Source organism: Calypte anna, chromosome Z (assembly GCF_003957555.1).
Source record: "Calypte anna isolate BGI_N300 chromosome Z, bCalAnn1_v1.p, whole genome shotgun sequence".
Classification (NCBI taxonomy): Eukaryota; Metazoa; Chordata; class Aves; order Apodiformes; family Trochilidae; genus Calypte; species Calypte anna.
Genome location: NC_044274.1, coordinates 20608092 through 20840709, shown reverse-complemented (window position 1 = coordinate 20840709; position 232618 = coordinate 20608092). Strand labels below are relative to the sequence as shown.

The window sequence follows — 232618 nt, the reverse complement described above, 5'->3', positions numbered from 1 at the left end:
ATTTGCAGATTTGGAGGAGGAATGAAGAGGTCCAGAGAGATTTGTTAACAATCAGTGAATTCTTAAATATGGTGCTCTGGTCAAAATGCCTCATGTAATTCTTGGTTATACAGGGAGGAATTTCTATTAAGAGACAATTATAGCTCAGTGTTTGGCACTGAAACACTTTTTGCTGGAATTGGCTTTGTCTGGTTTAGGATTCATGAAGACTGTTGGTAGACAGAAAAGATTGAGAGAAGAGACAGAAGGATCATTGACTGATGTGGTGTGGTCTTTCTGTTTGGTTTATCAAACAAATGTATTGACAGTGATCAAAAAAATATTTGCAATGGAATAGAAACTGGAAAAAATCTAACTAGAACCAAGTGGTACAATTTTCCCTAAATAAAAAGCAGTTAACCATTGGAACAGTTCGATGAAAATTATAATGGGTTTTCCATCTTTGGCAGTTTTAACCTGAAGAGATGTCTTCCGTAAAAGCTGTATTCTAGCTGAACTTAGCAGTACTTCAAGAAATCTATAAGGACTGTGACAAAACAGATCAGTCAAAATAGTCACAATGGATGTTCTCACCTTAACTCCAAAGAGGAACAAGGTGATTTTGGTTCTTCAGCTCTGATATGATCTTACTTGAGTATCCATGGTTTTTTGCCTGTGAATGCTAGCCATTGCACTGGAGCTTCAGTGCTTCTGCAGCAGGTTAAGAAAGGGCATAATCATCTATAAATGGTATAGTGTGGCAAAGGATCTAGTTCTAAAGTTGTACAGATATATGCAGCCACACATGGAATCTTAAGACTGTGTTTTCATTTTTTATTGCAGTTTCTGAGCAAGTGACATCTTTCAAGTGACAGTATATCTGGTGATTCAGTGCTACTGTATAAGCTTGCAGTCATATACAGAAGGTGAAATATTTGCTCACATACTAATGCTTCTACTCCTGTATGATTTTAAACACACTAAAAGTATATCCATATTGACACTTGATTTTTTAGCTTGCGCAGAACTTGCAGCTTGTGTTTTTGGGCTCATCTTTGTAAAGTGATGCTTTGTCTTTCAAATAAATGAAGTGCAGAAGTAATTAGTAACCTTAACTTATCATTATTTACAGCAGACAAATTCCCTCTTTGTATATATAAAATTAAAATTATAACCTTTATGTGGCTGACAATTCCTTTCTATATTTAATAAAAAGTGCAAATATTCTTCACAATGGGTGCTTCAGTCTTCTCGCAGTCACATTGGCAGGGTGACAATGTCTTGACTCTGATGCCTGTGAAGCCTCTCTGACATTAGCCTGAATATGAACTTACATAAAAGGGACCTCTGTGCAGTGGAAAGAGCTTGAAAACAGAATATAATTTCATAAGAAATTTTAAATAAGTTTGGGAGCATGTTTGAGTGGGATCAGCATTCCAAGTAGTACCTGACACGAACTGGATATTTTGTGTCTCATTTTGCCTTCTGAGGGATCATCTGACTTCTTCTGCCAAGTTGCCTCCAAGCTGAAATCTTATAGCTGGTAACAATCCTTCTTAACAGCCTTTTGGTGTAGTGTTGGCCTTGGTATCCTGTATGTCTCTCATCTTCTTTAATTACTTTGATATTGATGGGGAAGGGATGTATTTAAAGGAAAAAAAAAAAGCATCACAAAGGACCTTCTGTTTTCGTTTCCTGTGCTGAGGAAGCTAACAGAATGCATGTCAAGGAATCAAGAGGAGGAGCCCCAGTAGCGTCATGGAATTAGTAGGTAGCACTGGTCACCTACTGCACTAATTAGCTGCACTAATTGATGTCTTTGGTATCTGTAGCTACAGGGCTTAGCTTCTATTCAGATGAAGCCAGTTTCTCACTGAGCTTCCAAACAGTATTTTACTGCTGAGGAGATATTTTATTCTCTGTTAGGAGTGTTTTTTCTCTTTTATGTTATCATCAGACTGCCTTGCATGTTCTTTTTAGTTTCAGTAGTCACCACTTACTGAGGTATCTCTCCTTCCTCACCTATTTCTGAATCAGATAGCTGTTTGGTTATACTTAAAACTATTCTGGAAATATACAGGTAAGCAAAGCATTGCAGTTATAAGCAAGAGTTATAACATAAATGCAGTTGGGTCATCCTATATTTCCATAACTTGGGAACTCCAGTTTTGGTCTGAGTTTCCATCATCTTTACCTTTGGATCTTTGTGTGTCCTCTCCATGGTAAAGACTGCCTGACAACTCTCAGTGAGACAGGAGGCTTCAAAGTCCAACTGTCATATGATGATGGCTTAGTATCTCCCACCTGGTAAGATGCCTTAGTACCTCTCACCTCCACAGGTGATTTTTGCTCACTCTTTCTGCAGTCTTGTGTCTCAGGTGCTATTGTTTGTGTTGCAGTACAATCACAAGAAGATACCTTGAAAGCATCATGGCATTTGTTATTCTACGCACAACTACATTTGACCATCATTTCCCACTTTCCCCTGGCCATGTGAAGAAACAAATTTTGATAATTTGTTGTGGGAAAAGGAGACAAAACCTTTTCCATCCACTTCTCTCCAGTTTTGCTTGCTGTCTTTGCACTGGAGGAGATTTCTCTTCTGAATGAGTCTTTTAGCTTCTGATGAGATTTTACTGCAATACACAGCAGGCTTATGTCAAAGTTATGTGATAAGGGTCAGTTGCTTGTAGCACCAATACTTGTGTTTGCAGACTCTGTAGCAGCTCTTCCAAGCTGAAAGTATTCCTGGGTGAGGTACTCTTGAAGGCTCTTGCAGCTCCACAGGTGTAATCTTGTTTCTGCTGCAAAGTGGTGAGTCTGATCTGCACTTTAAATTACAATCATATCCACAAACTGGCAGTCATTCTCCAGACAGTTGCACCTTGCTTTTAACATATGGGCCGACTGACAGAAACAGATCAAATGATTTTCCAGACTTTTTCTATATTCACTAGGCAGCATATCTCATTTAAGGTTCCTGTATTGAGGGTGAATCTCCAGAGATAGCTCAGATACTCATCTGGTGTAAATTATCATAGGTCAACTTCAATGGCAGAACAAACAGGCAGAGATGATGATAAAATAAAAAATTAGATGCAGTACCTGCAGCTTCTCCTCAGGTCTAGCCAAATGATGCCACTGCTGAGTTATCAGTTGACTCCAGAACCCACACAGCAAGGGTTCTTGGCCATTGTGGAGGAAATTACTGGGGTCTTGGGTGGTCTTCAGAGGCAGGGAATGAGTTCCTCCCACAAAGCTAGCTTTGCAGCTTGTCCTGCCTTTTTTTAAACTGTATGAACTTATATGTAATTAATTGCTTCTTGCTTTGCTCTCTCCCATCAACTGCGGGAGAACATTGGACAACACGCAGATTAATATAATCAAAGTATTGCTGTTTATTGAGAGTAGCGGTAGCCCTTTTATACACAGTCAGGTTGATAACATAATATAAGCATATTGCTGATTGGTACAACACATTCTTCATATGCCACAGGGAACTACCTAACTGGCTAAATACAGTTGTTTATGTGCTATCTATGTGATGCTTTGCCATCCTGTTATTCTTTTCTGTTGCCAACTCCCTTATCTTTTGCCCGTAGCTGATCTTTTAGTAACTTTGCAGCTGGGCCTCAGGCCCTTAGCTCACTCTGGCTAATGCTAAATAGTCAGGATTGCTCACATGTCTGTTTTCTTCCAAAAACTCTCCCAACAATCAACAGTCGTTTTTTTCCTAGGAAAATAATTTTATGAATAAAGAGGATTTGCTTCATGGAAGGTTTTTATGCTTATTTAGCAGTAAAATGGGATGTCGTGTACTCTAGGTGCACAGTGTATCTAGCTATCCAGAACTGGACCCAGCAGAGGCAAATGCAGATAACCTCCTCTTAAGGGCTGACTGATACTTGTAACACCTCTTTTCTTCCTCATAATATTTGTATAGTTGTCTTCCTTGCTAACACTTAGCAATACATACATACATCTAAATCAGTATAATAACTGAAAAATTTTTGGAGAGGTAACATTTGAATTTAAATGTCTTGTTTTGCATAAACAGTTATGTTACAGAGCTAAATCAGATGGCTTAACAATAATAGGCAGTATGCTCATGAATTATGTATACTATCTAAATTTTCTCCCTGCTGATAATTAACAGGTATCATGACACCTTCTACAAACTTCCTGGAATTATATGCCACGTATCAAACACCAATTTACATGTAATAGTCCTACACACACACACATACACACAAAATGTTTCAGTGTTTTATTTAAAAATTGTATTTTAAAATTTTCTGTTTCTCTTTGGTTTCCACACTGCTTCGCCATTCAGCCCATTCAAGGTTAAACTAAGAAGGTTTCCTTAGTGTTAATTTGTAAGAATCACTTTCCCCATTCTTTTTTTTTTGTTTGCTTGTTTTCATTTTTTAGAAAAATTGGTTATGATAAACCAATGCCAAAGAAAATTCACCTTGTAACTGTTTAACAGAGATAACCTGCCATTTGGATACTTGTAGTACACCAAATGACTCAATCTTTGGTACTAAATTCCTGTCTTCACCAGCAGGTGCATTTTTGTAATTATGCAGTACATGTAATTATGTACTAGCTTTAGCTAGCTAGTAACAAGCTAGTTAGCAAAAAACCAAACAAACTAGTGTGTTTACAGAGCTGATTAAATAGTTAGCTCCTTCTTGACTGTATGCATTTAATCCAGACTAGCTTCACCATAGCAAGAATTCATTAATTAGGTAGCTCTGCAACTGGACTCATGAGATGTAATGCTTACTTATTAAATTTAACCACTACTGGCTATCTTAGCACATGATTCAGAATTAGTGTTCTGTTCCTTGGAAGGAAATTAATTTTGCTAAGAGTTATTTTAATGAACCTGTGATAATAAGGCTATAATTAAAATGGAGTCTTTTGTTTACATTGAAGGGCCTTTTACTTGCATTGCCTTAAATAGCCAAATATATATTTTAATCTAAAAAGCTACATTCAGTAAATGCTATGCCTGGTATATGTAAAAAAGCACCACTAGTGTATGCTGTGGAAGAGACCCTCACTCTTTATCGTTGTATCCTTGCCAGTATTCACTACTGGAGAATGCACATGAAACAATGCCCCAACAATTACAGAAAGTAATTATGCAAAAAGAAAACTAGATAAATGTCACTTTTGCTGCCATTAACTCTGTCTTCATTTTTCAGCTTATTGGGAATCAAAGTTTATAATCTTATTCGGTAACACAGAATCACACAGAGTGCCTTTGGTTGGAAAAGACCCTCAAGATCATCCAGTCCAGCCTTTGACTAAAAACTGCAAGCTCACCATTAAAGCTTGCTTTTTTTTTTTTTTTCTTTGAGAAAGAGAAAAAAGTTTTTAATTTGGGATGGATCATGGGGTGTTATAAGAGCCATTTCAAAGGACAATGTATATAATTATGCTACTAAGGTTTGGCTTTCAACTTTATTCTCCTAATAGTAGCAAAGGTGACAGATCTGAGTAATTCTCTCTTTTTTCAATCTCAAAATCAGAATTGTTGGTAAGAAAACTGTAATTTTTAAATAAAGTAAAATAAATCAAAGCTATATAAAAGCTGATTGTGCATAAACCTAGTTTTGAACTGATGCACAAGCTGCTGTTGGAAGAGCTGTTGACATCCTTACTTTTATATGTTGTCGTTAAAAATATTTCCCATTTGATAAACAGGTGATGGTTGTTTTGCACTAGATTCCAGGCCCGCTTCACCTTTGGATGTTGAAACAACAGGGACATTAATACATGTAGGCTGCTCCATTCCTTACAGGGTTAGAGTGTCTTAATGCCTTTGTTCTTTCTCACCTATGTATGTACATTTGAGAAACACTATGCTCCTCTCAGGTTTGAAGATCACCAGCATTCACCTAGCTGTGCAATCACAGTAGGAAATTGACAAGTGAGATTGATCTATCTGGTGTAGATGAGAAACAAGTACTTACTCTATTCGTCCAAACAGAAATATTCTAGTACTGTATTTCTCACTCTATCACTCAGTGTTACCCTTTTGGAGTCCTGCTTTGCCAAAAAAACAGTGGGATGCCCACAGGATCACAGACTTCTCCTGAAGACCAAATGCACAAATGGTTAATTCTGGAGAAACAGAAACCACCTATCTAGAGATCAAGGATCTAACTTCACCCACTTTGCTGGTCCTCCTGGGCTTTCAGGGTGCATCCCAGAACACATTGTTATCAGTCAGGGGAGAACCAGATTGGGAGTTCTGTTTCTTACAGGCAATTTAAATCCTATTGTTGCACATTTTAGGCCCTTGCAACCTGCATGACCTGCTATTAGAATAAGCTGTTGGGGGGTTGTTTTGTTTTGCTTTCTCCTAGTGTCATGTTTCTTCACATAAATACAAATACCAAGTGCCATATATGTTGCAACACTGGTCTATATTTACATGGTAATGGCCTCATCTAATTACAGTGCATGAGTAAGCAGAAGGGGAATGGAGAGAGAACACCTCACCTGAATTAAAGTTTTCCATTAACTGCATGACATGTGTTTATCTCTGTGCTTGCCTTAGAATGGATTTTGCTGGCCCTAGAGGATGACACTCAGTTTGTTAAGGTCCCCACATCACTGGCTATGTGGGAATACTGAAGGCAAGAAGCAACTGACTACATCCATGACTGAAAGCACCATCTCTCTTTGTTTCCACCCTGTGCATTCTTCTCAATCTGCACCAGTTAAGTTCACAGCTTCCACCTTTCAGCACTTGTAATTTTGACAACAGAGGTGAAGAATCACTAGGATTAGTGATTTCTTAAGCAGAGATTAGAAGATGTCCTAGGTGATACTAAAAATTGAGATGGTTTTCAAATAACCATTGTTATTAGGCAAGAACAAGACAACCTGAAACAAGAGAAATGGGGAAGAGAAATTGGAGCTGTGCAAAATTCTTCAGTTCTTCCACTTGGTCACTGCTAAGCTATGTAGAGGTAACAGTTTTGGGGCTACAGCTCAAGGTGGGTAACAACACAAAAAAACTCTGCAGTTGGTGTTTTGTCTCTAAAAAGACTTCCAGATAATTTTAACCCAGAGGTTTGTGCCACTCTAAGTCATGTAGGCCAATACTCATTTAGTGTCACTAATAATGACAGCAATATTCATATTCCTGAAAGGAGGCTTTAAATGACAATTCAGTATTTCCTCTTACAATCTCAAAATTATTTCAGCAGCATTTTCCTTGTTTGAGTGTACTATTTTACATCTCTCTAGAGTTGCATCAATGAAGACCTAGTGTTCTACTTCTCCAAATGCCTGTCAGATGTTGAAGAAAGCAAAATAATACACCACAAATAGTAAACTTTTAATGTTCTCTCATCATGGGCTCACTCTCACTTCAGCTAACATTAATCTCTGTTACTCTCTTGACTGTTCTGAGGCTTAAAAGTGTGTGTACTACTTCACTGTGTAGGGACTGATAAAAAAGAGACTAAGGGGAGGAGTAATAGCTCTGTAGTGAAAATAAACAGACACTTGGATGCAGCCAGTCAGGATTAGCAGATACACACACCTCCAGTCATGCTGCAAAAGGCAGCTTAAGTAGCTGGGCTCACACTGAAATCCTTATCACAATCAGCACCAAAGTATTCACAACTCTATTTCTCAATTTTCTTCCTTGTCTTGCTCTCTTTTTCTTTTTCTCTCTCTCTCTCTCTGTTTTTTTTTTTTTTTTTCCCTGCTAGATGGAACAAGTAGTGAGAAAAACTCCAGCAAGGAAACCATATCCAGGCTGGAGAGCAATGAAGTGAAGGCAGAGAGGTAACATCAAGCAGGCAATGGCCACTAGTTCTCAAATGTGCTCTGACACCCTTGCTTAGATAAGGAGAATGGTTCAGATGTCTGACTATATGCCTAGGAATGCCCAAGGAATTCACACCATATGGGCCACACAGTCCTAATGAACTACTAGAACACTTCATTGTTAGCTTGCTTGTGTAAAACATTCAAGATGGACACGGACAAATTAGTATTTCACCCTGAAGTTGGAGAATTTTCTGATTTTATTATTTGGTCTCTCAATCCCAACATTACTTTTACTTCATTAACTACACATTCAAACATATCTAAGGAAGGGTGAGCAAGACTTACCAAAAAGTCATGTTCTCAAGTTGTCATCAAAGTGCCTTGTTAAATCTGACTTGCTTAGAAAGCTAGATGTGTTAAAAATGCATTCAGACTTAATTAGATACAGTATTCCTGTATGAAGGAATATATGATATCCTGTATCAATCTGAAGGATGCCCTTCAGATTGATGCACTCATATGAAAATACCAAACATGATGTCTTTTTAGGTTTTACCTTCTTTAAAGGTATCCTTCTGAATGTGTTTTTTTTATCCTGTCACTTGGTGTAGTTAGCAATCACTGGTAGGCAGTATGCTTTGCTGTAGCTTCTTTCCTTTAAGAAAAAACAAAAAGGATTGAGGAAAGGATTGGAGCTACCCATGCCTAACAGGCTTTTTCACAAAAGCCTGGTCTCCCATCCCATGCTCTCCCACACTCCCCCTGCTTTTTCTGCTGTGAATGATCTTGCAAATGGTTAGGCTGGCTCAGCTCAGTGCATATTTGTTATCCCCACTCTCTCTCTCCATGAGTAATAAACAGTGCAGTGTAAAATGCTTAGGTCACAAAGTCACTTCTCTTCACATGAGTTACAGGTGCAAGCAAGGAAACCCAGAGTCTTCCATATTAAAGCAAATACCTTCAACTGAGCTGTTTCTATAAGACCTACTCCGGGTTTCAGGCAAGGTCAACTATTGACCAGAAGATACCAAAGCAAAGTCCACACATTCCTACTCCAGCCAGTTCAGCTTGCTTCTCTTTAGGAGGCATATCCATAAGCTCAGATCCTCTTCTCATCAGTCCTGATCAGATCCCATTCTTGGAAGCTGCCTTCTGCATATATTCCCAGGTAAGGTGGTAAATACATTAATCTCTTCATGAGGGGATCAGGCCCAGCCAACCTGGGTTAAGGAAAGTCCTGCTTGACCAATCTCATCTCCTTCTATGACTGAGTAATCCACCTAGTGGATTAAGGGAAGGCTGTGGATGTGGTCTACCTGGACTTCAGCAAAGCCTTTGACACAGTCTCCCACAGCATCCTCCTGGAGAAACTGACGGTCCACAGCTTGCACAGGTGCCCCCTTTGCTGGGTTAAAAACTGGCTGGATGACCAGGCCCAGAGAGTGGTAGTGAACGGTGCTGCATTCAATTGGCATCCAGTGACCAGTGGGGTCCCTTGGAATCAGTACTGGTCCCAGTCCTATTCATCATCTTTATTGCTGGCCTGGATGAGGGGATTAAGTCTACCCTTAGTAAATTTGTGGATGACACCAAACCAGGGGGGCAGTATTGATCTGCCAGAGGGTAGGAAGATTCTGCACAGGGACCTGGGCCGGTTGGGTCAATGAGCTAAAGCCCATGATATGAAGTTCAACAAGGCCAAGTGCAGGGTGCTACGTTTCGTCCACAATAACCCTATGCAGAGCTACAGACTGGGGAGAGAATAGTTGGAGAGCAGCCTTGCAGAGAGAGACTTGGAATGGGGTACCCTGAATGTGGGCCAGCAGTGGCCCAGAAGAACAATGGCATACTGGCTTGTATCACGAATAGTGTGGCCAGCAGGATTCTCCCTCTGATCTCAGCACTGGTGAGGCCTCACCTCAAGTACTGTGTACAGTTCTGCACCCCTCACTTCAAGAAGGACATTGAGGTGGTGGAGCAGGTCCAGAGGAGACCAATGAGGCTGGTGAAGGGACTAGGGGGGAATGTGAGGCTGAGGGACCTGGAGTTGTTCAGCCTGGAAGAGAGGAGACTCTGGGTAACCTTATCACTCTCTACAAGTGCCTGAAGGGAGGTTGTAGTCAGGTCTGGGGTCAGGCTCTTCTCCCAGGCAACTAGAGACTGGACAAGAGAACATGGCCTGAAGCTGTGCCAGGGGAGGTTTAGGTTGGATATCACATCAGGAAGCACTTCCTCATGGAGAGGGTGATCAGACATTGGTATGGTCTGCCCAGAGAAGTGGTGGAGTCACCGTCCCTGGAGATGTTTAAGAAAAGGCTGGATGTGGAAGTTAGTGTCATGGTCTAGCTGATGTGGTGTTAGGTCATAGGCTGGACGTGATAATCTCAGAGGTCTTTCTCAGACTCAATAATTCTGTGATTTTATGAGTTTGGCATAAAGACTCTCCAGTTATCAACTAAAGCAAGACCTCTTGACCAAGAACAGTCCATTATTTTTTTTATTCTGTAACTGGCTAATTACAGCCGTAAATCTGTGTGCAGAGTAGATACCTCACATGTGGTATTAGCAATACCTCTATCCAGCTGCCATGTTGCTGGATCTCTCCAGTCCCTTCACCATGTAAATCCAAACCAGGAAAAAAAGTGTTGAACAAGCCATTAAAATATTCTGTGATATTCAAAAAGCAATAAAATCCTTTTTTTTTCTTACAGGCAATTTAAATCCTATTGTTGCACATTTTAGGCCCTTGAAACCTGCATGACCTAATAAAATCCTAAAATAGGATTTTACATGCAAATAAACTTTAACAAAATCTATAATTGATGATGTACAACCCCTGAAAACTCTAATCTGTGAAGGTCATGAAGCCAAAAAGAAAACTCACAAAACTTGTATTGGTTTACCTTTAGGACCAACTGACACCTTCAGCCACAGTCTCTTACCCACAGAAGCTCTAGTTATAGCCCCAGCTGAGTTCACAGAATCATAGAATGGCTTAGGTTGGAAGGCACCTTAGAGATCACCTATGCCAACCTCCCTGCCATGGACAGGGATGCCTCTCATCTAGACAAGGTTTCTCAAGGCCTCATCCAACCCAGCTTTGTCAGCTCTGAGTAGTCACAGAACTGATATACTGGACCTGCCTTTTGGATCCTATTTGCTTTCAAGCCATCTCAGCTGCACTTACAGAGCATCTAAACCTTCCCATGGACCTTCCTCAGGTGCAAGTGCTCTTTCTGAGGATTATACAGTCAATATACAGTTTCAGCTCCCAGGCTCTCTGAGGGTTATATGATAGGTAAAGCATTTACAAATAAACTTTTAATATGCAGTCAGCCATTGCACTCATATGTACAATAAAACAAAAGAGTTAAGATCTGGGCAAAAGAACCCAAACAATAAATAATACATAATAAAATAATTAAATAATAACACCACCATCGTAATAATAATAATAATAATAATAATAATAATAATAATAATAATAATAATAATAATAATAATAATAATGTAATGCTTTTTTAGGAATCATCAGTGTACCTGAACAGTACAACTCTTTCTGCTCTCCCATATTTGTACTCACTCTTCCAGTTTGGTCATGGTGAGAACTTCTTGCCCTTTACTGGGTGTTGCCATTCACCTTCCCCTTTTAAACTTGCTTATGGAGAGCTTTTAGTAGTCTGCAGCTGGTATGCTTCATTATTCAGGCCAGACAGCTCTATTGGTTATTCCTCTTAAAGCAGTATCTCAGAGAATCTCCCTTTCCTGACATAAAATTCAAGTTCAAGTTGCACTGAAAGTGATAAGGAGTTTGTAGAATGGAATAAATTCTCTTTCCGGTGTTCTTAGGCTTACCACAGCCAGGGCTCCCTTTACTGCCTAGGTTGGAGCTGTGTGTATTGCTTTGCCCAATATACAGCAAAGAAACACTGCTTGGAGAACAATCATCTAGCTGCCAATGTGTATTCTTTGTTCCACTTGTGAGGAACATGAAACTTTTTCCTCATAATTAAGGAAACCATGACACATTCCGTCTTATTCTGGCCCTACATCTCATGTTTGCCTGTTTCATCTTTTAAAAAATAATTAGGACTACACATTCTATTCACTGGTATATTTATTTTATTTTATCAAACCTGTTTTTCTTGTTAAAATAGCACTTGATCAATCAACTATTTAATACAATTAAGAAAAAAGAAAAAAAAGCAACTCAGCACACATTCCAAGGCAGTGCAGTATCATATAGCATCACAAGTTAAGAGAGATTTTGATTTTAGAGAGAAAATAAATTTTGTCAGAATGACAGAGTATGGGTGCCTTTAAATTAAAATTTAAAAATTAGTTTTGCAGAGGTCTTTTGGACACAGCTTCTGATTCTCTTATCAATGTTTCTAAGACATGAACTAGTGCCAAATGCTGCATCTAAAGATATGACTAATTACACCAGAGACAAGCAGTGCTGCCACTGGCAGGAAGAACAAGTTCTGAGGATTAACATTACCAGGATAACCTCAGCATGCACATTTTAACAGCTTGATCGTATTTAAACAGCTTATTCTGGTAACTTTCCTTCTCAAAGTTCCCTTATTCAGTGACTTAAAATGATTGTGTTTTGTTGATTAAAGAGCAAGAAGTCAAGGGCGGTGATTCTCCCTCTATGCTCTTCTCTTGTGAGACCCCACCTGGAGTACTATGTGCAGCTCTGGAGCCCCCAGTAGAAGAAGGACATCAAGTTCTTGGACTGAGTCCAAAGGAAGGCCAGAAAGATAGTAAGAGGGCTGGATCACCTCTTCTATGAAGACAGAGAGAGTTTGGGTTGGCCAACCCAGGGAAGAGAAGATGCTGGGGACACACTATAGGCCTACAGGAAAGCTGGGGAAGGACTTTGTACAAGGGCATGTAGCAATAGGATGAAAGGGAATGGCTTTAAACTGGAAAAGGTAGATTTAGCTTAGATAAAAAGGAAAAAATTCTGTCCTGTGAGCGTGGTGAGACACTGGCAGCCCAGGGAAGCCAAGTCTGTCATCTCCCTGGAAGTGTTCAAGACCAGGCTGGATGGGGCTTTGAGCAACGTGGTGCAGTGGAAGGGGTCCCTGCCCATGCATGGGGGTTGGAACAAGACGATTTTTGAAGTTCATTCCAACCCAAACCATTCTGTAATTCTGTGAAAGACTAGCTTTTCAAGTTTGCTTTTACTTGTCTGAAGCAAGGAAATTTGACCTATTAAAGTTGACCTCCAAGACACAGCTTTTCTGACTTAAAGTATTGATGGATTTCCAAAATAACCGAATGTCTCCGTTAATCCTAAGGTTTCTTGCATACCAATTGTATCCGTGTCTGTTTGGGTGTTTTTTTCTCTGCTGAACACATTCATGATACTACTTGAATAATAATTTCAAGCTATAGCATTTGTTGTTAAATCAATGAGGCCTTTTTTTGTATCTCAAAAACACATAATGCTTTGTTATTTTTTTATCTTCTCTCATTCCTGGGTTTACATGCCAGGTATTTTTGTCTGCTTTTCCTGCTGGCTATTGCATGCCAACTAAATTATTGTTATGGCACAGAGCATACCCCATCTGCCACAAACATTTTTTAGAACGTAAGCTGAGTGTAGAATGAAGCCATAACTTATGTAGAGGAGTTTTAATTATTTTTCAGTCTGTGGAAGGGGAGAGTAAGGCCAGGATGAGGAAGACTGGATTGTCAGGAAGATAGCTGGAGGGAATCAGAATATATCATTACCTAAGGGAATGGTATTTTCAGTCTTCATCTACTTTAATTCTCTCACTAGACACATCAAATGACAGTGCTCTAGGGTTTTTAAAAATAGGGGCAAAGCTGGGGCAGAAGAGTGGCTGATAATGACAGCCTGTCTAAATGTCTGAGTAGCAGAAAAGTGGAGAGAAAGAAGTTTGGAGTATTGACTAGCCAAGGTGGAGTGCTACTGTATTTGCTTTTTATCTGCTTGCTTTCCTGAGCAGGGTTAGGCAGCTGGTTAAGCTATCTAACTCTATGTGAGGTTCACAATGCTATTTATTAAATTTTTTGCTAAGAAAATTGATATTTGGTAATCATTTCAGCTACTGAATGGAGCGGAAGAAAGAATTAGTTGAATGACTCTTGGTTCCTTGGCAGAAGCATGAGGCAGTCACAATCTGACTTTTTTCCACACCCCCTACAAGGGAACTGAGTTAGAAGTCCACTGCAGATGAAATTACTTGGGTTAAAGTCGGATCATTTCTCCAAAAGGAGATGTAGCTGCAATTCTGTCAGTCTCTTCTTCCTGTGAAAACATGTCTATTACATGCCTGACACACTATTTGTGAAATTTCCTACTCCCTAGGCAAATATGACGTGTTCCTGTAGTTCATTCATCTCCGGTGGCACATACATATATGTTTGGCACAGTAGCCACAAGTAACCTGGAGAATGCCTGCTGAACTTTCCCCAAGCCCTGAGAGTCCAGAACATGCTGATTCACCCAGAACAGCCAGGAGCCCTGGCACTTCCTACTCATTCTCCTTTGAGATGAGATGTCTCATCAGCTCAGGACTTCCTTTCCCTGCCCAGACTTGGCAATTACAATGAGATCACAAGTGAGGGGTGGTATAGTGCTACCCCACCACTTGAGCGGAGAAGACAATTTCTGACCTGAACTTTTCTTTTTGTAGCAAAAGATGGCAGATGGCAAGGTGAGGAGTGTGCACATGTAAGGTGGGGCTGCTCTTAGCAATGTGTGTGTAGAAGTTAGGCTTTTAGCTGGGGGTAGTCATAAACTTCCACCTATACACAAAGGAAAGAAACAGGAATTTTCAGAGACACATTCATGCCATCTGAGACAGGTATCTAAAGAGAGCACCTCTGGCAGGTTATTAATTCCATCTACCACATTCTCCACTGACTAGAGAGGGAGTCTAGAGAGCTGAATGTCTAATCTTCAGATGGCAAAAATTAGGTGAGGTGAGTTCAACACAATATAGATAAAAATAAAAACAGGCATGCTGATTTCCTTTGGTTACCATCCCCTAGCTGTTCTACAAAGTTTATGTTGATTTTTTTTTTAATGTTAACTATTATCTGAAGTCAAATACTTATTTAGTAGTGAAACAGGTCAAACCAGCTATTATAGATCTCATTAATAAGCAACAGTTTTGTCACCACATAAGACATAGAATGCACCAGGCCTATCCTGTGCCATGGTAACCTTTTAATCAAAGTCTATATGAGATGTCAGAGCCTGTGACATCTCAGGAGAAGACTCTCTAAGATTTACCTCTTCCACTCCCTGCTGTTTAAGCAGACAACAAAGAATTGCTCAGATGTAAAGCTGGCTGGCTACATGTAAATCTACAGTGTATAGTTTATACACTATTTTATCTTACCCATAGTTTAAAATTTCCAAATTACTCATCTGTGATTGTCATGAGCAATTCTTTGCCAATGAACTGTAAAAAATTCATCACCAGTAGTCCTTTCTGCTCTCCTGGTTACACATCAAGTGACATTGCATCTATTCCTCAAATATATGCAAGAACACACAGAGTAAAATTTTTTTTGTAGTCCAGGACCTCAATAAATTAGTGTCATGCAAAGATCAAAAAAACAACAAAGAGCAAAGGGACATATTCTTCCCTGAACAATTTACACTCTTAATATAAAAAAGAGGCAATAAGCAATCACAGAGAGTAGTACAAGAAAAATGGCAGGAATGGACAGGTTGTCGAGCAGGACACATGTCACATCTGCAGCCTGGATTAGTCAGGCCTCTGCAAACATCATGGCAGAGCTTGATGGAGACTAGCTAGCATTCTGCAAAGGTTAGCAGTGGGCTCCAGAGCTCTAGGGCAATGTGGGAACTTTGGGAAACCCAAAATCAAACATGAATCTCTCTGTTCCTTCAGAGAAAGGAGAAGGTTCTGCAAAGTGATTAAAAAAATTTTGTTGCCCAGAGTACTACTGGGAAATACTCAGGAAAAGATACAATTTAAAATATAACCTTTTCTCCTTGGCAGCACTATTACCCAGCTTTGGCAGCTACCAACTCAGCTGCCTTCCACAAATCCTACTCCAAGGTGCCAGATTTCCAGCATACCCATGGATCAGATTTGAATGCTAGAAATGCCATTGGATATCTACAACTCAGGAACTATGATGTTCAACATTATAATGTCCAATGTCTCTTTTGGCTGTAGACCAAGACACTGAAGGCCCTAACAGCAAGAAAAATAAGAGGCTGTTCATATACATTTTAGCTAGCAGCAGGATATTTTCTAGTCTGCCTCAGACTGTGCCCTGCTAGTTTCCAGTCTGCAGCACACTGGTCAGTCCATCCCTTCCTGTAGAAAAGACAAAATACTACAGTTCTATTATAAGATCCATAGAGCAGGTGCTACATAAAGAACAAGGGCTCAAACTACACAAAATTCAAAGAAACCATGCTTTCTTTGGTGGTCTCCCTTGCAGGACATCATCACTAAACAGCGCAGTTTAGGTGTGGAGAGGAAAGGTGTTAGGACTAACCTAGCTGCTTTCCCTTAATCCATGCTTGAGGAATGTCAATGAGAAAATAGCTCATTACCCTACCTTATTAACCCTACCTGCTTGCCTCCTGTCCTCCATGGTCTAGTGGCATTGCTGACTCCAATTGCAGAAGTAGTAGCGAGGTGCTGGTGGCTCATGAGGGACTCATGCTTCTTACGAATTTGGTGCAAGGGTTCATTCTTTTTCAAGTCTAGCTTAATATTTAATATTTGAAGTAATCAGATTGTATGGATATATTTGTAAAAAGCAAACAAAAAGGCCACAAACATCTCTTCCCTATTCAATCAAATATTTGTCCATCTCCTCTTTCCCTTTACCCTGTCTTCAGGTCTGTATTGCTCAGCAGTAATATCTACCTGTGATTTATTTATTTATTTATTTACATGCTTTAATTTATTTCTCTCTCTATTCTGTTCTGTCCTTCATTCCCAAGTGAAGAAAACCTTTTAAATCAAGCAAACCCAGTATACATCCACACTGTCTGGAAGCAAATCTATGTTATCAGTCTTTAAAAAGGAGAAAACATATTTTCAACAGAATCATAATATACAGGCTCATGCATTGGTCTAGATCCCAAGTTTGATGCTGAGGACTCTGGTGATGTGTCAGTGGCTGCTGATAGTGTGTGTGCCTGATGGGAGTTGCATCCTTCTCACCCAGCCTATCATCCTTTAAACCTGAGAGACTGGGCTGATGTCTGGGCCTCTCTCTGTAATCTTTGAGATGTTGTGGAGATCAGGAGGCATCCCTGAAGATTGGAGGAAGGCTAAGGTCACCCCCATTAAGAAGGGTTCCAAGGAGGATCCAGCCAATTATAGACCCATTAGCCTCACTTCAGTCCCTGGGAAAGTCATGGAGCAAATCCTTCTGGAGACTATCACAAGCCAATTGAAACAAGTCAACATGGATTTATCAGGGGAAAATTGTGCATAACAAACCTGATTGCCTTCTATGACAAAATAGTCCACTCAGCTGATGCAGGACAAGTGGTAGACGTCATCTACCTCCACTGTTTTTAGACTTTTGATATGGTACTTCACAGCCTCCTCCTGGAGAAACTGACTTGGCATGGCCTGGACAAGTGGTCTGTATGGTGGGTGGGGAACTTGCAGACAGACCATACCCAGAGGGTGCTAGTAAATAGTTTATCCTCCATCTGGTATTGGGTCACAAGTGGAGTCTCTCAAGGATCAATATTGGGCTGGATGCTGTTGAACATCATAGAATGCTGTTGAATCATAGAATCATAGTATCGACTGGGTTGGAAGGGACCTCAGAGGTCATAAATTCCAACCCTTGATCCACTACCGTTGCAGTTACCAGACCATGGCACTGAGTGCCACATCCAGTCTCTTTTTAAATATCTCCAGGGACGGAGAATCCACTACTTCACTGGGCAGCCCATTCCAATGACGGATCACCTTCTCGGTAAAGAAATTCTTTCTAATATCTAACCTAAACCTCCCCCTGCACAACTTAAGACCGTGCCCTCTTGTCTTGCTGGGAGTTGCCTGGGAAAAGACACCAACCCCCGCCTGGCTCCAACCTCCTTTCAGGTAGTTGTAGAGAGTGATGAGGTCTCCTCGGAGCCTCCTCTTTTCCAGGCTGAACAGCCCCAGCTCCCTCAGCCTCTCTTCATAGGATATGTGCTTAAGTCCCTTCACCAGCTTAGTTGCCCTCCTTTGGACCTGCTCCAGGACCTCGATATCCTTCCTTAACTGAGGGGCCCAGAACTGGACACAGTACTCAAGGTGTGGCCTCACCAGGGCTGAGTACAGGGGCAGAAGCACTTCCTTGGACCTGCTGGCCACACTGTTCCTGATGCATGCCAGGATGCCATTGGCCTTCTTGGCCACCTGGGCACACTGTTGGCTCATGTTCAGCTTCCTGTCAATCCAAACTCCAAGGTCCCTCTCTGTCTGGCTGTTCTGCAACCACTCTGTGCCCATCCTGTAGCGCTGCTTGGAGCTGTTGTGGCCAAAGTGCAGGACCCGGCACTTTGCTGTGTTGAACCTCATCCTGTTGGAATCAGCCCAGCTCTCTAGTCTGTCCAAGTCCCTCTGCAGAGCCCTCCTGCCTTCCAGCTGATCCACACTCCCGCCCAGCTTAGTGTCATCTGCAAACTTGCTGATGATGGACTCAATCCCCTCATCTAAATCATCAATAAAGATGTTAAACAGAACTGGGCCCAACACTGATCCCTGGGGGACACCACTAGTGACCGGCTGCCAACTGGATGCAGCACCATTCAGCACCACTCTCTGGGCCCGGCCCTCCAGCCAGTTCCTAACCCAGCACAGGGTGCTCCTGTCCAAGCTGTGGAGGACAGCTTTTTCAGGAGGATGCTGTGGGAGACAGTGTCAAAGGCCTTGCTGAAGTCCAGGTAGACCACATCCACCGCCTTCCCCTCATCCACCAGTCGGGTCACCTGATCATAAAAGGAGATCAGGTTGGTCAGGCAGGACCTGCCCTTTCTAACCCCATGCTGGCTGGGTCTGATCCCTTGCCCATCCTGCAGGTGCTGTGTGATTGCACTGAGGATGATCTGCTCCATAACCCTGCCAGGCACTGAGGTCAGGCTGACAGGCCTGGAGTTTCCCGGGTCCTCCTTCCGGCCCTTTTTGTGGATTGGCGTGACATTCGCCAACTTCCAATCATCTGGGATGTCCCCAGTGAGCCAGGACTGTTGGTAGATGATAGAGAGGGGCTTGGCAAGCTCTTCTGCCAGCTCTCTCATCACCCTTAGGTGGATCCTATCTGGTCCCATAGACTTGTGGGGGTCCAAGCAGCTCAAGAGGTCACTGACTGTGTCCTTCAATATTACAGGGGGGCTGTTTAGATTCTTGTCACCTTCTACAAGTTCCATAAGCCAGCTGTCCTCAGATAATCTCTCTTACTGTTGAAAACTGTGGCAAAGAAGGTGTTAAATACCTCAGCCTTTTCTTCATCTTTGACAACTATATTCCCACTCATGTCCAGTAAAGAATGGATGTTTTCCTTGCACCTCCTTTTGCCATTAATGTATCTGTAGAAGGACTTTTTTTTATCCTTCATAGAGGTGGCGAGATTCACTTCAAGTTGCGCCTTTGTCTCTCTAATTTTCTTTCTACATAACCTGACTATATACCTGAATTCCTCCCGAGTAGTTAGCCCTCTTTTCCATAACCAGTAGGCCCTCTTCTTTACCCTAATTTCTTTCAAAGTCTCCCTGTTCAGCCAGACCAGTCATCTTCCCCTCCAGCTCACCTTTCAGCACACCAGGACAGCCTGCTCCTGCTCCTTGAAATATGCCCATCCCTCCTGGACCTCCTGGATCCCCCCAGGGATCAGTGTTGGGCCCAGTTCTGTTCAACATCTTCATTGATGATTTAGATGAGGGGATTGAGTCCATCATCAGCAAATTCGCAGACGACACTAAGCTGGGGGGGAGTGTTGATCAACTAGAAGGCAGGAGGGCTCTGCAGAGGGACCTGGACAGACTGGAGAGTTGGGCTGATTCCAACGGGATGAGGTTTAACACGGCTAAGTGCCGGGTCCTGCACTTTGGCCACAACAACCCCATGCAGCGCTACAGGCTGGGGACAGAGTGGCTGGAGAGCAGCCAGGCAGAAAAGGACCTGGGAGTCTGGATCGACAAGAAGCTGAACATGAGCCAGCAGTGTGCCCAGGTGGCCAAGAAAGCCAATGGCATCCTGGCCTGTATCCGGAACAGCATTGCCAGCAGGTCCAAGGAAGTGATTCTGCCCCTGTACTCAGCCCTCGTGAGGCCACACCTGGAGTACTGTGTCCAGTTCTGGGCCCCCCAGTTCAGGAAGGATATCGAGGTCCTGGAGCAGGTCCAAAGGAGGGCAACCAGGCTGGTGAAGGGACTCGAGCATAGACCCTACGAGGAGAGGCTGAGAGAACTGGGGTTGTTCAGCCTAAAGAAGAGGCGGCTCAGGGGAGACCTCATCGCTCTCTACAACTACCTGAAAGGAGGGTGTAGCCAGGTGGGGGTTGGGCTCTTTTACCAAACGACTTTCAACAAGACAAGAGGGCATGGACTTAAGTTGTGCCAGGGGAAGTTTAGGTTAGATATTAGAAAGAATTTCTTTACGGAAAGAGTGATCCGTCATTGGAATGGGCTGCCCAGGGAAGTAGTGGATTCTCCGTCCCTGGAGATATTTAAAAAAAGACTGGATGTGGCACTCAGTGCCATGGTCTAGCAACCGCAACGGTGGTTCAAGGGTTGGACTCGATGATCTCTGAGGTCCCTTCCAACCCAGCCAATTCTATGATTCTATGATTCTATGATTCTATTTTCAAGGGCTGTTTCCCAGGGTATACTCTGAACTGGTCTTCTAAATAGGCCAAAATCTGCCCTCCGGAAGTCATAGAATCATAGAATCATAGAATTAGCCGGGTTGGAAGGGACCTCAGAGATCATCTAGTCCAACCCTTGACCCACCGGAGCAGTTGCTAGACCATGGCACTGAGTGCCACATCCAGTCTTTTTTTAAATGTCTCCAGGGACGGAGAATCTACCACCTCACCGGGCAGTCCATTCCATAGCCTAATCACCCTCTCCGTGAAGAAATTCTTTCTAATATCTAACCTAAACCTCCCCTGGCACAACTTAAGACTGTGTCCTCTTGTCTTGTTGAAGGTCGTCTGTGAAAAGAGTCCAGTTCCCACCTGGCTACACCCTCCTTTCAGGTAGTTGTAGACAGCAATGAGGTCTCCCCTGAGCCTCCTCTTCTTCAGGCTGAACAGCACCAGCTCTCTCAGCCTCTCCTCATAGGGCCTGTGCTCGAGTCCCTTCACCAGCCTGGTTGCCCTCCTTTGGACCTGTTCCAGGACCTCTACATCCTTCTTAAACTGAGGGGCCCAGAACTGGACACAGTACTCGAGGTGTGGCCTCACCAGCGCTGAGTACAGGGGAAGAGTAGTACAGGAAGTCCAATGTAGACGTTTTATTGACAATCCTCCTTGTATCCCTGAGTATTGAAAACTCTATTATTTCATGATCACTGAGTCCCAGACAACCACCAACCACTACATCTCCCACCAGCCCCTCTCTGTTTGTGAAAAGAAGATCAAGAGGTGCTCTGTCCCTGGTAGGCTCAGTTACCAGCTGCAGCAGGAAATTATCTTCTATGCACTCCAGGAATCTCCTAGACTGCCTCCTCTCTGCTGTGTGGAGTTCCCAGCAGACAGCTGGCAGGTTAAAGTCACCCACAAGAACGAGGGACGACAATTTTGAAACATCCGCCAACTGTTTGTAGAATAATTCATCACCCTCATCCTCCTGATTGGGTGGTCTGTAACAGACTCCCACCAGGATATCAGCCTTGTTTGCCTTCTCCCCGATTATGACCCGCAGGCACTCCACCTTATTATTATCGACTTCAACTTCCACAGAGTCAAGAGACTCTCTAACATACAGGGCTACCCCTCCACCTCTCCTACCCTGCCTGTCCCTTCTGAAGAGCCTGTAGCCACCCATGGCAGCACTCCAGTCATGGGATTCATCCCACCACGTTTCTGTGATAGCAACTACATCATAGTTTTCCTGTTGCACGATGGCTTCCAGCTCCTCTTGTTTGTTGCCCATGCTGTGTACATTGGTGTACATGCACTTCAGCTGGGCTGCTGATTTGTCTCTTAACTTGGGCTGTCCACCCTTGGGCTCCTTTCTGGAGAGCCCGGTTTCAACCCCTACCCCCTTCAATCCTAGTTTAAAGCCCTCCTTATCAGCCCCGCCAACTTATGGGCTAGTGTCCTTTTTCCCCTGTTAGATAGATGCAGCCGACCTGGTATGCTGAAATGTGGCCCATAGTCAAAAAACCCAAAGTTCCTCCGGTGGCACCAATCCCTTAGCCGCCTATTGATGAGGTAGGTTTTCCTGCTCCTCTCCTCATTCATCCCTGCTACTGCAGGAAGTGAGGCGAACACCACTTGTGCTCCTGTCCCATCAACCAATCGACCCAGGGCCTTGAAGTCCTTTTTAATCACCCTAGTACTTCTTCCATTGATGTCATCACTGCCAGCCTGGACTATCAGCAGTGGACAATAATCAGAGGGCCGGATGAGCTGAGGGAGTCTCCTACTAATATCACTCATCCGGGCACCAGGAAGGCAGCAGACCTCTCTGTGAGATAGGTCTGGTCGACATATAGGGCCCTCAGTTCCCCTCAGAAGGGAATCACGAACTACAGTCACCCTTCTTTTCTTCTTTGTAGCTGATGTTGTAACTCTTCTGGTAGATGGGGGGCGAGCAGGAGACCTTTCAGATAGGTCTTCCTCTTGCCTGTCCTCTGCCTGATTTTCTGAGTCCAGGGCCTCATATCTGTTCTCTAAGGGCACCTGGGGGTGTGGTGGAGGTTGGGAGGGCATTCTTTTACCTCTCCAATGACAGACCTGTTTCCATTCCCCCCCATCCTCCTGGTTTGCATCAACTGCCTGATGGCTGGAGGGGCAGGGCTTCACTGTCTCCTTCTGGTACTCTTTTGGGGTCGAAAGGGTATGACTCCACCAGTCAATTTCCCTTTCACTGTCCCTAATACTTCTAAGTCTCTCCACCTCCTCCTTGAGCTCTGCCACCATGCTTAGCAAGTCATTCACCTGCTCGCATCGCAGGCAGACCCCATTCCCACTGTCCTCAGGTGCTAATACCAGGCTTAAATGCTCTGCGCAGCCAGAGGCCTGAACAGCTACGTCCATCTTCATATCCTTCTTAAGGGGTTCCATCTGTGTGGACACACACTTCATCCCAACAGTAACAACTTTGGCTTTTTTTGACACCATTCCTGGCTGTGCCCCTCCTGCTTGCTCTGCTTGCGCCAACTGCCTCGCTAACTGCCGCGTCACTTTCATCTCTGCCAGCTCCTGTTCGCTGCGCTCTGGGTCGCTGGCGCTCCCAGCAGCCACTTAAATCCCTCCTGCCAGGCTGGGTGCCTCCCTCTTACCAGCTGATTGGCCTCACTGGACACCTTTCAGCAGAAAGGTTGTGCAGCACGCTGCCGGTAGCCGGTTTTCTTGGGGTTTTTGGGGGGTTTTTTTTGGTTTGGTTTGGTTTGGTTTGGTTTGGTTTGGGTTTTTTGTGTTTTGTGTGTGTGTGTGTTTTTTTGGTTTGGTTTGGTTTTTTTGGTTTTGGTTTTGGTTTTTTTTTTTTTTTTTTTTTTTTTCCATAAGCAGCCTGGGTGAAACACATTCCATTATTTGAAAAAAAACACATTCCTAAAGTACTCACATCTGCATTTCTCTGTCCACATTACAACGCCAAAATGTGCAGAACCAGCCCTACCTGTTAAAAAGGGTTGTTCATGCCTTAGGAAAGCACATAATTTTCCAAAACCATAAACCAAAGGGCCAGTAGACCAAAGTCTGCAAGATGAGAACCTCTTTGGGGCACATGTACTAACTTATTCACAAATGACCATACTCTGCTTTATCCTGTTGTTCTTTAGTTTACACAGAATAAACATTCCAGTCTGCTCGACATAACACACAAAGGCTCATTTCTAGCTTACAGGACTAGGCATTGTATTGTGGTTTTTTTGGCCCCCGATCTGAAAACAGAAGACTTGCACTAGGCATATTACTCTTTTTCTAAGCAGAAAAAAAAAAATCAATCTGCTCTCAAAAAATGGCCTTTAAGTGTATTCTGCTTCTTCAGGAGAAGAGTAGGTACTCAGTTCGGTGCTACAGTGTACTCCTTCCTTGTTACTGCTGGTATTGGAATTTGCTTGGCTGCACTATCAGCCAGGGTAGAGAATTGACATGACTCAAATGTTTCTTGCTCCCTGTCAAAGCATACAGACTTAGGGATGAGCCTCTTCACTCTCTGGAGGGCTTTAATGAAAGAAATAGTCATTCACTGTCTTCTGGCCCTGAGCCCTGGGTTTGGTCATCCACTTGGGCCAAATTTTTCCTTTGGGCATGGCTTAGGGCGGTCACACAATGCCTTCAGTGGCAATCCTGCCCACTAAGCTGAGAGCACAGTTTAGCCATAAAAGCTGACACAAATCCTGCTGCAAAGGCTTCCTTTTGTTCTTTGTTACCTTAGGAAGAATTTCAGCCTCCCATGCAGCTGTTATTTTTATCCAACAGTAACACTTCAGAGCTATTTAAAAAAAAAGAACAAAAAAACACTCTGCTTAAAAAAAGCATTTCAAGTACCATTTCTCTTGCAATGCGGCTTTTAGGCACCATGCTTAACTATGTGGGTTTCCTTTTTATGTGTTGATTTAGGTAGCTGCATTTTCTGTAGCAGGGATGAAAATAAGACATGTATTTTAAAGAACAGTGCGTACCAAAGTGCATAGCACCAGGCTCTCATTCCTTTTCTGATATTAAAGAATATTTTATTGTGCAGGTTTTCCTATTGCATCTGTGAGACTATCTGTGGAATAGTGAAGCTATTGCCATTTAACTCTTCATTACAGCAGTGTCTCTGTAAACTGTAGCCATGCATCAAAACAGCACATTTCCTAGGATAATGCCAACAAAACCCTAAACAAACAATGAATCCCCCTTATGATTAGCTGCATGCTGTCACATTTAAATGGGCAACAAGCTATATATGCAGGCTTGGATCAGTATTTTTCAGATATAACATCTTTTATAGCATTTATTTTAGAGAATCATAGAATGGTTTCAGCTGGAAGAGACTATCTAGTTCCTGCATGGGCAGGAACATCTCCTACTAGACTAGGTTGCTCAGTACCCTGTCCAGCCTAGCCTTGAACACTTCCATGGAGGGGCCAGTCACAGCTTCCATGGGCAACCTGTTTCAGCATCTCACCACCCTCGTAGGAAATAATTTTTTCCTAATGTCTAGTTTAAATCTCCCCTCATCAGTTTTAAACCATTGCCCATTGTACTCTCACTACAAACCCATGTAAAAACCCCCACCCCAGCTTTCTTGTAGGACCTCTTCAGATATTGGAAAGCCACTGTAAGGTAACCTCAGAGCCTCCTTTTCTCTGGGCTGAACAACCCTAAACTCTTTAGCCTGTCTTCATGGGGGGGGGGGTACTCTAGCCCCCCGATCATTTATGTGGGTCTCCTCTGGATCCAGTCCAGGAGCTCTGTGTCCTTTGTATGGTGGGGACTCCGGAACTGGACACAGTAGTCCAGGTAGGGTCTCAAAAGAGCAGAATAGAGGGGGAGAATCACCTCTCTCATCATATGTCTATAGCATGATTTAATTAAATCATAATTATTATTTTTCATATTATGCAAATGACTGAAGTCTCTATATAAACGCTGTTCTTCCAAGATTCTTGAAATAGTATTGCTTGAAATGGACATTCTCTGATCGTCTGCTGTTGTCTTTTGCATTGGTGATCAGTGTGGAAAAAACCAGTGCAGATATTGAATGTAAGCCTGAATACAGACAGTGTCCCTAGAGTTTTTCCATTCATAATGGAGTGACTCAGACTTTGAAGGAGTTCAGATCATAAAATCAGCTAAAAAATTTTATGCATGTAAACTGATTCTGTTGGAAATGGATGATCCGTTCTTTGATTTCAAAGGACTTCAGGAATACTACAAAACACTTCTTCAAGTGCAAATCGGGATCTTTGCCCATCGAATTGAAGGGAACAGAACTGCTTTGTACATATACTTCAGCCAGTGGGCTTCTGCTTAAGATGAGCAGAAAGTGTGATGAACAATGAGGAGCATGGGAGTCCTTTGCTTTAGTAGTCACCCATTTGCCCTGACCTGAAGGTGTGCTTTTCATCTGAGGATGTTTCAGGAAATGAAAATATATGGAGATACTGACTTTATTTTGATGTTTATAATGACCATTTGGGTTTTTTTTTTCTCTCTGAAAAAAACCCCAAACAAATAAACAAAAAAACCCAAGCCAAAACAAACCTGGAACAAGATTAAACTCATGGCACGTAGGCCTATACTTGGAGACCATCACATTTTTCATTACAAAATGTGGACAAAACCAGAGACTCATTTGCAAAAAATACTTTCCTACGGACACCATAGAAAAACAAAGTTGTAATTGTCACAGGAGGTTGAAAGGGAATGATAGATTAAAATCTTGACATTTTAAAAAGACCACGTCATGGGTGCATTTTGAGTTCTGGGCTTCTAAATATGCCCTACTTCTTCCCTTTCTGTTGCCTGGACTGTAACCTATGCAAGAGGAGGAGAATTTGTATTGTTATTTGGGTTTAATTCTATTCATGGTAATTAACAATGGAACAGAAACGTACCAATGAAAGGAGAGATTTTCTCAGTAGAATGTGTATTTAGCAGGAACTGTATGCTTCTCTTCAGGAGAACCATTGTACAGAGAAAGATGAGACTAGAGTGCAAGTCTGGCATCTGGTACAAAATCCTAAATGCAGAAGATAGGCAGATTTGCTGGATTAAACTCCATGGCATACAGCCTGGCAAAGCAGCATTTACTACATGGACCAGTAAAGAAGGTGCAGCAATGAAGACTGTATACTAATAGCTCTAGTTCCAGTTAAATTTTCATTGCAATAAGGGTAGAAATCCCCACACTGCCTGTATAAAAACTAGGCAGCCCGTCCAAACTAGTCATCTTATCTCTCTCCCTGTTGCCAGTGGCGAAAGACAGACACTCCAGAGGGTGATTTAGCTTTTTTTCTATTGGTGTGTGCCCTGGGTTATCAGTTCTCATCTTCTGAAAAAAATATTTAACAGAGACAGGCTGCAGTAATACAAACTTGGTTTTTCCAAATCAAAAATGGCAGCACTGCATGTCTGAGAATGCTGAAGGAAACAATATTTTTGGCTAGTAGACATGTGAACCTGCTTCAGGATTTTGTAGGCAATGTAATAATGTGAATGCTAGTGGTTTCCAGAGCCTGAGCTGAAGCCATATTCCCACTGTGACAGCCGAAAGGGAGGTGTGCTGATATTAGGAACAGCAAGTTATTTCTCCCCCATAGCATGAAGGGGCAGGATAAAAACTCTCCAGATAATTCCAGAAATTAACATTCTCTATTAACGGAGTGGATAGCAATACAAGAGACACAGCAAATTTGCCAAAGAATTCTTTACAGTGAATTACTGTGGTGTGGATTGCAGTGCTGTATAATGATCCCTTTCTTGGCTGTAAGCTGCACATCCCTACATGAGAGGTTTGATCAAATTTTTCATCATATTAAACTTTAATCTAAAGATGAGATTGCAATACAGGTGTAAATACTGCATTTTGTTTCCAAAAAACCCCCAACATTTAACTCTTGACAAATTCCTGGTGAGGTTCTTTTTGCATACACCAGCCACACTTTCTTCTCAGGTGTATCTATTAATCTGGTGTTTCTTCACTGAAGTTAGGTGAAATAATTCCATCTTTTCAGTGATGCAGAGGAAATCAGAATCTTATGGCTGTGATGTTACCCTTCAGATTGCCTGTTCAATCAAGTCCCACATCATGACGTAGTTTTTTTTGTATAGAACAAACTATACTACAGAGAGACAGAAGGTAGCTTTGCACTTAAAGCTCCAGCACTGGTTCAAGGCCTCTTTGTGCTACTTTTAAGGACATTTAAGGGATAAACAGCTGAACTAATCCTGTAGCTCTGGATGACTCAGACTGGGAGACTCAGGAGCCCAAGAGCTGGCTTTCTCATTGATTTGTGTACACAGTGGAGGCATGGGGAGAGTGATTCCCTTGCAGAACAGTGATCCGTCCACACCATAACCACACATAAAATTTGGAGATGCTCTGTATGAAGACCACAGTTAGAGGACTATAAAATCCTCTCCAGAGAAAATAATTCTATTCCGCTGTGTACCCTAAATTCACGATATAAACACAAAACAAGGAGTTTGGTGTAACTACGTCTTTATATATTTATCTATTTCGGTATGATTCAGTTTTAAAATACCATTTACACAACCATCAATAAGACAAAAAACCTGGCATCTGGCAATCCCATAATTTCAGAGAAGTTATGATCAGAACAAGAGAGATTATTTGAGGAGTTTCAAAGAATCTTTCCCATTCTGTAATCAGACTGTTGGTGATATCATGGTTCTACCTCTGAATAATAATGCTGAAACTTTATTAGTTAATTGATAAGCCACGATACAAGGAATGGTTATCATAAGATAATCACACCCTGGGGCATATTGAGGCATGAGCTTTACACATCTGATCATATTGGGAAGATTATCTTCTGGTAACCACAGCCATGGGAACTGGCTCATTTCTATTATGAAAAATATTTTATGGTTGGGGAAAATGTGTGTTTCTACTGTAGAAAAATTATGTTGGTAGCCATTTCTCTCAAGCTGAAAAATCAGATTTCCTTTTGGAATGCTCCAGGGGAATTCCTCACTATCCATGCTATTTTAAGGCAAAAATAATTTCTAAACAGGTGATATGCTTGAAAGTAAGTTTTCACCTATCACATACATCAATATAAATACATACATATGTATATATACACACATACATACAGAAGAGGATTTCAGGAAAAAATAACCAATGAAAGGTTTACTGTAGACATGCAAAATAAAGAAAGAGATTGCCTTGTTTTCTTTAAAAAACAAACAGGCTAACAGGCTGACTCATCAGGGATTGTTTCTGATGTCATTTTTCCACACATCAGTTTTCTGCTTATACACATCAGCATCCTATATGCAGTTAGTTTTTGTCTACTATTTACTAATAGGAAATGGCAATGCTGATAGAAGTTTCAGTTAATGGGAAAAGAGAAAAAAAAGAAAGAAAACAGTACATTGCAGTGAACAAGGAAATAAACTTTTCACATTATACTGGTTAGAAGTAACAATCCCAGTTGGGTGTGTAGATTGAAAAGTACAAATGCATTCTGTTTTTATGAACAAACTCATTGCAGACAATTGCAGACATTTTGAAAGTGCTGTCTGTGAGTGTTCATAAGATGCACCAATGAAAAAAAAATCTCTAATTTGCAATTAAAGGTGATTTCAAACAGCAACTTTTATATGTTTGGAATAATTTATGTATGAAATGTTTGTGCACACAGTCCTTGATCAGTAGTGACAGAAGAGAACATTTTGTTGAGTAAGAGGAATGTTTTGTTGAGAATATGATCTCACGTATGTGTTTCCCCCCAACCCTGATCTCACAGACTGGGAAATGGAAGGCACAGGAAGATGAAATTAGTCCCAACCTACCCAAGACACCGATGACAGAGCCAAAGCAGGATCTCAATGTGGAACAATTTTCTCTGCTCTGAGTTATTGTGTATCTGAGAGAGCACAATCACTAGCCAGAGCGCATGATTATGCTCTTCTTTACACCTGATCAGGTGGAAAAGTTTAGCCACTGGGAAAACACAAACTGCCTTTCTGGGAAACCACTGCAGGTGATCCTTAGTGCAGAAAGTAGAAAACCAGGAGGTGAGCTGTGACATTTTAAAGAAGGCACAGCTGGTAAGAGGCCTCCAAATCGAAGGGAATCTGTGGCAAAGCAACAGCTGCATCACACCCCATCTTCTTACTTCCATGCTCACCTCCATCCTCTCTGCTGGTTATGATTTTTCTAAACTTCATCTGCATTTAGTAGGTACGTACGGTTCTTCTATAAAATAAAGGAAGATATTTTTATAGGAGGATTTTTCTTGGTGTTCCCTTTTTCACACACACCTTTTCCATCTCTATTTCCTGCCATTGTTCTTGGCCACAGCTGTCTGTACAGTCCAATCACATGAAGTTTTGTGATCACGTAGAAATTGGAACAACTACTAAGGCTGTTTCAGCTAACTCAGGACTTTTCCAGTGATCTACCAGGACAGTTCCTTTGTTCCTATTTCAGCATGGTGCTATTACAGTTTTTCTTGCAGTTGTGAGAAGAGAAGGACTTGTGGAAGATGTGACAGTAGGTGGCTGTTTTGACCACACTGACCACGGAATGGTTGAATTTGAAATTTTCCATCTAATGAGAAGGAAAACCCACCAGAGTTCCTACTCTGGACTTCAGGAGAGCAAACTTTAAAAACTATTCAGGGAGTTACTTAGCAGAGTACCCTAAGAATCTGCTTTTGACCACCACGAGTGCTGGTCAGACCTTAATAATCACCTTCTGGAAGCAAAGGAGCAAGCAGTTCTACTGTGTTGTAAGTCAGTCAAGCATGGCAGAAGATATCTTGGCTGAACAGGGAACTCTTCATGGAGCTGAAGAGGAAGAAGAAAGTTTATGATTTCTGGAAGCCAGGTCAGGCTTCACAGAAAGACAACAGAGCTGTGGTTTGCATATGCAGGGAGAAGACATGTAAATCCAGAGCTCAGTTGGAGTTAGAACTTGTTAGTGTTGTGTCAGACAAAAAAAAGGCTTTTTAAAGAATATAACAGCAAGAAGAGGTCTAAAGAAAACATTGTACCAGTACTTGTTGAAGATGGTCATCTCACAAAAAGGATGAAGAAAAGAGGAGGCATTTAATGCATTTTTTGCCTCAGTCTTTAATATTAGTGGCAGAGCCTGGGCTACCCGGTCCTCTGAGTCAGAGGACCATGACTGTGCAAACAATGAGGTTACATTTGCAGACACTGATATTGCAAAGGAACAGCTACATCAGCTGAATGTTCACAAGTCCACGGGGCCTCATAGAGTACTGAAAGTGCTGGTGGATGTTATAGCAGAACTTCTCTCAAGGTGATTTCCATAAATCCTTATTTCCTAAGTCCTTAGCCATTTATTCAGCACTTGGAAACGTCATTCTGTGGTAAAGCAGACTATATGCCACATTAGCTACTCTAAGCAAACTGCCATTCAAAAACTTATTTAATGCAGGAGAGAATGTCCATTTGTATTGTTTCGTTTTCCTTAAAGTGCTCACAAGATCAGGAAGACATTGTATCTATTAACATAACCAAGAATAAGCAGAGCAGGTCCCAGAATGGGAGGTCCACAGCACCAGTTCATCCAGTACTAAAATTAGTAAAAATCCTTCCACTGACTTTTAAGTACACTGGATCACGTGGTTAGTCACCACAGCATGATACATATAGATGGACAGTTTCTTATAAATATATATGCTCATATTTTAATACTAAAGTTCTCTTTACAAATCTTTACTTGTGTTCAGCAGCATATAGGGAAATAGAAAATAGGGATTAGGTTTTTAAAAGTAAATACTTTGCATGTCCCAAAATAGCTAAAATAGAAAAAATTCTGCACATATGAAGACATAAGTTTTGTCAGGTTCTCATATACTTAGCTCTTAACATTTTACTTCCATTTTAGGTAAGAGAACTGCAATAAAGTTTAAGGGATGTAACTCTGTGCTAACTTGAGTTTCATTTAGGACAAGAAAAAAGAAGTCAGTTTCTTCTTTCTTCTTAACAAGTAAATACATGTTACATTGCCACAAAAATTGATCACAGTTTACTGCCAAAGGTGAGAGCTATTCCATGCAATCCAAGTGTACTCATACTAAAGGGACATCCCTCAACATTTTATATATTTACCCATGCAAGTACCAAAGAGAGTGAAAATTATAACAGTTATTTGCAAAGCCTAACAGAAATAAGTTATTTTGTTGTATAAGAACTATATACACTGGGAACAATTTACAGCTATGGGTTGTTCAGCACTTTTGCAGTTTTCTTCCATGAGTCACAAGAGCACGTAGACCCCACAGTGTGCAAAGGCCTGTGAGGGGCCTGAATAGTGAAAGTGGGACTCAGGAAGTAGTTGTTTTACTAGAGAAATAAAGTTAGGGAAAGCAATTTAACAGGAAACCTGATGTTCCTTTAGCTAGTAAAGGTCTTTCCATGTGCTCTGCTTTTATAGATATACATAAGTGCACAAAATCCCACCTCCTTGTCATGACTCCAAGGAGATTACGTTGCCAGATGCTGCAGCATTATTCACCTTTTTTATTGTTTTGTGGGACAACACTGAATTGAGAGACCAGACTATTCTCCCTTATGCGATGTGCAGTAACTCATATTCATATAGACACTTAAACACACAATATTGTCATTAATAAAACTTTTTTTTATTAGAAGATAATAAGATGTCTATTTTTATATAACAAAATTTTATTACCTTATTGTTATTTTTTTCTGTAGACAAACAGGCTAACAAAGTATACATGTTAAAATTGCTTCCCTAGGTTCTGCCATATAATGTCAATACAAACACTTTTCATTTGCAGATGTAATAAAAAAATCCTTTTGTGTATTAGTAAAAGCTCTCTTGGATGTTACTTTCTGGTTTATGAATTGCTTTCAAAGCTGTTTAGGTGACACCAGGCTGTTCATGATACAATCCAATAAGTACAGTGTCATCCTGGAAAGTTGCAGGCAAAAGTATATAAAAATATCTAGTGAAACACAGAAGACAGAAACATAAAATTGTGTTTAGTACTGAAAGCAAAACTAGAATCTTTTTTAACCAAATATTTATGTAGTGTGAAAAGCAAGCCTAGTTTAGTCATGAACACTGCACAGTTCACGTGCATGTTACATTGAAGGAAACATGTCTTCAGAACACCATTCACTTTGTGGTAAGGATTGCTATACTAGATTTTTAAGGTGCCCAGTTTGAAGAGTATGCCTGAAGCATCCACATATGCTTCTGGCGTAATGGGGAGAGTCATGTAATTTTGGATGCTATGGCTGTTGTAGTACAACATAAGGATAAAAGAAGCAGCACCTGCATTTGCTTAATTCAGCTGTAACTAGGGGATTACCAATGATCTGTTCATATGAAACCCCTTTACTATTACTGCAGAAACAATTAGTCATTTCCAGGGTTACAGTTTATCTTATCCCAAATTGGATGTCTAAGCTTGGTCAGACAGCTTTCACCCTTAAACTGGCACTTCTTTCTAGTGCTGTAATGAGGTATTGGGTCTCAGTTGTAGCAGCCATGAATCCTACCAACAATACCTACTGGAGTCATAGCTGATTCAGAAGCAGAGAAGAAAAAAATCCAGTGTATGAAGAAGGAGAAGAGGTATGTGCAAAACCATGCAGGAATGTGATCTCATTCAGGATGGGGATGGGAGACCATTAGGGCCAGATCTGTTTTGTGTTTCTGGAGAGAAGCCCTTCCTTAGCTGGAGGGGTACAATGCCACAGGTTTGGCAGAGAAGTCCATGCAGACAAAATGCTTAACAGTGTGAGTGAGTGGAACTGATCCCTCAGGGCACATCTGCTTCCTGGAATAGCATCAAACTGCGACTGATTCTTCCTCAGCCTCTATGCTGAGCAGAAGGAGAAAACGATGTTGCAACTTTCTCCTTGAGCAGACTTCTCTGTCCTCCACAATATTGCTGACAGTACCATCCGTTTTCTTGGAAAAGCTGAAAATTCTGGTGGTAAATATTATGATGGCTAGGAAAGCCATTCAAATAGGAGCTTCCAGAAGCTTTTCACTCTGGATTAGATGAAAGGCTAGGCTGACAACACTACAACTAAGGTCTGTCCTAAGCACTAGCAACTGTTGGAATAAGATCTCATTGATGTACCCTCAAGTCCTACAGGCCACCATTTCAATATCTTGCTTTACAGTATGGTTGCTAGGTGTTACTCTTGCTATGTAAGAGAATCGTTTTTCATCTCATCCCAGATGAGGTCCAGGACCTGGATACAGAAGTCTTGATGGCTTACTGTCCTGGTTTGTGCCAGGATAAAGGTGATTTTCTGTCTTGTACTTTTGCTTTTAGCTAAGTCTCTTGTAAGTAGTTGCACTTGCCGAAATTAACAGCAAGTTTCTCAGACAGTGTCTGCTTCTAGGACTAATAATACTTAATGTTTATAGTTACTGCTAGAGACTGGTATGCCGAGTCAAGGACACTGCTCAGCTCTGAGGAAAACTTTTACCCTCCAGGAGGAAGAAAAAGATTACACCTGCAGCCCTCCTTTGGGGAGGAACGGACAAGATAGATGCCAGAATTGACCAAACAGATTATTCCATCCCATACACGTCATACTCAGTATAAATTTGAGGCATCACGAGGGCCAAACCATGATTTCCTGCTTCCCTTCCTTCCCCCGGCATCCTGGAAGGATTCCGTCCATTCACCTGCCTGTGGTCCTGATCTGTGCCAGCCCATATCTGTGTGTTCCTGCCTCCAGTTCCCGACTGCTGCCGACTCCAGGAGTCCAGCCTGGACTTTCCCAGGGCTGCCCTGCAGCCTTGGTTGTGACGTGAGAGTTACTGGGGGAAAAGAGGAGAAGGAACGTGGTATCCATTTTCCTGTATATTTATATATATTTGGTAATTTTTCCTATTTATCATTAGTGTTTCATTAAAGTTGTGTAGTTCAGTTTCCAACCCATTCAGCTTCTCTCCCTTATTCTCTTTCCTTTCTTTATCATGGAGGAGAGAGAGATTAATAGAGAGCATCTGTCACTCAGTTTAATTGCCGGGCCAGTGTTAAACCATGACAGAGGGAGATTTGCATATAGCTATTTATTACTTGTTTGGTTAAAAATTATAGCATGAATACAATGCATTAAATAACCTCACAGGCTGCTGAAACTAGTTGTAGCTCAGACCACCTCAGAGCATTTCAGTATTATTTTTTGAATGTTCATCAGTTATGATACGTGGTGTTTAAAAATGTTATTGACCAAAATTTTTTCAACCTTTGCATTTTAGTTTTTCTCATAAAAAAATAAAGGACAACATAGCGGGATGCTTTCTTTTTACAGTCTACATTTGTTTTTATTAATTGCTTTGATTTCTTCAGCACCAATTTGATTTCCTGGTGTATAGGGATATGTTAGTGCCTCTTTAAATCACTTATGAGTCTTTTAATAGCACCCGTGTTTATAGAAGCGGCCAGAAACTAGTCAGAGCAGCAGTGTGCCCCTAGCTATATCTTGCATGTTTGTGTATTATTTAGTAAGTGCAGTTATCTGGGACTCAATTGTACTGCATGGTTTCTTCCTACTGGTTTTGTTGTGAAACAAGGAAAAGACATATAATGACCCACAGCTCTAAATACCTTCCAGCATTTAGCATGCCAAAAGCCCTCAAGGTTTCACTACATGGTTCAATTCATCAGCATTTCCAGCTGTGAATGCTCCTACATATTCTCTCTCTCTCACACACACACACAAAAAAACATTAAAAAAAAAAAAAAAAGCCAACTTTATAAAGCCCCACTTACATTATTCTTCGTATTTCCAGCCCACCCAACTCTCAAGCCTCATACTCTTTGGATGGCTGAGAGATGAGAGACTATGTAACATGCCTGGAATGTTTCTAAATCCTGGAAACAGAAGACCAAAGAAGAATCAGAGTTTACAGAGTATAGAGTCTTACATGGAGACTATTCTTCTGTTCCTGAGCTCCCAAATAGCTCAGAAAGCATCAGAGTTGGGGGAGTGCTCTATTTTTGTCATAAAACTTTTACCAAACACACAATTAAATGGGTTCAGTGCAAATACACTTCGTATAAATCAGGAACTGTGAGGAACATGGTTTGGGACAGTTTTTGCTTAGGTCAATTTCAGAAAAAGTATAAGGAATTTAATTTTTCATATTTTTATTAGCTGTGAATTCTTCAGTATGAAGGACCATTACTACCATTGAGTCAAAGAATTCTTATTTGTAAAATCCTTGGATCTTTCCTAAATTAGACTGCCACCAGATTTTTACCGGTGAAACAGCTGGGTAGTTGGCACTTGTCTGTTTGTGACAGTGCAAAATAAAGTATCATAAACATTACAGCATGTCTGTTCATGGACAATCATATTGTGTAAACAGGTTTTTCTTTTAACATTATCTGCTTTTCAAGTGAATTAAAGGCAACAAAGCTCAATTTTGCCTTACATGGTAGGCAATCTGGAGCTGGTGCAGACAGTCAGTCCTTTGACTGTATTTGATTGTCATATATTTTGATTGTCATACGAACTGCTAATGCATTCCAGTGTTACCTCATCTAGGTGATTCTGCTCTGGCAGGGGATTGGACTCTATGTAATCTTTTGAGGTCTGTTCCAACCCATAACATTCTGTCATTCTGTGATTTTGTGATTTTTATGCTGGGTTAGCTCTCTAGCCCTTTTGTCTGCTTCACTGCTATGTATATAACTGCCCACCCAGGTGTACGGTTAGGACCCGTGTGCTACCATTCCCCCATGGACACACCACTGTTTCTCTTTACTTGAGTCAGAGAAGTCTCACAGCACTGCATGGGCAGAGAAGTCAAATGAACACCTTGCCACCTGCTGGGCATGAAGAAAAAGCAGTGAGGGTAAAGAAATGCCAGTGTTGGTAGCAGCTGTCTGCTGAATTTGTTTGGCTATAATGCCAAACTACATTATCAGTAAGTGTCACGGTTTAACACTGGCCCGGCAATTAAACCGAATAACAGATGCTCTTTATTAATCTCCCTCTCCTCCTTGATAAAGAAAGGAAAGAGAATAAGGGAGAGAGACTTATGGGTTGGAAACTAACCTACACAACTTTAATGAAACACTAATGATAAATAGGTAAAATTACCAAATATATACAAATATACAGGAAAATGGATACCACGTTCCTCCCTCCTTTTCCCCCAATAACTCTCACGTCACCACCGAGGCTGCAGGGCAGCCCTGGGAAAGTCCAGGCTGGACTCCTGGAGGCAGGAACACACACAGATATGGGCTGGCACAGATCAGGACCACAGGCAGGCGAATGGACGGAATCCTTCCAGGATGCCAGGTGAAGAAAGAGCAGCTGGAAGCTGGAAGCATGGCTTGGCCCTCATGATGCCTCAAATTTATACTGAGTATGACGTATATGGGATGGAATACTCTGTTTGGTCAATTCTGGCATCTATCTTGTCCGTTCCTCCCCAAAGAAGGGCTGCAAGTGGGACCTCTTTCTTCCTTCTGGAGGGTAAAATGTTTTCCTCAGAGCTGAGCAGTGTCCTTGGCTCTGCATACCAGTCTTTAGCAGTAACTATAAACACTGAGTGTTATCAGTCCCAGAAGCAGACACTGTCTGAGAAACTTGCTGTTAATTTCAGCAAGTGCAACTACTTACAAGGGACTTAGCTGAAAGCAAAAGTACAAGACAGAAAATCACCTTTATCCTGGCACAAACCAAGACACCCTCCAAACCAAAATCAAAACAACAAATTGCTTTTAACATAAGTGCAATAGTACTAACTACACAGATATACACGTTATGAGTAAATAGATGGCAGTGATAGACATCACTCAAGTGATGTTGTGTTCTGCTACATTGTTTTATTGTACAAAACACATCCTCAAAAATAGTATGATAAAGCATTGTTTATGTGTGCTTTTATTCATATATATATATATATATATATATATATATATATATATCATAGAATCACAGAATCATAGGATAGTTTGGGTTGGAAAGGGACCTTAAAGATCATCTAGTTCCGACTCCCCCTGCAAGGGTAGAGACACTTGCCACAAGATCAGGTTCCTAAAGGCCCCATCCAATCCGGCCTTGAACACTTGCAGGGAGGGGGCAGCCACAACCTCCCCTCGCCACCCTCACAGAAAAGTTTTTTCCTAATGTCTAGTCTAAATCTCCCCTTTTCAAGTTTTACAGCACCTTCCCATGCCCTTTTGCTACACACCCATGTTAAAAGCCCCATTAGATATTGGAAAGGTATAAGGTCACCTCAGAGCCTCTTCTTCTCCAGGCTGAACAACCGCAACTTCCTCATCCTATCTTCACAGAGGTGCTCCAGCCCTCTCATCATTTTTTGGCTCTCCTCTGGATACACTCAAGGAGCTCTATGTCCTTTGGATGGTGGGGACTCCAGATCTGGACAGAGTTCTGAGCAGAGTGGAGGGGAAGAATCACCTCCCTTGACCAGCTGTTTACACTTGTTTTGATGCAACCCAGGACATGGATGGTTTTCAGGGCTGCAAGCACACATTGATGGCTCTTGATAAGCTTCTGGTCCATCATCACCCCCATCCTTCCCCTCGGGGCTGTTCTCTATCTTTTCTCCTCCCAACCTGTATTTATGCATGGGATTGCCTTGACCTAGGTACAGAATCTTGTACTTGGCCTTGTTGAACTTCATCCAAGTTGCATGAATCCATTTGTCAACCTTGTCAAAGTCCTTCTGGCTAACATCCCTTCCCTCCATTGTGTAGGCTTCACAATAGTTTGGTGTCATCAGCAAACTTGCTGAGGGTGCGCTCAATTCCACTGTCCATACATGTATATATGTATTTATGTATCTGCAGTTTTGACTGCATTGTATTACATGTTGATATATGATGTTTTGGGATTACGCAATTCAATGCACTGTCAGGTTATAAAGGTGAAAACCAACAGAAGCCATATCACTGAAAATCAGTTTGAAATTTCTTAGCTTGTGCATTGTTAAAATGAGCACTTTAGCAGTACATCAACACATGTCATTAAATAACACTGTCACTACAGACTTGCCCAGAAGTAAAGCCATGGGAGAACTCCTAGCTAAGTTGAAGAAGCTTCTGTATTGAATGCCAAGCATATCAAAAAGGCAGATTGAAATGCAGCCTGCCTACACAAAAACATTCCAGAGGTGGTAAGCAAAGTGACACACTCTAATGCAGGAGGTTAGTGTCAGAATTCCATAATTACTGACCACATTAGTGAACTGACCAACATCTCAAAGAACAAAAGGCTAAAAAAAAATTATTTTTAAGTGAGCATTAAACTGATACCACTTCATGAAATAACTTCATTATTTCTTTTGCATTTACTGTATTGTGTTCAATACCTTTTTAATTCATCCTCAACTTAGGGTGAAAGATGCTTAAAACAGCATAAGAAACAAACATGCAGTGCGATGTGCCACATAGGGTTTATTATAATGCATATTTTTTGTTGGAAACATTTGCATAGCCTAGAATTGTCATTGTCTGGTGAATAGTTGTTAAAAGTTTCAAGGGAACCAAGTGGAATCAGGACTGAAAATTCCTAAGCGTACAGAACTGTTTGCATGTGGCTTATCAGTGCCTCTTGCAAAAGATGTATACAATGTAGTTGTACTTGGAAGATATCCAAACACCATATTACTGATTTCTCTCCGAAGGGCAAATAACCAGTGAGGCCCCAAATTTTATCACATGACAGTAAACCAGAGATATTTAACTTACACCTTTTTTTTTACAGCTGTGATTTATGGAAGTGTTTGTAAATTACTATCAGCATTTCCTACTAAAGAAGCAACAAGCCTATCATTGTGGCAGCCCAATTATAATATGCTAAAGCTGATTTATACTTCTTTGGCTCTATCAGGATGTTAAAGAGAACAGAAAATATCTGATAATATCTCCTCTGCAGTCAGCCACTGCCTGTATTTTATGATCTCTGACACTAGGGATTGGGATATAACTATTCAGTGCTTTTTGAGGCAAGTGCAGTGCAAGGAAGAAGTCCTTCTATATATTTTACCTGCCTTGGTTATGTGCATCTGTTTTAATTTATGAGCTTCCTGAGGCAGAACACTTGCTGAACATGCAAATTCAGCATTGGCTGTCATTTCTTAACAATTCAAATAGCCCTTCTCTGCCTTCAATATTTTCCCTGCAGATTCTGCAGCAGTGTAATATCAAGCAACAGCTTCCAAAAAGCCAAACAAATCAGTGCCTGCCTCTATTAGACTGATGGAAGCAATGGTTTTGTGAGTTTAGAGTTTCTATTGTGCTTCTGCCATTTCTGTGAGCGTAATTGTCCCTCCAGTCAAGTCAATGGGAAATTCAATATAAACATCAGCTAGGCAGAACTGATCCATACCTACCTCGTCATCCAAGCTAAATAAAAGATAGTGTAGTTGGGAAATAAAAACACCCTGTCCCTTAATTTGGGGGATAATTATGCAATGCAAAATACTATTGACTAAGGCTGTTTCAAATGCAATAGTGATGAACTTACATTTCCTAATTGGAAAGAAAATATAGGAAGCAAAATTTTCTCCAGGTGTTACCATCAAGTGGCATAATTATCACTGGAAGCACTAGCTTCAGTTCACCAGAATATTCACTGGATGTGTAATATGGGAAATCCCATGTGAGTGCTTACTCTGCCTTCCATTAGATTCTGGTTATGAGGTTTCTTTGAACCAGTTTCTTTATCAAATCATTCTTTCCACAGAACAGGGTCCTTTTGGTACATGTAAAGTTGATCTACCTTTTTATAAGTAACTACATGCATGCACATATTTGGTCATTAACAAGACTCTTCTCCAGATGTAGATTATAAATGTTTATTGAACGTTTCAACTGTTCCTGAACCAATTTTTTAATTAGAAGAGAATATAATTATTAGTTATCCTTAACACTGCTGGCTGTTAGATTTTCCCCGTGTACTTACTTCACCTATTGCCTTTCTAGAATTCTTACTTTCTGCTTTAGAAGTCAAATAAAAGTTTAGTTTTCTACTTCTCTATATCTATTTTTTTTCCTGAAATACATACTTTAAATTTCTCTTCTAATGGATTTTTTTAGACTGTGTCATCTACTTTTTGATTCTGGAACATCTAGTAAAATCTGTAAAAGCTTCCAATAATCACTCACAGTTTTCCCATTCTTTTTAATAAGTTACTTTGTTTTTAATTGTTTACAGAACTTTTTAATGAAAGAGGAAGATATGAAGCACATATTTAGGGAAGGTATATATTGTTCAACATGTTTTGATAAAAAAGGCTATACAAAAGAAATACTGTAAGCAAAAGAAATTGCTTACAAAAGAGGGTTTATTACAGGTAAAGAACTGGTAGATGACAACAGTTATTGTAGAAAAACAAAGTGAAAGGTTTCCAAATAGAACTCTGGCTGGTTTGTTTACTCTTTATTACTAAGCATGGCGTAAAAGGTAATATGTGGATGAAAAAGCTGGATATTTGGAGTATTGTGTTCAGTTCTAGGCTCCCCCATACAAGAGAAACAAGGAGACCAGAGCTAATTGGGGCATTTCTCATATAAAGAAAGGGTTCATCCTGGAGAAAGGTTCAGAGGGATCTAACCAATCTGCAAATGCCTGACTGGGGGGGGGGGGGGGAAGAAGGAGAGAGGCACAAAGAAGATGGAGCCACTCTTCCCATTTTTGCCCAAAGAAAGGACCAGAGGCAATAGGTGTGCACCAGGAAATTCCATTTCAAAGTCAGAAAATTTTGTTAACATGAGGGGAGCAAAACACTGGAATGGGTGGCCCAGATAGCTTGTGGAGTCTCTAGCATTCCAGATACTCAAAACTCTACTGGACATGGTCTTGAGCACCTTGCTTTAGGCTTGCTCTAATTGGACTAGATGAACTTGAGGTCCCTTCCAACTTCAACTGTTCCATGATTCTACAAAACACAGAGAACATTGCTGACATTTAAAAACATCAAACAAAAACCAAAAAATGTTTGTAAACTGGTCATCAATACATTTAGATCAGAAATTTAAATGAGGAAATTCTATGCAAACTGACCAACAGCGAAAAAAATAGCTTTGACACTGAATTTGATCGGTTTATGAGAAGGATTAGAAGATGGCTTCCCACAATAGCTTATACTAAGACTAACCCAATGAGCAGATACCTTCAGTCTTAATTTTCAAAACTAGGGATTTTAGAGCATGAAGTATGTAAGGAAGTTTCAGGCACTCTGATTAAAAACAGGTACACACCTGATTAAATACACACCTTAAATACAGGTTATCTTAAACATGTTTTTAGTAGATGTCTTTAAAAGAGATAAAACACAGGTCCAGATGGACGGTGGTCCATCACATAAAAGTTTTGGCAAGGAACATTGGGGACAACTTCTTAACTTGTATCTGCTATAGGGAGAATTCACCTTACCATGCTCAGAATTATAGGTGTGGATCTTAACTTTCTTCTAGGCACTAAAGCAAGTAAACTCATACTACATAAACATGCAGTTGTCCTATCAAATTTTGTTAGGGCCCAAGGGTGCCTCTCCTCCAGGGATGGTTGCCCTACCTCAAGTACCATGTGCAGTTTTTTCTGTGTCAGTGCAAGCAGGATATCAAACTACTTGAGTGTGTCCACAGGAGGCTGATGAAGAGGTGAGAAGTCTTGAGAGCACAACTTAGGAGGAGGGGCTGAGGTCACTCTGTTCAGCTTGGAGCTGAGGAAGCTGAACAGTGACGTCATGTCATGGCAGTCTACAATTTCCTCAAGGAGGGACAGTGGAGGGAGAGATGCTGATCTTCTCTCTCTGGTGACAAGCCATAGGACACGAGGAAATGGAATGAAGCTGAATCAGGAGCAGTTCAGATTGGGCATTAGGAAAAGATTCTTCAGTGGTCACTGACTGGAACAGGTTCCTCAGGTGCCCCTTGGTCATGGTGCCAAGCCTGTCAGAGCTAAAGGAGTGTCTGGACAGTTCTCATGTTCATACAGTTTAGTTTTAGGTATTTGGACCTAACAAACCTTGTGGGTTCCTTCCAACCTGAGACATTTTATGATTCCATGATTTAGCTGTCTACGGCTAAAGCTCAATACTGGCTTCATACTGTGGTGATGTAGGAAGAGTAGTGTGAGGAAAAGTTATTGGAAGTGGAGTCCTGCCCACCTTTGTTCCAGAGCTTCTTCATGCTCAGGCACTTCCTTTCAGCCTCTGCCTGAATTTTATTGCAGGAATTCCTGTGCTTGTTACTCCACCTTCCTGACTCTTGACTCTAATCCTGGCCTGGTCAATTTATTTTCTAGCTTGATTTTGGATCCATCTCATCACTACAGGTTTGCCTGGTGTCTGAACTGGTGGCTGAACCTTGATACCATCACCAAGCCTGCAAATAAACCAAGAATCCAGGTAACAACCACATCAGTCATGATCATATTAGAAAGCAGTAATGACAGAGAAGAAAAGGTGTCTATTTCTTGAGTAAATTCCATTTAAATCTTTGGTAATTCTTTTCCCTTTTGAACTGTAAGAAGACCTAAAATAAGAAGAAATGAAGGATGGAGAGTTAGGGCTCATAAACTTTGGTTCTTCATTTATACTACTCATTACAAGGGTAGTAAAAACAATACTACTATGCAAATGAGTCCCCCTAGAGCACAGAAACATTTGATCACTTTTTAACTGAATATTAGACATACATACTTCTATGTTTAATCATTTTCTTAAGATAAAAATTGTGCAGCACATTACTTCACTCTTAGGTCATTCACTGCCCCATCACATGTTCTAGTATAAAGTAGCAGAACAATTTATAAGGATGGTTTGAAGTGTATTAAGATCTGTAGCATTACTCATGATTTTGACTACTCTCTTGGATACTCAGACCTAGCTGCGTTGAATGGTAGCCAAAGGACAAATATATGAGGCTGTTAATGCAATTTACAGAATAAAGATATACAACAGATCCACTCAAACATAAAACACTGATGTTCTTAAACAAAGATTTGTGGCAGAAAAAGAATCCTTAATCCCTAGTAGTTAAAAGGAATTTTGTTGGATCAAGTAAGGCTATAAAAACCAGAATGTTTATTGCCTCACACATCCTGTGACTATATCATACACAGTCAAAAAACTGTGAATAATGCTTTCACAGCTTATAGTTTTACAGGCTGGAGAAAAAAAGCAACAGTCAAGTTACTCTTCAAAACTCTTAAAAAACCTACCATTATGCAACAGTATAAGAATTCCACCCAGTTTTTCTAGAAACAGGAATATTCAACAGGTATACATTAAATGTACATAAAGATTATTGGAGAATTCATGTACAAAGAAACTTAATGCAAGGAAATAGTTTATCCTCAGAACTTACAATTGATAAAAGGATAGAGATTATACTGTGTGAAATATTTAGTAGCTTCCTTATACAGAATTATTCTGGACCACTGATACATGTCAACAAATCTGAGTCAAATTAATATGCTTTTACATTGAAACACGTACAGATTCTTCATCACTCCTGGCATGAGAAAGGCTTGCTTTCATGCAAATAACTGTTCCTTTTTCCATACCTGTAATATATACTTAGAGGATTTCTCTGCCTTATTATTTCTCTACTTCATTATTGCTGGATTTTTATAGCGCTGTTTCTATTCCTCTGCCCATGCCCTCTTTGACAGTGTGACAATGAGCAATAATACTTGTCCCCTCCAGCATGCACTCATTAATTCCATTGGTTTTTTTTCTCCTATTGAATGGAACTTCTATTGTTTATATTTTTAAATTTATAAATAGCGATTTGATTTTCTCAAAGCTGATAGTTCATAAATTCATATTGTATTATAGCTTGATGCAACTTCTGTAGTTGCTGCCATTGAGGCTAGGTAGTTTCTGAAAAGCTTAACTTCAGCCTAAGTTTCTCTCTCTAACCCAGTGTAATGTGAATACACTGAAAATAGAAAAAAAAAAGCAGCCTCTTGATTCAGAAATACCCTGGCTCCGGAGCTGGGTTTACTTTGCTAAAATGTATCAAACTTGAATCCACAAAAGCCTGGCTTTTTACACTGTTTAAAATGTATCAAACTTATTTCCACCAGCAGATTCAAATCAACAGACTCTCTTTTGTCAGGACTAAAAAGATAAAATGCTAAAGCGCCAGACAACTAATGCAAATTGGTAGCAAATACAAGAATTTCAGGAAATCTGAATACAAAGGGAAGACCTGCAGCTACCAATTTGCAGCCTCTGGCAATAATTGAAGAAAAGAAGGAACTTTTTACTATATAAAAAGTCAGAGGAAAAACGGAAAAGATGACAGAGGAAGAAAGAAGCAAGAAGCGAGGAGCAGAACGGCAAAGCCTAAAGAGAAGCAAGCAGACAGAAGCAGTCAGCAACAGCCCCGCCATCGGCTTTCTTCCGAGGGTGAAAAAGACCTTTAATCGTTCTCTTTCTTTCTTAAAAGCCCTTTCCCTGGGGTGATTAATTTGTTCAAAAAACCTGTTTTCCCTGTTTCTCTCCCACTATTGACTCCTTCCTAAGACTCCTGTCAAAAGTGGTGTCATTTTTCCTCTGAAATAAACAGTTGTAATTCGTTCAAACCATTAACCTGGTTACCTTGCAATTTTTAGGACGTACATGCCCAGTGGATAATATTTCCTCACAAACAAATTATAAAATATTAATAATTATGGAGTGTGACGCCCAGATATCTGGACTGACATACAGGTAAGCCACTAAGATGTTTATTGTGAATCCCGAGTTTCACACTTCTAATGATAGTATCTTTCATTGGTGGATCCTGTTCCACTTCTTCCTAAGCCCTGCAACTCTCTCATCCATGCATTTGCAACTGACAGATGCAAAATTAAAGACTGTCTGTCTTAAAATACTCACAGGCACATGTGTAGCTAAAAATAACAGAACAGGGTTGTTAAACAGAATTCTAGATAAGTTTCAGAAGTGAAAATTTACAAAGTAGCAGTTAATTGTCAAAATTATAATTATAAACATATCCTTAAAGTCTTTTTGAAGTACTCTGATGGTGTGCTAATGGCTGTGCTGCTTTGTTCCAGTTGCAGTGAATTCTGGAATTTCTGTTGTCTCTTTTTGAGTTACTCAACTACAAAGCTGAGTAACTGCAAAGCAAGTACCCCGATCTCCTGTGATCCTGTGGTTGAACTGTTCTGAAATTGGTAGAGTGCAAGCCTCAAATGAAGGCCTCCCATCAGGTAACAATCCCATTTCTTAATTCCTAATACAGATACACAGTGGCTTTCAGCCAGGGTTGCAGTGGAGGCCTGTCTTCTCTACCTACTTGCCTATTTTCACAAATCCTAAAGGAGCATATTTATTATGTAGAAGGTCTCTACTATTTTGTCAATAAAACCATTCAACAACTTCCTAAACTATTAGGGGGAGAAGGACACCAGAAATGGTAATTACATAACATGATTTCCTAGAGAAGCAAAAAAATCCCTACATTTTTTACTTCCCTGCTACTATGAATCAGTCACTTTCCTCTTTATATCAATAAGGCAGAGAAGACATAGAAAGACAGACAGATGAGACTACTGCTGTTACATGAAAGTCTGGAACTTGGAATTAATTTTGCAGCAGTTCTAAAAGGTGGCAATATTAACCAGGTTGTGTATATATAGTTATTCAGTGAGTCATTTTTATTTTGGCATATGTACCTGAATTGAACCTAACATATTCCTCTCTACAGCTTCCTGAGGAGCGCAAGTGGAGAGGGAGATGCTTGTGCTGCTCTCCCTGGGATCCAGTGATAAGACTTGTGGGTTCAAATGGTTCAAAGCTGTTCCAAGTTAGGTTTAAACTGGACATTAAGCAGCATTTCTTTACCAAGAGGAGAGTCAAACCCTGGAACAGGCTTCCTAGAGGGGTGGCTGATTTGCCAAGCCTTTTGGTCAATCCTAAACTGGTCAGGCAGTTGAACTAGATGATAACTGTAGGTCCCTTCCATCTGAAGCTTTTCTATTTTATTCTATTCTATTCTATTCTATTCTATTCTATTCTATTCTATTCTCAAAGTATATCACAACAGGCTGAATACTACAGATGGGTTTTGAGTACAAATGCACAAATAATGAAAATTTACACATAGCACAAAGTTGCATTCAAGATACTCAATCTCAAGCATTTTAAACTAACCAGATCTAATCAGTGACTCTGTAACAAAATATATTTCTTACTTGACTCTCTGCTGTGTTCAATATTATAAATATTACCAGATAGACATGCAAATGCAGAATGCCCTTATGGCACATGCTCCACAGAAACAAATTCCTAAAATTATTAATACAATTTAAGAGGTTGCAAGACCATTACATGTACTAAGGTGGTACCCTCAAAAGTAATGAATTTCTTATTCACATCAGTGTCTGCATACATAGCTGTGTAAAAAGATGGAAGGACTGATGCTACACAAGTGATGCAAAATCTCAAATCCAGAATTTTCAGTATGAGAATATTGAAGGCTTTAGCAGCCATTCAGGTTATACTGAGATCAACTAAATATTTTTTTCTGAGGTCAGTTCAGTAGGGAGCAGAGAAAACACCACGGCTATGATAGCAGCAAGCAGCTAATAAAAGCACTTTTACCGCTAGGAACTGCACGGTGCTCTGCAGCTCACCACTGAATCACCAACAGAGCAGGTCAGGATTTCCTTCAAGGGACAGGAGATACATCCGGCATGTTGTCAAGCTAGGGGCAAGTTACTTGTAGTCTACCTCCAGATCATACCTCACACTTGAGCAGGCCTATAACGGGAGAGACAATGGACATATTGGACACTGCCATGTGTACACGGTACTGTCTCCCAACCCGTCCAGGCTCCCAGACCCAGCCTGGACGGGTCACAGACGGGTCACTGACGCATTCTGTCACCAGCCTCCACAGGGATCTACAACGTGTAATTTCCACTCAGAGACCTTAGGAATCTTTTTTTCGACCTGCAGCCTTGTTTAAACGAGCAACAAACACCTCCGTGCAGTAGCAAGGTAGAACGTCAACAGCGGAGAGTCACCGGAGGGCCACGGAGGGATGGAGTCAGCGGAGGAGAGCAAACCGCAGGACAGCACTGCCGCGTCACCGGTGGACCCCGCCCGCCGCGGGAGGCACCGCCCGAGGCTCCCCATTGGAGGGCCCGGGCGGGGCCGTGCTGTGTTCGCACCCATATCTGCTTGGGTCTGGGCGACGCTGACTCACCTCGCAGTGACGTCTGGAGGGCGGTGGCAGCACAGGTGGGTTGGGCGGCCCGCGGAGCCGTTCTGGGCAGCCGTGGCGGGTGCGCTCCCTTCCATCCCCGGCCGGCATGGGCGGCGCGGACACTTTCTTCCTGTTTCCGCTCGGCAGGCAGCCGCCCTTTAGGGGTGACGAGGGGGAGGGGGGCGGAACGTTAGCGAAGACGGGACGGTACAGTACGGCACGGCACGATCCACCCGGCCTAGGGTCTGGCAGTAGCTTCTCGCCGCCCCTACATCCCCATCCCTAGCAGCGCTCTCCGTGCCGAGCGGGGTCGGGCTGCGGGGGCGCCCTTCCCTCACAGCCAGTGTCTTGTCTCCGCAGGGACCTCGCTAAGGCGCTCGGCAGGCCCGGAGGGTGCCCGTGGCGGTGCAGGTGAGTGCGGCGGGGCGACCCCGGGGGCGGAGCAAGGCGCGCGTCCGGCCGTTAGTGCGGGCTGGGAGCCGTGGCGGCGGGCGCTGGGGCACTGCCGCCCGCTGGTCCCAGCCCGGGGAGTCGCAGGCGGCCGGCCCGGAACGGCCCGGTGGCTTCTGGTATGGCTGCCGACGTGGCAGGGACGTTGTCCCGCCTTGACGACTGCTGGTAGGTGCTGGGAGGAGGGACCCGGCTCCCCCTCTTCCGACAGAAACCTCCCGAGAGAGAGAGAGAGACAGCAGCCGGGCTCTGCTTCTCCTCTGCCGAAGAAGCAAGGGCCTCAGGGATTTTAATTTTTTTTCCATGGAGCAATTTCTTCTTGACAGTATCTGAAGCTCTCTTGGATGAAATGACTAATTTTTTTGTAAACAGTGTAAAGTATAGTCAGCTCTTAGTTTGTATTATGCTTACTTTTAATTCCTAGCAAAAATGACCTTGGTCATTGATAATGAAAGATGACATTAAAACGGTAGCTTCTGTATATGCTTTTATTTTTCTGAATAAACAGAAATTATTTTTTTATTGTTCCATAGGGTTTTCTCAGTAAAAAAACAGAAAAAATGTTTGATGTTAAGGCTTGGGCTGAATACATCGTGGAGTGGGCCGCAAAGGACCCGTATGGCTTTCTTACAACTGTCATCTTGGCCCTTACACCATTGTTTGTAATTAGCGCAGCACTTTCGTGGAAGCTTGCAAAAATGATTGAGGCCAGGGAGCGGGAACAAAAGAAGAGACAAAAACGCCAAGAGAATATTGCAAAAGCCAAACGAGCAAAGAAGGATTAAATGGGGAAAAGCCGTCTTACTTGAGCAAAAAATCCACTTCTTAAATGAAACACTTGTACATTTTGTAACTGTCCTTTGATACTTGAACCTGTTACTTCCTGAAGTATGAGATTTAATACCTTCAGTGTATCTTTTCTGTTAAGATTATTTGTGTTAAAGGTTGCCCAAATTACACTTGTTACAGTAATTTAATTTCCTGCTTCTGTTGTAGTGCAAGTTGCTTTTCTAAATTTGCATGTTAAAGTGAAAAATTAAGTATCTGGGTGGCTCTGGAAGTAGATGATTTTTCCTTACTGAGATGATTTTTCCTTACTCAATGGCTGTTGTGAAATTCTCAAATTGTGGAGCAAATGTGAATGGCAAACTGAATTACAAAAAAGCAAGTTTTGGTATTCCTTCAGCAGACCTGGAGAGATGTCAGCTTCAGAAAATGGGTAGTATGCCTTACTGACCTCCTTTAGGTACACTGCTGCACGTGGCCCCGCGGTTCATTCAGCTGTGTGTCCATAGGGTGTGCTGAAGTGTCTCTGGTGGGGCCTGTCTGCAAGAAAAGCCTATCTTAGCTTTTCCTGTGTCCTGAACTACCAGCCATCATCAGTCTTGAAGTTCTGGCCAAATGCTAGGAAACTGATTGCTTTTTTTACAGTCTTAATTTCTCTTAAGCTACTCGTGTTCTACAAAATACTACTGTTTTGTTTTGTTTTGTTTTTCCGTAGCAGCCACCTGAACACTCCATCTATTACTAGTTTGTTTCTGCCTTCAGAAACTTTTCATGCCTCAGAGATAGCCATAAATGGGGTGAGACCAGACGGCCCAGGGGCCTAGTGTGCCATGTCCTAATGACCTAAAGGAGGTGGTCAAAAGGAAGGGTGCTGTGCTGGTGATTCTTGCTAATTGCTAATCTTCAGGCTACCTTTGACTTAGGGTCTTCTGATCTTGGGGATATTTGTTCTGATTTGGGGGATCCTTGTTCTCATGGCCCTTGAAACTATGCTGCCTTCCAGGTTGCAAAATGTTGGCATACTGGAAAAAAAACTATGTGGGCTCTGTGTTGTAAATATGCCAAAATTATTTAACCTCAATTCCAATTAATGTTTTTCATACAGAAGTGATTAATTTTTCAAAGCCTCATTTCCATTAACAGAGTAGTCCTAAAGAGATTGTGGCAGATGTTAGGTGGTTACATGTAGCATAGATCTAAGCAGCAGCGCAAAAGTTGTGCTTTCCAGCAACTAGCCCTTCTTTATGTTTAAAAATAATAAAACCTTAAATTAATACCACTGTTCAAATGAGGAGTCATACACATCTGGCTGACACAAAAGGGGATTTGAAGTGGGGAGTATTGCTGATTCTCAGTTCTGTTGGTCAAAGCAAACATTATTATTAGAATATGACATTTCAGCATTTTATACATACATGGGATTTCACAGGCTCAGCTCATTCCTGAGCACGCCTGCAGAGGTCAGTTGTTTCTCTCAGCACTGCACTTCCTTCATTGCGCCACTAGCGCTCATCGCCCTTAGGGTGAGGCTCCGAGGAGTCTCGAACCGGCGACGCCGGCATTGCGGTACTGCGTGCTAGCCGGCTAAGCACGTAACGACACAACCCGAGCAATGCTGAGGGCCGCGGGTTCGAGACTCCTCAAAGCCTCACCCTGACGGGGATGAGCTCCAGTGGAGCAATAAAGGTAGTGCAGTGCTGAAAGCAGCACTTAAAGCCAAGCATGCCGAGATTGTGAGTTCCAGTGTGAGTTGAGCCCGTGTCTTAGGTCTTACCTTTTATTGGCCCCCTGGTCCTGCTCATGCGCAGTGGGGGCCTGCCCTAATCAGGCACAGGTGGGCTTAACACAAGCTCACGCCCACTACCTGGCAATTAGTGGCACCTGGTTGCCTCGTTTCACTACAGGATTTAGTCTCCACTTTTCTGTCTCAAGTGTTTTCAAATGTGTATGTGTTCCACCTTTTATACCTACATAGCTTAAAACATATGGAGGAGAGCTGATGAAAGATGCATTGAATAAATAAATTTGATACTTTTTTTTTTCAAAAAAAAGAGTGCATAGTCTTTATTTTCACTTGGAAGTTTTCAAACACTATCTCTTAAGTCAAAAATATGTGCATTTTATGTATCCTAATCTATGGCCAGGTAGATCAAATAACTTAGACAAGTCCCTGCATACACCAGAAATAAAAAATTTCTTTTCTTAATACTAATCCCTTGTGCCAAACGCTGTGTTATTTCCCAGCAGCTTTACCAAGTGCTTCTAACTGCTATTATAGAAGTTAACTTGTAGTTTAACTCCACCTGATTTTATCCTGCTTTTGGCTGCAAACCAAACATTATTCAATCATTGTTTTCTTACATTTAAGTTACAGTAATATCTCCAAAACTAACAGTGTAATCAGTGTTGTGTCACAGTGATTCATAGAATCACAGAATGGTTTGGGCTGGAAGGGGCCTTCAAGATCATTAGTTCCATACCTCGCACTACTTGATTTAGTCTGCCAGTTCCCTCGGGACCTGTTGGATGTATCATCAGGTCCTATGGATGTGTATACCTTCAGGTTCCTAAATGGTCTTGCACCTGATCTGCCCCTACTATGGGTGGCTCTTAATTCTTTCAGTCTCTACTTTTGGCTTCTGTGACCTGTGCAGTGTGCCTTGAGCCCTTGCCAGTGAAGACTGAGTCAAAAACCACAGTTAATACTTACCCTTGTCCATACCCTAGGTAACCACATCTCCCATTTCCTTTTAGAGAGGGCCCATGTTCTCCCTAGTCTACCTTTTGTCACTGCTACCTATGGAAGATCTTCTGGTTGTCCTTGACATCCTTGTCCAGATTTAATTCTATCATGGCTTTAGCTCTCCTAATCTGATCCCTGGCAGCTCAGACAATGCCTCTTGGTCTACCTGTTTTGTTTCCACTGCCTGAGGCTTCCTTTTTGTGTTTGAATTTATGCAGTATCTCTTTGCAGGCCTCCTGGCATTCTTGTTTGCCTTCCTCTTTTTTTGGGATGCATCCCTCCTGGGTTTGGAGGAGTTTATCCTTGAATATTGACCAGCTTTCTTGGGCTCCTCTCCCCTCCAGAGCTTTATCCCATAGTACTCTACTAAGCAGGTCACTGGAGAAGCCAAAATCTGCTTTTCTAAAGTCCAATGTAGCTTGCTGTGTGCTTTTCTCACTGCTCTAGAAGCCATGAAGTCCACCATTTCATGGTAACTGTGGCCAAGGCTTCCCTAAAGCTTCATGTCCTGTGAGGCCCTCCTTGTTAGTGAGAGCAAGGTCAAGCATAGCACCTTTTCTCATTGATTCCTATACTACTTGGAGAAGGAAACTGTCACCCATGCAATTGAAGAACCTCCTGGATTGCTGTTGCCTCGCTGTATTGTCCCTCCAGCAGACACTGGGGTAGTTGGACTCCCCCATGAAGACGGATTTGTGAATGCAAATATGCTCTGTCTATAGAGAGCCTTATCTCCTCAGTCCTTCTGGTCAGATGGCCTATAGCAGATTCCCACTGTACCATCTGCCCCTGTCTTCCCTTCAGTCCTGACCCATAAACTGTCATCTCCTCATCCATACCCTGGTGGAACTCCATGCCCCCTCCTCCCCTGCCTGTTCCTCCTAAAGAGGAAGGACATCCCCACCCATCCATTCCCACATTTCAGTCATAGGAGCAGTTCCTCATCTCAGTAATGCCAGCATCAGAGCCCTGCAGGAACACACATGTCTCCCAGCTCCTCTTGATTTCTCTCCAATCTATGCACAGAGGCACCTAAATTGGGCTCCTGATGAAGCTGACTTTGTGGCTGGTTGGAGCAACTGGAATTCGCTTGAGGAGTTTTTCCAGTGCTTCTCTGTCAGTTCCTATTATCTTGGGAGTCCCTGGGTCTTCCCCCATAAGAAATCAAGTGTGCTGTGTGCATACAACACACTTCAAAGCAACAGGCTGAGAACTCCCACTAGCACACTGTCCCCTCTAACCTTAGTGTGTCATTCCACAGCTTGTCACAGGCAAGCCTGGTATTAGCCTCCTGCCTCTTCAAATCTAGTATAAAGTTCTGCCAATGAGCTCCACAAGCTCCTGAAGAAAGATCCTCTTCTCACTTTGTGAAAGGTAAATCCCATTTGATGCCAGAAAACTAGTGCTGTGTAGGCCATCCTGTTAACAAAAAGCCTAACATTGTTTCCAGGACACCAGCCATAGAGCCATCTATTTATAGACTTTTTCCAGTGTTGCTGCCTGCAACAGGAAGGAGAGTAGGAAAAATAACCTGTGCCCCAGCTTCCCTCACCAACCACCAAGGCCCTGAAGTCTTTTTTGATCCTTCTTGGACTATGTGCTATGGCTTCATCACCGCCCATTTGTAAGATCAGCAATGGGTAATAGTCTGAGGGCTACAGCAGGCTAGGAATTTTCCTGGTAATGTCCTTAACCTGGTAATGTCCTTAACCTGGGCCCCAGGGGAAGTCTACCTGGTCAGGAGAGGAATCAGGTTTGATTCCATTTTTGGTTTTGTTCTGATGTCTGTTAGCTGTCCCAGGGAGACCAGAACATGATTCCACCAGTCTCTCTCATCAGTTACCTTTGAAAGGCTCTGGCAGTCTCTGCAGCCTGAGACCTGGCCAGCTGCATGTTTTCATTGGAGCTTTGATTGAGTTGCCACATCCATTCCAGCAAGCAGAGAGGATAGAGCTTTTCTGTGGGTGGATACCATAGCTGTATTCCTTCTGAGAGGGCAATGAGCACCAACTGAACTTGCCTCTTGAGCTGATAGGGTCACTACACCCTTCCTTGCATGCCCTTTTGCTCAAACAGCAGTGCTGACAGCCCCACACTCAGGCTGATGTGTCATGCTCTGGCCTCCGGCACTCCCCAGGCAGCTTTTCACACGTGTGGGGATGGCTGTTGATTGCTCTGTCAAGGCACAGACCCCATCAGCACTTCCTAAGAGAGCTGCTGGCTCCCAGTGGGTCTCTTTGCTGTGCTGGCAGATCCCTGCCTGAGGAAAAGCCCTGTGTATCAAGATCTTCTGCTCTGCTACATGTCAGGGTAGCTCCAGAGAAGCTTCCCTCAGTGATGGTTAATGAAATCAACTTTCCCATGCACTTGCCAGACGAAAGCACATTTTCATTGCAGAGGGAATTAATAAGCATTCTGAAGAACTATCTTGAACTGATGCCTAGGTTTGGGAAAATCTAATTGTGCTGGTTAACTAAAATTTATTACATCAAACCCAACTTTAAAACTAAATGAGTCTTTGAAGAAAGCACAATCTAGAATTATCTAAGAATATTAACTAAAAAACTTTCTACGTATGATGTCATGAGATGAACAGCAACTGTTGAAAACAAACTTACATAGTAACACATCCATTTTTTCATTAAACTCACTTTACAGTTGTTTGTCACAATTAAACCTATTTAAACAGTTCTGCAAAAATAAATGAACCTGATTTAACATTAGTTTATTGCACACTCACTTATATATAATTGCTGTTTATGTTGTCTGTTAAAATATCCATTAGCAGCATCTGTACATTGCATTTGTTTATTTACTACTACTACTATTACAACTGCTTGGTGGCATCCAGGAACCTGGCTGAAAGGTGCTTGCAGTGCTTGCTGGATCTTGCGAAGGCTCCTTCTTTCCATAGTAAGGGGCTGATGCATGGCCTTTAACACGAGTATGAACTGGTTCAGCAATGAGTCCCTCCTTGTATTCCTGGGCCTGAAGCAGCTTATCTTTTTCAGATACCTCTTTTATTTTCTGTTTCATTTCTTCTCTATAATTTTCATTCTTAAGAATTTCCTAAGAATACAATAGAAAGGTAATCAGATAAATTGGAAGTAAATACAATACACAATTTTGGAATAAGTCACTCTAAACTGTCATCGTTTTTCTTAATTTTACAATGCAAATTTTTAGGTATGTAGGTAAAATAAAACATGGCAAAATTTATTTTTTTTTCTCCAACTGCAATTTCAGCCCGAGTTTAAAATGGTCTTAATACTCTGATCACATGGCTGAGCAAAACTGCACTCTGCTGGATCAAAAAGTAAAAGAAAGGAAGGAGAGTTATCAACAATAAAACTATGTTAAAAATAAGGCTACCCCTTACATTGTTTTCTAAGTAGGACTTGCTACTATCTATTTATCCCTTGCATTCCTTCTTGTAACTCACTATGCCTATGACCTTAAGTATCTGTGCAGTTCTGGGAGAAACAGATGTGCAACCTTGACTCTAATAATGAACAAACCGAAGCCATGCAAGATTAATACATAAATAAGTAACTTTAAAAAACAAAACAAAACAGGTAAGACAGAAATAGGACTAGTAACTCATGAGAAGACAGAAATAGTACTAGTAACTCAGAAAAAAAAAAGGAAAAAAACCCATGGTGAGCAGAAGCTTCAAAATCACTGAGGGAAATCCTGCCCCTGAGACTTGGAAGACAGCTCAATAAGGCCAAAGACCAGCATGGGACAAGAAGCAAAGGATGCCAACACATCCTCAGCTGATGAGGCCTGCAAAATTGAACTGGATGTTTTGATGAGGACACGAAGCACAACAATGCTTATGTAAGTTGTGTGTTAATTCTAGGTATCTACCAGGTGTGCTAGTTAAAATAAATGTACTGCATTCATAAAATCATATACCTACTGCCTCCGCACAGGTGAAAAAATCAAATAAGAGTGGTCTAATTTTAAAGGTTTACCTCCACCCCAGAAAAAACAAAGCAACTACCTGATTCATGATCCTATGTCAAGGCTGAATAACCTATCCCAGACATGTATTGAGAGAAGGCTCATACAAGTTGTGACACAACTGATGAACCTCTGTACTAAAACATGGTTGTTTACATGTTAAAGCTGGAAATTCACTAATAAAGATGACTTGAAATGAGATTTGGCTGCTTCCACTGAGAAATGCTGAGAGTGTTAGTTGAAACAAGTACAATTACTGGCTTTTCCATAGCTATAACAGAAAACCATCTGCTAGCAGAACTTGCTGGGTTGTTCTGAGGAAAACACAAAAACTCCCAAAATAAATACAAATAAACCCCCATGAAAAATACTGAAGCTTGTTTATTATTTGTTAGCATATATTTCCTATTAGAAGGATGATTTGCAAATTCTGCTAACAATACTTCTCTGTGCTTTTGTTAGGGCTGATGGTGAAGAGTATTAGGAACAAAAGCTGATAGTACAAATTTTTATTGAACTTTGAAGCCCATTACAACTTAACGTCTAATACATCTTCCATCTAACAAGGAAGCTACTGATATTCACATTTAGACTGGGACACAGGAGGAAAAAGGCCAAACAGCTTTCTCTGGGTTACAAGTATATGTAAGAGATCAGTAAGAGCGAAGGAGAAACTAGATCAGTGCAATTCTCTCTTAGCAGAGACCATGACATTATTTTAGGAACAGCACTACAATACATGTGATATTGCCAAGAGTTAACATAGCAAATATGCAAACATTTGCCATGAAAACCGACACCAATACTTAAATTCCCAGATGCACAGAGCAGAGCCAAAACACATTATATACCTACACAGCATGACAACACACAAGCAGAACATAAAATGGTTTTGCAAACTGAGGGGATTGTCCCATACTCAAATAAAAATAAATCCAAGCATAACAAGGTCAATTTTTCAACAGTTTGACAAAAACTCATTATAACATCTCTCAATTCCATCCTTGTTCACTCCATGGTATAAATCTACCATGACCTTACTGATTTCAGTGGAATTACTTCTGTGGTGCTTTTATCACTGCACTATTAAGAAACAAGGTTATATACCTGTGTGACATCCAAAGACTGCATCATAGTCTCTGCTAAAACAGAATGAAACGATTTATTAAAGAAATATAAGTCATTTACTGAGAACAGCTGCTTACTAACTGCAAATCTTTTCCAGTGATTACTTTAACAGTTATTTAAATTTGGTAATAGCAGCTGTAAGTAAATTACAAATGCTCCAAGTCCACTTTAAATGTTGATATATAATTGTCATCTGGTTTTCAGACTCAGGTAAGGCTCTTGTAATTAGCTCTGACTGGCCAAAGAATAGCTGTGATTTAGTAAAATAATCATGTTGATCTTGAAAAAAGCATGAGGAGTGATCCTCCTTAGCAAATACACACACACAAAAATACTGTTTTCCTGGTATGAGCCAGGATAGAACTGATTTTCTTTCTTGCAATTTTACTTTCAGCTAAGTCTCTAAGTAGCCTCACTTGCTGAAATCAACAGCATGACAGCATGTTTGCCAGTCTGCTTCTAGTTACTGCTGGAGAATGGTATGCAGAGCCAAGACCACTGCTTGGTTCTGCTAAAGATCTTATGCTCTGCGAAGAAAAAGGGAATAACAGCTGTGACCCTCCTGTGGGGAGGACTGTGTGTGGCAGACAGGAGACCAAAACTGACCAAATGAAGTATTCCATTCCACATGCAACAGATTCAGTATAAATCTAAGTGGTCACAAGGGTCAACCTTTCTCTTTGTCTATGGCCAGCATCCTGGGAGGATTCTGTTCATTCGTCTGCCTTTGATCCATGCCCTCCTAAATATGTGTGTTCCTGCCTCCAGCTCTCATCTGCCACTGACTCCAGAAGCCCAGTCTGGGACTTTTCCAGGGCTGCCCTGCAGCTTTGGTAGTGATGTGGGAAGGGAGGGGAAGTGTGACAGTGTTTTTGTATATACTTGGTATGGTATGCAGAACCAAGGGTACTGCTTGGTTCTGAGGAACATATTGTGCTCCAGAAGGAAATAGGGAATAAAGTTGTCACAGCTACAACCCTCATTTGGGGATGAGTGGACAAGACAGAAAGGTAAGAGTTTAAAAAAGTGATCTCTAAGGCTTTCTTGAAGAACCTAACAATATTATTAACGAAATGCCAAAGTGGCTCATGTGGAGTTTAGGGCAGCTGCTTTCTATCCAGAAACTGATGACCTCTGCATATTCTGACACCTTAGAAGTGGTAACAACTGCATGAACAATGAATGAAAGACGGCCTGCTCATGGGGTCAACAGAGTTCAACACAGGTTGCTGTCTTCTAAGTGTGTTGTTGCAAAAGTGACCAGGTTGTCTTTCGTGCCACTGGCAAGAAATTTTCATTTTCCTTGCAAACTACATTTTTTTAGAACCTCTCACTTACCTCTAGCTGAGATATATCACCAAGCATCCTCTCCTGCTTGGAAACTGTATTCACCTCTACCTAACAGGAAGAAACTCCTCCACAAGGTTGTCTCTAGTCAAAGGACTTCCAGTACCTACCAGGCCTGCTTTGTGGGCTGAAGATACAGAATGGAGCATTCTTTCACTCTTAAAGAATCTCATATTGTCTCTGCATTCCCTTTTCTGACTAAACTAGTAGTCTTACAAAAGAAATAAATCTAATTCCTCCTAGTAGGAAAGTGTCACAAACACCAGATATTTCTTTAGACTTGTTTATTCCTTCTGCTGGGGTTCTGCTCTTGCCAGTCTTCTCCACTTCCTGAACCTCACAATCTGAGGAACTCTTCTTCCCCTTCCCCTTACCTCCTTACCATTTCCCTCTCAGTCCTCAAGCCAGTCATTGGTTACAGCACCACTCGCCTCTTACAGAGCATTTTCAATCTCTTGAAGGCAGAGGGCAAACCAAACCTGCACACATGCAGCTCTAGGGATGCACATAGCTAGACAGATGTATCAGTGTAACTGTCTCTAAGAGGCATTGTTTCAAGTTATTTCAATAGACTGGTAATTGTTTTGGTTTTGCTCTTCCAAGATGATTTTCTGAAGACTCTATACCCAAACCTATAAGGTTTTTATGTATTACTAATATTGAGCAAGATGTCACATTTGATTTCAGATGGGTTCATATTTTGCTGAAATGAAACATGAATAGCTTCTTTATGTTGTCTTCAAAACTATTTCAACTTTCTACGTTATCTTAGTTATGTATGTCAAAATAATCATAATTCCTCTTGATTTAATAAGGTTAGCTCATTGACATTTGATGCCAGAACCAAGAAATGTGGACAAATTAATGTTCTTTGTTTGAACTTTAAAGACACTCATGGCTTGGCTTTGTGAATGATTTCAGAAGGGCTCTCCCCAGGCTTGCTGCAAGTGCACTGATGGCTGATAAGGCTGATGTGGGACAGGCAGTGTGGTTGCAAAAGGCCAGCAGAAAGTGTCCTGTTAGGGGACAGGCACGATATGCTGCTTTCTGTGCTGTCTTTTCTTCCCAAGACTGATTCTCCGTGTGTTCTCAAAGAAGGCAGCAGCATTATGGATGGTATCTCCATGTCTCCCGACTGGAGGCCAGAATGGACCACTGATGGCAGTCAATATAGCCAAAGCTGAGGCATTGTTTCAGGGAGTCCTTGTGTCTCCTCTTTGGGGCTCCTCTGTTGTAGCAGCTGGTGGCAAGTTCACCATAGAGCACAATCTTAGGGAGGGGTGATCCTCCATCCTGGAGATGTGTTCTGCCCATAACAGCTGCGTCCTCAGTATCATGGCCTCAGTACTGGTGACCCCTGCCTGTTCAAGGATGGTAACATTGGTCACACAGTCAGTCCAGTGGATGTTTAGGATTGTACGGAGGCAACACTGATGGAAACATTCAAGGAGTCTCAGGTGATGGCAGCAGATGACCCATGATTCAGACCCATATAAAAGAGCAGACAGAACAACGGCTCTGTAGGCACTGATCTTTGTACTTTTCTTCAGGTGTTTATTGCTCCAGACTTTTATGAAGTCATCTGAATGCTCTGTATGTCTTTGCTAATCTGTTCTCTATCTCTTTGTCGATATCGGCGTTTGAGGAAATAATACATCCCACATAGCTGAACTGCTGGACTGACTTAAGCTCTGATTCACCTATGGTGATGTGGGGATGATGGAAGTCTTCATGTGGTGCAGGCTGGTAGACAACTTCTGTCTTCTTCAAGTTGACTGCCCAAAAGATCTGTAGCCTCTGCAAAGCAGGATGTTATGTGCTGCAGAGCTGCCTCTGTATGAGCAACGAGGGCAGCATCATCAGCAAAAAGCAGCTCTTGGACATGGTGATTTAGGGTCTTGGTTTGGGCCTTCAGTCGCCTTGGGTTGAATAGGCTCCCATTGGTACAATATCAGATGTAAATGCCATTTTCTTCATTGAGATCTGCCGTGGCCCTCTGGAGCATTGTGCTGAAGAAGATTGTGAATAGAGGGTGTGAGAATGCAGCCTTGTTTCACACCATTGATTATTGGGAAGGATTCAGAGTGCATCACCATATCTGACTTGGCCCTGCTTATCCTCATGTAGCAGGATGATCATTTTGAGGAACCTGGGGGGCATCCTAATCGTTCCAAGATTTGCCACAGGCCCTTTCTACTCAAAGTGTCAAAAGCTTTAGTGAGGTCAATCAATGTCACGTAAAGACCTTTGTTCTGTTTCCTACACTTCTCTTGCAGTTGTCTGAGAACAAATACCATGCCTGTGATACTCCTATTGGCTCTGAAACCACACTGGCTTTCAGCTAGAACTTCATCTGCTATAGCACTACTAATCTATTCAGAAGTATTCTTGCAAGCATTTTTCCAGGAATGGAGAGCAGAGTTACACCTTGGTAGTTGGAGCAGTTTGACTTTTCTCTTTTCTTCTTGTACAGGGTGATGGTGACTGCATCACAGAGACCTTGTTCCCAGCAGCTCACAAGGAGCTCGTGAAATTTAGCATGGAGTGTTTGGCTTCCATGCTTCCAGATTTCAAATGGGATTCCATCAGCCCCAGCTGCCTTGCCAGTTTTCAGCTGCTGCATGGCCTAAAGAGTCTCTCCCAAAGTAAGGGCTATGTCCAATTCAGTTTTTACCAGTTGTTGTGTAATGCGCTGAATTGCTGAGCCTTGGACTACTCAGCTGGCACTGAAGAGAGTCTGAGAATGTTCAGGATGGAGTTTTTATCTGTGAGAAGCATTTGAACATCTGTGCTGAGCAGGGGGCTTTGAACCTGGTATGTGGGTACATAGACGACTTTCAGCACTTCACAGAACCCTCTGTGGTCACTCGTAACAGTTCCTAGGCACATATTTTAGTCTTTTCTGCTAAGTTGATCCACCACTTGTTCTGGATGTCTTGAAGTTTCTGTTGGAGCTTACTGCATGCAAGATGAAAGGCTGCTTTTCTAACATGGCAAAATGGCAGAGCGAGGTGTGCTTGGTGAGAGGTTCTCTTCTGTGTCAACAATTCCTGTATCTCTTGGTTGTTTTCATCAAACCAATCTTTGTTTTTCTTTGAGGAGAACCCTAGGGATTCTTCAGAGGGCTGCAGGATGCTATTTTTCATGTGTTGCCAAAGCACATCAGGAGAGGGATCTATGGGATGATCTAAAAGTCTAGCTTGAAGGTTTACCTGGAAGCTGTTTCTCACTGTATCTTTTTGAAGATTGTGAACTTTAAGCCTTCTCCTTGGGATGCCACCCACTCTTAGGTCTGGGGTTAAAGTAGAGGGTACGTTTGCATGGCACAGGGCAGTGATCGGTATGACATTCTGCATTGGGCATCGCTCAGGTATGACAGACATCGCAAACATTTCTCTGGCGCACTAAGACATAGTCAATGAGGTACCAGTGCTTAGATCAAGGATGCATCCAGGCTGTCTTCAGACTGTCTTTCTGTTGGAAGATAGTGTTGGTGATGGTGAGCTGTTGCTCAGCAGAAAACTGTAGCAGGAGATGTCTATTGTCATCACAGTTACCAATACCATGCTTACCTGGTACTCCTTTCCAGACTTCGTAGTTCTTTCCTACTCTGGTGTTGAAGTCACCAAGGATTATTATCATCTGCAGGAACCTTTTGGGTGAGACTGTGCAGGTTGGTGTAGAATAACTTTACTTTTTCTGCATGGTCAGGTTGGAGGGTTGGGGCATATATACTGAAGAGAACAACATGTTGCTTGTTGTGTAGTGGGAGGTGTAAGGGGAAATAATGCAATCAGAATGACCCATCCACAAATTTTCAGGTTTGGAGGCAATGGAGTTTTTAATCATGCTCCTGAGGGAGGGTCAGGGTTTGCCTGACCAATAGAGTGTGTAGCTGGCACCATGTTCTTCAAGACTGCCTTCCTCATGAACTTCACTGAGAGCAGCAATGTCAATGTAAAGTTGTGGCAGTTAGTGGGCAATTAGAGCAGAATGACACTCAGGATGCCCACTGTCAGCTGTAACAAGCATGGTTCTGATGTACCAACATGCAAGTGTCAATCTGAGCACACCTTTAGAGGCAGGTGTATGCCCTTGTGAGGTTGTGAGCTATGCTGGTGGTGGCATATGCCTCCAGTAGGGTCTCCCATGCCAGATAGGTCACAACTGAAGGGTCAGACAAAGTGTGTCCATGGGCAGGATGGGCTCACTAGCCTTCAGGCAACCATCCTAGGAGAAGGACAACTCTAACTCCAAATCCAGGAAGATGGAGCTCATTTAGCCCTGTAAGGCCATCCATCTAAGAGAGGGATACTCTAACTAAACCTTTAAAGACACTACATTTTCATATTTACTACATATACATATTCACACCTGCATTTTGTTGTCTAGTTTGCACTTCAGTGTGTAGTTTGAATATTTTACATTTAATGAATGAACATGAATGTTGAACTCAGCCAGTTAAGGATTCATATATACAAGCTAGCAAAAAATTTTTGAAAATTTAAAACTTAAAAATGGAAATTAAAAAATTCAGTTTTGAAACAGTATTAAAAAAGTTGCTTGTTATAGGACAGTATGTAAGAATTTTTTTCTTTCCTGAAAAGTATACCAAAACTCCAGCAAAGTGCTTTAAGTTAAGCCAATTCACCTGCTTTTTATAATATCATAAAATCATAGAAAGTTGGGGGTTGTCACCAAACTAGTTAACTATATTTCATTTTTCAGTTTGACAAGTTAAGTAGGCAACATGAAATGCTTGGATATTACATCATTTCACAAGTAGAAGACAGAGAGAGGACCTCATGACTGGGAAGCATTGAGTATTAACCCAGCAACGGAGCACAAGTTCAGCAGGGCCAGGTTGGCATTAGAAAACAAAGTGGAGCTCATAGAATTAGAAAGGCATATCTGGCTTTGCTTGTTTAACTGCTTATTTAAACCAAACACAAAGCAAACTAAATGCTAAACTTGTAAATAGTAGGTGCTAAGTATACTTGGTAAACTAACATCTAACATTAATCAAATAAATGTACAATTTGCTTTATTCAGGTTCAGTTTTCAAGCAAATCTTTGAACATTTGCATTTTTAAAATGTGGACTGTGTTCTGTGCATTCAATGCCATATTTTAGAAGGATGCACCCTACATAATTCAAAAGTAAAATTATCTGAGTGACCTGTGTTGGATACAGCACAATTTACAGCTTTGCAGAACAGCTTTTTTGACCTTTGAACATAAATCAGACAGATTATCCAAACAAAATACTAAACCATCATAGCTGTCAATTTAGAACAGCTACTTTTGCTTGCAACCTGCAACAACCTTTTAAAGATAAGCAGATACAGGCATGGAGCTCCAATGGTCCACAGAGTTTTTTTTTTTTACTCCCATTCTATTTCAAAGGAAAGGCAACTGCTTAGGATCATCTCTTACTGTTCTCCCAAGGTGAAGATTGTTGGTGCATTTGGGGTTCCTAATCCTATAGGTAAAAGGTGCGCTAATTCTTTGAAATTAATCAGTAACAGCACAAAAATTGCAATTAAGGTTTAAAGCACTGCGGAAATGTTAAATATTAAATTAATTTTACTGTTTACAAATATGTGCCTTGATGACAGGCCAATATTTAGTTGTAACTGTAGTGCTAAACCATATTTACTACCATGCTAAATCACTTAAGATACTAATTTTAACAGAAATTTTTGTTTAAATCAAATATATGGGGAAGCAAATTAGTATATTACTACTTCTGAGCTACAGAACTTCTGGCATGAGCTGAGAGTCTCCAGGGCATCACTGTGTAGAACACATATATTTGGCAAGAACATGTAGTGAGAGGCAAAAGGAAAAGGCACAGCCACTGAAATGTAAAGCATGTCAGCAACACATGGAGGCAGTAGGGGTTTGTGCCTGAATTGCATTTATAATACTGCAAAGAATTTTGTACAGAACTACATATGCATTTGAGATCACAGAAGTGACAGAAACCATAAACTAGCCTGGCACCAGTGCACTCTGCCTTGAATAAAGGACAATGCATAGCCTTGATGCTTGCAGGGAACTGTAGCTGTGGCTCAGTCTCAGTCTGGTTCTTGTTTTCCTCTTACTCTACATATGATGTAATCTGTACCAGTCCTTTTCCTGGTAATTGTTATTTCTCCCTCCACACCCTCCAGCTGTGCTGACAGTGAATTGGAAGAGCCAGTGCTCCGGGTGCTACCTACCACATGAAAAGGAGCAGCAGAGCAGCAGCAGCTCTGACCTACATCCTTGGAATCTAAAGCACAAGCAAACTCTAAGTAATGGGACAGAATGGGAGAAAAAGAAGGCATAAACTTCTAAATACATTCAGATACCTCATGTAACAAACAGGAGGATTTTTTGAAAGCCGCCATAAATCTGATGCCCTCTGAATTTAGAAGTACTAAAGAAATCAAATAGAAGTTAGGCAAAGAAAGGTTTAAGAACTCACTTATATGGGTGATATTTTTAAAGAATTGATAAATCATTAGAAATATGCTTCTTAGTTCCTCCCAGGTTGAGAAGCTGAAGAATCAATGTGTTTGAGATCTGAAATGCCAAAACCAATTTTGATATGACTCCCACTACCTAAGCGGGGGAGAAACCTGTCTGTATGTTACATTCACATGAATTGGATAAAGATTAGAGACAGAGGTAGATACTCTAGAAAAAGCCACTGTAACCAAAGCTTAATAGATCTTACACATCTAGCCACAAGTTCACCAGGAGCTGAAGCAACAGAAAATAACCATTTCTTTCATTAACATTTTTACTACATTTATGTAATGCTATCTCAAATGTTAAAAAAAAAATAAAAAGAAAAAAAAAGTCTTTTTTTAAAGAGAATGTGACCCAGAATGAAAACAGGAGATGCAGAATGCTTCAAAGCTTGTGAATGCCATTCAAAGCTTCCCATCAACAAAGTGCTGAGCAGTCTTGAGAAGTTAGAAGCAGAACTCTGCTTGAAATTTGTGAAGGTACATAAAAAGAGTAAGACATACCCATAGTGGTCCTACTGCGGTGACAGTGTTTAACATTTTTTAAATCTGGAGAGTTCTGCTACAGTGAGAGAACAGCAGCATAAACCCCAAAAAAGGAGTCCTGAAGAGAACTATTTTCATCCTGCTTCCCAAGAGCATTTTTGCTTTCCTTTGCAACAAGATGTCAGAAAGATAAAAATACCATTTTTTACATCAGAAGTGAAGTATGCAGCCAGAAGGAAAACTGGGAGGTAGGAGTGTATAGGAGACAATGTAGTTGATGAGACATACTGAAAGGGAACTATGGTTTGAAGAATGCAAGGGAATACTCTAAGAAATAATTTACATGGATGGAAAATCATTCCTACAAAACTGCTATATCGCAAGTTTGTTAATAAACTTTAACAATGTTAATGCTTAGCAGGTAAATTAATTTGCATATGGAGTGATAAATTAATAAACCTGCTTCCACAAAATAGCATTTGATTAAAAACATTTTTATTTTTGTAATCTTAAAAACACTTTCATTAATTTAAAATTATATGCTCTCTACATGTGCACACATTTCCTACTTGCTCAAAAACATATTGTATACATCTCATTTACTATATATATAATGAAAAAATGTAACAGTCTAATTTTTCATCACTTATTATAATTGCTTAAGATATAATTTACAGAATAAATGTAGTGACAAATTGTCTGCAGGCAGCCACATACATCCATACACAATACATATAAAAGAACAATGACAGAATTCTATAGTAAGCAAAAATATACCCATATAACCTCGGATTCTCATGTGTTATTAAACACTATGTATATCCATTTGTGTACACACCCATGAATGCTTACAGTGGGTACAGACATAATCCAAAATTCTCTCTCAATATGGAATCCCTTATCACCGTAGGGACCAGAATATGTTTCTGTACAAGGTAAGAAGCAACCTAGTCTACAGGTATTTTCAGAGTTATTCCATACATCATAAGTGAGCTGAAAATTATATTTGGCATATTTCAAGCCGCAAAAAAGTAAAAGGTAAACAACTGCTTTCAGTATCTGGGAAGCAAGTTTTCAAGACCCATCACTGACATGTCTCATGTTATTTGTCAGATTAGAAATAACATCGGAAAAAGTTGTCTTCTGGAGTCACTGGAGTATTCTTTCTTAAAATCAAATAGCATCTAAAGAAAGAGAGATGCAAGGTAATTTCTTCTGTGAGAAAATGAAAAATTTATAACAGAAATAGAACAAAAAAATCAGTTAGGTGCCTTTGCAAGAAAGAATGGCCCAAACATAAAACATTATCAAGGCATAAGAATATTAAGTCTTAACAGACTTAGCTGGTGTTATGACCCAGCTACCTTGACCAGTGTAAGGAAGGATAAGTTATATTAATTTTCACTTAAGTGACATATCATGTTGATTACGTATGACATTGTGTTGGCCTACAGTATTTGCCAAACAACTGGTTTCCATAATGTGGTCATCATGCTGTCAGTAGGATCAGTAAGCTGACCAGATGATTTGTGAATATTTTCAATAATATTTTCAGTTAGGGTTTGATCACAGAGCTCCTCATACGACATGAAAGCCTGAGCAGTTTGGCAGCTTCTATCATCCATAGCTGAGAACTGAATAAAAGACAAGTGTGACAAATACAGTAACAAACCTGACATAGTAAGGGAAGTAAAGGAAGATTGTGGGCACAGAGCAGAGAAGACAAACAGAAATTTAAAGTTTAACATAGGTCATTTGATATTAGAAAGAAAAAAAAAAAGATGAGAGGCAAAGACAGGAATAAAAGGAAAATCATTAACAAAAAAAAAAAGGCAGTATTACATGCCATAAAGATAGTAGCATAGGCACAGCTTCAGAAGCTTTAGGAATTGTAATGCAGTTTCATGCTGTTACAATATTATATTGACAGTAAAACGTCAATAAAGCAAAACTAGAAAATCTGTGCGTTTTGCATCCTTTTTCAGAAAGTCTAGTCTCATGAGAATTATGTGAAAGAGCAAGGAGATTTGTTATTTGTTATACCAGGTTTCAACATGAAATATGCTCACAAATATTCCCTTGCTCCACAGCTGTCATTTCAGGGGATATAAGATAGAGTATCAGACAGTAAACTTTCTGTAGCTAAAACACCATGGCCATCTAGTCCTATAAATAGGGACCAAAGAGTTGGTCCATACAAAACCATGTATGTTGTTCCATACAAAACTTCACTAGTCATGCTTATGGGTTTCTGGTGTTAACAGTTTCAAATAAGGAGAGAGCATATATCATCCTATGCTAATAAGCACACAAAAAGATTAAGCTGCACATATTTAAAATATGACGGCTGCATTATTTTTAAAATACGCAATTCAAAATGTGCCATTACTCCTAATGATCTTTCATTCTCCACAATTTGCTTTTTTCAGAAGGTAAAATATTTAGCACACAACTAATCCTTCCTCCCTATTTTGAAACAACCAACACCTCCAGTTCCAGGAAGAGCTTTATTGTGCCAATATCAAACCCAAAGCTGTCTGTGTTCTCTGTAGCAGGTTTAGCTTAGCACAATAACCATGGCCGTTTGGCTCACATAAATGACAGAATAAAAGATATGCAAGACCCCCCATCACATTATCATAGGAGGTACTAATTTCAACAATAAAAATTGTATGCATACAGCTAGTATTGAGCCAGCTAGCTAAGGAGAGATCAATCAAAGCTTAGACCAACTTAGACCAGACGATTTGTATCACTTCTGCACAAGTAACTAGGACAAGGAGGGGAGGGGAGAATAATAAATTGAAACAATTACACTTCACATTTCCCCAAATGTTAATGCAAAGAAAACTGTGCTAATTTAAATAAAGTCCTAAAGAGCCTTGACAACAGATATACCTATCTCTAAAACCTGACTGGCACGTGCTAAACAAAGGAAGAATTAGTTGAAAAGCTGTAAATTGTGCAGGAGCTCATTTCATTGAGCTATGGCATGTAAACACCAATGGACAAGCTTCCCAAGGTCATCCAAACAGACAGGAAGGGAAGCAGGGCAACTTTTCACAAACCAGTATAATCCAGAAGATCAGTGACCAAATCTTCGGCTAGAGCACGTAAACATTTTCACCAACTTTGACGGTTATTCCTACTGACACCTGTGGGGGGCAGTTTGAATCTTCTGTAGTAAACCATGCTTCATCTACTCACTCCTTCCCAGCCGGTGCTTAGCAACTTGTCATATAACTCCAGGGCAAGTAGTGTATGTGTGTGCATCTGTACATACACATCAGTCACAGTCATTCCACTCTTTACTAACTCATCAGCATGAGACTGTCGCATATATACCTGCCTCATTCCATTAGTAACCATTTATGGAAAAGTCACGGCTGCAACTTCCCCGCCTCACAAGAACTGTAAAATGTTAGTGCAACTTGTACTCTGAAGCCACTGGCAACTAGTGAAACTCCTGAAAATTATAAACTTAAATAATCTATGTAGATCATCTTAAAGAATTCATGTAGATAAAAGTAACAACTAAAGAACACTGGCATTTATGATTGTGCTTGTTATTCTTTTGCCTGTTAGATATCTAGTCTGTGTATAATTTCATCAATTAAGCAAGCAACATACTAAATTCTCATCGAAAAGTTACAAGTACTAGACAGCTGAATCCACTATAATTATTGTAGTTTAACTACAACTGAAAATGTGGACACTTCTCTCTCTCACCTGAATTGTTGGTGGATCATTTCTTTTTTTCCTTATCCATGCTGCAAAAGAAATAAAGTACAAAGATCACAGGCAGTATTAAAACTTAAAATTATTATGAATTTGTAACAACAAAACTTTATATTTAAAATTACAATAAATTTTTTAAGAACCTGGCATATATAAAGTCAAACACCCAAGAAAATATTTTCTATGTCAATGCTCTCAGTTTTCCCAGGAGGAAGGGGAGTTTCCTAGCCCTGGGAGATTTCTGTCCACTCCTATTGCAGACACCAATGATTAGTAGGGCTGACAGGAGGTAGCAATCCAAAGGGACCCTGCTGCAGACTCTCTCATGTCTTGCTTCAGCCAGTCAAATGATTAGAAATAGGTCCAATGATTACAGGCATTATTTGGACAAATAAGCATACAGTGGACAAGGCAATACACATTGCTCTTAAACAGTATCATATCACATTTTCAACCCACACAATTGGATACTAGGTTGTATATTTTGTAGACATTTGTCTTTTCTGCTCTTATTTTCCAAATGAATGAGTAGCAGAATGCAAGTGGTAATTAACAAACAGAAGGACAAACATAAGGAAAGCCAGTTCCATGTGCTGAGATGTAGTAAAATATTCCTATGTAGGTTTTTTTGATAATTAAGATGTTTGTCTTAATTGTGATTGGAAATTGGAATGAAAATTACATTTTCAGTATGATCCAGTCAAATTCCTGGTCTGACCTGCTGCTGTCTATAAAAATTTCAGAAATGCTTTAAGAAGATATGATTCAAATTTTAGTTTTCTAACACTCTCTGTGCTGTACCTTCAGGGAGACTAGGGAATAAGTCAGACAGTAGAACCCAAACACTAAAAGCTGCACTGAGTCATAATGTCACCTCACCACTGAAAACAGTAATAACACCATGCTTCAAAAGTGCTTGCAACGTTATGAAACTGGTTTTAAAAGGAATAGCTTCCAACTAACACAAGAAGAGAATTAAGAAAGGCAGAATGATTTTCCTTAGCTTGAAATTTAGCCATCATGGTAAGGCTGATAGCCTTAGCTAAAGGTAATGGTAAAACACCTGTAATGATACCATGCAATGAACTACTTGGAGGTTTTGTCTACCAGATTACACTTTATGAAGATGTGTTCTTTTAAATACCGTTCTCAAACATCTTCTCCTAAAAGCAGTCCCTGACAGCTCTTCTCAAAGTTTTTTGGTCCTAACAGATTAAACCCAAATTTGCCATGGTGGAGAAACGACAGAGTCCTGAACAGTTAACATCGCCCTTTCTGCAAAGGTTTTACGTTAGTGGAAAGAAAAACAGCCAACTAATATAACCCAATATATGCCTAAATTGTTTTCTATTAAAACTATAGATCTATAAAACACATTATATGTATATGTAGTATCTGGAAATATTGAAATGTTATGAGGAGTTCCAAATGACTGAGACTGGCACTTCCTAGCTGCCAACCTTGTAGACACTCTTTGTAAAAGTACCAACAATGCTACTAGATAAAATCATAGCACACAAGTCTTCTCTCCTGACAGAAGTCCTCTTTGTACTAAGAAACAGCTTCAAAATCATCCATAAAAGCAAGTTAAGTGGTAGAAGTATCAGGTCTAGTGAAGTATGTATACTAGACAATAGCCAATAAAAGATACAGCTGCAGGAAGTCAAAACAAAATCAACAAAAAACCCAAACAAAAAGTAGTAGTTTAAAATGTGTTGTAAAAAATTAAGTTTTACCCATACAAAATTTAAGGTGTTACTTTTCAACAGTCATCCTCTGCTTTGCCATGCCTTGCCTCTGCCCTATGAAGATAACAACAACACTGGTTTCCATTCCACAGGCCTCTGAACCTAGAAGTTGCTTCACTTTTTTTATTTTGGAATTGCCAGCTGCATTTTAAATCTAACTGATTACAATTGATGACCCTTCAAGAAAACATCCTAAATTTTGAAATGCTACAAAATTTAAGCTGCAGTTAGAAAGTAGTTCTAAAATACAACTGTTGTAATAGATTTTCCTTCAGTCGCAGATGGGACTTTTAGGCAGTTACTTGATAAATGTTTTTCAGATGAATGAAATATCTCTATTAAAAGATTTTATCAGTTAATTTTTATGTGTCACAACTTAACAATCCACAGCCAGAAGAAGGAAGGTTAACACAACAAAATGTGAACTGTGAGCTGAAGTTGTGAAGCACAGGGTGTTACACAACACATTTTCATTCATTAATAGATCTCAGTTTGTTCCAATACTCAAAAGCAACAAAGGAATCCTTAATTTAGGAAAATTTATTGTGTCAAGCATTCTATGATCAGACTGCACATATTTATATACACAAATAATGCACATAGTTGGAACATTGCACTGTTTTTCTTTCCAGCTATAACAAGCATTTGAATACATGGTTTTACAGGAGCTGTCAACCTTTCTAATAAGTGTTAGAATTACAAATCTTTTTCAGTTTAACTGTAAATAAAACTTAATAACACAAATATGGGATACCACCATCCAAAAAACTCCAGGTAGATTAATTTTAACATCTCTAATCAGTTGTATTAGAAAATAATTATTTAATGAAAGATTCCTTCACTGCTGTGTAGCTGAGGGGGAAACACAGTAACAAAATCTACTAAAATCTCTTTATAGTTATAGTCTCTTCAAGTTACTCAGCTTTAGTATATAATATTCCTTCTGTGCAAATTCATTTCTCAAACACTGGATATAAAGCACAGGTCAAATACAAGAATAAAAGAAAACATCATCTGAATTGAGTGAATTTTATTAGTATATCATACTGTAGTGTCTAAACAGTTATATTATATTTAAATCTTGTGGAAACCTAGCATCTTCAGGAGGAAAATTCCAGGCATGTATCACAGAATCATAGAATGGTTTATGTTGGGAAGGACCATTAAGATCATCTAGTTCCAACTCCTCTGCGATAGTCAGGGACAACTCCCACTAGGCCAGGTTGCTCAAAGCCCCAACCAATCTGGCCTTGAACACTTCCAGGGATGGGGCAGCCACAACTTCCTTAGGCAACCAGTATCTCGCCACCCTCACAGGAAAAAATTTTTTCCTAATGTCTAACCTAAACCTCCCCTCTTCAAGTTTTAAACCATTTCCCCTTGTTCCTCTCACTACACACCTGTATGTACTTCATACTAAGTAAACACTCCATCCTGTACTCGGTAAACTCTCGGGGCTGATTCACAAACATCCTCTACACAGTCTAATAAGCAGCTTCGACAGATAATTTCTGTATTCTGAATATCTGGTTTACCTATTTTAAATAATTTTATAGTTTTGTACTTGGTCTCTGTGACTTTATTGCACATTTATGATATGATAAACACATTGCCAAAAATCAGTCCCTTAATTTTACCAGATGCTCAGGTTGACTATCATAGATACACAAACAGATTTAACTCAGACCCTCTTCAAATTTCACTACAGCCTGCTCCCACTCCTAAAACAAACCCTTGTCCAAGGTTTTGTGCAGGTTGCTCTCAGACAACTCACAGAATTGTTTTTGTTTGATAAGACCTTTAAGATCAAGCCCAACCATTAACTCACGCCCTTAAGTATTTCCAGGGACAAAATTTTCATTCATTTCAGTCACAAGAGGTTTCTTTTCTAGTAACACAATGTGGTGTATGGAAACAAGAAGGAAAGGGTGCTGAGATGACTGCTTCTAAATGAAATGCCCATTAAGGAATATTTGCAAGTGAAAAAACTGAGTCCTGGCAAAACAAAGACAGAACCTGTGAAAGCAGCTTGCTGAAGACCACAGAAAAAGGAGAGGAACTTTAGTGTAGTACTTAAAGTGAAAACCCGGAGAAGGCTAGACAAGGAGACTGTCATTGCTGAACCAGTGTTCTGGTTTGGGCCAGGATAAAGGTAATTTTCTGTCTTGTAATTTTGTTTTCAGCTAAGTCTCTTGTAAGTAGCTGCACTTGCTGAAATTAACAGCAAGTTTCTCAGAAAGTATCTGCTTCTGGGACTGATGTTTATAGTTATAGCTAGAGACTGGTGTGCAGAACCAAGGACACTGCTCAGTTCTGAGGAACATTTTGCCCTCCAGAAGGAGAAAAGGAGTAAAGAGGTCACACCTGAAGCCCTCCTTTGAGGTGGAGCGGACAAGATAAATGACCAAAATCGACCAAAGAGAGTATTCCATCCCACACACGTCATACTCAGTATAAATTCGAGGGATTGCGAGGGTCAAACCCCTTCCTGCTTTCCCTTCCTCCCCTTCTTTACCTGTCCCTGTTTGTTTTGGCATCTGTCTGTTTGTCTGCCTGTGGTTCTGATCTGTACCAGCCTGAGTCTGTGCATTTCTGAGTCCAGCTCCCAACTGTTGCTGACCCCAGGACTCCAGCCTGGACTTTCCCAGGACTACCTTGCAGCCTCAGTGGTGACGTGAGAGTTACTGAGGGAAAGGGGGGGAGGAACGTGGTATCAATTTTCCCATATATTTGTATATATTTAGTGATATTTCCTTTTTATCATTACTGTTTCATTAAAGCTGTGTAGTTTAGTTTCCAACCCATAAGTCTCTCCCTTATTCTCTCTCCTTTCTTTATCAGGGAGATAAAGAGCATCTATCTATAGAGAGCATCTATCATTTGGTTAATTGCTGGGCCAGTGTTAAACTGTGACAACCAGCCAAAACTGATGTGGAGAGCCTTCAGATGTCAAAGTGCATACACACGATTTGGGGCCAAGGTGCCTGGAGGCATAAGCATGTGCATAGCAAGGAAGATTTAAGTACAACAACAAGCCAAAAAAATTCCAAGTGTAAAGAGAAAGCAGAAGTCAGGAAATTTACATAGCCTTCTAACTTTATAGTCATCTTTTATTACATAGAAAACTGCAAGATTTTTTTAAATCTTCCTGCAAAGTCTCAGACTATGTACTGGAATGATTAGCATCCACAACAGCACAAATTATGAAGTGAATATACACTGAAATAATGTATTGAGAAATTTTCAACAGTCTGGGCAGAAGATACAGAACAGAAATTCAGCACAGGTCTTGTGGGCCTGGTAAGCTTGCAGACCAAAGAGGAAAAAACAGGGATAGAATTGTAATGAGCCTGTCACTCAGGCTTTTGTAGTATGGTTTGAACTCTCTACCCTTTCCATTCTCTCATTTCTTAATCACTGAGAATTTTTCGTTTTACACAAGGCAGAAAAGAAGCAGTGATGAACTAAACTTCAGAGTATCCTACATCCCTAATTCACACTCCAACACATAGCAAGGGTACAAAAGTTCTCTGAACAGCCTCCATACCCACAGGAGAAGTACCAGTTCTGGCTTTTAAAATTATGTTCTACTTCCACAAAACTTTTTCTTATGTTTAAATTGTCACTGGACAAAAAATTACTGGTTCGCCTTATTTTTGGAATTCCCATACTTTCCAGATACCTGTATCTTCCAGAAGCATGCACTACATATTAATTGTGCTTTTACAATGCCTGGGGAAAAGAAAGATATACAAATATTTTGTGTTTCTAGAGAAATTCAGTACTTAAGAGGAAAAGGCTGCTAGCTATCTAAGTACTGTAAATTTTCCATTTCCCTGTGAATTTTTTCTATTTCATGCTGACAAAAATCACAAAAAATTGTGAATTTTTCTCTTAGCTTTAGTACCATCTACTTCAGGGGCAGTGAGCACAAATTAAATACAATGAGGTAAAACAAATATATTGCCATATTACCTCAAAACACACTGTAGTCTCCATTAATCTGGAGCTCACTGACAAATTACACCGTAGTAATGCCTGTATATGGATTTTTCTTCCAAACATTCTTTTAATCACTCTTTGAACTCATGCAAATTTCCAACAAGCAGAAAATTCAATGACAAGGAATTCCACAGTTTAACTACATACTGTGCAAACATTAAATTTGGTTGCTTTAAAACTAACAACTTCTGGGAGATACCTATTTATTATTCTTCCCATAAAGCATGCTGAATAATGGGTAGACTCTACCTACTATTTAAGGGGTTCCTTACTTATGCTATGGAGTCCTGGATTTTAACCATGTTTAATCCCTCGGCTTGACCTCCTACAGCCTCGAGGACCAATACACTCTCCCTCTCTGTCTTTTCTTTTTACCCAAGGACTGCTCAGCTAATCCTAAAAAATTCTCTAACCTCTCTGAATTTCTTTCTCTGTTCCCAGAATTATTAACAGGTTCTCCAACTCCCTATAATACAACTATAGGAAATATAGGAAACTACACACCACCTGCAAAAAACCCTAAATCCATCACTGTGCCACCAGTAATTCAACTGACCTACAAATAATTAGGTCAACGCATAATTAGGAAGTTTAACACAGCTGGTTTTGGTTATCCTATCATATCTCCCTTAGGCACAAGTATTGTCACATTTAACAGACGGCATGATCATATAATATTTACTTATGTTTTTATTAAGTACTGATTTCCTAAACATAACTTATCCTATTTATAAAGCTTTAAGAATTCATAATAACAGTGCGGTTTAAAAAAAGCCTGCATTACTCATAGATAAAAAGATAACTTACAGTCAAGTTTTCCATCAAGAATACTGAGTCTATCATTCAATGGCAAAATTCAGGACTTACCTTCCCATTCTGTTGGAAAGTCACCCATTTCATACTGATATGCTTGACGATTTATTGCTTCTACATATCTTCTTTCTGGTATGATCCGCCCTATAGCCATAATAAAAAGAAAAAAAGGAAGTTAAATATATCTCTATGCAATATTTACACTGCTGGCTATGTTATTGTTTTGAAAAACTACACAAGTACAGTGTGTACAGGATAAAAATGAAGTACTGAAATAGTGAGAGAACTGTCACTATGTTGATGTCAATTTGAAATGTGTTCCAGTAACTTTAACAAAAGGATTTATGTTCTACAGCTGACTTGGATTATTAATGACAAATACATTTCAGCCCAAATTATCCAACTTAGTGTGTCTTTTTAGAAATGTTTCTCTGAAGAAGTGGTGATCAGTGTTCTGTCAACTATTCTTTCCTTCACCTGGATTTCTCCCACACAATTGCTGTTGGGGGATCAGACAGGTGATGATGTTCTCAAGTCAAAAACCAGCACTGATAGTTCACTGGTTTGCTTGGCAAAACAGCCAGGCTGTATCATCCCCAATCACTGGCAACTGCTCTGATATGTCAGCTTTTTCACTTATACTTGCAAACTAAGTATTTTCCATGTTAAAGCCAAAATCCAACAGTAGGTAGCTCTTTGATAAGGAACATTCAATAAATTTAAGGGGGAGCTAGTGCAGAGAATTTGCATATACATCTCACTCGAAGATTCTACTCCTGACAAAGAGCAAGAATTATGTTCAATCTGGTAATGTGACACACAGAAGACTGACTGCCAGGTTTCATGCTGCTGTACAGAAAAATCTTACTTTAATTAACTTTTGAAGTTAGGAGATACTGGAAAGATGTGCAAGTTCCCCATCCCTCACAGGGAAAATAACTCCGACATCTCACAGGCTTTCTCTATCAGCTTTTTACCTTCCTGGGAGTCTGATATGGAGAATTTTGACATTTTGAGGAAGCAGAAAAGAAATACCTGGATTAACTATGTTAGTTTCATAATGATTTGATTAATGGAATTCGTTCTTTCAGTAACACTTTCAACAAGTATCCAAATGAAGTTATTTTTAAACTGATGGCACAGTCAGGAGATACGATTCACCCATCTCTGGTTAATAGCTAAAATAAATACTATTATTCATTATTATGTATTTAATACCGAACAAAAAGAATTGCAATTCCATTTCTAAGTGGGTTCTTTAGCTTTGGAATATTTCTTTTTAAACAATGCAATATTTTTACTGTTTCAGATGTGCCATCAGACAAAGAAATCAGTATAACATAGTTTCATCTCTTAAGATCAGATATTTTTAATCAGGACTAATTCTTATTTCTTTCTTTAATTTTATTTCCTTCCCACACAGAAGATTTCCAGAAAAGCTGAAGACCTATCTTATAAAGTCCTATCCTAATTAGATTTCAGAATTAACACTCTACTGTTGGAAAGCTGCTATATTTTCCTGTTATTACAGCACCTTTCAAAAGCCATCCTTAATTTGAGTCCTACACAGGTAGCACAGTTTGAGTAAAATGGCATAAGCAAAAGTAACAATTGTATTTTCACACCTGCCACCACAATCTGTGATTGATGTTAATCTTTATGCATTCTCAAATAAAACATTTTCAACTAATCTACTTTTAAGCAAATACACCATTTTTTATTCTGCTTCAAGCTTTCATAAGACACACATGAAAACATTGTTCTCCAAATCCCACAGTCAAATGTTATGAAGCACACACAACACTAATTAAATTCAACTGTCTAATTTGCCTTGAGCCCTAGGTTTCTTTTGGCAGGCCATCAATGACAAGTAATTTACACAGACTTATCCATTGAAGATCAAACTGAGGCCTCTTCAGATGCAATTAAAATATTTTACAGTTTAGAGAAGGGTTTTTTCATACTAACAGTATTGACTGCTTTGCTTTATAGTAATTAATTCCCACATTTTCAAATAAATACTCTGGTCTTTGCTACTGGAACTCAAGAAACTTCACTTGCAAGTCTATACATACTGAACAATTACAAACTGCAATGGAAGACCACTATTTACAGTTTTAATTTCAAAATTAACTTCATTTTCCTGTGGCCTCAGAAACACAGAAGAATCATGAATACTTTAAACTCGGATTATATAAAACATGACATATCCCAAATAATAGCAGATAATAATTCAAAAACCAAGAAGTGGATTACCTCAAAATTTAACTGATGTACTTACATAGAATACACAGGTATAACATCATTTACACAAAACACTGAAGAAGAAAACTTGCAACTTTGCAGGAGTTAAAAGCAGGCAAAATGGCCAACAAGTCTAAGTAACGGACAGATCTTTCAGCAAGTGATACAGTATGTACACATTTTAGATTAATGTATATTCTTACTGTACATGTTTTTTCTAAGCCTTCCTGTCCCAGGAAGGGCATCCATGTGTAATGACTGAAGTGAACTTCTATAAAAGCCTGAAAATAAAAGTGTTTAACAGAAGCTAGGCAGCCTGGCTGCCTAAGAAACGGGTGAAATGTGAAGTCATAGTAAATGACTTAGTGTATTTTTTTCTAAATTTCTGCAGTCCCATCTATACAATATGAAATCTAGAAACTAAGCTGTATTTCCACACATGCACAAATGTTAAAAAATGAATATTTTAATTTTTCCTGTTTCTTCTAAGGAAAAGCCTCTCTTCCTTCGACAACATGGTGTTGGTTTCCACTGCACTCACTAAGTCTGATATATTCACATTTGCATCAAGAAAAACCCATCAAAGAATCTTCCAAAACAAACTTAAGCTAAAAAATAATCCCATGCTTGTGTTGCTCCACAAATTATTATTTTTTGCATATCGATTTCTTACAACTATATATATATATATATATATATATATATACACACACAGACTAAAGATCTCGAGCAGCCCTGGATAGATTTTCGTTGTTCACAAATTTGTTCCTTTAAAAAGATTTCTCCATTAACCTCCAAATAAATTTGTCTAATGTGTGCATCTAGAGCAAATTATGGCACACATGATCAGTGAGAGAAGAAATGGGACCATCAACAGGGAACTTTTTGGTACCTGACCTGTGCAAGAGACCCTGCCAGCTATAAAATGCCAACATATTCTGCAGCCAGCAGATGGAATTGTGATCACCCTCTCACACACTTACAAGTGTGGAGCTGCCACGTTAAAACAACAATTCACCATTTCCATCCCAGTTGAATGAATCTCAGATGTTCATGAAAATTCAGTCTTCTGGCTTGCTGATCTGCACTGTCTGCACAGTAAGAGTCCATGGAAAAAATATTTTATTAATTATTTAGAGAAATTATTATTTTTTTAAAATGAACAGAATATACAGAATATGCAGCCTTTGTTAATTTAAGACAAATGAACTAAACTTCAGTTGCACAGGACTGCCGTACAGTTATGACAAAAGAAACCTTTTTAAAGCATATCTGCACTATGTACTTTGAATAGATTATATTGTATTTCATTTATGAACTACATTATTTAATCATCAGTAACACAATAAAAACTTTACCTTCTGGAAACAAAAGGTTCTAAAATCTTTTTCAGCAGTATCTGACAAAGCTCCACAGAATGGATTCCCCTTTTTTCCCCTCTTATCTGGTAATATCTCAATTAAGCATTTATTTTCCTAAATATGAAGAAGTACTTAATTAGTAGAGCAACTGAACTATCAGCAGCTCTTCACACAAAGTAGAGAAAGAAATACTCTACAAGAAGTAGAGTATTTCTCTACAGACTGCGGGAGTGGCCCATCACCTTCAGAGCATGATATGAGGTTCTCATCTCTGTTTGGGGAGAAGGGAAAAACGTTTGTTGTGAAAACTGGTAAAAAGGTGAACATTAATTTGTCACTTGCACTAATTTTTAGCTGAACGATCCCGTTCATTGGTGGTCATCCTCTTTTTACTTCATGGACAGAATTCCAGTGTTTCTGCGATAATAAACTTCAGTTTAAGAGAGTAGTCAACATTTTCCTCCAAATAATCCTGATTTTATTTTTCCAAAATTTAGATTTCTATGAAGTTAATTAATTTTTGCTGAATGACAAGTCAATAATTATATTTATTCATAAAATAAATCTACACTGTAGCCTAAAATAAAATACAAAAATTTAATAACATGTACCAATAAAATTCATACACTTCAAGTTATCTAAAACTCTTCATGCTTTATAAAATCATATGAGAAACTCACTTCAACTTTTAAAAGAAGCAAATAAGGCCAAAAGCTGCTTTGTTCTACAGTTCTCATTTCCGTTAACCTCAAAAGAAACAGGATCAGTGATTTCCAGTTTTACAGTGATGAAGGATTAAGCAAGATTAGACTTGGTAAATGTTGAATTAGCAAGTCCAAAAAAGCTGTACCAGGCAGTTGGGTCAAAAATCATGCTTTGACAATGCTCATGTCATGCTCATACCATCTTAGTATTATTCATTATTTAGGATTAGTTGCTTTTTTTTCTACTATCCAATTCTGTGTTGCAAAGTAACTGTTCTCACCTTTATTTTATTTTCTACAGCATTTACAACTAAGATCCAAGAGGGTGTAAACAGTTTGCCATGTTTAATTCATTAACAGATTTTGCCAATACAATGCATTCAATATTATTTGTACCCTGCTAGCAATGGACTGGCATGGTATAAAAAAGATTAAAATTAGGCTGATGTTGCAGCAGAAGTTGAATATACCCAAGACAGTTGTGTGTGAGTTTATCCCAGAAAGACTGATCACAGCAAAATCATAGCTTTGGTAATTTATCCCACCTTATCTCTGAATTTGACAGCCTTCCAGACTTCAGCCCTTACAGCTATCACTAGCCCAAACAGTGCATACATTTAGTGCAGCCTATAGCTAATGTACCTTAAAAGCCCTTGTACAGTTTAGAGTAGCTTAAACACAGATGAGATCTGAGTTAAGGGTCCAGGTGTCTCATAGGAAAGTAAGCTTCTTGGTTTTAATTGTCATGACGTCAGAGAAGATGCCAAATTTTAACATGGAATTTAAGTTGAGAGTTCTAGTTTTAGTTCTAGACATGTCCCAACATCTTATCTTTTGTCAAAAAAAGGTATTAACAAAATAGCAGCACATCTGATGCTGTCCCAAAAGACTTTGCTTCTGTGGTTTTTCCATTGACAAGGAATTTTCTCATCTTGATAGAATCTGCCCTCAGATTCTCAGGGACAGAGATATCTATATAAATGATGTTCAGAAGCTTTTCTAGGATGGACTGTTGGTCTCTGGAGAAGGTCTCACTCCTGTAAATGTGACCAACGTCTCCTTATGGTATTGAGTAATGTCACTTTGTCCAACATTTTAATTTTAATTCAACCTTCACAAATCTGATTCTCCATGCCATCTAGATTCTTTTGTCTTACAAGTATATGCTAAACAATGAAGTTTCTGCAAACAATACTATCCAACTATGTACTAACAATTGATCCTGGGCTTCATCAAAATAAGCATGACCAGCAAGTCAAGAGAGGTGATTCTCCCTCTACTCTGCTCATAACAGATCCCACCTGTAGTACTGTGTACAGTTCTATAGTCCCCTACACAGGGAGGACATGGAGCTGTTGGAGTGAGTCAAGAGAAGGGACAGAAAGATGGTGAGAGGGCTGAAGTGCCTATGAGGAGAGGCTGAGAGAGCTGGGGTTGTTCAAGCCTGTAGAAGTCTCCAGAGAAATCCTGAGAGCAGCCTTCCAATATCAGAAAGGTGCCTACAGGAAAGTTCTTTAGAATGCTATGCTCAATTATGAGCTCCTGAGCAGTCAGCATGTATTCATCCACACCTGCATCACAAATACATGAAAAAAAAGGCATTCTGAGTTCTGTTATTTTCTTTTTAGGAGCAATAGTCTGAAAATGCTGAACCTGTAACTTCTTGAGGGATCAGAGCCCATGGCTTTTATATACAGTCACACCAACCTTAAGCTTTCTAAGCCTGCTGTATTGGAGACTGTGGTGGCTAACTCAAGTAAACACACCTTTTATTTGCAGTTTGTCCAAGCAACTTCCTTCAGTGGACACAGATTTCTACTAGATGCCCACTGTCATCCTAGTCCCTGAGCTCTCTTCATCAGGCAGGAGATTGCAACAGCACCAGCTCCCATCTCCTGCTTATTGGAAGGCCTTGTGCCAGCAGATAAGCTGGCACATCTCTACAAAGAACTACTGCTTCATATATGAATCTGCTTACTAGAAATATGCAACATTACATTTTTTTTTGCAACAAAAGTGTTAATGATACTAGTACAAATATCTCTTCTTTGGACAGCTGATAAGACGCTTGGTGTTCTGGCATGTGGTATCTTTCTCCCACAAATACTTATGATCTTGTTAATCCAAATGCATGTAAATAATGAGCTGGAATTACTTATGCTATTAAAATATGTTCCCTGTACCAGCTATTGACATACTTCAAGTCTCTTCTATATACTCAATCTGCTCTTTGTTTAGTTTGCCAGTACAATTTAAGATCCTAAAGCTTTATGCAAAGCAGGTGATTTGTTCTTTTATATATTAATGACCTATTTTTCCTCCTTCTGAACAATAACAAAAAAATACAATTAATTCACCTTGTATTTCAATATAATGAAACTACAAGCCATAGCATTTAGCCACAAAGTAGTCATGATGGTATGTTGATAATCCTGATTGATACACTGGCCATCTTTGCAAAACTTGTAGCCCTAGTGCTCATTTTCCAAGGATAAAACATGGAGTATGATGCTGACTGTTTCATAAGCTCTGTTTCTGGGACAGCTGTCCCACTCCTGCCACTGTGAACCCTCAACAGGCTCACCTGTGCTAACTTACAGTGGAATAATGCAGCAGTGGGTCACACCACTTTTTAATATACAGGTAGGAAAACAAAGAGCAAGCAACTTCATTACGACAATACAGGTACACTAAAGTAATTTTAACACTTAGAAAACACTCTTAGAAAACATGCCTAATGGAACATGTTTGTAACAACAACTGAAAGGGCTGTTACTCTGCACTGTGCAGCTAGCAACTGTTCAGGTCAGCAGGATTAACATCAAGTAAGATATATGTTTTTAATAGCTGGAAAGATCTTACTTGATGTTGCTAATCCTGCTGACCTGAACAACTGCCAGCTTTACTGTTTGTTTCGCTATATACAATAGAAAGAAAGCTACTAACATAAGGAAGTAAATAAAACCCATATATTTTAACTATCCAATTTATCCAACAAATCTCAGTAAATACCCAAAATCATTACATCCCACCCCACTCACTCTACTGAAAGAATGAAACAGATACTCAAACCAAACCCAATTCAAAGCCGCAAATGTACAGCATATAAAGCTTAATACTGGCAGGGAAAATCCAACACGATTAGCATCTCAGTTTAATATCAGTGCGCAAACTGATCAAACCTGGCCAAAGCAACAGATAACATGCAATCTACTGCCTATCCATGTGAGTACTTATTGCTATTCCTGGTTTTCAAGTCAGTGAGATTAACATACTGTCCCTGTTGTCAATTCACTTCTGGCAGCTGACAGAAAAACATCATCATACCCAAACACTGTGTTCCAAATGTTGATGCTCCTATACTGTAGTGATTGCTTCACAGTGTAATTGTCTTGCTGCGTAATGTATCACCCAGACTGAAAAGCTATTCTGTCATTCCAGAATTACTGCCCTAGGAGCTGACAGTCTGCAATGCAGGTTTTATTTCTCTACAGCACACATGCACACAACTATTTCAGAGCTGGTGTCTCTATTATTTAGTCTCACCCAAAGGAACATCCCACGAACTCCTGAAATGAAGTTGTCACCATCTGGACAGACCTCTAACAGGCAGCTGTTACTGGATGTGAGAGGACCCACCTGGATAAAAAAATCTCTATATGAAAACAACACTTTCTCAATATGCTTATTTCCATATCCAAAACAATTAAATATTTTAAAGTTTGGTTTCATATTCATTAAGAAAATATCCAATTCTCTGTTTCCTTAGTATCATAATATTAGCCACATACAGTTAAAATGAGTTGATTAGCTTGTGACCATCACTTAGAATCATAGAATCATAGAATAAGCCGGGTTGGAAGGGACCTCAGAGATCATCTAGTCCAACCCTTGACCCACCGGAGCAGTTGCTAGACCATGGCACTGAGTGCCACATCCAGTCTTTTTTTAAATGTCTCCAGGGACGGAGAATCTACCACCTCACCGGGCAGTCCATTCCATAGCCTAATCACCCTCTCCGTGAAGAAATTCTTTCTAATATCTAACCTAAACCTCCCCTGGCACAACTGAAGACTGTGTCCTCTTGTCTTGTTGAAGGTCGTCTGTGAAAAGAGTCCAGTTCCCACCTCGCTACAGCCTCCTTTCAGGTAGTTGTAGACAGCAATGAGGTCTCCCCTGAGCCTCCTCTTCTTCAGGCTGAACAGCCCCAGCTCTCTCAGCCTCTCCTCATAGGGCCTGTGCTCGAGTCCCTTCACCAGCCTGGCTGCCCTCCTTTGGACCTGTTCCAGGACCTCTACATCCTTCTTAAACTGAGGGGCCCAGAACTGGACACAGTAGTCGAGGTGTGGCCTAACCAGCGCTGAGTACAGGGGCAGAATCACCTCCCTGGACCTGCTGGTGACGCTGTTTCTGATACAGGCCAGGATGCCATTGGCCTTCTTGGCCACCTGGGCACACTGCTGGCTCATGTTCAGTTTCTTCTCAATGCAGACTCCCAGGTCCCTTTCTGCCTGGCTGCTCTCCAGCCACTCTGTCCCCAGCCTGTAGCGTTGCATGGGGTTGTTGTGGCCAAAGTGCAGGACCCGGCACTTGGCTGTGTTAAACCTCATCCCATTGGAATCAGCCCAACTCTCCAGTCTGTCCAGGTCCCTCTGCAGAGCCCTCCTGCCTTCCAGTTGATCGACACTTCCCCCCATCTTAGTGTCGTCTGCAAATTTGCTGATGATGGACTCAATCCCCTCATCTAAATCATCAATGAAGATATTGAACAGAACTGGGCCCAACACTGATCCCTGGGGGACACCACTAGTGACCGGCCGCCAACTGGATGCAGCCCCGTTCAGCACCACTCTCTGGGCCTGGCCCTCCAGCCAGTTCCTAACCCAGCACAGGGTGCTCCTGTCCAAGCTGTGGGCTGACAGCTTTTTCAGGAGAATGCTATGGGGGACGGTGTCAAAGGCTTTGCTGAAATCCAGGTAGACCACATCCACAGCCTTCCCCTCATCCACCAGACGGGTCACCTGATCATAAAAGGAGATCAGGTTGGTCAGGCAGGACCTGCCCTTCCTAAACCCGTGCTGGCTGGGTTTGATCCCTTGCCCATCCTGCAGGTGCTGTGTGATTGCACTGAGGATGATCTGCTCCATAACCCTGCCAGGCACTGAGGTCAGGCTGACGGGCCTGTAGTTTCCCAGGTCCTCCTTCCGGCCCTTTTTGTGGATTGGCGTGACATTCGCCAACTTCCAATCATCTGGGATGTCCCCAGTGAGCCAGGACTGTTGGTAGATGATAGAGAGGGGCTTGGCGAGCTCTTCTGCCAGCTCCCTCATCACTCTTGGGTGGATCCCATCCGGTCCCATAGACTTGTGGGGGTCCAAGCAGCTCAAGAGGTCACTGACTGTGTCCTTCAATATTACAGGGGGGCTGTTTAGATTTTTATCACCTTCTATAAGCTCCAGAAGCCTGCTGTCAACAGGATAACCTGTCTTTCTGTTGAAAACTGAGGTAAAGAAGGTGTTAAATACCTCAGCCTTTTCCTCATCTTTGATAACTATATTCCCACCCATGTCCAGTACAGAATGGATGTTTTCCTTGCCTCTTCTTTTGCTATTGATGTATCTGTAGAAGGATTTCTTATTGTCCTTCACAGAGGTAGCAAGATTCAGTTCATGTTGTGCTTTTGTCTCTCTGATTTTCTTTCTACATGACCTGACTATATTCCTAAATTCCTCTTGAGAAGTTAGCCCTTTTTTCCATAATTGATAGGCCCTCTTCTTAATCCTAATTTCTTTCAGAGTCTCCCAGTTCAGCCAGACTGGTTGCCTTCCCCGCCGGCTCGCCTTCCGGGACTCTGGGACAGCCTGTTCCTGTGCTTTCAGAATATGCTCTTTGAAGTACGTCCATCCCTCCTGGACCCCTCTGTTTTCAAGGGCTGTTTCCCAGGGTATACTCTGAACTAGTCTTTTGAATAGTCCAAAATCTGCTCTCCGGAAGTCCAACACAGAGGTTTTACTGACAACCCTCCTTGTATCCCTGAGTATTGAAAACTCTATTATTTCATGGTCACTAAGTCCCAGTCGTCCATCAACCACCACATCTCCCACCAGCCCCTCTCTGTTTGTGAAAAGAAGGTCAAGTGGGGCTCCGTCCCTGGTGGGCTCATTTACTAGTTGGAGCAGGAAATTATCTTCAATACACTCTAGGAATCTCCTAGACTGCCTCCTCTCTGCAGTGTGGAGTTCCCAGCAGATGTCTGGCAAGTTGAAGTCACCTACGAGAATAAGGGATGATGATTTTGAAACATCCTCCAGTTGCTTGTAGAATATTTCGTCGACCTCATCATCCTGATTGGGCGGTCTGTAACAGACTCCCATCACGATATCGGCCTTGATGACCTTCCCACTGATTCTAACCCACAGGCATTCTGCCCTATTATTGGTGGTCTCAACTTCTACAGTGTTGAGAGATTCTCTAACATATAGGGCTACCCCTCCACCTCTCCTACCCTGCCTGTCCCTTCTGAAGAGCCTGTATCCACCCATGGCAGCACTCCAGTCATGGGAGTCATCCCACCACGTTTCCATGATAGCGACTACTTGAAAAGCTAGCTTGCTAAACATTCTTTTTATGTTCATCAATATCCTGTAGAATTACCTGCAACATTTCATAAGCAGCTTAAAAACACTTCATACAATCAGAATCGGTTTCGTTCTCTTCCTCAGCCTTCATCCCTGGTAGTGAGAAATGCAGCATTCAGTCAAAAGAAAACAGTAGCTCTAACCTCAGAAGATATGCAGTGGAGGTAAGTTGTTGTTCCTTCCATTCTGTTCTACTCACTATACAGCATTACAGGAGTCCTTCAGTGTAGTCTTCCACATAAAACTGTATTCTATAGCAAATTTTGAAAAAAACACAGAATTTTACTGTGCTTCTGATGCACAGGAACACAAAATCCACAGAAAAGAAACAGCTACAATAACACAGAGGATTTAATTATCTTAACAAGATTGTAATCGTTTCTAACTTTCATTAAAAAGATGTATCTATTTCTACTTAAATCTGGATTCAGTAAGATTGAGGACACACATTTCATGCAATTGAGCAGTGAGTGTCTTTTCCTTATACAGATGCTTTCTTATTTTCATGTTTCTGGTTTGTGAAGAAAGTTCACTAGATACAGTCCTTTGTGTGAATCTGAATGGGCATTTCACATGAACAAAGGGTTTCTCGCACAACCCAATGCTTACACAAAATTGTTAGCAACAAAAATTTACAACGGAAACTTGGTAATGCCATGTTTGGGATGTTTTTTACAAGAATTCCAAGAAACATGTTTAACTTGCTAGTTTCCTTTCTAAACCTTGTATCATCATAGTCTCAGGCCACATATGCCCCCTAACACAAGACTTGTGCAACATACAAAAACCTGTGGTTACAGAATGCTCCAGGCTTTTTCCACCTGCTCATGGTAGGGTGTGGCTCCATGCCAGAGCTGCAGTTTCCCCAAAGGGAATCTGAAATCTTGAGCCATGACTTTAGCACTGATACAGTCTTTTAAAGAAAATACTGGCTTGTTATTGATCTACTGTTCTTATAAAAGCTTGTGTATTTCACAGAGCACTCATTTTGAAAAACTCATATTGAAAAACTTTAAATATAAGCTGTACATTAATCAATCCCTAGAAAAGATGAATAATGTACATATACTAGATCTTAAATATTTAGTGCCTCTTATAATCCTGAGGTTTTTTGTTTTTTTTTTAAGCACACTGGTTATTAAGAGTCTTTATAAATTATTTTAAATAGTAATGTAATCAGCTATTTCCTGTAAGATATATTTTGTTGTAATAAATACATAGGCTGTACAGGAAATTTGTTTTATAATTTAAAAAAACCGAACATTTTAAATTTCACTCCATGTTCTGTGAGAAGAACAATTCATCATGTAACAAAGCTATGGTAATGCCCCGACAGCATGTTACAGAGCACGGGGGGGAAAAAAAAGGTGCATTACATTGATAAATGTAGTCTGTTTAGTGAAATACTTGTCTGAGACATATTGACATATTGACTGAAATGAGTCATCAGTGACCACTACCCAACCGTTTATTACTATCTTCTATGACATCAAGTTCCACAACTAGCAACTGAAGAGTCATCTCAAAAGTTCATGAGTTATGCCAGACCTCTTGTGCCAAGCATGGTACACTTACACTATTTAATCACTGTCATGACTTAAAGGTAATCTTGTAAAAAATACCTCTGGCAGAATGTCATTAAATAGAGCATCATATTTTCTTCCAAATGAGCCAGTCTCACCATAGTGTAGAAGGTTTGACTTGACTTTGCAGATGATACTTCTTTCCAGTTGAAAAAAAGTAGCCCCTGATAAACATTACAATGTACCTTCTGTCCAACCACAACTGAAGTTCCATGTTTTCAGAAAAGTAGCTACCTAATTCTGAATTCTCTTGTGTTCTTGTGGGCACAAGTTTTTTCAAGGTCTTTCCCCTCTGTCTCAAAAGTTAAATTCTTCTCAGCTCTCTAATTCTAGCAATTAGTTCCTTCAGTGAATCTTCTAAATTCTTATTCCAACAGACTAGGGACTTGCAATGTTCACTTTCTCTCTCTTTCAAAAGAATTAATCAGATTCAAACAGCTCACTTCTATATTTTCCTTCCTTTCCTCTCTAAACTGCTAATCCCTTCTCTACTCACCCAACAGAACCTGCTGAATGATATCCTTACAAACTCGCATCTCTTTGCCATTACTCATAAGACCTGTTTCAAACAAGGCAAAATAAGTGCTAAAATCAGAACCTTTGCATGTCACTGACAGATAATACAGCTGTTTACATCTCCACAATGATTCCCTACATCATAATGAAATTCAAGTTGCTAGCTCTTCTTACAATTAATTGTTCAAAGATAAGAACAGGAATGCAAGATGATTTTCCTATGACTACAAATAGGTAATGGTGGGCTTGCAGTACAGTTGCTATACATTGAGTTTGGCCAGGACATCCCATATTGTACAGTGGTTATAAGACTGTCTACAGTAGTGATGTGACTCAAAGAGCAAATGTAGTCTCGGAGTGCTCCCTCTGTTTACCACGTGCTGATTTGGACGTCAAAGTAGTTCGTGTGCACAACTCACTTTTTTAAAGAAAATCGCACATTTCAAAAATTAATGGGATATTTGGTGCCAAGATGAAGGCCACACCTGCAGCATTTACCTGAGACTTTTAATTATTTTTTTAAATTCAAAGCACATGTATTGTAGATATTCCGTCATGGGAGACATTAAATTTAACCCAAAGTAAACACTCTGAATAACATGTGATGGAGGTGTGAGGAAACTCAGCATCAACTCAGATCTGTTGATCTGCTTCTACTGCTCCTTAGTAATGTAGACAAGGTTGCAAGGTCCAAGACTTCCCTGGACCTGGTAGGAGAGAGCAATTCACAACTGAAAGGAACCAGAGAATAATTCTCTGCACCACAGGCTTCATGAGCAGGAAAAAGAAAGCTTTTATTTGAAGCACAAGACACCGCAGACACAACTTACACAATTCATTCTCCCTTCTAGCTGAAGGTGAGATCTCTCTCGTGGTCTGAAACAAAGCCCAGCCCCAAGCCTGGGTCCTGACAGATCTACCATGGCTAGGACACAATAGAGAAAGCAGCATCTTCCTGTTCCGCACTCCTGCTGCAAGACCTTATTTGCACCAATACAGTATGAAGACGAGGCACATTAGGCCTGGCACTGTGCTAGAGCTCATCTCTAAATCCAGATCTCAGTAAAGCATGGTGGAGGCATACTGCAGAGACTTTACAGCAGAACAACACATGAATATCTTCACAATATTTCCTCTGTAATTAATTTTCTTTCCAGTACTACTCCCATCCTGCACTGGTCTCTATATTGGTAGGACACAAGGAAAAGATACAACTATATATGCTGAAGACTATCTAATGTACAACAAATAATGCTCTCTAACACTTAAAAACAGAGCATTGCTTCAATATGGCTATCCTCCATGTTTTTAAATTCCTAAATTCTTAAAAAACTAAAATATAGAAAACTTCTACAACAAGCATCATTTATTTTCTATAGACTAAAATAATTTTAATTCTCCATTCCATATCTTTAAACTTCTGCACAAGTTTTAAAAGCCACCAGGTGCTACTGTGACCCTGTTGCACACAAGCATGACCAGTATGGGAAGCTCTACTAATGTGTTAAAAGAGCAAATTTCCTATCAGCACTCAAAGCATCGGGTGTAACTGTGTGTAACGTTGGGTGTAACTCCCTAGCAAGGGGAGTGGTGGTGATAGAACAAATTGACTTACCCTCAGCCACAAGATAATTCAAATGTCAGGGAGGACTGGTATACTTTCCTACTCTGGAAAATACCAAACCTAGTACCTTCACTCTTCTGACACCACAAGAATCATCATCCACAAGAGTAAAAGCACAAATCACAGTGCAAATCAGTCCCCAGTGGAGAGGGAAATTGAGTGGATATAGCATCTCCTACATCCATATAACCTGAAGTCCCAATGGACTGATGCAATACACTGGCTAGGATCAGAGAAAAGTGTATTTTACAATAACAATAAACACTCTTGAGGAAATTTGTTTTGCAAGGTATGAGGGTAAAAGTCTGTAACGTGAAAATGGAGGGAGAAAATGAGTACCCAATCAAAGGAACACAGAAACAAAGTTTATACTATTGTGCCAGAGCTAACTTGGCCTGCGACAGCATTGTAAATAGGTCCAGTTCCCAGTGTTCATAATTAAGAAGCTCCCTCTATGTCTGCTGCTTCAAACAAACAAAGTGCAAAACCAGATCATTTTTGGAAATCCAGTGGAATCAAGGCATGACAGCAGTGGATCTTTGTTTCATGAGATCCATTATGCCACAGGACACAAATGATAAGGACTTCCTGTGAAGCACCAAGGCTGAAATGGCTGAAAGGGGTGGAAAGGATCACATTCTCAGACCATTCTGAACAGCTATCCTATTTGAGTCAGGATAAAGGTAATTTTCTGTCTTGTAATTTTACTTTCAGCTAAGTCTCTTGTAAGTAGCTGCACTTCCTGAAATTAACAGCAAGTTTCTCAGAGAGTGTATGCTTCTGGGACTGATAAATCTAGATGTTTATAGTTACAGATGGAAAACGTTATGCAGAACCAAGGCCACTACTTGGTTCTGAGGAATATTTTGCCCTCTGGAAGGAGAAAACGAATAAAGAAGTCACACCTGCAACCCTCCTTTAGGGAGGAGAAGGCAAGATAAATGACCAAATTTGACCATCCCATACACATCATACTCAGTATAAATTTCCTTCCTTCCCTTTCCTTCTTCCCCTTCTTCTCCTGTCCCTGTTTGCTTTGGCATCCTGGGAGGATTCCATCTGTCCGTCTGCTGGTGGCCCTGATCTGTATCAGCCTGAGTCTCTGTGTTCCTGCCTCCAGCTCCTGATTGCTGCTGCCTCCAGTCCAGCCTGACTGCCCTGCAGTCAGTCACCTTGCAGTCACCTTGGTGGTGATGTGAGAGGTGGAAATGTGTGAAGAACGTAGTATCATTTTCCTGTATATTTGTATATATTTAGTAATTTTTCCTTTTTATCATTATTGTTTCATTAAAGCTGTGTAGTTTAATTTCCAACCTGTGGGGTTTTTGTAAAATGAACGGCCATATAGGCCACATTGTGAACAAGCCATGAGAAATACGGGTAATGTTAAACAATGTGTCATGTGGGTTATGAATACACAATGTTGGTAGTGTCAGAAAATGTTATGAATGGGTTGTTCTTCCACAAGGAATGAAAAATTCACCTACTATATGTCAGCTGTATGTTGCTTGAGCACTTCAACCATTTAAAAAAAATTACAAAAATCTACTAGTGTATCATTTTATGGATGATATACTTATAGCAGGGCTTAATCTGGAATCAGATCATCTTTTGACTGAATTAAAGGACTATTTAGAAAGTCGAGGACTCTATATAGCACCTGAAAAGGTTCAGAAGACTGATCCTTGGAAACATCTTGGTTGGGAAGTGACCAAACACACAATTAGGCCTCAGAAAATAGATCTTAAATTAGACGTAAAAACCTTGGCAGATGCTCAAAGACTGTTAGGAGAACTGCAATGGGTATGAAGTGTATGTGGTATTACTAATGATGACATCGCTCCTTTAATGCCTAGCGGACATGATACTGATGCCTCTGCACCTCGTAAATTATCAGAAGAAAAAAAAGGGCAATAAAACAGATAGCCACTAAGGTGGTCAATGCATGGGTGTCACAAATTACTGAGGGAGCACCCTTTGAAATTTTAATTGTTAACACATCCTTAGAATCTGCTCATCTTAAAGCTATCATTGCCCAGGAAACCCCTACTGTTCAAGAATGGGGAAATGGGGAAAACAGCTGTTCCCTGGCTCACAGTCAGAGTCACTCCAGACCTTGGCATTAAAAGCTATCTGTGAAGCATTCATGCGATGGAGTCAGACTCCTATCAACATTGTATCCGACTCCTTTTATGCAGTGGGGGTAGTAGCAAGGCTAGAGCTGCTTTTATAAAACCTGTTAAAAATCAACATTTGTATTCTATTCTACTACAGGTGCATCGAGCTGTATCACTTCGTACTTCGTCCTTTTTCATTGCCCATATTCGTAGTCATTGATTTGATCAGGGTCTCAGTATTGGTAATAACCATGCCGATACTTTGGTTAGCTATACCCAAGTTGCTCCTATTAATTTTGAACAAGCTCGTCTCTCTCATGAATTTTTCTATCAATTGGCAAAAATGTTAGCTAAGTAATTTCATCTCACTTTGACAAAGACACGTGATATTGTCCGCATTTGTCCTGCCTGTCAGAGAATAGGTATAGGACCAGGGCTTGGTGTTAATCCTAGGGGTACTCAGGCTTTACAATTGTGGCAAATGGATGTTACTCACGTAGCAGAATTCGGAGGAATGAAGTATGTGCATGTTTGTATTGATACATTTTCTCAGGCAATCTAGGCGACAGCACAAACTGATGAAACTGGACCCCATGTCATTCAACACATGCATGCTGCTATTGCTGTACTAGGTATTCCTCAGGCTTTAAAAACAGATAATGGGCCTGCTTATTGTTCTCATTTGTTTCATCAGTTTTTTTCTCAATGGGGTATTGTACATACTATTGGTATCCCTCACCCTCCTACTGGTCAAGCAATTGTGGAGCGTGCTCATGGTACTTTAAAGCTGCTTTTGCAGAAACAAAAAGGGGGAGAGATCTTTGATGTTTCAAACGGATGTGCAAAAGTCTTATATGTCCTTAACCATTTATGATTAACAGGGGAAAGAGAGCAGCCTCCAATTGCAGTACATTGGGATTCTGTTAGTAAGAGTCTAGGTGCCACTTCAGAAAAGGGAAAAGTGTTATTTAAGGAGCCAGGAACAACAGAATGGAAAGGCCCGGGTACACTGTTATTAACAGGTCGAGGGTATGCTTCTGTTTCCACAGATTCCAGTATTCGCTGGTATCCGCTACACTATGTTAAACCTTATCTGGAGGTAGCAGAAAAGTCTCACAAGGAGCTGAGCTCAGACATCAAGCCAGGATGAGCACGGATGGACTTGGACTCATATGGTTAAACTTATTAATTAATTCAGTCTTACTGCTGCCTGAAGTCCTACATGTCAATCCCAGACAGAACATGTGGGTTACTTGGGCAAACCTAACAGGTGTTAAGGAATTTTGTCTTGCTATGACTTTTGCTACTGATCCTTCTAGAAAATGTTTGTTAGAACTGCCGTATTTAGATGAAACAGATTTTCGCAGTTATAGCACTGGCAAGTGTTGTAGTGCAGACCAAGTGGCAGAATGTGCAGCACAATTAATAAAAGGCTTAAATGTTACTCTGGTGCGGGATCCTCAAGAGCTCAACTTGTTAGGGTCACAAACTATAGGCAAAACCATGGGAAAATGAATGCAGACATGTTTTGTGTTTGGTAAGCTTTGGCAAGAAAATGGAAGGCAGTAGGTGGTTCTTGTTATCTGGGGAAACTTACTTTATTTGCTCCTACACACTGACAGTTGGACACAGTATTAAAAAGGGTTTAATCTCATACGAAGTGAGCCCTAGGGCTTTCATCTGATTGTAATGATAATGTTGAGCTCCTGAACACAACCTCTAGAGTTGCTTTATCACTTTTTGTACCTGGTATAGCCGCGGGAAATGCTTTAAGGGAGCTTGTTAAGCGAGCATGCTGATCTAAAAAGCAAGCAAATGTTACTACTGAAGTATTAGAACAACTGTTAGTAGATCAAAATAGTTTACACCATGTTTTGTTACAAAATAGAGCTGCAACTGATTTTTTGTTGTTGGCTCAAGGACATGGGTGTGATGATTTTGAAGGGATGTGCTGTATGAATTTTTCTGATCATAGCACAGCAATTCATAAGGCAATACAATACTTGAAGGCTCACACTAGCAAAATACAGCAGCAAGTCAGTCCTTGGGATGGGTGGTTAAAAGTCTCTTTTCGGGAATTCCTGAAGGGGGGCTTGGTTTGCTCAAAGAAGGTCTCAGATGGTTAGGCATTGCGCTTTTGTTAGTGCTAGGAGGATGTTTAATTTTTCATGTTTATGATGGGCATCAATTAAATTGGTCAATGAAGCCTGGCTCGTTCAAAAACAAAAAGGGGGACTAGTGGGGTTTTTGTGAAATGAACGGCCATATAGGCCACATTGTGAACAAGCCATGAGAAATACTGGTAATGTTAAACAATGTGTCATGAGGGATATTGAATAGACAATGTTGGTAGAGTCAGAAAATAAGTTTAGACAATGCTGTTTTATAAAAGACAAGGTAGTCTTGTAAATTATGCTGAGGTAAAGACCTTGAAGCAGCTGAAAAGTTACAAAAGAAGAAGAGCTATATGCAGAAGATAAGCAAGTGAAGTAAAAGCTGTTGCAGCTAAATTGTGGACTGAATTAGCATTACGTAACCTGTATGTGATGATTTAAGTTTAAGAAGGATGTAGAGGTCCTGGAACAGGTCCAAAGGAGGGCAACCAGGCTGGTGAAGGGACTCGAGCACAGGCCCTATGAGGAGAGGCTGAGAGAGCTGGGGCTGTTCAGCCTGAAGAAGAGGAGGCTCAGAGGAGACCTCATTGCTGTCTACAACTACCTGAAAGGAGGCTGTAGCGAGGTGGGAACTGGACTCTTTTCACAGACGACCTTCAACAAGACAAGAGGACACAGTCTTCAGTTGTGCCAGGGGAGGTTTAGGTTAGGTATTAGAAAGAATTTCTTCACGGAGAAGAATTTCTTCTTCATGGGCTGCCCAGTGAGGTGGTAGATTCTCCGTCCCTGGAGACATTTAAAAAAAGACTGGATGTGGCACTCAGTGCCATGGTCTAGCAACTGCTCCGGTGGGTCAAGGGTTGGACTAGATGATCTCTGAGGTCCCTTCCAACCCGGCTAATTCTATGATTCTATGATTGCTGTTAATTAACCAATTACCGCTAAAGTTAAGAGTGTGGTCATCACATAATAACCAATCACTAAGTGCCATGTATTTAGTAAAGACACACTTGTTTCGTGGAGGTAAACAAATGGGATTTGCTTTCAATCATATTGATTGTGTTGGCATCTCTCTGTACCCTCTCGCCAATAAAGGGATGCCTTCCTGTCAACACCAACCCATGTCTCTTTCCCTTATTCTCTCGCCTTTCTTTATCAGGGAGGAGAGGGACATTAATTAAGAGCTTCTGTCATTTGCTTTAATTGCCGGGCCAGTGTTAAACCATGACAATGACATCTGCTGTACTAAAGAAAATTCATCAGTTATGTAGATCCATGCTCTCAGAGATCTTTAAGCACAAAATGGTATGTCCTGTGTTTAGAAATAAGCCAGGTTTAATCTTAGCTGATCTCCCGGTTGAACCATACAACAGCTGACTTCCTGTAAGATGCACACGGCCACCTGTCACTTCTTCCCGCACAGTTTGAACTGTGAATTTAACAAAACTACTTTCTTGTGCTTCATCCAAATCATGAATAAAGATTTTGAAAAGTTCTAGTCTTGAACAGATAACAGGTCCCTCAGAATCCTTTCCAGCATTTCCCACTACTCCAAGAATGGTTTCTAACCTGCTATGCACCCACTAGGCAAAATCATAACCCACACTTTTAAGCTTTTCAGCATATTAAGCAAAAATGAAACAGAAATTTCAAAAATATTTATGTAATATTTAGAAGTAGCATTTTTATATGCACTCTAATGTTCTCTAGTTACACAAAAAAAGGACAAAAAAGGGGAACTGACTGCGAGTTAACACTTTTAGAAGACCCAGTATTACTTTTGAGTATTTCTAATTTCGGCCTGTAGAGCAAAATTAGAATATTCCTTCTCTTACTTTCATTCTGAAGACAGAAAAGGAGGACAAGAAGATGGAATAAAACATTAGCCCTTTGACAGATTTTTTTTTCTTATTCTGCCTTCTGTTTTTTTTTTAAATACACTTCTTTGCCCAAATAATGTGCACATAATTGGGTCAGATCAGAGGAACTGAAAATCTTAGTAGCAAACTACTAGAAGGCAGAGGAAAAACGAGGTGAATACAGTTAGTAAGTATTAAAACCTCCATAAAAGTTCTAGCTATTGATTCTATTTCAAGACATCTTGTATAACTTTATGCTACCTAACTACCCATTATTGTCATTGTAGGTCTAGATTACAATTTAATCCACCATGTAATTTTAACTCATTTTAAATAAAGCTTTCTGTACAACAGTCAAATAAATGAGTGAAAAGTCAGCAGCAGTGAGAAAAAAAAAAGAGGAAGAGATCCCTCCCTTTGGCAGCAGTTAAAACATGGCATCAGTGCAACATCATGGTGCAGCACTTTCAGGAAAAGACAGCCTCTCAAACACCCCTTGAAGTAACCATGAACCCTAACACTGAGCAGACCAGAAGCTCAAAGCAAGATGCTGAAAGCCTTGAAGCATTAGCACTATCATATTACTGCAGAGGAAAAATATGCTGCTGACAAAAGTGAGGATCATCACTTCATCTGCTTCCCAGAAATTTGCTTGAGCAGACCTCCCTTCAGTCACAGACAGTCATTCATGAAGGTGCACAGCAGAACAAGTGAAAGGAACTGCTTTGAAGGCAAGTAACTTCAGATGACATAACATATTTATGAAAGGAAAGTGTGTGTGCTGCAGCCCCTCCCTCACTTCTTTTTCAGAAGGTTACTTACTAAAGTGGACTGCATAGCCTCAGACGTTCTGCTTTTCCTTGTACTCTGAAGAATATAAAGTCTCCACAGACTAGGAGTACTCTAGCTGATGCGCTCATACAAAACATATGAAGCACAGCAAGCAGATAAACAAGCCTGTGCAGGGAGAGGAAACAGGAATTCAAAATATTATAGCATGTACACTTAGGAAACATGAGGGAATATGAATTCAATAAACAAGAGAGTTGTGAAACTTAAGCACAGCATCTGTAAGGATCTATGTGAGTAAACGCCGTACGAGCACACCGGCTCCAGAAACCTAGAAAACTGTTCTTCCTTAGGAACGCAGCGATCGGACACACCGGAATGCATTTAAAAATATATGCAGAAGTGTTCTAAAGTACCGAAAAGATCGAAGGTGCTTGCTGCCGCCCACCTACCTGCCAGCTGCAGTGTGCCTGCGCTCTAACACCTGTCGATGCCTGTGTTTATGCTTCAATTAGCCCTAAGGAGAAACTGATCAGGGTTTCGACGCGAGCCACACAGAGTGGGCCCATACCCGCTCCCTTCAGTCGTCGACTCTCTGACCGGGCTGCAGCGCGACAGCGGCCGCAGACAAACACCAACCCCCCGGTCCCGCCCCGCTCTCTGCTGACACAGGAGACGCAGGGACCCCGCGGGGCTCGCCGCACTCCACCGGCGCCTCGGAGGTGTCCCAGTCGACCTTAGCTCCCTGCGTGCGGCAGACCGCCGCCGGGAGCACCCCCCCCCCCCTTCCCCTCGGCGCCTACCTGCACGGGTCTCGTGCTTCGGCACGCGGTAGTACTTGTTTCCGAACTGGTCGGTGCCCACCAGCTCCTTGGCAGGTCCCAGGACCCACTCCCGCAACGCGCGCAGCGCCCGCCAGGCTCCGCTCATTTCGCCGGCCGACCGCCCCTCACCGCCGCCCCCTCAAGGTCGCCTCCACTTACCGGCCCCCGCCCTCCCCGCCTCTGCGTAACGGGCACGCTCGGCTCGGCTCGGCTCGGCTCGGCTCGGCTCGGCTCGGCTCGGCTCGGCTCGGCTCGGCTCGGCTCGGCTCGGCTCGGCTCGGCTCGGCTCGGCTCGGCTCGGCTCGGCTCGGCTCGGCTCGGCTCGGCTCGGCTCGGCGTGCCCCGCCTCTCCTCGCTCCTCCCCGCCTCCCACAGCCTCGTTCACGCCGGCCTGACTCCGACTGTCGGTGGCGAGCGTGCCAGCAACGCCGCTCTCCATTGGTGGAAGCCCGCCAGTCCCGAACTAATTCAGGCCACTCCTGGCCCAATATGGCGGAGTGGTGTCTAGTGTTATCGGGGGTCCGCCATGCTGGGCTTCATTTCAGCTCGCCAGGCCGGGCTCGACGATCCAGTGCGGCTGCGCCGGGCCGAGTCTACCCGCAGGTAGCGGAAACCGGTGGGGAGCTGGGACCGAACTGAGACGGGGCTCCACTACGAGGGGAGGCCTTAAAACCGCCGCCTTTGGCACGCGAGGCGGTAGCGGCAGCGGCAGCTTCTGGCTCCGCCCCGCCGGGGAGAGGTGCGGCCAGTGGCCGAGGGAGGCGATTGTTCACTGCTCTGTCGCTGCCTCGCTGTGCGTTCCGGGCTCGGGGAATCGGAGGTGAGGAGCCGAGGAGCCGAGAGCCCTTGGGGCCGGCCCCGGCTCTCGAACAGAGGCTCTCTCGTGTCTTCGAGTTTCCCTGGGGGCTTCTAGTTTGCGTGTGTGGATTAACTGCCCTGGGGCGTGCTGAGCAATGGCGTTTTGGTAGGCTGGGTAAGCACAGGACCATAAATTGTGCCTCCGTGTTACTGCCCCTCCTATCTCAGCGGTTTGCATGCGTCTACGTTCTGTTTATGTGAAGCAAAAGCATTCATGTGAAGCTTCTGTGACCGCACCAGTTCACTGTCCCTCTTCCCAAGATCTGGATTGTTGGCAGGTGCAGAAGAGATGCAGGGGCTTTATTAGGACCCCAATAGCTTTTGTGGAAAGAGGCATATTAATATTCCTTGTAAACGTTATAATGTGATAACATCTGAGAATCAGTTTTGCAGCTGTATTTCAAGATAAAGCCTATGTTAGTTCGGTGGCTCACACAGCTCTATCATCAGGAGGGATTTGTGTCAGTCATCTATGGTACAATGATGCAGCTTTGGAGACTATTGTAAAAATAATCTTAAAGGTTAAAATTAATTTTGGTCGTTCGGGAAGCTCCTTTCTATGTTCGTTTTGGTAAGTTTTTGATAAGTTTCTTCTGTGCCCTAAGCAATTATGTAGCAATCAGTGTTAAAATGGAAACAGAGTGGGCAGAATTCATGTCACTCCAATGACTGTTTACCCAACATTTCCCTTATGAAAGATTTTAGTTTTGCTTTTAAAATAAACAATTTGTGGTCGTAGGACTGTATTTATAATTACATCTTGAAGTCATAACAAAGACGAAGCAATAAAGCTTCACCAAAACTCCATCTTGAACTCAGAAGTTTTAAATTAGCTATCTTGTATAGGTTAGGATTCCTGTTGTTGAGTTCTTGCATAATTATATATCAACATCACTTTGAAAAGCTTAAGTGATTTGCTGCTTTTGAAGCATGCTTACAGACATGCTGTTGAAGATCTGCCTGTAACCATCAAAGCATATCACATTATGACTTTTGCCACTCAAGCTGAAGCTGCATAGGGGCACTAGCCTTACAACTTTTCGGTTATCTAATTGGTTATATTTTTGTCGATAGTGGATTTTTTTTACACATCAGTGGTGTAGGAAGCCCTGATCGTCTAATAAGGCTAGTTTTGCATTGGGTTGTAGGGCTTAAAGAAGCAGAATCTTATCTTTTTTAGACTATACAGTATTAGTGTATTTAAAGATGCAGTCTTTAAAGATGCAGTAAGGAGGACAAGATACTGACCGCGGTTCGGAAGAGTTTCTTTTGAAAGCTTCGTCTTGTGTGCAGTGTAGTTATCTCGTGTTGCAAAAAACATACAAACGTTTCCTTAAAGGAAATACCGTAATTTGCTTAAACAAATGAATCTGTCCACTAGGTGTCCGCAGTTCCTAGTAGGATGAAGCTTTTAGGGCTGGTATGTGCTGAAGCTTCAAAGTAGCTAATATTCGTTGCAACTACAACTACTTCTGGTTTCTTTGCTAATTGTTTAAAAATTATGTTCCGTTTTTTGTTTCGTCTGCTGACTTCAAATCAAATTTTGCAATCTCTTTGAGCCTACTTTACCGCTTCTACCTTCCAGTTATTTCTCTTGTACCTTCCAAACAACATAAAGAGTAAAATATTTTTTTTCTGTCAACTTCAGGAATTTTTTCCACTCTTGTGTCATACTGCAAGTCTAGTTTTGCAAAAAACAGGAATGGGTTAAGTAAATTGAGGAAGCACTAAACTATCTTTGAGCTTTTTATTGCTACACAGTAACATTCCACCATTCTGTTGTTGCTCATGTCTGTGTTTTTTTCCCTCCCTCGTTGTTGTTTTAAGGGTTCTAAGTTTGGAATTAAATAAAGACAGAGATGTGGAAAGAATACATGGGAGTGGTGTCAACACCCTTGATATTGAGCCGGTTGAGGGAAGATAGTAAGTATATACTTAAGTTGGTAGAATTGTGTATAACAACTTCATTGTGTTATGGTATTATGGATTTATTGCTGAACATTTAATTCTATCTGCATTACCTGTGTTGTAACTTGTGTGCTTTATGCTTTCAGCATGTTATCTGGTGGATCAGATGGTGTTATTGTACTCTATGACCTTGAAAACTTGAGCAGAAAAACAAGTTACACATGTAAAGCACTTTGTTCTGTGGGAAGGTAGGTACTCAAAAATTCTATTGAAAGCTCATGTTGATATTGCTTGGGTGACTATCACTAAACTCACAAATTAATGCGTTCTTTTTTCTAAGATAAAAATACTGTAGCAAATAGTGCCAGAAATCTTTGAAGGCTAGCACGATGCATTATGGTTTTAGCATGAAAAAAAAGCAACAACCAACCCAAAACAAACAAAAAACCAACTAAACACTTTGTGAGGATTTATGAAGTTTACTAAGCACCAGAACCTAATTGTTTTTTACAATATATATACAATGACTGATATTGTTTGAGTAAATCTTTGGCAGTTTGAAAGTTAAAATTGAGGGTGTTAATTGTACTCATGTGGAAACTGTACTGTACTGTAAACGTGGACACACATATGGTGACTGAAGTAGACAGGCTTTGGGTTGCTGTAGACCCCACAAAAAAGTCAGAATTAGTAGCCCATTCTTATGTTTTAGCACTATAAAAAAGATAATCTTTCCCTCCCTGACATCCATGTCGTGGTTCTTCACTTCTGAGTTTTGTGATTGTTTCAGGTGGAAATTTGCTGACTCTGTGCCAGTAACTATGAAGAGGTAATTTTGGAAAACTTGTAGAAATATTCCTCATATCCCCCAGATACATGTATTATATCTTTGAGTTTGTTTAATGTGTTTGGATTTGTTTGAATGTGTTTGTGCAAACGGAATATAATCTTTGCCTAACTGTTCATCTGATTGGAAAAAATGTAACACAGATTTGTGGTTCTTGAGTTTATTTTCCTACTTGCTGCTCCTAGGTTTACTAATAGGGATTTTAAGTTCACCAAGCATTGAGCAGGTGCAGAAATAATTAATACAGAACTAGTGAAGAAAATCTCTGAATGAAGGCAGATGTTACTGACAAAACGAGTAACATTTTTCTGGAGAGCAGGGAACTGTCATACTGTGTGTAATCTATATAAAGTCTCAAATCCTTTAATGATTTGGCAGGCTTTCTCAGCAGGCAGTATAAATTTGTCCATTATGGGCATCAGTTCTAGCAAAAGCTGGTTTTTCCTTGTACATGCATGTTAAGATTTTCTATTAGGTTAAGACTTACCAGATAATCATAGTAACATGCATCATATTGTGTAAAATATTAGTAGCTACATTTCCCCCTTAACTTCCCCCTGTCGTCAGATTATTCAAGGTCTAAGAACATTATGAGTAGGATCAACAAGAACAGACCATATTTGTAACAATAAAAGTCCTAAGTGGTATCTTAGACCATAAGAAAGAAGCAGGGTAATAGAACATGCATCAAAATAAGTGGGTAGGAAGTGCAACGCTTGGTAAGTATTGATGGCTGAGACTTCTTGAACAAAATCAATTAAAATTGTAATTAATAAGTAATGATTATACATTCCCAAATCTCAAAATTGAAATGATACAGCAAACTGAAGAAATACATGTTGAGAAGACACAGCATAAAAACCGGCAAATCTGTGCTCAAGTCATGACATCATTGACTTCAGTTAGGCCAGTAGAATATTCTGCGCTTGAAAATTCTGTTTAGGAGCATAGTGAGATGGTAGTTTGTTTCTTAAGTAGCTGTTAGCTTGCATAGATACATCTTTTATCTCCTATCAGCTGAGTAGAGGCATAAAACATACTAGTAAAATCTGATTTTGTGTGACACAATGTTCTAAATTACAGGCTTGTTATTATTAGTGCTCAAAGTAACCATAGTAGATTTTTTTCCCCTGGATTATTTATTCCCAGTATTCATGTAACTTCCTAGTATGTTGTAGCTAGTTAGCTACAAATGTAGTTTCAGATATCGGAATATTTTTCATGCAGAATTCCTAATGTGATAAATGAATTTTTAATTACCATTAAGAAACTCTTCCCATCTGACTGTCTCACTCCATTTTTGAAGAATATGATAATGATATGTTTCAAAAGTTGGCCTGTGTTCCAAGTGTGTTCTGCAGAACACAACTGCGGTCTTAGCAGTTGCTTAAAGAATAGGCTCTTCATATAGGCCCTTTGAAGCTGTTTTTGCATGGCACCTGCTGACAGCCCAGTAGTTTATAATATCAGAGGAGATGATTTATGATCGTAGGCTGTGTTTTTTCCGGTGTTTCTTATCTAAAATGTAGGTCCACTGTTGGGAAATACAAGAACTTTTGCTTGTTCCTCTGTAAGAGCTTTCTATGCTTTCATATGATCCCAACTCTCCCTGTGGCAAAGACTGGCATTTGAGGGTAGCCAAACTATACCAGCTTCTAAATGATGTATTGCTGATGCTTGTGTGTAAGGTATTCCCCTTTATTCAAAACTTGTCCAGGAAGAATTAATAGCAGTGACCTTACTATCCATCAAATTAATTCTGTATTTTTTTTTTTGGCAGAAAAGGTTGGCATCTTCTGAGTAATGGGGGAAAATACTGTATATGGAATGAACTGGGAATAACATACTGCCCTGAGACATGAAGCCAGGCTGCGTGGCATGTGGCCACTACTAAGCCTAGGCCACTACTAAGATAGTTCCTGCAGAGCAACCTAAGTTTTTCAGTTCATCCTCTGCCCTCTAGATTGTGGAAGAACTGATTGCTCTGGTACAGTACTGAACACTGTCCTGTGTGCTGAACACTGCATTTACATTTATTACACCAGGATAACTAGTTCCATGAGCTTAGATTTTTCTGCACAGTGTATGCAGATGCCTCTTGCAGGAATAAGCTCATGCTGAGTCAGGCTTGATTTACTGCCACCGGAGGTACTGAAGATTTTTACCTTGACCCTCTGTAGAATAAGTGCACAAAATATGTTGATTTTTAGCATGGTGGCAAATTAACAGGCTGTTCTAGGGTATTCCTCAGAGATAAGCATAGCAGGAGTTATTAAACTAAGCTCAACAGTTGCTCAATAGCTCTTTCTTAGTATTGTCATTGCTGGCTTTTGTGCTTTCTAGCAATTTAAGTAAGCCAGAGGTGTAGTGTGTTGTGCTGGTTTAATACCAGAAAGCTGCATCTGCGTTTACACAATGGTACCCCTGCAGTAGTATTGCTTTAGAGGCCAGGAAACTTGAAAGAGCATTACAAGAGCTTGTGATCCCTTCACAAGCTGCAGATGGAACCAGATGGATCATTTTTGCACGTGCTACCTATGCCTGGATGAAGTTAGTTTTCTTCATAGTTTTGTTTTTAGTGCATTGTTTTGGATTCATGACCAGTCTTGATGAAAAACTGATGTTTTCACTACTGCTGAACAGTGCTTGTATAGTGTTGAGACATTCTCCGTTCCTCACTTCGCCTCCTCAGCAAGTAGGCTGGGGATGGACAAAAGTCTGGAAGGTAACACAGCTGGGACCCCTGACAGAAATTGACTGAAGGGATATTGATATTCCATACTGTACAATATCATGTGCAGCAATAAAACAAGGGGAGTTTTCCAGGGGCTGCCATTGCTCAGGTTCTGGCTGTGCATCAGTTAGCCTGTGGTGAGGGATTGCCTTCATGTTGGGTTGTTTTGTTTCCTTTTACTTATTAAAAATCTTAATCTCAGCCTGCAAGTTTTCTCAGCTTTGGAGGATTCTTTCCTTCTACCCACTGCAGGGAGAATTGAGCAAGTGGCTCTGTGGTGTGCTTGGGGCCTTAGTGTTAGCCCACAACAGCTTGGTACTTCTGAGTCTGGGAGCATGGCTTTGGGCCCTGAAGCTCAGTTCTGAGTAACGTAGTAGTAATGTGAAAGAATCTACATTGTTTAAAGCCTGGTCAGTTGAATCATAACCTGGAAATGTCAAGACTAGTTCTAGTGTCCCCCCTTCCCACCATTAACGTATTATAAATTATATAATATTCTGTTACTATATGTAGTTTAGTTGAAGTTTCATATTCTTTAGCTTTCATTTCTGATGCAAATATAATTAGGTCAGTCCAGTTCTATCTGGTGACTTCAGTATACATGATTTTCTAAAAACCGTGTAGCTGCAATAATTAAGTTGATAATGACTTTTAAACTTCTATATGTGATTGTATTTTTTCAGTGGATTCACTTCTAAGACAGTGGGATTCCACAAGCATAAATGATTTGTAGTGTTAAGCCCTTGCTTTCAACATTATATCTGCAATCATTGGAGTTTAAAAATGTCAAGAAACATTAGTGTCATTTATGTCTCAGATTGTCTAGAGATATGCTACCAATGCTTATTTTAAAAAGGTGTATGAACTCTAGTTTCTCGAGCTTGTCAAAGTAATTAACATAGATTGATTGAATACTAAGGCACCAAAACAACTAGTTCATCTTGAAAATTTCTGTACAAATTAGAAAGAAAAAAAGTAGTTAAGACTATGTTTTCATCTTGAAATCAAATAACAAGACAATTATAAGACCAGCACAAGGCTCTAACCTGCTGGAATCTTTCCCTTGATTTTAGGAGCCATCCTGATGTTCATAGATTCAGTGTGGAGACAGTCCAGTGGTATCCTCATGACACCGGCATGTTTACATCCAGCTCATTTGACAAAACCTTGAAAATATGGGATACAAATACTTTACAAGTAAGACCAAATTTCTACATCTTTCTGGCTTCTTTTGTGTACATGTATACATTTGCAGTTCACCCAGAGCTCAACAGGACCATGCATCCAGAGGGATGAAAACCAGCTTGTGGATGCAGCAGAGTGGCGTGGTTCTGATGTTCACCCAAACCTTGATGTGTACCTCTCTGTTTCTGATGACCAGAATGTCTAAAGTGTACGAGAGCCTGGAATCTTTGGGGCAATTCTTTTATGCTTTTGTTGTGAATAGGACTACAGATAGTTGAATTTCTGTTATGTAAACTTTTTCACCAAGAATTGGTCTGAAGTTCATTCCTGGGGATAATTGAGTGTAATGGTAGTGTACACCAGCCTAATTATTTTTAGTACCTAACACCTAATATTGTTTTTGAAGTACTTGTGGTCTTGGCATTGAAGGTCATTGGGTCCAAAATTTTGCTGTCATAAGCACTATAGACACCGTTTCTGAAAATAGTTGGAGAATGAGGGAAATCATAAAGAAAATGCTAACCAATGTAACTGACTTTATCAAAGCAAACATTCTGTAAGATTTTAGGTTGCTTTGACTCAAAAATTCTCACATCTAATTGCTGAACTATGAATTCTAGACTGAAGTTTATCCTATTTCCAGTATGTATGTATTGATGGATATGCAGTCATGCTATTTTAATGTTGTTTCATGCATAGTGAAAGATTTAAAAAAAAAAAAAAAAAAAAAAAAAAAAGAGAGAGACAGAGTTCTGTCATCCTAGGGACACAATAGAAAATAATTTTTTACCTCTTTTTTGTGAAATGTGAAAATGTGTTTCAAGTTATTAAAGCTTCTTATAAATCAAAAGTTCAATTAGCCAGTTAATTCTGTTACTTAAAGACAGTGTTAATGTGAAGGCTGATGACTGACCTGTTCTGCTGCCAGCTGGTGTGTTTGAAAATATAACTTAGTTCCATGTTTATTTTAAACACAGTATTTTAGAATGAGACAACAAAAGCAATTGTGAATGAAAGTTATTGTACTGATAATTAAAGAGAATATCCTATTTCATTTTTAACACTTAAGGGAGCTAATACTTTTTTATGCTTTGGGGTTTTGATTAGAAATTTAAGACAGTATGTAATGCTTGTGAATGACAAGGGACTTCTAAATTTAGTCTAAGTGGCTCTTCCCTGCTGATTTATATGTCCACATAATTTTTTCCTTTGCTGTTTTTTCTCCCTAGCATTTTAGATTTTTCATAGTTTTGAAATAATTTCTATTCATGCTTCTTGCTACCCAGGTTTTTTTGTCTTTTCTTTGTGTCATCTCTGAGGTCTGTGTAGTTGTTCTTGTGTTGGAAATAGACTTCCTGTGATCTGTTTTTTAACCAGGAGAGTTGTTATAAGCATGTAAATAGTAAAATTTGTATTAATCTCATTTGTAGCTACTACTTGAAAATTAATAATCAGCTTTTATGTTCTGATAAGGAACTTTGTGCTGTGATAAAATTAATCTTTTTATTATCAGCCTGCAGATGTATTTCACTTCGAGGGAACAGTTTATAGCCATCATATGTCTCCAGTTGCTACAAAGCATTGTTTAATAGCAGGTAGGTATGTGTTCTTAAGAGATGCTCTGTGTAACTTGGGGTTATAGTAAAAATCAAGTAATATCCAGTAGGGGTTTTTTCCTACCTCAGTTTTACTTTTAAATAATTTGAGTCATAAGGTCACTACTGAAATAAAATATTTGTTAGTCAGAGTATGTCAACTGGAATATTTACTTTGTTGTTTTGGTTTGTGTTTTTAATAAGGCATCAATCAGTTATATTAGATTTCCTTTCATGACAGAAGTTAGCATTTGAATGTTATATCCAAACATAGCAAATGATGTTAATAAGGGTGTATGTATTGGTTACATGTACACAATTTAACTATGTTTAGTGAAAGAAAACCAAACCAAAATGAGATCCTTAAAAGACAAGCTATTTCTATCTTTTAAGTCTCTTTTTAAAGTTTCCTAAGTACTGTCCTGTTTGCTCCCATTTTCAAATGTTGTTTATTAATTGGAAAATGCACTTGGTCTAAAAATGTAAAGTTGTTAATAGAATGTGTTGCTCTGGCTAAATGAACTGTTAGGGAGCTGACATTTTTCTTCTGTTTCTTTGTCATTGCTAAGATTTTTTTTCTTGTTCAAATACTGGGGTTTTTTAAGCTATTTTTGTTTCTCTTGTTACAGTTGGTACCAGAAGCCCCAAAGTACAGCTCTGTGACTTGAAGTCTGGATCCTGTTCTCACATTCTGCAGGGTACTTTTAAGTCTGAAACATAAATGTTAAGCAATAACTATTTTGAGTAAAACAAATCCTGAAAAGAAACACTATATACAATGTAGTATTTGTAAGTGACAGGACTTAATTTACTGCTGTTTTGAAACTTACACAGTGGCTTAAGGTTCTTCTGGGTGTTAGCCCAGTGCTAATGAATTGGAGAATACATTTATTAATTAATGAATAATGAATATTATTTCAGATAACAGTTATTGCAGATATTGCAGATGTTTAGGCGTTTTCATGCTGTAATAGGTAGTGATTACTATTGCTTATGTGGTTAAGTGTAGGCATTAATCTCATTAATCTCACACACAAACAAACAAACCACCAAAAAAGCCAAAAACCAAGAAACAAACAAACAAAGCAACACCAAAAGGAGCACACAACACTAAAACAAAAAAAGCCTTGCAGTATTTTCAGCAAAATATCTTGTGAAAGTGCTTGTGTGGATTTATTTAGAAGTTCCTGCATAAAAAGTAAGATACTAGTTGGTATGGAAGAGTGGTATCTAATATTTTGCACTTACCTCATTCAGTACACTTTGGAGTGTATTGTTACATAATCCCTTAGTTTTTGCACTTAATGAGAATTTGCCCATAGTGCCTCTTTCCTAATATTTTCTTTTTGGTCTATGAGCATATATAAACATGCTCATGTGAAGGTACTTACAAGGTAAATCTTCATGCCTCAAGCCAGCAGGGCAATAGTAAGATCTGATCTAGAAATGGTAGGGAAATGTTACCTCGGGCATGACAATGTGCAAATGTGTGTCTGTTTCTTCACTGGACAGCTCTAAAAGCATCCTTGGTGCTGTTGTGGGATGCCAAGCTTCTGCTGTAAGTCTTTCTGAGCTGAGTCAGCCAAAATGGGCATGTCGGTGTTCTGTTTCTAGAACCGAGACTACTAGAGTTCACACAGAAAAATAGTTCTCCAGAAAATCAGTTTGATTTTGTCAGGGCTTCTTACTTTTGGCATAAGAATTAGAGTTTTTCAGGCACAAGTTAGTTGTGTCTTTGTATACGGCCTGCTTCAGTTAGGTCAAGTATAATACCAGAGGAACAAGTGGAAACAAAGCATGTCCTCCTTTTGTCTCTTCCAAATAGATACCAGTATTTTTTTCACAAAGATTAATTCTAGCAGGTGAAATGGAGATAAATGCTTCTCTGTAGTTTACTTAATGGATCCAAATCAATGCATTCAGAGTGTACTCTGTAGTACCTGTATTCTAGAGATTTATTTCTTTTAATTATTGTGACAGTCATGGCAGTTTGAGTACTTCAGGTGATGGAAAACCAAGAAGGTGTACCAGAAATAAGGTGATTCACATAGCTCTAAACTCCATAAGCAAAAATGTAGGTGTATAACCTCTTATTTTTCAACAATTGTGTTTTTATTATTACATGAAGTGTGATTGCAATCTTTCCAATTAGGACCTCTTATGCTTCTTGTTGTCTCTATTTGTCTAAACTTTTTAAAATTGTCCAAGTTTTGAAGTGTGTGTATTCATATGTATATATGTATAAAAATATGTATATATGCTGCACTGGATATAACATGTCTAAGAAGACATGTGTCTGAGTATCCTAATACATTGGATCTAATTAGGGGAAAATATCCCAAATTCAGGACAAGAGTATGTGAGGATGAGCTTAATAAATCTTTTAATGTATATAAGGTAAAACTAATTTTTATAAAACATTCTGAAAGGATTTGAGAAAAAACAAATGTGAAATTCATTTTGCATGCGAGAACAGCAGTGCTAACACAAAATCTAGTAACAAACTCAGCAGTTGTGACTTCTAGAACTTGTTAAACCTATCTATATAATCAATTGTTATACACAAAATCAAAAATAATATCCCATATGTCAGTTTCAGCTCAGTGCAATCCCTCCAGAGGAAGAGGAAGGCAGACAAGTAACCTTGAGCCCCAAATAATAGATTTTCACAAAATTCAAATTAATTTTTATTAATTTTAATTCATAATTTATATTATTGTTCTGTATTGGTGGATCCTGTAGAACTAAGTATATGCTTTTACTCTTAGTTGTGTAAGTAAAACTTGTGTGTAAAATACCTTGCTAGAAAATCATATAATATCTTTAGTGTAATTTTTAGGTCACAGGCAAGAAGTACTAGCCGTGTCATGGTCCCCACGTCATGAATATGTTTTGGCAACAGCAAGGTAGGGATACACTATTATAGTCACTAAAAATGTCAGATGGTAAAATTTAATCTATTCATTATGCATGTTTTTTACAACTCAGGTACACTTTCAAAGTTAAACTTCATAATTTACTTTAACCTCTTCACATTTTTATAGGTCTTGCCTAGAAAAACTAAGCCTAAAATGGTATCCAAGTAATGCATGTTGTATAGGAAGATTATACTGAATTTTGAAATAGTAATTGCAGGTAAAGGTATAGGAAAATGATAGAGCATTATAGTAATACCTACTTCTTACTGTTTACTAGTATGCACATTGCTAATCCATTTTATAATAAAGTAAAAACATGTTTAGCTCAAACTAACTTCCTGGTTGGTCACGCTCAATTTTGTCAAAGAGCATAATGAACTCAGGTAACTCAGCTGACAGGTAATAACTTTCCAAGTAGTAGTAATTCACTGAATGTGGATTATGTGTTAATATTCTTGGGTTTTTTGTTTTGTTTTGTTTTTACTTTTTATTTTAATCTTCTTTTCTCTTTTCTCTCTTTTTTTTTTTTTTTTTCCCCCCAACCATTTTCAGTCTAAAACATCTGCTTGGCTTTCCTGTAACTTTTGCATATGTTAGCTTTTTATTACAACGTGACATTTCTCAGTTTCATGGTTGGCATGGTATTTTTGCTTTGAATTGCAAAGAATAACCATGTTGTAAGTTGAGACTGAAATTTGAATAAGCTGGTATCTGAATTGTGTACCCCTGGCTTCTTACGCCAAGATTCTGAAAGGCTCAGCATTGTTGGGAAATTTTCTAACATTGTGATTTGTTTGTTTTGGTAAATTAAAAATGGTTTCTTTTTTTTTTTTCCATTACATGTCCCCTGAAACATATTGCTTCAAAGTCTATGAACTATAAACTGCATTTAACTATGCTGTCATGTTGCCTTATGGTAATTGCATATCAGATGTGTTCCTTGTGACTCTTGATGATCTACTAATTCCTAATAGCGTAACTCAGTTTTGCAATCTGCTACAACAGAGCAAGAGTTGGCAGCACTGAGATAATGAAGAGGTGGTGAAGAGAATCTGATTACTACTGCTAAAAAGATGATTTGGATTAATCTTGTATATAAAAAAATGTGACCATTTTCCAAGACAAATGCTTGCGTGTGATCACTTAAGGGAAGGGACAATATGGTTTTATTCTATGTGGCTTACATGTGAAACCTGATTTCACCTTTCTCTGTAAGATGCTATTCTATTCTATAACTCTGACAGGAGTTTGGAACAGTCAGAGAGAAGCCATGCTTTCTATCTCTCACACACTAGAGAAAATCATCACAGATTGGTTTGGGTTGGAAAGCACCTCAAAGATCATCTAGTTTCACAGCCCCTGAATGGGCAGGGACATACCCTCACTGTACCATGGCCCCACCCAAGCTGGCTTTGAACACTATGGAAGGGGGCATCCACAACTTCTCTGGGCAACTTATTCCAGTATCTCACCACCCTCATAGTGAAGAATTTCTTCCTAACTTCTGTCTTCTATCTAAATTTCTGAATTTCTTTCATCTAAATCTACCCTCGTACTGCAGCTTTGCTACCCTCTCCAGCTTTGCTGTTGGCCTCCTTCAAGTACTAGAAGGTCGATGTAAGGTGTCCCTGAAGCCCTCTCCAGGCTGAACAAGGAAAACTCTCAGCATTTCTTCTTAAGTGAGGTGCTCTAGCCCTCTGAGCATCTTTGTGGCCCTCCTTTGGACTTACTCCAAGAGCTTCTCCTTCTGCAAGGCAAGATCTCACAAAAGCAGAGGGAGAATCACCTCTATGTTGTCCTTATTAAACTTCATGCAGTTTCCACAGGCCCACCTTTCAAGCCTGACAAGGTGTCACGGTTTAACACTGGCCCGGCAATTAAACTGAATAACAGACGCTCTCTATTAATCTCTCTCTCCTCCATGATAAAGAAAGGAGAGGGAACAAAGGAGAAAGACTTATGGGTTGGAAACTAAACTACGCAGCTTTAGTGAAACAGTAATGATAAATAGGAAAAATGACTAGTATATACAAATATACAGGAAAATGGAAACCACATTCCTCCCCCCTCCCCCCCCAGTAACTCTCACGTTAGCACCGAGGCTGCAGGGCAGCCCTGGGAAAGTCCAGGCTGGACTCCTGGAGTCAGCAGCAGTCGGGAACTGGAGGCAGGAACACACAGATATGGGCTGGCACGGATCAAGACCACAGGCAGACGAATGGACAGAATCCTTCCAGGATGCCAGGTGAAGGAAGGGAAGCAGGAAAGGCAGGCAGCCGGAAGCTGGAAGCAGGAAATCATGAAATCTGGCTTGGCTCTCGTGATGCCTCAAATTTATACTGTGTATGATGTATATGGGATGGAATACTCTGTTTGGTCAATTCTGGCATCTATCTTGTCCGCTCCTCCCCAAAGGAGGGCTCAGGTGGGACCTCTTTATCCTCCTGGACAGTAAAATGTTCTCATCAGAGCTGAGTACTGTCCTTGGCTCTGCATACCAGTCTCTAGCAGTAACTATAAACATAGAGTGTTATCAGTCCTAGAAGCAGACACTGTCTGAGAAACTTGCTGTTAATTTCAGCAAGTGCAGCTACTTATAAGAGACTTAGCTAAAAGCAAAAGTACAAGACAGAAAATCACCTTTATCCTGGCCCAAACCAGGACACAAGGTTTCTCTAAATGACCTCCCTTCTCTCCAGTATATCAATCACACCACACAGTCTGGTGTTATTAGGTGACTTGCTGAGGGTGGACTTAGTTCCATAGTCCATGTCACCAGTAAAGCTGTTAAACAGCACCGCTTCCAGTACCAACCCCTGAGGAACACCATTCAACACTGGCCTTTATTTGGACACTGAGTCATTGACCACTCTTCATTGATCACTACTCAGAAAAGATAAGCCAATAGATAATACATCATTAGAAGGGGACAACTGACAATTGCAGAGTTTTATTCTGGACAAAGGTATAGAGCTTCTTTATTATATTTCAATGAATTTCTTGCAGCTTGTTGCTCATTTTACAGCCTGCTCAGACCTCAGTAGTATCTCTGTTCATGGTCTTAGAATATTTTTCTGCAGCAAAATAATGTGTTGTCAATATATTCATGTGGAATGCCACTTGGAAATTGACAGAATCAATCCCTAGTGGATAGTGGCACAAAAGAACAAGTTAGACATTAGCTTAATCAGATACAGACCAGATAAGGAATAGCAGTTGGTTTTGCTTTGCTCACTTGATATAATTATGCCATATGCATTTCCAGTACTAACATACTGATCTCATTTGAGAAAACATGGGGAAAAAAGCATGTAGTACTTCAGCTAGAAGACTGCTTATCTACTATCTTATCTACAAAGATAGACTGCTTATCTTCCTAGTGCATGGAAGTGGTCTTCTCTGTGAATTTACTCCTAGATATACATGGGAGCCTTATGGTGCACACAGAAGTGCACTACTGGAATGCTCAAATCAAGCTGCACAGCAGGGTGCCATGTGAACTGCATGCCTGCAGTATTGCTGTCTACACGTTGTACCTTAGTACCAGCAGTTATTGTAGCTTTTGTTACTGTCAAAGGCACAGTGTGACCAAAGCTTGAGCATTCAGCCTGTGAAGCAGAATGAATCACAGCAGCCTGAACCTTTGGATCCTTGTGCCACTCTGATAATGTAGACAAAGCCAGTGAGTTCCTAAAGAAGCAATTTCTGAGTGTTTCTCTGCTATAGCATCATATCACAGCAGAGCATATAGACCTAAACATCCTATGTCTATGTATCCAACTGTGATAACAGGAGCCTGAGTCCCCACTCAGCCATTACAGACAATGATGGAGTCTGTAGCTACAGTTTATTCAGCTCATCTGTGCATGCAAGATTGTTATGTTGTAAACAAAGAAGCAAGTGTATTGTATTGTAGACAAAGATTCAGTATTATGTGTCTGTAGTATACAACTACATTTGTTAATTCATGTAAATGAATGTCTGAAATCTGTCTTATTCTAATAAAATTCTGTTTGCTTGAATGGGATTGCATGGTGTGTGGTTCAGAACAGTTGCTGGACCAGGTTGTGTCAGGTAGATTGGCCAAAACCAGTTAATGACCCAGGGTGCACACAATTTCCCTAATGTACGCAAATCTGTTTTTCTTAGTGCTGACAGTAGAGTAAATCTATGGGATGTGAGGAGAGCATCTGGATGTCTGACCACACTTGATCAGCACAATGGAGAAAAGTCCAAAGCATCTTCTGAGGCAGGTAATGCAAAACAAAATTGGTGATAACCCATATGTAATTAGAAGCATTCTTATATTTTATAAATGTGTGGAGTGCGAGACCAACATGGGGAGTAGTGATAATCTGGTTGTTACCTACCACATAACACAGGCCACTGAATTTTATTGAGTTGCCACTGTTAAGGAGACAGAGCTTGTGGCTGGGAATCCTGTTTAGAGAGAGCTCTTTGGGAGCAGTATCGTGTCTGTTCTAGATGTTTTTCCCCCTGAACCAAGAAATTTTATCATCCATTTTGTAGGCAGAAATCATTCCTGCTGTAGATTGTTTCAAATAAGTAGCAATCACTTTGTACTTCATAAGCTGTTCCAGTAGTTAATTATCTTCCTCTAGAAATAAAGGCAACACCAACAAAACCCTCAAAAGGACATCCCTTTTCCTGTTTAAATTAACCTTGATTCCAGCTCTGAGAACATTCTCTCTCTTGTGTACTGCATAAATGTGTAGGAGTCTAAATTTATGATTATATTTAATTTTATAGGAAGCTAAATTACTCTTAGTTTGGTCAATTCTGTTAATGGTGCCTTGTTCAATATTAACATTTTTTTCTATCTTCAGGTAACATTTCCATGCCTAAAAAGAAACACCAGAACAGCTAAATTAAAGGGAAGCTTCTGAACTTTAAATTATAGTTCTTGAGTTTTGGTCAATTCTAGACAAAGAAATTTAATTTTGGCAGGCCAAAAATGCACTTTAACGGTCATTATTAGGTAAAAATGCATAGTATTTGGAATGGCCTTAGTAGAAAATGTGTATCTTGGCTCCGGTTTGTGTAGCATAAAAATCATAGTGATGAAAGCTACAAATCAGTCTGACTTAAGTGAAACTTAAATTGCAAGGAGAAAAATACATGCAAATCTCTGTAAAGTCAAACTGGTTTTCTAAAATGCACAGAAGGATATGAAATAGCAGTAATTTGTTTTAATAACCAAGTTTTCTGCTTTAGAAGTTGTAGTGTGGTAATAGAGATGTTTTCTAAAATTCTACATTTAAATGTAATTGAAGAAATTACTGGGATGAAAACACTGAAGAAATCTAAGACTTATGAAAAAGTAAAATTTGGACAAATTTTCTTTTATGAAAAATTTGTTACTCCCAAGATAATTAGTGCCATTTTGCACATTCCTTTGAATGACATGTTGCCTTTTTCAAAAACACTATCTTTCTTCTCAACTTTATTTCTCTGTCTGACAGGTTCAAGATGATGGTTTTTTACGTTTTAGTGGCAATCAGACTGGTATATTAAGTGTTTTGAAATATAGCTGAAATATAGCAAATGCAGCTAAGCCTTTTTATAAAAAATCATTGAAAAACCTGAGAGGTATGTCTAAATTGTGTACTGCAGTGTAACTTGCAGAGACACCTAATCCATTTTTTAGTGAATTAATTAATGGGCACCATAGTCAGGTTTGCTGTGGTAGCACTTTAGCTGCTTTAACATTCCTAAGTTGAATTGCACCCCATTCATCATCTCCTGATGCTGCAGTCTGTCTATACCCATCTGCAAGGCCTAAAGTGTCAACAGGTCCCATTTTGGTAACATCAGCAAACTTCTTAATGGTACTTTCGATTCCTGCATCCAGATAATTGATATATATATTGAACAGAACTAGCCATAAATTTGAGCTCTGAGGAACACCACTAGTAACCAATTCCCACCCAGTTGGTTTTATAAACCAATAATTAAATTATTAATTTATTAAATGATACGTTAACCTCTAAACAGCACTTTCAGTACTGTCAATTGAAACAAAAATATCTATACAAAGTAGTAATCCTTCTGTAGGTATCTGAACCAGCTCTTTTTCATGACAGCAAACACTGCTCACAATGGGAGAGTTAATGGTTTATGCTATACGAATGATGGACTTCATCTGTTGACTGTTGGCACAGATGATCGGATGCGACTCTGGAATAGCTCCACTGGAGAAAACACATTAGTAAGTTTTCAGGAATCTTTGGCTATGTTTTTACTTGCACTTATTCTTAGTACCTTTGTAATTTGTGCAATTGTCATTACAACTTTGGGTATTTATTTGTTTTCAAAAAGGATATAGCTGCTTAATCTCATCATTAAAAGATTTTGTGAGTCATTTTTTCCAGGTTTCTTTTCTTATTTCTGCTTACTATTAAAAGAGTATGAAGAAGCTTGGATCTACTTAAAGATTGAATATGGTAACTTTAAGGTAATTTTTTTGTAGCATAACTGAAAGCACTTCAGGCAGTATTAAATATCCAGCCAAAGGTCACCGTATATTAAGGTTTTTATATTTTTTAGGTTTTTTTTAGTATTAGCTGTAAGTATACCTACTCACAGGGCTGCTGTCCATACCTAAGGGTTTCACTTGCAACCAACTTGCTTTCTTGCAACCAAACTGGGGTGGAGGGGCAATTAAATCACTACTGCTGCTGCTCTTTTAATTTTCTTTTCAGTTAAAAAATCTGTTTCCTTTTTTTATTCTGAAAGATATAAACCAGATAAGTTGGTTTCCATGGGATTTTAGTCAGTTGTGGCTATGGTCTGCCATTACTATCATGAAATGAAGATACTTCACCTTTTGCTTCTGCTGCTTAGTTTCAGAGCACAGCAAAAATAATTCCTTACAGACACTTAAATGAAAGCAGCTGTTTTCATGTTACTCGTATTTGCCAGCTTCTGAGCACTTTGAGACATCTTTCTGTCTTCAAATCAATATCACCAAAGCAGATAATTCATTTTGGTTTACTCTTGTGTAACCAGCTAGATCACTGTTTTTTTCTTTTTATGTGCCCATTAGTTCATTGACTTGTTTTGTAGACTATTTTAGTGTTCTTATTTGATATGGAATAGCTAGATCCTGTGTTGCTTTTTCAAGTTGGGGATTATATTGTCCAGAGTACTACATTTTCGCTCCCTGTCCAGAGGTATTGCTTAAAAAAAAAATTTAGGGCACCAGCAGACAAGTAAGTGCATGCACAGATAGTACAAGTTCTCTTCATAGTCACTTTATTTCCCCTACTAGTCACTCCTCTTGATGTCTGTATGGTTTTTTTATACGTTTCAAAGGGGATAAAAATGAAGCTGTGCTTTTTTTTTTTTTTGTGCTATGCCAGATTTGGGGCCTAGTGGATTGTTAGAGGAATAGTTAGTAAGTTAGGTAGCAAGAGGAATGTATATTGAAGTCATAGACAACTTGCTTACATGCTTTATCACAAATAGAAATAGCCCTGTTCACTAAGTATAGGAAAAGTCAAACAGAAGATATGATTATATCCATGTTCAAAGGAGAAAGGTAGTTTTTAAGATCTTTTTTAGATCTTGTTTTGGCAGCATGCTATCTGTGGTTCTTCTATCAAGCAGATACATTTACACTGAGTATATCTGTATAATTTACTTTTATCAGCCTCCGTTCCTTCCTTTCATTGTACATGCTGTTATTATAAGCAGTGTTGTATCTTGGGAATTATTACTATTACAGATGACATGCTGTATAAAGGAGTTTAATTGCTCTTTATTAGCAGAGTAATATGCCTCTTAAAATGACTAGCATTAACAAGACTTAACACAGTCAGTATTTACAAACACAGTCTTTACAAAATGGGCAGTATTATCCACAAAGGATGTGACATAAGCTCTACATCCTATTAAAATATTGTCTCAGTATTAAAAAAAATGCCAACCTACTTGTGTGCTAATCAAACTCTATTTCAACACAATTTAATGATGATTGAGAGATTTTCTCATGATTCCTTTTTGTTAAACTTTTCTTACCTAAATGCTCTTTGATATGAAATAGCATCCTTTAAAAATGGAGCAACAAGTAATCTTCCTTGCATGGCTCATGCTGACTGATTCTTGTATTTGTCTCAAACTTTGGACTTAGGAATTGAAAGTAGCAGTAGATCAAGAAGCTGCACAAAGCGAGGCATTTTTATTAGAATATTTTTAACTTTAAAAATCTGTTAGCATATAGTCAGACAATCTCACATTTAAGATATATCTGTGTATATATATATATGTATGTATACATATATCTGTCTTTTTTAACTATAGGCCATGAAGTTTAGGTAGGGAGCTTTAAAATTAACCCAGGAAGCTTTACTGACATTGTACTTGTAAGTGAATCTCTGTTTTTCAGTAGAAATTAAGAGTATAATTTTAAAGACAATACTACTTGAAAACAAAATACTTCATATGCAATGCATGTAGTACCAACGACTTTTAAAACACTGATATTTGTATTAGAAAATATTCTTTAAAATTATAAAGTAATGTGTGAGTTTCAGGTGTTTGTAGTGGACTTCTCCCTCTTCATTAAAAGAACCTAATAACTATCTTTTGTTTGTCAAAATTCTAGTGCTTTGTTTTAATAAAGTTTGCTTATAAGCAAGCTATACTGTTCTCATAAATATATTTCTGAATTTTATCAGTAATACAGTTTTGATGTCTGATAGGACCTACTGAGACTGATATATGCCACTGGAATATTTCCTAGCAAGTTTGGAAAATTTACGCTTTCAGTTCTTTGTGAGATTTTTATCTATATAGGACTTGTCAATAACTTGAAATGTACAGGTGCTAGTAAGCTATATTGCTTTGTTTGTAAGGCTTCCCACACACCTCTCTAGTCAGGTCTTAGACCTATCCCAACTTCCCTTACAGAAACAGTATTGAATTTCTCAGTGGTGGCTTAGTTTTAGTTAGAAGGTAGGCTTTTTTATCACTTTTACATAGTTCATAATAATTTAGCAAGCTACTGTTTATTTGCTTCTCTTTCATGAGTCTCTTTTAATCCCTTACTTTGCCCTTTATTTATGCCATCATTTTACTTGCCGTTCAGTTGTTTCTGTACTGCCTATTAAACTGCTGTTTCTTGGTAACTCATAAGGGAGAGATTCAGAATTTTTCCCTTTGTTCCTGTGTTCCTCCTTCTTCCCCAAGCAAAGGGTAATGTGCTAAGAAATTCCTAGGGTGTTGTCTAGGTTGATGATTCTGTTCTGTGTCATCCTGCTGCCATCCAGAGGGACCTTGACAAGCTCTAGAAATGGACCCATCTGAACCTTGGAGGTTCAGAAAGGCCAAGTACAAGATCCTGCACAAGGGTTTGGGCAACCTCAGTATCAGTAAAAGATGGGGGTCAAAGGATGGACAGCAGCTGTGCAGAGAAGGTTTTGGAGGTGTTGGTGTATGAAAAGCTGGCTAAAAACGCCATCAATGTGCTCTCACAGTCCAGAAAGACAACCATATCCTGGGCTGTATCAAAAGAAGTGTGGGCAGCAGGAGGTGATTCTGGTCTGCTCTGGTGAGACCTCACCTTCAGTACTGCATTAGCTCAGTGTCCTTAACACTGGAAAGACATCAACCTGTAGAAGATGGTCCAGAGGATGGACACAAAAATTATCAGAGGGCTGGAACACCAATCATATGAGGAAAAGCTGAGAGAGTTGGTGTTGTTTAGCCTGGAGAAGGCTTTAGGGAGGCGTTATTGTGGCCTTTCAAACTTTTTTGTAGGGCCTGTTAAAATGGGATGAAGGTTAATGATTTTAAATTAAAAGAGGATAGTTTTAGACTAGATGTAAGGAAGAAATTTTTTTTGGATGAAGGTAGTGAAAGTCTGGCACATGGAAGCACAGTCTGGCACATGCAGGTGTTAGATGCTCCATCCCTGAAACATTCAAGGTTGAGCTGGTTGGGGCTCTGACCAACTTGATCTAGTCAAAAATGTCTGTACACGTGGCAGGGGCGGTTGGACTAGGTGATCTTTAAAGATCCGTTTCTACCTGAACTGTTCCATGATTTATAACTGTATACTCTTAGGCATAAGGAATTCTTCTAATAGGTTCAATATCTGAGAGAAGATCATTGTTGGATTATCTAGGAAAATGTTTTAAGGCAATAATTCCTGAACCAGCTTTAATTTAAGTGATTATTGAGGTGCTCAGTGCAGGTCTGGCATGCAACAGAAATATGTGTTTCTAAGCTGCTGATTTTTAGTTACATCTTTTTTTCCCTTTCCTAAAGTTGATATGGAGACTAAAATCTAATGAACAGAAAAATTATTCCCTTGATAGACAGCTGTAATTGGAAATCTCAAGTTGTACTGACATTGGGAAGGTTAACATTAATTTTATTGGGTATTAAGAAATTAAATTTACCTTTTAATGTAATTTCCTGTAGTTTTAGTTAATAGCTAACTCTTTAATCCTTCATTTTACAGGTGAATTATGGAAAAGTCTGTAATGAAAGTAGAAAAGGACTCAAATTTGCTGTCTCTTGTGGCTGTAATCCAGAGTTTGCCTTTGTACCATATGGTAGTACCATTGCTATTTATACAATTTTTACAGGAGAACTGATAACTATGCTCAGAGGACATTATAGTAATATTGACTGCTGCGTATTTCAACCTAATTTTCAGGTAAGTAAAGTACAAACAATATTCCAGGCAACCTGGCCTATTTATGCAAATTGACAAACTGTATGCACAAAAGGCATCAACTTTTCAGGGATGTGCTTTAATCAAAGATTTTGACATAGGAGGCAGTTCTGAAATGAACAGGCAGTGAGATACTAGAACACTGGGAGGTGGAATATTTGCATTATAGCTAAGGGACACAGGTTTTGGACTGATCCTGACTATCTTAAGAAGACTTTATTTTTAAGAATAGTTTCCCAAAAGAAGTGTTAGTGTGTTTATAGTAAGTCATCTTTGGTGATCTTTTTCATAAGCTGAAGACATGAGAATCCTTAAATTTCACTGTAAATCATATTTTTCATCCCTGAAAATGCATATTTATAGTGTCCATATCTTGGCTTTTAAGATCCTTAGAAAAGGAGCACTTCTGTGAGCATGCACACAAGAACTGTAACAACCACTATAGCTATAGGTTTATGTTGGCACCAGCTTCATTTGATTATCTGTTATGATTCCTGATTCTCTTTCAGAACCCTTTTCAAGAGTTCAGTTCTATATTTTAGAACTATGACTGTTTGGTTTTTTTCTTTAAATGCACTTCTCTTTAGTTGTATTAAGTTGTTACTCTCCTGTAGTAACATTACTGTAGTCATTATGTCAACTGTGATAATGTTATTTTGACTGTCAGTGATGCAGATATGTATTTGTATATACACCTATACTTCCAAATAGCTTCTCTGCCCTGAGACAATTAGATAGTCAACTGTCTTCATACAATTCCAATAGAAATTATGATTTCCCAGTTAAAGCTTGTTTTACAAGAATATTGAATCAAGATGCCACTAGTAGTAAATAAAATGTTTTGTTTGGCAAAACCTGCTTTGTTGCAAACGATGTTGACCAGCTTTTACATTCCTGTATCTTAACTCTGCAGTAACAATCATTTAATCACTTCTTCCGTTGTCTTTTTTAGGATTAAAGAGGTGTTTGTTCATTTGTATCTCTATCATTTTGCTTCTTTCTGCCTTGTTTCCTGAGTGGCATATTAACTCACTTTCAGCGTTATAGTATTTCAATATCTATTAAAACATAAATTAACTTTAGCCATCCAGAAGATTTTGTAGATAACTCTTCTAAGTATGTGATAAAAGTTATGCCTCTACTGGTGAAATGTTTAGCAGATGGCTTTCTAACATTTTTCTTATTTGCACATTTGAAATTAGCACACTATCTTCAAGTGAAGCAAGGTCTTAATCTTTTTTGAATAGTTTCTACCATTTCAATCTGGTAGTGAGTCTCAGTCATTATTAAGTTGGGTTTTTTTTTTCATATTAATAGACTTTTAAGATTTTTCTTCTGTCCCCAGACATCCCTGAATATCATCCTTGTATTTTCTCAGTATTTTTATCTGTTTGAAACTTCTGATTGGAGTTGACTGGTGCCAGCCTGTCACGTTCTTTCTGTTAATCAACTGTATTTTAATCACTATCTTTGTTTCACCTCATAACTGGAATAGGCTTTAAAAGGAACTTCAGCTTTGTCATTATGAATTTGAGGTGAGAACTGTCTTCCGTTTGCTCGGAACCATATAATCAGATAAGATCACTGACACCCAAGCAGCTAGCTATTTGCAGTCCAATGATATTAATCTATTTATAATCTTAAGAAGTCCAAACTAATTACCAGGTTTGTGTGAAATGCCTTTTGTGTTTGAGATACTGTGTGGAGCTGTCTTCACAGAGTGGTGAGAGATTTAGTTAATGTGTGTATGTATGCCTTTTGAGATTCTGGGAACAGAGCCATAAAATCCACTATATTATTGTTGGCCTAAATTGTTCTTACGTAAATATCTCTGTAAAGTTAATAAGATGTTAGTCTGCTTGAGTAATAAGAAGGGTAGAATTTAGCCCTTTGATAAGAGACATTAATTTCATAGGAGGCTGGTAATTTCAGGGGTGGTGTGGAAGAGGAAATTTTCATTGTGCAATCTCAGAGATGATGTTTACTATTGGGTGTGATATTCTAGATAACATTGTGCCACATGAGGTGCTTAAGTAATTTAAGTAAACAAATTAGGCCTACATTTTCTCTTCAGAAAAGAGATGGAGGGAAGCACCATGCACTAGAAACAGATCATAAAATATTAGATAGATAGGCATCAAGAAACAATTTTGCTTTAAATTATAGCTGCTTTTGTTGTTCAGGAAATGCCAGTGACATCTGCAAAGATATTTAGCAAGTCCTGTGATAGGCTATTACGGAAAGATAACTGAAAATTAAATTAGATTTTATTTGTAATCTTTCATCAGAGTCTTAAAGCTTAGTATTTCCATATATTGTACCGTAAGTGTGCATGGAGCATGTTCATACTACAATATAGGTGTGTTCTAAACTGTACCATATACATGCATGGGGCTCAATGGATTCCTCTTTTGACTGACTTGAAAGTGTGAGTTTCTGGTTGTAATAATTAATTTTAAGTATTACTCAATGTGGTGAATATTAACTGAAGATGTTAGCCAGGCCAGCATCAGAAGGTAAGACAAGTGGCAATAAATATTAAATGGATACCAATGCTACTATGACATTGTTTACAGGGAGATTTTGGCATGAGAAAAAGCTTTAAAGTTCTAGTGACATTCTGCATCCTGTCAAAGACAGAGGAGCTGAGTACTGATGGCAGGATAGAGTGGGATCTGATAATACTTTGGTATAAATTTGATCTGTGCTCGTCTAAGCAAGACACATAGTATGTTTCTCATAAAATAATAATCTTGTATGTGTTTTATGCATGAATAATTCCATGCATGGGACCAGTTTTACAAAAATGAGTATGTCAGATCTGCTGAATACAATTAGCCACATAAGTAATTTATAGAAATTAGGCATTAACTTCCTGCACAAACTCAGCATAATTTGTGCAGTTGTAGAATTAAATATGCATAGTATAGGAGATTGTTTTTTTAACTGATGTTGAATCAATATATAAATAATATGCACATAGGCAGAGAGTTGCTAATTTAAGTGTAAAAGTCAATATGCTTAAAGCAAGATTTCCATACAGTTGGCCTGAATACAGAAAATACGTTTTGCCCAGGCAGCTCAAATGCGTGGAAATACTCACTCAAATGTTGTTAGGTATTGAATACACTTTGCAGGAATATGATTCAAGATTGAACGCATGAGAATATCTTCATGTGAGTTTATTTAAGTAACATTTTGGAAAATAGAGGCATTATTGTCACAAAATTGACTGCAAAGACAGTGCAGTATTTTTCATTATCAAAATTTCCTTAGTTTAATGTGACAAAGAAGTCTATATTCCTTTATTAAAGGAACTAAGAAAATGGAGCTATATTTGGCTGTTAGCTGTTTGGTGAAGAGATTTTCTTCTATGTGTTTGCAGAATGCCTTGCATAATGGGATCTCAGTCTTTAGTCATTACCCTAATAAATAGAGTTATTTATATTAAAAATAATAAATCTTTTTGATGTTTCCCTTCACAACAGGATATAGGCTTCAAATTGTTCTTTATTTGATCTCTTCCTTCCCCAGGCATGCTGAAACTACATTTACTTAATACTTTTTTTCATATTACACATGTATTACTAGATTTTTTTAATTGATTCAGAATTTTTAATTCTAATAAAAAACTTTTTTTTCCTTAATCCCCCACTGAACATAACTTACTTCGCGTTCCTAACTGTTAAAGTAGATGTATATTCAAGAGCAGTGAGGGGGAGAAGAGCAGTGCAGTTAAGCAGGGAAGCTCATTGAAATGTGGGCAATGCTGTTTTCTTGAGCAATCTGGGAAAAGTGATATTACAAATTAGAAATTGTATATTTGTCTTTATTTTAAAATAAATATTTCATACACTTCTTTTACCCAGCATTATATCTATGTCACTCTTCAGTACATTTGTATCAAAGTTATTTTTGCTTACTTTCTTGAAGGAACTTTATAGTGGTAGCAAAGACTGCAATATCCTTGCCTGGATACCATCTCTTCGAGATCCAGTTCCTGATGACATTTCTGAAAAGGTAAAGAATTTGTGAGATGAACAATATTTATTATGGCGTTTGTACTTGTAGGGATGGTGTAGAAATCAAATAGCAAGTATGTGTTTCACCGTCAAAATCTGTAAAAACTTGTAACAAAGGAGAATCACCTACTTTTTCTGTGCAATCTTTTTGATTGATTTGGGGTTTCAAGAGTGTTTTCTTTCATTGTGTAATAGAATCTTTCACAGACTTTCAGTTTCTCTATTAAAAGTAGTACTTGTCATATAAGTCTTTCAACTTCTGCTTTAGCTTTCTTAATTTCCTTAATGTTTTCTATAGTTTATGCTATTTTAGATTTGGAAAGGTGCCAATGATTGTATTTTGAACTGTTTTAAAATACGCAGTGTGTTACATAGTAAAATCAGGGATGCTACTCTTCATCTCTAAATATTTTGATGCAGAAATATAACAGATTTTTTTAAAAGGTTCATGTTCTCAGAGGGAAGATTGTATATAACAGTGTTTTTCAAGAGTACTTTCTCTTAGAGTTAGATCTGGGTAATAATTTCAGTAAACATTTGGCATAGGAAATTCTAGATTACAAGGAACTGAAACCGTTCACATAATCAGTCTGGAAAACTACTGTTGTTTAAAAATCATGATGCGCTAATGTTTTGGCGTATGCAAAAACATGCAAAAATTCAATTTCTTAGAATGGCTGAAAGGCTCCACTTTGGAAGAGGAAACTATAAGCAGCATAAAATTTGTTACATTTTATTTGTTTTATAAGACAACTTATTTCAAAACTATTCCATACTTAAGGTAATAAGAAAAGGCAGTCTCAACTATTAGAAACCCTAAACCAAAAGTCTTCAGTTAATCTAAAATTAACATTTTTGTTGTATCTGAGAATTTAGATGTGTATGAATATTTTTTTTTAATTCTGAAAAACAAAAGCAAACCCACAGCAACAAGATAATTTACCCATCTCTGCTTAGAATTACCTTTTGAAATTTGGAATGACAGCTGCTGTTTGCAAATGTTGTAGATGCCTCTGAAACAAACAATTCTGCAGTCCACGGGTCATTAGTTCTTGTTTCCCCTCATGTGCTAGAACAGCCATTTTAAGTGCTTCTGTGACCAGAATCTGAACCCAGGATGGGGTAAAATTTATTTATTGTTTAATTCTGAGTAAACACTGATAGAGTGCACTGTGTAGCTGCACTTAGACTTTAGATTGACCCTAAGGGAGGACTGAGGTGAGAATAGTTGTTGAATATGGATTAGGCCAGGACTACTTGAGACAGTAGTGCTCAGTTAAGCCTGGCCAGGAAAGTAATGACACAAAACCAGTGACTGAAAACAAACACAGTAATATCTGTCTGCTCTATTTTATACCAGACATTTATAAAACTTCCATTCAGTGCCCCAAGTATATTTTTTGTTGAAATTGGAGAGTACTGAGGTTTTTTTTCCATAATTTATCCTGTTTCAAATCAGCAGAATGGCCAAAGAAGTGGTTAAAAAAAAACCTGCAGTACTCATGAGAAACACAATAATTTGTCTATGTACAGTAATTTAAGAATTGCCTTTAGTAGCAACCTAATTTGATTTTAGTTATATTTAATTAAGCAAGTCACTGAGAGAAATTTTATTTTCTTCAGTCTCCATCTCAACAGCCTTTAAATCCAGCATATGAAGATGCATGGAGCAGCAGTGATGAGGAAGGTTGAATTTCAATTGTGTTGATGTAAAATTGACATTCAGACACTGCGTTAATGGACTTCATCTACAAAATTGGATACTCTCAACTTTATTCTGACTGGATTTTTGGTATAGTTCTGTTCATGCAAAATCTTTCAGATAAAAGTTTTCACTGTTCTCTGTGTTCTTTCTTCTATGTTATACTTAGAAGTAAAGGATTACTTCTTCACCCTTACTGACTTTTATCCTTACCCTTATGCATAGGTGTACTTTATTCAGTTTCAGACAGTTGATAAAGGAAAAATAAAAGCCTTTGGGACCAGTTAATGTTTCATTGTTTCTAGTGTCACTAAGACATAAGGAGAATAACCCCTGTTTCCGAGAGATGTGATGCAGAATTTTCTTTCAAATACTTGCATCTTAATTTCATCTATGCAGGCTGCACCATTTCCAAGTGCTTATGTGCTGTGGAAAGCAGCAGGATTTTAAGCTTGTTCTTTTGTATTTTTAGTTTTGCTTAAGTTTCTCCATAAATACAGTGCTCAGCTCAGAAAAGAGGTATAGCTGGGATCATCTATTTGAGTATTTATATAATGATACCATATACTAGTGCCTGAATCTGTCTCAGAAACTTAAGAGTAGAAACTAGTTTTATTTTTGTTGCTTCAGTTAGCAAGTTTGTAAGATCATTTTTTCATGTATGAATCCCTTTCACTTCCCTAGCCAGTGTGAAGAGTTACTAGACAGAAACAGGCTTTTAGGTACAGTACAGTACTTGAGAGGGGTGCATGTTTCAAGTTAGAAATACTGAATGCAGTCCTTCAAAACTGTTTTCATCTGAAGTTGTCATCCTAACGCTTGCCCTGTTTTGAAGGGGAGAAACTTTGTGGGGTTATTATCTCAGTCACTATTTTCATATTCAGACATAATGTAGTCACCATTCTCAGAGTTAGAAGTTCCAGTCAGATGTAGATGCATCTCTGTAGAGGAGAAATTCCTTCCAAAACAAAGTGGATATTAGGCCGACAAATTCAAATGAAAGGAAAAAATATTTTACAAGTAAATGAAAGATAGTTTAATCTCTATATAGTGTATATTCTTTCTATGATTAATATGCATTTTAGATTTGATTCACTGTGCTTCTTTATTTTAATATCTGTACAAGATACAGGCTGTCAGTTTCTGTGCCAGTCTAGAGTCTAGCGTTGTAAAATGATAGCAAATGGCCATGTCAAGAGGATGATGTAAGTAAACAAGTTTTATATGTAGTGCTTATTTAATGAGAGAAACCCAAAACTGAAGATGCCCTGTGAAATCATTAGCTGCAGGATGCTAGACTTCAGAAGTTTTATCTGAATTTGAGGACCAACCCAACAGTGTCATTTTACACGAATAAAGCAGAGAATTTTCAATCTTTTTCCAAATGATGTTTTTAATTACCAGTAGTGGCTGTTCCTGCTGAAACTAGAAAAACTCCTGGGCAAATTTGAAGAAAGATTACACATTACGATTTTTGTCTTGAAGATGACATGTTTGCATGCACAATTGTGCAATTCATTTGTATATGCCAACTGCATTACACACAAAATGTGCTCAGTAAATAATATAAATAGTTATGAAAGAATAAGTGTGGTTTGGTTTTTTTCAATCAGTTTTCAATAATCTGTAATGTGCTGCAAATTTTGTTGATTTTAAGACAAAAAATTCACAAAAAGACCCACCCACCAGCTGTGTGATGGACAGGGAATGATATAGAAAATGGGAGAGGTAAAAGAATTACATTTTTTATATTATTTAGTTAGTTATTATTAAATATTTATTTTTAAAAGGTGAGAAATCATAAAAACTAAACTCAAAATTAAGAACGTTTCATTAATTCTGCTTTTTTGGAAGAGCCTTTCTGAAAAAGATAGTAAAAGGAAGAGAGCCTTTTCCTGTACCTTGTGTACACAATTACTGAGATGGGAAGGAACCACTGAAGACAATCTAGTGCAACCTTCCTGCTTATAACGTGGTTGCCTAAAGCCCATTGCTTTGGCTTGTGTCCAGTTGGGCTTTGAGTATCTACGACCTACAAACCTCTTCCAATGTTTGAGCATTCTTGGAGTGAAAACCTCTTTGTTTGTAAAGCTTTTTCTGGTTTTCAGTTTGTACCCATTGCATCTTGCCTCATCATTGGATACAACTAAGAATAATGACATGTCTTGTTTGCTTTTCTTTTCCCTGGCTGTGTCAGATAGTTCTACACATTGGTGAGATCCAAATGATCCCTCTCTTCTTCAGGCAAAACAGTCCCAGCCCTTACAGCCTGTCCTCATAGGAAAAACCCACCCCCCTTACCCTGCTAACTGTTCTCTTTTTCATGCAACCCAGAGTGCTGTTGGCTGCCTTTGCTGTGAAGACACATTGCAGGCATATAGTCACTAGTGTCTACCAGGACTGCTAGGTCTGTCATGGTTTAGACCCGGCACAAGGGACCTTGCAGCGGCTCCCTCTGCCCCCTTCCCCCACTTAGGGATGGCGAGGAGGAAATACATATAAAACCTCCTGGATCAAGACAAGGACTAGGAGGGTTTGACTCACAAATTATGGTCCGGGACAAAACAGATTTGGAGAAAAATAACAACTTACTTTATCATTAATCAAATCAAAACAGGGTAAAAGGAAAACAAAAATCAGTTTAAATACCTTACTTCATCCCTCCCCTTCTTATGGAGCCCAAGTTACTTTATTTCCAATGTCTCTATCTCCCTCCCGGTGGCACAGAGGGACAAGGAGTGGGGGTTTACCACAAGTTCAACACCTTGTTTTATGCTGCTCTTTCCTCCTCCGGGGGATGACTCCTCACACCACACATCATGACATACAGAGTCCTACTTATGGGAGAGAGTCCTAGAGTCTTTTACAAACCCCTCTGACATTAGTCCCTCCCATGAGATGCAGTCCCTTAGGAACTGACTGCTCCAGCATGTGTAGTGTAAGGAGGCAACCAGGTGCCCCTAATTGCCAGGGAGTGAGCATGAGCTTGTGTCAAGCCCACCTGTGCCCAATTAGGGTGGGCCCCCACTGCACATGAGCAGGACCAGGGGGCCAATAAAAGGTGAGGCCTGAGACACAGGCGGGGCTCACTCCTGAGCTAGCCAGCAGAGAGTTTGGTTGCAACAGCACTGATTCAGGCTAGTCAACCCTGTGGGCTATAGGCTCGAAGCACTGTTCGTGAGTCTCTGCTGGAACACCTGGTTGGACCTTGAAGCGCTGTACCCTAAAAGAGGTTCATCTTGCTACAAGCATCTGCTGCCCAAGTCACAGCCTGCTTTGCGAACAGTCACTTCCCCTGTCACTAAGTCCTTTGTGACTGCAGGTCCACTTCTGCTCCATCATTTGCAGGTTCTCATCTGCTTCACCATGATCCACCATGGTCTGCAATGGGACAGCTGTTATCTCAGAATCACAGAATCAGCCAGGTTGGAAAGGACCTCTGAGATTATCAAGTCCGACCCTTAATCCACCACCACTGTTACCAGACTGGTTACCAGACCATGGCACTGAGTGCCACATTCAGTCTCTTCTTAAAAACATCCAGGGATGGAGAATCCAACACCTCCCTGGGCAGCCCATTCCAATGCCAGATCACCCTCTCCGTAAATAATTTTTCCTAATATCTAAACTAAACTTCCCCTGTCATAGCTTAAGACTATACCCTCTTGTCTTACTGGTAGCTACTTGGGAGAAGAGACCAACACCCCCCGGCTACACCCTCTTTTCAGGGGCTTGTAGAGAGTGATGAGATTTCCCCTGAGCCTCCTCCAGCCTAAACAACCCCAGCTCCCTCAGCCCTTCCTCACAGGACTTGTGCTGGATCTCTTCACAGCCTCCTTGCTCTTCTCTGGAAGTGCTCCAGCACCTCAATCTCCTTCCTGAACTGAGGGACCCAGAACTGGACACAGTATTCAAGGTGTGGCCTCACCAGCACTGAGTACAGGGAAAGAATCACTTCCCTGGACCTTTTGGCCACACTGTTCCTGATACAGGCCAGGATGCCATTGTCCTTGGCCACCTGAGCACACTGCTGGCTCATGTTCAGCTTCCTGTCAATCCAAACTTCCAGATCCCTTTCTGCCTGGCTGCTCTCTAGCCACTCTGTGCCCATCCTGTCTTGCCACAGAATGCAGGAGAACTTCTGATCAGGCACCCTTGTCTCCTTTCTTCCTCATCAACACTGGTGACTGCTCGCATATTGCTTTCACCTCCCTCCCTCTCTCTTCTGCCCTGAGGTTTTGTTTCCTCTTCTTGAACGCTTTAATTGCAGAGGTACATCCACTCTCATTGATGTGCTCAGTATTTGCCAGAGGTGGGGATCAATTTTTGGAGCTGGAGGAGCTTTCAGCAGCTTCTCACAGAATCCTCTCCTGGGAACCTTCCCCTGCTACTAAAATGGCACTACATCAACACAACAAATAGGTCCACAAAAATGCTTTGCGGCAGATTGGTCCCTGGCCTCCTCTGGTCTCATGGACTTTTACTTCTTTGGGTGCAGGATTTGGTACCAAATATCATGATATCCATGTTTGCCTATTTCTCCAGTGTAGTGAGATCCCTCTGAATGGTAGCTGTACAACCTTCTGGTGTATCAAGCACTCTTCACAGTCTTGTATCATCTGCAAGCTTGTTGAAGGCACATGCTATTATATCACCAAAGTCGTTAGTGAAGTTGTTAAAAAGTACTGGTCCTACTGTCAATTCCACATGACTCGTTCCAAATGGACTTTGTGCCACTGATCACAACTCTTTGGTCCTGGCCATTTTTCAATCTATCTGTCCACTTATCTAGTCTGTACTTTATCAGCTTATCTATAAGGATATTTGAGGAGACTGTCCAAAGGTTGACATACACTGTTCTCCACTCATCCACCAGGCTAGATACCAGGTTGGTCAGGCATGATCTTCCCTTCATAAACTTATGCTAAGTGCCACCTTCTTGTCCTTTATGTGTCTGGAAGTGGTGTCAAGGATTATTTGCTCCATCACCTTCCCAGAGATGAAGGTGAGGTTGACTGACATTTTATGCATCTTGAAGACATGTCTTCCAATCATCAGAAACCTCTCCTGCTTGCTGTGACTTTTTCAAGGTAACAGAGTGGTCTTGCAATGACATTAGCCAGTTGCACGTGTATCCAGTCCAGCACTATGAACTTGTTGTCCATTCAGGTTGTGTAAGTGATCCCTAATTGAATCTACTCCACCAAGGGTATACCTTCTTTACTCCAGATTTTACTGGGATCTGAGGCTGCTAAAGCTGAGTATAAAGGCTGTGGTGAAAGGCTACTGATTACCTTGGCCTTTTCCCTGTCCTTTGTCTCCAGTTTCCCCGTCCCATTTAGCAGTGGGCCCACATTTTCTCCAGTCTTCCTTTTGCTTCTGGTATAGGGGTATGTCCTGGTTTGGGCCAGGATAGATTTAATTTTCTGTCTTCTAAGTTTGCTTTCAGATGAGTCTCTTCTAGGTAGCTGCACTTACAGAAATTAACATCAAGTTTCTTAGTCAGTGTCTGCTTCTAAGATTGATAACACTCAATGATTATAGTTAGGGCTAGAGAATAGTATGCAGGGCCAAGGCTTTGCTTTAGCTTTACTCCTTTATATTCCTTAGCAGATTTACCTCCAGATGGGTTTTGGCTTTCCTAGTGCTTTTGTGCATGCTGAGACAGCTTCTGTATATCCTTCTCTGCTTCCACTCATCATATACTTCCTTTCTGCAGCTTGAGTTTTCTCCAGAGCTCCATTTTGATGTATGCAGATATCCATCCACTTTGCTTTATTCCCTGCATATGAAGATGAACAGTCCTTGAAAATCAACCAGCTTTCCTGGATCTGCCTTCTCACCACATCTGTATCCCATGGAATACTTACAGAGAGAACCCTGAATAGCAGGGATTTTTCTGGAAATATAGAAAGTTTCCTCTATAGTTTTATGGGGCTTGTTTTCATACAGTTGCTAAATAACATCTTGCTTATCAGTTTTGTGTGATTTGTACCAAACATGCAGTGTGGGACGCAGCTCAAGAAGAGATGGGCTGGGGGTTAATTGCCTAAGTATCTATCCACCCGTACACCGGTCAGTTTAGTGCCTGAAACTGTCTCAGACAGATGAAAGTAGAAATTAATTATCTTGGGAGACTTGCTGCTCATTCTAACAGCTAGTATCTTCTATACAAGAATGGTTCCAAATTCTCTAGTTGTATTAGTTGATTATATCATTCTTACTATTGACTAATGCCTTCTGCTGGAAGGAGCAGAATTTCCAGTGATGGGAAGTTAAAAACATCCATGTCTCATCTGGGCAAGAATCCAGGCACATTTGTACAATCCAGCACCTGTAATGTCTGTAGCTGATAGGTGTTACTTAGTTTGCATGGTTTGAAATCTCTTGGTATTAGTCAGCATCTCAAAGACTGGTTTCTGTGAAAATTCTACTTTAAATAATGGCATGTGTGTTATGTGATTTCCTTCAGTACATGTAGTTTTATGTAGATATGGTAAACATTATTAAGTATTTTCTAGAGTTTTTTTAATATATTTTGTTGCTGCTGCATACTCGCCATGCATACATACAGTGCATACAATTGAGAATCGTGAACTTTTCAGTACTTTTCATATTGGCCTAGGGTCTGCCATGATGAGTAGGGTAAGCCTGCTGTTAGCTTAGTATAAGTAAAGTTTGAGATACATAGTATATACCAGTTAAACTATGGGAACTGTCTAGATGCACAGTTTTAGCACGTAAGACATAGAAGCTAAAATATTTAAAGTAGTCCATAAGGAAATACAGGTTGAATACTAGCCATGTGCTTAACCACTAAGATACGTGCTGACATTTTAACACGAGAGGTGTTCCTGAAAGCATTATATGGGTTTCAGGGGACAACAGTTAATGCTTATAATGCCTATCAAAACAAAAACATGTAAAGCATATCAATAAAATTCTTTTAGGTGGCTTAATCTGGGTTATGAAATGGACATGCCTTCTCCCATCCTGCCTTGTTTTTGTTTTCTTTTAGTCTATTTTATAAAAACAGTGGGAACAGAAGATAAAATGGGATGACTGATTGGCCAAGAATTCAGGCAGGTGCATAACTGCTCCCCGCAGCTTCATCCCTTCTAATCATATCTGTGTGTCCTGTGTAGTCAGCCTTATCCACCAGCCCACATATTCTGCCCAGATAACACCTAACCAGTGTATCTGCCATGCTGGCAATCCTAACCACTCCCAGTCCTGTCAAATTTCATCAAAACCAAGAGAATGGAAAAAAATATTAGGGGCCACTAAGGCAGCTTTATATTTAAATACAAAATAATTTTGTAATTGCATAGTCATACCACCTTGGTCATAATTTTACTTTTATCACCACTTGCTTTAAAATTAAGACAGAAAGCAGTATATTTTTAATTATGTATTTTAGCTTTGTGCTAAGGAAGAGACTTTCAGTCAGTCACAAAGGTCTGTACACTTGAAAGATTGCAAATCCACCCTTTTCTTGCAGCTGTTGGACAGAAATGCATCTGCTGTCCTACAAGAGTTTCATAGCAGATTTTCTCATGCCAAATAGGAGATTAAAATCAGCAGTTTACATCAGTCCAACCAGTTATTTTTACAGCTGTATGTTTGTAATGTAGAGTAACATGTTTAAGCAAGGATAATTTATTCAGCAACAAAAATAACATGACTTGCTTTAATACAAAATAAACATAAGGGGCAGACAAAGAAGGATTATGAAATCTTTTTCTTTTTTTTTTCAGCAGCTACCTTTTTTACTGACTGCAAAGCATTTGTTTAATGAGGCACTTGCTTTATATTAGAAACAGGTCTTAGACTCCAACAGAATTATCAAAACTTTTTGAGAAAATTTTGAATCAGATTTTTAGAAGAGTTAGCTCAAAAAGACTTATTCATAATAAATGAGGAAATACATTATGCTCTTGCTGGAGATCGCTGGCAAGAATAATCTTATATTTAGTAGCCAGTGAGTTCAACTTGTATTTAGAATATCAAATTAACTCTTAATCCTCTCTGTTAGTAGTTCAGGATGGCCTCTGAAGGAAGTGTAGCTATTATTCCTCTTTGCAATGTTCTACTTTTATCCATACAAATGTATCATCATCTGTGTGGTGGATCTTTAATATGTTAGTGCCATTACATGAAAGGGTAGGTAACATGGGAAAAGGAAAGAGAAAAAAGAGGTAAACCTTTCCTCTAACTTAGAATATGACTGTTCTGCAGACAGCAGCATAATACAGAGATGTTAGCTGTAGTTTACATGATCCACCACACCACAGGCTAATATACCTTGCTGCACTGTTAGATCTGTTCACCTACATGGAGCCTCATGCTGCCAGGGCTAGGCTGTTTCTTTCTTGTGCTAATATGCTTCTTTACATCTTTCTGTAGACACACTGATTTGACAGGGCACAATGAATGCTGCAGTGTGGGTAACCCCTATTTGCTGGAATAAAAGATATACAGTAGGTGTATAGTAAGAATCTAAAGTTCTCATGTTTTGTGCCAGTCAGAAGGGAGTGTCTGGTGTTGCTCAACTGTTAATTACTGTTTCTATTGCCTCCTACACTGTTCTGTAACACCTCAGGAAATCAGCTGATTATGATTCTCATGCTAGCAAACAGGAAAAAATGCTGGAGGACTTTTAAAAATAGTTGATTTTCTTCTTTTTCCCATTGCTAGATCTTCCAGGTGGAGTATATGGCCCAGATAATATATTTTTGTACTTATGTGAGGTAAAGCTAAGCATCTTAAGTGTCTGAATGGTCTGATGCTGTTCTGTGGTTTTGGACTGCCACCAATGCAGGAGGGACCTTATACTGAGCAGTTCTTCTGCACGTCGTCTGTGGGAAATGGTCACATTTGGCACTTAGTTCAAATGTATTGCACATTCTCAGGGTAGTGTGTTAATTGTTTCCCAAGGAAAACAAAACTGAATCTCTGGAGTTGCATGGAACTTCGCCATCTGAGTGCTGTTCATCATTGTTTATAAAGAAAGCTTCCAGAACATTTAATTGTTTTGCAGACACCTAATATGCCTGAGGGCCTAAATGAATGTTTGAAACAGTTGCTTAATCCTGTTCTGCCACTGTGGGTAACTATGAGGTTTAAGTTAACTAATGAAGTAAATGAAAGTAATTTAAATAATACACAGTGGTGGGCTACTATATTAAGTATGTGTAAGACATGCAGAACTCTGGGCTTTAAGAATTATGTTGCTGCATAACAGAATTGCCCTGTGTTGGGTTATAGGTCTCAGTACTTCAGCAGGTTTGCTTTGTGCCCTACATGTGTATATGTTCTCACTGGCACATCTTATATCAGTAGGAAGGCTTATTATATATTTAATTGGCCTTGAAAACTGAGGCAAAAAAGTCTTTTTTCCTGCCAGAGAGAGGAAAGTGATGCAAGTCAAAGAGAAAAAAGTGGTCCAGTAGTTCACAGGACTGTTCAAGCTTGACAGGCACAGGAAAAATTAAGATAGAGGGAGGAAACAAAGGAGCTGTTGTAGTTTATAGAAGGGAAGTTAGAGCCTTGCTTATACCCCAGAATGCACAGGGTGTGCATGTTCCAACAGTCGCATGGTGCAGTGACATCACCAAGCCCATGCACACTTTAATGGTGCCCTGATCTCCCAAACAGTCAGATGGGGATCCTGCTGCACAATGGGCCATTGCTTTCACAGCTCACTCTTCCCTCAATATCCTCTATTTGCTGCCTCCTCTCACTCTCTCTTCAGCAGGCCATTTATAATCATGGCTGTTAATTTGCATCCCCTTTCTCTGCTGCACACAGCCATGCCCACATACAGCTCTCTATGCTGGCACTGTCATGGTCTGTCTCTACAGAGGACCTTAGTGTCTGCAAAGGTTGAGGTTACTAGTCCAGTAGAATTTGGGAAGATTTTCTGCTTAAAATTGCTAGTTCTAGAGTATTCCGTCCTGTACACGTCATACTATAAATCTGAGGGATCACGAGGATCAAACCCTTCCCTTCTTCTCTTCTCGCCTGTCCCTGTTTGCTTTGGCATCCTGGGAGGGCTCTGTCTGTTTATCTGCCTGTGGTCCTGATCCGTACCAGCCTGAATCTGTGTGTTCCTGCCTCCATCTCCTGACTGCTGCTGACCCCAGGAGTCCAGCCTGGACTTTTCCAGGGCTGGCCTGCAGCCTTGGTGGTGACGTGAGAGTTATTGAGGGAAAGGGGGGAGGATCATAGTATCAATTTTCCTGTATATTTGTATATATTTAATAATTTTCCTTTTATCATTACTGTTTCATTAAAGCTGTGTAGTTTAGTTTCCAACCCATAAGTCTCTCTCCCTTATTCTCTCTCCTTTCTTTATCTGGGAGGTGAGAGGGATTAATAGAGAACATCTGTCATTCAGTTTAATTTCTGGGCCAGTATTAAACATGAGAGATTTATTGGTGCCCAGCATGGGGCCCAAGCTAATTAGCTCAAGCCCTGTTCAAATTTCAACTAATTTGCCTGAATAGTTTGAATTCCAACTCCAGTGGGAGGATACCGAGATGGCTTTGCTGAGCGGGAATTTCTTTGGAAATTTCACAGGTTTGGAGATTAAACCAATTGTGCCATACCTTTCGTATTCAGGGTATGTTATATGTATTTTGTGGCTGGGATTAGTGTTAATATGTGGTTTATTTTTGGTAAGAGCTGCTTAAGAACCATTGTTGCAATGTTGTCCTCAATATTGATGTATATTGTGGTGCATGGTGCAGTGGTGTTTCATACAGAGATAAAAATCTTGGTTGGTAATTACACTTTCAGTTTTAATGTGGGAAATTGTATCACTCCATCTTATTTTGGGCTGACTCCACCAGATTTTAGTAGCAATAGCATTTAATTTCTGAATCTCCTGGTGGGTGTTAATTTTTCTCATATATTGGTGAGGAATAAGACAAAAACCACAGTCATGAGAATGAGTATGCCTTTTCAGAGGTCGAGAGTTGCTGTTCAGAGTGAGAGCTGCCCCTGCTACAGAGAGCACCCCCACTCCTGCCTCCGCAGCCTCTTCTTGCCCCCCCTCACGCAAGGGCACAACTCAGATATGGCCGGTGAGCATTGCCAGTGTATCTGCTACACCTGCAGCTGATGCCTCTGCCCCCACAGACACTGCCGCTGCTCAGAAAGTGAGAGGAGGACTAAAACTCAGTACTGATGATAACATTGTAAATCCTCATCATATGCCATGCTCTAATCCTATGAGGCAAAGGTTTGTGCATGCTGCACCACCACCTTTTAACCATACACTATCAGTAATGTTATGGGTTCCTGAAGAATTGGAAGGATTTGTGGGTGATGTGGTTGGAACAGCACGAGAATATGAAGATGATGTCATGGACCCTCATTGAGCCTGGGTCTCATCTGTAAAGGGAACATGTGAGAAACTGTGTTTACCCCTTTTTCTCAAATAGCAGAAGGACACCACGTTGCAGCCATTCAGAGGAAATGCCCTCTTATAGAATCATAGAATCATAGAATTGGCTGGGTTGGAAGGGACCTCAGAGATCATCAAGTCTAACCCTTGATCCACTACCACCTCAGTTACTAGAACATGGCACTGAGTGCCACATCCAGTCTCTTTTTTAAATATCTCCAGGGATGGAGAATCCACTGTTTATCAGACTGAATCAAGAGAAACAGAATTTAATAAGAGGAATCCTACAGACACTACTGAGAGAATGTGGAGAGGACATGAAAAAGTGGGATCAGAAACCTACTGCTGTCCTACAGGACTGAGTATGTAAGTTGCTGAGTAAGGTGAATATGAAAGAAGATCCTTCTAAAAAGATGGCTGCTCAAGTGTGGAGTTACCCAATCTGAATATGTTGGTGACTCAAGATTCCTGTACATCAGGTGTGAGTAATGGGGATGCAAGTCCCAGAAATGCACGTACTGACGATGCTGTATGTGCTCAAGCTTAGAGGTGCCCTGCCTCCAGCCAGGTTGAGGAGAGGGACAACTGAACTTATTGAACTGTGTGGATTCGATGGCCTGGCACACTAGAGCCACATAAGCATTGTGGACACTGGTGCACAGTGCACCCTAATGCTATTGAATCAGAAGGGGACAGAATCCATCACTATTTCTGGAGTCATGGGGGGATCTAAAGAACTTAGTATTGTGAAGGCTGATGTGAGCCTCACTGGAATAAAGTGGCATAAACACCCAATAGTGACTGGTCCAGATGCTCCATGCATCCTTGGCATAGACTACCTCAAGGGAAGTGATTTCGAGGATCCGAATGGGTACCGGTGGTCCTTTGGTACTGCAGCTATTAAGACTGAGAATGCAGAATGGCTGCATGCTTTGCTTGGCCTTTCAGATAAATCCTTTGTAGTGGGGTTGGTGAAAACTAAAAAACAGCTGGTGCCAATTGATAATTCAATAGCGCATTGAAGACAATATCGTGTCACCAGAGATGCTGTGATCCCTGTTCACAAGCTGATCTGGCAACTAGAGAGCCAAGGAGTGATCAGCAAAACTCACTCACCCTTCAGTAGTCCTATATGGCCAGTGTGAAAGCCTAAAGGAGAGTGGAGGCTGACAGTGGACTATCGTGCCCTGAATGAGGTTACACCACCACTAAGCGCTGCTGTGCCAGACATGCTAGAACTTCAGTATGAGCTGGAGTCAAAGGCAGCCAGGTGGTATGCTACTATTGACATTGCTAATGCATTTTTTGCTCCTATAGCACCAGAATGCAGGCCACAGTTTGCTTTCAGCTGGAGAAGTGTCCAGTACACCCGAAATCAACTGCCCCGAGGATGGAAATGCAGCCCTACCATCTGCCATGGACTGATCCACAAAACCCTGGAAAAAGGTGGAGCCCCAGAACATCTACAGTAAATGAAGGACATCACTGTGTGGGGTGACACAGGAAAAGAAGTCTTTGAGAAAGGTAAGAAGGTAATCAAAATTCTTCTAGAGGCTGGTTTTGCTATCAAAAGAAGCAAGGGACCTGTGCAAGAGATAGTTTCTGGGGATTAAGTGGCAAGATGGACATTGCCACATCCCAACGGTCTTGATTAACAAAATAACAGCTATGGCCCCACCAACTACCAAAAAGGAAACTCAGTCCTTCTTAGGAACTGTTGGTTTCTGGAGGATGCATATTCCTGCTTAGAATCAGATTGTGACACCTCTCTATGAGGTTACCTGAAAGAAGAAAGACTTGAAATGTGGCTCAGAACAACAAGCTGCTTTTGAAAGTATTAAAGAGGAGAATGTGCAGGCAATTGCCCTCGGACCAGTTCAATCAGGGCCGGACATTAAAAATGTGCTATACACTGGAGCCGGGAATGACTGTCCTACGTGGAGCCTCTGACAGAAATTTCAAGGTCAGCCTCTAGGATTTTGGGGTCAAAACTACAAGGGCTCCAAGGCCATATAAGATATTGGCCACCTACGAAGGAGTTAGAGCTGCTTCAGAAGTTATTGGTACTGAAGCACAGCTCCTCCTAGTGCCCCAGTTACCTGTACTGGGTTCTATGTACACAGGTAGAGAATCTCCCCTTCATCCTAGTACCAATGCTACATGGAGTAAATGGATTGCCTTATTCTCACAGAGAGCTAGAACAGAAAGACTCAATTGTCCAGGAATTGTAGAAGTGATAACAGGCTGCTCAGAAGGCACACATTTTGGAATGCCACCAGAAATAATGCTAAAATGGTCTGAAGAAGCCTCACCATACAACCAACTGCCAGAGAATGAGAAACAAGATGCTTCTTTCACGGATGGATCCTGTTGTTTGGTAGGAAGCCATCAAAGGTGGAAAGCTGTCATATGGAATCCTACACGACTAGTTGCAAAAATAGATGAAAGAGATGGTGAATGGAGTAAAGGTAGGCAGAGGTAAAAGCCATCCAATTGGCTTTGGACATTGCTGAACAAGAAAAGTGGCTGAGACTTTATCTCTATACTGACTCACTATGGTATAGCAAATGCTTTATGGGGCTGGTTAAAACCATGGAAGCAAAACAACTGGCAACATAGAGGTAAGCCTATATGGGTTGCTGAACTGTGGAAAGACATTGCTGCTCGATAAGAGAAACTTCATGTAAAAGTGCATCATGTAGATGCCCACATACCTTCATATCGAGCTTCTGAGGAACATCAAAACAACCAACAAGCAGATGAGGCTGCTAAAGTGTTCCAAGTAGATTTGGACCAGGACCATAAAGGTGAACTGTTTTTAGTTAGATGGGCCCATGACACTTCAGGTCATCAAGGAAGGGATGGAACATATTGATGGGCTCATGACCAAGGGGCAGATTTAACTTTGGACACTATTGTGCAGGTTATCCACAATTGTGACATATGCACCTTGATTAAGCAAGCTAAAAGGTTGAAAGCTCTGTTGTATGAAGGGAGATGGTCAAAATATAGGTATGGGCAGGCCTGACAAATTGCCTATATCACACTGCCTCAAACTCACCAGGGTAAGCACTGTGTGCTTACAATGGTGGAAGCAAGTATAGGATGGCTGGAAACATATCCTGTGCCTCATGCCACAGCCTGGGACACCATCCTGGGCCTAGAGAAACAAGTCTTGTGGAGACATGGTACACCAGAAAGTATTGGGTCAGACAATGGAACTCATTTCAAAGAAAGTCTTTTAAGTAACTTGACCAAAGAACATGGTATTGAATGGATATATATATATCATGCACCAACCTCAGCTAAAATTGAAAGGTACAATGGACTGTTAAAAACTTCCTTAAAGGCAATGGGTGGTGGAACCTTTAAAAACTGAGACAAGCACTTGGCAAAAGCTACCTGGTTAGTTAAGATGATGGGTTCCATCAATCGAGCTGGTTCTGCTCAGTCAGATCTTCTACGCACAGTAGATGGGTACAAAGTGCCTGCAGTGCATGAAAAGAATCTGCTAGATAGAACAGTTTGGGTTTTCCCTGCCTCTGGCGAAGGAAACACCATTCATGGGGTTTCTTTTGCTCAAGGGCCTGGACACACTTGGTGAGTGATGATGGAAGATAGAGAAGTACAATGTGTACTTCAAGGGAATCTAACACTGGGTGAGAATACTTAATTCTTACTTGGCTAGCTTAATCACTAAAGCATAGAATTTTGGGGGGTCATGAATTTGTATCCCACATTAACTGCTGTTATGTGAATTGTTGCATAAACTAACCGTGTTCTTATAAACATAAACAAACTATTGCATAACCTAACTCCACCCTTTTTACTTTTTCCTTCCTGCCCTGGTTTCAGTGAGACAGACCCACAGGCCCTGAGTCAGGCAGCAGCTCCAGCCAGGGCATCTGTCCCCCGCTGACCCCATCATGGGGTGTCCCATACCACTCACCTCGTGCTCAGTATAAAGGGAGAGCTGGGCTAAGGGGGAAAGCTCTGTTTCCAGGGCCTTCCACTCCTCTTCCTTTCTGCTGTCCTGGAGATTTAAGTCCTTAATTGTATCAGGACTCACATCACTGGATGCCCTAAACCAGGTGTATTAAACACATGAATACAGGAAGTATATCTTAATCTAACATTAGCAGAAAAACAGTATTTTATCACATCCATGGATGTATTCTAAATTATTACAGGATAATTAAGCCAGAAATACAGGTGATATTTAAGGTACATTCCATTACAGTGCCTTGACAGAGATGCTTAACTTTGTTAAAAGCTGTTGTCTAAAAACTGCTCTGAGGAAAGCAATCGTTCTGCCAAATTTTGTAAAATCTGAGCTCATGTGGCACAAAGCAGGGAAGATTTCCTTGGCTGGACTGCAAAAATCTGCAAGTATATAGATATTCTGCATTATTCTATGTCCACACAGTATTATCCTGTTTAGAGCTATCACTTATTCAGGAAGACAAAGGCATTACTGCAGATGACAAAGGGGCAGAGCCCTGTTTGTGTCTCCAACATGTATTCCTGTCTGGCTGCATTAGAGCAGCAAACATTATCTTCAGCTCTTGAGCCCCTCGTGGCTCTTATGCTAAAGACAGGCTGAACAAGCACAGGGATGTCCTTGGGAATTAGGTGGAGAGTTCAAAGTGGTTATAATTGTCTTTGCCTCACTTCTCCTCAAGTCACAAGAACCAAAGCTCTGCTGCAGAACTGGATTGCTTATTTACTTTCCATGCATGAAAATCCTACTGTGCCTTGGCAAAGTCTTAAAAAAAATCCAGCATAATGGAAGGAGTTCATAGAGAAAATTCCCTGCTCAGCCTACTCAGGTTATTTCTCTCCTGTTTTTCTGTCACATCCATCTCCATTTTATATTATAGAAACCATCTCCACTCTCCTCACCTTTCTTTGTGTCCTGGAAATAGAAGATGTTTCCTTAGGAACTCAAATCTAAAGGCCTGTTAAAGATTAGCCATTAAAGCATCGGTGGAAAAGCATGCATTTTACTCACACTTGACTCCTGCCTGAAACTCAGCTATTAATATTGCTTAAATAGCTTGTTCATGCTTAACTGGCTGATAGGAAGACAAGCTCAGATACTAATGGAAAATATACAAAAGCGGACTAACATTGTAGGTCTGAGTGGGGAGGCCAAAAACCCCTCTAACAATGAGCAAACAAGTGTGAGAACCTGTCTTTCACTGTCACAATTTACTGGAGATTTTGATTAAGCTACCGAGTGAATTCTCATTGGCTAGGCAAGTTTAAGAGAGGAAGGGAGAGTTGCACACGTGCCTGTGCACATAGGAAAAAGTGTGAAGGCCCAGGTGGGGGGCACATTAAAAAAAGAAGGGGGCTTTTAAAGACGATGTGGCCATGCAGTTGGAAAAGCAAAGCTATGAGTCTACTATTATATGTGGTGTGTTTCAGGTAAGAAAACTCAGTAATATGGCATCGGTATGAATTTTCCAAAAATTCACATTGAATTCAGTAGCTAAACATGGGCTAAATGCTTGAAACAAAAACTTTACCATTTTACCTGGATTTCCCTAAAAGCTTAACAAGTATTTCAACCTTTCCTTTACAGAGTGTGATCAAAAGAAGTTTCCAGTGCCAGTGAGAGGTTTCATACATTTTACTTGGTTACTGAAATACTTGTTTTTACCTCATAATAAAATCATAGCAGAAGCCATTCCAGCATTTGGGCTAAACTTCTTACAGAAAGAGTAAAAAGCAGACTTGACTGTAAAATTTCTTTGGTTTTAGGAATTTCAGTAAATTTCAAATACATGTCTATTTCTGCCTTTAAAAATAGAGGTATCTAGTTTTATTGTAAAATCCTTTGTCATTTGGAAGCATCTAGATCTTCTTGCAGAATCAAAGACTGTATATCCCAGGACAAGAACAGAATCAACTGACCACCAAAAAGAGAGCAGGAGAAAGGGAATTATGTTGACTTTTCACAATTATTTATTTTTAATTTTGTTGTTGTTGTTGTTATATTAGCTCATAATATGTAAGATGATTTACTTCCATATTCTCTGTGATTTGCACAATCTTAGACCAGCATAGTATGCAATAGTAATGCAGTCCTTTCTTTATGTCACATTATCTACTGAGATCTGCATTCATAAGCCTTTGAGATTTTTTTGTGTTTAGAACTTTTTATAAGCAATAAAGACAAAGATTAAGCCAAGAGTAGGCCTGCAATGTCTCTGAAAACCTTGACAAAGGTTTAAAACTTCCATTCTGTCCTCTTACCATACCTCTCAGTAGAAAAGGTGAGCATGATAAATACAGTAAAACAACCAAAGTGTCTGGGTAAGATAACAGTTATCAGGAAGAAAGAGTGGGGAGAAACATTCAGAGTAAGCTTTCAGCCTCATTTAGTATTTTTCTACTACCCAGTGGTTAAAATTTGAAGATAAGCTATTTTCTTCTAAGAATACAGAATTCATCATGTACATTGTCTAAAGACCATTCTTTTATGTGTTTGCTGGAGTCAAATGCACAAAGAATACAGTACTGAGATGTAAAACTGGTTCATGAATATATGTCTTGCAAATTTCACTGAAAATTTAGCCCCCAAAATTTCTCTGAGAAACATCAGTTTGTGTATTATTCCCTGGTTACATGCTATAGACCAATGCAGAAGACTGTCCAATTCTTTGAACAGTAACAGCCAGGAATTGGTGTTTTTTTGGTGATTTGGTTTTTTTGTTTCATTTTTTTTCCCAATACTGGGGTTTTTAAATAAGATTGAACATGCTGTAAAGAATTGCGTTAATCTCAGCCAATCTGTGTGAGCTGTCCTTATAACTCGTTACTTTGCCTGTGGCTACTCCAGAGCGAATGCAAAGACATGTCAAAATGGGTGGAGGTAAAAAAACAAGTACATTAAAAAGGATTTTTTTTCAGCTTCCACCTACACCTAAGAGTCAAATAGTACTCTGCCATCTGCTATGAAACCGTATTCCCACTTACACCTTTTACTCTTGACCTACTTGCATTCTCAGCCCCAACAGTAAAGAAACAAGAGGAAAAAAGAAATAACAGCACCTACTGTGAAGCACAACTTAAAATATAATTCCATTTCATGCAGTTCCCTAATATGTCCCCAGGTGCAGCTATTAAAAATGACATGAGTCTGCCTGGGAGAGTGTTCTCAGTGGGAATGTAGGCCAGGAGTATACCCTCTAGAAGTAACATACCCCGTTGCATTTAAAGTCTCTGAGAAGTCTAATTTCTCACCTGTCATATGTACATGGAAAGGATTTTGGAAGGGACTAAAACTTTCACTCATTTGTTCTGTAGGTTTCCCCCCACCTTTCTTCCATAATAGCTTTAGAGTCTTTCACAGAACATTTAAGATTTCACGACAGATACTCCACACAGATTGTGTTTTTTTCAGTCATATTACCATTGGTATCTTTACCAACAGTCGCACTGTTTGATAGCTCTTCTGCCCTCCTTAAAACACATAAAGAAGGCTTTTTATCTGCAAAAAATCATCGTTCTGAACTGTTGTGTCACTTACGCTGAGTAGCAATACAGGAATTTCAAGCACTTTGTGAAAAAAATCTTACTTCTTAGCCCATCTCTCTGTAAGCATGTCACATTTTTATCAGCTGTAGGTACTGTTTGTTAGTAGTGTCTGCTTAAGGCATACTCTCGTGGTTGCCTGGAAGATTAATGATAGTACAGCAACAAAAGTGCACCTGTGTTGGCCTGCAGAGGGATGCACAGTGTTTTTTACATGAGGCACTAATAAAGCCAGGCCTGTAAAAACCTCTAAAGGAGGTGATGCTAAGCCCAAAATCAGCCCAAGCAAGTGTTCAGTAATCTCCCAGGGTAAGCTCCTCTCCTCTACTTCTGCCATGTTGCCATTTAATAAAAGCTCAGCTTTGTTTGGCTTTGCAGTCTGAAGACTGTTTAGTTAAGCCCTAAAAGAAGCTTTAATTACTTGTTCTTTGGTTTTGTTGTGGTTATGTTACTACAGATGCTTGAACTAGTCAGAATAGAAGGAGATCAGATATGTTTGCAGGAACTGTTGTGGTGGTAAGTGTGTGTCCTTCTTTAAAAGGAGATCTTTAATCACAATGAGAAGGCAAGTGTTGTCTTGTTCAGGTGCTTCCTGTAGAAGTGTCAGATTTGGTTGTAAAGGCTAAAGATAAGTGGGATACAACAAACAATCTTTTGAATAAAAGTTTTCATTACACTCTCACATGGTATGCCTTCTTCCTCATAGAAGAAAAAATGTTTATATAGATGCATGTGTGTGCTAGCTCATCAGGATCAGAACTTTTTGTTTGGAGAGGGCTAACGATAGACTTACATAAGTCAATAAGAACTGCTGAGCACAGCTTAGCTATTTGCTCATGTTGTTTTAATTTCACTTTGCTTTGTTGTAGTCAGATTGTGGACCCTGCTGCCACTTGAATGTGCAAAAAGCAACAAAGAAAGCTGTAAGAAAGGAGTATATTCTTTATGCCTATTTCCATTGCATACACTTATCAGCAGTGAGCAAGGGTAGAAAAATGGGCAGAACAGAGCAGGAAAGGTCTTGGAGGATAAAGTTGTTTGGGTCACAGTACTGTGAGCTAGAATTTGCATCATTGCCTCCAGGAAGAATGCTGAAAGGATGGGCCTAATGTAATGTGGTCTTGTCAGGATTCTGCACTGAGCAGATGGATAACTGAATGGAGAAATTCAGTGCATTGACTGATGTACTTCTTACTGGAAAAGTGTAATTTGCTGAAGCTTCTGGGTTAGATGTCTACATTAAGAAATACCAGAATTAGTTGTTCATTTCTCGCTGCTTTTTCTTATACTCCTGCAGGATGAAAGCATAGCACTTAGTATAATTTTCAGCCATTTTCCTGGATCAATATACACAGTAATGCTGAGTCTTGGCAAATTTTTGCTACTAATTACTACAGAGTTAATGAAAATGGTTTGAAACAATGAACTTGCTCCATATTATCAGGGACATAACTATGATAGGCATATACTAAGCAGGAAATGCAGTCAGTAGCCAAAAACTAAGGTTTGTTCAGCTTCTTTATGCTCTCCAAGCATTCCTCTTCTTCATGGTTAAGCATACAGACAACATTTAGAGCATTCATTGTTTTAGTTTTCTTTAAAGAGAAACTATTGAGACAGTTGTGTATATTATCCAGTATAAACCTGTTTCCTTAAAAACAATGTTTCCCCAAAATAACAGGGGAGAAAGATCAAGCTGAGAACCTCCTTCTTCAGAAATTCAGGTGCTAATTTAAAATACCTGATCTGTGGTAGTACTGTAGCTATGAGAGATCACAGAGGTGTAATTATCTATAAAATGTAACACAGATTTCTGTTCAATTGATTGGTAATTAGCTTATGGAATTTCTTCTTCAGGAATCACTGTCTTACAGGTCTTATCTTGCCAGTGAAAAGGCTTGGTTTCAAAACCAACCTGTTTATGCGTGTAACCTAGCTATGACAACACAGTACGAACTACAAAGACTCCTCTGTCATGCCACAAGATTAAAAATTTTGAAATTCGCAGCCTGTTCTTAGCATTTAATCTAAAAATTGATTTTAATTAGCAACTGTTTACACATAATCAGTTTGTTTCTTTAGAATTTATTGGAGCCCTTAATATGAAAGTGACAGTATTTATTTTAAGGCATTTGAAACATATCTTGCCTAACACTCCTTGTCTGAGTGAACTGAAAAACTTGTCTGCCACAAAGCTGTATTTCTGTGGTTTACTTTTCACTGAGTATGTGTGGGTATCTTCAGTTTTAAAGTAACTTATTAATCTGTGACCTGTGTACCAAGCACAGGTGACATTAATGTCACAGGGAGAACAGAAACAAAGACAGCCTCTTTGTCTGAAATCAGAAGGGAACACAAACCAAGAAAAGCTGCAATGTGTTCACAGAAGTATTGCTGAATACCTCTTTACCTTTTGCTTATCTCTTTCTATTATTTTCCTGATTTTCTTCCCAAGCTTGCCTGCAGAAAATTTTCATAAAAAGAAAAAAAAGAGAAAGAATCCATAAAAGATTTCCACAGTTGCTAAGTACACAGTTCCAGAGTTGCTAAGTACATGCAGTGTGACCAACAACCAATTTTGGCAACGTAATTTCTTTGTATGGCTGAACTGCAGTTTTGTACCCTGTGTGTACTGGCATATCTGAATGAGCTGTAGATTATTTGTAATTAATGGTAAAGCTCACTTTTCTGATCTTTAAAATGGCTGAGTTGTTTTTATTCATACCTAAGAGACTGTCAGAGAAAGGAATGAGAGGCTACTTTGCTGTTAGCAAGGTTCTGCAATTTAGTAGAATCATAGGAATTCTTGTCAATGTTGGCATAAAAACCCTAAGACAGAAAAAAAAAGTTAAAAAAAAAGCTGGGTTTTGAAGATGAGGAAAGAGGCTTCCAGTGGTTTCCTCAAAAGTTTCAATAGATGTCATTTTCTCACTGTTATACTCAACTACCTGATAAGTCATCTTCTCAGCCTTGGCTCTCTCAGCATGAAACAAATGGAACAACTCAAGGGTTCTGGTTTGAAGGTCTCTTCTCACTCCTTAACCCACATGTACCATCTTTGTAATGCATTCTCATCTCAGCAGGGTGTCAGGGAACTGGCAAAATTACTTGGAGCTTTTGTATGGACAATGGACATAGTGAAGAGAGCACTCTTTGACAGGCATTTCTGACTCTCCTGTTCAGGGAACATGGCAGGTAACAAACTAGCAGAACTTGGCCTTTTCACTAGTGAGGGAGTAGGAAAATGATCCAAGAGGTACCACTGTTGACATATCCCTGTGCCATCACATGCTGCTTTGTTAAAGAAGCTGTCTTTTTGTGTTCAGACAAAATGAAAACTAGCAGCTACTCAAGTCCACATCTGAGAAAAGATCTTACTCTTATCCTTGCAGATGTTGTGTAAGACGTGGCATGCTGCATGCAGTGATATGCACAGGTCAGTCTTCAGTAGCACCAAAGAGTTTCCCTAGGCTGTACTGCTTTGTCTTCAGCTTGCCTAATTAACTCACTTGTTCTAAGAGCACAAAACAAACTTTAAATCAGGTGAAAATACTTGTTGATTACCCTGATTTTTAAGTGCTATCATTTCTACCAGCAGCTTATTGGTACTGTTCTTAGAGGTCTGCACCCTTCTGGCCTATCAAGCACGGTGCAGGTATGCTGCAGAGTTAGCATTCACTTTGTAGATGCTTTTTATTGATGCTTTTTTATTGTGTTTTTGTTTGTTTGTTTTTGTTTTCAAAATAATTCACGTTGGGATGCTTTTGCAGTCTTAGATTACTGCTTTCTACAAGCGACTTATTTTTCCAGGCATATTTATGGATCAAGTTAATGGATAAGTCAAGTCTGTGATAATAGCATAATGTTGTGGCCCAGGTACAATAAACAGACCTCACAACACTCCAGTATCCAAAAAAGATTAGTCATTCATTTGGCTTCCTCTATGTGAGGTTCTACAGAATAAAACATTTGCTACTGCCGCTGTAAATAACACATACATCTACAATTTGACTTATGAAAGATTTAGCTGTAAATCTTGTATATCAAAACAGTTGGTAGGTAGCATCTGAATTAGAGTTTACAGCTGTGAAAAGCTGTAAGATACTGTGGGCTCCAGAACAGCCACTGTCTGCAATATCATGGAACATACTTGGAGTATTCATTCAATGCTTATCCACTGCAGAAGTATTTAAATGTTGACATTTATACATTTTTAAATTGGTGATTATATTCACCACATCACTGCAACTGGCTCTTTTTTACATACAGTTTTCAGAGATAGGGCATATTAAAATGAAAAAATGTTTTTTGGAAATAGGCTGGCCAAGTGTCTTGGCTTTAGTTCTATCATTCCACTCAGTAGAGTTCATTTGGCTGACCGCAATGCACTTTTTGCATGTGATTTACTTCTCCTTCCTGGTATTGATTGGGTTGCAATCAGCCTGCGTTTAAGGACTACACTCTGAAGAACTGTGTTACTACCAATTCTCATGTGACAAGCACAGTATGTAAATAATAAACTGTATTATATAATGTGTGTCTATATGCATTATATGTATATTTATATATATGGTATATGTGATTATGTCTCTATAATGTCTATACACTATACACATTATATATAAATATTTTAAATATATACATATATAATAGAATGCATATGTATCACATATGTAATCATACATCTATGATATAAATGACTCCATGACACTATCTCTTAAACATCCCCTTTAAACTGCTAAAGACATTTTTCATAGAGTTAATATTTTTGCTTCTACTTTGGTAATAACCATTTTGCACCCTACTTTTGGAGCACCTGCCTAGCACCAGTCTCAGCTGAATAATAGTAAAACATTTTTTCATGGTAAAGATGTAATGATTTTAATAGTGTTTCCTACATAGGTTGGTTTATATGGGAAATCCCTGTCTGAATATCTTTGTCAGCAACAGCTGCTCACTTCTGTGTGGTTTGTTACCTGCAGTATACGTCAACAGAGAAAGAAAGAAACTTCCTTGCATAAGTCAATTCATCCACAGACAGATGAGCAGTAAGGTGTCATCATCTTACCTTGTACCATAGCACAAGTGATGATGCACATCTGAGGAGGAATTGCTCCTCAGTTTGGAAACTGGTCCTGGAAATCTGGAAGGTCACTGCCAGCATTACACAAGAAACCATGAATGGCTCTCTGCAACAGTCCTATGCAGAGAAATGTTCAGAAATTCCCCAGCTACACAAAGGGTGGCTCAGAGGATCAGGTAGAAAAAGAATTTTTTTTTTTCCCTGCAATAAGCAGTAAGCAAACACTAAAAGTAGCTCCAGCTGGAAAATGAGAAGGGCCATGGAGGACTCCTTTGACTCCAGTCCAGCTGCAAAACACATCAACTATCTGTGTTGTTATAGCAGTGGGATACAGACCATTTCAACAGAGCCTGCCTGGGACAGGTTTGGCATTTGTGAGTCAAGAACATGAGTACAGGTGTACAGGAAAACAAGGTCTTGTCTAGAAAGGCTTGTATACAAGATTTGGGTAGTGTTTGCATCTCTTCAAGACTTGTGTGCAGATATTTGTTGGTGTCTTTGGGATGAGTACTTTGCTGGCTTACACGTGCTACTATTTCAGCAAAAACTCCCACTGTTGTTAGTATACTCCACAGTGGCTCCTGCAATTCTCCTGATCATCCCTTCAGGCTTCAAAAACAGTCCTAGAGAACACTTTTCTTTAAAAGACTCTTGAACCATGATCTCAATCACAGAGTGACCGTCTAGACATCCTTTAGTCAGTAGAAAATAGTATCTGATGTATTTGGATTCTAGCAAGGCAACAAAATAAGGAAAAACAGTGTTTAGCAGTAGTCATGGCAATCACTGTTCTTCATTAAATATAGACCAGAAGTTAAGTCTTTAGTGTCTTGTAAAGAATAGAGAGCTGTCTACATTTGTTTTGTTCTTGCCCTGTTCTTGGGTGGTGAATGAAGGGAACTTTTAAGGTTACTTAAATTCTCAGTTAAATCTCATGTGCAGCTTTCACGTGCTGCTCACTGAGAAAACGTAGTTTTTGCTAGCTGCCTCCTTTACAACATAAATGCCTCTGACTACTTGAGTATTTCTGCTCTTTTTGTGCATGCAGGGCACAGCTGTTTCGTTCGAGCTTCCTTTCCCAGATGCATATTAATCGTTTACCTGACATAAGCAGGTCAACCATTATTTGTCCTTTCCCAGCCCGCACAGGCTTGCTTGATGATTCAAATTACCTTTGCTCCTGAAGTTCATGGAAGACAAGGACACTTACTCTGCTTATGGGGTTCCGAACTGGGAAGTAGCAACTGTTGCTGCTAACACTGTTGCCATCAAATGTTTTAGGTTGCATCTAGTAATCGTCATTTTTTTTCCATCAAGGACAATAGCCTTACATTTTAAGTCTACAGGTGACCTACTTTTATTTTTATGCACCACAATGTCCCATTTTGTTTCAGCCAAGACAGCCCTATCAAGCATGTCAAAATGGATATTACAACACATCAGGAATATTAGTTGTTTGGTGAACCACATAGTCATATCACTCTGGACAAGTCAAGACATTAGTCTCAAGGCTCCTAAGGTCTCTCTCTGAAGAGGGGTTTGCTGTTTCCTAAGGTCTGTTCATTTTTATTTTTTTTTTTTTTGGCTGGTGTCTTAGAAAAAATGGATTCAAATGAAGAAATTGTACTAAAGGTTTCAACTTCTGACACTTAAAGGGGTGGAAGAATGGGGTGTTTTAATTTTGCTTTGTGATTTTTCCCCTCCTAGGTGAGACATGCAGTATTGCTCAAAGGATTAACATATTTCTACATATCCATTCTAGCTAACAGTGTTCTCATTAAGATCACTTTCAACAACCCCAGGATTTCTTCACCTCTCATTTTCCTAATGATTCCAACAGGAGCATGAAGGAAATCCAAAAGCTCAAGGTCCTCCTCCTTCTAAACTTCATCCTAGTGATGCAGAGTTTCTGCAGGATCTGTTACAAGCTATGTTTCTCCACCCCCACTAACTCTTTTTAGTCCTCTTAAAATATTTCTACATTTGTAACAAGGCTCTGATTCCTCCTCTTGTGATGAGGGAAGGGCTACCTTTGAGGGACTTGCTGCTACCGTTTTTTTCAGAAGACTCTTCTTCCTGATCCTTTTGGAAAGCATTTGATCTTTCATCTTCATCAGAGCTCTCCCCCAGGTGCTGTCTTTACTAAGTCTTCCTAACACAGGGCTCAGCTTGCTTTCTTTGCTTCTTGACCACAGGGGCAACCTGTGTCGGCATGGCTAGAGGGATGACAAAAGTGCCTCTTGCAGGATCTGAGTCAAGAGTGACCAGTGCCAGTATGGGCAGAGGGACATCAGTAAAGGCAGCTAAGTCTGAGTGGTGGCCCTCTTGTGCAGTAACAAGGTTTCTATGCCGGTTCAGCCGCTTGTGGTTCCAAACTTGTGACGTGAGCTACTTAGTGCATGAATCTTTCTGCTTCTACACATCGAAGAAGTGTTTGTTTCACAACGTCAGCTCACAGTCCATTTATTTTGTGTGTTCCAGCACATCATAAAAAGGAGTTTGTGTCCTTGATTTGCCTTCATACCCTCTCCCTGCTCCTTGTTTGTTCCTGTCTTAGGAACAAAGACAGGGTAGCCTGAGTAGCCTGAGATGATAGCAGGCTATCATCTGCATGCTTTTTGAAAAAACTGTAATTTATAGCTTTCAATGGACTACATGACAGTCAAACTAAATGGGAGTGCCTGTTTACATGCTACGAATCCTCATCGCCTTTCTTTGTGCCCCATGCCTCTCTAGATGGGAGTCACTGGGGACTGTCATCTTTATCCTTAATAGCTTCTGGAACAGGAGTATTGCAGTCTTTTCGGAGTGAGATTGTGCCCTAAGGCTGGCCAGTTGTGCTTTGTATTTTAAAACAAGGAATTATACATTTTCCTCGTGTTTCGCCGGGTGATTGTTCGTCGCCTCCGATCCCGGATCTTCGTCCCGGCAGCAAGCGCGAAGTGTGAGGGCGGTGGAGCGGCTCCCGGGGAGTCTGGCAGCGCCACAGCAGGTGGAACAACAGCGGGATGCCTCTGTGCTCAGGCCCAGCACTCCTCGGGAGCCCGAACTTCTGCACCGACTCTTCGGAGGGATAGAAGCGGCAGCGCAGCGACTGGTGACACAGGACCCTTGCAGCGGGCCCGCGATGGGGCGCTGGTGTGATCACGGCGGGGGGCGGCGCCGCGGCAGAGGAGCCAGGGCGGGCTAGGCCAGGGGCGGGCCGAGCCGGACAGGGCGGGGCGGGTCGGGTCGCCGCAACCTCCTCTTCGCTCCCGCCGGCATAGCAGTCGGTGCCCGTCGGCCGTGGGGACAGGTGAGGTCGCGCTGCTGCGTGAGTGGTCTCGGCGGGAAACTGCGGGGAGGGAGAGAGAGAAGGGACCGGGGTGTCCCGGCGCTCTCTGTCTGCAGCCCGGTGACCCCTGCTGCCTGCGGCGGAGGCGGACGGGCTGTTCGGAAGGGGCGCCCTTTCGCGGGGTCCCTCCCACGTCATTGCGGGGCGGGATAGGCAGCGGGATGCTGCCTTCCAAGTTTTCCCCCCAGACTTCCTTGTTTCTTCTCCCGCAACCCCCTGTCTGTGCCCGCCTGTGCCTCTTCCTTCCTCACTCCGTCCTCTGGCTGCACCCCAAAACTGCGGGCAGTATCTGCATCCCCGGTCGATGTCTGCACCCCACTGTGACTTACCATAAGCCCTCAGGCTGTGTGCCTGGGCTTCCAAAATCCCTGTCTCTACCTCGCATCTTGCACTGTTTGGCTCCCGAGTTTTCTGGATGTGCCTCATGCCCCATTGTACCTGTTCCTCCGAACTCTCTGGCTGTGCCCTGCACCCCGCGATGCCTGTCCTTTCAAGCCCTCTGGCTATGCCCCACGTTCCCTGAGCTCATCTTCCCGTCTTGAAGAACAGGTCACTCCAAGGATGCAGCGTGGTGATCGCTTCCACCTTGCACAGAAGGCTGCATCAGGGTTTTTATTCTTCTGAAATGCCTTTTTCCTCCCTCACCTCCCCTGGAGAGAGCAGTGGTCTCAGGCGTCAAGTAATGGAGAAATCTTTCTCTGCAGGGGCAAGGTTTCGAGACAGCCTGGGGAGAGGTGGGGGCCATGTGCTTAAGATGATAATATTAAAATGTAGAGCTGGAGGAATGATGTCTAGTCAGGGATTGTCTAGCAAGTTGAAAATGAGGCTGTCTGGCTTGCTGCCTCCCTCCATCTTGGGGACAGGTCTCCACCGGAGACCTACATGGCAGGTCTGTCCTTGAGTACTGGCAGTAGCAGTGAGCCCATGAGCACAGGAACTGGTGTCTTTTGGACTTTCCCTTTGCAACCATGGATGTCGTGCGTGTTTTTTAAACATTGTAGGTACATTGACACTTAATTTGTAAAAATATTTTAAGTACATTAATGCTTAGGATGGGTTTTGAGTATCACAGCCACTAAGGTAAGAATGGTGTGATACTTAAAAAGGCTAGTGTGACTGTAGATCAAATCTTGCTGATTTCTTTGCTATTCAGACAAACCAGAAACCCTACTGCTTCTTATGGACACCCTCATACTTACTCCATTAAACTCAGTCCTTTCCAGGCCTGTATGTAGGTCTGTACTAAGTGCTGCCATGCGGGAAAAGTTTGAACGAGTTTTTCTGGTTGTTGGGAGCAGCCTGGGAATGGAGTGCTGCCTAGCTTATCTGCTGCTCAGCATCTGGGGTGCTGCCCAGGAAGCATTCAGGCTGCCTTGGGTAGAAATATCAGCATTGCTTATTGTCACAGTGTTAGGCAGTGCAGATGTACCCTGGAAATTCTTCACAGAGGAATGAATGCACCTTTACTTAAACCTCTTGAAGGAAAAGTACAAAGACCTGGAATAGAAAAACCTAGTCAAACATAGGCTTAAAGCCTTCCTAGGCAGCAACTCTGTTGCAAGTGTGGGGAATAATGCAGCTTTATGTTTTTTCATTATAATGTGTTAAAATAGTATTTATTTACTGGTAGAATGAGGAAGCTTATGGTAGAGGAAGCAATATTCATGGAATGTGTTGGGAAAGATGCCATGGCATTAGTCAAGTATTACATGTGGAATAGGATTTATCTAGTTGTGAAGCTCACTGAATACCATGAAATACCTATCAGCTAATTCCATACCAGTAGAAGAACTAATCAGGTTTGTTTCTGTATCTTGATGTGACTTGACAGTCTTTGCCAAGTGTGCTCCCCCTGCTGTGCTCTTCCTGGATTTGTTTCACTCCGCTGCAATAAAGCAGGAAACTTTTTTTTTTTTTTTTTTTCTTTTTTCTTCTTTCCTTTTTTTTTTCTCCTTTTTTTTTTCTTTTTTTTTTTTCTTTTTTTTTTTTTTCTTTTTCCCTTCTAACTTGTACTCCTCCTCTTCCTCATGAATCCACTTCTGCCTGCTGCTTCTGATTTAATACTTATCTTAGGTCTTCATCTGGCCCGCTCCTCGAGCTGGGTTGCTCAACTCAGAGATTTTTGTAGGTGTGGGCAGACAGCAGTGCCTGGGATGGGCACAGGGCTTGTGTGTAGTGAGGGATGTCTACCCAATCCCATACTCATGTGCAGAAGGCAGAAGGAGCTGGTATCTCTTCCTACATTTTTATTAGCTGCTTGTGAAATTATGCTTGTCATACTCTGGATCTAACTCGCCAGACTTCAGGTAGCATCCCTCCCTCGCTACCTGCCGTAGCAGGTACATTTCCAGCAGAGACTGCTGTGCTGCATTTCTTCTGGTGAAGGCTGATCTTAGCTCCTTGGACTGCCCCAACTGAAATGAGACAGTTTAGCTCCAAGTGTGTATTAAACTAATCTGACTTGCTTTCTCTGAAGTGGATTAAGGACCATTTGTAAAATGTGTATAGTAGAGCTATGGCACATAGGCAGGGATGAATAAACTAGGTAGTACCATTTTCAGTGGCAGTGTGACTTAATAAAAAAAAAAGAAAAAATTATAGCCCAGTATTCATTTTGACTTCAGGCTAGCAGAGATCTGAAGCTTTAAGCTGCTTCCCAAATACTTGGTGACTGAAAATAATGAAATACTTCATTCATCTCCATATGTCTCTGTCCCTCACAACAGGTTTTCACACACACACACACACACACACACACACACACACACACACACACACACACGTGCAGTGGTGCAGTGTTTTATCTGTTTCTCCATTGCCCAAGTAAGTTTGAGAATTGACAGATTTGACTGTTTTTCTTTCTTGCAATTTATAGATGCTTCAAACAGCAGTTCTGGTAGACCTTTCTGAATATTTAGGAGGAAGCTGATCTGTGTTTGGAAGCTGCCCTCAAGGAAAGGGACAGGAGCTAAGCACTGGGAAACTCCAACAGATGCTATTCAAACACAAGGAATGATTGTTGCCCGTAAAACATGCCACAAAAGTATTACAGTTGTTTTAGATTTAACTTTATGAGCTTTCTGCTCACTTAACATTACTTTAAATGATATTTAAAAGTTGTACAGTCACCCTGAATAGCTGTAATGTGCTAGGGAGCAGATCTCACGTGCTTGCCCAGCCATCTCTCTCCAGTACCTAGGCTACAGAGGGCACATGCGGTCTAAATTAGAATAAAAGCATAGCATTAACAAAATAAATAATTCATTTCATAAGCCTGAGTAGTTTCTTTAAAAGGCAAGGAAATGCAAGTCAGGTCATGCAAGAATTTTATTTTCTGTAGCCAGTTGTCACGTGCTCAATTTGCAAGAGGCATTGAAATGTTGCAAGCAGTGTGGCAGCTAACAAATGTTCTATCCTTCTGATACTTAGTTTTAATCTAAACCATAAAAAAATCATTTCATCTGAAGTATAGAATTTCTGTAACATTATATTAATGTTTTTACCATTTTATATCAACATTATAGCATATTTTATATATTAATATATAATATTAAAAATACAGTATTTGAAACACCAGAGCAATGCAAGCGTCTCATTTTACTTGTCTTTGGTTTCAGTGTTTAATGCTGATCACTGAACTATAAATGTTCAATATTTTTGTTTTAATTTTTGTCTCTTTTTACTGAATCTATGTAGTAAAATGCTTTCCATTTTCTTGTTGATGTATGTCTTGATTTTTACGTATTTTTTTTCTGTGTGCATTTTGCTATTTAAGTTCTTCCTGTGATGTTTACACAAAACATTTATCACTGGAGATGTTGGCTAGAGAAGACCTACAGATAGTTCATAAATTGAATAATGTGAGAAGAATACAAAATTCATAGCAGCATAGGTGGAAAAGTATCTTGGTTGTTTTGATTCTGGATGAGAATTCCAGGAACTGAATTCCAGTAGCATTTTTAACTTTGAAATCCTGAGCTAACCCATAAAATGTGTGTCTTAAAAACTACTTGTAAAGCCTCTGCAGCCCAAAGCAAGCTCTGGGCTTCATGTGCAGAGTGGCACAGATGTAACGAGGAGAGGAAATATTGATGTTAAAAAACTTCGACTCATTTTATTTGACAGGAACTATGGTATTCAAATTGCCCCTCTTAACTGTGTCAGGGCTGTCTTACTCATCAGGATGAAAGCTGACTTTTATCTGCACTTCAGTCCTGGTACCAACTTAAGGTAATGTTGTAGCTTCACCAGCTTTTCTTTTTATCCTGAGTGCTTTTGACCTTGTGTCACCTTTCTGCTGTGCTGCTGTAACCCTTGGTAAGGGCAGGTGCTGAAGCACAATGTGAAAGTGGCCTGGGTTAAAAATACCCTTTTCTTTTCTGCAAGGCTGGATCCCCTGCTCTGGATCTGTTTTCCAGTCTATGTAATTTTGCAGCCAGAAGAGTAGTTGTTGCAGCACAAGCCAAGGGTGACGTGGGAGCAGGTATGAGTAATGGGAGGAGAGGTTCATTGAAGTTACATTGGTAACATTAAAAGTGCTCTTATAATTGCAAAATTGGCCCGTAAAGACTCAGACTTCCTCTTCCCTTTCCCTTTTCCCTTTTCCCTTTTCCCTTTTCCCTTTTCCCTTTTCCCTTTTCCCTTTTCCCTTTCCCTTTTCCCTTTCCCTTTTCCCTTTTCCCTTTTCCCTTTCCCCTTTTCTCTTTTCCCTTTTCCCTTTCCCCTTTTCCCCTCCCTCTTCCCTTTTTCCCTTTTCCCCTTTTTTTAAAGCAGAACCTTGCCAAATATGTGTGAATGTGAGTGTAACTTCATATGGTGCACTGCAAAACTCTGCGTGAAGGAATAGTATGTACTGTGTAAAAAATTGTTAGGTTTCTTCAGGCAGCTCCTGGTCTGGAATTCAAGAGAATGCTCCTATCCCAGTGACTGCATTCTGGTTATGGGTATGTTTGAGAAAAAAAAATAGGTTACTAAGAATAAATATTCCTTTTATTCTTTGTTTTGTAACAAAAGAAGGAGACAACTCTTGCTGGAGTCTGAAACACAAAGACCGGTTTGTTTATTTGGATATAATTTGAATTGTATCATCAGTCCTGGAATGGCTTAAAATAAAGTCACAAAACCTTATTCAGTGATTCTCTGTATGCTTTCAGATGATTCATCTTGATGCTGTGCCCTTTCTTTCATAAATGTTACTTGAGGTGACAAGTAGATTTGGTTTTCTTTAGTTGAGTTCTGCCTGTTTTATTAAAAAACTAAAGTGCATGGGTATTAGTGACAGGGTGGACAAATGTCTTTGTTTAGAATTGCTGTTGTTGTTGGAGGAGAAAAGATTTATTTTTTTTCCTAGGTGATGAGAAGGGTGTTTCTGTTTAACTGAATTTTGAAATACAGTATTTGTCAAATGTACTTGATTTTTTTTTTGTAAGGACTCTACAGCCAGCAGTTTCTCTTGTTTTCTCTTGGTAAAACATCGGGGTGTTTTCTGTTGTTACTAATGAAAAAGTATCAGCTGAAGAATCTTGAATAGCAGGGTTATTGGTCAGATGTTCTCATTTATTCTGTTAAGTAAATACTGCGGTATTTGTTTACCATGTAGCATTACAAGTAGATGGGGATGGGCAGCACTGAAATTTCTATAGTCTGTTCAGAGAAGTAGGAGCTGGCAGCATTGCCTGTATATCTGAAAATCACCTAGATGTAGTTTAGATGTACAGTTGGAAATATCTGTACTAAATACATTTTTAAAATCACTTTTGTAGTCATAGTTCCATGGCTTGTCTTTTCAGTACTGAAATAAAAGATTCACTTTTATGACTTTAAATGTACAGAATGGGTCTGATAAGCTTAATGAAATGATTGTAATACACTTCGGAAGCGCCTCACTGTCCATCCTTGTTTTATGTGACAAGAAGACAGATGGTGCAAAAGCCAAGAGCCTAATGGAGTACTGTCAACGTTGAAAACAAACATTTTACAAAACTACTTGCAAGATGTATTCTTCAGAGTTTTTGTTACATATTCTAATTCCTTTGGTCAGTTGCATTATTACAACTGTGCCAACAATGTTTTTTCTGTAGCACCTGTCCTGTAACAAGTTAGGTTGTTACAGAGGAGTCTGCTTGAGTATGTTTTTACATGAAGAAGTGATGAAACTGTAGGGCAAAGTTTTAAGTAGCTTTTTTTGCATAGCTCTAGTATTCAGGAAGTCCATTCATTTTAACTTCTAACTATGAACATGACTATTACATTTTGGAGAAGGGAAAAGGTTGGGAGGAGGGAGTGCAAAACACGCGAGCTGTCAGAGCACCCTGTGCTTCCTTTCAACAACTCCTTAGGTGTGCACAGCTGAATTTCAGATTATCCTGAGACTGTTTCTCATAAACAGAAGTGGTCCACTTGATCAATTAGGAGAGCTTATCTGAAGTTGCAGAAATAAGGTTCCTGAACATGGGCTAGACCATGCAGAGTTCTCATTTGGTCAGTTGAAAAGAGGCTGCTGCTGTATTTCAAAACTCAACAGCCTGGATACCGCATTTGAACTATGTTTAAATATATAGGAAGGAAAACTACCTATTTAGCTGTGGATATGGTGCAATTTTGTGTTTTTGTTTTTATCATGTAGAGACTTTACACGTATTCTTGTTAAGTGTGATTGCATGCCATTGGTTGCTTTCATCCAAGGTACCAGAACACTCGACAAAACTTAATTGAATCTAGATAGACTTCTGATAAGCAAAGAAGCTGCTTTTACATATGGTGAGTATTGTATAGCCTTTGACTCATCTGTTGAGCCAACAGCAGTGGCAAGAGGTCAGTTAGTAGGAAGCATCACACTTTCTGGATATAGTCAGCTGGCTGAACCTGCAGCTGTATAACGTATATTGAAGACAGTGCATGTGAGTGAAAGCAAATCCCTTCGTTTGAGTGTAAGCAATAAAATCATCTTGAGTTGTGGTAGTAAAGAAAGAGTGGAAACAAAGCACTGCACTTAGAAACCCACTTGCGTGATGAGCAAGTTGCTTTAGGGTCAGACAGTGGTATGTGGCCTGGTAGTTTTGTACGGTAACTGGAGTATTGAACTGGCAACCAGCACTTCAGTTTTGTTCACAACTTTGCTGTACTATCTGATGGAAAAGGTGCCCCCTTTTCTCTGTGACTGGGTGCTCCAAAGAGTGAACCACACACTGACCTCTTCTGCAAAACACTGAAACTTTTACATGAAAAATGCTTTCTGAGACTTTTTTTGATATGCAGAGCTATATAAGCCTAATCTTTTTGTGTACTGGAAACAGTCCAGTTTTCTACTCTTTTACTGCTGTAGCATGCTGACTAGGCTATTAGACACTTGTCTGTATCTTGTATGCTGTTGTTTTACAGGAATGTTATATAGGGCTAAGTACTCTGCTGCTTGCCAGTCTTCTGCATGGATGTATTATTGTCTCCTGTGTTGTTTTGATGTGGCATACCTATTGCCTAATGCACTTTGGTTGATGGGATAAATTTTCTTGAGCTGTTTGGATCTGGCAGCCTTTCAGGATTGAAGAGAAAAAAAGTAAGTGCATTGCTACATGCTGTCTGGCTGAGCTGATCTATTTTAAACTGCAGCGGTGTCCTGTGGGCCTGGGTGGTCTCTGAATGCTTGGAAAGGTGGTAAAAACTACCTGATACTGAAGTAGTAGAAAATATTGATGGAAGATGGAAAATCCTTACAATATATTTGTGATTAAGCCAGCGCATTAATGTAATGTTTAATTCTCCTCTTTGGTGAAGCTGGTGTTTTAAGCTGATTTAAAAAAACTCTACTGTTGCAAACTCATAGCCTGTGTAATGCTACTTCATATGCTGTTCTTGAGCTTCCTGAAAGTGTACAGTCATAAAAATTTTTGAAAATTCCTCTTAGCAAAGGAACTAAGGTCTAGCTAATTAAACCTGGAAGAAGTAAACCATAGCTGTATCATGTAATTTGTGTTTTGTGCTGTGCAAACTCCTGCATGTTGATTGCTTGGAAATGGAATGCAGAACTGATGAATTTTTAAAGTTGGATTTTTTTGCAATGAAATCTGGCTTAGAAATATGTTATGAAACACTTTTGCTCATCTGTCCAGTTAATGGTTTTCGGTAATGGAGGGCTTTGTTTTCATGTCAACTTTTGAGGTAGGTTGTCATCTGAATACTGTTTCACACATTTCTTTGGTGTTGGAGCAACCTTTTTCTTTTGTTTCCATAGACCTTTGACTACCCTGAGTCACCTTGATTGGATATTTCTTCTCTCTAACACTGGAAGGCATCTATATATGTTCCTATTACATACTGCTGATATTGAGTTCTGACCCCTAGGGCTTTCACAGAAACCCCTTTGAAGTCAAATACTTCCATAGTCCTTAGAAAGCTGCTTGCAGATCAAGCAGAAAAGAACATGTCTGGAACTGCTGTTAGTCAAAGCAAAGGTGCCCCTATTCTTCTCTTCACACCACATGTCCAACCTCTGTCAAACTGGATCACCTTCCACTGCAGTCACCTCAACAGGGAAAATTGCTGTGGAAAGTTATTGACTGTGAAGGAGTGTGAACAGCATCCAAGACATCTTGAGTGGTACACCAAAACAAAACTTCTGGTCAAGTAAAAACTAATTATTTCTCTCTCTCTCTCTCTCTCTCTCTCTCTCTCTCTTGTGTGGCTCTTATTTGGGATGCAGGAGATAAAACAGGAGGGTCAGGAGATGTAAGAAATCTATTCATGTTGTTACTGCTCTTAAGTTTTTCTAGCTGAGAGGCCTGAGTCTTTAAACAGCAGTATAATGTGCCTGCACGGGTTGCCTGGATCTAATACTTGTGAGTATGTTTTCTAGTTATCACCTTTCATCACACCAAAGAATGTTGATTTAAAAACCAACAAAAAGTTCAAAAACCTAAGGCCTTTATATCTTGTTGCATACTCTTAGTGATTTTGAACCTCCAGCTGCAGCTGTACAAATTACCAAATCTGAACTGGAAAGATTTAGGATGTGGCAATGGAATGCCTTCCTGGAGCACTTAAAAAAGCACATTCACAGCAGCAGCTGATGTGCCAAGACTTAACATTAAAAGCATTAGCTTTTTTAATGATGCTGTCAGCATACTCTCTTGGGTTGGGGGAATGTTCTGAGACTTCACTTTAAGAACACATTTAGTGCAGATTTTAAAAAAAAAGTCTTTGTCACTCCGGATGTTCACATGGATGTGCTCTCTGGGTCACAACTGATTCCAGCTTTCTTTTGAAAGAGCCTCCCAGGGACGGTGCAGTTGCTGCTGTTACAGTTACAGTTCTCAGAAGAGAACTGTTACAGTTCTCAACACCATGTCTGTGGTGCTGCATGGTAACTTAAAAAAAAAAGAAGACAGAGGGAGAGAAGGGTGTCCGTTCCAGGTCATCTGCCTTTAAAATTTTTGCCTGCCTAATGCAATGCAAGCAAAATTGGGGCAGAAGCAATGCATTATTTTGTTGCCTATGATATCAGCCTGGGATCCAGAGGGTAGGTAGGCTGAGCAAGCCTGAGGTGGTAGGAAACAGTGGTAAAGGAAAATAGCCCATGTCGACATGATTGAGCGATGTAGGAGCAGCTCAGCTTTTGCAAATTGCTGTATTAAAGTGAGCAAAATAACATGTTGCAACTCTGCACTGGTGTTATCAGTGTTACTGCTTACTAATATTTTGAACCCAGCAAGCTTACAGCTGGTGCAATAAAAGTTCCATAAAATGACAATGACTTTGCACTATGGTAAGTAGTGGACAATAGCTTAGTTGAGTACATGCTGTAGATGTGACTGCAGAAAAATGCTTCTTCCTGTGGTAATGGTGATTTTTCAGTTTATTTACACACCTCTTCTACCTTAAGATGCATATTGTGTTCTTAAGGTAATTTGATTTTTTTTTTTGCCTTCCATTCCTTTCTAATTTTTTTTTCATGTTACTCCATCTACCACAGATGGAAATGTATAGTTTTTCTGTATTTTTCTGGAATAGCTACTGCTACATTGTTCTTGATTACTTGTTTACAAGATGTCTTTGGAAATTAGGAGGTTTATCTGTTTCATTGCCATTGCTAGATTAGCAAGACATAACCTGTGTTACAGTTCTTGTTCCTATTTGTTTTCAGGAGTCTTCTCTGGAAGCTGAAGCCTAGCTTTGCATTCTCTTTTTGTTAAGCTTCCATGGAGTGACCCCCACAATAACTCCTAACATTTTACATTGTTCTATTCTAATTGTTCTAGTGAGTAATGAGTTAACACAAAGTGCTAACTGCTTCTGCGATGATTAATTGGAAGTATGAGATTCTCATATAAGTCATATAAGTTGATTCTTAACTATTAATGAGGATAGATGATATGATAGAGCCATCAGTGACTCAGGTTGCCACTGAAGGAATGTGATAGTCTCACTCATGTCCCTTTCCATATTTTCACATGAGTAACTTTAATCAGGCAGGTAGGTACAAGCAATAGTACTTGTAACTGAAGTAACTGCCAAGCCATTTTACCCATTGGTTGAAGATTGATACAGACTTTAGGTCATAGTATCACAGAGGAAAAGGTGGGAGAGCTTTACGTTCATCAAATCTACACAAATCTTGGCAATATTAGCTGAGACTGTGCTTGCGATCTGCCCTTTGTCAGGTATATTTGGAGAATATTAATAACTGATATGAGGGTGCTTTTATTTGCATTCCATGTGCTTCACCTTAAGAGGGGTATCCAGTAGAAAGCTGAACTGTCTTACCAAGGAATTCAAATAACTACAGTGTGTACTCAAAACGAGCAGTCTTCATCACCACAATGAGAAGAAATTTAATCTCATTAGTCCTGTTTTGTGAATATGTCCACAAGATTTATTACTTTTTAATCTTATAATATACAAGCTATAGATGTCATCAGCCATCTTGGATCAATTTCATACAAAGTACTTAACACTTATACTCTCTCTGCCTTTTTAGACCTTACCTATAACTGGTGTCTTTAAAGTCATATACGTTATGCAGGTTAAAAATCTCAGATTGTGTTGCCTTCACAGTGTGTGTAAATGCCCCTCTAATTCAATACAGAGTTTTGTATCCTGATTACTAACAATGTGCATGCACTTCAGAAACACAATAGCTGTAAATAATTCTTAGGTATTTATCAGAACTGCTATAGAAAAAAAATCCCAGAATAGGTGAAAGGTCAGTATGTTACAAAGATGTTGACTGCTGAAGGAATGAGTTGGTAGTACTGAATGAGTGAGTTGGCATGATTGTGTAGCACTGCTGGAAATATGAGATTGTGTTACTGTTGTCTAGTCCTGGTTCTGATTTGTGAAAGCCTGTTCCAAGTCACCAAAAATTTATTCGATCTAGATCCTGAAAGAAAAGTTCAAGTGCTGCAGAAAGTTTTTTAGTTACATATTAAACAAGAAGGAAAAATGAAAATCTGTTAATGTCCTTTGGGTAAGGAGATTAACCTGAACTGCTTATGGCCCAATTACTAAATCAATACTTTGCCAAAGATGATTGATAAGAGTAATGATATGTCATTATCTAAAGGAAATGAGTTGCATTAATAAAAATAACTACATCATGGGAGACTCTTATTTTGACATACAGGTGAAAGTTGTCTTCCAGTTTGCACCACTTCCAATATGTGTCACTGTGTAGGCAGGGCTAGGTGTCTTTGTGAGCTGGTGTCGTGGAGCTGGAATGAAACTTAAAAGAATCCATTGCAAATCATGCACCAGTGTAGTCGAGTAGAGATTCTTTCTGAAGCTGGGTTCAGGGATTGCTCACTGCAGCAGAGGAATAGACAGTAGAGACTTTGGATGTAGGATGGCTGACTGGCAAACGCTCAAGAGCTTTTGGCCAAGGCAGGGGAGCACTCATAACATGTTAAAATTGTAGGAGCTTTCTCCCTTCATTATGTTTTTACTTTTCTCTGAAGCACTGGAAATATGGGTAGAAAAAACTGAGGAAGGTACACTTATGCTCACTTCCAAAGTAAGATGGGGAATCTCTTCAGGGGCTGCCCAGAATCTCATACTTGAATTAAATTGATAATGGGGTTCAGACTTTAAAAGAAAATTCTTTCCAGGCTACAACTGCAGGGATTATTTGTATTTCATCTGTCTTTCTACGTGATGTGGAATACTGGAATCTAGGATCACTTTCACACGCATCACTGGAACCTCAGGTAATGCATTCATATAATATTTAAGATACTGGCAATAATAGGACTTTTCTGCATTGCTGTAGCACAGTGTAATTTTTGTAGCTTCGTTTCTTGTGTTGTGGCTTGTCCATTGTGAACAGATTGTTGACTTGCTGAGGTGGAGTTGAACTCAATGATCTTTCAAAGTGCCTTCCAAGGTGCCTTCCATGATTCTGAGTATGTGAACTTATTGACTACAGATCTAGAACATCATTGTATATGGTCATGCAAACCTGAACATAAAAATCTTGTGCCCTCCCTACACCATCTCAGTGCTAGCCTAAGGGGATCTATGACAAAGCTGCTACTCCCACCTGTCTCTCTGCTTGGAGCATCCCAGTTCATGCGTTTCCTTTGCATGAGTCTGCTCAGCCTTTCAGGTCCAAGTTGACTGAAAAAGAAATGTTTTTCTCAAAAGATTATCTTTTAGTTGGGTCAGTGAGCTGCTGTAATCTATCCTGCAGCTGCCTGAGGACTAGACCTGTCAGCAGTGATGCTGTGAAGCTGCCTTCTAGGTCTTCTCTGTTCAGCTGTCACTGGTGGCTAGATGAGTGTATGTGGAGCGGGAGAGTGTCCATATAATTGTGGCTGGGAGTTGGGCACAAAATGGGGGTGTACTGGTATCTTATGAAGAACCTGAAACAGTTCCCATAGGAAAAGGCTTTTCTGTACCTGTTGCCACTGGTCAGTCTTGCTGTGAATTCTACAGTGTCAGTTCTTGTAGCAATTTATAGGCCAGTGTGGAAGAAAATACAAATTAGTCTATATTATGCAGCAGTACAGTGGGTAATCCATTAGTTTGTCAGAAAGCCAATCTAAAATGTGGTTGGAATTGTGTGTTTTCAATACTTCTCCTGCGAAGAGGCTACTTTATTTATGTATCTAAATATTTGATGTTGGCTAAAAAAGCAAAACATTAAATAAAGAAGTTCAGTAAGAATAATTTGGTAAGAATAACTGTGCAGCGAGAGTATTAGATCTCTTATTGAATACTGCCAGTGGGGAATTTTACAAGTAGGTGTTTCAATACAGTTTCCAATACTGCTGGCACACTGTAAGGACTAAGGATTTGTGTCTTAAAATGCACTGGCTTCAAAGACAAAGCTGGAAATTTAATTAAGGTAACAACTACCTAATAGATTTCTGAAAACTTGGTAATTTCTACAGTTATGTCTGTTGCATGCCTTCTGTTAAGCACTTGTCTGTACAGTCATCTGACAGGAACAGTGTTTACATGGAATACTATCAAAAAAGGAAAGGCCACCTAATGCTAAGCAGGATGTTGCTGCCTTCTCTGCTTGGTGAATCTTTTAAAAAATGGGTTGAGTGGCTGAAAGAAGGCATAAAGGATGGAGAAAGTGATGGGATACTCCTCTCAGGGAAATCCATAACAACAGGCAACACCCAGCTGAAGTTTAAAACTTCGTTGCAGAATGTAGGTGAGTAATTCATCTAAGTTAATAGGCAGTTTGTATTTGTTTTCTGTGTGGCATGAGGGAGTAATGTAGTTAGAATAACTGCACTTATGTAAGCACCCAGCCTTGGGAAATAGGAAGGGCAGAACTGGTATTTCCAAGCTTAAGCTAAAGATACTATCTGTGAAACATTCTGATTTAATTACCTTCTCAACTTCAACAGTATTCCAAGTGATTCTGAAACATGGAAGTTTCATAATTGTCCCTGAATATCTAAGGCAGTAGTGCTGGAATTTCCTAAGTTTTCATTTTGAAATCAGGTCTGTCTGGGTCTTTCACCACACTTTACCTATTTTTCTGCGGGCTCTGCTGGGTGAAGCATCCACCTGCTGATACCTGCTTGCCAGGCCAGGGACTGGTGGTCTATAACCTTTGGTTCTGGAATATGCCTAGGGTGGAAATCATCCTGTTGAAGTTTGTACTATATTGTCATATTGTCTTTTACTAAGACAATACTAAGAGGTCTTAATGACCACTAAGAGGTCGCTGTGAAAGTAGCTTGTCTGACTTTCTAAAAATGAGCTTTGCTCTCTAATGCAAATTCCTAACTTCTGGTGTTTTGAGTTCCTCTGAGGTTTAGAATTTGCTTTCTGGAGTGACTGTTTCTATTTGATTGTTTCATTTTGGCCAAATTTTTTTGTTTGCTTGTTTTGTTCAGTAGCCATCAACATGAAACACTTGCTGTAAAATTACTGTTTAAAAGCAAATCTTGATGTTTGTTTTAATATTTAAAAACTACGTAGGGGGAATAAATGAGCATCAGGAATGGCAAATATCTTTCATGTGGGTTAAGCAAAGGAATGTGAGAAACTTCTTGTTCTCATTTAAAAATAAGGAATGTTTGAAGCATACCAGTAATTCCCATTACTAGTAATAGTAATTCCCATTATTAGTAATAGTTTTGTGTGCTAACCTAACTTGAGCACTTCCAGCTACTTATTACCTACTGCTTGTCATTGTGAAGCATTCTTATATGGTTTGCTGTGGTATTTGTGTCATTTTTTGGCTGGTTATCACCTACCCTTTTCCTTTCCAGTAAAGGTAATGGTCCAACTTGAAATTGATTCTGCCATGATTGTTCAACTCAGCTGCAGCCAGTTAGTGGGTTCTTTCAGTTGTTGCTGAGTCACAGGAGACCAGAAGCCAGCAAATTATTTTGCTCTTTTAACACAGCCCTTTTCCCCCCCCCATCATTTACCTCATTTACACCCCGTTTTTATAATGGTGAAGATACATTTCTTCGAACATGTCTTCAGAAGTTATATTCGTACAACTGGCTTGAAAGTAGGTGCATGGTGTTACTTCCCTAGCCATTTTAAATAACATAAAAAAAAGAAAAAAAAAAGAAAAAAGAAGAAAGAAAGAAAAAAAAGAAAAATAGTGCTTCATTCTTTATGATAGTTGAGTGCAATACATGGTTTTGAGGTGATTTCAGTGATTGTTTTCTGAATGTGATGTGCTTCAGGGAACTACTTATATGTTCTTTAGAACTTTTCAAGCTGGGCAGACTGAGCTTCTATGACTGCTGTTTTTATATTTATGGAAATTGCCTAATATATGTCATTTCAAATAACCTAATTTTGAACATATGTTTGGTAACATGACTTTCCTAATTTTAATTTTAAAAGTTTACGACAATCTAGACACTTCATTTTAATAAGAAAATTTTTTACTGTGGGTGCATTTTAGTTGTATTTTTGTAAGTGAAAAGTGGAACATTGGGAGCAAAAGTAGCAATGTACTGATTCTGTAAGTACATTAGAAGGTATGTAGACTAAACATATATTTATGTGGCTGTACAAATGCTTAATGTGCAGATGAGTTCACAGCATGAAGAAATAGAGCTTCATATTAAACAAATGGCCACCTCGTCCACCGACTCTTTGTCAACTCAATTGACTCATATTGTCGATTTAATATGAGTCAACAGTGGAATAGGGAGGTATATGAGTTAACAGGAGTAGGGAGGTGATAATCCGTCTGTACTCAGCTCTGATGAGGCCGCATCTTGAGTCCTGTGTTCAGTTCTGGGCACCTCACTGTAAGAGGGACACAGAAGTGCTGAAGCATGTCCAGAGAAGGGCAACAAAGCTCAATAAGGGCCTGGAGCACAAGTCCTGTGAGCAGTGGCTGAGTGGTTTAGTCTGGAGAAGAGGAGGCTGAGAGGAGACATCACTCTCTACAACTATCTCAAGGGAGGTTGTTGCGAGGAGGGAAACAGCCTCTGCTCCTTAGTGACCTGTGATAGGACCAGAGGAATTGGACATAAGCTACACCAGGGGAGGTTTAGGCTGGATCTTAGGAAATATCTTTTCACTGAGAGGGTTATCAGGCATTGGAATGGCCCAGGACAGTGGTAGAGTCACCATTCCTGGAGGCATTCAAATGGTGTTTGGACCTGGTCCTTAAGAACATGGCTTAGTAGTTAGATTATGGTGTTGGTCAAAGGTTGGACTGGCTGATCTTGGAGGTCTCTTCCAACCGGTAACATACTGTGCTTTCAGGCCAGGTATTGCCAGTCTCACATTCAGAGGATAAGTTCCGTAGACTTCAAAACTGCCAAACATTATAAAAGATTGTGTTATGGTTATTATCAGATTATTTCTTAACAACACAGTTGTATTGTAAAAAAGCATTCTTTTACAAATGGTGTATTTTTTGCTGTAGCATGAGCTAGTTGTTTATCTTGTGTGTGGGTATGTGGGTTTTTTTCACTCTTCGGTTAAAAAAAATACAAGCAAATGTTGATTATATTACATTCCAGTACTTACGAATTTGTGTGTGAAGCTACCATAACAGGATAAGAAAATATGCCTTTCATGCTGCCATTAGCCCTACTTGTAGGTATTTAACAAAGAAAAAGTCCTGAAAACCTAACGTTAATGCAAACAGTTGTTCACAGACATGGACTTCCAAAGCAAACTAGGTAGCTACTTACATTAAGAAAATAACTGCTCTTAGACTACTTAGTTTTAGCTTGTTTTACTTAGTTTACCTTCAGATTCAGAATATTTTCTCAATCAGCATATTTGTGTGGGATGGCTGTGGCTGCCTTCTGGCTGGTACAGCTTTCTTTCAAGGATCGTTATGAAACTGCAAAACCTCTCAGAATAAGTTTAGGATCTTCTGAGGAGTTTAATCTTGCTTGCTTTGTTATGAATAGAAGATGAGCCTTGAAGGCTAAGAGCCTCTGCTGCCTAAGCTCTTATGAGAAGTTGTAATGTGAGAAAAGCTGCCAGCGCTGGCATCAGAAGAGGTGGAACAAATGCCTCCCTATCTGTATGGCAGGAGTTGGGAAACAAAGGATTTGCTGTTTTCATCCACTGACTCTGCTATGAGCAGAAGTGTTCTATTGGAGACAGTCTGATTCCAGACAAAGAGAGGGCTTTTGGTCGCAATGGCTAGCAGTAGTAAGAGTTACAGTTTAAACACAGTGCATTTGTTGGAATCCTAAAACAAAATGAATGCAGTGTTGGCTAGTCCACAAATGGATAAATGTAAAGAACTATGTATTCGTGAGCACAGAGTTTTCAGGATGACAGCTTTACACCATAAGAGGGAGGAACAGTCAATCAGCATTCCCAAACATGTAATTAATGGCAATTAATTTTGAGCCAGCATCCATACCGGAGTTTTCTAGATTTTCAAGAGCATATATGATGCTCATTTACCATAGATTATGGTTGGGATGTTGAGCTAGCTAGTCTGAGATGCAGTAACAATTTATTAGGATGAGAGCAGGGACATACACAGTCAGTGAATCAGCTGATTTTCCTACTGAAGTACTGATTAAATATAATGTGATTATTTGTATTTAGTGAATATATATTTTATTGGAATATTGTACCATACTGTGCACAAGATGTCTGTAGGCTTTGGTAGAATCTTGGTATAACCAGTAAACAAGGTACCATAGTTTACCATGCATTGCCTCTTGATAAACTGTTCTCCTGAGACTGAAATGGGAAAAATGTAGGATTTTAAGGTTTCCTAAATGTAATCAGTCTTAAGTATTGTAATAAAATAGTTGTTTATAAAATACAGATTTTCAATATCTCCCCCCAGTACCAGCTGCATATAGCTGAGCTGCCTGGTTGATACAGTTGTACAATTTGAGGTACTTGGAGTTAAAGACAGGGCTGCGTCTACATATGTTTGGTATCATCCATAGTTAGATGGCAGGGGTATTTGATCTGTCTTTTACCTTAAAATAATTTTCTCTGGTGTGATTGATAGTGCCAAAAGGAAGGGGGCAACTCAGGTTTCCATTTGAAACGGAAGAGGATGTCCCCTGCTTCTTCAGATTTTGCCAGGACCTATATATACATATAAACATTATAATATGAACACAGATCATGCAAAATAGTCATTGTAAAGGTAGTGAGATTGCATTGGTGAATGCTGCTGCTGAAGGATGGCAGTTTTGGAAAACAAGGTACTCTGTAGAGAGTATCTTCTGAAGAAGAAATTGATGATAATTTCATATGTACAGACACATGGACAGAAGTGCAAGCAAGAAAATGAGTGAGTAGCAGAATGTTGAGAAGAGGGACGTAAAATGAACTTGAATGGAGGCAGACTTGTCTTTTGTACCTCATGAGGAAGGGTGGGTGTAGTATACTTTGCGGTGCCCAAAAACACCTGTGAAATGTGTACAGGAGGTACACTTTAAAAAGTGGAGATAAGGGTGAAGTTATTTTGCAGAGGTGTTAAAGTGAGCACAAATGAGAAGATGATAGTGGGAAGATCTGACGAGAAAGATGCATTATCATCATTGTTGTAGAACTGGATCTCCAAAGCTGCAGCTTGCTTAGCCTGAAGGAGATGCAGAAGGGCAGCCAGAGGAAGGGAACTAGTTATCAATGTGTGTTACTGCCTAGACTAATAAAGGTGAAGAGTGTAAAGATTGCACAGGGGTGTGGAGAGAAATCAATATGGTGTGTCACTCAGTATCTCAGTGAGACACTAAGTAGGAACAGAAGAGGCACCCATCAAATTCATTAGGACTTTTTTATAAAGCATTTTCTATGGGGAATGAGGCAAGGGAAGAGCTGATTTTTAAGCAAAAATGTAAGCATGCTTCTTTGAAAAGTTTTACATATATGGGTGGTGCTGTGTGCAAACTGGATGTGCTGGATATTTTTTGTGAGTTAATGGTATTACTGGTGGTACATTGACACTTCATGATCTCAGTGTTGAAACAGTTGATTCATCAGTCTGATTTGCATACTAATTATAACATAGCTAATTACTGTATTTAAAAGGAGAATGCAGACATATTGGCACCTTTCCTCCTTCCCACCTACCTTAGAAATACTTCTTAATTAGGAAATGAATGTTTTCAGTAGTAAAAGTTGCAAAGCTAAATTTCTTTATATCAGTGACTTGGGCTTTAAGTGAAGATGACAATAAAAATTAATTTAAGCAGCTACTCTTTGTGTATGTTTTTGCTTTAACTGTAATGGTTAGCCACAGAATAGTCTCGAGATAATACTTTATGGCATGGAAGCATCTGGTTTGGTATGTAGAGATTACAAAATCATGTTGTTGTGCATAACAGCTCAGCTATAAATTAGCATCAGGCATAGTGTGTGTGATCAGCTAATGCATCCTGATCTCTGTGTCTCATGTGGCACTCAGTTAGCCCTCTCCCTATTTTTCCCTTTCTATTTCATTAAAATCTTTTCCAAAACACTTTGGTGACATTTGTTTTATTAATTACAAAAATATATATTTCTGTTTCATTTTGTTTTCCTGCAGACAGCATCATAAAATCTTACCCAAGTGAAAATGGCCTTCAGCAATCTGACATCAAAGGCTGTACTACTGTATGATGAATGGATTAAAGATGCCGGTGAGTCACTTAAATCTAAAATTTATTAGCTGTCAATAATTTGGAATACTGATGTGCAGCTATTCTAGGTTTACTGTTTATCAGCTTGAAGTATCTTTGTCTTCCTGTAAATGTTTTTGACACTGGCAATGTTACCTATTGACATCTTTAACTATAATAAACAGACTAGTTTCTGCATTTTAAAAAAGAAAAAAATCCACAAAACTAAGCTAATTTATCATTACAGACTCAGACTGAATAAAGTTCAGAGAGTGATTCTCCTGTAAGGCTTTCTCTCTTGTGGGAATATATATATATATATAGTTTATGTTTTTTCCAGTGCTGCTGAATGTAAACTTCTAATTCTTTTCAAATTTTTCTCAGTATTGAATGAAAGTATTTTGTCACTCAGCTGAGTTAGGCAGATGGTGCTACTGTATTTTTCTTTTGCAAAGTAAAAGAAATAACATCGTGATAATATCTTGAAATTAGTACTCAGAGTAATTAACCCTATGACAGTTCTGTTTTGAAAAGTAATGTTACCATTTTGTTGCAGGTGGTATGAGGATATTAAACAATTTTGCTTTAATGTTCTTGTACTGTGGTGGTTCTTGCTTACCAAGGGGAAAAAAAAAAATAAATACAGCGATTACTTAAATTTTGGGTTTAAAAGCTATCTGTTGTAGTGTCTTATCCAAATGTTCCTCGGGTACTGTCAGCACATAGTGACAGGGATTTTACAGAAAGAACTGAGAAGCAGTTACAATTCAATTAACAGAATTTCTAGTTTATCTCTTCTATTATAGCTGGGAGCCATTTCCCTTGCTCTGTATAACTACAGCATGCCAGTGAAAAGAGAGTTCTATCAGTATAATTTGTGAAGTGGATTGGGATGGAGCTGGATGTTGGAGAATTTCTACTGCAGTTCGCTAAGTTCCAATTTTGAGTTCCTCATCTCCCTGCCTAGCAGTGCTTATATTTGGCATCATGTAGTGTACTGTTAGTGACTTGACATGTTTTTGCTCAGGATCAAGCTGTGAACACCAGTGGGAAGGTTTTTATACTATCAGTGCAAGGAATGGGTGCAGAAAAAGCAGTCAGTTGTGCAGAGATGGTGTTTCTCTCAGCATGCAACATATATATGGATGCCTGGTGTTTTGGCTCACAATTCTTGTTCATCTGTGGGCAGCAGCACTGGGCACATTACAGGCTGCCAACAGTGTTATAGTGTGCTTTCCTCCTCAGTTTGTTTCGAAGCTGCTAGGGGCTGTAAACAAGATCAGATGGTCTCATGGGTGATAAATTGCTTGAATGTCTCAATACACCAAACAAAAATTGCAGTGGTGTAATTACTGCAGAACAGCAGCAAACCATTAAAGCAGCCATTTACTCAGTCAGCAGTTAAGTTTGGGATCATTCAGAAAAGAATCTTTCACAAGTCAGTTAATAAATTTTAGGAAAATGTGCATAAAAAGAAAATACATGAAAGTCATACTGTTTCTTCTACTTATGGAGAAATGTTGAAGTCTTTGGTGAGCTAGGACCTGGTGGTGAACCACAGAAGGGTGCAGTGAAACCATGGTGAAAGAGAGGGAGTGAAGCACCTGCCAGCCTCAGCTGGGGGGAGAGGGAGGAAGTGGGGCATGTGTAGGAGATCTCTGCCATATTTCTTTCTGGGATAACTGGAGAAAAACAACACTTTTGCTGTTTGTCAGCTTGAAATATGAAGGGCCTGTGAAAGTGGTGATTTGCCTGGACTGAATAGGTACGAGCCTTCTGTACTAAGCTGTGCATACCAACTGATGGGAAAGGTGATCTCACTTTTAGATCCTGATACTTACAACATCTAATGCAGTGCTGCTTATAAAGCACACGGAGTTTGAAAACTGGGGCTACTCCCCATCTATGACTTGAACTTGTGAAAGAGAGTTCATGCTTTTCCACAAGAATGAAGTCTTACATAGAAATGCAGCCTCCATGATCTGCTTGTGTGTTGCCTTCCTGAGCTGGCCTCCATGCCCAGTTCATGTGTGAAACTGCTGACTTTTACCAGGGGAGAGCCCTAGACCAAATATCATGTTGCTTTTGTGTCTTCTTTTCATTATAAGAATCATAGATATATAGAAAGACTTGGGTTGGAAGGGAAGATCTAGTTCCAACCCCCATGCCAGGGGCAGATCCCATTAGACCAGGTTGTTACAGACTCTATCCAACGTAGTCTTGAACTCTTTCAGGGATGAGGCATCCACAACTTCTCTGGGAAGTCTGTGCCACTGTCTCACCACTCACAGTCAAGAATTTCCTCTTAATGTCTAATCTAAACCTGCCCTCTTTCAGTTTGAAACCATTTCCCAATGTAAAAAGCATAAAATGCTACAGTTGGCTAAATCTTGTTATCCAGATTGTGGATTAGAGGTGAATGACAGCAAAAGCTAAACCACTAAGAATGAGGTGCTTTTCTGGAGTTACTTCAGGATTTGGAAAGATCTGATTTCTATTTTTCTTCCCATTTAGATCCAAGACTGGAAGGCTGGCCCCTCATGTCTTCACCTTTTCCAACAACCTTTATCATTGGAACCTACATTTATTTTGTTACTTCCTTGGGACCCAAACTCATGGAAAATAAAAAACCTTTTGAACTCAGGCAGATAATGGCATTTTATAATTTTAGTGTGGTAGCCCTCTCTTTATATATGACTTATGAAGTAAGTACTACTTTTATTTTTAAGAAATGTATATTTCATATATCTTAAATACCCTGTTAATAATGTTTAATAATTAAAAAAATATAATTACCACTGAAATTCTAGAAAACCCTGTCACTTTGTTTTAACTATGCTCTTCCAAGCATAATATGCTCTTCTAAAATCAAGCTGATACTTGAAAGAAGGGAGTAAGTCATACCTAGAAACAGACAATATGAAAATGTCTATATGCCATTATATATAACTTAAAAAATTAAAAATCCTCATAACTTCTTTAGTTTTCCCAGGCTGTAGGAGGTAAGCAGGTTATATGTTTTTCTTAGTCTGTTCTAATTGTTCTGTCTTATTATGTGATAGTCAACACTATACTTCACATGCTTCATAGAGTATATTTTACTACGGAATAATCCTCAGTTAAATCTGCCTTTTAAATGACAGAAGTTAAGAATATCTAGTCTAGGAATGTTCACCCTTAAAGAAACCAAAAAGCAACCAAACCCCCCTTCCAAAAAAAAAACAACCCAAAACACAAAACCTCAGACCAAAACACACCCCTCCTCTCCCAAAATATGAAATGCACATTTTTATTTTTTTTTCCCCAATAGAATTATTGAGATTTTGCTATGTTTCAAAGCCCAAACAAACATTACATTTTCAAAACTGGAAAGTCTGAAGATTTGTACAGGGTTATGGCTTGAATGACTTTGAAATCTGTGACCATGAATGGGATAGAATTAAGTAGAAGCTCTTATTTAGAACTAGCTTTTAAACCTTGAAGTATCTCATGTCCCTTGTTCTGGGGTTTTGTTTAGTTTTGTTTTGTAGGGTAGCTATTTAACAATAGCACTGTGTGAATGATAACCTTATACATTGGCTTGGTGGAATGTCACTATGTTAGTACTGGCCCTTTTTGTCTAAAATCGGGCTATGTGGCTATTTCATGTGTGAGAAACTGGTAAGGAAAACTTGTCAGATTACTGTGTCAAATTGGCATGATACCTTCCTTTCAGTTCAATTTGCATAAATTTCATCATAATTTACAGTGAACTGTCTGACATTTCTTTTAATAACACTCTGCAGGAAGTGCAGCAGTAGCTATTTTATGTCATTACTGTTGTGTAAAAAGCTGTAAGTGGTTGGCAAGGTGCACACATTTATTTTTTACTCTTTGACTGAAAAATAACCAAACTTCCTTTTGTCAGCTGGTGGTAAGTGTGGTTTTGGTTTTAACTCTCAGAAACAAACAAAAACATTGAATTTCTGTTAATGTTTGACAATAACACATTATTCAGTTGATTTGCTGTCAAGTCTTCCGTGTTACGACTTCATGAAAGAATGCATGGACAGAGTGTAACAGATTGAATCTCTGCTATTGTCTGGCTTCCACCACAAAGCGGATTCTTTCAGTCTTCTTTCCCACTTTGGATGCAAGCCATTGGGTGGGTGCTTTCTTATTGTGCTGTCTTGGTGGTGTTTCAAATCTTGTTTTATTTAAGCAACTGATTCTTTTAGGAAGTTAAATATCTATTGCGATCATAGACTAAACCCCCTGGTCTTTTAAGAGCTGAACCTTTTGCATGTGTGGGTGATCATCAATGGATGAGAAGCACTTGTTGAACAGAAATAAGATGAAGTAGTCCCAGTGGCTGGCAGGCAAATGAACCAAATGTAATATTAACAATGTTGCTCTTGTCTAAGCTCTAATAAATTACAAGAGAAGAGATTATATTATATTTGTTATGTACAGTCCTTTGGTCACACTTATGCTCTGGATTATAAACCTTCTTCATTCTTCTCATTCCTTGTATCAGTGAAAGATGCAGTTTTAACTAAACAAAATTTTAGAAACAGAAAGCATATTGATCTGTTTTTTTTGTCTCTAATGATGTTAAGCCATATATTTCTGTTGTGGTAATAGCAATTTGGAAAAAAATTCAAAATGCTTGATTTGGTTTTGTGGTTGCCAATTTACACAGTTGTTTTTCTAACATTGCTTTGGAGATGCAGCTGTTTCTTCTCTTTGATTACTACTGCTGAAGAAGTGGGTGTAGAAAGAAAGTTCTTGTCTGTAGGGGTGGTCCATGCAGAGGGTGATGATTTAAAAGGTTGCTGATTCAATAAGTTTTAAATACTCTTTTCTCCTCTTGATTAGTGACTTTGAAAAGTAATCCAAAGTAATGAATTTTTTAAAAGACAAAAGTAAACCTTTGCCCTTTCCCATTCTTTGCTCCAGTTTCTTATGTCAGGTTGGGCTACAGGGTATTCATTCCGGTGCGACATTGTTGACTACTCGAGGTCACCTACAGCTCTAAGAGTAAGTTGTTAAAAGTCATGCTGAATTGTTCTTGGACTGGTACAGTGACTTTATTTTTGGAAATGCTACTTGAACAATCAAATGCACTGCTGTAGAATGGAATGCACTAAATGGAAATTCCCTCTTGCATAATGTAAAGCATGTGAATTAACTGGATGAAGGGGTTGACTGTCTGGGGAAAAAAAAAAAAGTGGAATGTATTTGTAAACTCATTCTTCTTGGCTCTAGAATTCTTTCAGGATTAAATCCATTTTGTTTTAAAGAAAAATAAAGCACACATTTCAGTATTTCTGTCAACCTCCTGACGTGAATTTTCCCAATACTACTTCTTACATAATTACTGAATTTTCCTGCAGCTTATTTTTATTTATGACATATGATTTGACAGTTTCTGTTTTTTACTCTTGCAGATGGTACGAACTTGTTGGCTTTACTACTTTTCCAAGTTCATTGAATTATTAGACACTGTAAGTATTTGTAGTATAATGAAAAAAATTGGTATTTCTTTTTCACAGTAGAACTGGTGCTCTTGGGGAATAGGAGCATAAATTGCTCTTCATTTAGCCCTTCCATCTTCAGCCACTGGAATACTATGAAGTTTTTTATCCGTATTATAATTTCTTATCTTATTGTCCCATTGTCAATGAAGGAACACATCTCAAAAAATTTAGGAAGCCCTGACAGCTTGTCTGTTTAACACCTGAGCACGTTGTGTTGTTTACCTGTTGTGTTATGGCAACTCTTGCCGCCACACTGCAGATAAAAACTGGTGTTGATCATGTTGAATTATTTTCCATGTCATCTTAAGATTTTTGTCTTCCAGTCAGAATGGTTGCATCAGCACATTTGAATACAGCCTGATTTGCCATACCTACTTGCTCTGAATTCTTTTGTGTTCATGAGTACAGATGTGCTATTATGCTGGCTCTCTAGCCTGTTTCAAAGGAAGTTTGAGCAGCAATGCATTGAAGCAGAATGCAGATTTCGGTCACCACCAGCAGCTATCCACCTTCCCCTTTCCTCGTAGACACCTTGTAGAAGTGGTTTAGCTATTTTCAAACTCAGCTTCTGAGTACTAGAGTCAGCTGTGATTTCATTTGCCTTAATTGTGTTGGGCACAACAGTGGTGATTCAGGAGCTGACTCAGGAGCGGTTAGGATAGTCTATACCCTGTGAGCTGAATTAGCCATCTAACTTTCATCTGCAAATACTTGTGATTCAACACTGGACAGTCTTACTGACTGAGCCAAAGGCAATGGTAATGCAAGGCTAGGAAAAGCCTGACAAGTTTAGGCCTCTATTTGCCTTTACTACCCCCTTGTTAGACTGCTCCTTTTTAATTAGTCTTGGGCCTGAAAAAAAGTTAAAAAAAAAAATCTGTTTTGTTTGAATCCACCCAATTGAGTACCTGTTTCTCAGCAGTTTTTTTCTTTTACTAAAAAGTAACTTCTTAGCTGTATTTAAGTCAGATGTTTCCAATTGTTTTCCCTGGCATGTCAGACTTCTTTCCTTCTGTGTTTCTTTACTTGCCATCTGACACTATCCTTTGCATGGTCTGACTTCTTACCTGGTTCTCTTGCTCTGCTTTCCCATAAATTTTCTCGATGTCTATCCTTTAAAATGTGGCCCATCAATATTGACAAAGAATAACTACATTTTCTGTCCATTTTTGCTTTTTTTTCAAATGTAGCTATGTCAGTGTTTGTAATAAAGTGCATTTCTCTAGCTCAGTGCTTTCTACTGTCTCTATCTGATGCTAGTTCTTAATTTAATTTTATCAAATGGCTTTGCAGTGGTACTTCAGGAATATTAAAATCTGATACTTTTAAATCTGATACTTCTTAGTCCAAGCAAGCTCACGTTACACTGTCTGTTACACACAAAGTTGATGGCTCAAGCCTGGCTATTTGCTTTCACAGCTTGCCCTGGCTCTTGAGACTCTACAAGTGGATTTTACATACTGGCTATTTATTTATTTATTTATTTTTAAACAAAATCCACATAATCAATGAGAGCTTCAGTTTCCCTTCTTCTCCCAAGAGAGCAACTGTGAAGATTTTTTATATGTATAGTAGTAGCCAACCAGCACTGATGCATATAGTTTTCTGTAAGTATGTTTGGCTTGATTATCTTCTGTAACATTATATTAATTAAAAATCTGTTTCAGATATTTTTTGTCCTGCGTAAGAAAAACAACCAAGTTACATTCCTGCACGTCTTTCATCATTCCATCATGCCATGGACCTGGTGGTTTGGAGTCAAATTTGCTGCAGGTAGTGGAGAATCTAAATTTTGCTTAACTTGTGGTAGTAAAAGTTAATTGTGGTAGACAATAATATTGAAAGAACAGAATTAAAAATCTTCCATTTAAAACATCAGTGTTTTAAAATTTAGATATCTGCAATATTTCTTGGAACATCTGAGATGATCCTAGTTATTTAAATGTGTGGGAAGTACTCTTGTCTTCCTATCTGACAGAATATTGTAGTACTGATTTCTCACAGGTAGGGAAAAGGTGCAGAGAAGAGAGTTGTATATAAGCAATGAGCATTGTTACATGAAAAAGAGATGTGACTGCAATTAGGAAATGCTAGGGGAGCCATATGAGGTGGGTTAATGCTGTAATTAATTTAGAGCTATTTGTTCCCTGAAATTTAAGAACTAATTTGGAAGGAAGGACTGTGTTCTCATATTTTTTGTTTGTTTAAGAAATTATTCAGACTTTGTTGTGGTTATTTTTACTGGCTGTAGGTAGTGTAATTGGGGTCTATTTCAATATTTTGAATATTTTTATATTCAATATTTTGGCTTTCATGAAACAATAGAAATATTTTCTGGACCAGACTTATTACAAAAACTTATTTGAATTATATTGAATTGAAAGTCTTTGTCCACTTCTAGCTTACTTTCACTTTCTTTTTTTCTTGTTCTATATGTGTATGTGTATTATTGCATGTGTATACTATATTATTTATTAGTGGTGCACACCAATACAACTTGACATGAGAACTGCCTGTTAAGCACAGAGTGGAGAAGTGCACAGTCATTTAGTAGTAGGCCATATCTAGGAGGGAATGGGGTTTCTAAGAGTTTTTACCAAGAAGGTCACTTTGGCTTGTCCATGTTTCTTAACTCATGTTCTCTGACACTTTTGTTCTCCCAGAAAACTGGTGAGAACTAGTGGTTATTAAATCTGATCTGTTAGTATTAATTTTGTGAGGACAAAAATAAAGACCTGGAAAGCAGCCCAGAATGTCTATAGATAGGATCTTTTGAACATGTCCAGTGTGCAGATTTTCCTAGTGTATAAAAGGATACCCTTCTGCTGTAGTTGTTGAGTTTCCATTGTTAGGAAGCTGGTATTTTGACTATGTCTTTCTCAAATGTTGCTGAGTAACTGGTATTTTAAGTTAATGATAAAACTGTGAATACTTCAGTCAGCGTACAGTGTGTTTACAGATATACCATAAGCAAAAAAAACCCCAACCCAACAACCAACCAAGAAAACCAAAATAAAAGCACAACAAAAACCAACCCAGCAACCAAGAGTCCCTCCTCTTCAACCTTGAAAAGTTTCCATTTATAGGTGATTAACTTTCTACTTTTTATCTGGACATCAGATCAGTATACCAGCTACAAGCTTCTGATTTTTTAATCAGATTTGAATTTCCCATGTGATAGTTTAAAAAACACTTTCAGGAAAGTATGCAAAGAACCCTTCTGTCCTCTGCTAATAATAGTTCCTCATATTTATGCAGAGATGTGTTTATTCCTACAGCTTTATTGCTTATCTTTATACTAATCTTTCCAAATATTGTTCTGTTCGATAACTTAATTTTTTTCCAAGAATTTAAGTGCCTTCTGATGATTATATATATTTCATTTCATCACTGTTTGTCCTTTTGAACTGTGGCATTGATCAAGTTTTCAACCTGTTTGTAAAAAAAAACCAATGGGTTTGAATGGAGACGCTGATTTTTTGCACTCATCTGCTATCAAAAGGAAATTATGAAATGGTCCATATGGATGGTGTTGCTTTTTGAAGAATATTTTTATACTGTTGGTTAGGAGGTTTTTTTGTTTTGTTTTGTTTTCCTTTTCTGCTTTAGCTGTTTATTTTTTCTTTTGAATAATCACTGTGCAAGCCAAAAAAAGTATGTGCATTTGAACTGTAAGAACACTCAAATTATTTTTAAAAAAACAAATAGTTAAATTTCAAAGAAAGTTTGCATTTACAGCTGAAGAAGTTATGAGCTATCAAGCTGGAAGATAAGTGTGAGCTACTAAAATCACAAACGAAGATTTATTTTTAACTTGACTGATTTTTAACTGAAAATTAGCTTTTTTCCCCCTCATTTTTGTAGTCTTGTTTTCTTCCTGATGTTCACTATTTTCATGTTAATTTTTCTCTTAAAAATACTTTGCAGTATTCCACTTCTTGAATAATGTTAAATTATAACCTTTTATGCTCATTAAAATAACATTACTTCAAACAGAATCATCTAACTCCACACTTGATCCATGGAAAAGGAAATATTTCTTTCTTTGTTTTGTGAAATGTTTGTATCTGACTAGTTTCAGTCAAGAGTTTGCCCCAAATGGGGCTACTTGGCTATTAATTTCCTTTTCTCTGGAAGTATGGGTTTGAGATGGACTACAGATTTGTGAGATCCTCCCTTAGGTCTTGATTGCAAAACCTTACTATCTGAAACTGTGAGACTTTCCCTGGGAATCTGAAAATCTATACTGGGAAAAGATTCTTGAAACATTTTTACACATTATTAGATTAAGTAGGTTTTATTACTATTTTGCTGGAATGTGATCACTCAGAATTGGTGTCAGTTCAGGTTAAAAACCTTGAGGGTTAATCGAAGTCTATAGGTTTTTGTGGTACATGTTTTTCCCAACTCAAAACTACTAGAACCAGAGCTGGCTTTTTAAATATCTGACACAGTAAATCTACTATGTTTTGGTGTTTTACAGGTGGTTTAGGAACATTTCATGCTTTGCTGAACTGTATTGTGCATGTTGTCATGTACACTTATTATGGAATCTGTTCTTTGGGACCAGCCTATCATAAATATTTGTGGTGGAAAAAATACATGACAACTATCCAGCTTGTGAGTAATTATTTATTTGATGTAAACACACCTTAGAAAGCTGACAGTGGCCAGCAGACTTAATGCAATACATTTGTACTTCTACTTTTATATTCATGTGTGTTAGCTTACAGCTGGTATAATGTTTACTGATGCTTTAATAGGGTAAAATGAAAAGCTGTGAGCTCCCCTCTGTTCTGTGCTTAAATCTTCTGACTGCAGTGCTCACAGTTATCACAGATATCTGAAATTTTGAGTTATGTAGTACTTGGTAAATATATTTACAAAACCTCATTGCCTGTGTGAAAATTGATAGAATGTAATTATACACCAAGAAAAAATAATTAATGTAAGGAATACACCTGTGGTTAGTAGTGAGGAAAGGGAAGAAGTATTTCCTTTAGCATTTCATGTCCATTCTTTCATAGCAAATTCTTTAGAGAATTTACCTCTAACTCAGAGCATTAAAAACTACTCTTGCAGTAATTACATGAAGTTATTTTATCAGCATTAGATCACTTTCAAAAGGTTATTGCTCTGGGTGCTTTTTCATGCCCAGCTTTTTTAGTAGCTGAATTTTCAAAATCCATCATCTACTAAGCCAGGTTGCTACTAGAGGATAGAAAGGAGCAGAGGAAAGCAGCCACAGCTGTTGTTACGTTCATGTTGTTGTTGGGCTGCTCACGTAACTATGTGTAATGTGAACAATTTAGCTTGAATATTGTAACTTAAAGTGGTTCTGTCTCGGCTGCACTACCAGTGTATTATTAACTTGGAGTTCATGTGGCAATGTGTGTTTTTTTTAAATCCTGTTTAAGCTGTTTTTTTGGGACCTGCAGACCTTTGTGTCACATGTTATATGCGAGGAAGGTGGGAATTCATGTTCACCAATGCTATAATGATCATCTTTTTGGTTTTCTGGCAATGTTTTCTAAGGTAGCCTTCCCTTTATCACAGGTCAAACACTTTTTCTTCTCTGAAGTGTCCGGGGCTGGATTCCACTCTCCTGGTACAAATTTCTCAGTGCTGCTTGTAATTCACTTTGTCCACAGGCTTCTCTTTCTTCACTCTGCTAAGGTGTTTATCAGTGGAGTACTAATTGATGGGAAGGGCTCTAAATATGTAACTCTGTCATTTTAAAATGCCTCCCCCACAACATGATTTCTGGTTTTCTGTATGCAAATTATGTGGAATCTTTTAAAAATTCTGTAGTGTCATTTATTTAAAATGTTTCTTCTCTTTTTTCCTCCAGGTCCAGTTCATTATGATTACAGTCCACATAGGACAAATCTATATCATGGATGATTGTCCGTACCAGTATCCAATTTTCATGTTTATTATTTGGCTGTATGGCTCTATGTTTTTAGTCTTGTTTCTCCATTTCTGGTACCATGCTTACACGAAGGGACAAAGACTACCAAAGGTTTCAAGAAACGGGATCAGCAAAGATCAGTGAAATAAACTCGTCTCTGAAATAGGGGTATATGTCAAAGTGGAAATGTGCACTACTTGACAATCAAGATACTTAGGTGCACACACCATGTGGTGTATATTTTGTATGTTTTCTTCAAAACAGAATTTGTATTTTTACCGTAAGTTATTTGGGATTCAGAATTAGGGGGTTGGGGAATCAGCATTCATCTATGGTTTAAAAAAAAAAGGAAAAAAGTGTGCTAGGTGATCTCAATCTAGAAGATGAAAGTAAAGATACTGGGAAAGTTAAAATGTGTATGACAAGTACTGAGTACTTTGAACACTGAGGGGAAAAAATAACTTAACCTTAAATGTTAAAATTTGTTGAGCCTGTCAGCTGCATTTTATTAAAAGAATTAAGCTTCAGTAAGTACTGTTTATACAATCTAAACCTTATTATTAACATAGTTAATACATAAACATCATTACATGTGTTTACAAGCTATATTACTTTAAAGAAAGGAATGCATGGTAATCTGTCAAGGTGTGGCGTTTCATTTGAAGATCACAGATTTTTTGATATGCTGTCTTTTACTAAGATAATTAATTTCATGTTCTACTCACTTGAACATCATTCTACGTTGGAAACCTACTAATTTGAGGTTATCTGAACTGCTTTGTAGTGTAATGATAAAAACATCTTACTGATTTGTTCACCAAAGTAGTGTAATGTACTTAGTATTCAAAGGATCAATGGATATATTTTGATATTGGTAGCCTAGTCTGTTTAGGGGAGAAAAAAATCTTGTAATTCATAAGCCAAAATCCTAGTTCTCAAATATTTTAAAAAATATTTTTTGATTTAGGCCTAAATATCACCTAGCATGACTGCACTGTGCTTTCTTCCATTATCTATTGAAATACACACCTAGAAAGATTTTCTTAATTTTTTCACAATTACTATTGTTTATTTTTATCAACTGAATGTTGAAAGTTTCTTCATTAATAGTACCACTTACTTTGTCCAGAAATAGGCAAGAAGATGCGTGCATTCTCTGAGCTGCTGGGAGTGGGGCAGACAATGGTGACAGGGCATGACTCCAATTCATGTAGAATTAACCACTATGTTGTTTCCTGTGATGAGGCTGATTGTGATGGTAACGTGTCTAGAAATCAAAGGCCCTATAGCTTTTTTTTTATGCAAGTCACATTTGTACTGTCCAAGTTTATTAAGGAATTTGTGCATGCAGTAGATCTGTAAATGAGGACTCCAAGTTGTTTTCAATTAATGTTACCTTTAAAAGTACGGTTTTTCATAATCACCAACAGAAGAGAAGCATGTGGTATTTGCTTTGTGTTTGATCTGTATGTGGGATTTTTCAAATACCCAAAAACTTCATGGCAAGTTTGCCTCCTGTTGCACAATTCCAAGAAAGTGTATTTTGTTACCTGAGTGCTCTTATGGGGATACTGATATTTATGCTGCCTTGTTAATAATAAAAGTATTTAAACTTTATCTTGAGTTGCAAGTGATTTCTTATTAAATATGTCTTCTTTACAAAACAGATCTTTGAAAAAAACTTGTATTTTGTCTATCCACTGTTCAATTCCTGTAGATGTCAGCTGTCATGGAACATTGAAATGAGATCCCAGAAATGATTTGCATGGCTTGACATGCGTATTGGAGCCCTCAAATTTTAGGTGCTCAGTGCTGAGTTTCGACTCTGTCATTGCATGAAGAGAGGTGCTTTGGCACAGAATCCAGGACAACCAGGGTGGTGATCAAGGGCTACACACGTTTTTGGTGAGAAATAAAATCACAGACTCTTTAAGTCTCATATCCTACCATCCTCCTGTCTGTATTTATGCACCTGGCCTACAAAGTAGGGAATCATCTTCTAAGGACAGAGACCTATTGCCATTTTTTTCAGAGAGCTGGAAACAATCTCTGATTTATTTTTTTAAGTTTTAATGGTGCCTATTTTTTTTCTATCATAATTTATTAAGTTAAGTTTTGAAGCAAGTGGACCAATATCGTTCATTTAGGCCTTCGTGAGCCTGAGGGTTTAAACATGCCTGGGAAATGCTGCTCTTTCATGAAGAGGATGTATCAGCAGCGTGTAGAATAAACTGGATAATGCTACCCTCAGCTTCTGGGAGGAACTAGGCATTACACTGGTCTTGCAGATGACTCCTCTGCTGATTGGGGAAGTCCTGGTTCTCATCTTGGATTCTGCAATTATCCCTCCATCACCTCTTAAATTGTGTGGAGAAATGCATCCTGCAGCTGAGAGCGAGAGGCCATATACTTGTTTGTTGGTTTGGGACCCAGATCTGCAACTGATTCCTCAAGCTCACATGGGCTTAAGAAGCTGAGGGTAAACATGGTCAAAACTAAGCAGCTCAGCACATGGACAGATACTGAACAGAAAGGAGCAGGGAAAAACCTGAAAGTCCAGCAGGTTCAGAGGCCAGCTGTCTCCAGAGTCAGTTGAGATTAATAACCAGGAGCAGGAACTGGAGTTGCTAATCACTCAGTGGGCATTCAGTAAATGCCATTTTAGTTTCTTGATGAATAATTTCCTGCACAACTGGTTTAGTTTTCTGTAAATGATGGCACAGTCAGACAAAAAGAATGCATTGTTTCAGCGAGTTTTATGGCTGTATCCTAAAAACTTGCATGTAGCCTAACAGTATAAAATGTTATTAAACTTTGTTCTGCTACACACAGTGCTGCTGCCTGTGAGAATCACACTATCCTGCCCTGGACAGTGTATATTTTCCCTGTGTAAAAATTGTGCCTCTTGCATGCTGATGTGTACAATACATTAGACTTATATGGGACAGAACAATGCACTGGTCAGCAAAATCAGTAATTTTACAGTGAATGCTGGCTTTTTATATTCCTTAGCTTCTGTGAGGGAGAAAGTTTTATTCCTAGCTACTCTTCTAATAAAAAATTGGAGTCCTCAAAATTGCGAGGGTGGATTTGTTGTTGTTACTGTTGTGTTGTAATGTAAGGTAATGGCTGTATTCCTTTAGCGAAACGGCAATTCACCAGGCCGCATTGAGAGGGTTTGACCGATTTCCAGACCTCAGCCTGGGCCCCAGTCTCGAGCCACTTGAGGCTGAGGAAGTACAAGCAACAACACGCAATTAATGTTCGCTTCAGAAATTAACAACACGTTATTAATGTTCATTTTAAAATTGAGTGTATCTATCTTTTAGGAAGCCGAAACGTACCTCTGCCCTGTCAGCTGAGAATGGGCGTTGGGCTGGGGCTGCAGCCTCCCAGCTGCCCTTTCCCGTTCGACCAGTGCTGATCACCCCAGGTGCTGCCGGCGCTGGAGGGGGGGAGGGGGGCAGGGACTTAATTGTTTCCTCTTCAGACTTTCCCAAAGGAGACATTCCTGCTTTTCTCGCTCTGGACTAGTTAACCTTCTCTTCCGGTGCGCCTCCCGAGCCCAGGCAGCCTAGTATTGTACACCCACCCACGCACCCCACCCTCCAGCGGCGCCATTTACAACTCTACCCATCGGGCAAGGGCGCTCCGGCCTGGTAAGGGGGAGGGCGAGGGCGGGGGCGGGGGCGGGACGAGGGTGGGGGCGAGGCGGGACAGTCAGTAGCAACGCCAATCAAGGGCCGTGCTGGACCATCACGTGCCTCCGCCGCCACCCAATAGGTGAAGCCAACGTCTCTCGGGTTCCGATTCAAACGGTCGGCGGGCACGGACTGTGTGGCTGCCTGTTTCCGTGGAGACGGAGAGTATGGAGCCCAGGCTAGTCGGCCCCGGGCCCTACCGTGCCACCCGGCTGGTGAGTGGCCCTATGGGCTGGGGTTCCCCGTCTCCGCCTTTGTCTCTTTTCTAGTCTTACCCTTTCCGCACGGGGCCTCCTTACCCTACGGCGGTTTTCTAGGGTCTGCCGGCTACCGGCCGGCTGCCTTGAGGTTGACCCTCTACCCCCTTGGGCCTTCCCTGCTGGCTGAGCCTCTGCGGCCTGACGATCGAGCGCCGGCATCCCGGGAGTACCCTGGGCCGGTCCCAGTTAGTCCCCAGTCGTCACCCGGCCGGGTTTGGCACCCGGATGGACCTGTGTAGCTCACGGGCCTAGGGGTATGGCAGTACCCGACAGGGCGGAGTTTAGGCCAGCCTTCTGTAAAGCTAAAAAGCAAGAGCAGAACAGAGCTCTATCTGTAGAGCCATAGATAGTACTGGACTCTAGATATTTCAGCGTCCTAAATCTCGTGGTTATTCTCAGATTTCAACTGTATAAAAATAAATTTAACTTTCAATGTGCTGAGAAACGCAGATGATTAAAAAAAAAAAGTGTATATCTGCGTGCTCATCTTCCTTTGTACAGCTAAAAGGCTTCTAGGAGAAGAGCTGCCATAACGGTTTGCTTTGTTCTTCCTCCCTAGTGGAACGAGATAATAGAACTTTTTCGTGCTGGGATGCCTTTACGGAAGCATCGGTCGCGCTTCAAAAGCTATGAGCGTTGCTTCAAAGCCTCGGAGGCAGTGGACTGTTTACATGCACTTCTGGGCACTAATCAAAACTTTGGCCCAGAAGTGACTCGCAGTCAAACAGTTAAGCTGCTTAGAAAGTTCCTGAAAAATCATATTATTGAAGATATTAAAGGAAGATGGGGCAAAGAGGATTTTCAGGACAATGGCCGCCTATATAGGTAAAACTCTATGTGGTGACTGAAAAATACTGTGGGTTTTTTTTATTATTCAGGGAGAGATAACTCCTGTGCACTGGTCTTACCAATGTTTTTGTAAAATGCCTTTGAAAAGTTGTTAATTTGTCTTTCCCTCTTTCCTTTTCAAGACTTTACTTTCTAAATTGTTAAGCAACTAATGATTCAATGTTTAGCTTCGCGTTTTCTTTTTTTTTTTTTTTTTTTTTTTTTTTTTCTTATTTGTTTTAAACATTTTTGAAGGACATAGGACATTAGGTTTGTCAGTGTCAGAAGAGTGTGTATCAAGAAGAGACTGATGGAACGAAGATGCCATTGAGCACTGAAGTAGAGGTGTCCTTTTTCCCAAGCTCCCTGGATACCTTGGATGCTGTTTCCACTCCTGAGAGAAAGGCCTTCTGATTGTAAAAGTTACTCATGTAATTTTTTTTTCCTATATTCCTTTGGTTATAGATTGGGATTGTCTTGAAAGAGACAAGGTTTTACCTGCTTATCCTCAAGGATGCTTTCTTTTTAATCCTTGTTTAGCATCTCAAGTTATGGCTTATACGGAGAGAGTGATCTGGCATTGGAATGGGCTGCCCTGGGAAGTAGTGGATTCTCCATCCCTGGAGCTATTTAAAAAGAGACTGGATGTGGCACTCAGTGCCGTGGTCTAGCAACCACAACGGTGGTTCAAGGGTTGGACTCGATGATCTCTGAGGTCCCTTCCAACCCAGCCAATTCTATGATTCTATGATTCTATATACAGAGGGAAAGAATTTTCTTTGTAATGAAATCTTAGTATTACTGAACTGAGTTCTTTGAGGTACTGTGCCTCAGTTAAGGTTTGTGTGGGTGTTCAGAAGCTGAAGATTCTCACATTTTGCCATCACAAAGCATGACTGCTCAGTGAAAAAAATAGTGTAAAAATTACCATTGTCTTAAGTATTGATTTTTTAACAAAAAAGGGAGTCTTCTTTTGTGGAAATGAGAGCTATCTTTACATAGAGGGATCAGGAAAAAGGTCAACAACAATGTGATATTTCTACTTATTATGTCTATTATTATATAACTAAAGTAATAATTTTAAAAATTATTTCTTTAAAATGTCTTTGGGAAAATGCATGTGACACTGAAATTCCACTTGATATTGATGAAGTAAATTTTTCGTTTTGTTTTATGATATTAATTACTTTGCATATAGACAGCTTTTTTGCTGTCTAATCTAACATCTATGCTGTTAAGTGCACTGGTTCATTAATCTCTTAATTTTACTTATTAATTTTGAATACTTTAGAAGTAAGAGGTATGTATGATGTAATTCTTTCACTTTGTCATAAGCAAACTTGGGTAAAGATACTTCCTTATAAAAGAGCCATGGTTTATGTTAAACTTGTTCTACTGAAGTTCAGTTGATACCCAGTTAGATTGGATTAGATTTGTATTTGATTCTGGTAACAAATTACCACAGTTCAACTTGGGTTTTGATATTGTATTCTATTCTATGTATTCCCATGACTGGAGTGCTGCCATGGGTGGCTACAGGCTCTTCAGAAGGGACAGACAGGGCAGGAGAGGTGGAGGGGTAGCCCTATATGTTAGAGAAACTCTTGACTCTGTAGAAGTTGAAGTTGGTAATAATAAGGTGGAGTGCCTGTGGGCCAGAATCAGGGGAAAGGCAAACAAGGCCGATATCCTGGTGGGCTTCTGTTACAGATCACCCAATCAGGAGGATGAGGGTGATGAATTATTCTACAAGCAGTTGGCAGATCACAGAATCATAGAATTGGCTGGGTTGGAAGGGACCTCAGAGATCATCAAGTCCAACCCTTGAACCACCGTTGTGGTTGCTAGAGTATGACACTAAGTGCCACATCCAGTCTCTTTTTAAATATCTCCCGGGACAGAGAACCCACTACTTCCCTGGGCAGCCCATTCCAATGCCTGATCACTCTCTCCGTAAAGAAATTCTTTCTAATATCCAACCTAAACTTCCCCTGGCACAACTTAAGACCATGCCCTCTTGTCTTGCTGAGAGTTGCCTGGGAAAAGAGACCAACCCCCACCTGGCTCCAACCTACTTTCAGGTAGTTGTAGAGAGTCATGAGGTCTCCCCTGAGCCGCCTCTTCTTTAGGCTGAACAACTCCAGCTCCCTCAGCCTCTCCTCATAGGGTCTGTGCTTGAGTCCCTTCACCAGCCTGGTTGTCCCCCTTTGGACCCGGTCCAGGACCTCAATATCCTTCCTGAACTGGGGGGCCCAGAACTGGACACAGTAGTCGAGGTGTGGCCTCACCAGCGCTGAGTACAGGGGCAGAAGCACTTCCTTGGACCTGCTGGCCATGCTGTACCTGATACAGGCCAGGATGCCATTGGCCTTCTTGGCTACCTGGGCACACTGTTGGCTCCTGTTCAGCTTCCTGTCAATCCAGACTCCCAGGTCCCTTTCTGCCTGGCTGCTCTCCAGCCACTCTGTCCCCAGCCTGTAGCGCTGCATGGGGTTGTTGTGGCCAAAGTGCAGGACCTGGCCCTTGGCCTTGTTGAACCTCATCCCATTGGAGTCAGCCCAACTCTCCAGTCTGTCCAGGTCCCTCTGCAGAGCCCTCCTGCCTTCCAGCTGATCGACACTCCCCCCCAGCTTAGTGTCATCTGCGAATTTGCTGATGATGGACTCAATCCCCTCATCTAAATCATCAATAAAGATATTGAACAGAACTGGGCCCAACACTGATCCTTGGGGGACACCACTAGTGACCGGCTGCCAACTGGATGCAGCACCATTCAGCACCACTCTCTGGGCCCGGCCCTCCAGCCAGTTCCTAACCCAGCACAGGGTGCTCCTGTCCAAGCTATGGGCTGACAGCTTTTTCAGGAGTGTGCTGTGGGAAACAGTGTCAAACGCTTTGCTGAAGTCCAGGTAGACCACATCCACAGCCTTCCCCTCATCCACCAGTCGGGTCACCTGATCATAAAAGGAAATCAGGTTGGTCAGACAGGACCTGCCCTTCCTAAACCCGTGCTGGCTGGGTTTGATCCCTTGCCCATCCTGCAGGTGTTGTGTGATTACACTGAGGATGATCTGTTCCATGACCCTGCCAGGCACTGAGGTCAGGCTGACGGGCCTGTAGTTTTCTGGGTTCTCCTTCCAGCCCTTTTTGTGGATTGCTGTGACATTCGCCAACTTCCAATCATCTGGGATGTCCCCAGTGAGCCAGGACTGTTGGTAGATGATAGAGAGGGGCTTGGCAAGCTCTTCTGCCAGCTCTCTCATCACCCTTGGGTGGATCCCATCTGGTCCCATAGACTTGTGGGGATCCAAGCAGTTCAATAGGTCATTGACTGTTTCCTTCTGGATTACAGGGGGGCTGTTTAGATTCTTGTCACCTTCTATAAGCTCCAGAAGCCAGCTGTCCTCAGGATAACCTGTCTTACTGTTGAAACTGAGGCAAAGAAGGTGTTAAATACCTCAGCCTTTTCTTTGTCTTTGACAACTATATTCCCACCCATGTCCAGTAAAGAATGGATGTTTTCCTTGCCCCTCCTTTTGCCACTGATGTATCTGTAGAGGGACTTTTTTTTATCCTTCACAGAGGTGGCGAGATTCAGTTCAAGTTGTGCCTTTCTCTCTAATTTTCTTTCTACACGACTTAACTATATTCCTGAATTCCTCCTGAGTAGTTAGCCCTTTTTTCCATAATCAGTAGGTCCTCTTCTTAACCCTAATTTCTTTCAAAGTTTCCCTGTTCAGCCAGACCAGTCGTCTTCCCCACCGGCTCGCCTTTCAGCACACTAGGACAGCCTGCTCCTGTGCTTTTAAAACTTGTTCCTTGAGGTACGTCCATCCCTCCTGGACCCCTTTGTTTTCAAGGGCTGTTTCCCAGGGTTTACTCTGGACTAGTCTTCTGAATAGGCCAAAATCTGCCCTCCAGAAGTCCAACGTAGGAGTTTTATTAACAACCCTCCTTGTATCCCTGAGTATTGAAAACTATTATTTCATGATTGCTGAGTCCCAGACGTCCACCAACCACTACATCTCTCACCAGCCCCTCTCTGTTTGTGAAAAGAAGGTCAAGTGGAGCTCCATCCCTGGTAGGCTCATTTACCAGCTGCAGCAGGAAATTATCTTCTATGTACTCTAGGAATCTCCTAGACTGCCTCCTCTCTGCTATGTGGAGTTCCCAGCAGATGTCCGGCAGGTTAAAGTCACCCACGAGAACAAGGGACGATGATTTTTGAAACATCTGGAGGCCAGGCACTAGTGGTGTCCCCCAGGGATCAGTATTGCCAAGCCCCTCTCTATCATCTACCAACAGTCCTGGCTCACTGGGGACATCCCAGATGATTGGAAGTTGGCGAATGTCACAGCAATCCACAAAAAGGGCTGGAAGGAGAACCCAGAAAACTACAGGCCCGTCAGCCTGACCTCAGTGCCTGGCAGGGTTATGGAACAGATCATCCTCAGTGTAATCACACAACACCTGCAGGATGGGCAAGGGATCAAACCCAGCCAGCACGGGTTTAGGAAGGGCAGGTCCTGTCTGACCAACCTGATTTCCTTTTATGATCAGGTGACCCGACTGGTGGATGAGGGGAAGGCTGTGGATGTGGTCTACCTGGACTTCAGCAAAGCGTTTGACACTGTTTCCCACAGCACACTCCTGAAAAAGCTGTCAGCCCATAGCTTGGACAGGAGCACCCTGTGCTGGGTTAGGAACTGGCTGGAGGGCCGGGCCCAGAGAGTGGTGCTGAATGGTGCTGCATCCAGTTGGCGGCCGGTCACTAGTGGTGTCCCCCAAGGATCAGTGTTGGGCCCAGTTCTGTTCAATATCTTTATTGATGATTTAGATGAGGGGATTGAGTCCATCATCAGCAAATTCGCAGATGACACTAAGCTGGGGGGGAGTGTCGATCAGCTGGAAGGCAGGAGGGCTCTGCAGAGGGACCTGGACAGACTGGAGAGTTGGGCTGACTCCAATGGGATGAGGTTCAACAAGGCCAAGGGCCAGGTCCTGCACTTTGGCCACAACAACCCCATGCAGCGCTACAGGCTGGGGACAGAGTGGTTGGAGAGCAGCCAGGCAGAAAGAGACCTGGGAGTCTGGATTGACAGGAAGCTGAACAGGAGCCAACAGTGTGCCCAGGTAGCCAAGAAGGCCAATGGCATCCTGGCCTGTATCAGGTACAGCATGGCCAGCAGGTCCAAGGAAGTGCTTCTGCCCCTGTACTCAGCGCTGGTGAGGCCACACCTCGACTACTGTGTCCAGTTCTGGGCCCCTCAGTTCAGAAAGGAGATTGAGGTGCTGGAGCGGGTCCAAAGGAGGGCAACTAGGCCGGTGAAGGGACTTGAGCACAGACCCTATGAGGAGAGGCTGAGAGAGCTGGGGTTGTTCAGCCTGGAGAAGAGAAGGCTCCGAGGAGACCTCATCACTCTAACAACTACCTGAAAGGAGGTTGTAGCCAGGTGGGGGTTGGCCTCTTTTCCCAGGCAACTCTCGGCAAGAGAAGAGGGCACGGTCTTAAGTTGTGCCAGGGGAGGTTTAGGTTGGACATTAGAAAGAATTTCTTTACAGAGAGGATGATCAGACATTGGAATGGGCTGCCCTGGGAAGTAGTGGATTCTCCATCCCTGGAGATCTTTAAAAAGAGACTGGATGTGGCACTCAGTGCCATGATCTAGTAACTGCAGCGGTAGTGGATCAAGAGTTGGACTTGATGATCTCTGAGGTCCCTTCCAACCCGTCCAATTCTATGATTCTATGATTCTGTCTTTCATTAAAAGCAGTAGCTGGTTTTTAGTCTGGCTTCTGAAGGAGACTACACTGATTGTTGCAGTTTAGCTGTCAAATAAGTGAAAATGGAAACCACTTTCCACCCATTTTAATGGAATAAAACTAATTAGTTGTAGAGTAATAAAAACCATGAATGTTCTCTACAAACTTAGCTCCAGAAAGGGAAATTCAATGTAACAATTAATCAAGGAAAATGTTAAATTTTATAATTTGGCAATGCCAAATTTGAAACAACCAGTGTATCAAAAACTTGAATTGAAAGATATTTTTAGAATCTCACCCAAGAAAGTCTGTTTCTAAGCGTCTCAGGACAATATATGTTGCTGCAGTCCGTGAGCAAATGAGGTGGAAGACTGGGAAATGAAGCTGACAATTCAATCCATGCTTTTGCTGTCCTTAAATTCTTCTCTCTCCATCTGCTTATCGAATCTGTAGAAATGCTGTGATAGTTAGGTGCCAACTCGTTCAGGTTGGAAAAGAGGCATGAAAAACAAGAGCTTACATGTTGAATTCTGCCTGGGGAAGTTTAAATATAAAGGACTGTTTGGTGCTGGTACAACACATGGTGTAGGTATGTTAATGGACCGGTATGCTCCTAGCCCAGTCCTGCTCTGCCTATTATAAGTTTTTTTTCATTGGTGCAGTAATTGTTATGTACTTTGTCTCCTTTCCTTCTGGTCATTGACTCTTTGTATGAAGTTCAAATACAGATTCTTGTAACTGCTTATATTATGCTATATCTCTTTGGTTTGTGTTTATTTTGCATCAGCATGGTGAAACATTCAAATTGTCATGTTCTTTTTTCCTTTGTATTTTCAGACATGACTTCCCTATCTGCAGGCTGCGGAATATGATTGAGTGAAACAGCTCATTTTCAACAGTTTCCATTTTCTAAGCACCCTTCCTAATGATCTTCTCTTGGATAAAGGATCACTTCTGCTTTTTTTTTTTTTTTTCCCTCGCCTTCCCCCTTGCCTTCCCCCTCCTTTCCCTCCTCGCTTCTTCCTCTCACCTTCCCCCTCGCTTCTTCCCCTTCTTCTTCCCCTTCTTCTTCCCCTTCTTCTTCCCCTTCTTCTTCCCCTTCTTCTTCCCCTTCTTCTTCCCCTTCTTCTTCCCCTTCTCTCCCCTTCTTCTCCCCCTTTTTCTCCCTCCTCTTCTTCCCCCTCCTCTCTCCCCTCCTCTCCCCCTTCGTCTTCCCCCTCCTTTCTGATGTTTGGCTTTAAGTATTAAAACAATCTTTTGTGGTATTTATGGACCTAAATATCATTTTTCCAGGCCACTTTTATTCATACCTTTAATGTCCTGGCAGCTCCCTCTGGTGGACTTTTGTAAGGCTACTTTGTGAATGCTCTTAAGAAAATACAGCTGTACAAGTCACTTTTAATTCCACTGACAGTGCTTAGACTGAAAATCTTAATACGCTTCATACCTTTTCTATAAATTCCCATCTTAATTTGCTGTAACTATAAATGGTGGTGCACGGTTGTTTAGTTCGTTACCTTTGCATGTAAGTGTAGTTGTCTTCTCTTGCTCCAGTAAGTATGCAGGAGAGATTTTGCCAAATACTGTTTGGCCTGAGAGTAGCAGACAAGCATTAAATCTGAAGGTGAGAACTAGTGTGGTTTCTAAGAACAGCAAATAGGTTACGCTCCTCTTTTTTCTGCTTGTAACATCTCATTCATTTACTGGGTGGTTGAAAATCAGGTCAGCAAATGACACGAAGCTAAAAATTGTGAAGAACCAGAGGGTAAATGGAACAGCTGAGAATACTGGAAGGCAAGGGGAAAAAAAAAAAGGTTGTGGATGTTCTAACATTAAACTCTAATAACAAATAGAGGAAAAATAGTTGAGAGCACTCAATAGCTGAACATCTGCAATGTAATGTGGGTTACTTTTAAAACACAGAGTACATTGTGTAGTATTTGTGCAAGGTTTCTCAAATGGAAGCAGTCTCTTGGAGTTGCACAAATTCTTTTGTAGATCATTGTGGGATATACCAAATGAGCTCAGTGTGCATGGTCAAAAGCATAATGTGTTTAACCCATGCATTATAACACTACTGGACTAATAGATCTGCAATGCAAAAGTAATTTAATAACTAAGCTTTGGAACTGCCTTGAGAGGATGGGGTAAAATTTTAGGGAAAATGCAAGTATTTCTTGAGCATGAGAATCTTGCCAGCAGGATGTAAATGCAGGGTGCCCATCTGTGCAAAAGTTCATGGGGCACAGTCCCAGACATAACTGTCTTTTACATTCTGGTAAAAAGAGTGGGTAAGGCTAAATCAATTTTTTGAATCACCAGGCATCTTGGCATCTGAAATCTAGAAGTACTAGTAAACAAGATCTGACCCGTGCCAGTCTAATGGTATGTTGCTGTCAAACTGATTAGTTTTTCTGATGTGCTGCCATTAACTTCTTTGTACATGCTCTGACTTTGATTTGGCAGGACTTTAATTCCAGTCCAGGGGAGATGTGGCTGAGCTCAGTGTGATCTGGAATAGTGTTTTCCTTGCTTTCTGCAAGGCCCAGTTTAGCATTTGTTCATAGTAAATTCTTTAAGGCACTTCTTGAAATATCTTAAAAAGTGAATGAGCTTCCTACATGACCAGCTGAAAAAAGACCCCAGAAAATTAACTCTAAATACAAGCATTAGTCATGTGACTTAGTTACATAATTTTGATGTATGCTAACATTGCACTTGACATGGAGAAGATCTGCCTGCAGCTTTTTCAGCAGACTTGATATCTTCCAGTAAAGATCTGAATCAGTTGTCTATGCATAGGCAGGTGGTGCTATTTGAGATGCACTGTGCTACTGGATTTCACCAAAGGCTGAGCTGTTAAAGAGTTGAACTGTTCTGGATTGACATATGCTGCCACACCTTAGGATGTTTTGCATGTCACTCAACACCAGTCATCAACTAACTTACACTGTGAATGTCTAAGGCATATGTTGTATTTTTGCATGTGAAAGGCTATTGCGGTTTTTGCATTGGTAAATATGGAATAGGGTGGAGTTCAGAATTTAAAAAAATATTCTCTAATTGTAGATTTCCTCCTTCCTCACCACTGAAGCCATATCCAAAGAAACCTTCATGTGGAAAGGAAGTAATCAAATTTCCAGACTGGAATGAACCAAAGGCTGGCACTTCCCAGGATCACATCCCAGTGAAATTGGTTGCAATGGTAAGATACCCAGTTTTCATTTCTCCAGAGGTTACCATATTTGGAAAGCAAAACTGAACTCATGATTTCTTTGTTGTGGCACAAAATACTTGATTATAAATTAAATAAAAAATATTTTTATTTTAACCATATGTGAATTAACAGTTATTCTAAATGTTTTGCTGAAGATTTTACCTTTGAATATTCTTTCTGCTACAGATTATAATGTCTTGAGTTCAGCATGGCTGTATTTGCCAGTTAGCTTGCATCCCAATTTACTCAGGTGCCAGTAGACCATTCAATATACCACAAGACAAAATAGTTAGTTTACTGTCACATATCCTGTAACTTATATTCAGACACTTGGTTCAGCAGAATATGTACAGTAGTACTCTACCCATTTCCTAGCCTATGAGATTGTTAGTGATTCCATGTCTTTAGATAAGGAACATGTTGTGGCTAAGTAGAAGTGATCCTGGCTCTGTTGTTACCTTTGTGAGCTTGAACAATCATCTTTCCTCAGACTTGAGTTGAACCAGCCTTGTAAAGTCAAAAAAACCTGTTGCTTTTGTTAGTAACCCAAAATTGTATCAACTCTAGTATATCTTGTTTATGTGAGTGATCTCATATTCCTGAAGTCTTGGTACTTTAATTTTGGCATTTTTATTAATGCTCATCAGTGCCAAACAGAAGCCTCGGATTTCTCAGTGATTAGTAGTCTCTTTGGAAAAGTAGCTCCTATGATTTTGCTTGACAGCTAGAGGCCCTGAATAAATAGTTATTCTGTATTTGTAATTCAATTATTTATGGACAGACTGAGTGCACCTTTTGTATACAACAGGTTTCTGAGGAGGCAAAATCATGGTCCCTAGAGTTTTAATAGCAGGTAGGAGATAAAGAGGGAGGAAATAAAAAAAAGATTGTGCCAAAGTTAAGTAAAGAGAAGAGAGTATTTTAGTTACTAAGCAAGTATCTGCTGCAGTTTTAATATGTCACAGCCTCCAACTCTTGGCTCTAAATTTCCATCCAAGCATCCTATCCTGATAAAGGCTAACAAAAAACTGCCTTTATACATCTCACTCAGATGTAAAGTGTGCTGTCTGGCATAGCTCAAAATTTCTCATTGTCAGTTTTTAATACAGGCAACTGTATGTTGAAGTAACTGAGGCACTTGAGAAAGATTATTTCTGCTGGCTCTTTTGTAGAAAGGTGTAGCTTCCTCTGGAAGAGTGAAGTAGGTATGTGGCTGAAAGTGGTGTCATCTTAAATTGCTCCAGCATCAGTTAGAGCACTTAGTGACTATGTGTGGATTGATGGGTATGTGTAGTGAAATACTGATGCTGAAGACCGGATACTCATTTCATAGGGCACTATTTGTTTCAGACTAGCTCTAATGTCATGGAATGATGGATTAGCAGTGCTTAAGTGCATTCCTGAAGTGCATCTGTGGTTTGGTTGTCATCACAAGGAATACTGTTAATGTGCTTTTGCACTGCTTTGTGATGTAAATCAAAGAACTGGGAAAGATTACTTGTTTGGTAAGAGGTGAAGGTTGAGTAGAAGATAGTAGGCTTTCGCTATCTCTGTTTTACTTTATTTAAAAGGTGGAATAGATAAGATAGATGTCTTTAGCTGTAGCTATTTGCTTTTAGTTTTTTAATGTTTAGTTGTGATCACTATACGATGATTTTGGTACCTCACCTAATAATTATGTAATAGTTTTTCCATAAGCAGTGTTTCATCTTAGAGTAATGGTTGAAAGAAGTTGGGTTCAGCTGATTTTAGTCATGGAGAAGATTGAACTCGGGAGCAGAGGCAATTGACTCCTGAGTTTTAATGACTGTTCTGACATAATTGTTCACCTTTGGGCAAGTTATGTAACTGAGAAAAGATGATGCACATCTGTGAAACCTAAAGATTCACTTGCATCCTGGACACTCCATTGGAGTTTAGGAATGGTTAAAATACTTGTTAGAGGAAGTATTCTGTACTATAAATGCATTATACTGTATTTCTTGAAAAGACACTTGTTAATGAGAATTTTTTTCTGCTTTCAGAACTATGAGTCATGGTTTAAGCGTCACAGTATAGCTATAGGGGAAGTACCAGCATGCAAACTTGTGTTCTGCAAAGAACTAACACAAACAAGTATAGAAGAGATATGGAAATCCATGAGTTTGTCACGGTGAGTATATTTGAGTCATTTGCTGTTTAGTATGTAATATTCTTCTCTGGTAATGCTTGTAATTTCACCCACTCACCTTTCATCACTGCCAACAAAGCCATCATAATGGCTAGAATAGCTATACAGCTTGTTACTTCACCAGCAAGTTCAGCAAATAAAGTATGCAAAGAAACTTTATGTGCTTAATGCCTTTTGACTTTTCTTTTTCCTGATGTATTATGCAAGTCCTTTAGTTGTGTGAACTTCGCCTTATTTAATCACTTCTCTCCTCAGTCTTTCTTTTTTTTTTTCCTTGTTGCTACAAAATAGAAGCAGTTCTGTAGAAGTACAGTATCATGAAAACTTTCAGTGGCAAGTACAGTCCTCATATGAGATGGGGAAAAGAAAAGCTGATTGAGTACAGAAGGCTTTGAGATTCAGATATTTACAGTTTCTGGAGGAACTGTCCTGTGCCAAGTTAGTCATTGCTTTAGACTATTTATGAAGGAGGAAAAAAACCCAAGTGTAAAACATCAGCTATTTTTACTGCCCAGTTGAGGCCTTACTATTGTTCACTTTTATCTAAAACTGGCACGTTGCCTGTATGTAATACACTTGATGCTGACGTGGGCAGCTCATGTACTGGCATGATTTGTAGTATGGGAAACCTCTGGGGAGCAGAGGTCTTGGTGGAGGAACTTTTCTGCTTAGTGACAGATCTCTGGGAGGAACTGAGTAGCTTGGAAAGTGTCAGGGAGTCAGAGGGAGAGAGAGAGGGAGAGGGAGAGAGAGAGAGAGAGAGAGAGCGTGCTGCAATCACAACCCTGTCTTCCATGGGACAGGCCTGTCAGGCAGGCAGATCACATGCAGGATTCCCCTGTCCTCTCCCCACATGGCTGACTGTGGTGACTTGAGGGCTAGTGGTGAATGGCAAGAAGTTCCTGCATGGCACAAGAAAAGCATCTCATCCATGGCTACTGCAGCTTCCCAGGTGGTCTTGCATAACAGATACAAGGCTTTGCAAAGGGAACCAAGCAATGACAAGAACAATTCTCTGTTCAGTTTGGAGGTGTCATCAAGGCTAAGTTGACCTACATTCTCAATCAAAACCACTTCCATAAAGAAAGAGGTGCTTTGTTGTCATAGGAAACTTTCCTGAGGGAAGCTGAAGGCCCTATATGCAGATAGGACCCATTTAGAGAAGTCTCTTGCCTCCATGGGGCCTGGATTAAAGATATCAATAGAAACCTTCCTGCCTTGATATGACTCTTGGATTATCATCCATTATGGATTTCTTTTCGTGTAGGCAGCAATAAAATTGCAGTAAGTCCAAGAGCAATAAGGCAAGATTTTAGAGCCTTGGGATGACTGTTTAAGAGATCAGGAGCACAAGTAGTGTTCTCTTGTACCTGTCCAATTGCAGGAAATGATGAAAGAAGAAACAGGAAGACTCAGAAGATCAACACCTAGCTGTGAGGCTGGTGTCATCAGAATTTTGGGGTTTTTGATGGTGGGTCCATCTTTACAACACTAGACCTGGTGATGACTGATGAGGTACAACCATCTCAGAGGGAAAAGGATCTTTGTGCAGGAGTCAGCAGGGCTTCTTGAAAGAGGTTTAAAGAGTTGAAGGGAGAAAGGCATAAAACTAGGCTTGCTGCAGAAGGGAGAAAGGCATAAAACTAGACTTGCTGCAGAAAAGCCTGGGGGTAACATGCCAATATTTGAAGAATACAGTGCTTGTGGGGTCCTTCAGTCTGCTCCACAATGTGCTGAGTACACTGAAGCACATTTGAAATGCCTTTTTAGTAATGTGTACAGTCTGAGGAATAAGCAAGATGAGTTGGGAACTTTGGCCCAGTCCCAGAGCTAGAACATCACTGATGTAAGAGAAGCCTCCTGGGATCAATTCTGTGACTCGGGTACCATTATGAATTGTTAAGAACTCTTCCAGAGGTATAGGCAGAGCAGGCAAGGTGAGGTGGTGGTGCTGTATACAAGGGAGGAGTGGGATTGTTTAGTGCTTGCAGTTGATGACAGCACAGTTAAAAGTGTCTTGGTAAGAATGAAGGGGATAGCAAATAAAGCAGATATTGTGAGAGTTGGCTACTGACCACCCAGCCAGGACAAAACCCCCCACCATCCCACTAGAGCATTTTCTGAAGTGCTTTATCTACACGTTTTTTTAATCTCTCCAGGGATGGTGACTCCACCACCACCCTGGGCAGCCCATTCCAGAGCCTAACTACTCTTTCATTAAAGAAATTCCCCCTCAAATCTGGTCTAAACCTTCCCTGGTGAAACTTTAGGCTCTTTCCTCTAGTTCTAACATCACTTACTTGGGGGACAGCACCCACCTCTTTACAACCTGCTTTCAGGTAGCTATAAGTGAGCAATAAGGTCTCCTCTCAGCCTTCTCTTTTCCAAACTAAACATTCCAAATTCCCTCAGCCTCTCCTCACAGGGCTTCTTTTCCAGACCCTTCACCAGCTTGGTTGCCCTTCTCTGAACTCACCCCAGCAGCAAAATGTCTTTTAGTGAGCGGCCCAGTACTGAGCACAGTACTTGAATTTTCAGCTTTATGGAGTACAGGGACACAATCACTTCCTTATCCCTGCTGGCCATGCTGTTCCTAATACAAGCTAGGATGCTGCTGGTCTTCTTGGCCATCTGGGCATATAGCTGCCTCATATTCAGATGGGTGTAGACCAACACTCTCAGTTCCTTTTCTGCCAAGCAGTTTTCCAGCCATTCTTCCTTCCATGCCAGTAGCATTGTCTGATGCTGTTGCCAATGAAATGTAGGATCCAGCACTTGGCCATGTTAAACCTCATCTAATTGACTTTGGCTCACTGGTCTAGCCTGTCCAGATGTCTTTGCAGAGCCTTCCTACCCTTGGGCAGATCAACACTCTCACCCAGTTTGGTGTAGTCTGCAAAGTGTTTGAGGAAGCATTCAATCCCCCCTCACCTATATCAGTGATGAAGATATTGAACAAGACTGGCCTCAAAACTGAGCCCTGGGAGACTGACTGTCAATTGGATTTAACTCCATTGACTCCATCTCTGGGCCCAGTCATAAATCATTTTTTCACCCAGTGAAGACTATACCTGTCTATGCCATGAGCTGCCAGCATTCTCGAGGAGAATGCTATGAGAGATGGCATTGAAGGCTTTACTAAACTCCAGGCAGAGAACAACCACAGCCTTTCCATCATTCGCTGGTGGGCAAGATCAGGTTGGTGAATCAGAACCTGCCTTCCCTGAACCCATGATAACTGTGCCTGATGGCTGTCATGCACTTGCTGTGTGAGTGCAGTCTAGATGAACCTCCTGGCACTGAGATCAGCCTGACAGGGCAGTAGTTCCTTGGATCCTCTTTCCAGCTATTCTTGTAGATGGGCATAACACTGGTAAGCCTCCAATAATCTAGGGCCTCTCTTGTGAACCAAGACTGTTGATAAGTGATTGAGAGAGGGTTGGTGAGGTCCTCTGCCAGCTCCCTAATTACTCTTGGGTGGATCCTGTCTGGCCCCATAGACTTGTGTCATCCAGGCACTGTAGTAGATTGTTAACTGCTTCCTCCTGGGCTATGGGGGGTTGTACTGCTCTCAGTCCTTATTCTGCAGCTCAAGGGGCTGAATAAGGGTAGGGGGTCTGACCAATAGCTGTGAAGGCAAAGAAGACAGTAAGTATCTCAGCCTTTTCCTCATCCTTGGCTGTAATGTAACCCTCTGCATCCAATCAAGGATGGCAATTCTCCCTGGCATTCTTTTTGTACTTTATGTATTTGTAAAAACCTTTTTCATTGTCCCTTATGACAGTAGCCAGATTGATCTCCAGCTAGGCTTTTGCCTACCTGATTTTTTCTCCATATGATCTAATGAAATTCTTGTACTGATCCTGAGATGCCTGCCCCTTCTTCCAAAAGAGGTAGACTCTCCTTTTTTTTTCCCTGGGCTCCAGCAAAAGCTTCTGTTCAGCCAGGCCACTTCTCTTCCCTGTCATTTTGTCTTAGAGCACATAGGGATAGCATGTTCCTGCTCTTTTAAGATTTCCTTCTTAAAGAGGGTCCAGCCTTCCTGGGCGCCTTTGTCCTTCAGGACTGTGTCCCAAGAAGCTTTATTAACCAGTGTCCTTAACAGGGCAAAGTCTGTCCTCTGGAAGTCAGTCCACGGTGGAGGTTTTTCTAACTCCAGTCCTAACTTCACTAAGGATTGAGATCCTAACCATTCTGTGGTTGCTAAGCCTAAGACGGCCTCTGACCACCACATGTCCCACCAATGCTACCCTGTTTGTGAACAGCAGATCTAGTGAGGCATCTTCTCTGGTAGGCACACCAGTGGTATCAGGAAATTCTGTTCCATACACTCTAGGAACCTCCTAGTCCGTCTCCTCTCCGCTATGTTATATTTCCAGCAGCTGTCTGGTATGTGGAAATTCCCCCAGCAGAACAAGGGCTAGCAATTGTGGGACCTCTGCCAGCTGCTTGTAGAATGCTTCATCTGCCTCTTCATTGTGGTTGTGTGATCTGTAACAGACAACCAACAGGATATCCTCCTTATTTGTCTTCTCACTCACCCTTACCCATAAACACGCAACCTCATCATCACCATCATCAAGCTCTATATAACTGAAACACTCCCTAACATGGAGCCATCTAACTGCCTCTCCTTCCCTGTCTATCCTTTCTGAAGAGCTTATAGCCATCCGTTTCACTGTACCAGTCATGACAGTCATCCCACCATGTTTCTGTGGTAGTGACTATGCGACAGCTGTCCTGCCACACAATGGCTTCCAGATTCTCCTGTTTGTTGCCTACACTGTATGTGTTCATGTAGATGCACTTGAGCTGGGAGTAATTCTAAAAGGGATTCAGGAATGTCTCTAGATTCCCTTGCCCTTAATGGGTAATTTGAACTTCCTAGGCATCATATGGGAATGTCATACAGCAGACACAAATAGGAAATTTTTGAAGCATATTGAAGATAATTTGTGCAGGCACTAAAGTTGCTGACAAGAAGAGGTGGTCCTCCTAGATTATTTTTGTTTGTAAACAGAGAGGAACGCGTGAGTTAGGTGCTGATTGGTGGCTGTCTTAGTCACTTTGAAGTTGTGGAGTTTCAAATGGTTGGTAATAGGAAAAACTGCAAGGTTTTTCCTGGGAAATCTCCTTTTTAAGGTATTTGGTTCCATGAATGCTCGTCCTTTTTAAAAGCCATCTCTTAAGAGCCTGGGAGTAGGCAATTCTGAAGTGCTGTAAGTCAAGCTAGCTGAGTAGAAAGCTGGCTTCGCTGAGTAGGGTTCCTCTTCTAGGACTTAGGCAGAAAATTAGTGTATGGACATCGAAAAAAAACCCAGGAGGCATAGGAGGACTACAGAGATGCTGTTTGCCACTGTAGAGAGAAGTCTTGGAGGCAAAGCTTAAGTAGTGTTCAACGTTGCTAAGATTGTGAAGGACATCAGAAAATGCTTTTTAAAATATGCTAATGCCAAAAGGAGAATCAGAGACAACATTGGTCCACTGCTTGATGAAGTCTGTCACTTCGTAAATAGGGATGTAGACAAAGCAGGGGTGTTTAATATCTTCTTTGCTTTTATCTTTAATACTGATAATGGGCCCTAGGAACTGTTGAGCTCTGTGTGTGAAGACTGGCTGGTGGGAAAATGATCTCTCATCTGACCATGAACTTGCTTGAGACTAGCAGCTCCGGCTAGATGTGCATAAGTCTATGAGGCCTGCTGGGATTCATCCCAAGACACTGGAAGAGTGGGGTGATGTAATGGGTAGGACCACTCTCCCATTATATTTCAATTATTTTCAGAGTCTTGAGAGATCTCATTTGACTGGAAGCTGGCAAACATTGTCCCAGTTTTCAAGAAGTTTAGGAAGGAAGACTCTGGGAATTACAAGCCTGTCAGTCACAGGTCAGTACCTGGTAAAATGATGGAAAAGGTTATTTGAACCATCTGGTCTAGTGGAGATGTCCTTGCCCATGGCAGAGTGGGTGGAACAAGATAATCTTTAATGTATGTTCCAATCCAAACCATTCTATGATTCTGTGAGTTGCTAAAAAGCACTTGGGAAATGATGATGTAACTGGTCATAGCCAGCACAGGTTCACAGGGGGAAAGTCCTGCTTAATCAACATAATATTCTTTTATGACAGGGTCACTCATCTAGTTGACCAAGAGAAGCCAGTAGATGTGGTGGGTCTGGATTTTAGCAAAGCTTTCGATACTTTACATTACAGTATCTTTCAGGACAGTGTCCAGTGCACAGCTAAACAAGTCCATATTATGTTGAGTGGGCAATTGACTGACAGGTCTAGCTCAAAGGGGAGGCAGTGAAGGGAGAGGTACTAATCTCTCTCTGGTGACCAGTGATCGGACATGAAGAAATGGACTAAAGCTGTATCAGGGGCAGTTCAGATTTGGCATTAGGGGAAGGTTCTTCAGTGGTTGCTCATTGAAACAGGATCCCCAGCGAAGTGGTCATGGCACCAAAACCTGTCAGAGTTCAAGGAGTGTCTGGACAATGCTCATGGGTCTTACAGTTTAATTTTAGGTAGTCCAGCAAGGAGCAGTGAGTTGGACTTGATGATCTTCATGGCTCCTTTCCAACTTGAGATATTCTATAAAATGGGGAGGTCTCTTTTTCAGAGTCTTATCTATTCTAATAAAACATGTTTGCCTTTTTTCAGATTACATGATATATGAATTTAATGTATTTTTACAGATTGCAAAAGGTTTTGGGTTTGGATTCTCTAGATGAAGTGTTAGACACAAAGCTTGTGATTTCCAAGCATATAGTCCAAAATGCATACAATGTCAATAAACAAGGCATCGTCACTTTAGAAGACAAATCAAGTGAGTATTTTAGAAACTTTCACTCAAGTCTAACATATAGTTTACTAGTATATATAAAAAAGTCATAAATGTAGTCTATACTAACATGTACAATCTTTATACTTTCATGACCACATCTATACTAGAGTTTTATAAAAGTATGCTAGTCCTCTGACATCCCAATAGTGAGTAACGTTTACTCCATACTTGTGCTCTTAAACATGTTTCTGCTTTAACAGGGTTGAAAGATGAAGGTGAAAGAGCAGTAGCTTTTCATTTATTAAAATAAGAATATTATTCAATCCAAGCAGGCTTTGTCAGCCCAGCTCTTAACTGCCTGAACTGAACTGTATACGTGAGAGAACTGTGTATTAAAAACAAGAAAGGATCAAAATGTCCACAGAGAACTCCAGAATTTTTCCTTTTTAAGTTTTAAGCCAATGTGTTTTGAAATTATGTTATCTTTCCTACTGTGAAATGATCACTTGCAATATTACTGCCACCATGTTTTTCAGAAGATTTGTAGAGAAGTGAAAAATGAGATAGAAACCTGATTTGGTTTGTAAATCCAACTTCTTCCAGAGCATACACGTACTCATTTTGAAGACAATTAGAGCACCTCGAGACATTAATTTCTGCCTTTCAGAAAGGACAGAACTGAATATGTGAATGGTTTTCATCATCTTCAGTGCAATGTAAACACTTCACTACAATGTACTAGTGAACATGTAGCTTGAACTAGTTTAGCTTATTTTTGCAGGGCAGATTAAGGAATTTCAATGTGATCCATTTTGCTTATTGTGTTGTAAGAGCAATAGGCATAACTGGTTGATATTGAGTACTCGAATTAATAAAGTACAGATGAAATTCAAGTCAGATCCTACATAAAGGTTTACCCTGCCTTTGCAATTAGCAGAAACAACTTGAAGATTTTTCAGCTTCACTTTTATTTTACAGTTTGATATTTTACTCTTTTTTTTTTTTTCCTTTTAATTTTTGTTTGTTTCTCCCATATGCAGAGGATCTTCCTTACTGGGTGTTATCAGCAATGAAATGTCTAGCAAATTGTAAGTAAAATCAGGAGGGGGTAACCACAAAAACCAGTCCTGTGAAAATCAGGCTGAACTGATTATGCCTTTACTGCTTCATCAAATCTTTTTTCATTCACAGTAATTTTTCTGCTCATTGCTTTAAACAAAGCTGGGAATCAGATAGCATATGTTCTTGTGCCAGTGTAGCTTGTTTCAATGAAAACACATAAAGGTTTAACTATTTGATGTATTTTTATGTGGGGTTTTTTGATGTATTTTTATGTGTTTTCAGTAGACCTATTGGAAATAGGAGAATTCAGTGGATCAATACAATTTCACTTATATTTTAAAGAATTATTGTAAGTTTTGTATTTTGTCAGGTTTTTATGGTTGTTTTTTTTTCCTACTTGAAGCTGCATCTTTACTGACTAGAGTAGAAAACAGTGATCTGGATAGCAGCTGCAAATTAATTTTCTTTTAAAATTTATTTTTAGGGCCCAGCTGCTCAGAGCTGAAGCAGCCTACCTACTCAGGATTTGAAAGAGATGTCTTTAAAACTATAGTGGATTACTTTGGCCAGATGAAAGAACCTCTTCTCACATTTAATTTTTTTGATGTTTTTGTTAGTGTGTTAGGTAAGTAGTTTAGAGTAATGAAATATATGAATTTCATTTATACATAGGAAAATACCTTTTTTAATTGTAAGGTGGCCAAACACTGTAAGAGATTGGTCCAGAGAGGCTGTAGAATCTCCATCCTTGGAGGTATTCATAACCTCACTGGGCACAGTCCTGGGCATCTTGCTGAAAAATGCCCTGCTTTAAGCAGAAACAGTGATCTCGATAACCTCCAGAGATCTCTTCCAACCTCTATAATCCCATGGGAAAAAAAATAGAAATCTTTATCCTCCTTCTTGAAGAGGAATTACAACTAAACTTAAGTCATGCAGATATTTTTCTCCTGACTTGTGTTTTGTATTGATTACGGTGCTATTTATGCAAAGATCTAGTAGATAATTCCTTCACTGTGCCTTAGAAGCCCAAAAGAGTGCCAATTTGGTGGTGAGACTTTATAGTCTAAATTATTGTCAGATTCTACTGTACTTACATAGTTTTCAAATGTCTCTGCTGGGGTCATATTCTATGTTTTCTCAGGACTTTGTAGGTAGAATTAGTCATAGATTTAACTTTTAACAGGTGTGAGGGACATGTCAGTATTGTAATGGCTGTCACTGATGCACAAGCATGTGTTTTGTTTAGATTCCCTCTGGCTCTTGCCCCAGACTTAATGTTTTTTTATGTGTCTGCTACATCTCTGCATACATCTATGTATACATACATAGATGCAATTAAACTGAATGACAACATCTCAATTGTGTTTAGAGCTAAGGGTTATAAAAGAGCAAAGGATGAATGAAAATGTTGTTTTTCACATCTACTTATATCTTATATATAGAGTTGTTGGTTATAGTTATTAATATCCCCCAATGCATTGGGAGGATATCTAGTAACTACTTAAGCAAGATGCCCAGTGGGAAGTGAGTCCAGTTCTAGGGATATCTTCCTAAACCCTTTGGGGAATGGAGTTCTAAGGCAGTCTTGAAGGAGTAAGAATGAAATTTGGGGAGGCAGATTTAGAAATGTGAAATGCTATAGAAATATGTAATTGAGAAATATTGTCCAATGTCGTGATCTCTATAAAACCAGGTCTGCTGCAAAAACACAGTAAGGCTATAGAAGCTCTTCAAATATCTTGTCTCATGCTGCCACCAGAAAATCGGAAAAGACTGCAGCTGTTGGTGAGGATGATGTCAAGAATTAGCTTTAATAAGGATTTACCACCTCTTTCTGAATCAGTGAGGACAAGAACATTGGTATGTATACTGTAAAAGCAAAAGGTCTAAGCAAGGCTTTTGGACCAGCAACAATAAAAGACTTTTATGGGAGAGTCTATACAAAATACAGATCTCTCGTTTGAAGAACAGTTTGTTCTACATACGTTGAAAACTACTCTGAATCTTAAGAAATAGTGTTTTCTTGGTGTGGTGTGATTATATGAATAACTTTCTTAGAAATTGGAGGTTTCCTTACCTTTCAGAGTGAAAACATTAATTTCACAATGCAGTAGAAAAAAATCCATTAGATGAGGTCCCAGTTTTCTTTATCACTGCAGACAGTGTGAGAGAGACTACCTGTTTCAATTATAGTTAGAAATATGTAGCTGAATGTTTTGATGTATCTGTCTTCAGACATCTAGAAAAATCCTACCAGTTTATTTCAGAACTACTTTTTATCTCTTAAGTATGGAAATCTCAGTAATTTTGACAAACATTTTCTAGATATTAAAAGATACAATGATATTGAAAACACTGCTTCTTAATCATGTGCATTCTATACAGTGCTACTTGTAGAGCTACAGCTGGTGTTTTTAATGGCATATTATTGCAAAGTTACTAGGCTTAACACTTATGGGTTCCAATGTGAAAAAATATGTTCTTATAGATAATTTTCAATTTTTTTTGCAAAAAGGGCAACAGAAAACTCAGCTGTAGAGCCACTCCATAGAAATCTTATAGTAGCATTAATATATGTAAATTTTCTCCATAGCAATTAAGTTTTTAATTAACTATGAACAGTATTAGAGTAAAATAATGAAATTGTTTACTGCCATGGTTATAATTTAATTACCTGTAAATGGTCTTAAATTATAACATAAGTATTTTAATCAAAATGTTATTTTTAGAAGCAAGTTCTTTATTGTCCAAGTATTTTGTACTAAGTTTTAATTCAGCAGTGTAGTCTATTGTACATGACAGAAAACCTTGATTGGTTGCTGAGCTTTAATGTTAAAAGTAACTAGTGCACAGACAGAAGCCTTGCAACTAAGGGCTTGAGCATGGGACTACATGAAGTGAGCTGGATCTGGAAACTGATTTGATGATTTCAAAGTAATGGTAAGAAGTTTTCCCTCTGGAGCTTAGCTTCTATTAGTTCTCTGTATTATTTTTTAAATCTTTGAAATATTTGTGCCCTGTTGATCTGGAAAAGATATGTGAAGTGGCTATTTAACAGTCTTGCAAATAAAATGGGATTCAGCCATTTTAAGCCTAAAGTCTGGGTTAGATTATATGTATAAGGCAAGAGTCATCTTCAATTTACTCAGATAATATTGCTGTACATGATACTCTTTTTAAGAAAGTATCTATGTGTTGGAAGTACAGTAAATACTCTGCTGTTAAAATCTTATCTAAAAAAATCACTTTTTAAATATAGTCCCATTCCCCACGTTGCTCTGCTGAACAGAAAAATACAGAATAATAATGTTTTTGGTTTTTCTCAGGTGGTTCAGGCATTTTCTCGTTGTATTCTCTGCTCAAAGGATGAAGTGGACCTGGATGAACTGCTTGCTGCCAAACTAGTAGTGTTTCTCATGGACAACTATCAAGAGATCTTAAGTGTTCCTTCTGCTTTAAAATCTTCTATAGAGGAACATGTTGCACATCTCCAGAGAGTCCAGGTAGGTATCACGTGGAAAAAGCTTCCTATGCCTGTGTTTCTAGACCAAATTTATCTTTTCTGCTCTAGAGAGCATGAGTTTTTAAAGACTTTGTCCTGACGATTAGCTTAAGAAGAGCTAATTAATTCTGACTGCTGATATTACTATAAATCTGTACCTAAAGGAAACTAAACAGTGAGAGACAAGGACATTAAAATATGATTTTCCTTGGGTCAGCACTGTCTTCTCTATGAAATGGGCAAACTATGTGGTAGTAAGGAAAAACTAAATGGCTAAAAAGTGTTTCCATTAATGTTCTGCGTTTATTTTAAAACAATCCTTACTTGCTCAGCTTCTTCATAACTCTTTTTTTCTGCTTCCTCATACCATATTGTTTTGTCTAAAGCTTATTTTTAATTTTTCCTTCTTTAATTTCTACTGGAAAATATCTTAACTTCTTCCAAGAGTTACACATACTTTCTTTGCATCATGTGTTTTTACTTTCTTGAGCTCACGTAATTAGTACATAAAATAGGAAGTAGAATTTTCTTTTTTATTCCATAGCTTCTCTGCTGAATTACTTTAGGTGGTCAATTTGATTAATCTGTTTTTTCCAAATCTACTGCAGAAAGCATAGTTGCTTTTTTTTTTCAATGTTTATTCAGATAAAATATGCTGGAGCTAATACTGACGCAACTTTTACTCCTCCATCATTTTGTCACCAAATCACTGCAGAGGAATTTGAATACCAAAGGGCAACTGGCTCTCAAGAACCATTAGCAGCTTTATTAGAGGAAATTGCAATGAATAAAGAAATATCTGTGAGAGATAAGGAGAAGCAGCTCAAGCAAGTAAATAAATATTCCTCAATAGTTTTTAATTTTAACTTAAAGCTTTATCAAGTCTTAGACATGTAGTCCTCTAGACAAATAACGTTGTTTAAAATTGTAGGTACTCCTGGGGATTTCTAAGTTTTTAATCATTTAGAATAGGAATACTGTGATGAATCAAGCCACATTAGAAAATATCACTTGATTGTCTATATAAAGCTGTAGAAAGTCCATTAGAGAAATAATCATCTTCCTTCTCTAATGGCAAGGGTTGCACTTCAACAGTTTTTTATATTACAAGTTTGAGTGAATTCTTCACTTAAATTTATGTATTTTTCTAGTTTCAGAAATCTTACCCTGAAGTGTACAGAGTACGATTTCCAACCCCTGAAACTGAAGCAGTACTACTTCCTGAAAAAAATAAACAGAAACCACCAGTGCTGATGTGGGCCTTAAAAAAGCCTTTTCAACCATTTCACAGAACAAAAAGCTTTCAGATGTAAATTTTGGTTTGAAATGTATCAGTGAACTGAAACAGAGCATATTATCAGTGGATCTTATGCAAAAAAGTCTGAGCAACATGTAATTACTCAAGAAACTACTGGGGATATTGCCAAGATAGTAGAAAAGGTCAAAAGAAAAGGAAAGTATTACGGTGGTAGAAATGTGAGTCACTACCATTATTTTTGTAAATAATTTTTTTTTTAATGTCTTTTACTAAAAAAAAACAATACAAAAAACCCCATAAGCCCAGGGGGATTAATCTACATGGGTGATACATTTACTGTAGTTTGATTTGGTCATCATTTCAAGGTCTAAATATATTTGTGTAATGTGTTGTGTGTTAACAGTCAGGAGCAATTAGTCTCTACTGCATAAACCTAGGCTGTTTTTGTTCCCATATAGCTTAAGAAATTAATTTCCTGTACATGGCTGATTAAGTGTGAAGCACTGGAATTTGTTTTGTGGCCGTACACTTCAGTGTTCTTGATATGTTTGGCGTAGTTTGAAAAACTGTAAACCTCATTCTTGACTTTCTGAATCATATGATATATTACAGTAAGAGTGAACACCTGCTGAAATTCCATTTACTTCCATAATGCACACCCATTCTTTCAAGCAAGCCAGCCTTGTAAGTCTTTTCCTGTATTCTTTTACTAAATACTGCCAAACAAATTGGATGCTTGACAATAGAACATTTTTAATCTGAAAAAATTGTAGTTTTGCATTCCCTCTGGAAACGGAATTCACATATTGAAGTTACATGGAAGCATACATGCCTTTAATGTTTTAATTTGGTTTGCAATGTGAAATCTACTGTACCTATAACTTGACTATACATATAGCATACTTGATTCTGACAGTACTTTTGAGCTACTATAATAAAGCATTATAATTTTCCAGTATTTATTTGCTGGCGTGCTTTCGTATTATCCAGTACAGATTTAAAGAGCAGCCTTTGATAACTTACTGAATGTCAGAGTAGTCTATGCATGAGAGAAGACAACTGCCTTCTCAACAAATTTCTGGTTCACATTTTAGTAAGCAACATTATGACTGTCCTGCAAGGTAACACTGACAGTAGCACTTTGCTAAGCTACTAACCAGTCAACAAGCTTTGAGGTGTACATTAGAAGGTTCTTGACTTAATACATTGGAACATTTCTTGGGCAATGTAACTTTGAATAGAACATGTTCCCATGATCTGTGTTCATGCATTGGTTATACTTTGACTTCATATCAATAGTATTTACTGCTTAAGGAAAAATGATTCAAAAGGCTGAGCTCTTCAAATAATCAGGAAATAATAATATTAAAGAAGTAATCTGAGGCCACATATTTTCTGTATTGGATTGAAGGAGAAGATGAATGTGTCAGATGTATCTATGGATATATTGTACTTTTGTTTCAAAGTATTATTTCCTTGACTGTGGCAAAAACAAACCAAGCAACTCTGTTTTCTCACAGCTCCCAAGCCTGTGAAGAGTACCACCACAAAATGTCCTTAAAAAATCTTGAAGGGACTATAGGGAGGCACTGTATCTGTGGTAATAACTTCAGATTTAAATGTTGCCCTATCTTGGGAGTCACTTAAGACAGCTTATTTAGTAATAAAATATGTGTGGTCATGCAGCTTACAGCCTGTCTCTTAACTGAACCAATATGTAAGGTGAATATCATAAACACAAAAATAAATTTGCCTGTTCCTTTCAGGGTGGAGGTTAGAAAAAGAAAGCTTGGCAGCTAGTTCAGAGAAGACTGAAATGTCTTTGAAAAAACCACAGTTTCTGTAATCCTAGTTAATAGTTAATAGAAACTCCAGGTTTGATATTAACTTTTTCAGGAATTTAACCTTTATTTATGTTTTAAAGCCCTGCAGTGTCTTGATGTTGCCAAGAGTGAATAACCTGTGATCTGTTGAGTTTATTTCCCTTGAACTGTGAGCACCATAAGCTAAACATTCTTGTACTTAACCTAGTGGCTGTTTCCTAAATAGGCTTAGTAAATGAGTACTAGATGATGTTCTTCTAAAGCACATTAGGTGGAAGACATAATAAAGGTAGAAGATGATTTTTCAGCTGTTTTTTCAGTCCAGTTAGACTAATGTTTGTCATTTAAGAGAGGGATTTGAAATAGCCATCTGTAAGCTCGTATGTAAGTGGAAGCTATTTCTTGCAAAATTTGGACAATACTGTTTAGAAGTTTCACTGCTAAAGTGTTAGTGTAATGCCATTAGTTGTCATGGTGCAGTTAGGTTTTTTGAACAGGATCTTTGAGTAGAAACTTATAGTTTATTTGGGGTTTTTTGTTTGTTTGTTGTTCAGTTGGTTGGTATTGCTCTCTCTTTGTTAAAGTCTTTGCCTCAAGCAGAGCAATCTCTTTTCCCTCACCCACCACCCTGCTTTGAGCATAATCTGACCTATTGGTTCCTAGTGATACATCCATGATGGTTTTGCTCCAGCAGTTCCTGGAATTCCTGGAAAGCAAACCTGTATTTATCTCCCTTTCTTGGACAGGGAGCTGGGTCTTTGCATAATATTTTTTCTTGCTTATTGTTGCATTGCTTGCTTGCCTTCCACAAACTTCCACAGACTCACCCCACCTTTTAAATTAACAGTCATCCAAAAACCTTTCAATTCACAAGCCTGTTCCCGCTCTAGTTCTCTGTTCTTTGAGAAATACTTTCTATTATTAGTTGCAAATATATAAAGATTAGTTAACTGCTCATATTTTGCATGTTTTATAAATCTAATTTACCTGGATTGTGATAGTAGCTGTTTACACTTATGTCTACAGAGGGTGATTTATGATTTGATGTTATTTTCTGAAACTGTTTTCTGATCACTTCATACCGCAGGAAATTTAGGTGATCTGATCTTCTCATTCTAATAAAATGAAGATGATTATTTATTAACATATGACACTTACTAAGTTATTACTGCAATATGCCAGAGCTTTTTTCCTTTTCTAAAAACATGATTTGCATTGTAGGCGTGTGTCTTTCTTTCTCTGAGACTCTTCTAACTCAAATAATTTCTTTTATCTCTTGATAATTTTTTGAGTCTCCTGCCTAAGAGATTATGATTCTAGTTATTTTTGCTTCAGGAAAAGCTTCTTAGATTTTAGTTATGCATCCAGGCTATTATCTATCTACTACTTATATATGGATCACATTTGAAAACTGGTGCATTCTATTGTCTGTAAAAGGAGCTGACAACTTTGTTACCTCTAAAAGCATAAAAAATAGGTGAAGTAAGTCCCTCCTTAATGAATTTCCATTTTGGTGCCTAACTCATTTATTTTCACTAAGATAATTAAATAACAGAGGAAATGGTCAAGTCTTTGTTAAAAGAAGGAATCTGATACATGTTTGTGAAATCCTTTATAAAAGTAATAGAAAGTGGCAGGATATTTAAGAAGTATTTGTTAAGGACTGAAATTTTCAATTTTACTGCTTTTTAGGAATTTTTTTGTTATCTGAAGCTGCCTTAAAAAGTCTTGTGTGTGTCCTGGTGTTATGATCTCAGCTATTATTTTATATTTTGATTGTGAGGAAAAATCAGCCAAAACTCATAGGCATCACATGAATTTACAAAAATAACAGGCTTATGATTTAAGCAAGTTACAAATATTTATTTCGGGGAAAGGAGACAATAACACCACCTTTAAAAGAAAAAAAACAAGTTTACAAGAGGAGAAATTTTACATAAATTAGTCACTTTGGGGAGGGAGTTGTCAAGGAAATTAAAACAAGAGAGCAATTAAGTTTTATCACCGTCCCCTGGCCTTGGTCTCCGGCTGGAGGGGAGGGGCGTAGGTGTTCCTGCTTGGCTGCTGTTCTCCAATTTTTTAATTTTTTTTTTTTCTCTGCTGATGCTGTCCCGTAGCTGAAGCCAATGGGGTGTGAGAAGGCGGTGGGGAGGCCGGGGTTGGGGGGGGGGGTTGGTGGAGGAAAGAGACAGACAGCGTCTTCTCCTTTTCTCTTTTTTACACAGCAAAAAGGGGTTCTGTCTTTTCACAAATCACTGGCACACAGACTTGCCAAAGATGACACACAGATTCGCCATCCCAAGAACTTCTCTTTTAATTATTGTGATCTTTCAGTCCTTGTTACCTTGCTAAATTTAGTATCTTGGTCTTAACAGCATACCAGGAGGTGACCTGCTTAGCGATCTCATCTTCAGGTGCCTGGCAGGCATGATACAAAACAGAAGCTAGTTAAGTTTGGGGTAAAAATCTGGTAATTGAGAATATGTCTGATATTTTAAAAGAGTAGGAAAAATACTGATTTGAGAGACATATTTCATAATTTCAAAGTGTTTACTTCACCTGACACAAGCAGAAAAATGCCAGAAGATTGCCAAATGCACCCCTATTTAAGAGCATAACTGACAATAATCCAAACAGCCAATAGCAAACTGGTCTGATGGCAACACTAGCACCAAATCTTAGTGGGAGAGCCTAGAGCACATTAATAGAGATAAAGCCTAGTCAATTGTTGGGGAAACAGTTCAGAAATATACAGATTGTGAGCAATCCTGACTTACTTCAATTTAGGCCACATTGGGTTAATGGTTATTGAGGCCTAGTTAGAGGTTTTCTGAAAATGAGCTAATGGGAAAGAGATAACTTAATTGGCAACAGAAGAGGAAAATAATTATGTGAGAAGAGTGGTTCCATGAGAATGGAATGTGTAATTGGAATACAAAGCCACCTGCATGATAAGATGGTGTAAACAAGGCTTCTCTATATAAGTGAGTGCAAGTTGTTAATAAACGATTTCATACAATCATATTGATGTGCACGTGGAATCCTTAAGCCTCTGCAGACTGTTTTCCCACAGTCAATTATTTTTTAATTCTTAATAGAGAGTATACAGTCTTGCATAGCAAATTTAATTTTGCTAGTGATGGAGATTACAAGTTTATTTTATAATGTATGCCAGGTTTTGACTGATGAAGATGGGATATTTGGATAGCAGATTTAGGTAAAATGACAATAGACTTAGTGCTTTTGTTTTTCATGGATATCATGAAAGTTATTATGGAGTCACAGATATTGCTGAAAATGGTGAGTACAATAGGCTTTTTATGACATTTAATTTAGTAAAATCTGATAAAATTATTCTCAGATAATGTCAGGAATTGTTTAATTGATTAAGAACTGCCTAGGCATAAGGAATGTAGGCATAAGGAAATAATGGAGATACTTTATGGTTTAAGTACTAGATTCTCCTATCAACCAGTGTTTTCCTTGAAGATGTGAAAATAAATATAAAAATCACTGTCAGCACCACTAAACCACCGTCAGCCATCTTTTCCAGACTGTTTAATAATAATAGAAGCAACAGTGCAGGTTGAAAATTAATTTGAAAGTGGTCACTTTGAAGTTATATGTCTGAAAACAAGATATGTAGGTAATGTAAAAAGAACAAAAAGAGGGGAGAAAGACTGTGCTCTGGAAAACTACAGCTCTGTAAAAGGTTACTCCCACAGTGAAATAGGCTTCCTGACATTATGCTGAGGCAAAGAGCTGATGTGGTTCTTGAAGGTCTAAATTGGAGGTTGTTACATAAAATCAGCTGATGCATCTGGTGTGACCTACACTCTGTACTGACTGACACTGAAACATTGCAGTTTTTGCAGCTTTTGTAAAACTAGCTGACGCAAGGTGAGTATTTGGAATTATTTCCTTAAACTCAGTTTGCATTACTTTAGTCTTTCCCATTTATGAGAGACAAGAACAGGGGGTCACTTGATTATCTTGTGGGCCGTATTCACACAAAGAAATACTTAAAAGGAGCAAAGAGTTGAGTTAGGCAGACAGTAATGATTCAGTGGACAGAAGATGGAGCTGGATATGTGTAATATATATATATAGAGAGAGAGTATATATATATACATAGGTAATATATATATACACTATATTTTTTTTTTCTTTTTTTATGTTGAGAGTACAGAATGCTGGGAATATGATGAATTTTAACTCTTCCTTGTGTCTTCAGAGTAAGATCTTTCTTTGGGATACTTAATCAAACCCAGGTCATTGTACTCAGGGCAGAGTGAGCAGAGGGGGAGCGTAATGACTTGTGATGTGTGAGAGACTGGACAAAAACTCAGAGCTCCTCAGTTTTTGCATGCTATGCATTTTCACATATGAGTCACATCTGCTTAAACTCATTAGTTTAAATTAATGACTTGTTATTTAGGAGGTAATGCAAATATCCCTCTATTGATTCTTTAAGCAAGTAAAGAAAACACCATTGTTACTTTTGCTCTTCAACCAAACACTGAAATATAGGCAAGGAGGGGCCATTTTTTGAGTTGCTAGGTCACATCTGCTTCTGGGGATAATGAAAATCATCTTTGCCCCACTACTCTGGTCAGGGAGGGTAGGGTATGTCTGTGGTGTGCTGCCGTTACTTTGGCAGTTGAGATTGAAAGAAAAAATAAGATACACATAAATGTGATCTGGTGGCTGGTATGATTTATAGTAATACGGTCATTGTTGCTTAATCATCTAAGTAGGTATTTTTAAATGCAAATCTTAGTCTTCTCTTTTTTTAAGCTGTGATTATGTGCTGCTGAACTAATCATATTTGTAAGCTATTAGCAATGATTCCTGAGCTTGCCTGCTGAAGAGAGGATGGATGGACTGACCTTGACACTTAGAGACAGACTCCAAAGGTGAATAAAAAGCACAATGTAATACATTTACATGTTTGCAAATCTTTATTTTTTTTTCTTGTTTAACCTGAGTGCTTATTCTTGTGAGGATCTGGCCTGGTACATGAGTAGTATTTGCTGTATGATCTCAAAGGTTTTATGCAGTGCTAGCTTTTAAATATAATCTCAAATAAAACAGTCATTCTGCATCTTGTAGTTAATTTTGTATTCAAATACTGGGGAGAGGATGAGTAGCAAGATTGTTAGTCTCTTATTTGTTAAAATGACTTGCAGTATATTCACTTCCTTGTTGCAAGATTATTGAAGAATAATATGTCCTTCTGATGTCAAATTTTATGAAAATTATTTAGGGGTCCTGCAAAAAAAATTCCTTTTCTCCTCAATAGTTATTTAATGTTTTATGTATCAGTTTAGATGCTTGGTAATTTATAACCCAGCAGAGGTCAGCCTTGTGATACATTGCAAAACATGCTCAAAGAAAAAGAGTAGAGACAAAGCTGCTATTATAAACACCTTTGGAATTTTGTTTTATAAAATACAGTCCTCCAAATTAGAGTTGCTGTGATACTACTGTGTTTTAGCTGGGTCTACAGCTTAAATATCTCAATATCTAACTTCTCAATATGTAATAGGATTGTGTATAATTTTGTAAAATTGTTAAAAATTGTCTCCAATGTTACTGTTGTAAATACCTAGAATACCTAAAAATACCTACTTGCTAGTTTGATTAGATAAAGATATTGTCTTTCCAGAGCTGGTTATGCTCAAGAGCAAACTCATGGAACTGTCTGAATGCTACATGCTTCAGATTCAAAATGATGTCTTGAAGTAGTGTGTATGTGGAACACTAGTGACTAGGGAAAGGCAGGAGGATAGAAAGGTGGGGAAAAATAGGCGAGTATTTTGTAACTTCCTTCTAAGAATCTTTAGGAAAAAAAGGTATTCTTACCTTTCCATAATAGGTGATTCTTTTTCCTGTGTGATGCTTGAAAAGGTGAAAGATGGGGAGTGGAAGGAAATCAGTCTGGTTCCCTATACCAGATCCAAAGCAGAAATGGTTTGTTCACTATGTGAAACGCTACTCCTGTACACTTATGTACAACAATGCTAAAATGATCAGTTGTGATTTGTTTGATGCTAATAAAAATTACTCTAATTGTATCTCAAGCTGATGATTTAGATTACAATCTTCATTAAGAATAGTGGCAGTGCTTCTTAAGCTGGCTAACTGCCTGATCCGGAAGTTCACCCTCAACTGGTTAACTTGACATCATCTACTGTAATTTCTTAGCTATGCTTAAGGACAATCTTACATGTATTTGAGCTAGCTTTGAAGGTGTTTTATTCAGTAAGGCAGTAGAACTGAATATGCAGCAACAGCATTGTCAAGGCAGACTGTGTCTTCTAGAATAAAACATTTAAATGAGTTGAGCATGACATTGTGAACTCATGACATTTGGAATTCAATCAGTTTGTTTTCTCAACTTTGCAAAGATGTTTTACACCTTTATTACTGCTTTTATTTTATACTCTGGAGTTGCTTTTCAGACATTAAAGACACACTGTGATAAGAGCAATATTCTGAGGTTTTGGAGCAGGTAATAAAAACTTACTCTGTTTCTGGCAGCATCAAGGCTGTAAGTATAAATTAGCCTCAGGAACAGAGACTGTGTTTTCTATTCTTGATTTTGGTTTAAAACTTTCTCCTTTTTTCTTAATTTGCCTTCAAGAAGGCAAGATCATCTTTGAGTAACAGCAACTACCATGTTTATCTTTTGCAAAAGAGCCAAATGAACCACCCAAAACCTGCCAGACAGACCTTTATCTTAGAAAATTTTTCTCTGATTAGAGAATGAAAATAAGGACTTTGTTAAATGGAAGCCTTTCCAGAAACGGAAGCCTTTATTAATGTGCTGTGACCCAAATGCTATAACATATTTTTTTGATGTATTATTAAGGATGCTTAATATTTATTATTTCCTGGACAACAGGAAAGACAAGGTATTAAGACAAAAAAACCCAATTTAATGTTTATCAGCCACAGTGTATGTTGTTCTTGTTCCTGTCCACTTTATTGAAATAAAAAAAGTGTTGAGCACTTTAGGCATCCTCTTGCCCTAATAGTATGTGCTTATGTAATGAGGCCCTAACCTGATGATCTGCAAAAGAAAAGATACTGTGAATTAATGTTGCTTGAGTAACTATCATTTTATGGTGCTTCCTAGTTTTTGAGTACTTTGCTCTGTTGTCCTAAGAGTTTCTTATTCAAAAGCATGTTTTGTCCCTAGCTCAGTGGCTATAGTTGTGCCAGCACCGGGCACTTCATTTGTTTCATAGAAACTGGAGCTTTGTGAGCAACTCTTCAGCTTAATAAGCCTTCCTCTAACCAAGATAAGTGAAACTAAGTGCAGAGACAAGTGCTCTAAATTGAATTATTGTGGGTCCAAGTGTGCTGAAACAAATAATCTCAACCGAACTTAGACTACCTAAGAGGAAAATCAATGGGTCACTTCCACTGCTGCCCAGCACACCTCCTTTTGAGAACACAGAGAAAAATGCCTGGACTGGTTTTGACACAGAAGCCTGCTTCTCAAGGTGTCAGTCAGGAATGTAAGCACTACTTAGAGCCACTATCCTCTTCAGACATCTGCATCTATAAAGGGTCTGCATCCATAAAGGGTGCATAAACATAGCTCATCCCTAAAATTACCTCAAGCACATCATTCAGATGCATGGGAATACATTGCACTGCTTAGGTTACTCTGTGTTTGTCTTAAATGTTGTCTCAATGACTGGATAAAAGTATGCATAAGTAACACTGTGGTACTATTCTAAACTTAGTGTTATCTTAACACATTGCACAAGAACATCATGCAAGTTTGGCAGAAGGAATTAAATTGTTGAGGCTACTACAAAAAGAGGATAGGGCAAAAAAAATAAATACCTAGAGAAATGTGATCATATTTTTGGACAAAATCAAGGGGTAATGTTATTGGAATGAGGTGGAAATGTTTCTGGCTGTCAAGATGTCTGTTACAGCCATGTGAGAATTGTCTGGCACTGGTAGTTCTTAATGTGGTTTCATTCAGCTTTATACACAAACTTGTAAACAACAGAAATTAAAATAATGTAGAAAGGGTAATAAAAAAGATTCCATAACAAGACTAGCTTAGTCCAGTATTCTCTTAATGAAAATTGAGCAAAGACAGGACTTGGAAAGTAGACATGGCTACCTGCCAGTAGTTAGGCGTTTACCAGGGAGGGGAAAAGCCTGATATCTTCTATTTCTTTTCGTAGATCATTTTGAAGGCTTGCAGTTGGCTGAGTTGTTCTACTGATAACATATTTCTATCTTTGCCAAAATTTAATATAAATCTGTAGGAGAGAAAAGGTGTCCAACAGTTCTCTGTGAAGAAATGTTGAAAGCTAACGTGCTTAGGAGTCAGGAAAGGATCTTTCAGACAACTTTTTAAAGAGAACTGTTAATTTGCAATAAACAATAATAAAACCATGTAGTGTTCTGTGTTTGGAAAATCCCTTCCAAGTTTACTTGAAGACAGAAATAGAAATGCCACTAAGCATCTTCAGAAGTAAATCTAGAGCTATGAATGGCTCTGAATAACCTTTTAAGATGAGAGCCATGTCTCCACTGTTGCAGCCTTGCTATGGTCTTGCCAGTACCACATGCATTTCCTTATCTAAAGAAGACAAAGTGAATTGAAAAAATAAAATATCATCAAGAATGCTTTTAGTCTTGGTATTTCCCTCTCTATAGATTGCAGACAACATTCTCTGTTCACAGTGTTTTGTTGCAGTTAAAATTGTGGTTAACTGCTCTGGGCTTCAAGCGAGAGACTGACAGTGTTGTGGTTTAGGCCCACTATGAAAGACTTGTTGAGACAGGGGACAGGGAGGGTTCACTCATCATTTATGGTCACAGGCAAAACTGACTTGATGTGAAGAAAAAAACCCCCAGTTTATTACCAGTCAAATCAGAGCAGAATAAAGAGAAAAAAACAAATCATAAAACACCTTCCCCTCACCTCTTCCCAAGCTCAAGTTTATTCCCAATATCTATTTCCTTCCTGCCAGGGACACAGGCAGATGGAGGGGTGGGTTTACAGTCATTTAATCACATATTGTTTCTGCCACTCTTTCTTCCTCAGGGGAAGGGCTCCTTACATTATTCTGCTCCAGCATGGGGTTTGTCCCACTGGAGGCAATCCTTCATGAACTTCTCCAGTATGAGTCCCTCCCACATGCTGCATTTCTTCACAAACTGCTCCAGCATGGATCCTTCCCACAAGGCATCATCCTTCAGAAAAATCTGCCCCAGAGTGGTCTTCCCACAGTGTCACAGCTTTCTTTGAACGCATCCACGTGCTTTAGTGTGAGGTCCTCCATGGCCTGTAGGTCCATATCTGCTCCACTGTGGTACTTCATGGACAACAGGGAGACAGCCTGCCTCACCATGGTCTTCACCACAGGTTGCAGGGGAATATTTGCTCTGGTGCCTGGAGCACCTCCTCCTGCTCCTCTGACCTTGTTATCTTCATAGGTGTTCCTCTCACACCCATTTCCTCTCTCCACCGAAGGTACTGCATCAGTTTCTATTTCCCTTCTTGAATATGTTAATTGCAAATATGCATGCACCATCACTGACAGGCTTGGCCTCAGCCAGAGGCAGGTCTGACTTGGAGGTGGGGAAGTTTCTAGCATCCTCTCACAATAGCCACTCCTGTAACCCCTTTCCTACTACCAAAGCCCTTCCACAGACACCCAACACAGATCAGCTTCTGTATCTGCACTGCCTACATGAGCATCTCAGCTCTTCGATTTTGGACCCTATTTTAGGACTTTTCAAGTAGTAGGACTTATATTTCTTCAGATTGCCTTAGAAGTTTAAGAGGTAATAAATGTAATCTTGGTTTCGCAAAGTTATTTTTTATTATATTCTTGCGAGTTACAAGCTGGCAAGCTAAATTTAGAACTTTGTCAGCTTTATTTTCAGAGTTGTCTCCTGGAGGCTGTGGGGAGCCTGTGGGCATGTTTTTCTCTTATTCCACAGCTCCCTTAAAAAAAGATACGGAGAACATTATAGGCTACCATTATCTGCCATGTAGATAATTCAAGGCATGTTCCTGGAATCAGAACTGGGGTGTTATATTATTCATTCCAAAACCTCAAAAGTTTTGAGACCTGTAATTGTAACTGGTGATTGATTACATATGCTTGTAAACAACAGAAATCAATCTAGCTTATAACTGCCTTTTTTTTTCAGGGAATGTGTGAGAATGAAATTTATTACAGGTAGGAGTTCCAATTATATGATGTAACATTCTAATTTCATTTTTCTAATGAAAAAATATCAGTAGAACAATCTATATGATACACTAATGCTTTAGTAATTCTTTGAAGTATGCTATATTATTACTAAAACTGGTGTAACTGTCAGCATTGCAGGGTTTTCTTCCTTTATTTTTCACACACCCTATTGGACCTTCTCTTTCTCCCTCAGACCTTGATGCTTCTCTCAGTGAATCTATTTTGTTGCCTGTTCTTTGTGAGGATCATAGAAACCTTTTGATACTTCCTGCAGTTCTAGTCTGTTAGATGCTGCTGAAACAACTTGTGTTTGGGGTTTTGGTTTTTTTGTATCTTCTTTGATACAAAGAACAGCTTTGTATCAAAGCTGTTTGTATGAGCAGCTTTGAAGATGCTGTTCCCCTTCTTAAGGGCCACTGTATCTTTGGGGCCTTGTACGGTGATACAGGGCTATGAAAACAATATTTTTCGTGCTCTGCATGCTGTCCTGACACTGTAGGAAGCTCTTCAGATGCACTGCCCTAGATGGTAAAGAAGCATAATGTTTTTTTTATTTTCCAGACACACACTGCTAGTGATGCTCAAAATGTCTCACATTAATAATCCTTTGGGTTTTCACCGAGACATTTGTTTTCCTTTGCTTGGACCAGTTTCCCATGAATGTCACTGTACAGGCACCATGCTGCAATTGCCTTTGCAGGGCTGCCAACCCTCCCCTATGTGCCAAACCTGTGCCACACCCCTTGGAAAGCACTAAACCATGTTTCCAGGTTCTGTTTCTGACTGCTTTTCTTTTCCATCAATAGGTAAGCTTTTCAGCAGAGCTTTACACCAGTGAGATTCATACTCTAGGATAATATCCAGGTTTCAAAACTCGTGTATCACCTACATTTTTTTAGCATCAACCTTAGTGTGCAACACATCTCTCCTTGTCGCAAGTCTAGTATTCCCTTGGTATCCCATGGATTCTTTGCCTCCCCATCTTAAAAGTCAGAACTGTCTTTCCTTCTCTGACTACAAATTGTTGAATTCTCAGCCTTCCTGTTTTTCTGTGAACATTTTTGGTTTTAGTGGCTTTATTTTTTTATACCTGTTTCCTAACTGCTGCCCTGTTTAAGTCCTTTCTTGTCAAGTAGACTTAGGAATCCAGAAAAGCTGTCATAGGTAAGGACTATCATGTTTACACAGTAAAACCTGGATACTTTCCACAAACAGACAAAAAACTTAATCTGGCTTGCAGCATTTCAGCAGTACATCAGAATTTGCTTTGTAGATGTAGCCTTAGAAACTTAGTATGGTGAATTAAATGTTTATGTTTTGTTTGTTGGTTGGTTGATTTTGGTTTTGGTTTTTTTCTTAAATTATATATTTAAAAAGTGGCCATAGTATTTGGCGTTTTAAATAAATGGCTTCGTTACTCTTAGCTCAGGGGCTGGGCATAGGTTGGCACAGTTAAGCACACCTGTGACTTCTTGACAAGTCAACCATATCTACAGGACATGTGAATCTATTTAAAAGTCTAGATCTTACTTTTTTTCCTGTGTGTCACGGTTTAACACTGGCCCGGCAATTAAACCGAATAACAGACGCTCTCTATTAATCTCTCTCTCTCCCCCCTGATAAAGAAAGGAGAGAGAATAAGGGAGAGAGACTTATGGGTTGGAAACTAAACTACACAACTTTAATGAAACAGTAATGATAAATGGGAAAAATTACTAAATATATACAAATATACAGGAAAATTGATACCATGTTCCTTCCCCCCTTTTCCCCCAATAACTCTCATGTCACCACCAAGGCTGCAGGGCAGCCCTGGGAAAGTCCAGGCTGGACTCCTGGAGTCGGCAGCAGTCGGGAACTGGAGGCAGGAACACAAAGATATGGGCTGGCACGGATCACGACCACAGGCAGATGAACGGACGGAATCCTTCCAGGATGCCGGGTGAAGGAAGGGAAGCAGGAAAGGCAGGAAGGGCAGGCAGCTGGAAGCTGGAAGCATGAAGCATGGCTTGGCCCTCGTGATGCCTCAAATTTATACTGAGTATGACGTATATGGGATGGAATACTCTGTTTGGTCAATTCTGGCATCTATCTTGTCCGTTCCTCCCCAAAGAAGGGCTGCAGGTGGGACCTCTTTCTTCCTTCTGGAGGGTAAAAGTTTTCCTCAGCGCTGAGCAGTGTCCTTGGCTCAGTTTGATTTTTGAAACAATTTGAAACAGTTTGATTTTTCAGAACAAAAGATGAGAATGGCTGAAGACAGGAAGGATATATTATCTAGGCTTTTGAACAATGTGTTCCAACTTTCAGTAACTTTCATTGTGGTAGATAGTGGATTAAAAAGTAGTATAAATTCTGCATTTAATTTAAATGTTCAGTTTGCATGGTCAGATTAGTAAGGATTCTATCTAGTCCCACAGATACTGTGGGTATTGTAGCTAAAGTGCATGAAGCACTTCCTAACAGTAGTTGAGTGGCATTCTGCATACTGTATGTGTTTATTTTTAAGAAGGCTACGGTAACCTTCTTCTGTTTTTTCTTGCTACTATACAAAGCAGGCCACAAAAAGAGGATTGACCATTTCAGTGATCACTAAAAGTGATGTTTTGGTAATATAAGATAATTAACATTAATTTTAAAAGTATTACATTTTTCCTCATATTAAGACTGAAGATTTTATAGTATCCTGTATCTGTATGTATGCAGCCTGTATCTGCATGTATCTTGCCTCTGTTAGGTGAAACAGTAAGGAACCAGTTTTTGGTAGATAAGCTTCACAGCTTATGTATGTATCTTCATGATATGTTAATTTCCGTCACTTTATATAGTTCTCCAGTATGGAAGGCTGACCCTGGCCATATGCCAGGTGCCACTAAGCTGGTCTGCGACTCCCCTTCCCAGCTGGACAAAGGATCAAGACAAGGACAGGGAGATCACTCAGCAATAATCTTCATGGGCAAAAAAGACTTGTCTGTGGGAATTAATTTGATTTCTCACAATTCAGAGTAGGATAATACGAAAAAAAAACCCAAATCTTAAAAAAAACGTCTTTCCTAAGCCCTCCCTTCTTCCTAGACTCAACTTCTGAGTTCTCTACCTCCTCCCAAGCGGCACAGAGGGGATGGAAAATGAGGACTGCGATCAGTCTGTCATATGTCTCTGTTGCTTCTTCCTCCTCGGCAGAAGGACTTCTCACATTCTTCTCCTCCAGTGTGGGATCCTCCACACAGAAGACAGTTCTTGATGAACTTCTCCAACTTTTCCCACAGGTAGCAGTTCTTCATGAACTATTCCAGCCTTGATCCTTTTCATGGGTCCTGCAGGAATAGACTGCTCCAGTGTGGGTCCCCCACAGCATCACATATTCTGCCAGCAAACCTACTCCAAGCATGGGCTACTCTCCACAGGTCCTATCAGGAACCTGCTCCAATGTGGTCTCTCTACAGCCTCCTTTAAAGGCACATCCACCTGCTCTGGTGTGAGGTACTCCATGGGCTGCAGGTGGATATCTGCTCCACCATTAACCCACATGGGATGCAGGGGGACAGCCAACCTCACCATGGTGTTTACCACAGCAGCATCTCTGCTCCAGTGCCTAGAGCACCTCCTCCCCCTCTTTCTCCACTGACCTTTGTGTTTGCAGAGTTGTTTCTCACTTATTCTCACTCCTCCCTCCATCTGATATTGCACAGCTGATTTGTCCCCTTCTTCATACTGTTATCCCAGAAGGGCTACCACTGTCACTGATGGGCTCAGCCTTGGCCATTGGTGGGTCCACCTTGGGGCCAGCTGGCAATGGCTCTGTCAGATATCGAGGAAAATTCTAAGCAGCTTCTCATAGAAACCACTTCTGTTGTCCCACCACTACCAAAAATTTGCCAGGCAAACCAAATACATCTAGAAACCCTAGGCTGCCTAATAGACAACTTTAAGGCTTTGGGTTGCTTGCAATTTTATGCAGAGCCTGATTTTTAGCCTCTTACTTCTTCGATTCAGTGATTACTTTGAGTATGTGAATGACAGCTAAAGTAATTTGCTGAATTACCTTTTAATCTTGGGCACGAATATATTTTCAGCCTGGAAGTCAGGTCATTTTATGTTGCCAATACAAAAATTGTCTCCATTATTCTTAATTCTTTAGGTATGAAATGGGTTGAGAGGAATATCTCAGTATGCAATGATTAAAAAAAAAATCCAAAATATTATTGCCATTGGAATGACTTAGGAAAATAACGATTTCTTCCTCATCTACAACTATAAGAGTACTTCAAGGAAACACAACATCATTAAATTAGATGCATAGTTTGTCTTCTAGAACGTGTGCTTCAGAGATGTGGCATTAGCATAATGAGGAGCAATTTCACATGAGTTTGTCTCATCATATGAAGGTTAAAGATTTGCATAAAGAAATGGTAACAACTCCAGATGTTTGTTTTTTTTTTTTAAAGAACGTTGTTTTTGGTTTTTTTTTTTTGAATGGAGAGATGCCATCTTAAAGAGGTCAGTTGAATACATGGTCCTAAAGACCAAAGATTATTGTAAGCAGTACCTGATTCCTAAAAAACAGCTTAGCTTTTTTTAATGAATGTGAGTTTGATTTTATGATCTTGAATGGATTTGGATGCCTTAATTACGTGAAACTGAATGGGATTTCATCATGCCTATCCACTTGTTTACTACTTAACCTCCAATAAGAGTGTGAACTTAAATTCCAATAATAAGGAATTCTTTCACTCATTCCACCCTATAAAGGTCAAATAGTGCCTGCTTTTTTGATGCCTGCTGCCAAATAGCTTATAATGCATTTAGATATGAAACAGGGGTAATGGTTTAGCACCAGACATAGACAATGGTCTCCCTTACTCCTAAAACTTCAGATTTCATTTAGAGCCTGTTTACACAGATGTCGTGAAAAATAATTTTTCCTACTGAACCTGTGCTCAACGGTCAAATTTTCGTTCTATATGACAATAAAACAAAACTAGGCATTCTTCTGTCTCTCAAATGGGATGAACAGATTTCAGTTCCAACAATGATGTGAGTTAATCTCAGATAATATAACACTTCTGCAGGATTTTAGCAAGTGTGCTGTCTCTAAAAATGAGCAACACTGAATCTGGGAACTTAATATATCTTTTAATTCCATAACCTTTAAAAACAAAACTGTTTGCTTGGATGGCTGAAAAACTGATATCACAAGGAACACAACTATAAAGTCTGCTGCCTTCCCTGCCAAAACAATTTATGCTAACTGGAAAAAATACAAAATTACTGACTGTCCACTTAAAGTACTGAAAACTATTAACTACTGAAAGATCAGATTCAGGAACAACAATAAAAATAATTCTATAGTTTTTACATCACTCAATCCAAGCTTAAAAAGGGAAATAAAGGGAATTACTGAGAGTGACCTTCAGCTGAAAGGAAAAGTCCTTGTGTCAATGATTCATATTTCTGGTCTTCTGTATACACTGAAAATTCTCAGAAATTTTACAATGCGGTAATAGGCTTTTCTATTATTTTATTACTAACAGAGACAGTGAAGGCTTTCACCCTCTGAAATAAAAAGACAGTGAGACTAGACAATGCTAGGAGCCTCTTTCAGTTCTACACAGAATGAGACCAGGTACGAGAGGAGATGGCTGTCTAGCAGATAGGACGCTTGCTATCAGTACAGGATATATATACCAATTTACTGTAAACAGTTGGTGGTGTAGCCATGTAGAGTACATTGTAAGGGCTTCCACATGAGAAATGAATAAACAGACCAGCAATCTTCAGCCTGGAGAACAGATGATAGAGAACTAAAATTAATGAGAAAGGGAGACGAACTGGTTATTAGTGGCATTTTTAAAATAAAAAACCTTCAGGTGAACCCAAGGCAGAGGTATAATGTTTAGCATATAGTTGTGATAGGCTGTGTGGTTAAAGTGTGGACTTCTTTCTAGAAATCTGTTATAAATGCGGAAGGCTTATGTGGGTTCAAATTGTCACAGAACATGCCTTCTAGCCCTTTCACAACCTTTGTTGCCCTCCTTCGGAAGCATTCAAGGACCGTCACATCCTTCTTAATTTGCAGGGCCCAGAACTGCACAAAATATTCAAGATGATAACATTTGTGAATTTATTAGAACTTCATTATGAATACAGAATGATATGGCCTCTGTTTTGAATAAGGGTAAGAGAACACAGGATCTTCAAGTGTCCATTCCAAACTTTTTGTATTTTTTATAGAGTGGGAAACCTCTGACTGGAAAAGGCTGTGGCAGGTCTATATCTAGACGGTGAAGAGACTGTGACTTTAAAGAAGGACCAATTGGGCATAAATGTGACTTAAACAACTCAGATTCCAGATCAAGCTACAGCTTGATATGAGCAGAGCAGCAGAGAAGAGGGTAAACGCTGGAGCCAGCAAGGTTTTCCTTGTCACAGGCTTATACAATATTACTGTGGTTTAGAGATGACACTGATAGTTCTTAAAAAACTATTTCAAACTATTTCATGTTCTTAAGACAGTTTCGGTTGCCATTTTGCAAGCAAAAACATGACCTGCTATACTTGGTTGCTTAATATTTCCCACCAGAAAGAAAACTCCCTCTTAAGGCTTTTTTGCCTTTGTTTACAATAGTTGTTTGAGAAAAACAATATAAAGACTGAAAGAACTGTTTTCTTTAGGGCGCTTTTTTTTTTTTTTTAATCTAGTCAAATCCTATCCAAACTATTGAACTACCAGAATTTTTTTCTGAGAAGAAAGAAAAACACAATGTACTAAAATAACTGCATGTATGAACACAGCTGGGCTCATGCTGCTGCTGCCAGAGTGACAGCTGCTGCATCACTAGGAACACCTGAGAGTGCCAAAAGGGGTGAGAGGAAGACAGGGGCAAGAGTCCAGCCCTGCATAGATCCATCATGACCATTGAACTTGTGGGGCTTTCAAAAAAGGTAAAGTGTAGGATGGCATTGTTTTCTTTTCTCCTTTGACACTGTAGCTTTAATTTCTCTCTGGCAGCCTTAGGCTTCTCCTCTCTCTCTGTGACTTGGTAGGGGTCTCACAAGTGCTTCACCCCTAACCTTGTGTTCCCGCAACCAGCTCCCTTCGGCCTCTGACTCTAGGAGCCCAGTCTGGGACTTTCCCAAGGCTGCTCTGCAGGAATAATACTGGGGGAGAGTGCAATAGTGGCTTTTTATATATTTGGTTTTTTTCCATCATTGCTTTATTAAAGCTGTGTAGTTTAGTTTCCAACTTGTCTCTCC

The 232618-nt window shown here is 39.7% G+C and overlaps 5 protein-coding genes and 1 long non-coding RNA gene across 14 annotated transcripts; 4 read left to right on the top strand and 2 right to left on the bottom strand.

Annotated features, from left to right (window-relative positions):
* Positions 1–40860: 40860 nt before the first annotated feature.
* Positions 40861–47941, bottom strand: LOC115599900. Its single transcript, XR_003988683.1, has 3 exons — positions 47859–47941; positions 42208–43019; positions 40861–41569 (listed from the first exon to the last, which is right to left on the bottom strand). It is a non-coding gene; the product is annotated as an uncharacterized LOC115599900 (long non-coding RNA).
* A 240-nt stretch (positions 47942–48181) lies between these two features.
* SMIM15 (small integral membrane protein 15) lies at positions 48182–49450 on the top strand. The gene is made up of 2 exons (XM_030467549.1): positions 48182–48269; positions 48842–49450. Exon 2 carries the CDS (start codon positions 48869–48871, stop codon positions 49091–49093), a length of 225 nt encoding a protein of 74 aa, XP_030323409.1. The 5' UTR covers positions 48182–48269; positions 48842–48868; the 3' UTR covers positions 49094–49450.
* On the top strand, positions 48196–126759 carry ERCC8 (ERCC excision repair 8, CSA ubiquitin ligase complex subunit). 4 transcript variants are annotated; one of them, XM_030467544.1, is made up of 12 exons: positions 48196–48269; positions 100641–100736; positions 100868–100969; positions 105376–105499; positions 107001–107082; positions 107712–107780; positions 109922–109988; positions 114150–114253; positions 116105–116229; positions 120487–120684; positions 124636–124722; positions 126348–126759. In XM_030467544.1, exons 3-12 carry the CDS (start codon positions 100869–100871, stop codon positions 126414–126416), a joined length of 1026 nt encoding a protein of 341 aa, XP_030323404.1. In that variant the 5' UTR covers positions 48196–48269; positions 100641–100736; position 100868; the 3' UTR covers positions 126417–126759. The 4 variants fall into 4 exon arrangements, with proteins under 4 accessions (XP_030323404.1, XP_030323401.1, XP_030323403.1 ...); XM_030467541.1 differs by lacking the exon at positions 48196–48269 and adding an exon at positions 98292–98558; XM_030467542.1 differs by lacking the exon at positions 48196–48269 and adding an exon at positions 98586–98928.
* Positions 54279–98102, bottom strand: NDUFAF2 (NADH:ubiquinone oxidoreductase complex assembly factor 2). Of its 4 annotated transcripts, none has more exons than XM_030467545.1 (5): positions 86673–86694; positions 81298–81462; positions 75637–75726; positions 69011–69051; positions 54279–54906 (listed from the first exon to the last, which is right to left on the bottom strand). In XM_030467545.1, exons 2-5 carry the CDS (start codon positions 81446–81448, stop codon positions 54646–54648), a joined length of 543 nt encoding a protein of 180 aa, XP_030323405.1. In that variant the 5' UTR covers positions 81449–81462; positions 86673–86694; the 3' UTR covers positions 54279–54645. The 4 variants fall into 4 exon arrangements, with proteins under 4 accessions (XP_030323405.1, XP_030323406.1, XP_030323408.1 ...); XM_030467547.1 differs by lacking the exon at positions 54279–54906 and adding an exon at positions 65800–66915; XM_030467546.1 differs by lacking the exons at positions 81298–81462; positions 86673–86694 and adding an exon at positions 97935–98102.
* Positions 126760–153694: 26935 nt separating the features above from the next.
* ELOVL7 (ELOVL fatty acid elongase 7) lies at positions 153695–184950 on the top strand. 2 transcript variants are annotated; one of them, XM_030467419.1, is made up of 8 exons: positions 153695–153756; positions 173246–173339; positions 175833–176023; positions 178257–178337; positions 178748–178804; positions 180505–180610; positions 183321–183457; positions 184689–184950. In XM_030467419.1, the coding sequence occupies exons 2-8, from the start codon at positions 173276–173278 to the stop codon at positions 184890–184892; spliced, it is 840 nt and encodes a 279-aa protein (XP_030323279.1). In that variant the 5' UTR covers positions 153695–153756; positions 173246–173275; the 3' UTR covers positions 184893–184950. The 2 variants fall into 2 exon arrangements, with proteins under 2 accessions (XP_030323279.1, XP_030323280.1); XM_030467420.1 differs by lacking the exon at positions 178748–178804.
* A 3666-nt stretch (positions 184951–188616) lies between these two features.
* On the top strand, positions 188617–213355 carry DEPDC1B (DEP domain containing 1B). Of its 2 annotated transcripts, XM_030467508.1 has the most exons (11): positions 188617–188664; positions 189269–189534; positions 198370–198505; positions 200542–200669; positions 207387–207517; positions 208516–208563; positions 209022–209162; positions 210234–210400; positions 211867–212043; positions 212688–212873; positions 213194–213355. In XM_030467508.1, the coding sequence occupies exons 1-11, from the start codon at positions 188617–188619 to the stop codon at positions 213353–213355; spliced, it is 1590 nt and encodes a 529-aa protein (XP_030323368.1). The 2 variants fall into 2 exon arrangements, with proteins under 2 accessions (XP_030323368.1, XP_030323369.1); XM_030467509.1 differs by lacking the exon at positions 212688–212873.
* The last annotated feature ends 19263 nt before the right edge of the window (positions 213356–232618 follow it).

What these genes read in the sequence shown, in the direction of transcription:
- SMIM15 (XM_030467549.1), top strand. Translation starts at nt 48,869, where the DNA reads ATGTTTGATGTTAAGGCTTGGGCTGAATACATCGTGGAGTGGGCCGCA.
- NDUFAF2 (XM_030467545.1), bottom strand. Translation starts at nt 81,448, where the DNA reads ATGCTGACTGCTCAGGAGCTCATAATTGAGCATAGCATTCTAAAGAAC. An exon ending in CTCTCAGCCTCTCCTCATAG is followed by an intron (nt 75,727 to 81,297) that starts GCACTTCAGCCC and finishes TTATGGCTATAG; the next exon opens with GGCGGATCATACCAGAAAGA. An exon ending in CTTTCCAACAGAATGGGAAG is followed by an intron (nt 69,052 to 75,636) that starts GTAAGTCCTGAA and finishes TTTCTTTTGCAG; the next exon opens with CATGGATAAGGAAAAAAAGA.
- ERCC8 (XM_030467541.1), top strand. Translation starts at nt 98,482, where the DNA reads ATGCTGGGCTTCATTTCAGCTCGCCAGGCCGGGCTCGACGATCCAGTG. An exon ending in GAGCCGGTTGAGGGAAGATA is followed by an intron (nt 100,737 to 100,867) that starts GTAAGTATATAC and finishes TTATGCTTTCAG; the next exon opens with CATGTTATCTGGTGGATCAG. An exon ending in CTGATGACATTTCTGAAAAG is followed by an intron (nt 124,723 to 126,347) that starts GTAAAGAATTTG and finishes TATTTTCTTCAG; the next exon opens with TCTCCATCTCAACAGCCTTT.
- ELOVL7 (XM_030467419.1), top strand. Translation starts at nt 173,276, where the DNA reads ATGGCCTTCAGCAATCTGACATCAAAGGCTGTACTACTGTATGATGAA. An exon ending in CTTTATATATGACTTATGAA is followed by an intron (nt 176,024 to 178,256) that starts GTAAGTACTACT and finishes TCTTTGCTCCAG; the next exon opens with TTTCTTATGTCAGGTTGGGC. An exon ending in TCATTGAATTATTAGACACT is followed by an intron (nt 178,805 to 180,504) that starts GTAAGTATTTGT and finishes AATCTGTTTCAG; the next exon opens with ATATTTTTTGTCCTGCGTAA.
- DEPDC1B (XM_030467508.1), top strand. Translation starts at nt 188,617, where the DNA reads ATGGAGCCCAGGCTAGTCGGCCCCGGGCCCTACCGTGCCACCCGGCTG. An exon ending in TGTTTTTGTTAGTGTGTTAG is followed by an intron (nt 209,163 to 210,233) that starts GTAAGTAGTTTA and finishes CTATAAAACCAG; the next exon opens with GTCTGCTGCAAAAACACAGT. An exon ending in CAGTGAGGACAAGAACATTG is followed by an intron (nt 210,401 to 211,866) that starts GTATGTATACTG and finishes GGTTTTTCTCAG; the next exon opens with GTGGTTCAGGCATTTTCTCG.